The sequence below is a fragment of the Phascolarctos cinereus genome, unplaced genomic scaffold, assembly GCF_003287225.1.
Source record: "Phascolarctos cinereus isolate Bilbo 61053 unplaced genomic scaffold, phaCin_HiC Scaffold_7;HRSCAF=346, whole genome shotgun sequence".
Taxonomy (NCBI): Eukaryota; Metazoa; Chordata; class Mammalia; order Diprotodontia; family Phascolarctidae; genus Phascolarctos; species Phascolarctos cinereus.
In genome coordinates, this window is record NW_027556180.1 from 90875337 (window position 1) to 91163694 (window position 288358).

At 38.6% G+C, this 288358-nt stretch overlaps 2 protein-coding genes and 1 long non-coding RNA gene across 4 annotated transcripts; 1 reads left to right on the top strand and 2 right to left on the bottom strand.

Moving 5' to 3' along the window:
- The first annotated feature begins 6463 nt into the window (after positions 1 to 6463).
- Positions 6464 to 116580, top strand: EPSTI1 (epithelial stromal interaction 1). Its single transcript, XM_078147606.1, is given in 13 exon segments — positions 6464 to 6813; positions 6816 to 6957; positions 39244 to 39302; positions 43106 to 43189; positions 46274 to 46347; positions 46891 to 46974; positions 58329 to 58402; positions 75642 to 75735; positions 79002 to 79034; positions 79699 to 79782; positions 103141 to 103214; positions 110295 to 110394; positions 116034 to 116580. Coding segments are annotated over 13 exon segments (999 nt in total). The 5' UTR covers positions 6464 to 6725; the 3' UTR covers positions 116043 to 116580.
- On the bottom strand, positions 113950 to 119183 carry LOC144454850 (uncharacterized). The gene is made up of 3 exons (XR_013483412.1): positions 118875 to 119183; positions 115221 to 115260; positions 113950 to 114033 (listed from the first exon to the last, which is right to left on the bottom strand). It is a non-coding gene; the product is annotated as an uncharacterized LOC144454850 (long non-coding RNA).
- Positions 119184 to 212422: 93239 nt separating this feature from the next.
- Positions 212423 to 222344, bottom strand: FAM216B (family with sequence similarity 216 member B). Of its 2 annotated transcripts, none has more exons than XR_013483413.1 (5): positions 222221 to 222342; positions 221640 to 221751; positions 220353 to 220488; positions 215222 to 215342; positions 212423 to 212786 (listed from the first exon to the last, which is right to left on the bottom strand). XR_013483413.1 is itself a non-coding variant. In XM_020971732.1 (5 exons), the coding sequence occupies exons 2-5, from the start codon at positions 221634 to 221636 to the stop codon at positions 212611 to 212613; spliced, it is 471 nt and encodes a 156-aa protein (XP_020827391.1). In that variant the 5' UTR covers positions 221637 to 221751; positions 222221 to 222344; the 3' UTR covers positions 212423 to 212610. The 2 variants fall into 2 exon arrangements, 1 of the variants encoding a protein (XP_020827391.1); XM_020971732.1 differs by having other exon boundaries at positions 221599 to 221751; positions 222221 to 222344.
- Between the last annotated feature and the right edge of the window lie 66014 nt (positions 222345 to 288358).

Consider the following 288358-nt stretch of genomic DNA (forward strand, 5'->3'; position numbering starts at 1 on the left):
CTGTTCAGCCATGTCTGACTCTCCATGAACCCCTGCTTTTTTTTTTTTTGGCAAAAATACTGGATTTTTTTTTTTGCCATTTCCTTCTCCACCTCATTTTATAGATGAGGAAACTGAGGCAAACAAGGTTAAGTTTCTTGTCCAGGGTCACACAGCTAGTAAGTGTCTGAGGTCATATTGGAACTCAGAAGACTCATCTTCTAAACTGTAAGCCCACTGTGCACCATGGCGCCACCTAGTGGCCAAATTATCCTTACATATTTTACATAGTTCGTACATAGTTGTTTACATGTTGTATCCCCCATTAGATTGTAAGCTTTTTGAAGGCAGGGACTATTTTTTTTGTTTTTTTTCTGTATATACGGTAAGTATTTAATAAATGCTTATTGATTTGACCTCAAGTCCCACTTCTGCCTCATTTTATTCTCCGTTCCCGAGACATCTCTTTAAGACTCCAAGTTGCAGCATAGCACTCTAGAAAAAGATGAAATCACAGCTTGGGTTTAAAAAAAAAAGAATATTTTTTATATTGACATAATCAATCAATCAACAAGTATTTAAGTGCTTACTGTACTAGTCTAAGTGCTGGAGATATAAAGAAAAACCAAGCCACCACAATGACAAGTTACCTAAGACATTTTTACAGCAGAGACCAATGGATCACAATGATGTGTCACAATATCAGGTTAGTGTTTTGTTAGCTGTTATTGCCAAAACAGAAAAAAACCCCTGCTTTTAGAATCTTTTATCCCTTTTTCCTGGACCTGTGATTTCATCTCTAAAGGGAATTCTTAGGGAAGAAACTCTCTCTGCCCATGCAGAGATGCTTCTTTGATCTATTTATGGGCTTAGAGAGGTTCCCCACCGCCAGAGGCTTAAGGGACTTAACAGAGTCACCCAGCCAGTATGTGGCACAGCTGAGACCTGAACCCAGCTTTGCTTTACCCCGAGGCCAGCTCTTCATTCACTAAATCACACCATATTTAGGTGGGGGAAATAACATTTAGCATCACGTTAGGAAATAATGATATACTGAAAAAATTCCAAATGCATTATCTAAATATATTCTTATCATCTTCCAGACAAAAGAAGCTTGAACTATTTCAAAAGAATGCTTGGGAAATTGCAAAATGCTAACCTGCTTATGTAAGCAGCTTGATGGCTCAGTGGACAGAATGCTGGACCTCAAGGAAGATCTGAGTTCAAATAGGACCTCAGATACTTACTAGCTTTATAACTCTGGGCAAGTCATTTAGCCCTATTTGCCTCAGTTTCCTCATCTGTAAAATGAGCTGGAAAAGGAAATAGCGAGCTACTCCAGTATCTTTGCCAAGAAAACCTCAAACTGGGTTATAAAGAGTCGGGTATGAACGAACAACAATCTGCTTATGCATGGAACATCTAAACACACAGCAAAGATAAGAATAGGGCTTTACATAACTTTTATAGTTAAAAAAAGTAAGACAGATTTCAAAAAATGTTGTCTATTTTAATTAATTTTATTGTTACTCCTTTTTCTGCTATAGAATCAACTCATACAGGAACCTGGTTAGCCTAATTAAGCCAATTCACACTAAGATGTAGATGACTAATGGTTTGTTCAAGGGTATTTGGATTTTAAAAGAGGATTATATGCCCTTTCCCCCCAAATCCATAATTAGTATAATTTCAGGCAAAGGAAAGTGAAGGTTGTTGACCTTTTAAATCAGACTCAGCCTGCTGGTTGTATGGGGGGGGGTGGAGAAAGAGGAGGGAGGAACCAGATTAAAATGTAATTGGGAAACATTTACAAAAAAGAAATATAAATGAACATAGATAATATGTGTTTTTCTAATATGCAGTTTTTAAGAATCCTTATATACTGTTTCGTTTCTATTTGAGTCTGATACTACTGTCTTAAATCATAAAATAAGGAAACTAACGACCTGGTTATAAATTGGATTATATATGTGCATACACACAAATATTTAAGACATTCATTGTTTATTAGGGCTGATTCTACTTTTGACAAACTGGCGATGTACTTGGTATTATTAAGGAGAATGGAATGGGTGGTAGTGGAAAGTTTGGTCAGATGACAAGGGCTCTCTTATAAGCATTTTACCAAGGGGATTCCTGCATTGGGTGCAATTAGGTGAACTCAAAGGTTTCTTCTCCCTCTAAGATTCAACAATTTGATGGAAATTGAGGAGATGCCCATCAGTTGGGAATGGCTGAACAAGTTGTGGTATGTGAATGTAATGGAATACTATTGTGCTATAAAAAATGATGAGCGGGCAGACTTCAGAAAAACCTGGAAAGACTTATACGAACTGGTGCTGAATGAAATGAGCAGAACCAGAAGACCATTATACACAGTAACACTATGTGATGATTAACTATGATAGACTTAGCTGTTCTCAGCAGTACAATGATCCAAGACAATTCCAAAAGACTCGTGATAGAAAATGCTATTCACATCCAGAGAAAGAACTATGGGAGTCTGAATGCAGATGGAAGTATACTATTTTCACTATTTAAAAATTTTTCCATAGCTTTTCCCTTTTGTTCTGTTTCTTCTTTCACAACATGACTAATGTGGAAATATGTTTACAAGATTGCACATGTATAACCTACATCAGATTGTTTGCCATCTTGGGGAAGGAGGACAAGAGGGAAAGAGGGAGAAAAAATTTGGAACTCAAAATTTTATAAAAAATGAATGTTGAAAACCATCTTTACATGTAATTGGAAAAATTAAAATACTATTTCAAAAAAAAAAGATTCTACAATTTGATCTAATGGGAGTTGATTGCATTATCTCCTACAGCAAGTTGAGTTTATTAAGTGCCACCTGTGTGCCAAGCAATGTGCTAAGCAGTAGGGAGACAAAGAAAGGGCAAAGGCGGTACCACCTGTTCTCAAGGATTTCACAATCCAATGGAGTTCCTTTGTCGCCAAATGAGAATCTGATGGTGCTAAGGACCAGACCAATCATGAGAACTGCAAGATATTTTTTTTATTGTTGTTGGTTTAGTTTCTTTTATTTATTTATAGGATGAAGTACTACTAAAACTAAATTCAAGAACATATATGAAGTATTTACTACATTCCAAACACTATTTACATTGTACACTAAGTTTGTTCCTGAAAAATGCTTTTAGATGTTTAGCTACCTGAAGTGAATTGGTTTTCCCCTTTCTCTGAGAGTCTGAAGCTGTGACTCATTACCAAAATCAGTGTTTTCCTCTTTGAAACAAAACTCCCACTAATATATTTTTGGGGCTTTTCCAAATAAAGAAGGTATTGAATAGGTAGATCCCAGAGAAAGATTTGTGATACCATATTTGGGTAACTGATGAGAAGGGCTGCTTGCTCCCTCTTGGAGTAAGCTTTGGTTTTTAAAAATAAGTCAAAGTGAGAGGGTTGAAATAGAATATAATGCAACCTCTCCAGTTCTGTAAAGGACTATCCCAAACAGGGGAGAGATTGCATGCTTAGATGAACTCCAAATCCACCTTCCTTAAGGCTTTATTTTCCAATAAGTGTGGTCTGGCTCTGAGACTTAACTCCATCTGCCAATAACCCTTACACAGATCGAAGGTTAAAATAACCTCAAGGACGTGGAGGGATTTGTCTGGTTTTTCAAAATGCTGTCACACCTATATTGAGTTGCTTGCCTTTTCAATGAGGGTGGGTGGGGAGGGAGGAAGAGAGAAAATTTGAAACCTAAAGTTTTAAAAACATATGTTTTAAAAAAATGTTTTCACATGCAATTGGTAAATAAGAAATACAGGAAATGGGGTACAGAAGGCTATCCTGCCCTACAGGAAAATAGAAGAGGAAGGGGATAAGAAAAGGGGAGAGAGATAGAAGAGAGGACAGACTAAGGGAAGGGATTTTCAGGATGCATGCCATCTTGGGGTGGGGGGAGGGGTGGGATGGGGTGAAAATTTGGAACTCAAAAACTTGTGGAAGTGAATGTTGAAAACTAAAAATAAATAAATTTATGTTTAAAAAAACAAACAAACAAACAAACAAACAAACCAAAATGCTGTCACTAAGCTTGTCCAGTGTCTCCAATGGACAAACTCAGAGAGCATAGGCTTTCAGAATTACAAGATGTCAGATTTGGAAGAGATCTCAGAGGTCATCCAGTTCAACTGGATCTGGAAAAGAACCCTATCACAATACATCCAACCTTTGCTTAAAGACCTTTAGTGAAGGGGAACTCAGTAATTCCCAAGGAAGCCCACTTTGGGGTGATGATAATTGTTTATTCAGTTCACTCAGTCAGAGGGCTAAGGAGTTATGTATGCTAAAGCAAAAAGAAAGGTAGTCCCTGCCCACAAGGAATTTACATTCTAATGGGGGAAGACAACACATGGAAGATGAAAAGCTGGAGGAAAGAAAAAATATCTGCATTCAGCTTTTAACAACATGTGGGTGAAGTTAAAACACAAATGCCCTGGATGGATCCAAGACCTGGGTGGACCCCAGATAAGACCTGGCTGGGGTTCAATCATCCCACTACTAGAGATCCCCAGCTTCTCAGGGGGTCCCTAAGGTCCCAATGACCCATGCCTCACACTGAGGGTCAAACTATATCCAACCATACAAAGCTAGGTTCAAACCACATCAATAGATAATATTTTCCCTGTAAGGTTAAATAACTCTAGTTCAGAACCACACAGGGAGCTCTGGGTAAATGGTAAAAGCCTGTGTTTTAACCCAGGTCCTCTGATTGCAAATCTAATTCTCTTTCTACAGCATCACCTTGCCTTTGTAATACTTTGGGGATGATCCCCCTGGAGATCTGTGGTGGCAAATTCCTCATGGGGGTCTTTAGCCCTTAACTATTATTTTCCTTCTAGCTTTACAGACTTGACAGGCTTACACACACACACACACACACACACACACACACACACACACACCCTAACTTTCAACTCTGAGATTTTTTCATTATATTGTTATTTATTTATTATATTGTTATTCAATCGACACTTACTAAGCTCCACTTGGCTGAGATGAGACTGAATTCCTGCCCTCAAAGCACTTACAGCATATATGAGGATAAGACATATATACAGAGAGCTATAATACAAAATTATTCACAAGCACATTTATGGCCTTATGGAGATGGCCTATTTATACTGTGGTCTAGAGCTTAAGTGCTCTGATCAGCACAGTGAGCATTATTCTAGGGGTTCCATAAATGAAATATGAAACCCACTTCTGAATGAAGTGACAGACTCAGATTGCACAATGAGACACACAATTTTGAACATGGCCAAAATGGGAATTTGTTTTTGTTGACTATGGCGATTTGTTACACGGCTTTTTATTTTGTTTGTTTTTTTACCTTTTTTAATGAGTGTGAGGTAAGAGATGGGAAGGAGAGAAAAAATATTTCCATTAATTGAAAAAATTAAATTAAATTAAAAAGAATCCCAAGACTGTGGTATCAGAGGAATCTTCCCTTTGCTAGTCACTCCCTATGTGACCTTGGACAAGTTTGGGCCTCAGTTTCTTCATCTTCTAAATGAGAAGGTTAGAGAAGATGACCTCAGAGATCCCTTCCAGTCACCTCTAAAGCCTAGAAAAAGAAAAACAACTAGTACAGGGTTATTAGCAGATAATAATAAGCTAACATTTGTATAGCACCTTAAAATCTGCTAGGCACATTACATATATCATCTTACTTTATCCTCACCACGACCTAGGGACTATGGCACAATTGTTATCCCCATTTTTGAGTTGAGGAACTGAGGCAGATGAGATTAAGTGATTTTAGTTCTGAGACCAATAAGACTCTTGGTTTCCTGACTTCAAGTCTAGAATGAAAGCCCTGAAATGAAATCAGAAAACAAAGAAAACCTTAAGGATTGTGAGTCCTTGAAAATGAAGCAGCGGCATCCCTAACTTCATTGAGGGAATTTTTTTGCCAGCTGTCTCCTTTTTTTTTTAAATATAATTAGGAGCCCCATCAAGTAAGCAGTACTTAAAAAAAAGCAAAGGATAAAAGATAAGGCAGGATTTAAATGACTGTGATTATAGGTCCAGGATCCTTTCTCTTAAAGGTTTATCTTTTCTGTGGCCTATGGTTCAGTCTGTTTCTAGGTAGCCTGAACTAAAATTAGGGCTGGGTGGTGGAATGAACTGAACAACTAACCAGCTAACCTACCGTCTCCCTCTTCCCCTTCTCACCCTCCCCCCATTAATAGTCTTTTTACTTCTTATCATTAATGACGGAGATGTGCCCCAGAGTGGGGATGAGGCTGTTAGCCAATGGATTTTTAACTCTGACTCTACAGGTGAATGGCATTGCCAGTAACAATGACCATTTGAGAAACTGATCTCTGCGGTGAGGCTCTTTTTAGAGGCCTTGAGAGCTAGGCCGCTTAATGCAGGTGGAATTGATCTTGTTCAGGTTAGTTAGCTTGTTGCCACGGGCAGCCCTCAACAGAAGCTCCGGGAGGTCGACGCCTAGAACGAGAGAGCCTGAGGAAGCTGCTGCCTGGTGAGGGTCCGGAGTCTGGGGGGGCCTGAGGGCAGCGCCCCTGCTACGGAGTGAGGAAGGAAATCAGGAGTGCTGAATAAGCTTTTGGGGTGTGAGCCGGGAGTGGAGAAATCGAAACATAAGAGTGGGTTTTTCCCAGCCGCTTTCGTTTTTCCCTCAAGACCAGAGAGCCCTCGAGAGCCAGCCACCAGCTGCCTTGGAGTCCTGTTCCCCGACGGCTTGCATGAACTGCCGGCTGGAGCGCTGCGCCCCTGCCCTCCACGGAGACCCACTGACCATGTACAGCCGAACCAGGGTTCCTTTCTCGCAGCCGCTTTTTCCTCTCCTGCTGCTTGGGACACAGCTGGGAGGCGGCCCGAGCTGGGCTTGCCGCAAGGCCGGAGGCTGAGTCCTGGGGCTTCCCATGAAGACCCGTCGCTGGAGAGCTCCGGACCTGGACACCGGACGCAAGAGCAGTAAGTCTTAACGTGAGCCGCGTCCGCTGGAGGCGGCCCCTCCTCTCTGCTTAGGTTTTACCCTCATAGGCAGTTGTCCACATCTGGGAAGTTTAATCTTTTTAAAACACCGGTGTGAATCCTAACAAATTACAAGTTCATTGCAAGTCACTTAGCCTCCTTGGTCCTTAGTTTCCTCTTTGTAAATGACGGAGTTGAACTAGATGGCTTCTGAGATCCCAGACGGTTCTTGTTTTAAGGGCCTGCTGGATCACAAAACTTCATAGAACACTCTATACGCCCCGCTCCCCTTTTCGATTGAGGGAACATCTCTTCTCCCTAACTCAGTTCTTTAAAAAGGCACTGAACTTGACCTCAGGTGAACAGCCAGCCACCAGTGAAAGACGAGGGCTGTAGGTAGGTAGCATCTCTATAAAGGATTTTCTGTGCAAATAGTGGCGATGTGCCAAAGCTGAAACCTGAACTGACCGAGTAAATACGGCGAAACTTTTTTTTTTTTTAGCAACACCTCAAAGTACTTTGTACATAGTACGCACTTCGTGAATTTGACCACTAGGGACAGATTGAAGAATGGGGGTTAGGAGGGAGAGAAGAAAGAAATACGTTGAGGGTCTAAGACCACAAAATCGGGTGAAAGTGATCCCTTCCTTAAATTTCTTATAACTCCTGCCCTTATCTCTCCGTAGTATTTATCTTAACTATCCCCTTTCTGGGAGTGGACTCTGAGTTGTATTGCCTTGCACCTAGTTAATGCCTTCCTCCAGAAATCTTTTACAACCCAGCTAAAATGCTAAGTAATGGGCTTTCAAATGCTTAAAGGACTGGGATGAAAGAATTTACCTTCTTTTGCTTGGCCTCAGAAGGCAAAACCAAGACCAACCCATGAAAATGAATGGGAATCAATCAGTCTTTATCTGAATAGAAAGAAGGACCTGACAATAATCAGAATGAGTTTTGAGATTTCCTAAAGTTAGAGGTGTTCAAGGAGAGGTTTCATAACTAGTTTATTAGTAGTAATAAAATAGTGTGGTCCAACAGAATGGAGGGAACTGGACAATTATTTTAAAATCTCAGAGTCTGTTTTGCTCAATCTTGTCCTTATATTAGAGGCAGCAGTGTGGAGTGGCAGTTAGAGAGCTAGCCTTGGAGCCAGGAAGACTTGGGTTCAAGTCCTTCCTGACACATATTGGCTATGTGACCCTGGGGAAGTCACTTAATTTGCCCATGCTCTAAGCAATTCTCTCACACTATAGTGTGAGAGCAGGTGTATAAAGTGCAGAGCAGGCATTTACCTGTATGAGTACAGGGAGTTTCCTATGCTACTGAAATCACAGTCCTGTCTCTATTTCCTCTGGGGGATAAATGAGCTCTTTTGAGTGAGGTGACATGCAATTTAATCAAAAGCAGAAACCTGAGCAGATTTAACTGCTAATGCTTATTAGATGTTCTTGAATGAAAGGCTAAGAGCTTTTTTTAGAAGAAAAATTACATGTAATATGCGTATACATAATGAATATTCAGCCTTGGGCCTGCGACCTGTTAGGAGTAAGTGCTGAGGATTCTAGATTTGTGGGTTACTGAAAATTAAAGAGGTCTTACTGTTGCATGACTTCTGTTATCCTGAGGACAAGAGAAATGTACCTATTTGAAATTACCCAGCTCACCCTTCAAAGGGAATCCTAAACTGGATAATTTTCAAAGTTCTGGTTTGCGTGAATTCCTTCAAAAAGCACAGGATGAAATCAAAAGCACTGTTTACTGACCACCAGGTCGTGTGTGTTTCTTAGCAACCTGTCTTCAGCTTTCAAGTGTCTGATGGGAGGGAAAAGTGAAAACAGAGCTCTTTGTAAGGGTCTTTAATTATAGCCACCTTTTGGAAATCGAGGAGAGCAGTACAGTCCATACTATTGCCATTTAAAGCCTACTTCCAATTGGTGGATCGATGCCATTTCCCCATGGTGTAAATTATACTGCTCTGGTAAGACAGGCTCACCTGTACCCAAGGGCCCATCAACCCTAAACATCCAATGTTTGTGGACACTCTGTCCTTTCAGCTCCATCCCCTCTTCTAGTCCTAATCTTCAAGTACCAGAAGGTATGTGTCATGTCAACCCTAAGTCACTCATTCTGACTTCCATTAGTAAGTACAGAGTGAGATCAGCTGAGTCAATGATTTGTGTCAACACGTGCCTTATTGCCTGGTCTGCTGTGCTTTTGTGAATCAATCAAGGCTGACATGTTGTGGCACTAACTTCACTCTTCTCTTGGGACACCTAGAGAAGAGGTAGGTGGTGGTTTGTCCCCATCTGAATGTCCTGCAGAGCCTGACCATGCTTTACCAATGAAACCCTACAGTTGCACTTTGTACTTTACTACTCTGTGGAATGTGGCCTTTTGTTCATGGTTGCTATAAAAATGTAAGTTCTGACAGATTTTTGGTTAGTAGAGAAAACTATGTCTTTTGGTTCTTTTTTCTCATTCCCATCCACAGAATTTAGTCAAAGCTTCTAGCTCTCAGCTTCAAGTGAGAATGTGATAGTTCCAAGTTCCCTGGGGGGAAAGAGAGAGAGACTCTGGGAAGAGGCTGACATGTAGAGAAACCAGCACCTCCATCATGGATTTATTCTCAGTTTACCCCTCTAGAGACTTCAGGGTATTTCCCCTTGGGTGAGATTGGGGACTTTCACTCTTCTGACTGAGCTGAGCTATTTTCTTCCCTGTGGAAGAACTCATTGACTTTGTATCTAGTTTGTTATGTTCTAATCGGTATAATTTATCTGACTTCTGTTTGCTATCTGCTTGGATCAACTTTTTTAAAGAACATAATACATTTGTCTCTGACAGACTCACACCAAACAAGCAGAGGATGGTATTTTTCTCCCCTAGAATGTCTGTATGTTCCAGCTACTAGGTGGTGCAGTGGATGGAGTGCTGGGCCTGGAGTCAAGGATTTATCTTCTTGAGTTCAAATCTGGCCCAAACACTTATTAAGTGTGTGACCCTGTACAAGTCACTTAATCCTGTTGCCTCAGTTTTCCTCATCTGTAAAATGAGCTGGAGAAGGAAATGGCAAACCACTCCAGTATCTTTGCCAAGAGAACCCCAAATGGGGTCACAAAGATTCTGACATGACTGAAAAATGATTCGACAACCACAATAAATGTGCAGTATATGTCATCCCCAATAGAACATAAGCTCCTTGAGGGCAGGGACTTCTCATTTGTCTCTGAATCCCCAACACCTGACACATAGCACTTAATAAATGCTTGTTTATTAAAATCATCTTTGTCAGTTGGATTTGGGTCAGGTGGAATCTCGATTGTTTTTAAGATCTATTTTTCTGATTATTACATCTTTTTCACATGCTGGTTTTTCACCTTTCAAGAGTTGCCTATTTCATCAAGAATTGCCTCTCCATTACCCAATTATCCATTAGATAATTGCTCTTATTCTGAAATTTGTGTCAGTTTATTATATTCTTTCTTTCTTTCTTTTTCTTTCTTTCTTTCTTTCTCTTCTTTCTTTCTTTCTTTCTTTCTTTCTTTCTTCTTTCTTCTTTCTTTCTTCTTCTCTCTTTCTTTCTTTCTCTCTTTCTCTCTTTCTCTCTTTCTCTCTTTCTCTCTTTCTCTCTTTCTCTCTTTCTCTCTTTCTCTCTCTCTCTTTCTCTCTCTCTTTCTCTTTCTCTCTTTCTCTTTCTCTCTTTCTTTCTCTCTTTCCTTTCCCTTTCCTTTTCTTTCCTTTTCTTCCCTTTCCCTTTCCCTTTCCCTTTCCCTTTCCCTTTCCCTTTCCCTTTCCCTTTCCCTTTCCCTTTCCCTTTCCCTTTCCCTTTCCCTTTCCCTTTCCCTTTCCCTTTCCTTTTCTTGTTAGGCAATGGGATTAAGTGACTTGCCCAGGGTCACACAGCTAGTAAGTGTTATGTGTCTGAGGTCTGATTTGAACTCAGGTCCTCCTGAATCCAAGGTGCTCTATCTACTGTGCCACCTAGCTGCTCCTTCTCATATTCTTTAGATGTCAGACTTTTATTTGACAAATAGAATCCACTTTTCAAATTTCTTTCCACATTCTGGAAGCATTGTTTTTTGTGGTGCTATTTTTATCTCCTAAAATTTCTTCCGGTCAAGAGATAAATTCTTAAAACTATGATTTGGAGGAAATTTATCCCCTCTTCACCATTGTACAAGATAATAATAAATTATTTGTTTTGTTATATAGGCATATTAATATATCTAGATTGTTGATCCATTTGCTACTTGTTTTGATTTGTTTCCATTATTTTGTCGGGGTGTTATCTAGCCTGTACAGTAATTATTTTGGAATGAGTGTTTTATAATTCTAGGTTTAGCAAACTGCTGTGCAATGTTTCCCTTTCCATCTTTTTCTTAATTTCCCTTGATGTTCTTGACCTTTTGTCATTTTGTATGAATTTTATTATTTTTTTTAGTTCTATGGAATACACTATTGACTTTTCATCTGTATAATCAAACCCAGAATTAATTTGGGAAATATTATCTTCACTTGCTGCAGCTGGTGGATTCCCCACAAAAGATGTCCTGAGTTCAAGACACTTTGAATTAGCCCCCATTCCTCCCCCTGGTATTTACTTTTACCTGTCAACCAGATGAGCAATTAATTTTACACAAGGAACACCATAGCAAACAAAGTGACAAAAGACTTCACACAGGTGGGACAAATTTCCTCACAGGTTAACATGCCACCATTGAGAAAGAGTACATCTGTAATAGAACACAGGTAACCAGGAAGCACGCTGAGAAGGCGCATACATAGGGAACATATATGACCACGGGGTATATGTGAATAATAATACTAGCTAGCATTTAGAGTGTGCTTTAAGATTTGCCAGCAACTTTGGGAGGTGAGACTGAGGCAGATAGAGGTTATGTGATTACCCCAGGGTTACATAGCAAGTGTGAGAGTGGATTCAAATCTGGATCTTCCCGCTCCCTCCAGCACTCCCTCCCTTATACTATCCAGTTGGTTATAGGAAAAGATTTACATCACATGCCCATTTAGAAAGGATAGAGGGGGCAGCTAGGTGGTGCAGTGGACAGAGAACTGGCTCTGGACTCAGGAGGACCTGAGCTCAAATCTGGCCTCAGACACATAACACTTACTAGTTGTGTGACCCTGGGCAAGTCACTTAACCCCATTGTCTAGCAAAAAAAAAATTGAAACTAGAAATGACACAAATGTAGGGGAAAATGTGGCCGGGGCAAAGCTGCAAGTCCAGTCTTTCTCCTTTGACCACTTATCATTTGGAAAATGGCTCTGATGAATTTGTATCAGTTCTTTTTACTTTCTAGAAATCTACATTTATCCATGTTTACTAAAATTGTTCAAAGTGGTAGAGACTCATAATGCTGGCTCTTGCATTTAAATAAATTATTTTTATTATGTTAAGGAAGACTCCTTCCTATTCTTCGCTTTTAAGTAACAGAAATTACTATTTTTTAAAATCATCTTTTTTTGCATCTGTTTATATGAATGTGTGACTTTTTTATAGTTAATACGAATTTTAAGATTGTAGCTCTTTTCTTTTTAACACTTTTTTTTGTTTGTTTTTGGTTTTTTTGGCTAGGTAATGGGGTTAAGTGACTAGCTAGTAAGTGTTAGGTCTGAGGCTGGATTTGAACTCAGGTCCTCCAGACTTCAGGACTGGTGCTGTATCCACTGCACCACCTACCTGCCCTGATTGTAGCTTTTTTCCAACTACTCCTGCATTCCTAGTTTTCCCACTTGCAACTTTTCAACCTATTGCTGTGTTTTATTTGCCATTATATTATTAACATGGATAATCATTATTGGCCTATAGCTCTTTCTTTGCCATAGGATTATAAATTTAGACCTGAAAGGAACCTCAGAAGTCTAATCTGACTCCTTCATTTCATAGATGAGGAACCTCAGGTCTAGAATATCTAAATGACTAGTCAAGGGTCACTTAACAGATCATAAAGGGTAGACCAAGATACAAACCTAGATCTTCTGACCCTCAGCCAGCAATCTTGCTTTTTCCTTCCTTGGCTGGGGATCAGAACTATACTTTTCTGAGAAAATTGTGTAGAGTGCAAGCTTTATTTTTGAAAAGTTTACATATCGTTGGGATTATTTGTTCCTTTTTTCCCCCCTATAATCCTGAACTCTAGGCCTACCCTGACTGTACAGTGAGTATCTCCAGCAAGATATCCAATTGGCATCTCAAACTCAGCAGATCCTAAACTGAACTCATTACATTTTTCCCCCTCCCAAACCTTCTCCCTTTTCTAACTTCTCCATTCCATGGAATAGAGAACCAGGTTCACAACCCTGATATCATCCTCAACACCTCACTCTTATTCCTCAGCTGCCAGATTTTGTCATGTCTCTTTCTGTACAATGTTCTGTGTCAGTAGTCTTTTTTTTTCCCCCTTATATAGCTACTACCCTAGTTCAGATGTTTTTCACCTCTTGCCTTAACTACTACCATAGCCTACTAATTGGTCTCCCAGACACCAATCCATCCTCCACAAAGTTGCCAAACTAAAATGGGGAAAACACAGTTATGGCTACGCTGCTTGTTTGTTCAAGGAACCCAAATGGTTTCCTCTTGAAATTCCTTTGCAGTTAAAAAATCCATGTTTCGGTTCAGTCTCCAAGTTACCTTTTCAGGCTTATTGCTTTCTAAATTCCAGACAGGCTAGCTTGTGTGCTATATGATCCCCCATTCCCCTTCTGTGTGCTTTTATTCAAGCTGTACCTCCTACCTGGTATGTATTGTCTCTCCACTTCTGTGTCATAGAAATCCTAACTTTCTTAATTACCTTTTTTTTTTTTTTTGAGGCAGTAAGGATTAAGTGACTTGCCCAGGGTTTGAAGCTGGGTTTGAACTCAGGCCCTCCTGACTCCAGGTCTGGTGCTTTATCTACTTTGCCACTTAGTTCCTCCCCCCCCCCAACTTTCTTAAAAGCTCAACCTCCTACAGAAAGCCTATCTTGATTTACTGACTTCTCCTCAAAAAGTGCTTTGTTCAGATTTTGTATTTAACTTTCTATGTCGGTGTTTTTTTCTCCCCAAAAGAATATTGGGGTAGCAAGTTTTATTTTGGTCTTTCTGTTTCCAGGAACCTAAAAGAGGACCTAGCTGCTGCAGGTCGGGAACCTGGGGCCTCAAGGCCACATGTAAGCCTCTAGGTCCTCAAGTGTGGCCCTTTGACTGGATCCAAACTTCATAGGACAACTGAGGCCACAGGTTCCTGTCCCTTGTCCTAGCATGTAGTAGGTACTTAATCAATGCTTTTTGTTGAATGGAATCATCTCCTTTAACAGTTTAGTCAAAGTCAATCTTGACATTAACCTTATCTAGAATCATGATTCTACCTCCTAATTTTCTGGAGTCAAGCAAAGCATACTTTTTCTCTCAACTTTTCATTTTAGCCCAATAAATATCTTCCTTTCTTAGCCTTATTTCCTTTAAGCAAAATATCATTGTGTCTTATCACTATACATTTTATAACCTTTTTATTTGTAGATAAAAACAACCATTAATATCCAAAGTTATAATTTAATAGATACCACTTCTTAATTTCTCTTGTTGATCTTATTGGACCCTCTTCCAATTAGTCTTTTGGTCAGTTTTGCTTTTGAACCTTCCTCTGCACCCCCTTTCTTGTCTCTATTATAATTTTTATTACTCTATGTATTATGTTTGTATTTAAGGGTTTTTTTTGATGAGTTATTTCTGTCTTTTTCCTTTTTCCTCGTGATTATTTTCCTTGCAAATATATTTTTGTTCTTGGTCCTTTTATCTTTGACACAATTGCTACAATTTTTGAAGGGATGTAGCACAGCTTGGGTCATTTATTTCTATTCTACCGTCTTCTAGAAAGATCCCACTCTTTTTTTCTATAGGCTAAATTTTCCATTTTGTGTGTGTTCTCTATTCTTTGTTTAACTACTCATAATTGTGAAAGATAGCTTCATCTTTTTTTAACATAACATTTTTAAACATCCTCCAATTTCTAACATGACACAACTTCTATTTTTAAGTCAAGGTGTCCATTTGGAACTCATTGTGGTATAGTGTAAGCAATGGGTCTAAGCCTATTTGCCACCTTCCAAGTTTCCCATCTGTCTTTGTCAAATAGTTCTTCTCCAGGTAGTTAGTCCTTGGGTTTATTGAACACTAACCCTGTCGAGTTTGTTTCTGATTCTTGTTTATCTAATTGATTCCCCTGTCTTTTCTATTTTTTAATGAGTACCAAAAAGTTTTAGCGATTACTGATTCACAATTTGAGATCTAGCAATTCTATTTTACTTTTATTCCTACTTTTCCCATAATTTCCTTTGAAATTCTAGACCTTTTGTTCTTCCAAACACATTAAGTTATTATTTTGGCTAGCTCTATAAAGCTGGTCTCAGAATTGGGTTCAAATCCTGCCTGTGACATAAATTGCCCATATGACTCTCAACAAATTACATAACCTTTAAGTACATCAGACACTTCTCTAAGACAGTAAGTTGCAGAGAAGGTGACCTGCATTAGAAAGTTTTCTCATCTGGGAATTCCATGTACCCCAATGAAGCCACAAGTTCAGTTATCAACCTGACCTATAAATCCTTCCCTCGGTAATTTTGCCTGGTATTAAATCCATAAAATAACTTTGGTAAGTGCTTTATTGTGGGACCCAGCTAGAAGAAACATCATGAACAATAATATTCCTCTAATTGTGTGTTTTCTTTACTTAAAGATTGTTTTGTATTTGCATTCCTATAAGATTATCTTAGAATGATTTCAAAATACTTATGCATTTGAATATATCTTTTTGTATGATTTCTTCCTGATTTTTGCTGTTGCTATCTAGAAATGCTAATGATTTGTATATTTTTGTATCCTGATATTTGTATTTTTTGTTGTTGTCGTCTCCATTGTGTGTGACTCTTTGTGACCCTCTTTGGCAAAGATACTGGAATGTTTTTTTATTTCCTTCCCTAGATCATGTGGTTGTTGTTTGTCCTTCATTCTTGAAGAGGGCCATGACATCAGGAGGATGATGCCATGGCTTGTGAGTGAGTTAGATTGAAGTGAGAGAGGGCTGTGCAAGGTCACCAGCCTCCCTTTCTCCTCTGGAGCCATCTGGGTTAGTGGCAAGATATGGATCAGGATGACTAGAGATGGCCCAAGCTCATTTTATAGATGAGGAACTGAGGCAGACAGGATGAAGTGACTTGCCCAGAGTCACACAGCTAGTAAGTGTATGAGGCTGGATTTGAACTCGGAAAGATGATCTTCCTGACTCTAGGCCCAGCACTCTGTGCACTATGGTGCCCCCTAGCTGTTCTACCTGTACATACCCTAGTAAATTTAAAGAGAATTTAAACCTCATGAAAAAAACTCATTTTCTCCTTCTTAACTTAGTCTTGGTAATAGACTTTTAAGAATGCATTCTATGATCAGGCTTGAAAGATAATGGTACTGACAAAGATAACAGATTATATGATTTTGGAGTCACTCGGGCTTTCCAGAGAAGCACATGTGCCTATAAACTGAAGGACAAAATCCAAGCTATCACTTTCCCTTTCAACAATTTATTTCCAACCTAGGAGTACCCAAAGACCTAAAATTTGAGGGGAGTATCTACCCATAGGTGAATGTTACTCAATCTAATTTCACCACAATCTAATTTAAGAATTTTGACCTTGAAATATATTTGTAGAACCCATAAACGCTAGTTTTGTGAGAGGCATTACTGAATATGGGAAATCTTGTGGCCACATATGAGAAACTAAGCCTATTTTAAGACCTGAATATCCACCATCATTTTAGATATACATATTTATAAACTTCATATCAATAATTTCACATTTACACATTCAGAGGAGAAAATGTAAGCATTGACATTTTCTCACAAAATGTCTATTCAGATCCAAGACTGTTTCAGGGTATTCCCAATCATAGCTTGGATGCTGGAGAGTATTTTGCCTCTTGGCTTAAAAGATACTGGCATCCCATGGCAACGTCTATTGGGTAGGGGGAAGGTGACCATGGCAACTTCTTTGCTGCTCCACCCCTTCTCCTGTGCCCTCACAGAAGTGAATAAGTGAAGACGTGGTTCAGCATTTACAAAAGATTACCAGTCCCTAACATGTGACAAAGGTACTTCAGGAAAAATTAATATGGGAAAATACTCTCTGTGTTCTGGGAGTGGAACGTGTCCCAAATGATAGCCTGGTTATTAGGTTTTATAACTGATTTCCTGGTTTAAATCTTGGAAATTCTTAAATGCAATTGAGTAGTGAGGTATCTTCTAATAGATAGGAGGAATAGGAATTTTTAAAAAAATTTATTCCTGACTTACCTTGTTTACAGGTACTGAATGGTATGAGTGGACTAGTAGATGGCATAAATGGGATCATTCTGAGGTGCTTGCCAGCTCTGTGAAATAGTATCTCAATGTCCTAAAAAGAATAGAGATCGAGTTTTTTCTTTTTGTGTTGGGGAGGAAGTGTTGCTAGAGTGCATGAGTGATTGGGGCAACCCCAATGTGTTAGTTGACTCTTGTTCCATCTCAAGAAAAAAAAACACCTTAGACCTCCTTTCTGAAGGATCAGTAAAAAGTTTAACAACTAAACTGTGTGATTCATTGAGTTTAAAGGGGTCAGAGTACTGATTACTCTGAAATCGGCAAGGTGGCATAGTTCATAGAGTTGTAGACTTGGAATTGGGACCGCCTACCTTGGACACTTATTAGCTGTGTGATCTTGAGCAAGTCACTTAAATGTTCTTGGTTTTTTTTTGGCTTCAGTTTCATTATCTGTAAAATGGGCGTAATCCCAGGGTTAGGGGGGATTATCAAACAAGGTGACATCTCAAATGTTTTGCAGATCTTGAAATGCAATATAAATGCTAGCTGCTATTATTATTATTGTTATCATATGAATAATGCAAGACTCTTTACCTGTTTTATTTTTTACATGGGAACATTGAAAAAGCAAACTAATGAGGTGAGGGTAAGTGAGTAGGGTTACTTAGTGAAATAGATTAGTTAATACTGTGCTTCTTAGGGGCTGCAGGTAACCTGGGAAAAGGGCTGGATTTGGAAATGGAAGGAATCACTACCAAATGGTGAATCTACCTTGTGCAAGTCACTTAATTTTTCTGGGATTCAGCTTTCTTATCTGAAAAAATGACAGGACTGGACTAAGTGACCTTTAAGGTTCTTTCCAGCTTAAGTCTGTGAACCTTAAGCCATATCTCTCAGAGACTAAAACTAGCGAGGAGGCTCACTGATTTTTGTAAGTAGAGAGAAAGTAGAAATCCTCCAGTGTAATGAAACAGATGATACTGAAAGAAGAAAATATTACTGGTATTGACACGTCTCAGAACACCTATTCACATTGTATATAATATGTATTTACGTGACTTAATTGAAAAAGGGAGTTATTACTCAAATTATTTTTCTAGAACAATATGGCTAAGGTTCTATCGTTGAGAATCCACTTAGGAATATGGTGGACAGGCTACTTGGTACATTCGTATTGTCTTTAGTTCTAAATAGCCTTAATAGCCAAAGGGATTAATGAACAGACTTCTGGGAGGGGAGCATTATCAATCAGCTTTCTATTATATTCTATTAAATCAACAAGACCCAAATTTGGGGAGGGGGAGAATATCTTTCCTTTTTGGAGTGAAGTTTCAACATTTCCCGACATTTCATTTTCATAGTAAGGCTTACAATTGTGCTCCGTCAAGACTCCAGGAGCAATCATTTCAGTTCAAATACAATATCAGAGAAAATGAGTGGGCATTTTGTTTTTGAGAAGTCAGTGACAGCTGAAAGAGCAAAACAATAAATCAACGGGATGATGAAAGCTTGAAAATGCTTAATATCTATAACAATCAGTTGAGGCCCAGAAGAATGGAGAAGGGGGAAAAACTTAGTTCAATTACACGGTGAGGTTACTTACTGCAAAATCTTTAGAGTACTGTAAGGTTATATGCATTGTTAAGGTTAATTGCATCTATTCAGAATGTATTTGAATCTGAAACGAGATTAAAGTAGGAAAAGAAAAAATCAAAGGGAGCAGGCTGACAGTGAAAGCACTGGCTATATCTAGGAATCAGCCCATGGATGCTTTGTTCAGTCTAGGGCTCTTGTTTTTAAATTTTAATTCAAGAAGGATTAAAAGACTGTAATAGAAAGTAGTATGACTGTAGAAATTTATAATCCCAAAAATTCAAGGGCAAACTTACTCTATACCATGTTACACATGGAAACTGAAGTCCCAGGCTACCCAATTTGGAAAGGAAATGTCTTAGCAGCCTGCACTCAGAAGTCTTATTTTTTTAAGTGTAGTTTATTTGTACTTCTTACTCTGTCTCTTCAGAATAAATAGGAAAGCTTTAGAACCGCCAGTCTGCCAATAAAATGTTAGTTGCAGAAATGAGTCACTTTCTGCTTTTAATCTGTGATTTTTAAAGAAAGAGGAAAGGATTAAACAAAGAAATCTTAGTTGACACTTTCCTGTATAACTAAAGTTGATTTGTGAAAAATAATAAATACATTGAGAGAGGCCGATCATTGTTCCTTCAAAATGGATTTCAGAAAGTTGATTTTTTTTTCTTCTGAGGTCACAGGTTGGTGGAGAGGGAGAGTGGGTAGGAAAAACTGGAGAAGATAAAAAAAGGATGATAATAACAAGCATTTATATAGCACTTTAAGATTTACAAAGCACTTTTCATATGCTGTATCACTTAATTTTTAGTCACCCTATAACTTATTATTATCCCCATTAGACAGATACAGGAAACTGAGGTTAAATGACTTAACCAAGGTGACATAGCTAGTAAGTGTGTGTGTGTGTATGTGTGTGTGTGTGTGTGTGTGTGTGTGTAACTGGATTTGAACTCAATCTTCCTGACTCCAAGTGTATCTATTTGTCTGTCTGTCTTTCTGTCTGTCTGTCTATCCACTATCCACTCTTCCATTTAACTGCCTCTAAGAAGGATAGACTCAAAAATGCATTATTGCTTCTAGAGAAGATCTGTTAGCTTGATTTTTATCTGTTAAGCCCCAGTTCCTTCAAGCGATTTTGTCATGTATAGATTGAGACAGAATCCAGAATCATAGGGCATATCATTGTAGCAGAGATAAATGGAACTCACAGGGAATAAAAGAAGGGGTGAGATTTTAGAGATGAGATTTTTTTAAATAGGGGGTACAGCTGTCCACATCATCAAAACAAAGATGTATTTTGAGAATGAATAGGGAAAAAAGACATGCAAAATAAAATTGTTGTTTAATGAAATGAATTCTGTTCTAAAATTGTCTCATCAAAAAAGTTCAAGGGAAGAGTCATGTTGAGGCCTAATTCATGTTGGGGGTATCTAGGTATGGTATAACATGTGGGTTTAGAGCCAGAGGACTTAGGTTGAAATCCCAGCTATGATTGATGCTTACCATCTGTGTGACCTTGGGTTAATAAATGCCTTAGTCTCCTCATATGTAAACAAGAGGGTTGGACTTGAAGTACCTCCCAGTTCTGGATTTATGTTCCTGTAATCTCTTTTGCAGTAAGCACTATATTAAGTGTCGGCTGCTGTTTCCCCCCCTTAAACCCTTCCCCAGGGTGTTGGTAGAATGCTGCCTCTATCATGACATCAAAGATTTAGAACTGGAAGGTACCTTAGGGGCCCTCTGATCCAATCATCTTCCTCTACTGATGAAGAAACTGAGGTTCAGGGTGGTTAAATGTGGTCCAAGGCCACACAGTAAGGGAGGGAGGCACGGAATAAACCCATGGTCTCCGATGCCAAATCTAGTCTTGCTTCCGTGGCACCATGTTCAAAATGATGCTGTGGAGGGTGTTTAGGAGTATCTATCCCACTTTGATTGTATGCTCCTTAAGGGTAGAGATTAAGGGGTGTATGACATAGATCCATTTGAGGCCGTTAAAATGTTCGGATAAAAATTCATCCTATAGTTTCATATGTATTATGTTTATTGAGAGGCAGAATGACAATGGGCAAGGAACCTAAATGTTCCAACTGTGAATTTCCTTTATGGAAAATGGAATTGGTAATACTTTCCCAGAGTTGTTAGGAAGAAAGCAGTATGTAAATTTTAAATGGTGCTGTAAAGATGAATGTTGAATGTAACTGTGTTGTTTTCTTTTTAATCTAAAAACCACCCTTGAGAAGGGTATCAATTCTAGTGTTGACCACATCCTAAAAAAAGAGTATATAAACTTTGGGAGATGGTTGATTGCAGTTGGATAACCTGCCTGTTTGGGATTTGTATCTTTGCTGTCAAAAAATATTTAAGGTAGCAAGCAACCCGATAATTATAAACTTTTGCCAAATCTTCATGCATTCTTTTGTTGTTGTTCAGTTGTTTTTTCAGTTGTGTCCAAGTCTTCATGACTCCATTTGGGGTTTTCTTGGTTTGCCATTTTCTTCTCCAGCTCATTTTACAGATGAGAAAACTGAGACAAACAAGGTGAAATGACTTGCCCAGGGTCACACAGCTAGTGTCTAAGGCTGGATTTGAACTCGGGAAGATGAGTCTTCCTTACTAGAGGCCTTACACTCTATCTACTGTGCTGCCTAGCTGCCCCTTCACCCTTCCTAGCCCCTTGTAATTTAAGCTCACTTGTGATCTGTCTTCATTGTTTGTCTGTTTAAGCCATTGCTATGATTTCTACTTACTATGAATGTGAACTGTGATAGGATAATTATTCTTTTTTTTTTTTTTTTTCCTTCAGCCAATGAGCATTTTTATGGGCCAGGATAAGAAGACAAGGAGGAAATCAATTCTTGCCCTCAGGGCACTTATAGTTTAGCTATGGAGACATGTACATATAGAGGTACATACAAAGTGATTTGGAGAGGAGGGATCAGGAAAGTCCTCATGTATCAAGAAATGTGTGCTGAGCCTTCAAGAAAACCCAGGATTCTAAGAGAGAGAGGGTGAGTAGGTGGTGCATAACAGGCATAGGTAAGAGCTGGTGAAGAGGATCAGGAGTGGAAGATGGAGTTCTGTATATGAGGATTAATGAGGACAGTTTTTCTGCATAGTGAACATAGGAGAATAATGTATATGTAATATGGCTGGAAAGCTCGTTTGGAGCCAGATTGTGAAGGGCTTTAAATGCCAAGTAGAAGATTTTATTGTTTATCCTAGAGGCACAGTAGGGAATTACTGGAGTTTTGTTTCGTAGTGGAATGACCTAGTTAGACTTGTGCTTTAGGAACATCAATCTGACAGTTGTATGGAATCTGGATGGGAACACAGAGAAACTTGAGGTAGGGGAATCAATTAGGAGGCTAATTGAAGAGTTAAAGGGAGAGGAGATGAAGGCCTGAACTGAGGTGATGGCTGTGTACCTGGAGAGAAAAGGACGCGTGGAAGAGATGGGGTGAGACTGAGGATTGGAGGTTGATGCCAAGGATGAACCTGGGTGGTTGGAATGATCATGGTGCTCTTGACAGGACTAAGGAAGTTCAGAAGAGGATTTTTCTGTAAAGACAACAAGCATTTATTGAGCATTCACTCTGTGCCAGGCACTGTGCTAATCACTTGGAGATTCAAAGAAGGGCATGGGACATGTCATGAAAATCACTGTAGAAAATGATAATGATTTAAATTGGATAATGACTTGGGGGAAATTGATCACCACACTGACGTGAGGCATGATCAAGTAATACATAATGGGGCATTTCAACTATCCACGTATCTGTGGAAATTCAAGATCTGCTCGAATACTTTCTTTGGGAAAAATAGAAACAGCTAGGGTTTTTGGCCTCCCTAAATGATCATTTAATTTTTCAGAGGGTAGAGAAGAGGGAAGCCAGTGTCTAATACTGAGACCGGTAAAGAGGAATTGGTTGGTAAAGCAGAAATGATTAGAACTTAGGAGCCAGTGAACATAACATTTTAGACGAGGAGGTGAAAGATCACCATAGACTTACATATGGCTTATGTTTAGGAAAAAAAGATTCCAACAGGTTCAAAAGATGAAAGGCCAAATTTCTTACAGGGAAGTTAGTTTGAGGTTGAGATGCTTTCAAGAATGAAATTCTAATGGTATAAACACAAGTGATTATGATAAGGAACAATAAATGTCACTTGGGCATGGTATTTTAAGGTTCACAGTACACGTTTTCACATCATGTCTGAGGTAATAGTGGAATATTATCCCTATTTTACATATGAGATTGAATCTCAGAAAGTTTAAGTAATTTGCTTAGAAGAACTAGATGATATAGTGGATAGAGCGTGGGGCCCGGAGTCAGGAAGACCTGAGTTCAAATATGGCGTTAGCCATATTCATTATATTCAGATACTTACTAGCTGTGTGACCTTGGGCAAGGTACTTATAACCTCGGTTAGCCTCAGTTTCCTCATCTGTAAAATGAGGATAATAATACCACCCACCTTGCAGGGCTGTTGTGAGGATCAAATGAGATGGTATTTGTAAAGTGTTCATCATAGTGCCTAACACACAGTAGGCTCTATATAAATGTTAGCTATTATTATTATTAAGTGGTACAATGGATAGAGGGCTGGGCTAGAGTCAGGAAGGACATCTATTTGAGTTCAAATCTGGCCTCAGACACTTACTACTTGTGTAATCTGGGCAAGTCATTTAAATCCTATTTGCCTCAGTTTTCCTCATCTGTAAAATTAACTGGAGAAGGAAATGGCAAACCACTCCAATATCTCTGCCAAGCAAATCTCAAATGGGGCCACAAAGAGTCAGGCATGACTGGAAAAACAACTTACCAACATTATGATTGTCATTCTCATTGTTATATTATTTGTTATTTGTTATTTGTTTTTTGTTTTTAGGCAATTGGGGTTAAGTGATTTGCCCAGGGTCACACAGCTAGTAAGTGTCAAGTGTTTGGTCTGAGGCCAGATTTGAACTCAGGTCCTCCTGATTTCAAGGCCGGTGCTCTATCCACTATGCCACCTAGCTGCCCCACGTTGTTATATTATTGTTGTTACTGTTATTGCTGAGGGTCACACAATTAAATGTTAGAGTCAGGATTTGAATCAGAATGTAAGAGTTTGGACCTCAGATGTCATCTAGTCCAGGGCGTAAAGGGTATTTCCAGAGTCTTAGTGTGGTTTTAAGCCTAATCTGAAACTGCACTACCACTTTGGGGATGCCCTGTGTATCTGACTGAGAATGCCTTCCTTCTACAATACCCAACGAGTGGTCATTCAGCCTTTGCTTGAAGATCTGAAGTGAGTGGGAACTCGACTATATCCTGAGGTTGCCCCTTCCCCTTCTGGCCAGTTCCAAATTTTAGGAAGCTTTTCCTTGCATGGAAAAGAAATCTGCTTCTCTGCAGTTTCCATCCATTGTTCCTAGAGCTGTCATTGGGATCCAGGTAAGACAAGTTTAATCCCTTTTCCATGTAACAGGATTCCAGTAACTGCTATGGAGTTTTCCCCTAAGTCTTCTCTTCATGAAAATAAACATTCTCAGTCATCTTGACTACAAGTCCAAATGTGTGCTCTTTCCAATGTCGCTGTAAGACACTGATATAAATGCACAGGAAACTTCAGTAACCATCTTGGATTAAAAAGGAAAGAAAATGCCTTCTGAAATATGGAAGCAACGAGGCTACCAGAAATGAATACAAGGAGTGGTATTTAAGAAGAGTGCCAGGGACACTGACACTCAGAACCAGCTCAAGTTGGCCATGTGTTCTGAAGACTCCAACAAAAGGACTTTTATAAATCTTACGTGTTAGGAAAGAAGGCACCAAGGGCAAGGTTGGAACCTTACTTTTGGGGTAGATAGATGGTCAGAAAACATAGAGGCAAGAGATCAGTAGAGACAAGGCAGAGCTACTTACATCTCCATTTTTGTTTCTGGACAAAGGTCTTTAGACTGGGAAGAAAAGGACGAAGACGGTTAGTGGTGTCAGGACCTATAACAAGAGAGCACTGGAATAACCTCACCAAGCCCAGTCACATTCCATCCATGATAGTGGAAGGACTTGGCTATAGTATTGCCATGTGGTCAATGATCTTTGATAAATTGTGGAGAATAGGAGAAACTTTAGGAATGGAGACAAGCAAATGTACTGATTTTTAAATAAGAGAAGAGGGAAGATGCTATAAAAGCTAGATTTGTGAGCCTAACCTTGACCCTTAAGAAAATACTAGAACATACTGTTAAATGATGGCTTGTGAGTACTGATAACTCGCATTTTATGGAGTGCTTTAGGATTTGTGAAGCACTTTACTTACCATCTTCTGTTGAGGGTATGGAGTGTAATTATGATCTCCACTCCACAGAAAACTATAAGCTGATATTGAGGCTCATTCATAGGAAATCCAAGTGGAAAAATCTTGCCTTGGTGATTGCTAAGTGTATAACTATGGGTCACTGAGCCTCTAAGTCAGAGAGCTTTTTGCTGTACCACACTGTCTCACTAGGCTAAGAGCCAATATGTTTCAAGAATGTCAAGTGAGAAGAGTCCCATTTCCTTTCTTGTCAAGGTTGATAGATTGGTAATTCAGTGGAATGCACTAGACAGAGTATGCCTGGGCATCAGAAGACACTTGACAAAAAGAATCTCAAGATATTAGTTGGAAAGATATGTCCTAGCTGATAGTAGATTTAGGTAGAATCAGAATAGTCAAACAACCAGACCCAAAGGATATTAATGGATTACTCTCAGCCTAGAGGGAGGTCTCCCAGGGACCTACCTTTGGCCATCTTCTCTTTAATATTTTTTTTATCAGTGATGTGATTGAAAGTATGTTTATCAAATCTGCAAATAAAACAAAGTTGGGGGAGATAGCTAACCTGCTGAATGATTATGGAATTATGGATTATGGAATTAAGATATCAGCTCGAATGATGAGCCAGATTCAATACTGGGATAACTGTAAGGCCTTAAGCTTAGGGTTCAAAAAGTCAACTCTGCAAATCCAAGATGGGGAAACTGTTGGTAGACAGAAGCTTTTCTGAAAAGGACCTGGGTTGGAGTAAAGGGGCAGTGTTAGTGGGCTGAATATTCATGAGGAGTTAATAATGTGGCAAATTTGTGTGGTCATAGGCTTTATTGAGAGCAGGATAGTGTCTAAGATACTCTGCCCTGGTCAGTCTACATCTTTAATGCTGAGTTCAGTTCTGGGTACCACATCTTACCAAAAATGCCAGTTAGCTAGACAACATCCAGAAGAGGGGAGCCTACATGACAAGGGGCTTTAGGATTATGCCATGTGAGTAACTACAGGTTAAAGGTACTGGAGTATTTAGCCTGGAAGACCTGAAGAGTAGACCCAGGAACAGTGGATTCAAGTTGTTAAGGAAGGTTTTGCTTTACATAAGGAAAAATGTTACAACAGAGCTGTCTAAAGATTAGACTGGTCTGCTCTGGGCAGTAGTGAGTTGCACATCAGTGGTTTTCAAGTGGAGTTCTGATGGACATATGTCAAGAGTGCTTTAGAGAGGACTACTGCTTTAGGAGTGGGTTGGTCTACCCTAGATTGTATCTGACATCCTTTCCAACACTGAGATTCTAGGAACTAAATTCCCACCCAAGAGGAGAATTTTATGGGATGGTGAGGGCCTCAAACTATTTGAATTTTTTTTAAATTTCCAATTTAATAAATGCTAAAAAAAAAAGAGAGAATTTCCATGTAGAAAGTAAAATTGAAAAGGAAGATTGTGTGAAACTGAATTTTTATGTATAGCCTGCTTTTTCAGGGCATATAAGAAATTCAATGTTATTTTCAAAGGTGTCCTGCTTGTTTGTTTCCTTCTGAACTTTTCCCTGGTTCCCTTTGTGCATTTTTAAGATGCTTCAATATTGTTGCCCAGTTGTTTTCAGTCATGTCCAACTCTTTATAACCCCAGTTGGGGTTTTCTAGGCAAAGATACGGGAGTACTTTGCCATTTCCTTCTCCAGCTCATTTCACAGATGAGGAAATTGAGGCAAACAGGTGTAAGTGACTTGCCTAGGGTTACACAAGTACTAAGTGTCTAAGGCCAGATTTGAACTCAGGAACGTGAGTCTTCCTTGCTCAAGACCTGGCACTCTATCTATTGAGGCACATAGCTGCTCAAATAATAAGATGTTCCAATAATCCTCTTTTATTTTTATCATTTTTGCAACACTATTAATACTGCTATCTCCATTTTTCCCCACAAAAAAGGGAAAAACCCAATCCTTGTAACAAATAAGTATAGTCGAGCAAAACAAATCTATGTATTTGCCATGTCCAAGAATTTATGTCTCCTTCTGCACCTTGGGTCCCAAACTATTTTTTTAAATGAATTTTCCACTGAATGTATTATACCTCTTCTTTTGAAATTCTTCTTTCCTACAGATGAATATTTAATCCTTCCTCTCTCTCATATTTTGTTGGATATTTGCTTTTGATAGTCAGGCCAGTGTTTTTCCTAATTAGAAATTTAAATAGCATCTGGTACAGCATGCTCACCCAGGGGAATATGTTTATGTAACACTTGGAGCCTGTCAAGATGTTTTTCACCACTACCACAGAAAATTTTTCCTAGACACCCTATTGATGACAAGTTCTGAGAATCATGCAAAGATTTCTCTAAAGGAAACCAATCTCCATGGCCCAGGGAGACCTCAGAAAAATATATTACAAAGAAAAATCTTTCTTTTGGGGTAGGGAAGGTGGTATTCCTTTGGGGAGGGAGAAACTTTGAACAACAGAAAACTTGTCTCCTTTCATAAACTCTCCCTTAATTATCTCATTGATGTGTGTGTGCTATTGGGAAGTTAAAATAATCTTCCAAATTGGGATATTTCATTAAATTTCAATGAGGTAATTAAGGAAACTCATTTTCAAAGATACACATTTATTTCGGTAGCTTGGATTTTGCTTAATCAGGAAACTGACTGGAATGCTAAGTGTAGCTAGATTGGGCTTTTCGGGATCAGAAGCGTTGTGAGAGGTTGTTGAAATGGATGATATGTGGGTTAAAACAACAGAGGCCACTTAACTGTGGGTAAGAACTAATTGGCTGAAAAACATGAATAAGTAACATTGGTATTCACATCAAGAGAAGGCCAAGATAGAAGAGGTGGATATTTAAATATATGGAGACATTATATGGCACACTGCATGATATTGTTAGAAATGGAAGGCAGCTCCTTAGATTTAAATTATTCTCTTAGAACAGGCTAGAAGAATAGAAACTGAATTACTTAGGAGCATGTTTTCTTCCAGATCACGTGGCATATCTTGGATTTGGTTCTTATAGATGGTAAAATATTGCTAATGATGATTGTCCCATGAATTTCCAAACCTATAATATGATATTTCTCATAACTGAGCCCTGCTCTTTCCCCATCCCTGAATCTAGAGGTTAACAATGCTTGCGATTAAGACCCCAGAAATGATTGTTTGTTACATTTTTAAGAGACTCTATGATTGTCACCTCCTTCTCATCTCTTCCATTTGCTATAATGCTCATACAGTCTAACCCAGTTCCTAAGATAAAAAAAAATCGATATTTTGACGGATCTCAACTTTTTATTAGATGAGCAATAACTTTCTTTTTAAAAAATTATTTTATTTATTTTTGGTTACATTTTGAATTTTGAGTTGTCCCCCTCCCTCCCTTCCAACCTCATGTTAGAGAGGGTCAACAGTATATATGTGTGTATATATACATGTATATTTATGTGTATATATAGAGAGATACACACGTGTACATATATTTATATATAGATACACACATATATGAGTATGTGTGTATATATATATGTATATGTGTATATATATAGAGAGAGAGAGACACACACACACACAGACATGTATGTATATGTATATATAGAAAGAGTTACACACAGACATATATGTATGTTATATATATTTATATATAGAGAGAGATACACACGGACATGTGTACGTGTGTATATATATACATATATATATGAGAGAGATACATATATACATATATAGAGAGATACATGCACATATATATATGAGAGAGATACATATATACATATATAGAGAGATACATGCACATATGTATATGTATGTATATGTGTGTATGTGTATATATAGATACACATATATGTATATGTATGTATATGTGTGTATATATACATATATGTATATATACATATATATGTGTGTATATATATACATATATATATAGAGAGAGAGAGACAGAGAGAGAGAGAGAGAGAGAGAGAGAGAGAGAGAGAGAGAGAGAGAGAGAGAGAGAGAAAGAAAGAAATGTGGATCCATATAATACACAATTCTGTCAGTTCTTTTCTCTGGAGGGAGATAGCATTTTCCTTCATAAGTCCTTTGTAGTTGATTTGAATGATCATATTACTCAAAATAACTTGGCCATTCATAGTTACTTTTCAAAAATATTGCTGTTACTGTATACAACATTCTCTTGGTTCTGGTTTCACTCTCTTATTTCATGGAAGTCTTTCCATGGTTCCCTAAAACCAACCTGCTTGTCGTTTCTTAGAACACAATAATATTTAATTACAATCGTATACCACAACTTATTCAGCCATTCCCAGATTGATGGGCATCCTCTCACTTCCCAGTTCTTTGCAATAGCAAAGAGAGCCGCTATAAATATTTTAGAACATACAGGTTCTTCTCCTTTTTCCCTGATTACCTTGGGAAATAGACCTAATAGTGTTATTGCTGGATCAAAGGGTATACACAGTTTTATAACCCTTAGGGCACAACTTAAGCAAGAATTTTCAAATATGGTAAATGTAATCAATGATCCTTTTAAAAAAATCATTAATCCATCATGGAATTTAGAGCAGGAAGAAAACTTAGAGATCCTTAAGGTCAATTACCTCATTTGACAGAAGAAGAAATTGAGACCTGGAGTGATTAAATAACTTACCCAGGGTCACAAAGCACTGAGGATTTAAGCCCAGATGCTCTGACTTCAAATCCAGCGATCTTTCCGCTATGCCAGGCTGTCTCTCAAACTGCTGATTGTGTAAATCAGGGGCATACAATGAAATTGGAGAAAAGTGCATTTCTATATTAGAATCTGAGTCTGAATGCATCCATGTAGCTGAAAATTCATGAATAGCAGCTCCACAGTATACTGTTGAAGCATGGCTAATCTAGTACCATAAAAAAGACTTGTTTGGGTCATGCTTGTCTTGAATTGTGGACTATGCATGGCAGAGTGAGTTCTGGCAGGGGTATTGTGTTAATATCTCTGCTTCTTCAATTCAACAAATATATACTGCCTACTATACACAGGTCACTGTACTAAATACTATTCCTACTCCTAAGGAGCATGTGATGTAATAAGATAACGACACACAAATGAGACACAAGGAAGTAAAAATCCCTAGTCTCTCCTTGATAATACAATCAAATTAATCAAATGCATGTGTAGGTCTGCTCATGTCCCTCCTATCCTAAAACATTTCAGTGACACTGCATTGCCTATCAAAATTAAAACTCTAGACTGAAATCTGAGATCCTTCCCAATCATGATTCAATCTATTTTTCCAGTCTTATCCTACCATATTCCTCTCTGTGTATTCCATGTTTGAGCTAAGCGAGGCTACTAATTTCCTGATCTTATCTTATTGTTGCAGACAACTGAGACAAATGAGACACAAAAAACTTATACTGTAAGGAGGCAATTCAGAACATAGGAAAGGTCAAGTAGAATAGCTGGGTGGGGAACATTGAGGGAGGGAGCACCTCTATCTGGGTGGGGGATATCAGGAGTGGTAATTGGGATGAGGTAACATTTGAGCAGGGTCTATGAGAGGAAGGCTGTTAGATGGAGATGGGGATCTGATGGAATCAGTTTCAAGTATGGGGCAAGAAGGGAGTGACATGTATAAAGAAGTGTATGGAGTTAGGAAAGGCTAAGATGAGATCTGAACACTGAAGCTGACATGTTTTGACCACATAATGAGAAGACAGGACTCATTGGAAAAGGCTCTGATGCTTGGAAAGTTTGAAGGCAAAAGGAGAAGGGGATAGCAGAGGATGAGATGGATAGACAGCATCACGGAAGCAGCAAACATGAACATGGACAGATTTTGGGAGACAGTGGAGGACAGAAGGACCTGGCTGTGGTCCACGGGGTCATGAAGAGTCAGATACAACTGAACAGCAATAAGACGAGATCAGGAAACAATGAGTAGGCCAGATTAGCTCAGACATGGACTACACAGGGGGGAACATAGCAGAGCAAGACTGGAAAAATAGACTGAAACATGATTATAGAGGATCTCAAATTTCAGTCTAGACAGGCTGATATTTTGATAGGCAATGCAGTGCCACTGAAGTTTTTTAGGACTGGAGGGACATGAGCAGACCTACGCACGCATTCGATTACTTTGACTGTATTATCAAGCATGATTTTGAAGAAGGGAGACACTAGGGACTTTTGCTTCCTTGCATGCCTGCCTCTTGTCTCCCTCTTCTCCAATTCATCCTTCACAGTATTGTGGTGGAAGTAGATGAAGAAAGGAAGGGATGGATATAAGAGATACTTCAGAGGAAAATCTGTAAGTCAAACCTCAGCCTGGAACCCCTGGAGACTCCTGGAATCATGTTTTATATTTCCTATGCATTTACTAGCTGTGTGTCCCTGGGCAAGTCACTTAACCCTGCTTACCTCAGTTTACTCATCTGTAAAATGAGCTGGAGAAAGGAATGGCAAACCCTCCAGCATCTTTGCCAAGAATGCCCCAAAAAGGATCACAAAGAGTCAGACATGACTGAAACAACTGAACAACAACAGCATTTCCTAGAGAACCTACCTAGCTTTGTGCTGAGGCGATAATACACCACTGCGATGGATTGGCTAGCATCCTTTCACCATGCTGGTGTTGAAAGACAAAAGTGATACTCATAGGGCAGGCTTTTCTATTTTAGTGAAATACAATATAAATCACTATGTGCCAGGGAAATGAGATGATCCCCAGTATAATGCCACAGCAGTATTTCAGGGGAGTTGGCCACAAGAACTACTAAGTATGGCAGAAGACAAAAATTTTTGCTTCTGAGAAGCATGGAGTGCAGGGAGAATTTTGCAATGACTTCAAAGGGCATGAAATTTGTCTTTCTGACATGTCTGGTGATCATTATCTATGCACACAGTGTCGGCTGGTCTTCCTCCTTGAAGAAAAGGCTTTAAGTAGTATGTACCTACCTACTCCCCAGGTTATAAAGAAAGAAGAAAGGAAACAAATTTTAATTGAGTTCCTACTGGGTGCCAGATACTGTACTAAGTGCTTTACAAATAAAACCTCATTTGATCTTCATAATAACCCTGGGAAATAGATGCTATTATTGTCCTCATTTTACATTTGAGGAAATTGAGGCAGACAGTGTTTAAGTGATTTCCCCTGGGTCTCACAGCTAGTAAGTATCTGAGGCCACATTCGAACTCTGGTCTTCTTGATTCCAGGCCCTATGCTCTATCTATTTTGTCACCTAGCTGCTTCCCTTCTGTCAGAGAGGAATATATTTTTTAAAAAATCAACATGCAAAAAAACCAACCAAGAAAAAGTCTACACTGTCAAAACAAAGAAGAAAAATGACATGAAGAGGCAGTGGGGAATCCTGTACTGTTTTAGGAGGTGGGAAAATTGTCACACATAGGTGAAAAGGGAATAAGGATGATTGAATACTTGGACCTAAGTAACAGATACTGTATGAGTTTCTTCCTCAAGAGGCCAGAACTGAACCCTTTGAGAGGGAGGCAGATAAATATGTCCTTTAAAGAATGATGATATGGACTCACAAGTGCCTTCAGATGACAGATCTCCTTGTTAGGGTCAGGGAAAGAAGGGAATGATGGTTTGGTGATTCCCTGCTGAGGGTTACAGCTGAAGCATCAATTTGTGGACTTGGAATAGAGAAGTCTGTCTTCCCAGGGTGCAGATATGTAGGACAGAGAACCTCCTCAGACTTGTCAGACGGAAGGAGGAAATGAAAAACTCATTAGAAGATGAGTGTCTGATCAGGGAATTTGAAATTCTGAGACACGGCTCAGTGTATGAGGATGATGGACTCCTGGTCTGTGATGGAGTATAGCTCACAAGGGCTGGTAAAAATACATTTGCCGTGTCTTGTAAATCTAATTCTGTGGGTTTCAAAGTGGAAAGGAAGGAGGAGGGAGAAAATTCTGTCTCTCCATCCAGCTAGGATTTATATCTGCCAATATCTCCTATTGGTATTCACTCTCCTACACACTTTGGGTGTATATAACAACACATAACCCACACATACACACACACACACACACACACACACACACACACACACATATGTATATACATATCCAGTGTATGGGTAACGAGCAAGTTGAACTTGAAAGTCTTAATAGAAGGAGGAAATTTTACTTTTTATAGCTAATATTAAAACTTAGTAGAAAAAGGACCCATGACTACAAAATTATTCTGAAAAAGCATGCCTTTTTTACCCCGAAATACACAGGTAGTTAAAGATGGAGGCTGGTACAGAGTAGCCTTGTATTTTAAGATGAAACCTTTTTTTTTTTTTTTAAAGAAATCCAGGAATGGAGGATAGAGATGGGAGAAGAACAGTCACGCTAGAGAGCATTTGGGTTAAGCAATGCAAGTTAATACAGAAGCAATACATCAGAGATTACTATAGGAGCAGCTAGGTGGTGCAGTGGATAGTGTGCCTGAAGTTGGGAATACTCATCTTCCTGAGTTCAAATCTAGCCTGAGAGACCTAATAGCTGTGTGATCTTGGTTAAGTCACTTAACCCTGTTTGCCTCAGTTCCTCATCTGTCAAATGAGCTGGAGAAGAAAATGGCAAACCACTTCAGTATCTTTACCAGGAAATCCCCAGTGGAGACACAGGATCAGAGATGACTGAAATTGACTAAACAACAAGGACAAAATAGACAACCTAAACAGAAGGAAGAAGTAGATGAAGACGCATTTGAGAAACAGATCACAAGCTTTGTAAGGACTCATGATATCATATTGACTTCAATCTTCTTGACATCAGTGGGTGTTTTCTCTCTGCCCCAGACAGAGCAGCTAATAATTTCTTTACTTCATTCTTCAAAATATATAAGAACCAATTAGGGCATCTTCTAGGTTCAATTCTCTTGGTGGGTGTGGGGGAAGACAATCATTCCTTGTTAGCATTTGTGATGGAGGAGAGGAAAGCTGAGTACAGTCTGATATGGACCCTTGGTTTGGGAGAGCATATTTTGAAGGGTTCAGTTAGAACCTCATAGATCAAAACTCTACAGGGGAAATCAGACTAGGAAATACGGGAAACTCTCAAGAATGAAATTCTGAAGACGCACAAGGAAATAATTCTGAGGATTTATTCAGGAAAAATTCAGGAAGAGAATGAGGTATCTAAAGAAATGAATGTGGATATACATGAACTTGAAAAAAATGTACAGAAGATGAAAACAAAGACAGGTCAAGGAGACTAAATACATTTCATTAAGGTCCCATAAGAATAACACAGGAACACTAGAGCTCAGATTGGGCTGAGGCTGACAAATGTGAAGCCAGTGAAAAGGGTTTCTTTCTTTCTTTTTCTTTCTTTTGCTTTCCTTTCCCATTCTCTCCCTCTCCCTCTTTCCCTTTCTCCTTTCTCTCCCTTTCTTTCTTCCCTTCTTCCTTTCCCCCCTAATCCCCTCCCTACTCTTTTCTTTCCTTCTGTCATTCCTTCTTTCACTCTCTCCTTTTCTCCTTCTCTCCTTTCTCCCTTCCTTCCCTCCATTGGAGAGAAGAAGATCAAAGAAAGGATTCCTGCTTTGCTTGACAGGCCAATCATGGACAAGGGAAAGAAGGCAGAGCTACTCAAGTCTAATTTTGTTTTTGTTTTCACTGCCAAGAAAAATAACATTCAGATTTAGAGGGACAGAATGAAAAATGGCTAACAGGGAGTTGATACCCCAAAGAAATACAGAAGTAGCTGCTCTTCATGAGTTCACCTGGCCCAGATGGACTATATTCTTGGGTTCTGAAAAGACTTGTATATGTTGATTGCTGAACTTCTATTGACGTTCTTTGAAATATCATGGAGAAAGGGGGACAGGTGTTTAAGGTTCTCCCAACTTTCTGAAAAAGAGAAGGGAGTAGAGTCTGCAAGTATAGGCCAGCAAATTTGACTTTGATTCCTGATATATTCTAGGATCTATTGATAAAAGAAATGGTTAGTGAATTTCTAGAAAAAAGAAACATTGATTATAAGGAGCCAACTTGGCTTCATCAAGGACATGTCATGCAGACTAACATTATGTCTTTTTTTTTAAAGACAAGATTACTAGAGTTGTAGATCAGGGGAACATTTGATATAGTGTGCCTAAATTTTAGCAAAGAACTGTTTCCCACATTATACTCATGGAAAATTGGACTAGAAAATACTATAGTTATGTAGTCTCAAAACTAAGTGCCTGAACCCAAAGTGTAGCCATCAGTCATTCAGTTTAAATTTAGAAGCGGGGGTTGTGCTCCAGTGAAGTATGGTGGGGATCTTCATGTGTCCATATGTTGTTGGATGGTTTGGATAAAAGCATAGATGATGACATGTTTATCAGATATTGGAGAGCAGGAATTAAAAGATCTTGACAAGCTAATATATTGGGCTGACTCTATTAAGATATAATTTAGTAGGGATAAATGTAAAGCATTACATTTAGATTTTTTTAAAAAATCAGGTACAAGATGGAATAGGTAGGGCCAGATTGCAGTTTGTCTGAAAAAGGGAGTTTTAGGACAACACAGCTTCAACATGGGTCAACTAGATGCTACAATGCATGTCTTAAAAAAAAGACATAACATTAGCCTGTATGACATATTCTTGATGAAGCCAAGCTGACTCCTTATAATCAATATTCTTTTTTTATTAATAGATTCTAGAATTTATCAGGAATCAAAAGTCAAATTCACTGGCCGATACTTTGCAGACTCTCCTCTCTTCTCTTTTTTGGAAAGTTGGGTGGACCTTTTCTAGCATTTATTAAACATTTGCTACATGCCAATTTCTAGGCTAAGTGCTGGGGATATAAATACAAAAGTAAGGCAGTCTGTGCCCTCAAGGAGCTTACATTCTAATGGGAGAGACTATAATGTATGTGTGTAAGTGTATGTATCTCTGGTTCTAATCTCCACATACCTCTGTGAATGGTGGCCAAGGAAGGGAGTTATGGATTGGGAAGTAAAAAAGATGTCTAGTGGAGCCATAATGCAGTTTTTAAAACACCCTTTCCAGAGGCAATGGAAAGTGTGTGTTGTGTAGTGTGTGTGTGTGTGTGTGTGTGTGTGTGTGTGTGTGTGTGATGTATAGTAATGGTAGTAGGTCCCGCAGGGTGGATGATGGGCCAAAGTGAAGATGAGGACGTCTGGTCCTAGAAAGTGTGGAGTTGAATGTCTTAGCCTCTAGCAACATGGCCTCTCTATTGGGCAGATCTGGAGGGAGGAGCTTAGTTTTAATTTCTTGTGACAGGTGATAATTCTGTTGTATGTTGGTTTTATTTAGGCCACATTTTGAGACTTTATCTTTTCAATGACAGCCTAAAACAGAACTCACAGAACTGGAGGACAAACAAGCTGGTAAAGAGCCTTGAAATCGTGGTCTGTGAGGATTGTTTGAAGGAATCTGGGCATGAGAAGAGAAAGAAGCCTTGGGGACAACAGGACACCATTTAAAAGTGTTCAAGTTGTCCTACGGAAAAGGAATTAATCATGTTCTGCTTGGCCCCAAAGATTTAACTAGAAACAGTAGGGTAGAAGTTACAGAGATGCACATTTGGACTCTATTAGGGAAAGATTTCCTAATGAGCGCTATAATAATTCATAATAATAAATAGCTAGCATTTATACAGTTCTTTAAAGTTTTGCAAATATGATCTCATTTGATCCTCATAACTATCCTGGGAGACAGGTGTTATTATTATCCCTGTTTTACAGTTGAAGAAACTGAGGCAAACAGAGGGTAAAGGACTTACCCAGAGTCATACAGCTAGTAATTATTTGAGGCTGGATTTTCCACTAAGCCACCTTGCTGTTATCTAAAAGTGGAATGGTTTAGAGCGTTGTGGCTTTCTTCTCACTAGAGATTTTCCAACAAAAGTTGGACGACCACTTGTCAGTGTGTTGAGTAAGCTGATAGTGCAGTGGACAGCCTGTTAGACCTAGAGTCAGGAAGACTCGAGTTCAAATCCAGCCTCAGACACTAGCTAGCTGTGTGACCCTAGGCAAGTCACTTGACCCTGTTCGTCTTCACTTCCTTATTTGTAAAAAAAAGGATAACGATAACACCTACCTCCCAGGGTTGTTGTGAGGATCAAATGAGATCATACCTATAAGGCATTTAGCACAGTACCTGGCGTACAGTAGGCACTATATAAATGCTTATTCCCTTCCGTGCTTCTTCTCCTCACCTGTCATGTTGTTATGTTGGAGTTAGAGTTTCTCTGAGGTTTCTTCCACCCTGCAGATTCTCTTAATTTGTGATACTGAAATACTTGGTCATATAGCAGAGTACCTAGCTCATAATAACTGCTTAAAAATCCTTTTTGACTTTGTTAGATTTGGAAGGTCATGCAGTATATGGAGTTAGGAAAGGACCTGCCATTTCTTAACTCTTCAGACCAGATCCTGCGCCTTTGTCTGCTTGGGTGCTATGGTGCTTGACCACATTCAGGACTGTAAGCCTTGCAGTAGGAGTTGCAGCAACCAAGATCTTCTGAAATCATGGCCGTTGAGGAGTGAAAAATCTTCCTTCTGAGCGAACAGAGACTATGTAATGGGCAAGGGATTAATTTTCAGCAACAGCTTCCTAATTTTGTATTCATAACCCTGGGTGCACACTGGGCTTCAAGTGCACCTTCTACTGATATACGTTGGGTAATTGGATCTCCACAGCCCAATTTGCATGCAACGGTGGTTGTCTCCCTAACATTCACGTGCCTAAAATTACAGGCTGGTTTGAAGTTGGCTGAAACCTTGCTGCTAGGTAAGTAATGAGATAAGGAAGAAATGGTTTCTGTTAATCAGCCCTTTTGGCCTCTGCTGTTCAACCTTCGCTAGTTTGTTCTTTGAAGTTACACATTTCCTTGTTGAATAAGGAGTCCTCTAAAGAGTAATTGGTTTAAAACTCCATATGTGCAAACCTTGATTGTGTTTACCACAGTATTTTCTCTTGTATCCTACCTACTCACGAGCTGCAGTCTGTTTCTGTGCTTTATCTTGGCTCTGCTTGATGTCAAATACCTGGGTTCTTCTAGTGCTCTGCAAAGGTCTTCATAAACAAATTTGAAATTTTTATCCATTAAGTTTTTTCTTCTCACTCCATCCCCATGGAGAAAGGGAAAAAAAAAAAACCAAAATCTGTATAACCCATAAGTATAGTCAAGTGAGATAAATTCTAACATTGGCCACGTCAAAGATGTATGTCTCATTTTGTGTGAGTCCATCTTCGCTGTCAGGTGGTGGGTCACATTCTTCATCAGTCCTGTGCAAATTGTGGGTGGTTATTGCATTGATCAGAGTTTTTAAGTCTTTTTCAAAGTTGGTTGTTTTTGTTTTCACAATATTCTTCTCTTTCTCCTGATTCTGTTTGTTTGGGGGTTGCCCCCCCCAACTTGTGATTTATTTAGTGTTGGGAAATCTCAGTGAGGATGAATTTTTTTTTTATTGATACAGATCCTAACTCATTTATCTGAGTTTTCTGAGGGTGCTAAGCAGTTAAGTGACTTGTTCATGGTTATACAGAGAGTAAAAAATCTAAAAGTAGAACTAGAACCCAAGTCTTCTTGGTTCCAAGTCCAGCCCTCTCTCTATTATACTCCCTAACTCTTAAGTTTTCCATGTATGGTAGCTGATAGAAAAACCACTCAAAGCATGCACTCTACTGACTGTTTCAGTCAAGAGGCCTATTTTAAATTCTTCTCCTCTAAAAAGCCCACCCCATCTCTTCTGCCTCTGAGCTGGCATAGCCATCATTGGGAACCGCTCCTTTAGCAAGCATCATAGACTGTCACCTTTTCACGTATGTATGCCTAGGCACCTCAGCGAGGCAGTTTACACACTTGTGGTTAGGGGCCATTCTATATACTTGCTTTTTTTCCTTTAGAGATCCTAGAAGAATATCTGTGCATAGAAGCCGCCCAATGAATATTGTTGATCATGATGGTGGCTAGCCCTTCTCAAGAGGAAGCAATTTTAATGATATTTAAAATAAATGATTATTTTTTGCATGACTATGTAATGGAGGTTATCCCAGGAAGCACATCCTTAAATAATGTTTTTTCCCCCTATTTTAGCATGGCTGGGTTTACCGTGATAGCTCCAGATCAGATCCGAAGAGACAAGATAACAAGGAGTATGTATATTCAGTTATTCTGTGCTCTTTGCTTTACTTTGATTCTGAGGTTTTTCTGGTGTGTGTGGGTGTGTGAGTGTACTTTACAGTTCTAATGAGTATCACTGCCTTTTGATACTTTTATTGTTTTTAACCATTTCTTTTTTTAAAAAATTGTTCTACTAAGAATAATAAATAATTGATCTATACTAAGACTTTCTGGTGGTATATACTTACAACCTTATCATAAGCTAGAATTCCCATAAAACTTAAATATTTTTATGTATACCACCAGGCAAAACACTGCCCACCCTCCATCCCCCTGCCTAAAATCTTCATGGAGTTGAGGATGTCTGCTGCTACTTTTACATACATGCACAATGTTTCCCCCAACAGACTGTGAGCTCCTTGAGGGCAGGGATCATTTTTGCCTTTATATCCTCAGTGCTTACCATAGTGTCTCTGCCATAGAAATGTCTTAATAAATAAATGTCTGTTGATTGACTTTTTTTTTTCCTCTTGCGTGGTCAGGCCAAATTCTTTAGAATGATTATGGATATCATCATGGATCAGCTCTACAGTGATCCAGGGCTTAATGTAATCTGCCTACAGAAGCATCTAAAGAATTTGTCTTTTCAATGGACGTTCTCCTTGTCCTTGGCCAACTTCAGCAGGCAGACTTCTCCCTGATTGATGCCTCCATGGTAGTTGTAATGAGAAGGCAGTTAAATCCCTCTGTTTCATCCTTTAAGGAATTTTATGATATTAACATATACATGAGAGACCCCTTATTGGAAAATAGTCTTTAAGGGGGCATTTGGCTCTAATGAATCAAATAGCATATTTATAGGAAAAAAATAAGCTCAATGGTATTTTATATTCTTTAGTAATTATAGTAGCTAGGATTTATATAGCATTTCAGTATAAAGTACTGGAAATTACTTTACATACATTCTCATTTGATCCTTACAAAAACCCTAGGAAGTAAATGTTATTATTTTCCCCATTTTGGAGATGAGAAATTATGCTTTATAAAAGTTAAGTGACTCATGCAGGGTCATATAGCTAGTAATAGTCTGAAGGATAATTCAGATTAGAGTCTTCCTGACTTCAGGTCTAACATTCTATTTACTGTACCACCTAGATGTCAGTGACTATAAAGATTTGAGCTGCCATAGAATGCTATTTGTGAAAGTTTGTTTCTTTTTATAACTTCATTTAGGCATGCATATAAAGATTATTCTCATGAAGATTTTATAGAGATGGGGAAAAAAAGAGTGTAGTATGCTAATTACTAATATTTTCTCAGGGACCCTTTTTCTTTAATATTGTCTATATACTTTTCTAAACCTCTGACATCCTTCCCTTATGCAAGTATCTTGAGGATTCATTTCCCAAGGTCTGTTACTTTTGTATAGATCTCTTCTGTATTATACTTTGTCTGGTTTAACCCCTTTTCCCATCTTTTTTTTCCTTCAGTATCAATTCAGCTATCCCATACTGTCAATCATGACTATAATATGACAGTCAAAGCTAGGTGATTTCACTGTCACTGAAGGAGGAAGAGTTCATTATAGAAATCTTAACAGATCTTTTCCATTTGTGTTGTCTACCCTTCTAGATTAAATGATCTTTGAGTGAGCTGACTTGAATCTCCTACCAAGGTTTCTTGTTTTTCCCTCCCCTATTTCTTGCTGGGGTTTTTTTGGGAGCGGGGCAGCCTCACAAATCCGTCATAAACCTGTAAGATTATAATCTCACACAATTTTTCTCTCTAAGATTTGACAAATGAGCTGATATCACAAACCAATGTATCAATTTTTCCAATTTACATAGAAATCAAGCTTCTCAATTTCTCTGTTGTGGTGATTGATTTCAATATGTTAAACTTTTAAAATGGTGACTGTTTTTTGCTGATGTCTGAGTTTTTTTAAAATACAATTCTCACTTTATAGCATTAATAGCTTATTTTCTTAGGTCAGATTGGAATTGCCTTGGTTGCGTGCCATATCACCTTATTTTTATTCTTCTAATTTGGTTTTAATTTTGACTTCTTTTCTATTGTTTCCCTGACTCTACACAGACGGCTGACTCAGAAATGATTCGCACATTGGTAACCAGTTATATCTTTTTCTTTAAAATAGATTTCTTTTTTGTTTATTGTTACTTGGTATCATTAATGTCCCAGAACCTCCCAATATTTCATGCAAGAATTAAGTCTTTATGATATTTAGGCATGAGCCTTCTGTGTAGCTTACAACAGTGATGTCAAACTCAAATGTAAACTGGAGAGACCACTAAACCATACATAAGGATCCCTGCAGGCTTCATATTGACTTAGAAACCCACATATTAACATTATCTACCTTCTATTCTATTTTTCTTTATTTTGTTGAATGGTTCCCAATTACACTTTTTAATCTGGTTCTGACTGTACTTGGGAGTGTTACAGCCTTACTGGGCTATATATCTGATACTTGATTTACAAGCCTTTGATATCTCTCATTTCTTACTCCTGATTTATAGTATTTAACATCTTTTTTTTTTCCATTCTCCCCATGCCTACTTTTACATTAAAGTCACTAAGTGTTGTAGTATGTGTGCTTTAATTTGGAAAGGCTTAAATTCTTCTCAGACCTGCTCTATCTCTTCACTGCCTACAACCAGTCTTGGTACCTAGGCTGCAATTATCTTTATCATGGTTTGTTTGCAATTGCTTATTTTAGGTCTTGCCATATAGAATGACCAAGAGTTCCAAGAAATGTCTTTTGTTGCTTTTGTAAATGTGCACAATAAAGCCAACTTTGGATTCCTCTATTTGCCTCTTCATGGATAGCCTGTGTGTCATCCTTGCATTTAAATGCAACTTCCATTTGTCTGCTTGGCTTCATTTATAGCAAGAATATCAAATCAACATGATTTAATTTTTTCCAGTAGTATGCTCACTAGTTGGTCGTTGGACAAGGATCTCCTATTTAGAATGCTGGTAGCTAAGTTAATGTATATAGATGAACTAGAGTGTGATTCTTGGTAATCTCTGTCACCATCACTAAAGAAGCATGATGGAACTTCACAGGACCAAGTACCATTTTGTATTTTTTGATTTATCTGTTGCCATGCCCAAGGAATTTGTTTACCAACTGGCACAGCCTGTCGGTGATCATCTCTCTGCAGTTAGGCCAGTCCTTAGTATGATCCCATACGTGGTCTTTCTAGTGTGGTAGTATCTGACAACGTTTGTGCTCCACTGATTGAGCCTTCAGAAGCCCAGAATTACTTCTACATTACACTGAGACATCACAGTGCAACTTTGTGAACTATTGTATACTTCTGGGAAGAAATAATTTAAAAAGAAATTGGGCTAAAATAAAAAAAAAACACCTTAGTCTCTAGCAAGTTTTAAATACCTACAATATTTTAAAAACCACTTTTAAAGTCTATTTTGAATGCACTTATTAAAATATGATTCTCCTAATTTTTTTTATTGATTCTGTAATTGACTTCTGAGGGTTGATAAATTTAGAAGGAAAAACTAAGTTCTTGCATTTCAGCTAATGTAATGAAGCAAAATGTGATTATTTAATTTGTTTCTCTTAACATGGGGCTCATATTGAAAATCTGATGCTAAGGTGACTGTGAGTTTCAGGTTCATTCCTGGGCATGAGTAAGAATTAGATGCTATAGACTCTCCCTTGTCATATTCTTTACTAACTCACATACTTAGGAGTCACAGACTTTAATTTTTTTTCTTGATGTTTATTAGTAACTTATTTTTTCCCCTTTTAACTTCCATCAATTTGTTTCATCTTTCCCATCTGGCTTAGTTGCTAAGAAAGAATTGGAAGATTTGGAGAAGTGGAAACAGCAACAACGGTCTAAGCCAATCCACAGTAAGCCAAATAAACTAGGTAAGAAAATAGAACAATTGAAAAAGGGAAAATAGAATTCTTCTCCAGTGGCCGGAGGTGAAACTCCACCCACCTAAAGACCGTCAGGCTCCCCTTCCCTAACAGTATCCCCTGACAGTCCCTGGATCTTGCTATTCATCCTACCCCTGATCTCTAAGATCTTTCCTCCTCAGCTCAACTTTCCAGTGTTTGTAGTCTCCCTCAATCAGAATGTGAGCTTTCTGAAAGTAGGCATATTCCTATTGCTTTTTTTATGTGGAGTTATAAATGTTTTTCCATTCCATTCCAGAGGTGGTCTTAACATTGCTTTCAGTTAATTCTTTAACTGCCTGCTACGTGCACAGTGTGGTACTTGTCCTACTGTGAGGCATATAAAGATGAAATAACACTGTAATCTCCTTGAAAGCAGGGTCTGTTTAGTGTAGGAGACCTTAAGGTGTGTCATAGACCCATTTGGCAATCTGGTGAAGACTACGAGTCCCTTCTTAGAATATGATTCTTTTAAAATAATTGAAGGCAATGCTAAATTTCAGTTAGAGGTTAGTGAAAATAAAGATATAATTTTTTCCCATCCCAGACCCCCTGAAATCTATCCACGGATTTCCTTGGGGGTGGGGTGTCTCGGACGCCAGGTTTATTGGAAGAGATAAAATAGACATAAACGTGTACAATACAACAGAGAAGCTGAGAATGTATAAAGAGGTTTAAAAAAAACCTGCTAAAGATTCAAAGAGGGAATAATAATTTTTTTTCCTGAGGGAATTGGAGAATGCTTCATGTACTACATGGCACTTGAGGAGGCACTTGAGGAGGGTTGTAACCCTGAGCAATGGAAGTTATGAGTTTTCCTAGCTAAGTACCTTTTATTTGCCTCCTTTTGAAACAGTGTGTGTAGCTCATCCTGATAGCATCTGGGGTGGAGTATGTTTTTAAATAAACACATTTCTTGTCTCTGTAGAAATCTCCCAGTTACTTTACCCAAAGCCTCAAATGGATGACGCAGTGGTTGTCTGGCAAACACCAGGATACTTTTAAGTTGCCAGGAAATGGAGCGAAGGCTTAATCATCAAATCATTTAGACCCATCCATAAATGATTGCACTCTGAAGAAAAGAGTCTACCTGGGGAACAGAATGACTCCCTGGTAGCACAAGTCAAGTTGTGAGTGAAAGACTCTTTGAGAATTTTAGTCACAGGAGGAGAATACTAATCTGTGTGGAAATGAAGGCAGAGAGGAGATCCTGAATATGAGGTGAGGGCGAGCCAGGGACACAGTGGTAGGTGTGAAGAGAAATGTCATCTATGTTTTCATTTCTAAGGAGAGAGACCTTTTGATCCTCGAGAGGGGATGCTGCCAGGGTGATGAATTACCTTATCCTAGCTCTTCTGAGGGCTTGAATCATTCAGAAGGGAGGCCACTTAATGGGAATCTTTTCAATCATCTTTCCTTCCCATCTGGTGTGGGAACATAAAGGAAGGGACACAGACCGCTGTCTTAGACCTAGTTAATACAGAGGAATCCAGAGGAAATATACTTCTAATTAGAGTGGCAATTTTGGGGGAAAGTATCCTCTTCTTTTCACCCTGCCCCCTAGGAGGTGTGATGGAAGATAAACCTAATTTGGAAAAAAAAATAGTTTGTAAGTAGAAGTAATGTGAAGATTGCATGAGAAGGCTAATGAAACAGTCGATAAATGGAAGAAATTTCCATTCCACTGTCAAAGTGGTTAGACCAAGAATAAGGTGATAAATTACTATAATATGTAAAATCAGACTTTGGGAAATTTTTGGGAAAAAAACCCTCACTAATACTGGACCTGTATCTGTCTCTCCCCCATCCACCCCTACCACTGTATTAGAATAGTTTTTCTCCTTTCCATAAAATGGTTGCAACTTTAGATCAAAATCTTCAAAGTTACTTCTTCTCCCTTATCTCACTTTTCCCATCTCCCCTCCCCTTCTACCTCTCCCTAAAAAGTAGAGGAAGAAGTCCAAGTGTTATCTTTTAGTGGTTCAATTATAAAAGCTACTCAGAATACTAATTATTTTAATGTATTTTTTTGTGAGAGTAAATCTTTAGAGAACTGAAATTTTTTCAGAAACCTTTCAGTGCTGAGCCTGAAGTCAGAAAGGCTCATCTTCTAAGTTCAAATCTGGCCCCAGACACTTACGAGCTGTGTGACCCTGGGCAAGTTACTTAACCCTGTTTTCCTCAGTTCCATATCTGTAAGATGAGCTGGAGAAGGAAATGGCAAACCGTTCTAGTATCTTTGCCAAGAAAACCCCAAATGGGGTCATGAAGAGTTGTGGTGACATGACTGAAATGACTGAACAATAACAATATAATATGCATAAGATTGAATAAGCATTGAGAAAATCTCTAATTGCCAGTTCTTAGACAATCATTGTGCAGTCAGAATTTTTGGTATTAAATTAATTTTGTGTTCAGCTGAAAACTAGTAAATGATCTGACTTCCATGTTTCTTGAATAATGGGGGAAACAACAACAAATTGTGTGGGTTTCTAAGGAATAAATCTTGCTGGAAAATTTCCTTTGCATTTATTTATATCCACATAATGTAGATTGAACCTTGGGATTTGAGAGTTTCCTATTTCAATACAGGGCAATAGGATACACAAAAGAGAGAAGAAAGTGAATAGGTACTCCCCAACAGAGATTTGTTAGGTCGCAGAAAAGTCTAAGAGAGAAAGGTGTTTTAGAATTTAAGCTTCCGGAAGAGAAAAACTGAATTTATTTATTATTGAGTACAGGCACTCAAATATTATTTGACAGTGGATAGAAGCTAGAGAATTTCAATAATTAAAATTAGAGCACAGTGTTAGAAATCTATGTAAGTAGAATAGCTTAGTCAGGAATCTTTTAAAACACATAGAAACCCTTATTCTTTAATGTCTTATTAAGGAATTCAGTTTTATTTTAATGTCCATGAGCATTAAACCATTAATTAATAAGTAAAATCCTGTTGCAAACTATGCTTTAATGCCTCTTTGATGGCTGACATTTCAGTTAAATATTCAAGTTGTATTTATTGCTTCCTTGTCTCTAACTCTCATTTTTTAAAAGGTGGAAACCAATCAGAGGCTGAAGCTAGGAAGAAACAACAATGTCAACTCTTACAGTCTAAATACCAGCAAAAGGTCAGAAAGAATCCAGCCTATCTAGTTAATTTTATCAAGGACTTTTTTTTGGTTTGTTTTTGAATTTCAGTGCTTTTAATGAATGATGAAAAAAATCACGCAATCACTTGATCAGTGTTATTATAAAGCCTCAAATTAGTTGCAAATCAAAATGAGAGAATTAAAAAATGGAATGTCAGCAGATATCCCTATTCATTTGAATAGAAATCTATGGGATGTTACATTCTGGGAATATTGCCTCGGCCAGTCCCTTAAAAGGCAGTTCTGTTGCTGTTTTAAAATGCCTCTGGTCCAGAGGCCCAGCTAAGCCTATTTCATCCTAGACTACTTTAAAGAAATAGGAAATAGTTTCTGTAAAATGGTCAATGTTTAAGGAAGATGTCCCAGCTGTTCTTTGCTTCTATGGAACTTGGAATAACAATCTCTGATCATGTTGAGACTTAGTACAACAATATTGTAATTTGGCTTTCATCATAATTCTGCATTTGAGATTGACTAAAAAAACGCTAACTTTTTTTTTCAAAACTGTCTTAAATGATTTAGCTAAAAAGGGAAGAATGTATAAGGATACAGAAGGAAATGGAAGAAGCTAAACTCCAAGCAGTAAAGGCGATTCAGAGAGAAAAGGTGAGATGAAGCTTTGATGCTGAAGCACGACAGTGTGATACAATGGTAAGAGTAAGGCTCAGGGCTTAGATGACCTGAATTTAAAGCCCTCATCTGAAGCTAGCTGTTGTTTTTGCTGCGATTGTTATTTATCCTTTGCTATGGAAGAGGACCATGACAGCAGGAAGATGACGCCATGACTTTCAGACGAATTGGATTCAGGTGAGGGAGGGCTGTGCAAAGTCACCAGCCTCATCTTCTCTTCCAGAGCCATCTGGGTCCAATGGCAAGACATAGATTAAGATGACTGGAGAGAACCCTGGATGCAGGGAGACCATGGCCTTTTTAAGCCAAAGTCTTTCCCAGGTCTCTGAAGCTTCGTGCTTATGTGGATGTGGACAAGTCCTTGAACCTTCTTGCCCCTTGACTTCCTCATCTGTAGAATGAGGGGATCCTTGCTGGTTTTAAATCAATGATCTTATGACCAGAAGACATTAACCTAAACATTATAGTTTTCAAAAGAATGGTGATAAGGGCAGGTGTTCACTGTTTCCCACTTGAATTATCAGAAGCACCTTCTGGTTGGTCTTCTTCCTCAAGTCTCTCTACTTCAGTCCATCCTTCACTCAGGTGCCAAATGATTTTTCTTAAGGTACAGATCTGAATGTCACCCCTCCTGCTTAACACATTCCAGTGGCTTCTTGTTACCTACAGAATCAAGTAGATTTTTCTTCCTAGCTTCAGCCTCTGATTGGTTTCCACCTTTTAAAAAATGAGAGTTAGAGACAAGGAAGCAATAAATAAAACTTGAATGTTTAACTGCAATGTCAGCCATCAAAGAGGCGTTTGCCTTTGAAATCCCTTCACAATCTGACCCCTTCCTACCTTTTCCAGTTTTCTTACTCTTTTTTTCTCCCTCCACATACTCTCTAATTCAGTATTCTTCCTACATAATATTCCATCTCCTGATCTGGTGCTTTTGAATTGGCCTCCCTCTATCCTTCGGATATTTTTCCTCCTCACTTCTACTTTTTGGAATGGCATATCTCCTTCGTGATTCTGCCCAAATTCTACCTTCTGCAAGACACCTTTCCTAGTCCCCCCAGCTGCTAAAGCTGTCCCCTCTGAGATTATCTCCTACTTACACTGCATCTGTCTTGTAGGTACCAAGTTATTTACACATGTATTTGTATGTGAGCCTCTTGAGAGCAAGAACCATCCTTCTGCCTTTCTTTTTATCTCTAGTGCTTAGCATAGTGCCTGACACATCCGTGGGCAGCACTTAATAAAAGTTCATTGTTGTAGTCAAGCTTCTTGCTCCCACCACTCTATTTAAATTGTTCTGTGATCAATGACTGCTTAATTAGCTCAGTGACCTTTTCTCAGTACTCTCTGCAGTTTTTGACCGTAGTGAATAGCACTTCCTATTGGAAAATACTGTTTGTTACATGTAACAGTTGCCCTGCCTGGGTGCCTCTTTGAATTTGTTTTTGTTTTTGTTTTCTGGTATGTGATTTTTCTTTTGGTTATATTGATGCTTTTTTTTTTTGCCTCTCTATCACCTTCCAATAACTCCTCTTCCCTCATAATAATTCATTATACTCAAACGAGTTAAATTAATGTGTTGGCTATCTCTGAGCTCATATGATGTCTTATTCTGCACCTCTAGTCTCAGTCTTCTGAAATTATGGTTGGTCACTGTGTTAATGAAAATTCTGAGGCCTTTCAAAGCCTTTTTTTTTTGCTTTATTATACTCATTATTCTTTTGGTTCTACTCATTTTACTTTCCAAGTTCGTGAATCTTCCCAAGTTTCTCTGACTTCTTCATAGTCATCATTATTTTTACAATGCAATAATACCATGTTGCATTCACATGCCACAATCTGTTCAGCAGTTTCTTTGGTTGAAGGGCATCTAATTTGTTTCCAAGTTTTTGCTGCAACAACACTGTTCTTTCTTAATCTTTAGCATATATTATGCTGACTGGCTCTGTAAGTTTAGGGAAAGGATCTTGGAAGACCCTGTTATTTTGGTGGTAGAAGCACAGGGCTATAGTATGTCCTCCCCCCAAGCCATAGGACATACATTCCAATTTGGCTTTCTGTTCCTGTTCTGCTGTCCCTGACTACCAGACCAGCTGTGTGTGGCACCTGTTGGAGATTTAAATTGAGAAAAAAAAAACAAGAAGATTTTACTCTCTGAGGATGACTTTCTTTTCCTCCTCCCTCCCTTTTTTCATTTTAAGTAATTTATTTTTGGCCAGAATCTAGCCCTGGCTACCAGGCAACAGATATGTTTTTATAGAAAAATGCAAATGTAGCCAAAAGCTAGACTAATTGCTTATGGTACCTATAAAATATCCACAAGATATTTGTGCTTTCTTTTCAATATTTTTAGTTTCAATGAGTCAATTTCCATTTGATGTTGGTTACTGTGTATTCAGTTAGAAGATTTTGGTGAGAGCTTCTAAAATTCTTTCTTCATTTATTTATTGTTCTCTTTTTCCTTTATGAGGAGGAGGGCATACCTTCCTAGGCAGGTAGGCTCAGTGCCCTCAGGAACACTTGACCTGGTAGATGTCCTTTTGGACACAGCCTGTTAATTTTGTCAGACATAGCCAGCAACACCCCTACCTGAGCTTCATGTACTGTGTGGTCAGCTAGAGACCAGCTAAAGTCACCATCTTTTTTCCTGTAGAGTCAACTTAATTAGCATCAAACATCTATAATACCCCACTCTTAGATGGTTTCTTCAGGGACCATGTCGCACAGCAGTATGAGCCTCTGAATCTGTTTTATGTTTAACATTTAACATTTGTAGTAAATGCAAGATGGGAAGGGGCTTTTCTTTCCTTCCCCACCGCCTTCATATACCACAGTCCTCAGCATATAGTAGTGGGCTCTTAGTATATGCTTATCAATTAATTTCTACCTTTGGTTTTGAGGGTGACCATTGGTACAGGCTGGTTAGGAATGGTGGTAACCTGGCATCAGGCTTCCCTTCACTCAAAGGGAAAATTGTAGTTCTTCCTCCCTGGCAGATGAGTTTAAAACCAGATTCTCTCTGTCTCTCTGTCTCTCTGTCTCTCTCTGTCTCCTAGTTATATATACACATACATATGTGTGTGTGTGTATATGTGTATATATGTGTGTATATAATATTGTTATATTATCATATGATATATAATATATTATTATTATAATATACATATACTTTGACTCTAGGAGTCATTGGGACTGTTCTATATCCGTTCCTCTTTGGCTTTTAAAAAAAATCACACATAATGGAAATGGGTAAATATGTGGGTAGGTTGTGACAGATTGGAGAACAATTGATATGCCAAGTGTGAAAATGGCTCCTGTAAATGAGGGGCTTTGTTTTGCCAGTTTGAATATGTCTGCATCAGGTCCTAATGGCTGTGCTTACAGAGCAGTCATCCTTTTAAGTGCAAGATGGACATAGATGTGTACTGATGCCAGTGTGCAGAATCTGCTAAACCAGAGAGGAGTTGACCATCCTTCTGTTTGGCCAGGAACCAAATAAAATCCCAGCAGGTCAGACACTGGGCTGCCATCCGTGACTGCCTCTGCAGAGCAGTGCAAAGGATGTCATTTCCCTCCTTCAGTGAACTCAAATTTCCTTAATCAAATCCTCTCTTCTAGTTTCCTATGTCAGAAGACTGTCACCAGAGGTCACCAGCCCAATGTTATTAGTTATCCTCTGGTACTTGATGCAGAAAGCTGAGAAATTGATTTCTGGTGTACGTTTAATTATCAGGAGACTGTGGAGGTGGCTAGATTTCCCTGGGCTTAATATCCTTGTCTATACAGATGTAGGTTGAGGAGGGAAAATATAGTGATCCCGCATATCCATTGTGGAGCCTAGGAGGAGACTGGGTTATGCCTTGGAGAACTTTAGCCAAAGAACATAATCTTAGAGCAGAAGACAGTTTAAATCAAGTTTGTAGGGGGCAGCCAGGTGGTGTAGTGGATAGAGCACCAATTCTGGAATCAGGAAGACCTGAGTTTAAATCCACCTTCAGACACTTAGTTGTGTGTCTTTGGGCAAGTTGTTTCACCCTGTTTGCCTCAGTTTCCTCATCTGTAAAATGAGCTGCAGAAGGAAAAGGCAAACCACTCCAGTATCTTTGTCATGAAAACCCCAAATGGGGTCAGGAAGAGTCAAACATGAATGGAACAACTCAACACCAACAATAGAGAAGCGTAGTCCTAACTCACAATCCAAAGTAACCTCAGAAGCCACCTCTGCCAACGTGTCCCAGAGCATGAATCTCTTCTCTAATATACCTCCAGATTGGTCATCCAGCCTGTTCTTGGAGACCTCCAAGGAAGAGAGATCACCTACCACCAACAGTTCATTCTACTTTTGGGCAGCTCTAACCATTAGTTTTCCTGATGACAAGCCCCAAGGGGAAACTGAGAGAACACTGCCCCCATCATTCCAAAACCTCTGAAAGATCAGGGCCATAAAAGAACAAAGCCCCTGTGATCAATTTTGGGATAACATGTGTCTGCTCTGTCATTAAAAACGGATGATTACCCGTAGTGTAATAATGGTGAGTTAACATTTCCTACATGTGGTGCTCTATAAAGCAGAGAAAATTTGACTAAGATATTAAAGCTTCAGATTGAAAGGAGAAGGCAAAAAGGCACTGTACAATATTAGCAGATGCAAATAACCTTAATACCGTTCTCTGTTTCGGAATAACGAGGCCCATTTTCAGAAATTCCTTTTAAACCTCAAGACTTTCTTCTAAATTCAATTAAAGAAAGAAATGCATTTGGATGCAAACAAGCTTTTAACATTTTGATTGGAGCTATACACTCCAACTGGACTCTGCTACATTTTTACAGTATAATATCCTCACACCTGAAATGGGTAAAAACTTCCAATTTCATGAGTAAAGTTCTGGTGTGTTCTGCATCAGTGAAACACTGGGTTAAATTTTATCCCCTTTGTAAAAAAAAAAAAACAAAAAGTGATATATGAGATATTAAGACTCTGGATAGCCAGAGGTATGGAAATGGAGTGGAATCCCTGCTGATGCTAATAGCAAGGGATACAACCAAATACTTCATTGTGTCATGGAAAGCCTGTGACGTGGGCAGCTGGTGTTCTTCCCTGGCACTGGTATTTTAATGAAGTCCTGTTGTATTTGAATGCCTATTGCCCCTTGGGGATTTCTTGTAGGTTTATGAGTAGACTTTTTTGAAGAATTATAGAATTTGAGTTGAAGGAGACCTCAACCTCTATTTAGGCATGAAAATTATCCCCACTATAATACCCCCCAAAAAAAGTCCTCTAGCCATTGTTTTGAGACCTCCAAAGAAACCCCCTCACACACACTTCACAAGGCAGCATATTCCATCTCTGATAGCCCTATGTGAGGAAATTTATCCTGACATGGAGGCTAATTTAATCTCTTTGTAAATTCTACCCATGGCTATGGTTTTATCAGCACTCACTCTACTACGCCCAATGATAATTGTTGTTTAGTCATGTTTGACTCTTGATGACCCTATTTGGGATTTTCTTGGCAAAAATGCTCAAGTGGTTCGCTGTTTCCTTCTCATTTTACGGATGAGGAAACTGAGGCAAATGGGGTTAAGTGACTTGCCCAGGGTCACACAGCTACTAAGTGTCTGAGGCTGTATTTCAATTCAGATTTTCTTAACTTCAGGCCCAGTACACTATCCACTGAGCCATCTAGCTGCCTATTTGTCTACTGTGTCATTCATCACTCCAAACTTTGTTGATGAGCATACCATCTATGCTTTATGAGAGTCATTGATCAGTGTGTTAGCACAGTCCAAGCCCAGTTTCCTCTGTCTGTCTTGTATATGCCCTCTTCTCTCCTCTAGACACTGCCACCACTCTGGTGTAGTTCCTCACCACCTCATGCCTGGACTATGAGACTTCTGGTTGCTTTCCCTGCCTGAAGTCTCTCCCTACACCAGTGTTTGCACCACTTCACTATCAGAGTGATGTTTCTCTAAGTACAGGTCTGATCATGTCACCTACCTATTCAATACATTTCAATGGCACCCTATTGCCTTCGAGATGAACCAATTCATTGACTTCTAAAGCCTTTCATATCCTGACTCCTTCCTACCTTTCTAGTCTTCTTACATCCTAATTTCCTTTCATGCATTCTACAATCCAGTAATGTTAACCTCCTTGCTATTCCTCATACGTGATCCTCCATTTCCTGTCTGAGCATTTTCACTGGGTAGCCCTGACGCCTGGAATGTTTTACCTTCTCATCTCCATCTCCCGACTTCCCTGCTTTCCTTCAAGAAGATTTCCCTTTTTAAAATTTTATTTTATTTATTTTTAATTTTATATTTTGCTTAAATCTATATTTATTTTATATTTATTTTCATTTAATGCTGGTGCTTTCTTCCTGAGAGTCCCTCCAGTTTACCCTCTATATCTTGGATGTACGTATGTGCACATACCATCTTCCTCATTGGACTGTTGAACTCCTTAAGAGCAGAAACTGGTTTTGCCTTTTTTTTTTTTTGTATTTTTAGTGCTTAGCACAGTGCCTGGCACATAGTAGGCACTTAATAAATGTTTATTGACATGAGTTAACTCTTATATCACAACATAAGCTCCATCTTCTTCTCCATGTAAGCTTTCCTGGTTTCTTCTCTCCCCTCCGGTCTCCTAATTCTCATACCTCCCTCCTAAACTACCTAATATTTGAGTATCTTTTCTTTATATTTATTCTATTTATATTTATTCTATTTATGCTTATCTATTTACTTGTTGTCTTTCCCATTAGAATGCAAACTTTTTGTGAGTAGGGATTGTTTCATTCTGTATCCTCAGTACCTACTGTGGTGCCTGGCACACAGTAGGTACTTGTTTTGATCATGGACAACTATGTGCCTCTTTTACTGTCCCTTCACTTGGATACAGATCTGTTGGTGATTTTTTGGGTCTTTTATGCCAAGGTCATTTTCCTTGGCATAGAAGGCAGAAGTAAAATCAGCATTAAGCAGCTCTGCTTTTTATCAGTTGCCCTATCCATTTTAAGCAAAGGTCTTGTCCTTTCATTGGTCCTCCTCTTTCTCTCAATAAAAGTAAAAACCAGACCAACAAAACCTCTTCATTGTTCTAAGCTTCCCTTGCCAGCCTCAGCTAGTTATGAATTTTAGCCCTCCCAACACTATTTGGACAGGACTGTGCCTTGAGTTTGTGTCCATCCTCTCTTTTCATTTACTTCTTTAAAATCTCAGTTTGTCGTTGAGTTTCCTGTGAATCCACACTGGTCTCTTCAGATACATTCTAAGCCCTCCCTTCCCATTCCCCACTCCAATTGGAATCATGCCTACCTTTGTTCTGAACCCTTTCTAAAATCCACGTTCCCAGAGTCCAGAGCACATGTTTAAACTATACTTGCATTTCCCCTTCTCTATCAGAAACTCTAGGAGGGATTGGTCATTTCTTCCAGGGTACTTATCTCCATCCCAGGAACCTGTTCCTCCTTAGTGAGAATCGGCTCCATGTTAGAATTTCCCTTCCTTGTTTCCTTTCCCTATGAAGGATGAAATTATTGCTAAGGCAAGTCAGGAAGTTATTAGGTGTTCTGCTTTTGGCAGTGAGAGGGAGATCTAGCAGTTATCTAGACAATTGGTATTCCTCTGCCAGGCTTATGATCTATTTCCAAAACTCCTTATCTCATCTTTTCATCCAGATACTCTACTGACTCAATCACTTGTGTTTCTTCACAAAATACTTTGTTGTTCTCCCCCACTTTGTGCTTAGCACAGCGCCTGGCACACAGTAGGTATTTAATAAATATTTTCTAAGTCCTTTATTTCTTCTTCTCTTGAGTATATTTTATTAATATACAGTTCTGTCTCACTCTCTTCCATCTTTTCTTTATCCTATTTCTGTTGATTAAGGTATATACATCCAGGGACATGGTACAGAATGTGGGTTTCATCCTTACCTATGAGATCAAATTTTCCTCCTCATAGCTCATATTTATGAGATCAAATGTGCCTCCTCATATCTCTAGTGTGTCTTGTTTGTTACCTCAACTTGGGGGCATTTGTATATAGACACTTGATGCCATAGCTTTTTACAACTGGCTTCTCTTTGGATTTCTGTATGTCAACTGCTATTCTCCCTTCATTGTATCCATTCTTTATAGTATTTGGGGATAGTACATAGACAGTCTTCTCCCTTCTTGATACTATTTAGTTTAAGATTCTTTTGATTAGCTCCTCAAGATACCTGATGAATACATTTTTTTTACTACATTTTTATTTATTTTGTCAAATATTCCCCAATCACATTTTAATTTAGTTCAGTAGAACAAGAGAACCATGCCTTTGACACTTCTGCCACAGACTACTCCTTCCTTCTCGATGTTCTATCCTTTCCAGGTTTTCTTGAAAATTGTCCAGTCATTGGGTTTTTTTTTTTTTTTGGCTAGGCAATGGGGTTAAGTGACTTGCCCAGGGTCACACAGCTAGTAAGCTGTAGTAGGGTGATTGGCTCTTTTTATGAGTGACAAAAAATTAGCTAATTAAGCCTTAGGATTATTTTGCTAAGGATGATTGAAATTTCTCAGTGCTACCAGAACATTGCACTTTCTGAGCTGTCATTGGACAGTTTGATGAAGAATTTACCATGTATGGTGTTTTAGCATTGAATAATGGGTAGCTAGGTGGAGTAGTAGAAAGAATTCCAGGCCTGGAGTTAGGAGGACGTGAATTCCAATGTGGCCTCAGACACTTACTAGCTGTGTGACCCTAGGGAAGTCACCTTGTTTGCCTCAGATTCCTCATCCCTAAAATGAACTGGAGAAGGAAATGGCAAACTGCTCCAGTATCTTTGCCTTTAAAACTGCAAATTGGGTCATAAATAGTCAGACACAACTAGTTGGCTAAACAACAGAACTTTATTGGGCAGCTAAATGGTGCGTTGGATTGAGCACTGGGCCTGGAGTCAGGAATATCTGAGTCCAAATCCAGCTTCAGACACTAACTGTGTGATCCTGGGCAAGTCATTTAATTCCTACTTTTCTCAGCTCCTTATCTGTAAAATGGGGACACACTAAAGAAGGAAATGGCAAACTACCCCAGGATCTTTACCAACAAAACCCAAAGGACCAACTCCACGAGGTCACATAGAGTTAGACATGACTGAACGATTGAACAACAGTAGTTACAATAATACTTTAATAAGGAGGGAGGGAGTAGCTCACATTTCATAGTACTTTACAACTTATAAAATTATTTCCTTAGAACTCTGATATATGGAGTGGAATCCATTATACAAATGAGTGAATTGAGATTCAGATGAAGTGAATGACTTTACTACAGTCACATTACTAGTAAGTTACAGGGTAACGATTAGAACTCAGAGCTTTCGATTCCTAGTTCACTACTCTGTCCATTCTATCACGCGGGGCCCTTTAAATTTCAATCATCCTTAGCAAAATAATCCTAAGCCTTAATTAGCTATTTTTGGTCACTCATAAAAAGAGCCAATTACCCTTCTTCTAAAAGGAACTTTTAAGTCTCTCCAGTTTCTCTTTCCTCTCCTGTTGAAAAGCTGTGGCCAGATGACTGTCAGAAGCTGTATTGTCCTCTCACTGACTTCCCTGCTGGGCAAATCCAGGGCTTCACATTACAGCAAATACTAGCTCGTTCTGTCATTGCTGTTCAGTTAAAACTTCATACCTTTCCTGTCTTGGAGAGCTTGTTTTAACCCCTTCTTGGGCCTGTGGCCCAAACATTCTATTTGCCTTTCCTAAGAAGATTTCCAAGCAATGACTGCATTGTAATAGTTGGGCAATATTACACATGTCTGTCCTATGTTGGGTTTAGAATCTGCCAGATCCCAGACTGTACAATGACAGGACTTACGTAAATATGAGTTTCTTTATCTCTGGGCTGTCCTTGTAATGAATTCCTAAAAAAAACCAAACAAGCTTTTTTGTATACAAGTTAATAGTTTGTTTTATGTCATGTTCTGTTAAGTCTCTTAACTGCTATAGGTGTTAGATTTTAAGACAAAGGTCAGTCAGGCTTGTGTTTTGGAAGTTGCCCCTTCTTTCTTGATGTGATTTCCTCTAGGTTTATCACCCACATGAAGTGAAAAGGCCAGTGAGGAGAGGAAAACAAGGTAGCATTTCTTAAAATACCCATGAATATGTAATCTCAATCGTGTGAGTTCCTCCTCCCAATTCTATCCCATATGTCATTGCCCATCCGGTGTTCATGTTCTCTCATAAATCCATCATGAGGATTTAGTTGACTGTGCTGTGGGAGGTAAGGGGAGAAGGGTTGTTGGTGGCAGTTCCTTTTGCTTTTTTTTTTTTTTGACACAAATAGCCACAAACAGAGCACACAGCATGTCCATCAGTTACCCCTTGCCCTTGCTATGTGGGAGGCCGATCTTCCTTTACCAATCATCTATTGTCTTTTATTTAACTTCATCTGAACAATTCCTTGTTTGTAAGGTGTTTTAGCCTGCCAGCACTCACCGCGTATCTCTTTTACTCTTTAGATGATCCCCAGCTTAATTCTTCAGAGATTGCTGTAGTATTTTATGGCTTTCTATTATACAAATTCACCAAATATTGGTATTAAAAACCTTTTTTTCTAGAAGAAATTTGGGGACATTTTTAAAAAACACACATAGAGCAAAAGTTTCCAAAGGTTGATATAGCTTGTTCTCCTCTTTCAATTCTGGATCCAGCTTAATGTTCCTTTGTAGGGTCTATCATATATGTGTTCGTGTGTGTGTGTGTGTGTGTGTGTGTGTGTGTGTGTGTGTGTGTGTGTGTGTGTGTGTGTGTATTAATGAACAAGCCCCTGTGGGTGATTATTCAGTTACACATAATAAGCTGGACAAAAAAAAAAGCATTATTCATCCATTTAACTTTTCCTGTTAGGCTATACTATTTTGATTTCGTATGGAAGATTTCCTAGTACTTTCGCTATAAGTTATTTGACTTGCCTAAAAAGAAACCTCACATTTCCATATTTAGAAATACTTGGTTAGTAGTAAACAAGTAGTATTAACATTTCCACCTTAAAGCTGAAACAACTGAAATACTGATGGAGTCTGATTTGCCCAAAGCAAGTCAAGAAAATGAAGCTTCAAAGTGACTATAGGATATCTGGCCTGGCATGCCAGCCATAAGTACAGTAATTTTGCTCAGCTCTGAGCAGTGTTCCATACTAGGGCAGGTTCTGAGACATTCTATATGAACTAAATTAGGTGCCAAAGGTCTATCTATATGTTGTGTCTTAGATAATTGTGCAATCATTCTTTCTTATTTAAAATATGCCTAGTAGATTGATTTTGGATATATTTGAAACTTCAGAGCAATAAATTGGAGGAAAAAAGAAGACTTCAAGAGAGGCAAAGAAGAGAAGTATTTAATGATCAACCTCCCTGGTAAGTTAAAGTTGAGTATTTGTTAGAGTTCACAAGAAAATGAAATTACTTTTTCAGTCAATCAATAAGCATTTATCAAATGTCTACTATGTTCTAGGTACCGAGAATGCATTGGTTTGCGGAGTTGGTCATTTCCTCTTTATATTTCCCAGATGGTGGGGGACTCAGAATAGTCTTCCCAAAGTGGGACCTGGTGCTTTGGGCTGAAGACTGTCATACATTAGTTCTGAAGTAGAACTTTGGCATGGCCATAACCAGGATAGGATCCCTGGAGCTTAGATCCAGGGAAGCAAAGAAGCCAGTCCTTCCTCTCACTTGACTGAATTTATCCTTATTACATCTTATATTATTTTCACATCACTATTTCTAAAGTTGAATTGAGGGCATATACACATGCATAAACAGTGTATATGACATGCTTATGTGCTTATGTCTCTATATATAGATATATATACATATAAATATAAATTTTGAGAAATGTATGTGCACACATATATATATATATATATATATATATATATATATATGTTCTTCTCAATTTTAATAAATCTTTTCTAATAAGCTAACCAGGAAAAATATATACACATTTACATGCATATGTGTATGTATATACATGCACACATACATATATACATATACACCTGCAGTGTTCAGTTATTAAAGCTATATATATGTGTGTGTGTGTATATATATGGATATATACACACATACAATGCAGTGTTCAACTATTAAAGATATGTATTATATATATACATTTATCTTTATGTATTTTTAAAGATGTATATATATATATATATATATCTTTAATAGCTGAACACTGCACTGACTTTATTTAGAATCTATTTATTTTGAAGTGACTCAACCTTTTGGAATATGTCTCACTTGCTTTCTGTAGTCATAAATATGAAAGCTGTTTCTTAGAAAAGATCTCTCTTTAAATTCATTAATCATATTTTTCCTAGAATAAATTTTAATATAGAATATTTTTTGGGGGACAAGCAGGTTTTTAATAGTATCAAATATTCACCGGACTGAGAACTTAGACAGATTTTTACTCCATACGAAAAGAAACTTCCTAAAAATTAGAACCATTTGAAAATGAAATGGGTTACCTCTATAGGTAGTGACTTCTTCTTTATTGAAGGCAGAGGTGAGATGAGTTTTAGGTAAGAGCTTGATTAAGTGGGTCCTTTGAGGACATACATGGCAGCATGGTAGGGAATAGACGTGAAAATCTGGGTTTGAATCCTACCTTAGACTTATACTAGCTAGTATAATGAGTAAGTCACTAAATTTCTCTGAGCCTCTGGTTTCCCATCTTTAAAATGGGGATATTAATGACTTCATCATGTACCTATCTCACAAGACATTGTGAGGCTAAATAGAGATAATATGTAAAATGTGTAAAATAAATATGGAAAAATATGTAAATCTGTTAACATATAAAACAGTGAGTTAGTGTACTGTGCCCACTCCATCTCCCAAGGGGCCCCTTTCAAATGCTCTTTGCCTGGCTCTGGACCCATGCACACGGTCTAGACAGAGTACAGTCCTGGGGGAGTTTGACCTCTAAAAAGAGGGTGCTAGAGTTCCTTTTCTCATCTTCTTTGACTTGTTACATCTGCCTCTCTCTCCCATATCTGAGTACCCTGGGGAAAATTATGCAAACGCTTAGGTTTTGGCTCATGGCTGGTTCTTCCTGAGAGCGTGGAAAGTAAAAAATGGACTCAACATACCATTAGGTATAGGACAACTATCATCTCCCTACACACAAAAGAAATACCAAAGAACCCAAAAGACTCACAGTGTGCTCTGACAAAACGACTTGGAACGGGATTCATTAACAATCTATAAGTACTGTTACGCTCTTTCAGGAGGCTGAGGCTTCAACCTCACGAGAACAGACAGTAGTTTGTGGGACTGTTGAATCGGCATTCCATATTTCATTTCAACCTTGCTTGGTCCAAACTATCCGCAGTCCGTGTCTTCTGGTAAAATGGTCAGATTTGGGCCAGATCTCTTGTTGATATCCATATTTTCCAAGAGTTCTAGAGTAGTTGCTAAGGATTCCTCTCTGGATCACCAATCAGCCTTGATCAGAAGGACCTAGGACTTTTAGACCTTTCGAACAAAGCTGCCATTAAGTCTGGGTCTGCCCATCTTGGGAGAGACGCTGGTTTGCCTAAGATCAGAAAAGAACAGACACAAGAGGTAGATTCAGACTTACACTGGTCCAGATGGGACATGTGGTTTATCTGCCGTGTCTTCATGGCCGTTTGGCAGCTGGGAGATCACTCCTTATGTGAAGTGACTTGAAATCTTCCTGACATGATATATACCTGAAAGAGAAGAGAGTTCCCCTTTTAGCTAATAGGGAGACAACCTTATTGCAAAAGACCAAACTCCCTTAGCACTATGTCAATACTTGTGATTGACAGGAAACAGGAATGGACAACTTTGCACAAACCTAGAGATGGCCTTGTTCATAAATCTATTATCAGGCAAATGACAACTGCTCTGGATGTTAGCTTCATCTGTAAAACGAGGGTGTTGGATTCAATGGTATCTAAAAGTCCCTTCCATCAGAAGCATATTAGAAGCTATAAATCTAATTGCTCTTAGCTCGAGTAGATTTCTCTGAAGCTGTCACATGAAAAAAAGCAAAACAAATGCAAACCAATTTTTTTTTTAAGACTAGTCGATGACTTCTGTCTTGGCAGTGCCAGTACTCAGCATGCCATAATGTGCGGCTTCACGACAAGTCAATAACACGTTGCCTTTTCTTTACGGAAAGGCATCCCTAACTCTGCATCTGCTTAAGAAAATACTCCTGGTTACTGAATGGGACCACAACCATGAGTCCTCCTCTGTGCACTCTTGACACCATGTTCTTGACTTTGTTCATTTGCTTCTGATTATTTTTAGTGTTGTCAATTATTTAGCTAACAGGCAGAAAACTAGGCTTTTATTGACATCCAAAGGGACTCTCCTGAGTGTAATAACGGAGGCAGTTTATTGAATGCCTGTGAGGTTGCTTTCTAATTGTACACATTAATCTGCCCATGCAAGCTGGCTGAAAATACACAAGCAGATTGCACATGCAGATGGAGCACACAGGATGGTTTTTATGAAAAGACCTCTGGAATGCGCTTCTGCAGTATGGCCATTTCCTTTAAAAACAACAGAAAAGTGGATGGCGGGAACAGTTTCCATGGGAGGCTGGGAGCAGGCCAGGCTTATGGTCTGTCAAGCTGAGAGTCCTGCCTTGGTTGGGGACAGTCCTTAAATCTCACAGTGGAGAGTTACTTGGTTTTAGGATGCTGAGCAATGACACGAAGATGGAGAGGCATGGCAGGCAGCAGATGTAAACCCAATCTTGGTACTCCTGAAGACTATATTTAGTCCCTAAATCATTCCAGCCCTTTTCCAGTCCAAATGTGATCTTTTTCAGGATAGCTTTATGCAGCAGTGAATTTCACTGAGGATATACTGCTGCACAAAATCACAATACTGTCTTAATATCCCTTCTAAAGGGGAAGAAGCAGTATAGATTATTGAAACTAGTAAGTATGATTTTTTTTACCTTAAGTGTATCCACACACATGTAGATGTATAAGTGCCCAACCACACAGATATTGACATGAACACGTGTTTTAGACATAGCTGCAAGTCAAGATATGACTACATATATATTTATTTTCATATATGCATGTATTTACACACATATATACATATATACACACATACGTGCATGTATGTGCTTAAAATTTCCCTAGGCAAATGTTTAAAACTAGTTTGAAATTCCTAAGATGGGAGCAGTGATAAAAGAAGTCCAGCAACCTAGGGCCTAGGGAGGGGCTATTTTTGAATTAAACATTTGTAACTGCTCCCAAAGGACTATTTAACTGTGCATACCCTTTAATCCAGCAATACCATAGCTAGGTCAATATCATAAAGACATCAAAAAAAAAAGGATCTATTTGTACAAAACATTTATAGCAGCCCTTTTTTTATGTCAAAGAATTGGAAATGGAAGAGATACCCATCCACTGGGGAATAGATAAACTGTGTTACGTAATTATAATGGAATGTTATTGTGGCATAAGAAATGACAAGCAGGCAGATTTTAGAAAAACCTGGAAAGACTTACATGAACGGATACAAATGAAGTGAATAGAACTAGGAGGACATTGTATGCAATAACAGCTGTGAATGACTTACCTCTTCCTGGCAAAACAGTGATCAAAGACAACCCGAAAGCATTAATGATGAAGCATACTATCTGCCTCCAGAGAAAGAACTGACATTGTTTGAATAGAGACTGAAGCATGCTATTTTTATCTTTCTTTCTTTCTTTCATTCTTTTTCTTATATTTGAGTTTTCTTGTATAAAATGACTAACATGGAAATGTTTTATGTGATTGCACAAGAATAACCTATATCTGATTGCCTACCATCTTACCATCTTAGGGGGGAGGGTAGGGAGAGAGGAAAGGAGGGAGGGATAGAATTTTGAACTCAAAACTTAAAAAAAAACCCAAATGTTTAAAAAAAACTGTTTTAACATAATTGGAGGAATATATATAATATATATACATACCTATGTGTATACACATATGTATATACACACATACGTATGTGTGTATATACATATGTATATGTACATGTGTGTATACAATATAATGTGATACAATATTATATATGGATTAAACATTTGTTATAGATGATTGAGAACCGGCAACCTAAAGGAATAGAAAGCATGCTGGTCTACAAGTCATAAGACCTATGCTCAAGTTCTATACATGCCACTTACTGTGTAACTTCCCTGAGTCTTAATTTCCTCATCATAGAATAATAATGATTATTTTTCTCACTTTACTAGGATTGATGGAAGCATCAAATAAGTCAGTAGAGACAAAAGTGCCCTTTCTAAACTCTAAAGTGTCATGCGAATGTTTTTTTTTTAACTTTTCCTTATCTAGACCTATGATTTAATTGGCATGGAAACTCCCTTTTACTGATAAAGATCCTTGACTCATCTATAATTTATCCTTAGATAATTTCCTAGAGGCAATAAGAGATTAAGTGGCTTGTTCCTGTTTACCCAACTAATATGTGTCAGTCAGGACCTGAACTGAGGTCTTCCTGAGGTTGAAATCGGTTCTCTTTAACTTCTCACCACATTACCTCTCCTGTATAAGCGTATGATAGTATTATTTTTATTTTTTTAAAAAATGATTGAATGTTACTTGCAGTCAGTAACCCTTGTTTTGGGAGTATGCTAACAGGGATTTGTCGGGCTTTTAGTATCCTTCAAAATGTCAAATATCCTTTTGGCTAGATAATCTTAGTTCTTGCAATCTTTTCCCTTGTACAATGTAGCTAATACAGTCACCTCTTAATAGTCTGTGTCCAGCTTATTTGCAGGCAGGTGAGGAGGTCCCACCTGGGTTGTGAGCTAGAGTGTTGTGAAATTACAGGTAATGGAAATTTGACAGCATATAAATAGCCTAATCATCCATCTGTGGATCTTTTACAATCTCCTTTTCAGAAAAGGTAACCGTGGCTGGGTATGGGGCTCCCAGCAAGGGTTGAGAATTTGCTTATCAATTTAGAATAGATTTGGGGGTGGGTCTCTTCTAACTTTTCATGCTGGCACTGAGCAGTGTAGCTACTCTGGAGATATCCTCTCATTGAGTAAGAAATGACTTTTTTCCCAGGTTAAGACCGGACTTTTCTCATTTGACCTGATAACTTGTAGCTAAGTAGGAAGGAAAGTTACCCAGGGAAGATCAAAATAATGTTTTCCCTCATTTTCTTAATCTCTCCTGGATAAAAATAACTGATGTGGAATACTTAGAAGAAATATGTGGAAGAAAATTTTTTTTGGTGGCGGACACTGCAGACTTGTGATTTCATCAGTGTCAGGAACTTAGAGAGAGGTGCCATGATGGATATACTTAAATGTATCTTGGTGATTATGATACAGATCAGTTGATGACCCATTTATACCTGCTTTTCTTGTATTACTCTTGTCTATATCCTTCACCAACTTTGCAACAGGAGGTCCTTCCAACGTTCTAGAGAGTTTGCTTACTTTCCCCTGATATTTCAAGGGGACTAGTGGAATACTTTGATTCTTTTTCCTGATGGCGTTTGTTCTTGGCATGTGACCAGTACATCTTCTCCTCTTCATTGCTTCTCCTTGGTTAACTGCTCCAGCCTGCCCACATCTACCACGTACTTATCTATTGCCCTCTGTGAAAATTTTTAATCCTTTGATGGCAGTTGTATTCTATGTCATTGCTTTATAGCAACCCTGGTAGAATATTAGTTTTCAAAGGTATCCTTTCGCTTTCATGAGAAGCTTGTTGTTAGTAAAGGAACTTTGCAATTTCCCTAAAGCAATCGGGTCTGTTTTCCTCTTCATATTCACCTCTGGATCTGACTCACTGCCATCTGTATGGTTTGTCACAGATATACATGTAGAAAGAATTGGAGCATGAATGATAGTGGGTCTATTGGAACCATCCCAGGGAGCGTGTATCAGAGATCCCCTGGGAACTTCTAGAGACTCCAGGAATATGTAATGACTCAATGCTAAAGAGTTGAGTGCTTTGTAGTGATCAAGTAATGCCTGAATTGACCGCTTAAGCAGGAAGAACAAATGATACAGTGGAAGTGACCCCTGACCTGGGTTTTGAAGGAAGCTAGGAATTCAATGAAGCAGAGGTGGCATTCCAGACCTGATGGGACCACCTGTGCAAAGGTAGGAAATGGAATGTTGTATTTGTTAGGCCAGTCTGACCAGGACAGTGAGTTTGTGAAGGGGAGCATTGATTCTGCTGATTCATTTCACGTATCTCTTACATATAATCGTGTTGTCTCTAAGAAGCCTTTTCATCTCTAAATAATAGAGCATGTGTGATTGGGTATTTTTTTTTAAGAGACTGCTCTTTCTAGTGTGGATGGGACAGGCAAAACTCCTTTGAATAATTTGATATTCTTGCAGGAGGCTTTGTGACATTCTGTGGTTGATGCAATCAGTACAATGTCACCTGCAAACAGGAGTGTATGGAGGCCCACTCCATTTACTTTGACTTTGATGCTATGCTGGTTCTCTTCCATCATGGTGGCAAATACCTTTGGCAAGCATACATCTCCCTATTTTATGACTTACTTGATGTCTGCTATCAGGGTCATTGAACAGGGTTATTTCTGTCATATTTTCTGAAGAATATTGAATGATTTTTTATATGGATAAGAAACATGGCATTTTCTTCTGTTGAAACAAATGCTTTTCTATAATCAACAAACATCTATTATAGTATTTTATGTTCTCTACATTTTTCAGCTAATGATAAACTGATCACGTGGTATGGTGGATAGAGTGAAATAACCATAAATGGATATAAAATAAATACAGCAGCATTTAATGGGCCATTTATAACATTTCTTTTTTTCTTGTGGAAAAAATGTGTTGAGTCCCCAACAACTGATTTACAAATGAATTTTTGGAACATACTATAGGACTTGGGTGTGAGGCTGATCTGAATTTAAATACTGCCTTAAATATCACTAGCTGTGTGACAGCTAGCAGTATCACTTAACTGTTCTGAGCCTGTTTCCTTATCCGTAAAGTGGGGCTAATAATATCTGAAACAAATTCTCATACACCCACACACTGAAGTATGAGATTTCTCAGTTATCCATCTGTGTCATAACCTGGAAAACAGACATTCTTTATCGACTTGGTTTTTCTTGTATAGATGGTTAGGCCAAACTCTATCGAGGGGTTATAAATCTTTTTCAGGAGGCTCTATAGTATCTAGGGGCTTGATCCGATCATCATGGTGTGGTGAACTCAGGAAAGGGACTCGGGCAGTAAAAACCACTGAAATGGAGAAAGTTTGACAACATCTGGAGGAGGACCTCAAAATCTACAGGTGATCCCTCTTCAACTTGAATCCTGCAATGGATTTTCCCATTACGGTGTTAACACCTTTGGGGAGCACAGGTCTGAGTTTTATTGCTCATCTGCTATTAATGATCATTGGGAAAAAAAGTTATCTCCATTATAACTTTCAAGAAATCTTGAATAATTTTGCTGTATGTGCTGGAGAAACCTTGTTGGAAGAGAGCCTTTAAAGCAATGTTTTGCTCTACTGAACCGGTCTACTTTTGTATCAAATAAATCAGCAGTGGGATCTTGATTTACATCTTTTGGTTGATTGTGTGATGGCAAAGATGTGGTGCTGTTCCCATAACACCCTTGTGAAGGATGCTCTCGATGCATACGTGGAACTTATGGGATTATGTGTGGAACTTATGGGCATAAACAAGAATTTCCCTAAAAGTTTTTATGGACAGAAAATAGGTCTAAATAAAGACTCATCCTTTTTTCCAATATATGTGACTCAGAAGGCAATGGAGAGTGGTGTGGTAGCTGTGAACAGGCTGTTAGGATGACAAAGAAAGAATTGTTAAGAAAAATTAGAACAAAGGAAGGATGTTGTCAAAGAAATGTGTGAACACAAAAGATAGGCTGCACATTGGGTGAAAGTGAGGCTAGTGAGTTACCCACGTACTCGACTGATATCCTTAAGATGACAAGGAAAGCAAGGAAGGCTGCTAGCACCTTGGGTAGACCTGTTGTGGTGAGCTCACGAGAAGGCATGGACAGCACAGAAGAGACAGGAATGGATGGATTATGATATACATTGTTGGCAGAAGCATCCATATTGATGAGTCCCTAGGTCCATTTTAGTATTATTTTTATTTTGTTTGGACCAGTTGTTTTATCATTGTAGGGAACTCCCAGTGTGTGAAAACTACTTCCACCATTAGAGAATGGTAACTCATCTGTAACTTAGGGTCTTGCAGAGTTGTCTAGGGGTACTGAAAGGTTATGACCTGCCTGTGGTCACACTGACTGTGATCAGAGACAAGGCTTGAACCTAGGTTTTTCTAAGCCCAATATTAGCCCCCATTGCTTTTGCCATGCCACATATCTACGATGATGAAAGTTATTAAGATCGCAAGTATAGGATTGCTAGCATTTTCCTGGCGTAGAGTGGTTGTGTTGGGGGTATTGAATTGTTTAAATAAACCTTCATACAAGGCTACCTTCTTACTCATGTATGTTGATAACACTTGCTGAAACTTTCTCCATTTCAGTGGCTTTTACTGCCTGAGTCCCCTTTATTTCCATTTGAATAATTGGATGATTAGTTCAGAGCAGGTTCTCATCTATTTTGGTTTCCTTGAACTCTGAGTCCAGCAAGTTCTGCTGAATATGCACGCTGGTTGCCAAATTTTGTCTTCAGATATGCTCACAAAACTTATATTACCCTTCATGGGAGCTTCCTGAAAGTACTTAAGGGCTAAATTGATCCCTTATCCATATGTTAAGCTTGAATCCAATCTCACATTTTATAATTCTCGGAAATAAGGTGAGTAGAAAGTCAGACTATTTATAACTTTCTCTACTCTGCTAATGAAACCACTGACCTCTTTTATGTTTCACTCAGAGTGGTTTTATTGAGAACACCTCTGCACCTCCCATAAGAAAAATGGGGCTGGGGACTTAAATCTCAATCCCAGCAGGCTGCGTGCTGACATGTTGATGGTCTTAGTGAAATTGTCCAACCTTGCCAATTCTGCCTGCTAAAGGTCTCTCGAATGTTTGCATCCCACTGCCATCACCCCAATATTGGTTCTTACCAGCTCCTATATGGATTATTACAGTAACCATCTAATTCAAATTTTTAATGTTTTAAGCTCATCTCATCTGCAGGACCTTGGGCTACAAATAAATAAAACACAGCTATTGTCCTTAAGAAGTTGATATTCTTGGCCTCCTTACTTCTGTCAGTGCTTTTGGCATGGCCTCCTTCCCTGCGTCTGCTGCTTCCAGGATCTGCTCATCACTGCCTGATTTCATCTTCCCCAAAATGGCACTTTTCATTCTCTCACAGAAACCTTCAGTGGCTTCCCATTGCTTAGAAGTGACAGTCTCCTAAGTCTGCCATTCAAGGTTCTCCATAACAAAGTTCAGGCTCCTCAACGTCAGACTCTTCCTTACTTTGTCTCCTTGGCCTGTAAGCGTAAACCTTCTGAATCGACCGAAGACGTCTACTTCCCTGAAACACAACTTTTGCATCCTCAGACCTATGCCTGTGCCCCTTCCATACCTAGAATGTTCTAGCTCTTGTTCTTGGAGCTCTGGGCAACCTTGTATAGTTTGTCTTTGTAGTCTGCCTTATAGCTCCACTCTACTAAGCCCTTTTTGGGGCAGCTAGGTGGTGCAGTAGATACAGTGCTGCCTCTGAAGTCCGGAAGACTTATCTTCTTGAGTTCAATTCTGGCCTCAGACACTTACTTAGCTGTATGACCCTGAGCAAGTCACTTAACCATATTTACCTCAGTTTCCTCATCTGTAAAATGAGCTGGAGAAGGAAGGCAAACCACTCCAGTATCTTTGCCAAATGAAGAGTTGGACACAACTGAACACCAGCCACACTAAGCTTTTGCTTACGTTGTTCTCTCTTACCCGGAATGAATGACCCTTTTCTCTTTCTCTTGATCAGTAACAACACCTTTCATGTATACATTGTAGCTCCTTAAAGACTGAAGAGAGCTTTCTTCACCACCACCCTGTGAATAGACGGCAAAAATATAATTATCCCCATTTTATAGGTGAGGCCTCCAGAGGCTAAAAACACTCTGACAAGCCAAAGTGTCAGAATAGAGATTTGAACCCAGATCATCTGACTCAGACCAGTGGTACTTCAGTTTCCCTGAGCAGCCATCCTTCAGGCCCCAACTTCAGTCTATGACCTCATCCATGACATCTTCCTTGACATCTTTACCCTTAAATGATCTCAGGATTGTTTGAACGCTTGGGATCAGCCCCACTTAATATTTTTCTTGTACTGTTATTGCATGTGTTTTTCTTCTAGTTAGGGGAGGTGAGACTATAAGTTTTAGAGAACCTGGGCCATTTCACAGTTCCTGTCAGGGAACATCTTTTGACTTAAAGATCTACTACAAAAAGATAAAAAAAAAAAGTAATAATATGGCTATTGGAAAGCATCATTTGCTTGGGCATAGCTGAGTCAATGAGGTCCTTTGTAGCTAAGGAAGTGCATGGGTCTTTTACCTTGAACACAGGCATATTCATATACCAGGTTTTTTGCTATATTATTTTTGATGAATGAATGATGTTTATGTTTGATTTGTGGGGCTGATGGAAAGCAGAAGAGCTAAGCAATGTTGGATCCTATATTTGAAGAAAGTACATTTTAAAATGGCATCACAAGAACCTTCTTTTGTCTTCAAAAAATGACCATTGTGGTTATTCAGATGCAGAATGCCTACTGCCTAGCGGACCGGTCGGAGGGGTGGAAAGAACACGGGGTTGGAAATCAGAGGATTAAATCCTCATTTCATTCAAATTCCATTACCATTTACTATCTGGGTGACTTTGGGCAAGTCATGTTGACTTTCTGGGCCTCAGTTTACTCCTTGGGAAAATAAAAAGGGCAAGGTTGGACTCGATGACCTCTTAGTCCCTTTCTAGCTCAAAGAATCTATGATCTAATGAGGACTCCATTAGAAGTATAGTAACTAAGTTCTATTTTCCACTTAATTCTTCTTTCAACACCTTAAAGTCCAAGGTCCAGTGTTCTGTCTTTTTTGTCAAATAGAAAATATTCAGTATCTGTCTGGAGTTCTGTGCTTCTTGACCTAGCAAGCATCTTGTCCTTGGGCTTCAGGGGTCTGTCTTTCACAAGAATTTTTTTTTTCTTATAGCTGATTTTTTTTTCTGTTGATTTATCTCAATTAAGGCATGGTGACAGTGCAAAAAGAGCTAGCCTCTTAGGAAGATCTGGGTTCAAGTCAAAGCTTGGATACACACGTACCTGCATACATACATATATGCCTACATACATACCAGCTCTGTGGCTATGGGCAAGTCAGGCAATTCAGGTTGCTGATTTGAACTGATGAAATGTATTTCCACATTGGGAGTTCCCTTCTCTGCTGAACTACTAGGTGTAAACCGAAAAACAGACCAAAACAAAACCGTGAAGAAGCCCCAAACAAATTTCAAATGAATCTTCCACATGATATTTCTCAATGTTTCTAAACTGTTTTCTCAAGAACTCTTAGAAGGACATTTTGTCTTTTTTGTTCGGTCGTTTCAGTCATGTCTGACTCTTTGTGGCCCCATTTGGGATTTTCTTGGCAAAGGGACTAGAGTCATTTGCCATTTCCTTCTCCAGATCAGGAAACCGAGACAAACAGGGTTGAGTGGCCCAGAGTCACACAGCTAGTAAGTGTCTGAGGCCAGATTTGAACTCAAGAAGGTGAGCCTTCCTGACTCCAGGCCTGGCGCTGTATCCACTGTGCCACCTCGCTGTTCTCTGAGAAGTCTATATCTGCTGTACTAGACGCTCACAAATCGCATGCTAGTTTAGGAAAAGGCTCTAACTTTGAGGGTATTACTTATAACTACTGCTCCTGTTTGTGAAATGATCAGAATGAATGTATTTCTTCAGGGTTCTTGGTCTTGCTTGCTTGGCCCCCTAAAATAGCAGCCTCATTTTCAAGGTATTCTTTCCTGATACGTTCAAAACAATACCTCACAGAACCCCACTGACTTCTTTATGGTTTTTTTTCCTCATAAGGCAGAGGCTTGATTTAACCCAGACCTTTCTGACAGTGTAAAGCAAAGTAATTTGTTGAAACAGTAAATAGTCAACTTTGCTATAGAACATTCCCCCCATAAGCCCCATGACACATTCATCCATAAATATTCCCATCAGAGAAGAGAGTGACCCAGCATGGGAACGGGTGTAGAGGTAGGCCCTTTTGGAGAATACAAGTGTAGGGTCAACTCATACTCCCATGCCATGACCTGGCATGTCATCTTTTACTATTCCTGGGACAGCTCCTCATCGGGAATGTTCTTCCACTGGGCTCTATTGACCTCATTGTGTAGTCTCCATTGGCCCTCTACCCCTCTGTTACTGAGTTCATCTCTTTTGTACCACCTAAGCCGTCTCAGTTTCAGGGAGGGAGAATCATGTGGAATTTCCATCCCTAACTCCATTTTCTTTTTTCTTTAATTAAAAAAAAAGTCTAATTTGTTTATTTTTAGCATTAGTGTTAAGGGCATCTAGGTGATGCAGTGGATAGAATGCCAAGTCTGGAGTCAGGAAGACTCATCTTCCTGAGTTCAAATCCAGCTTCAGACACTTATTAGCTATATGACCTTGGACAAGTCACTTAACCCTGTTTGCCTCAGTTTCTGCATCTGTAAAATGAGCTGGAGAGGGAAATGGTGAACCACTCCAGGATCTCTATCAAGAAAACCCCAAATTGGGTCATGAAGAGTCAGACGTGACTGAAATAACGACAATAACAACAAAAAGCATTCACATTAAATTAGTAAGCATGTCTTTATTTCCTCCCAGTCTGCTTCTTCTCCCTCGTTGCACAATAAAAAAAGAAAGAAGACCTTCACAACAAATATATAGAGTTTAAAAAGATCCACATTGCCACGTATCATTCTGCATGTTACATCTATCACTTTTGGCAGGACACGGTGATCAGATTGATGGGGTGCTCAGGCCACAGCCCTAAGATCAGGTCTCTGGAAGCCTCCCAATTTTCTTAGGTCCTTGCCCTGTGAGAAAATTTTCTCTTGCTGCAGAACATATTCTCTTATTAGAACAGACACCCACCAGTGTCTGGCCCAAGGAATCTCCCTCGCACCAGATCCCCAAGGGCCATGCCTCTGACAACTCCCTCGATGTCTGGTATCAACAAAGTTATCTCTGCAGACTCCCTATATTTTCCATCCATAGATTATAGGCACCTGCTCCCAAAAGACACCTGGCCCCCTAGATTACCTAATTAGAATCTTTGGCATCCTTTCCTTTGTTCCTTTTCCATAAAAGCCCCAGCACCATCCTCACTATCTTGCAGGTTCCCTAAGGACCCTTCCCAGCTTTTGCTGAAGTGTTACGGTAAACATTTTTTCACTTGACTAAAAGAAGGCTTGAGTATGTGAATTTGTTCTAGGTAACTCTGTCCTGGCATTCTCGGGGTCCCAGCACCCCCAAAATGTGTCAGCATCCCTAACCTCTTCAATATTCTACCTTTAGAACTCTGGAATCATGGTTGTTGGTGCATTGATCGGACTTCTAGTGTTTCAGAATTGTTTTTCTTTACCATGTTTTCATTGTATGAATTGCTTTCCTACTTATTCTTACTTCACTCTTATGAGTTTACAGACATCTCATTTTCCTCTGGAATTGTCTGTTTTTGCCATTTCTTATTGTGTGATATCATTCTACTCCATTCATACGTGATAATTTGTTTCATCATTCCCCAAGAGGTGACCATTTCCTAGATTTACAATATTTTCTACCAGACTACAGCTACTGTAAAAATTTTTGTTTTCTTTTTTCTCTGATCTCTTTGAGGATATAGGTCCTACTAGTAATATCATTGGATCAAAGAGTATGAAGAATGTAGTGACTTTTGAAGCGTAGTTTCAAATTGCTTTCCAAAATGACGGAGCCAATTCACAGCCTCACTAATAATGCACTAATATGCCTGTTTTCCCACAACCCCTCTGACACTAGTCATGTACTTCTTTTATCCTTGCCAGTCTGAGTTGCTTTAATTTTCATTTCACTAATCATTAGTGATTTGGAGCACTTTTCATGTGGTTATCAGTAATTTAGATTTCTTCCTTTGAAAACTGCTTCTTCATACCCTTTGATCATTTATCTATTTGCAACCCCACCCACCTTTTCTACCTCCTTATCTCCAGAGAAGAATGGAACACTTGGATTGAGACCATTATACCAACTAACCCACCCATCAGAAGGTAGTATGGAACCTGCCTAGGTGCCCCCCTTATGGTAGTTTCCCTTCAGTCTTACAGGTTCAAACTTTTACCCATGTAGCAGTGTTTCTCAAGGAATTACAGTCTGCCCCAAATTCAGCAGTATGGCCCAGGGCAGTGTCATTAGAGCAAATAATGAAGATTCTTTACCCATTCTCAGTAGCAAAAAATCCCAGGTCCCAGGGGATTGCTGGGATGTTTGACTTTGTCTGGGGTTTCTTCTTTTGATTATCATTGAATTTCTTTCCTATTATTTTCTCTCTTGGTCTGTACCCAACTAAGGCAGTCGGTCAGTAATCTCATTGCAAACCTCTTGTAGCTTTTTGAAAAACAAAAACAAAAAACCAAAAAAAAGCTTTTGACTGATGACTTCATAAAGCCATAGACAGTGGGGCAGCTTCCTAACTCGGTAACTCCATTCCTCTCCTTGTCTATCCTGGATGAGATAAGTAATGGTAGACAAATGGAAATGCTGCTCGTCTCAGCTGACTTATCCTTGTACTGTTCAGAGTCATGTAGCTGCTTTCACTTTGAGTTCTGCTCATAGCTCAGTCCTTTTACCTTGTTTGAATGCCATCTTCCTGTTAAGTAATTATTTGGAATGATGCTGGCACTTTGTTTTATTTCTAATTTCTTGTTTGCTTTTGACAAGCTATTTTGTACTTGTTTTTGGATTTTTTTCCCCTTTTATCATTTGGGAGAGCCAGACCTGTATATTAGTCTGTAACATTAAAGAGAAAAAAAGGGAACCTAGGAAGCTGATAAGGAATAGATTTGAGCGGCTTGAGTACAAGATGAAGAGTGCCTGGATATAGGAATTGAAGAATGGGGTGAATTCATAGATGATAAATCCTACTGTCTCTGCTTTTCTTTTTATTAGTCGTGAAGAAGAATGATGATAATAATAATAATGGTGATGATGGCGTTAGCTGTCATTTATATAGTGCTTGAGGGTAATAAAGTTTACATGTGTTATTTAATTCTCATAACAATGCCGTGAAATAAGTGCTATTATCATCATTTTATAGATGAGGAAACTGAGGCTAAACAGTTTAAATGACTTGTGTAGGGTCACATACTTAATGTGTCTGAGGTGGGATTTGAACTCTGGTCTTCCTAATTCAGGTTCAGTGCTTTTACCCTCTCTGTCATCTAAGGAAGTGGAAGCAAGAGCTTGAAGTAATAACTAGAAATCGATTTAATTATTGACTTGACAAAATGAGGGAGATGAGAGAGTAAAGAGTCAATGGGGTGGGGGGGGAGAGAGAGAGAGAAGAGAGAGAGAGTCTCCTAATCAAACTGTAATCCAATCCAACAGACATTTAAGTGCCTCCTCTGTGCAGAGTCCCTTTTGGTATGGAGGACAGAAAGAGTCAGCCTCAGAATCAGGAAGACCTGAATGGAATTCTCGCTTCTGACACATTCTGGCTCCATAACTGGGCAAGTCACTTCTCTGTGCCCATGGCAAAACCTGCCATGTTCAAAGCACTGCCAGGTCCTAGATGAAATGGGACAACAGTCCCTGCCCTCAAGGGCCTTATATTTTAGGAGAAGAAGGGAGATAGAGTCGGGAAGATGCAATTTGTAAACAGATAAGTGGATGTGTATAGTAATTTGAGGAATGTGAGAATAATAAAGAGCTTATTAAAACTGAGGATACATTAGGTGGATGTATAAAAGACTGAAAATTACACTTTTGCAATGGTTATAGATCTGTAGGACAATCAAGGATAGTCTGACAACAGAGCTAGCTAGCTAGCTATTCCTGCGTTGGGTAGGGGTTGGATTCTTACCTGTGAAGTCTTTTGCAATACTGAGAGGCAGAGGGGAAATAACAGCACAGTAGGTAAAGTGGCCTCAGGCAGGTAAAATGATACTTAATAGAAAACCTGAACTGGAATAGTAGGTTAATCTGTCTCTCTAGATGATATGGAAAGTCTGAGTGTCTGGCTTTAAGTGTCCATATAGGAAATTAGGTACCAGTAGTAGGAGAACCAGAAAGAGAATTAATCTCCTCATCAGCAACACAAAGCTGAAAGGATTGTGATAATCATGGGTTCACACATCACTAAACAAGCGTTGAAATTTCCAAAGTAAACAGTCCTCGAAAACAACTTATAATCACGATATCACTGTGTTTTGATTTTCTACTTTGCTCTGTTCTCAGCATAACCTTTTGTTCTACCTATGATTTTTTTTTTTTGTCATCGCTCAATAAAAGTTCAGGCTGGGATCCAAAGGTGCAATAAAAATGTGGTGGTGTTTTCTCTCTTTCCCTCTTCTTAAAAGAACTAACAGATCTATTTATATTGTCAGCAAATCCTCTGAATTCTTGAGTAGCCTGGAACCAAAGGTTCCTCCCAGAAGCAACCGTCAAACTTCTCATCCTGACACACAATGCACAATGTGGGTAAGTGGCTTGCAACATCACAGGTAGTGTGTTTCATGAGTCTGTGCTGATTAGGAATCACTCCATGGCTGAACCCCAGAGAGGCAGAATGCTCAGTCTTGAGCACTGGAGGATGATGTGGGACATTGGACTATAAGACATTAAACTGTGACCCTTGGGGGAATTGCATGTTCTCTGTTTCTTCCCTTACAAATTGGGCTTAAAAACACCTCCTATCTCCCTCGCTGATATTTGTGATCAAGTTGTGGCAATTGTAAAGTACCTTAACTTTACTCTTCAGAAGTAGCTTTTAGTTTGATTCTGGGCAGGTCGTTTACTGAATCCCAGAATGATGCCCTCATAACTGGGGAGTGAAATGATCTTTGTAGAATTAATTTCCTAGTTAAGTAGCTTTCCGACCTGTCATTTTGTCTTGGTTATGATTTACTTAAGGTACCAGCCTTTTTGGTGCTAGAAACCCCCAAGAGAGCACTTCTGGGCTATAATGATACAGTTGTTATTGACAGTTCCATGGCCATGGATGAGATTGGCTGGTCTATCCATAGAGACATGATTTTAGCAGTAAGCCTGTCAAGTAGCTTAGAGACTGAAGATGAGATACCCTTTTGAGATTTACCGTTGCCAAGCTAATACTTGTAGTGCGTCTGTATTTCCCCCCCATGTGGCTTGTAGGGTCTAGTTGTTAGAGACTTGATGAGGACAGAGATAGTAATGGCCTCCAGATTGTTGCTCCCAGTGGATGGACAGTACTGAGAGCTTGGGAGTTGAATCACAGTGAAAGCTCCAGGTCTGCAAGACTCCCAAACTTGGGTAACTTTCACTTCCTTTCAAGGAAAAGTGAACTTCAGTCAGCCAAAATCTGAATAAGCCCATTCTAAGCATTGAGAACTAGTGATAGAAAAAGGATAATCTCTGTTTTATGACATTTCCTGTATCATTAAAATGAACTTGGACTATTAATTGAAGAATTTATGAGAGGGAAGAATTTTAAGAATTTTTTGGGGGAGAGTGGAGGTAAAAACTACATGGGTATATATTTATATATTTACTAATTTTCAGGGGGGATTATTTGTAGATTTGTGCCTTTATGACTACATGAAAGATTTCTTTCAAACATAAAGGCACAGGACAGCTTGGCTCTTTTTTTTCCCCTTGACTGACTGAATTCCTTTAGGAGCTAAGAAAAAACATATTTTTTAACATCTTATATAATAGATGGTTATGATAAAAATTTAAGGAATAATAAAGTTGAACAGAAAAAAAGCCCAAAGTTTTCTTTTCTTTCTTTTTTTTAAACTTTGGCATGATCCAGTTCAAGGTAAGAGAGCAGCTTCTCATTCTGTGGGATGTTTCCTCAGAGTGGAGATGAACTCCCAGAAGTATAACATCTTCATACTCCTGCATTCATTTCTGATTTTTATTTTTGAGTCAACATAGTTATTCTGGGTTGAGCTTGACTCTTGATAGTTCAAGTTTGATATTTGATTTTTTTTTTAGGCAATTGGGGTTAAAGTGACTTGCCTACTGTCACACAGCTAGTAAATGTCAAGTGAAGTTTGATATTTGAAAGAAATAACTCATAGCCAACAAAGGAAATTTGCTTAGCAATGGCTAAGAAAAAGAATAGCCAACAAGGATATAGGTTGAGGATCTCCCTAGTTGATTCAACTGAGCTTCTGAATTGACCATTGAACTTCATCAACTAGGCACCAGAGAGTGCTTGGTTTGTACCTGGCTGAAAAAAGAAGTGATGTCAATAGCTAGAGCCTTTAGTCCCTTGAGCTAATCAAGTCTCAAAGATGTTCCAATACCTTTTAAGGAAAAACTAGCCTTACTTGCTTAGGGGCAGAGCCCCTACTACATGTTCAAACTGAACAGGCCAGTTGGAATCTCCAAGGTGGAGCATCTTTCATTTTCAGCATCCCCTAGGACAACTGTTCAGCTCCTAAGGATGAATTGTCAGTGTAACTGTTCCCAGTGACCCTCCCAACTCAATTTTTTTTTAATCTTCCTTATCTTCCTTCCCTACTTTCTTTGGGAGAAAGGGTTTGGTAAATGGGGGGGTAATGGGAGGAAATCAATGACATAAACCTACTGAGATCTTTCTCAATGATCCTATAGGCCTGGGCATGGGAGTAAGACAGCAGGAGCTTAAGAGATTACCATTTGGGATTTTGGGCAACTGTGAAGATGGTTGAGGCCTATATTAGTACTTTTCTTTTTGGGCCTTCTTCATATTCTTTGCCACTTGGCATATCTGGTCATTCTATGTGTTCTTGCTCTCTTTATTTTGGCTCCAATTTAATGAGATCATTCTGAATTTAATCTTGTCTTCTAAAGTCTTAACAATCCTTCCCTGACAGGCATTTCCAGTGGCAGGTTGATTAGTGTATGAGCCACACAATCTTCCAAGTTGTTAAAAGAAATCGTGGAGCTGTATTGGGCACAAACTGGCTTCTTACGAACTCCATCTTGCCTCTAAACCATTAATAATTAGTTTGTGCTCAATACTGTGAACTGACTGCGTATCCATATTTTACTGCATTGGTTTTGTCTAATCCATATGCATACACCTCTGAGAATGCTATCCTGGACTATTTTGCATATTTTAGCAGAGTATTTGCTATATTTAGTAAATGTCTGCTCTATTTCCTTGATGCCCTCTGTGTCTTACTGAAAGAGAAATATTGTAGATAAAAGATGTAGAAGTTGAGTATTATTGACTAGGTTGTTATATGGGAAATAGACTAGTTGTTTCTAAGGCTTGGAAGCATTTAGCCCTGACTCCAAATATCCAGTACCATTTTCCCAAGAGGAAAGCTGTCTTTGCAGTGTGTTTTTTACGTATCACTGCTTATGTGTATGTGGGATGAATAGATCATGTATCAATGAATGATATATGTTAATAGTGACAGGAGTAGTGGGAGGTAGACAATCCTAGGTGCTGTGCGAAAAGGCTGGATTGTAAGTGATGCCAATAAATGTGTGCTATTCTTATTTCTTTGGATTTGAAAAGAATGGTAATTTAAAATTCTTCTTCTGAGGGAGTGGGGGAAAGTTGGGGATAAGAAGGAAATAAGTGGAAATTAAGGCATTCTGTTAGAGTGGAAGATTTTCAGGATAATTTACCAGTTGGGACTGCCTTTGTTTCTATGTTACTTACTGTTTAATGGGAATGCAAGTGAGTAAACGTGTTAGCGACACGTTTCTAGGGCTTAGAACTGAGGGAGAGTTTTGAAGTTTTTTTTTCCCTTATTTTTATACAGAAACTCCTGGCCCTGCCTAAGGACCACAACTTGGTAAGCAAGCTTTGGGGTTACATGTAGCTTTCCACAAAGCTCTCTTTGGGTTCTTCACAGCTAAGGCAACATCTAAATTGTATAATTTCTCATGGAACCACGTAAAATGGGCTCTGCTTATGGGTATCATCTTGTTAAGGCACTGAAACTATCTCTCTTGACTTATTCCACATGATTCCCCTTCCCATACCCTACATCCTAGCTAAATTGGCCTACTTTATAGCATCACCAATGAACAGATCATTTAACAGGACACAAATGATGGACTAGTCTGTTCTTCAAGAAGATACCCACCAATTTCACCATTGCCTGCCTCTGATATATTGACTGATCCACAGGCTAGGGGTTCATGAGCAAAGTGCTTAACCTTTCTATGCCTCTGATTTCTATGTGTAGAATGAATAAACATCGATTTATCTCTGAGGGGATATTTTTAAAGCTTAATTAAAAGAACTCTGAAATCACCCATTGAAGCAAGGCTACATAGGTTCATGCATAATGTTGTCCTTTCTTAATGCTCCTAAAAGGACACCTTTTGTCTGTTCATCGGCTGATCCAGTAATCGAAGAGTGTTTACCAAGAGTCTACCATCTTCCCAATAAGATTGCTGGGTGCTTGCCGCCATGTTTAACATGATACTAATGTCCTGCTTTACATATTGCAGGCCAAAAATGAAGTGCTTAAGAACACCCTTAAAGAGCAAGAAAATCAGAAACTTCATAAGATGAAGGATGAACAGTGCAAGAAGGTATATACAAGTAGTGGTGAAAGATGTATGCCAGTAGATAGACTTGATATTACAGAGCAAGTAAGAAATTGCAGATGGCTGAAGGATTAGGTGATATTCTTGTTTTAAAATCAGGCTGGTTACTTGTTGATAAAGAGGGATAGAAACTCTCCAGCACAAACAGAGCTCTAACTTGGGTAGGTGTGGCCGAGGGGTTTTGCCCCAAAACACTGATAAATATTTTCAGTCCTTTCATAGCATAGACATAACAGAGCTTAATATTTAGCAAGAATAATGAATTAAAATAGGAAATTCCCACATGGCAATCAGGAGGGAGCAGTTCCTTTCCACAATAGTCCCATTATGGTAGACCTGGAAGGTCTGACTGTGTAGTTCTGGGTCTCTTCTACCCCCTCTTCTCCAATTGAGGGTGATTTCATGCCATTTGCCTCATACATAGTTTGTGATGCTTGCCTTAGGAAGAAAAATTCCAACCTATGGTTTGGAGTATGCCTACAGAAAAGATAAGGTTGGCCAAAGGTTGATGACTGGCTAGCCATTTAGACCAGATTCTTCAAAGATGCCAATAACTAATTGCTTGACCTATCCTGTTGGGTGGGAAAATATCTGCTGTCTCCTAGATTGTAATTGTTTTACTCCATGTCTTCTTCTTGCCATCTTCATTGACAAATTCTATTAAGACCTCCTTAGTGACATCTTAGTTATTTCTTTTAATCTGCTTTTGGAACCCCAGTTCTTGGAAAGATTAAGAACAGATGAAACCCCAGGACAACTGGACTGCAAGAGGCCCTGTCCAAAGAAATCATCATGCAGTGTATAATCATTAGTGAAAAATAGAGCATCAGTGGCCTTCCAAAGGTGGTGTCAGGATAGCTGTCCTTTTGCCTTCCTTGAGCCAGCTAGGTAGTGCCACAGTGCACAGAGTGCTTGGCCTGGCATCAGTAAGACCTGAGTTCAAATCCAGCTTTAGACACTGACTTAACTGTGTGACTTGGGCAAATCACTTAATCTGTGTCTGCTTCAGTTTTCTCAAATGTAAAGTGGGGAGAATAACAAAGCCAACTTCACAGTTATGAGGAGCAAATAAGAATCACTTGGCACAGTGCCTGGTGCTATATCAATGCTTCTTTGCCCCCTCTCATCTTCCCCTTTTCCTCCTCCCTTTCCTCCTTTCCCTCCTCCTCCCTCTCTCCTATAATAACCCAAATCTTATTTTCTCAAAGCTTCATCCTTGCTGGGTTTGCTTGGTTTTACCCTGGCTTCTCTGTATTGCCCTTATAGTCAGGCTTCTGAAAGCTGTTGTATGTATCTTTCCCATAGCATACTGTCTTTCTGTTAAATCGGGCATATCATCCTCCTTTCATAGTCTTGCACCATCTATCCCTTTGATACCACTTTGCTTACTTGTCCTCCTATCCATTATCTGTCCTCTCTCATAAAGAAACCTCAATTTTGAGCTCTCCCATTTATTTCTTCTAGCTATATCTCTGTACTTTTAGTAGTTCTACACACCAGCCTCTCAATGAAATAAAAAATAATCCTTTCATCGGTTATATTTACCAAGAGGTCCCTACATAGAAAATTAAATCCTTTAAGTGCCGGGAGGAAAATCAGTTTTTGTTTCTGTGTTTCTACATTTGCATAGTTCTTCGTGAAGTTATCGAATACCTGTACCCCTTCATTTCAGTTATTGGATACTTTCTAAAAATTTCATAGGGCAAGATAGGAAGATTCTTAGTGTGGAATATAACATTGCAATTGAAAGCCTTCTGTGAATTTCAAAAGAAGCAAGATTCCAAGACTTCAAGTACTTTTCTCATGCAAATCAGAACTCTTTCGAATTTTGGTAGATAGCCTAATGAGATGCTAAGGCAAAAAAACAACAACAAGCAAACAAATAAAAGAATGATTAAAACAAAAATCATTTGTTCAAGGCTTGAGAAGATGACTCCTCCGCACTTAAGTAGGCAGTTCCTTGGACAATAATCCTTCTCTGAGCCCCCATTCAACCCTCTCCAGATTGGTAGGAAGTATCAGAAATTGTACTCTGCCAGGATACTCTCTTAGGTACTCCGTGCCAGTACTCCCCTACAGGGAGACATCAGAATAAACTTTAAAGAATTCAGCACCTTGTGGCCAGCTTCCTGGTCATGAACGTGGTTGTCCTTAAGCAGGTTCCCGAACAAGAAGGAGACAGTGATCAGGACTCATTTCTTCCAGTTTGACAGATTTCATCAGTTTATTGCCATGGTGGCAGCTTTGGAGAACCTAGGGTTATTGCTATAACATTATAAGGGATTGAAGTAGCATTTTATTAGAATTTTACTTTCCCTTGAAAACTATTCTATTTTTATTGATATATTTTAATGCTTTGTGACCCCATTTGGGATTTTCTTGGCAAAGATACTGGAGTGGCTTGCCATGTCCTTTTCCAGCTTATTTTACAGGTGAGGAACTGAGGCATACAGGGTTAAATGACTTGCCCAGGGTCACACAGCTAGGTAGTGTCTGGGGCCTGGGTCTGGTGATTTGAAGTCGGGTCTTCCTGACTCTAGGCCTGGTGTTCTGTCTACTGCACCACCTAGCTTCCCACTGGCCATTATATTGAACCTTAAATCTCTGATATTTTAGTGTCATCTTTGTTAAGATTATTGCCATTGTATATTTTTGTTTTCCTTTCTTTGCTCTGTACCATTTATTTGTCTTACCATATTTCTTTTATTTATCCATATTTGCCATTCCTCAGACATAGAACAAGAATATTCTATTTCATTTATATACCACAGTCATGCCCTAATAAGTAGACACACATTTTGTTTCCAGCAAACAGTTCTGTTTTGAATATTTTGGTATTAATGGGACATTTCTGTCATTGAGTGATATCCTTAAGGGTATAAATTCAGTAGTAAGATCATTCAGGCAAAAGGTTTAATAACTTTTCTTGCATAATTCAGTAGATTTTATGTTCAATTTTATTCTTTATTTTCAAATTTTTCTTTGTTCTTATTTTGAGGTTAATCGATTTTTCTATTTAAAAAATGCATGGTCAATTTATTAGCCTTCTCTTTTTATTTCATTAATGTTTTCAGAAAGATAAATTTCTGAGGACTGTTTAGCTAAGTCATATTTATTCTGGATCTTGCCTTATTTTTATGAATTTTTAAAAATTTGTTTATATTTTTTCTCGACCTATTCATTATTCAAACTTTCCTTAGTTTCCATTTAGATTGCTTATTTGTATTTCCTTTATGGGTTACAATTTTTATTGTGTTATGATCTGTAAATATATTTAATAATTTTGCCTCTCTAAATTTATTTATGATTTCTTTGTATTGTAACACACGATCAATTTTGGTAAAGATATCATGTGATGCTGAATATATGCATATACATATAGGTACAGATGCATATCCATATGCATGTATGTGCAATATGTACATGCAAATACGTATATACATACACACATATATATGTAGGTCTCGTTCAGAAATTGCTATAGGCATTTCAAACCTAATTTTTTCAAATCTTTTCAGATCTATATTTTCCTTCTTTTCTTTCTGTTAGATTTCTGTAAGTATAAAAGAAAAATGTTAATCACCTACAGTTATGGTGTTACTGTCAATGTCATTTAGCATCTTGATTAGCTTTTTTTTAATGACATAGAATGTTTAACAATATTTTCATTTTCTAGAGTTCTTTTAAGCATAATGTGGTTTCCATTTGTATCTCGATGGTTATTTATCTTTAACATCTCATCCAAAATCATAATCGGAAAATCTGCTTTTTGGGTAATTGTCTGAAGCATACTTAGAAAAAGCAAAGACAACTCCTCATATTTACTTTCTTTTCAAAAAAAAATGTATTTTATTATGTGGGAAGTTGTGAGTTCTGTTCCCTTATCCATTTTGCTGTTCTTTTTCATTTTGTTGGTAAATTTATGACATTCGTATTAAAGTTTATAATTGTTAAGTTTGTGGATTCTCTCATCAAATCTTTGTGTGTGCCCAGGGTTATTATTATTATATTTTTAGACATAAAGCAGTGCTGTATTTTCTCAAAGGCCTTGTCTACATCTAATTATATTATTATTATTATTTTGCTTTTGCTATTGATATGCTTTATATATGAGTCTAATGACCCATTTATGGGCTTTGCGCTTAAGTGTTCTTTATTCTCGTTTGACCCTCAAAAAAATGAAGTTTCATGGAAGACATGCCTTAAGTTTCTAGAAACATCTAAGAACTTTACAAGTATGATTATGAATTGCTCCAAATATTTTCTTAGGCATCTCTGTTTGAAGGACCTTCTTTTGTGGATCCCATTCTCAGAAATATTCATAAAGGAGACGAGGTGGGGGCAAGGAAAAATTAGAACCTTCTGTTTACCACCTTTATATCTTAGGGTCAGCTATGTCATATCTCTAGATCTTATCCTTCCTTCAACCACGTTCACATGACCTTTAAGTCAGAAGTCTTCAGAAACAATATTTTCTGGAGCAGGAAGTGGTTTAAGAAGTTTATCTACTTCCAAGAGGAAAATGGCCTTTCTTCCCTTTCTCCCAAGATGAAACTTACTGCAAAGCCCATGTTATGATGCCCATTCTCCTACAAGATGTTACTCCCAAATTTTCTCTCCCTGCATTGCCTAGAAAAGGTAATACTTTCAAAATAAAATTATTACCCTCTCTCCCACTTTCTCCCCAGCCCCAACTGTGTTTACTCATGTCATTTGGAGGCATATTTCCAGATCCCCCCAATTCCTACATTCCATTTCCTTATTTCAAAAGATTTCATGTGGTTACTCCCAGAAATGTTAATTTAAAAATTATGGAGTACAAGTTTATGGAAAGAGTACTACATTTGAGGTCAGTAGGTCTATATTAAATTTAACCTATACTTTTCACTTTCTATGTATATTGCCACTCTGGATCCCATATCACTCACTGGAAAAATGACATTTTTGTTCCAGACAATCACCAATGTTGTCCTTCTCCATGTCAATGAGCCTATTGATTTTTATTCCCACCCAAGTCTTATTTAGTCTCAAAGATAATTCTTTTTTTCAGTTTCATTAGCCTTACCTATAAATGATCTCTTTGTTCTCAGATAAGGTGAGACTTACAAATGGGAATTCCTTTGTCTCATCCTTTACTTGTCTTTAGCATTAATTGTTTCTGGATTCCCACACTTTTTTTTTTCTCATTTATTCACCTACTTGTTTGGGTCTCTTTCATTTGTGTTGAACAGTTACAAGAAATAATAATTTAACCCTTTTTTTCCTATACCGTTCCTTCTTTCCTCTTGGATGCTTTTCTTTATGCCCCTCCCCCTCCCAAGCTTTTAGTGAATTCCACTCATGCCCTCTCATTTTTATCTCTCTGCTCCCCAGAAAAGGTTAATGTGTATGTATGTATGTATGTATGTATGTATGTATGAACGTATGTATGTATATTTGACTTAGACTTACATTGACTTAACAATTTAATTTTTTTGTTGCATGGCTTTATTTACCCTAAGATATTTTTAAAAATTAATGGATTTGCATGTGATCTCTGAGTTATTCAGAAAAGATTATTCAAATTCCTCCCATTTGCTGAAAGTTCACTTTTTTTCCATTGATGATTAAGCTTCACTTCTCAGGATACATTATTTGTAGTAAAAACTGACTTTATGCTTTTTGGATGGTCACATTCTAATATGTTCTTTCATTTCTTCTGGATAAGGACCATTTTTCTGTGATTTTTACTCTTTTGTAATTGGTTTATAAAGGATTTCTTCCTGGAGACTTGCAGGGTTTGTTTAATGTTGAAATTCTAGAGCAGGCCTACACAACATCTGGCCCATGTGCCACTTGTGGCCCCAAAAAAGATTTTGGGTGGCCTGTGAAGGGATTTTGAGTGGCCAGGGGAAATTTAGAAAATGTGAAACAGGCCTACACAACATATCACCCACAGGCCACTTTGGCAGTTCACAAATTGCCTGTGGGCCATGTGTTTTGCAGGCCTGTTCTATAACTTGACCATTGTATTTCTGGGTGAGTTAAACTTGGAGTTTCTCAGTTAATGATCTATACATTCTAGCTAAACTTTGATTTCTGGTCAATTTTCTTGTATGATTTTGAGAAATATGGTATTCAGGATTTTAAATCCTTTTTTTTTCCTGGGAGATCAATAATTCTCATAACATTTGGTGCATTCCAACTTAAAATGTAAGTTAACATGGTTTTTAAAGATATTGAGTATTTTTTCAGCTTTTTTTTCCTTTTCATAGCAGTCTGTGTCATTCCCCTACCCTTCTTCATTTTTGAGTTTCACATAGGTCAGTCTCTTAAGGGAGGCAACATGACACAGTGAAAAGAACACTGTACCTCTAGTTAGAGGACCTGAATTCAAGTCCTGCCTTTAACATTTAATTTAGTACCTGTGTGACATTGGAAAAATAATTTACTCTTCTTGAGCTTCAGTTTCCTGAACTATAAAAGAGAGGGTAAGACTAGATAACCTTGGAGATTTCTTCCTGTTCTGATTCTACTGTTTTGGAGTATTCTTAATTACTTTTTAAATTTAGTCCTTCTCTTTAAAATCCTTTTTAGTTTTCTGAAAGCACAAATTTCCATCTTTATTTCTTTTATTGATCTTTTGAACTACTCTAGAGATTCTCACAATTGTTCATTTATAATTTTTATAGTGGTGGTGTTTTCCCATCTATTTTGTTTTAAATTTATATTTCATTTGCTCCACAGTATTTATTCAGTATATTGAATCATTTTTTAATTTTTTTTAACTTACATGCTGCTTTTTTTTAATAAATCCTTTTCTTTTCCTGCTTTATTGGTTGTCATCTTCTTTACTAGTTCATTTCTTGCTACTTTGAGACAGTGGAGGGGAGGGCTATATTTCAGCCTAGCCTCATCTTAGCCATTTTAGCAGAAGCCCCCAAATAATAAATTTTCATTGAATATACTGGTACCTTTAGTATTGCATAATTTGAGGGTCCATGCTGTGATTCTTTAGGTGAATCCATTTAATAATGAGGTTCTTTAATGCCAATCAATGACAATGAATTAATATTTGAGTACCTACTATATAGAGAGAAGAAAAACAATGGCGCCTAGTTACATGATATAACATGATATAAACTTATGACAAACAAGACAATTTGAATTTGAGGTATGGATGCAATGCAACATAGATCAAGACATCTCTTTGGGCTACACTGTTCAGCAAGGACTTCACAGAAAGGATATCTGAAGAAGCATTATAGTTCAGTAGAAAGTGCACTGGTTCTTGAGTCAGAGTGCTTGATTTCAAATCCTACTATATGTGTGACTTTGGACTAGTCACGTAATTTTTCTGGGCCTCAGTTTCTCAGTGTAAAATTTAGATTTTGGATTAGGTGACTTTTGAGTTCCCAGCTAGCTCTATATCTGTGATTCCGTGGGACTAGAGCAAATCATACCTGTTGGATAGGAATATAGAGATGGGGTCATTTTAGTGTGTAAGTGGGACTATTCATGAAGTGTGCAATCTACTCATGGTTTTTGATGTGTCTGGAGTTGATGAATAGTAAGGTAGATTGGGAGCGGATTCTAAATTCTAGTAAGAGTAAGAAATTTTGGCTCATCTTCTGGGATATGGGGAGTCAGGAGTTACTTTTCTTTACTAACACTTTCATTTTGTATGACAGACTCACCTTTATGTTTAATTTCATTTCGTTCTGTTCTAGTGAAACTCTGGTATTTATTGTGAAGAAATTAAATCTAATATGTAGCATCTAACTGCTTACTTATGGGTTTTGTCAATTAAGACAATTAAATATCCTGAAAGAGTTAATACACTTCCCTGTGGGCCCAATTTAATGAGAGGCAGTGAGGTAAGTAATAACTTAGACACCGAGGAAAAACAGAATCCATACTGAGTAGTCTGTGATATGATTTTGATTTAAACCTTTTTTCCAGTGGGTTTTAAGCACAACATTTTATACAGTTTGGTGTATATGTTTAGAAGATCTAGTTATTGCTGAGCTTTAATGAAAGCCATTAAAAGTAGAACATTTCACAAAGAGAAGGCTCAACAGATTAGAAAATCAGATACTGGGTTTTAATTTTCAGGTTGAGCAGTTATTTAAAACAGTGAAAATTAAGCTTTTTATTTCTTAATAAATCTTGTTTTTTTTCCTTCTGAGGCTAGACAAATATTGATACATACATATTTTCCAGTTATTGATTGAACATATTATTTATTACATAGCCATGCACATAAACTGGTTATTTTATTTCATTTTGCAGAGCCTTTAGTTACTGAAGCACTGCTTTTCAGGCAATTCATCCTCAGTGGTCTTCAATTGACCTGGAAAATATGAAGAGATGCTTCTCATTTTCATTAATTTTTTTTTTGCTTCTGTTTTAAATATTTAGAATCTGTCATTTTCAACACATGGAATATTAAAGCTGATTATACTTGGGAGGGGTGTGATCTAATCTACCAAGACCTCCCTTAGTAAGAATCAAGTTCATTGTCACTCAGTAGTATGCATAGGTGTTAACCCTAAAAAAAATAAGTAGGGCCATACCAAACATAAAAGACAATGCAAAAATATATTCCTAACATTACAAGTACTCAGTTTATACATGGGGGAGGTTGGCTGCAAAGCAGTTCATATGAAAAAGGCTGCACTTAAGTATCTAGAAGGCCACCCCTGGTAGCCAATGTGGCCTTCCTTCCGTTCCTTACATGGAACGCTCCATTTTTGGCCTTCATGCTTTTGTATCAGTTCTTCCCCATGCCTGAAATGAATTCCCTTTTCATACTGATCTTTCAGAATTTCTAATTTCCTTTAAAACTCAGTTCAGATGCCACCTCCTATATTAGCCCGTTCCTGATCATTTCTCTATGATCCCCAGATGCTGGTGCCTCCTCCCTCTCAAAAGAAAAGACCTTGTGTCCATTTTGTACGTAGAAGGTATTCCAAAAGCTATTAAAGCTTAAAACTGATCTAAGATTTTTGGGACGTTCTGTATTGAAATACATTAGAAGCAGGCAGCGTGGCATCATGGCAACAGAAGGGGCCTCAGAGGCAGAAAGACTTGTGTTTAAGTATTGCCTCTTAAGAACTTCAGAACTGATTGTGTGGTATGGAGACACTGAGACAGGACTGCCAGCATGGCATGCCCTCATCATAGAAGGTGCTGTGCTCTATGAGTAAGGCAGAATTGAAGTAGCTCAAAAGAAACTCAAGATGCACAAATTCAGAGAATCCAACCAAATGTTCACATGGATTATTTTTGCCCCACCTATGGTAGAGCATTCTGAGATCATATTGGTCTGATTAGTCACACACAGTCCATGCATTGTAACTTGACTCTAAAATAATGATGTCATTTTGGTTCTCTTCAAGAGCAAAGGATAACCAACAACCAATTTACAGACATCAGCTCACATGACCTTGGGCAAGGCACACATAACCTCTTGGTACACCAGGCAGCTTTCTAGACTGAATATGAGCTGCAAAGTAGTTGTAATTTGTGTTAGTACAGGGAGTTTTCTCCCAAGAAGTTATACCATTGAAATTAACTAGTCCAGTCCATATGCGTATCATTATATTCAGATCTGTCCTCACATCCTAGGACAGTGCCTGGCACACAATAGGTACTTAATATTTATTGGTTGATTGTGTGCATTTCTAGGCCCTGTATTTCAACAAGAATCCATGTTGAATGGAAATAACTTAGACTTCACCATATCCAGTGGATTTTATGCATTTTATAAAGTTTAATATAAATTGGAGACTGTACAACTGGGATGGTAAAGGGCCTTGAATTCATGCTACATCAGGTTCATTTAAGAGGAATATGGATATTACCTGGGGGAAGAGTAAACTTGGTGGGGATTGGCAGTGCCGTCACCTGAAAGAAGGATTAGTTTTAGTTTCTGTGGACCCAGAAGGCAGCGTCAGGTAGAAGTTACGGATAGAAAGTGCAAAGATGCAAGCTTAGTTTTGACATAAGGAAAAAAAAACCAAACCTCAACTTTGTAACAGTGAACACTTTCCCAAAGTGTATTGGGTGGCCTTGGGAGATAAGGGGCTCCTCCTCAACAGAGAGGGAAACAAAGGGAAGATGGGCCATGGTCAAATAGATTGCAGCAGGAATCCTTTTTTGGGGGGTGTGGTGGGGTGAGATACCATTTGTTTTAGATGTTCACAGTGTTCCCTTCTGAATCTGAAATTCTAAAATTGTAGCCAGTTTCTCTGTGTTTGCGTTTTCTCATTTCCTTCTGTCTTTGAGGAAGAAGGATTATGAATCCTTTTTCCAGGGTAAACCCATCCAAATCCTTTAGGACCTTGCGCCATTAATCTCTTTTGCATTTCCTATCTCAATGACCCTTGCCTCAAAGACTGCAGATATTCTCGTGTCTCTCTCCTATCCAGAAAGGAAGCAACAAACATCCTTCCTTTGACCTTGATAACAAAATTTCTTCCACGTGTGCTCTACCTTGTCATCCACTTACTGATTCCTAGAAGTGTTGGCTTCAGTCTCTTTGTTCCGTTGTTTTTCAGTTATATCTGACTCTTTGTGACCCCATTTAAGGTTTTCTTGGCAAAGATACTGGAGTGGTTTGCCATTTCCTTCTCCAGCTCATTTTACAGATGAGGAAACTGAGGCCAACAAGATGAAGTGACTTGTCCAGGGTCACACAGCTAGTAAGAGTCTGAGGCCAGATTTGAACTCAGAAAGGTGAGTCTTACTTCGAGGTTTCATTCTCTGTACACTGCACCACCTAACTGCCTCAGACTTTGTTCGGTCTCTACCGCACAACTCATTTGCCCTTTCAAAGATCATCTTTTGCCTTCTAGTTGACAGATGAGAGACTTTTTCTTAGTCCTTATGTTCCTTGATTCCCTAGAGCATTTGGCACTGAACATTCCTTCCTTAAAACTCTCTTTTCCCTCCATTTCTAGGTTATGTATTATTCTGGTTCTCATGTTTTTTCTTTGATCTTTTTATTGTCTCCTTTTCTGCTTACCATTCTTTCTTCTGATGTCACTACATAGACCATTCTCTTAGCTTTGGTCGTTTCAGTCTTAAATATTTACTCCTTTCAGAGTCTCCTCCAGTTTCATTTTTTGTCTCTATGCAAGGATGCAGATTAAAATGTTGTCTTTTCTGGTAGTGACGCCATACCATTGACTCATCTGAGCTTTCAAGAAACTAAAATCCCCCAAGTCTTTTTATTTTAATCTCATTTTTTATTGCTACATTTTGGTTTTATTATTTTTTTTTTATTTTTAGGCAATTGGGGTTAAGTGACTTGCCCAGGGTCACACAGCTAGTAAGTATCAAGTGTTTGGATCTGAGGTCACATTTCAACTCAGGTCCTCCTGACTTCAGGGCCGGTGCTCTAACCACTGCACCACCTAGCTGCCCCTACATTTCGTTTTTAGATCACATTTGTTTATGAATTTTCCCCACTTCTTCATGAAGTGAGTCATCTCTTTTTAAACAAAGAATTAAAAAGAAAGGACAAAAGCAGTTTGGTAAATCCAAACAGCAAATTAACTGCATCTCACAGTACACAGTTCCATATCCCTAATTCCCTACTTCTGCAGTGAAGGAAAGGGGGCCCTGTTTTTTGAATGCTTCACTAGGCCCATTGTATGGTCATTACCATTGAACAATTTCCATTTTTTTTTTGTTTCTTTGTTCATACCAGTTACATTGTTGTCATTGTATATATACTTTTCCAGGTTCTTCTTACTTTGCTTTGTATCAGTTCATTTAAGTCTTCCCAGGTGTCTCTGAATTCTTGTTCATTTTTTCTTATGGTGCAGTAGTTTCATTCATGTGCCATAATTTGTTCAGTCATGTCCCTAATTGATTGACATCTACCTTTTGTTTCCAATTCTTTGCTACCACTAAAGCTTGAATATTTTAGTGTATGTAGGATCTTTCTTTCTGTTGTCATCCTCTCTCCAAATATCTTTTTGTAGGAACTGCTCTCTAGCTGTCTTTCCTTATACTTTAGTATTTGGCTTTTCTACTTGGACCTTCAATGGTTACCTCTTGTCGACTAAAGCTCAGATTCTTTAATTTGTCATTCAAAGCCTTCTGCATGCTGGCCCCACCTACCTTATCTGGTTTATGTTTAATAATAATGATGATGATGATGATGATAAAAATAGCGAACATACTATGTACCAGATACTGTGTTAAGAACTTTACAATTATTATTTCATTTTATCCTCACAACAATCCTGTGAGAAGATTAAAATGGATCCTGTATCATTTATTTAGGAATTGATCCTATTTACAAATAATTAATGTTGTTCTGTCTTTTGTCCTGTAATTGTTTAAGTCATGGCTCTTTGCCTCTGAACTTGTCAGAGATTCAGCAGGCCTGTAATGGGTTAAGTTTAAAAATCTAGCTCTTTTTGCCTCAAGAAATTTAACTGACTTTGGGAAATGTGTGTGAACAGTCAGGCCTGATATCTCTACTCCATCAAGCTATCCTTCAAGGATGTCTGGTTTGCTATCCAGAACTCTGGGATGCTATCTTGAAAGTGGACTCAAACAATGAGTATTTCTTAGTCTCATGAGAGAAGAAAGGGGGGGGGGTTGTTGTCAGCCCCCATTACTAAACTTCCAGCCAATAATGTTCCCTGTGTCTCAGCTCTGTAACGAATCATGCTGTCCTTAATTCTATGATGTCATCTAACCTGTTCTTTGTTCTATACTCAGCAAAACCTGTATAAAGAGAACTATTCTTTTGCTCAGGGTCTTTGGCATAAATAGAGGCAATCCATTGACCCATTTATTGGCCAGGCAGCATATTAATAAATGTTATCTTGCATGGAGATTTGCCTTAGTTTACCTATTTGTCAATTTTTATTCAAGACACCTAGGAGGTAGGTGCTATTGTTATCCCCATTTTACAGATGAAGAAACTCTAGCAAATAAATGTTAGGGGACTTGTTCAGGGTCACACAGTTAGTGTCTGAGGCTGGATTTGAACTTAGGTCTTTCTAACTCCAGACTTAGCACTCTATCCAAAGTGACGTAGCTGCCCTTTAAACTTGTTATTCTCCCAATGCAATATTCTCCACCCTTTCCTCCTTTTGTGTTTATTAATTTGGTTAAAATTGAAATGCATTCCATTTTGGTTACCATCAGTAAATAATATACTTTGCATTTTTCATTGTTTCATCGGTTCCTAAGGTCAAATAATCATGTAGTGATGAGTTTATTCTGATGACCTTCTTTGTACTTAACTACGTTGATTCTTAGAGTGAAGACATAGTCTGTTGCTGCGACTGCTTTCAAAGGTCTTCTAGCATGGTAGTCGACCTTCACAGCTTTGGAGTTGAGGTTTTTTTTTTTTAATCTCTTTTTTAAAGTAACTAGCACAGAAAAATTTAGTATTGTTTTTGTTGTTGTTCAGTTGTTTCAGTCATGTCCGACTCTTTGTGACCCACTTTGGAGTTTTCTTGGCAAAGATACTGGAATGGTTTGCCATTCCTTCTCCAGCTCATTTTACACATGAAGAAACTGAGGCAAATAAGATTAAGAGACTTGTCTAGAATCACACAGCTAGTAAGTGTCTGAGGCTGGATTTGAACTCAGGAAAGTGAGTCTTCCTGACTCCTGGTGCTCTATCCACTGTGCCACCTAAAAAGAGAAGACAGTTTAACATTAGTTTAGCTCCTGTGCTGTGACTTTGATCTGACTTAGCTTTTTTAAAATATACTTTTTAATATATTGACATCCAGAAAGGAGTTAGTAATGTGAATGATGTTCAGTAGGTTCTCTGACTCACTGGTTGTCAGACCCCTAGACTGTAAATGTCATGGGTTTGGGGAGTGTACCTTATTGACCCCTTTATCTCCCTGTCCCCTTTTTCCAGACCTCATTCCAAAGCCATTCTACGGTACCTTCCCACTGAAAACCTGTAATAACTGTTTGAGGGTGTGAAAGGTCATTCTTTAGACATGCCACAGAAGACTTGTTATGCCCATCAGGCCACTGCTAGTCACATCATAACACTTACCAATTGCTTATTCTTATAAAATTGGAACGCTTTATCTAATCCTTCTTTGATTTGACACGGATGATGCCTTGGGAAACTGGAACGCTGTCTAAATGGTATTCAGACAGGATGCAAAACAAAGATGTTTACAGTGGACAAAATGAAAGTTTGCTTCTTGCACTGAAAACCTGGTAATAGAAACTTGCCTGGCTAAAAGGAATAATTTTTTATTTTTTATAAAAAATGAATAATAGATAGTTTTGTTGCTTCAAGTTCATTACCTCTTATAATGGGATGGGAAAGGCAAAATTACTAAGGACATTACAGAATTAAGTCAAAAGACTTGGGTACAAGTGCTAAAGATGCCATTGATGGTGGTTTGTCTTTGGTCAAGTTTCTTAATTTTTCTGGTTCTCAGTTTCCTCATCTGTGAAGTAGGAATAATAACCCCTACACTAACTCACCTTCTTAGATTATTTGGAGGACCACAAGAGACAATGTATGTAATGTATTAAAAAAAAAAGTGCTATAGAAATGTCAATTATTGTTAATAATTAATCATCATAAAACAACTGATAATAAAAAGTAAATGCTCTGAGTATTTTTCTTCCCCCTTTCCATAAGTTATTTATCACTTCTTAAAATGATTTTTGAGTCTGAATTTTTTTCCCTTTTCCTTGGTAACCAAGGACTGCTCTAGCCATCATAGCATGGGAGTTAACAGTGGGGATCCTCAGATGTCTTAAGAATTACTTTGAAGCAGCTTCTGAGAAACCTCCCATAAAGATATCTTCTCTTGGTAGTTTATTATTATTATTTTAATCTTCCGTTAGGGTTTAATGACATTCTAGGACCTGTGATTTCATTAGCTCAGAGAACTCTTGTTGAAGGGACTGTCCCAATGCATATCTACCTTTTCTCTATATAGTCTTAGAGATTTGTGCTGAGACCCTAGGTAGATGCGTCAAACATGAGGCTCGCTAATGGCATGCAGCCCACAATATCTTGAGTGGGCTCAGATTAAAATGTAATTAGGAAATAGTTAACAAAATAAATAATACAGTATTTGACCAAATATATAATACAAAATAAAAAATACAATAAAACGTAGAAAATATCACATCTTAAAGTTTAGTCAATAACATGCAGCATGCAGGGATTCTTATATACACATTAATGGTTCCTTAATTCTCTTTGAATTTGACACCGCTGGCCTAGAGATTGTGACTTGTCCTGGCTCACCCAGCCAGGATGAGTCAGAGACAAGATCTGAACCCAAGTTTTCTTGGCTACGAGGTGAGCTGTATCTGCTGGGCCCCTCTCTGCATGCCCATCTCTTGTACACCCTATGAGAACTAACTACTTCCTCAGTTCCAGACTTCTCCCTTGTAAGATGGCTGCCTTCATTAAATCAATCAAGCTAAGCCGCATTTCACTGTGTGCCTTGGGGATTCAAACATAATTTTTAAATGCTGCAAGCTGATGTTTTCAATTAGAGTATTTAAAACTTTGCCCTTGTAGGATTACTCTTTTGAGGTTAGTCTTGTACCGGAGGCATTGAGTCTTCAAATGTTCCTTCCTGGAGGATACATGGGTGTTCTTCTTCTTCTTCTTTTCCTCCTCCTCCTCCTTCTTTTTTTTTTTTTTAGGCAATTGGGGTTAAGTGACTTACCCAGGGTCACGTAGCTGGTAAGTGTCAAGTGTTTGGTCCGAGGTCGGATTTGAACTCAGGACCTCCTGACTTCAGGGCACAACCTACCTGCCCCTACATGAGTGGCCTTATTGCTTTGTCATCTCCCTGTACACAGACATGCCAAGAGCCTGTGTTTGTCACTGTTGGCAGCAGAAAGCAGAGATACAGGCTCTCTGATGCCTGTGATAGGATGTAGCCCTGGCATGACCTCTCCAGTCCTGTTGGACTGGGATTTCTTTGCCCTACCGTAGCCCAGCTGGTGGATAGCACCTTTCATACAATGAAACCATATATCTCTGGGGAAACAACAGCAAAGCGGACATGGGGGATAACTTTTAGGGTTGTGTGACTATGCCTTTTGCAAGGATCTTGCCCACAGAAACTACTGTGGCAGCCCATAACTTTGTCCCAACACTGCTGAGAACTCTCAACTGTTCCCATAATTGTGCAATGACAGCAAACTGAGGAAAACCCTTCGTGTGTATACTAGGAATGCCAACTGTGAGTCGGATGGATGGTCAGTTAAAGTGAATATGCAGTGATTTTATGAGAAATAAAATGTCAAAGTTGTAGGTTTTGGATGACAACTTCAAGGTGTGGTTATGAAATGTTTTTGTTTGTTTTTGTTCTAGTAGCTTTCGTCCTCCTCCCTTCCCTACCGGCATGCCAAAATGTTATTTTTATGCAGACAAAATAAATGATGCACTATATAGAGAACCTAATGATGTTATTTATGCAAAGCGTTCCTCTTTTGGAAATTTCTTCAGAGGCATTTCATATGCTTTCCTTACAGGAAAATCAGGCTCCTTAGGTTTCTAGTCAAACTCATTTTTTTATACCAAACAGTAATTACCTAGCCTGACCGTGCGGTATGGTTCCTCTTCACCTACAGCTCTTGGAATCTCTATTTCCTTTCATTCAAGGCTCAGCTCAAGTGGCAGCTCCTAATCAAAGTGTTTCCGGGTGCTAAGAAGCTGTGGATGTATCTTCCACTCTCCAAGTTCTTTTTGTATTTACCGGCTATGCATATAAACTCCACCAGTGTAGTGCCCACATCTGGAGTCCCTGCTGCTGGGGAGGTTGAGGCTGGTGGATCACATGGGTTCAGGAGTTCGGAGCGGCAGTGAGGTTGAAACCAAGCAGGTATCAGTACTGCCTGGCACAGATATGGTGAACTTGTGAGATTGGAGAGCCACCAGGCAGCCCGAAGAGGATTGAATTGGCTAAGGTGGGAAAAATGGAACAGGTTACATTTTCTGCGTTAATCCGATTGGGCATGTCAGTAGCTGATGCACTTCCAGACTGGGTGAGATGGGGAAAACCAATCTCAAAGGAAAAAAAAATGTAAGGTTCTTGGGGGCTGGAGCTATTTTTATCTTTTTGTCTTTGGTCCCCAACAGCAAACACAGTGCCTAGCATGTAGTAGGGACTTCATAAATGATTGTTGAATTAAATTGAATTACTTAACAAACTTGATTCTGAGTTACCTGTTGACTATTTCAGGAATTAAATATCTCCTCAAATGTTTATCACTGAGGATAATAAAAAGATTTTACTGGAATCTCTGAAAGGAATTCCCAAAGAAGATCTTCTAAGATATTTTTTAGCAACGATAGGATCAACGGGAGTGAGCAAATAGTACAATTTAGGTAATTTCTTGGAAGGAGCTAACTCATTTGAACACATAATATTCTAAGCTGTTTGTCTAAAAGAAAACGTCGGTGGATGCCTTGTGCTTTTGCTTATGCTTGGAATACCATTGCTATCATGTCTCTGTTGACATCTTCAAACTTCCACTTGATCTCACCAATTTAAAATTATCCTTACATGGACTTTATGAATCATTTTGTCCTGGTTGTGTTCAGGTTATATGACAGATGTAGTGCAAACAACACTGAATTTTGGAGATCTGGATTCAAATATGAGGTCTGACATTTTGCAACACTTTGACTATAGACAAGTTATTTAATCTCTCTGTAATTAATTTTTCATCTGTAAAATGAAGCTAATACCTGGCTAGCTGAGGACTGCTAAGCTGAAACCACAAGGGGCTGACAACCTTTACCAATCCCCAACTTTTATTTGTCCTTTCTATTTGCCCTAGGTTCGCTGCTTTGGGATTGCCTGCCTTGTCAATAGGGAAATTAGACTCAGTGCTTTGATTTTCATCTACTTCTCAGATTCCTGAGGGACATTTCTATTTTGGGCTCTCATCTAAAAGGTCTTCTTCAGAAAAGGAGGAGGAAGTAAAATGTTACTTAGCGTACCAATGTGAATTAGGTATGGAACAAGCAGTCTTGTTCCCACGAAGAAAGGGGAAAACTAAGTGATAAAGAATCATGGGAGTTAGTTGAGCTGCCTGAAATATTGTTAGGTGTTCTTCCTCTCTTAAGCACAAGAGAGGAAGCCAGCAAAAGTTTCTGACTGTTAAAAGTTTAAATAGTTTCTATTGTTTGTATTATGCAGGCATGTTGGGACATTTGCAATAAGACTGCTCATTAATTATTTTACAATATACCTGCACTGAGTAAGTCCCTCTATGTGCCAAGTGGACTCATCCTTCTGGTGGTTTCTCTCTCTGTGGGTGACTTTCTTCCTTCGACCACCCTGCTGCTGCTTCTGCTTTTGCTATTACTGCTTCAGTAACCAATAGCTAGCTGCTTAGGTGACCAGAAAGGGGGCCCCAATGACCTTTTGAGATCTAACAAGGTCATGTACCAAAGGAAAGGAGAAACAAAGCTGAGGTGGCTCTATCTCACACATATGTTTGTTCCAGGCAAACTATGAGCTCAAGGCTGGAGTAGCCTAGTGGGAGTAGAGGAAGCAAATGCATCCTCCCCAACAATTCTAGTGTCCTTAAGTCTCTAGGCCATCAGAAAGAAAAAGCCTGAGGGGCAGAAATTTAAAAACCGTCTACACAGTAATCTATCATATAAACCTGAACACAACCAAGAAAAAATGATTCATAAGGTCCATGTAAGGATAATTTTAAATTGGTGAGATCAAGTTGAAGTTTGAAGATGTCAACAGAGACATGAAAGCAATGGTATTCCAAGCATAAGCAAAGGCACAAGGCATCCACAGATGTTTTCTTTTAGACAAATAGCTTAGAATATTCTGTATTCAAATGATTTGGCTCCTTCCAAGAAATTAGAAACCATCTAAGCTGCTTCCGAATGGACATAGCTATATGGCTGATCAGAGGCAGTCAGAGGACATCTGCACCTGCTCTAAAGTTGGAGAGGACCCTTCCATTGTGCATCCCCAACGGGCTATGCTCAAATTGCCCACTTAACTGTACTATTGTAACAAAAAGCCTTTGTAAATCTTAGACATTTCTAAATGTGTGCATTACAATTTTTAAAAATCAGTTGTATCCTTCACCTTGTGGAATGTGACCTTGGTAAGGACAAAGAGGGTGTGTGTGTGTGTGTGTGTGTGTGTGTGTGTGTGTGTGTGTTTTCAATCTTGGTATTTCCACCACCCACCCACTACCTAACAAAGCATTCCTGGATGTAGTAGAACATTAATGAATATTTGAATATTATTCAATGTTTGCTGCAAACTAAAATGTTTTTCTCCAAATTATCTCAAAGGTGATATTTTAATTATAACTGTTCTGGTCCTCCTTTGTGCAGAGTACTGTACTGAATTCTGTGAGTTGCATGAAGATTATCTAAGATTCAGAATTGTGTCCACAGAAACCTTTTAAACTTTGAACAGTAAGAAACTTTTGCTGGCTCCCTCTCTTGTGCTTGAGAGAGAACATCTAACAATATTGCAGGCACCTCAAATGCCTATGCTTATGATCCCTCCTGCCTCAAAGGACATTTACTTTTATTTTTTCCTCCTTAAATCTTGAGCTTTTGAACAAAGGACCCTGTTATACATCTGGCCAAATCGATGCTGCATGTCTATATGTGTTAGTGGCATGAGTCTGGTAGGTGCAGCTCATCAGGCGTATGGCAGATACTGCTGCCTGAAAAAAGCCATCAGTGCAGTAGGACAGATTAATTTGTTGCGGCCGTGCTCTTGGGTACCACAGGGAAACCAGTCTTTTCCTAGTAAACACTCTTTTCTGGTTATCGAATAATCATCTGGAGAGCATCCATGCACAAAGCATGCTTTCTGCCCCCTCTGCCCTATGGAGTCCTGCATCGAGATGCTTCATTAATTCTCCTCCTCTGTTCTCTGTCTGTGCTTTGTTATCGCTGCCCTCTTCTCTCTGTAATAGGATGAATGTGCACTGCCCCTCCCTGCCTCCCTTCCTCTCTCTGTTCTCATATAGTGCTTTATGTAGTCGTATCTTTGCAGTCAGATGTTTCATGACTGCATTGGAAGGCATGCTGGATTTGGACCTCAGTTCAAACCTTGAGTCTGCCTCTTACTCCCTGTGCAGCTTTGGGAAAGTCACTTTCTGAGCCTCAGTTTTCTCCTATGTAAAATGGGAGAGAGAGAGGTGAACTAGAGAGCCTCAAGTCTCTTCTAGCTCTAAATCAATCGTCTGCTGATAACATGATATGATACATTTGCTATCTTATTTGATTTCCAGGCATAGGATTCTAAGATGCATTAGTTTTTCTGTTATGGTAAAGGTATTCTTCCTCACCTTTATACCATCGTCATCATCATATTAGTCTCAGAGTTTTAGGGGAAGGGTTTAGTTTTGGTGTTCCCTATTATTAGTGGTGGGCCCGACACCAGCAGTCTCTTAGCTCATCTTCAATATTGGGATAAAATGAGGCGCTTGGAAATTATGGGATGGTTAACAAAAGGAGATTTACTTTGCCCTAAAATAACAAGGATGTGCGGCAATGATACGGTGGCATCTCTGGACATGGCTCCCCAGTTCTCCATACAGAATGCGTCTGGTCGTCAGGGTAGGATATTATGAATGAATTGTTGTGTGGTCTTCAGGAATTTACCAAGTCGGAGGAGCCTCTGGGGGTGGCATTTTATGCTTTTAGGTGACCAGGAAGCAGTGTGAAGGGAGGCATGAAGCAGTCAAGTCCCAGGGGCAGCTTTGTTAACTTTTAAGGAAAACTATTCTCTGTAGCAGGAAGGAAGGACAAGATATAAACCTTACTCGTGTTGTGGGGAAATTTTGATGGATATTAATGGTATTGTATCTGTTCTTTCGATTTAACAAGCATTCATTAGGCTTCCACTATTAAGCAGGCAGATGCTACCCAGTACTGGGTGAAAATACAAAGGTAAAAATGAAAACAGGTCTTGGCCTCAAGAAGCTTCCATTCTATTGAGGGGAATAGATAAAGTTATACAAAGGGCAAAAAATTACTACCTATTTTAGCATGGTATAACCTGCTCAATTAAAAAAGTATTTAGGTTTAAGAATGCATTAGCTTTCACTGCTGGCACAAGAGCATCTGTGGCTGATGGTCCCACTGCAGCATTTTTTCCTGATGGATAATGAATTTTAAAAAGTCAGTTAACAGTAAGTTAAGGCTTAGATGCCACCATTTAGGAGACAAGCTTCCAGATTGTAACTGGGAGTCAGAAGAATGGATTTTAGTGCTGGGAAAGGAATTCATGAATCAAGTGGCATTGTTAAGATCATAGAATAAGAGCTGGCAAGGACCCAAGAGACCAACATGGTCCATCTCCTCATTTTACAGAAGCAAGTGACTTATCCAAGGTCATGTAGGCAGTAAGTGACAGAGCAGGATTTAAACCTCGGTTAGCCAACTCCAAATCCAGCACTGTTGGACAGAATGACCTCTCAGGCTTTCTGTTAGATAATTCTACCATATCATGGGATCTCACAATTGGAAGAATCCTCAGGCCCCTTATGGTCCAGGGACTCTTAGACTGGAGTTCGCAAACTTATTTGTTAAAACATAGTTTGATAACTCTCTCAGTATAATTGGTTTCATCTGTAATGCTTTGTATTTTATTTTGGTATTTAAAAACATTCTGATAAGGCATCCACAGGCTTCACCAGACTACCAAAGGGTGGGGTCCATGACACCAAAGAGGTTGGCAATCTTCTTGAGTCTAGTCCGACTCATACTAACCATGGACCCTTGGATAAATGACTCAACTTTTTTGTTTCCTCATTCCCCTTCAAATGGTGACAGCAATACCTGGTTTCTTTACCTCATAGCTATGGTGAAAATCAAGGATGTTGTATTTGTGGACGTACTTTGAAAACTATTACACATAATATAAATGTATGGTGATAGTATTAGAATTCCAGTTTTCCAAAACAGATAATTTGCCTATCTTTTCCTGGGACTCTGTCATTCCTAGTTCTAGGTAAATGATTAAAATATATTGATCACATGGGGTTTTGTTGGGGTAGAGATGGAACATAGGAAGAAAGATTTGAATTTTTTGATTCACATAGTTGATTAGCCTTTTGAGTAATGGATTTTAAATCCATTGGAACATATACTAAATTGATCAATGATCTTATCACTTTGAAAGTTCCTGCAAATGATTCAGATGTTATCCATCTATGCCAGCCCATCCCATGTGACTCTTGGCCATGTCCTATTAGATTGCCATCAGATAGTTCACCCACCACGATGGAACAACTCTCATTTCTCTTGACATCGAGAGGTTACCAGTAGAACTCTCTTTCTGCCTCAGCACATGACTAGTCCATCTTCTCTTGCTCTCCTAGAATTTCTTGAAGAAATAGATATCTTTCATCAAATGAATCCCACGTGCCTTTGGGATACAAAGTCATGTTTATCATTTGACTCTTTAGCATTCATCCTAAAAGAGAACCTACCTCTCTGTGCCACTGGCTTGGCGTGCAACTTTGCCCAAACCATTTTCTGGATCCTTCCCTACTCTGAAATGGAGATAATGCTCAATGTCTTCCTCACAGAATTGCTATGGGGATTGATAAGATCTTAGAGCTTGTTCTAGGGTGGAATAAGGTAAGTGAAATACTTCTCTTGGAAGTTAAATGCTCACCTGTCTAAGATAAATTGCTACTTCCAAGAAGTCAACCAGCCTGCCTGGAGCAAGTAATTTAGTTCTAGTCAAGTTTTGCCATATTTGCAACAAATTACCTCTCCAAGGAGCCTAGAGGCCTGTCTGAAAGAAGTATCCTACCTGAAATAAGTGAACCCTTATTTTCAAAGGAGAATATATTTTACTCACCTTGGTTCACTATGAAATCTGGTCTAACATTGGTGAGTTCATCAGGAGAAAGGTGAAAGAAAAACGCAAAGTGAAGTTTATTTGGGGTCACACCTGGAGAAGTTAATTAGACTCTGCAAGCCTGATGATATACGTCCCTTACATTGATTCCCTGAGAAACAAGTGATTCTAGTTTACGCTGCAAATGTTTCTTTCTGTGTAGATGGCACCTTGTGCCCGAGCGTCTAGATGCTTTGTGCTTTGTTGAACAGTGCTCATTAGCTTTATATCTCGCATTTTGGAAGTCAGAGAATGCTGCTATTTTTGACTGAACCATAATTATTTTGGCTGCTTCTTTATTATGGAAGAAATTAATTTCTCACGGAAACCGAAGTTCAGTAAAAGTTTCTGTAATGAAATATTGTACCAGTTAAGGTTAAATATGTAATTAATTTGGTTGTCTCCTGAACAACTATGTTAATTAAAAACCATTTGTTTGTTTTTTTTCTCCCCCCAACTTTATTGTTCCCAGGGTGAATTACTAGAATTTAAACGACAGTGGCAAGAGGAAGAAAGAACAAAAGCTCGCCAACGTGAACAGAGGAGGTATAATTGGCTAATAAAGTAGGCCTTCTTGCTAAAATTAACTGCCTATAAAGTTTCCTTAATGCTTTAGGAAAATACCACAATAGGATGAAGCAGATTTTGGGATTCTGTCTTGTTTTTTATATTCTACATTATTGATTTTTGTGTGGGTGGGTAATACCATTTGCAGAGCTATTGTGATTTGGGCCATCGTTAGTTTTCCAACGTAGGTAGCCTGAGCTGAACCCTGGAGGGGTGTGTGTGTATCCAGGCAATATTTCACTGGAATGCCTTATCTCGTAGGATACACACTTTCTCTCCAGGGGAGGGCTTTTGGGAAATAGCAATTCCCACTGTGTTACACATTCTACTTCAATATGATTGATTTAACCCCAGAACCAGAGGCCTCCAAATTCCAATGATAGATAGAGCCCGCTTTTTCTTACTTTGGCAAAGATCAAGCAAAAAGACTTAAGTGGATATCACAAATTCCAACAAGTTGTTTATTCTTATTTCTCATGAGGTAAGTATGCCATCAGTTTTTAGAGGCAGTGTGGTGTATTGTAGTGGATAGAGAGCTGACCTTGGGGGTTAAGAAGACCTGGGTTCAATTCCTGCCTCAGACATATACTGGCTGAGTGATCTGGGCAAGTCTTATAACTTTTCAGTGACTTGGGCAACAAATTACTTATGCCTTAAGACTGTAATTTTCAGAGCAGGTGCTGGTCTTCATTGGTAGATGAAGTTGACTCACTAGGTCTTGCCTAAACCAATGAAATCACAGAGGAACATTTTTAAAAATATGCTTTTTAAAAGAAAAGAGAGAGAAATATATGCTTATTCTAGGTTTGTTAAACATTAGCACTTGGCCTGATTTAATTATTTACCACAAAACCCCCATGCCCAGACAAGTTGCCTCACCTTGAGGCCAAAAGTATTCTCTCAAAGTGGTCTCCTTAAATGCATATGGGCCATTTTCTGAGGTGGTTTTGGCACTTTCAGTCCATCAGGGTTTACTTCATGCCGTGGAAGAATGTGGGTTTTGTGGTTGGAAAGCATGAATGTCTCCAGAAAGAAACTGAGTGGCAAGTCTTGGGATTCCTTATATCATTAACCTTCTTATTGTCACTGAAGTGAAAAAGGTGGAGAAAGAGGAAGAATGAGGGACTGGTTTGGTTTTGTAAGTGGAAATGTCAAGAGCTGCTAAATGACCTTTATGTGGTGGGTACTAACAGCATTGGGAGGCAACACAATGTAATGATTTATACACTAGACAGGGGGCAGAAAAGTGGGTTAAAATCCAGGATTTTAAGAACCCTGTAGGTTCTTAGTGGCTGTGTGATGCTGGACAAATCACTTACCTTCTCTAAGTCTCAGTTTTGACATCTGTAAAACGGGACAATATCTAGATTTTTCCAGAGTTGTTCTGAAGATCAGATGAGGTAGTATATGTAAAATGCTTTGCAAACCTTAAAAAAAGATTTTATCAGTTGTGATTATTATTAGAATTGGATTCTCATATTCTTTCTATGAGACTAAAGGTATCTCAAATATGAAAACTAATAATAAAGGTATATTGTCTAATCTAAGGATAAATGGATGTTGCCATATTGGCACCAGGGTCCTATTATTTTGTTCATGAGACAGACCGATGCAATGGATTGCCTGTTAGCCCCAAATCGGACGTGTCTAATCAGTTCAATCAAATTTCTCTTAGCTATATTTTATTTTCTTGCAAAAGGACTTTCTATTAGGAAACCCATTACTTTATTTCTTACATACCAGCTTCTGATAGTTCCTGTATTTCTCCTGGATGCTCTGAGGATTAATTGGATTGTGTCTGAGGGCCCTTTAAGCTCCTTAGAGAAAGTGGTCAAGCTTTAGTAGGTAGGCTCTATTTCTATGGACCTGGCCTTCAAAGAGGAACCTTATAAAAAAAAAATGAAATGCCTTATCAGTGATGGGAATGTACATCTGTGTATTTTGGTAACCCAGGCTTTGGTTCTTTTAATTCATTTTCTGTGCTGTTGAATACTCTGCCTATTGGGTGTCAGAGTGGATTTCTCTCCCTCTGCATTCTTCTCTTTGCATGGGTTATAATTAAATCCTACATCCAAATTTAATCCACAAAGAAATCCCCTAGAATAACAAACCCAGCCACTGGTTTTCTAAACAGCTGATCCTGTCATTAAAGTATATTTCATGCCACTGGGCCTCATTACTGGACCTTAAGAAATTGCCACGTCTCCACTCTTTTTTGCAATAGTAAGAGCTGGATGCAGTATATATGGGGAGGACCCAAGGGGAGTTTTCTCCTGGGGTATAATTTTATTAGAGTCAAAAATGACAGTTGCTGTCTCCCTGTTAGAGGGTCACATGGAAGAAACCTTAGACCGGAGTTCTAGGATAAAGACCTCTGGGGGGTTCTCCAAACCCTTTTAGAGTGAATTCCATAATGAGCTCATCTGACACCTGAGCCTGACATTCTGTGACACTGTGATTCAGAGGGAGTGGAGTACAAGTTCCAGAGAGAAAAGACTGAACAAGAATGAAGGACTCAGGTGGAACCAATTAGGGACCAAGGTGAAATCTATTAATTGCCTGAATCTTCTAAATTACTTGAAGGTTATTTTTTTCACTCAACTTTATAAATAAAAAATTAGGAAACCAATGTGAACCATGACTATGCTTATATATTTTTGAACATTATTAAAATAAATTTCCATTGAAGTCTTCCTCTGATGTATTATGGAAGTGAGCCTGAATTCTTCTTCTGCCTTCTTTTTTGACAGACCCAACTTTCTAAAGGAGGTATTTGAATTTCATTATTTTTAATTTTGTACTTTGTTCAATGAACAAAAATCTATTTTCTTTCTCTCCTCTACTTTCTCCTCCCTCCCAATGGAAAAGAAAAAAGAAAAATTATGCCCTTGTAACAAAAAATATGTAGTCAAGAAAGACAAATTCCTGCATTGGCAATGTTCAAAATATGTCTATTTATGCACCTTGAGTGCATTACCTTTCTGTCAAGAGGAGCATGATTTATCATCAGCCCTCTGGAAAATCATGATTGGTTATTGTGTTGATCAGAGTTCTTAAGTTAGTATTTTTTATATAAATTGTCCTCCTGGTTCTAGTTACTTTATTCTACCTCGGTTCATAGACATCTTAGATTTCTCTGAAATGGTCTCGTTTGGCATTTCTTATGGCAAATTAGTATTACATTATGTTTATATCATAATTTGTACAACCATTCCATAATTGATGGGCAGCCTCTTTCCCACTTAAAAAAGGGCTAAGATAAATATTTTTGTGTGTAACTATCCCTTTTCTCTTTCTTTGATCCTTCTGGTGTAGAGGCCTATCAGCATTATCTCTGAGTCAAAGAATTTGAACAGTTCTGCGACTTTGAGTGGTCCTGGGTTCTTGAAGGCTAGGCAAAGGAAGTATAAACTCAATTAGGCACTGCCAAGCAGGGAAATTTTTTCACACACAGGCCTGGCAATGGCCCCAGTTAAGTTTGGGGAGGCTAATTAGTAGCGTGTTGGCCAACAGGTGATGAATTTTTGTTATTTTGCAAACATGGAGTACCCATAATAATAAAATTATGGATCCTTTGATCAACAATGATTTCATAAAGGCCTCCTTTGTCGTAGGCTCTGTGAGCCACTGGGGATACGAAAAAATAAAAAGAAATAGTCAAAAAGATTACATTTTAATGTATTGAATGTGTTAAAGTGAAATACCAAGATATTTCCTGAACCCAATGATTTATTCAGTTCAAATCCCTGATGAGGTTTAAGATTCGTTTTTCTTACATTCATAATTTATTTAGTATGTATTTCATATATAATAACATATACTGTCTTGCCTGATAGAACATAGTAGAATGTCAGCTTCTTAAGGGCAGGGGCTGTTTCATTTTTTTCTTTGTATCTCTTATGCTTAGCACAGTCCTTGGCACGTATTAGGTGCTTAATAAATAATTATTGACTGATTCGTTACCTTATACTGAGTAGAGGCACTGCCTGTTCTTACCATCCAGAGAAAGATTCTATAATTACAAGAAGAATCCAGCTTCTTAATTAACAAGTATTTTTAGCTCTTACTAGACAATTTTTCCTCTTAAGGATCATACTTCCCCTCTTTTTTGTACTTCTCTAATGTGATCATTGTATGTGGACTGCTGCCCCTGAGTGGTCAGACTAGTGTGTTTTTCATAGTTTGAGAAAAATGCATTCAGGAAAAAAAAGGAAATGTGTCATGAAAAGTGTACCATAGCTGAAGCCAGGGGACCAGGGTTTGAGTACCAACTCAGCTGCTTACCACCTCTGGGTCCGAGTTTTCCCCTTCTATAAAACCAAGACAGTAGAACTAGGTGATCACTAACATCTCTTATAGTTCTAAATCTATAATCCTATTAGTCCTGCCATATAGATGAGACCTTACCTTCCCCAAATATTATTCTTATGATTCATGTTGCTTTTTAGAGTCTATATTAATTTGTAAGTGACTGTGCAGTTTGGGGGTGTGGGTGGGGTTGGAATAATATAACCAACCCTCCCCCCCTAAATACAAGATCTGCAATATCATCAACTGTGGTAATATCAGCTTTGGTTCCTGAAGAGAAGTATGCACCATTTGTCATCCTTCTAGGTCTCTAGGCTTATTTAATAATGTACTGCTTATTCCTTCCTTATGGGGGGGATGGACTATGAAAATTTACTTAAGTATCAACCATTTTAGCTAAATTATGCTCACTAAAGTGATAATGGGTTTTAGGAGGTCCTAAAATATAGTGTTTTCTAATACTAAGAATCCAAGTCACCATGGTATCATTGAACATCATAAATCTATGAATAGATAGCTATAATCCAGAGAGAAAAGAACCATTTGCAAACAAATTATGGTCCAGGGACTGGTCAGCACAGCTCTAATCAAAACCAAGTCTTCTTTTCTTCAGTAGGGCCTTAAGGTCTCTGAAAAATGACTTGGACATTGATTAGGCCACCATAAAGTCATTTGGCTCAAAGCTCCCAAATCTTCACTGAGGCATTGGCATCCGCTTTGACAAACATTTCATTTAAAAGAATTAACATACACACACACATATATGTATGCATATAGATACAATATACGTGCATATACACACATAAAATTTTACATGTCTCTATATATTTAGATATCTATATATTCATATATATTTTATATATGTAGATGTAATTTTGCATTTTGTCCTCTCATTTGAACCTCACAGTGACCCTATGGTTTAGGTGCTATTATTACCCCCATTTTAGAGATGGAGAAACTGAAACTGACAGAGGTTGGTTGACTTGCCCAGGGTCACACAACTAATAAGTGTCTGAGGCTGGATGCAAACTCAGGTCTTCCTGCCTTTGAATCTTACATTCTACCTCCCATCTGCCTGCCTTCCTTACATGTTTGAGAAAGATGCTGGTGACTGGTTCCTTTTATTGATTTCCCACCCAAGGCTTTTGTATCATCAGGTCCCTATTAAAAATGCCTTTTTAAAATCAGTGTTCCCCTTCCCCTTTCTCCTTTCCTTATCTTTCCTTGGCTTTAAAACTATAATCCAGAAACAGCCCACATCATTTTCTTTTGGAAATTGCTATGGTACTTTGAACAAAATAGTAACATAAACTTCCTTCAATAAGTCTCCAATAGTCATGAGAACTCAAAATGACCACCAAGTGGTTGGTGATATAAAATTCTGGTCATACTAAGACTTAAAGTTATAGACCATTCCTACTAAGAGGAATACTTTGTTCCCATCATGTACTTAGGTTTTTTTTTAAAAAAAAATAAAATTTATTTTGTAAACAAGGAAATAAAATTTAATAAAGTTAGACTTTTTGATAGAAAAACTTTACAAATGGACTAGTAGATTTTTAAAAGAAAAAAACTACACATTGAAGTTCTGGCATGAAGGACCTCAAGTTTATGACAGCCCCATGCATTTGAGATAACAAAGTCCTTACATGTGGATGATCAAATCGTATCATAAAGTTGTTCCATTTTGAGGCTCTCATAATAATAACTAGCATTTATATAACACTTTGTAGTTTGCAAAGTGCTTTGGTATGTTATCTCCTTTGTAAGGTTAGGTAGGTGCTATTATTATACCCATTTTTCAGGTGAGGAAACTAAGTCACACGTTAAATGAAATGCCCACGGTCACAGGGCTAGTAAATGTCTGAGGCAGGATTCAAACTCAGGTCTTCTTAACATCAAGTTCAGAACTCTATGTACTTTGCTTACCTCACTGCCTTGTATCAATTAAAAACACCCTGTTACTGAAGACTGTGCTAAAGAATACTAAGATCCCACATAACTGCTTTCATTCCCTTGGTCCCATGCATTACTTGAGTAAGGCATAGCATGATATTGACTTTAAGTTCTGAAATGTCTCATGTAATCTGGCGAGAAAGAGTTGGGAAAGCCGATGCCTCTTTGTTCTACAGCCATTCCTAGGCTTTTCCTCTCCCTCCTTACGCATCCCTTTCCTGTCTGTCATCAGAGCCCTTCTCCGCGGAGACTGCCCCTGAAGGCACCACTGACTTGGGGCCAAAGGAGGAGTGTCTTTCTCTGTCGCTGTACTGACACCCCGCCCCCCTCCCCGAAGTTGTTCTATTCAGTACTCAGTTCAGTTTCCACTGTCTTTCCAACTTTTGGTCTCTGCCAAGGCCAAGGACGACCCCATCTGTTGCCTCCTGTCCTCAGACAACCCCTGGGGTTCCCACTTGGCAATACAGTGCCTCCCGAGGGGTGGGATATAGCTGTCTCTGCAGTATTATTGCTGTGCTGGAGTTGAGGGTAGGGATGCCACAAGCTGGCTGCAGTGTAAAACTCAGCATTTGTGCCCTGGTGCTCTGAGCCAAGGTTGGCACCGATTCCAGTGTATGGGTCTGTTATCAGCATGTCAGGATGGTTTATGTAGAAAAAAGGTTGCCATAGATTTCTCCTAAGCTAGGGGGAAAAAAGCAATCTGTACGGTCGGTTCACATAGCACATTAGGTTTTCAAAAATCTCCCAAGCCTGCAGCAGGCTTTCCACTAACTTGCATTTTTCATTGTTTTTAAGGGTAAATAATGCTTTTCTGGACCGGATAGAAGGCAAAAGTCAACCAAGTGGCCCCCACCAATTTGGAGGCTTTGGAAATATGAATTGTGGTAGAGGCTGGGTGAGTTTCTTTTTACTCTTCCCCCCCAAAAAAAAATCGTCTTTCAGAGTTGAGTTAAAACAATGAGAATTTGTTTAAAAAAAATGTAGTCTTTTCCCTAGGTATTACTCACGCTGCATTTTGTGATGGGCAGTCAGCTAGTGTGAAGTGTGATTACTATAAATTCCACAATAGCTTCTGAGGGAAAAGAGGAGGGATAAAAGGGCCTGTTTTCAGCACTGGCTTATGAAAATGAAAAATGACACCTGCCCTTCATTCTTGGCTTGATTGCCTTGAATACAGGATTCTTTTTTTTCCCCATCACTCAGTTCCAGAACTAAAACAAAAATAAATGAATTTTTTAAAGGATGTTTTGGAAGATTTTCATCCAGAGACAGCTGGCCAAACAGAATAATCCAGGAACATAGCCTTTCAGGGAAAATGAACATTCGAAGGAATAGTTACTCCATTTATTTTTTTAACAACAAACTATTATTGAGAAACCTCTTACCATGTACAACTTAAAAACAAAAAATATTCTCAAAGATCCTAGGAAAGAAAAGTCTGAAGTCTTTGTCACAATGTATGTTTCACATGTAGGTGGCATGAGGAATGAAGGTACTTAAGCCCCAATAAGACTTGGTATATGGTGATGTGAATCTGGTTAGTACTTTGCACATGGGCCCAGACATACTTGGATTGGCTCTGAAAATTTCATTGAACCCCTAAGTTAACAAATGTATTCGCTCAAAGAATGGCACTGAGGAAATAGAAATCTGCAAAGAAGATGGGAGATTATAAAGTTGTTGCAGAGTTAGATGAACTGGAAAATCGAGAGAAAAATCAAACAAATGAATATGTGAAGGAGGAAAGTCATAATTTTGAGACAGCTTTATCTATTAGAGGTGAATACAACCTTGCAGGAATGAGAATGGGTCTTATAGGTTTATGGATTATGTTAAAAGTATGCTGATTTGGGGAAAATTCGGGTAAGCAAAATAGTTTTCTGTGTTTTGCATGTTATTTGTGTGTCCTAGTACATAAAAACATGCACACAGGAAGACTGTCATGTGTTACACATCCCTGTGGCCTTTGGATTGGTCAAGAAAGAGAAAGCAGGAAGCAACTTCCTTTCTTATGTTGTATTTCCTATCTTCTTCTTAGGTTTGGGAGTTAGATTTTTTTCCCTCCTTATTTATTTTTTTTTTTAAACTGGGACAATTAACTCTTTTGTCTCAGGTAGTTTTCATTTGCTACTGTTTGTTCTTGAAGAGTACCATGACATCAGGAAGGTGATGCCATGCCATGCAAGTGAATTGGATTTAAGTGAGGGAGGGCTGTGCAAAGTCACCAGCCTCACTTTCTCTTCCGGAGCCATCTGGGTCCAGTGGCCAGATATGGATCAGGACATCTGGAGATAGCCAAGGATGCAGTGCCTTTTCAAGCTAAGGTTCTTGAAATATAGCTCAGGAAAACTAGGCTTTGATTAAGTCCATTGGGATTCAAATGGAGCTACTTGACTATGCCTTTAAACCCAAATCACTCTGGCTCTCATTGGCTAATAATAGGCCCCAGCCCAAGCCTCACTTGCTCATTGTTTAGGTTTTGATGGCTTCCAGAAAATGTAAATAGCAATTGTTTCTGTGTCTTCTCTCCCTAGATAGATTCTTTTGTGAAGGCAAACTAGGCCATCTTTTGCCTCAATTCTTACCTAGTCTTTAACTAGTGAATGGGTGTTACCTCAGACAAACTTGGACATAAGAAAAACCTTAACTTAAAAAAGACCAAGGCCTTCCACTGTGTCTGGGGCCATCACCAGTCATCCTGACCTATGTCTTGCCACCGGACTCCAAAGACTCTGGAGGAGAGAGTGTGGCTGATGACTTTGCGCAGCTCTGCCTCACTTAAATCCAGTTTACTTGCAGGTCAAGGCCTCACCCTCCTGATGTCCTTGGTCCTCTTAGAGACAGACAAACAACATTAGCTCCTAGTTCCAAGAGGGAAAATTGGGGAATACTTACAGCTGTCTGGGATGGCTAAGAAAGGCAGTTCAGACTAAATAAAACAACACCATCGTCATGAAGAACTGTGAGTTTGGGGTCTTGATTCACCACTATTTCTGCCATCTCAGCCAACTGCCTTGCTTTCACCCATGCTAAAATGAGGCAAAAGGTCTAGCCATCTCACCAAGGAATGAGCAATCCCATCATTTGTAGGAAAGGTACAATAAAAATCCATGGAGGATGCTTAGCAGAAAAGAAATGCTAATAGGGAAGCAATAGTTATTATAGAAGGCCTCCTCTTTCAAGGCTAGAAGCACCACTGGGTCATGGAAGCAAATGACGTGGTATTATCATCAAAATGCAAGTCCTTAATGTTGTCTCAGTTTTGTGTATTTTGAGTGAATGCAGAAATGGCGTTGGGACCTATTTTTTGTGTCTGCATTCCTAGCACTTGGCATAGTGACCATCGCATAATGGATACTTATTAAATGCTTCTTGATTCGTTTTTTTTTTGTTGTTGTTTTTTAATTAGCCAGATGCCTTTGTCTGTTACATCAGCCAGAGTGTTTTAGAGAAATCAGAAAGCAGCATGATGTTAGGAGGACTGGATTTGGAATCGAGGAGGACCTGGGTTCAAATCCTGGCTCAATCACTGTGTGATCTTGAGTAAATCACCTAATTTTCTGGGCCTCACTTTCATTACCTGTAACATGACGAAGTTGATCTTAATGACATTTGTGATTTTTTTCCCCTAGCTCTAAATTGGTGTTCCTATGATTCTTGTGTACATTTCCCATCTCCCTAAACTCGGTTCCCATTCTTCTTTTAGTACTTAGATAGCAAATCCTCCAATGGCAGAAAGGCAGCTTAATTTAGTTGTTTTTTTTTTTAATGCTATCTATCCCAGAACTATGATTATGGTGAGTAATGAAGAGTAAATAAAAAATGAGACTATTTTGTAGAGCATTTAGATCTATAACGCCAGGAATTCCAAATGAAGGTCACACCTCCCTGTGGTGATGTCAGGAGAAAAATTGCTGAGATTTTCTATTCAATGTTGCTGAATGACAATGATTCAAAACCCAAATCCAGCCAAGTTTAAGATACATTTTATTAGCTTTTTCAAAGGAATCCTTCCCCACCCCATCCTCTCCCCCCACCCCAATGCCGATTAGTTTATTTCACAATGGCTCATTTTACTGGTGTACTAATCTCCAGGTTGTGGATTTTTTTTAAGCTTTGAAAATAGCACAGAATCAAAAGGTAATTATCAAGCTCTACTTTTCCCCATAACGTGAGATATTTGAAAATGAGTATAATTAAATATGAAGTTTCATTCAGTCAACACAAATGCATTGCATGTGTTATATGTAGGATGCTGTTCTTGGCATTGTGGTGGTAGAAAGGTGTTTTGTTGTTGTTGTTGAGTTGTGTTCCACTCTTTGTGACCCCATTTGAGATGTTCTTGGCAGAGATACTGTAGTGGTTTGCCGTTTCCGTCTCCAGCTCACTTTATAGATGAGGAAACTGAGGCAAAAAGGGTTAAGTGACTTGCCCAGGGTCATGCACCTAGTAAGTGTCTGAGGATTAGAAGTCAGGGGGATGAGTCTTCCTGATTTCAGGCTGGGCACTCTAGCCACTGCCCCTTGTAGCTGGCCTAGAAATAAGTAAAAATAGAATAAATATGAATACAAGACCTAGTCCTTTTCCTTAAAGAGCTTCTAATCTATTTGGAGGAAGTGGGCTATATGCAGAAAAGAGCTGGTGATTAAGTGCCATACCCCTTGGAACTCCTTTCTACCCTTCCTCATGCCTGTGACTCTCAGAATTCTACCCATTCTCCAAACCTAGATGCATCCTTTCCAGATTTCTTTAACCAGAAGTGTTCTCTTCTTAATTTTAATAATCGTATCCCATCATACCCTTCTTAGGAATGCACTGCAACTTGCATTATTATTGGTGTTTATTATTTTAAAGGCTATATGACATGCTGGGTAAAGAATACTGGCCTTGGATTCAGGAGACCTTGGGCAAATCATGCCATTTCTCTGTGTCTCAAGTTTCCTCAACTGTAAAATGAGAGCATGGGACTTACTGGCCAGGGAAGGTCCCTTCCAACTCTGAATCTAGGATACTGTGGTCCTTCCATAAAAAGGCTAGCCTTGCAGCCAGGAAGACATGGTTGGGTTGAGTTCTGCCGCTGACATAATTAATGATGATAATGATGATGACGATGGCTAACATTTATATAGTGCTTACTATGTGCCAGGCACTGTGCCAAGTGCTTTACAATTACTCATTTCATTTGATCCTCACAACAACCCTGGAAGGTAGGGGCTACTTATAACCCTCATTTTGCAGATGAGGAAACTGAGGCAAATAGAGGTTAAGTGACTTGTTCAGAGTCACCCAGCTAGTAAAAGTCTGAGGTAGGCTTTGAACTCGGGTCTTCTGGACTCCAGGCCCAGCACTCTGTCCATTTTGCCACCTAGTTGTCCATATATCAGTTGGGTGACTGTGGGTAAGTCACTTCCCCTACCCTTAACACTCTAAGACTCTAAAATGAGAACAGCACAGAGAGTATATTGCTAGGTGTCAGGAGGACCCGAGTTAAAACTGACCTTAGATGCTTCCTAGCTGTGTGACCCTGGCCAATCCCTTCCCCGCTGTCTGCCTCAGTTTCCTCACCTGTAAAATGGATATTATAATACCACCTACTTCTCAGAGTTGTTGTAAGAATCAACTGAGACAATATTTGTGCAGCATTTAGCACATTGCCTGGCACATAGTAGGTACTTAATGAATTTTCCCCATCTCTCCCACTATAAGTTGCAGTCCAGTTACCTGTGTGCATAGATGTGAATTCTCTTCTGCCAGGCATTCCCTGCAAATAAGATCACAGGTCCAAACCCCTGAGCAAAAATCATTTGTATATTTGTCTTATTACCTCTATTGTACTCAATTTATCAAGTTCAAGGTCTGTGTGTTCATTCAGCAACAGTACCCTATAACCGTACATGTAGTAGAAACTCAGCAGACATTTCAGTTGAGCTCTCTTTCTCCATTAGGGAGAAGCATATGGTTCAAAGATCACACAAGGCTGTTCTCCTATTTCTAGGTCCTATACCTAAACCTCACCTGGTGCGATTTTCAAAGACACACACACACACATACAAATAATCTGTCCAATAAATTTCAGAATGCTCCCTTCTTTTGATATTCTTAAAAAAAAAAGACCAAATTATTAAGACCTAATGTATTCAAGCAGTATTTTTATTCAAATTGGGCTGCTCTGTGCTGACTGTGCCAAAGTCTTCACTATAGCTGTGTGTAACAGTATTTGTTTGGGCACACTGTTACTTATGAACCATGTTTGACTATCTCTGAGAACACAGCATGCTAGGTGTCACTCAACAAGCTATTAATATGTCTGCTAATAGACCATTGGGTGAATCAAACGCAACTAGACTAGAAAATTAAATCCTTTCACTGGTACTTTACATAATTAAAAATAATCATTAAAAGCTGATGAAGTAATAGGGAGATTTCAAACCAGCCCTTCTCTTTTGAGGGGCTTCCTTCACCTTGGACCACAATGGCTGTGAATTTTATTTTGCTGCTTGAGGTAATTTTCTTTCCTTTTCTTTTTTCTTTCAGGGCATTTGAGATGTTATGCACTTTCATCCAGCCTTAGTCAACTGACCTTGAAAAAGACCTGGGGATATTTTTTTTCTTCTAATGCAGTTTTGTTCAGCTCCACTGTGATTTTTTCTTTTACCCTGGCTTCTGCATCACCCCCACTTCAGTAATCAATCTGCAATGACCAGTCTGTCCCTTGCATTATGGGTATTTTCAGCAGTTGATTAGCAAGCTCATATTTAATCTTTAATGACAGTGAAATGTTTCATTATTTTTGTAATTTGTTTTGCCTCTTGTCAGAAGTATAATTATAGCAACCTTAGTGATCTAGAGGAATGGAAGATAGAAAATATTTGCCCTGTTGCCGGTACTTAAAGCCATGAGGGGAGCAGGGATTTTTGTATATTCATCCAAATTGGGGTCAGCTTATAGAAGTTTCTAGAATCTTTGGTGTTTTATAATTCATTCTTTTTTATCTTAGCTAAAGAACTCATACAATAGAAAATTAAACATATTTTAATGTCCTTTTATTGAAATTTATTAATAAAATTTTGACTCTCAGAAATAGTTTTAAAAAAAATTTTATTGATGCCTTTACATCAGCCAATTAAAGAAAATAGTCATTTTCTGTATTCTCTTATGAATATTGTCTAGATTAGATGCAGTGCTGTTGCTCTAGAACTACTATTCCAGCTTCTCCTTAAATTGATGAATCAGGTCCCCAAAACCTTGGTTACTAAATTCCCTAGGGGTCCTTGGAGTATCCTTGGGGGGTTAACAGGCTGTATTTTCTAATACTATATATCTCATGAGCCCCCATCAGTGTGCTTTTTCTCAAGATTATCAGTTGAGGATCAGTTTAGTCAGCTAACCTGAAGTAACATTTAGAAAAGGGTATCTACTAACATAGTACAGTTGGTACAAAATATCCCCCAAATAAATGAAAATGGGTTTAAGGTTATAGAAAGTACATGTGGTAAAGAGGCAACTCTTAGCTCCTGGTTGATAGAAATCTTTTTTATCTCTTCATTAGGCCCTCATGAAATTCTTCCATAGGCATAGTGTAGCTTTTTTTATTGGGCTTCTTGTAGAACCATGAATCTACATCCAGTCTCCCACAATGTAGACACTGCTATCATCTGATCTAGGGACTCCTGTAGGATACCAGTAGGGACCTGGGAAATCCCAAATCCTTCAAAGCTGGAAAAGCCATTCTTGGGCCAAAAACATGAAGAGGAATAGAGGCAACAGAAATGAAAGTAGTCTATGCTCTTTTTCCTGTCCTCCTAAGTAACCCCTTAGGAGGTTTACCTAGAATGAACTAGGCTGGTTCAAATCTTATAGAAATCTGAATTCTAGGGGTTGGGGGAAGCAGCTAGGTGGCACAGTGGATAGAGCGCCAGGGTTGGAGTCAGGAAAACTCATCTTTCTGAGTTCAAAATCTGGTCTCATATACTTCCTAGCTATGTGATTCTGGGCAAGTCACTTAATCCTGTTTGCCTCAGTTTCCTCCTCTGGAAAATGACTTAAGAAGGAAATGGCAAACCGCTCCAGTATGTCTGCTAAGAAAACCCCTACTAAGATCTTGAAGAGTCAGACACAACCAAAAAATGATTCAACAACAACAAAAATCTTATAGGGAGAATAACTCACTTTACTAGCAAGTAAGATAAGCTTCTGGTTTTGCATCCCCACCTCCTAGGACAATGCATGGCACAAAGTAGGTTTATAATAAACCTGTGGTGATTAGCTTAACCCGGTGCACTCTAGAACTGTGCCTGGCAGAATAATATGACAAAGCACTGGACTCAGACACAGGTTAGAATCCTGGTTCTGCTTCTTACTCTCTGGCTGCCCAACTTTTGAGCCTTGGTTTCTTCATCTTTAAAATAGGGTCGTAAGCATTTTTGTGTTAAGTACTTTCCAACTCCTTGCTCATGTCTTGCTCATATCCTTGCCATCACTGCTTAAACATTTGGATTGAGTTTATGCTATTCTATTAATAATTTAAGAGATCTATGATGCCAGCTACTCTATTGAAATAATAATTATTCTTTAAAACAATCTCTGCATGTAAAGAAATAGTACAAATTCCTGCCCAAAACACACAGTTCTGTCAACTATGTGAGGACATGGGGGCAGGATAGGGGCAGAGGGGAAAGGGCAGTGCCAAAGTAATCACCAGGAACAGATTGTATAGAGGCAAAGCTCTAGGGGCAAATAAGGCAGCTGTTCCTCTCTCTGGCTCTGGTTTGCCCATTGAGGCTTTCAGCGTTGGTGTCTCTGAGTCTCACGGAAAACGTCGGGTCCACTTTGAATCCTTGTCATTTCCTTATTTGGTCAAAACCAGCTCCCTCTGGCTGTGTTAGAGAAGCAGCCAGGCGGACTCTAAGAGCGCCTCTGTATGCTGGCTTTGTATTTTAGTGGCAGGCAGCCACCTTAGCTTGACACCTGCCAAGCCTGGCCACCAACTTGCTCCTGGTTTCGTTGCTTTGCCCTCGATGCTTATTGATCCTTGACAACCAGTTCCCTGTGTAATCGGGGGGGGGGGGGTTATGGTATGGGGGTTGGAAGAGAAAGGGTATCTGTATTTGCAGGCACACGTGCTTGAATTCCATTGACTATCATTGGATAACTACAGCAACAAAAGCAACAGTAACAAAGGTATTGCTAACGTCTATCATGTGCTGAACCCTTTACAAGCATTATCCCATTTGATCCTCACAACCACCCTGGGAGGGAAATAGTGGATTTAGAGCTAGAAGGTTATCTCATCTGGGCTGCTATTTCGTAGACTCATAGGCCTTTCTGGGCTTCAGGGCTTCCAGAAAACTTATCTTCCCCTGCCTTTGAACGTACCTTGTAAACGTGAAAGCCTTCTTTCATTCAGATATTTTACTTCGGTGCAAAGAATGCTGTGTTTCAGGCATACCATGGCACGTTTTGACTTCAGGAGGTGCGCAGATATGGAATGCACCATCGGGTGCTAAACTCCTTTTTGCTGTTGTGTGTCTACAGAAAAGCAGAGACCTGAAGAAGGAATGATATGAATGTCCCTGATAGGATCTGCCACTTTTCTTTCTAAGTTCTCTCTAGTCTGTCCTACTTGGAGAGATTCAAATTGGGTTTGACCTGCTATGAATTCTGGATGAGAAATCCCAAAGTATGTGTCAGGCTTCTAAAACTGCCACTTGGCCAGACTTGAGAATATGCAAAGCAATCTGTTGTCACCTCAATCTGGCAAAATCGTGGAACACGTGCTCTGCACATTTGACAAGTTACCTGACACTGCTGTAGGCAGTGTTGAACAACATCACAGAATGTCAAGCTGTAAGGGACCTAGATTACTGCCTGGTTATTATGTACACATGAACACATACTGGTGTTTATTTTTCCCAGTACGTGTTGAAAAATAGTGCTTTTGGGTTGAATAGAAATCATAGGGACTTTCTCTAAAGAAGTGTCTTTGGGAGCATTATATGAATAGTTTTGTTGAAAAACAATTTAACTGCTGTTCAGATGGTATATTCAGGAAATAAGTTGAAGTTATAGAAAATCTAGACTTAATTCCCCTCCCCCTCCATCTGGTATTAATGAAAATGTCTATCACAAAATGAGAAGTTTGAGTTAAAATTAGGATGTCTGTGACTGACTCCAGCTGAAGGGTTTTAATTGATTTTAGAAAGCAAATTATCACATAGGGATGGTGCCAAAATGGACTAGAAAGTCCTCACTACAAGCTTAATATGAACTTCTAGGATATAAAACAGATGGGACCTGTGATCTGGTGGTGCTGTTTGTTTTGGGAATTTGAAGGCTGGGGCATGTCTGTAGGAGAGGAGGGGGAATGCGTGTGTTTGCTGTTAGTAGAGAGGGGAAAATGCAGAGGGTATGTGTACCACAAACTATCACTGGATAATAAATTTAGAGCCAGAAGGGACCTTAGAAGTAACCTTGCCCAAAGCCCTAATTTTAAAGATGAAGAAATTTAACCTCAAGGATGTTGCAATTTGCTCATGGTCAAAAAGGTAGGGGAGCCAGTATTTGAATCCAAGCCCTGGGGCTTCAAATCCAGCATGAGAACCACATTGCTGCCTTAAGTAGATTTTCCATGCTACAATGTTATGCATTAAATACAATTACAGTTAGTAAAGCTCAACAGGAAATTTTTGCAAGTAAGGGAAAGTGTCCTATTTGGTTTATAGGAGAGTAGCAAAAGAAATAGGTAAGACTAACCTGGTCTTATATTAAATAAGCAGTAGCCCTTTTCCATACAGCAAATTGTATATAGCTGTATTTAATAGCTGTTTTTAAAAGAATCAGAGAAGAGAGGGGTTAAAAGGAGATCTTGCTTTGTTCCCTGAATGAAATGATAACAAATTGAGGATTTTCTAAAAGGCAGCTAAAAGCAAATGGAGGGGAAAGCTCAATTACATTTATAATATCGTTATGGTTGTTTCACCATCTGCTGTAGGCAGAGGAACCGAGGAGACCTGTGCTGCAATGCCCACACCTCTTTGTAACATGAGTGTGTATGTCAATGAGTTAATATCCTTGGCTCTACCGCTCAGATCTGCACTGCAGTATGGGCTATGTGCCCTCCCTCCTTTCTTCACTTCTTTCGTTTGTCTTGAAGCTCTGATTACAGCTGAGCTATAGGGATTGTTCCCTTCAGCCACCGGTGGGCATGAATTCCATGCTCGGCTTACACAAGTGATAAGCACAGAAGCAGTGAAATGGCTTGTAAGTTCACTTTGGGACTTCTGAAACTACGAACTAGCCAGAAATGATGATATTGGGGCGGGGGGGGGAATGGAATTGATTAGGGGAAGAGAAATACCCAAAATGGTCTCACTGGGAAAAAGTCGTGGGACACAGCCATCAAATAACTGAACATTTATTGAGTGTCTACCATGCGTAAGGTGCCATTCTAAAGACCATGTGGGAGAGCATATGTCCCTGCCCTCAGGGGGCTTATAATCATCTTTTCATCTTGGGCTGAGGATGAAGCAGGAGGGAGGAGACCAAGGCAGAATAACTTGGCTCTTTAGCCATAGGAATGTTCTGTGAAAGCAACTAGGTGGGAGTCAGGTCAGTGAAGGTGTTTAGGGACAGAAACCATGAAAGCAGGATGAGTCCAAGTTTCTGAAAGTAAATTTTGTAAGGGGTGAGGGTCTGGAGCACGTGGCACCAAAGCAACATTTTGACAGGCAATACTAGGCTGCTGGCCAATCTGACACTAGTCTGTCAAAAAATCTAGTTAGAGAAACAAGTGAAAATTTAAATAAGAGAACTGGTGACTCAAAGGGATTGATTTCTGTTCCTAGCTCCTCTGGGTAATCTTGGGCAGGCCCCTCAGAGGAATAAGAATTCCTCATCTGTGAAATAAGGACATTGGATTAGCTGACCACAAGGGCCCTTCTAGTACTAGCAGTGTAATCCTAAATAATCTCAAAACAGAAATGGAAGAGATGTCCCAAGGTAGCATGTGATTACTTGGCAAAGCAATTAGAAATAAAGTTTCCTAGCCCTTCATAGCAACAGCTAGGTGGCGCCATAGTGCGCAGAGTGCTGGCCCTCGAGTCTGAAAGACTCATCTTCATGAGGTCAAATTTGGCCTTAGACACTAGCTGTGTGACCCTGGGCAAGTCAGTTAACCCTATCTGCCTCAGTTTCCTCATCTGTAAAATGAGCAGGAGAAGGAAATGGCAAACCACTCCAGTATCTTTGCCAAGAAAACCCCAAATGGAGTTAGGAAGAGTTGAACACCACTGAAACAACTGAACAACAATGGCATCTTATAGACAGAAACTGATCAATTTTGGGTGCAGTAATCAGATAGGTTGATGTCTTTGGAGTAAATATGGCAGCCTGAGTTAGCTGGTGCTGACAGTAATGAGAATAGATACTATTTATGTGGAGCATTAAGGTTTACAGATCACTTTGCATATATTAATTCATTTGAGGGTTCTGATTACTAGGCTTTGCCAGGAACGCTGCAGCTACAAACCAGAAGACAGGCTCTGTGGAAGAGGCTACTGGTGATGGATGTCATCGCTGCTGTGCAGTGGTTAATAATCTCATTAGCAGCAGTGTCTTGAAAGAGGAAGAACAACATGGAAAAAGCATGAGAGAGGGATTCTAGTGAGGATGTGACATGGCGGAGGGCGAGGAAGAGTGCTGGACCCAAGTTCAAATCTTGCCTTTGATAGTTCCTACATGTGTGACCTTGGGCAAGTCTCTCTCTGGACCTCACCTCTCCTCATTTGTCAAAGGGAAGAGTTAGACTAGATAAGCTCTGAGGTCCTTTCCAGCTCCAAATCTATGGTCTTATAAATCCTATAGGCAAGGTGATTCATCCCTCTTTTTCCTCATCTGTGTATTGTAATAACTTCTGGTACCTCACGAGGTGTTTGAGAGGATCGTTTTCTCCTTTGTATGTGAAAATGCTTTGAAAAGCATAAAGCAGTGTGCAAATATACGGGAAAAACATTATTGTATATAATATCAGGCTAAAACCCCCAGCTGTTTAATGTACACAGTAGGGAAGAATTAATAGTTAAGCCATGAATTCTAGTTCTATTTACATTTTCATTGTTTGCGTCTTTTTTCCTAAGAGATTAAGACCTCGATTAGGGTCAGTGCCTGTGAGCAGAGGAACATTTTTAAAATTTCCCTGGCTCTGTATTTTATACTAGGGATCCAGACTTAAGCAACAGTTTCTAGTGCTGACCCCCTCCAAGCAAGTCAAAAGGTTTATTTAAAATGGCAAGCGTCCTTCACAATCATCAACACGTTTATGGAGTTTGTGCTGCTAAGTGCTGGAGACCCAGGAAGAGGTTTAAGACGTTCCCTGCCTTTAAGGAATGAAGCTAGTTGAGGAAACAGGCACATATATGAAATATTAAAACAAAATTGTTCCTTTGTGCCAAATGAGGGATCTAGATAATAAATACTCTTAAACCCTTGCACAAGACTCACCTTTTATAAGAATCCTCTCCTGATCTCCCGAAATGCTAATGATTTCCTTTTAAGACTACCTGCAGTTTTTCATGTTTCTATGTATCTATATCATGTCTATTTGAGATATATGTGTGTGTGTTTGTGTGTGTATATATATATATGTATGTGTGTGTGTATATGGACATATGTATGTATATGGACATATGTATGTATATGTATGTGTGTGTATCAGCTAGATGGTACAATGGATAGAGTGCTGGGCCTGGAGTCAGGAAGACCGGAGTTCAAATCTAGTCTCAGACACTTACTAGCTATGTGACCTTGGGTAAGATGCTTAATCCTCTTTGCCTCAGTTTCCTCATCAGTAAAATGAGCAGGAGAGGAAATGGCAAACCACTCCAGTACCTTTGTCAAGAAAACCCCAAATGAGGTCATGAAGAGTTGGACATGACTGAAAAATGACTATCAACATGTATGTGTTTATATGTCTATATACATATGTACATATATGTGTGTGTGTGTGAGAGAGAGAGAGAGAGAGAGAGAGAGAGAGAGAGAGAGAGAGAGAGAGAGAATATTTGTATGTTGTCTCTGAGCTCCTTGAGAGCACAGACTATTTTTGCCTTTCTTGGTAGTCCTTGTACTTAGCACAGTACCTGGCACATTGTGCTTAACAAATGCTTGTTGACTTCACTTGACCTGGATTCTAGTCCTGTATTTGTCAATAATTAGCTGTGTAGCCTTAGAGAAGTTACTTTGTCATCTAGGCTTCCATTTTCTCATGGGTCAAATGGTTGGGTTGGATAAGGTCAAACATTAGCAGATGGTACCTAGCTACATGAAGCTTTTTAAATACGTGGTGCTATGCTTTTAATTCTTCTAGACAGGAATGAATCCATGATTTTTAATTGATTCATCATCCTAGAGATTTCTTGTTGGTCACAGGCAGAAAATTCCTATAGACCAAATGACTAGGTCATAGACAACATACAATACATAGCAAAGTTAAGGCTGTAGACAGAGTATATATTTTATATACTCCATCACTGGGGATTGGCTTTCCATACATGTAACATCCCCTTTCATTAACCCTAGGATGCCATCTATCAGTTTAATCCAAAGTTGGATAGTCTTGGCATTTCTATGGTATCTCATTATTCATCCATTTTATACTCTTCATACTCTTTTACTCATTGGTTTATCTGAATGCTGAGTCTGAAAATGGGCCAGGATGACGATTGCTTTCTCCATCTCCTAATGAGACAGGTTCTATAAGTGGCATCCATTTCCTTGGGACCTCCATAGTTGAAGAAAAGGGGCAGTCTCTGGATTCATCCCTCCCTACCTATAGGCCAGCACCCCTTAGGCCTGGGCAGTCTTGGCAAGCTTCCTTTAGCCTACAGAAGGTACCAAAAGGCAGTTTCCTCGTTGTCTGAATTGTGATCTGGATCCTTTCCATGTGGACCACTATCTGGTGCCAGCTATTCATCTGTAACAGAAGGCTACTACTCAGGGAGCCCACTACTCCAAATTTCCATTTCTCCTTTCACCAGTGAATTGAACTAATTCCCTCATGGTCGGCAGATGGTTCTATTGCATCATTTTGCAGGTATCTAACCATTTTACATTGCTAATTTATAGACCGGCAAATGGCCAGTTTTTTCAATTGTTTTGTATGGAGTAACTCAGTACTGGTATGCTATTTTGTGTTTTCCCTGGATGTCATACATTCTAACCAGGATTCTATCCCATGAGTGGAGTTCCTGATAGTGACCTTGAATATCATTCCATTGTTCTTCCAGAAGCACTTCTGAACTGCGGCCACATCTTTAACTTTCTTTCCCAGGGCATCCCCTCCACCCTTCCTCTTTTGTTGGTGAATCCACTCAAGTCTACCCTGTCCTCCACTTTAAAATCCTTTGTCCCTTTATGCTATTGCTGATCATATCTTATCCATTCCCAACCTATCATCTACTGCCTTTGTATCTAACCGCACACTCATAGGGTGTAGGGTGTGCTCAGGGAAAACTAGTACCTCTGGTGTGTCTACCTGATCCACCCAGCTCTCACCTGTGGCTCCAAGAAGCTGTAGCATGCATAGCAGTCATACCCTGATCAGCTCTTTTGGCAGATGGGCTAAATCAGATTGAAGGTAACCAAGGTGTCTCAAATTCTTCAGTGAGTTGGGGGGTGGATGGCTTGTCTACCCCAAGTATGTGAAGACTTCCTCTGGTGGAATAGGCAGATGAGAACAATTTGTTCCAAGGCCATGACAGCAGCTGAAGCCGGCTCTGTGGATTACTTAAAGCTTAATCGGACATTGAAGACACCAAGGTCATCCACTGCATTGTGGGCCATTGCCAGTCATCTTGACTTGTCTTGCCATCTGGCTCTGATGACTCTGAAAGAGAGGGTGAGGCCGATGACTTTGCCTCACTTAAATCCAATCCTTGTGCAAGTCAAGGCATCACCCTATGTTGTCTTTGAAAATGAAGGACAAACAACAAAAATATTGGTCATGAAGAAAAGGGAGGTCCATCTCAATAAACTGTGATTAGAGAGAAAAAAGTTAACATTTAGACCAATATTACATAACGTCTTCCCAATCTTGCATAATGCCCTCAGGGGCCTGAAAAGTAGAAGAGATGATGTTCAGAGTGCCTTACTTTCAGGACATCAACAAACTGCACTGCAAGCAGGATGACGAGAAGACTAGAGCCCATGACTCGTGGCCAAGTCTGATGGAAAACAACAACAACAACAAGATATCCTGAACTTAGAGAAGAATAGATTTGAGAGGGGAATAATAGTTTTGGTCAAGATTTTAAGGGTTGGCCTATTGAAGAAGACTAGATTTGTTCCATCCTGGGAGTGGCAGGGAGAAGTCGAGAGGTAAATTTGGTGTTCAAAACAAGGAAAAACTTCTACAAAATTAGTTATCTAAAAATGGAATGGGCTACTTCAGGCAGTAGTAAGTTTCTGATCACAAACAGTGTTCAAGGGAAGACCGAACAGTTGTGTATATTGTCGATGATATTTTTATGTAAATCTGGGGAATTTTGATTTCCTGTTGCTGCTTTTTGAATCCTCCGTGCATCTTGGATGACTCTTAGGTGGACTAAGGAGGATTCTGTGGTCATTCTTGGGCTTTTATCTCAAAGCCAGCAAATTGCCAAATGTGAAAGAATTGGGAATAGTGAACATGCAGGGATTGCGGCAAGACAAACATCCTAGTACACTGTGGGAGGGAGGATAAATCGGTTTAGCTTTCTTAAAAAAGTCTTTGGAATGCTAAGGATATGACTGAAATGTTTATTTTCTTTGATCCTGAGATCCTAGTCCTAGGCACATACTCCAAGGAAGTCAATGATAAAACCAAAAATCCCATAGGCATCAAAATATTTATAGCAGGACTTTTTGTAGTAGTGAAGAACTGAAAATCAAGTAGATGCTCACTGACTGAAGAATGGTTAAACTAAATGTGATACATTTATGTAAGGGGATATTATTGTACTATATGAAACCGTGAATTTGATAATGGCAGAGAAACATGGGAAGACTTATATGAATTGATACAAAGTGAAGTAAGCAGAACTAGAAAAAGAGTACATACAATTGACTACAATGAGTAAGTGGAAATAACACAAACAAAAGAGTCAAAATTGAATATTATGAGATATTAATGACCTAGCTTGGCCCCAAAGAGGAAATAAGTGGATTCATCTCCTTTTCTTTGCAGAGATGAGGAATTATGGGTGAGTTTGTAGGCTGGATGGATTCAGGCTAGGCTGGCACTTCAGGTTCAGAATTGTGAGATGTGGGCCATCTAATAGTTTACAAAAGAAGGTTCACTTAGTCATAGCATAGAAAGGATACTATGCTATGATTCTATACATTGATTCAGTTGGCCTTAGCTTTACTGCTTCTATGAAGCCTGAGGAAAAACAATTCCTGCCTCCTCACGGATTGGCTTTTGTATTTAAGCCACCAAGAAAGTACATCAACAGCCCGAGACTTAGTTTCCAGGGCCAATTAAGTCTCATGAATTTTTCAATTCCTTTTAAGGAAAAATTAGCCTAGCCTTCATTGCAGATACTATTCTCCCTATAGGTATGGACTACAGCAGATGAGATATGATTTGGTTGATGCATTGGTTAGTTTTAGTTTTGTTCCACTATTTTGATCCCTTTTTTAATGAACAGCTCCGAGAGAGAGAGACACACACACAGAGAGAAAAAGGCAATATAAAAACACAAAAAAAAATTAAAACAGTATATAAGCTTTAAGATGGTGTAAAAGCAGTATCCTCTTGGCAATTTGATAGGGATAGCACAAAATATGTAAATTAGTTTAGATAATGTTTTTTTATTAGCATGGCCCAACTGTGATTTCTGAATGTCTCCCCTATTATTTAAGAATTCCTTGATTTATGGAGTGTTTTGTAGTTGTATTTATGTAAGTCCAGAACATGTCTTTTAGGTCAAGGCTTTTGACAATCCCATTTTAAGGTTGGGGAAAAAAGTACCCTGGCATTCAGGTCTCTTCTAGCTCTAAAAGTCTGTGATTCTATGATTCATTTGAGTGAGCACTAGCTATATTTATCAGCCCCCTTAGCCACTTCCACTGATTACTTTCATCTGCTTAGGCCAAGGATTCCCTGTGAACATCAGTTCACATGTTGATCCCAGGAAAAGGCGATATAGAGGACAGACTAAGCCTATTTAGTTTCTTTTAGGTGGCACATCTATACTCCAATGTAGGACTTTCCAAAGTTACCAGGGAAGGAGAACTGATGCTGTTTACCAGCTGTGAGGATATTCTTTCCAAAAGTCTTTTGCATCACTTTATTTGGATTTAGACTTATGGGTTTTTTAATCAAAATATCAAAATGATTTGTGCCTATGCTGAATAATTGATATTGTCCACTTTGTGCCCTTTATTTTTCTCCTTTTTATTCCCTCACCTGCTTTTCTGTACTAGTCATGTAGCAGATCTGGCCACCATCTAGTAACACACCATTTCTTCTTCTGGGTTTATAATTTGGCTAATAGCTTGACTCTCATTCCACACCTCAGCCTCGTTTTTCCTAGGGCTGTGAGCAGAGGGTTTTTCAAAACAACCACAGAGAATAGAAATGCAGCCCTACCAATCCCCACAAAGAGGACACAGGAGCCAAAGCCGCTCCAAGTGAGACATTCATGCCAAGAGAGCATCGTGGACAAGTGCCCTGATCACCAGAGGGAGGATGGAATATTCTTTTTCATTATTAACCAAAACAGGAGGGTTGTGAGTACAAGGGAGATAAATGTTACTATATTTTAAAATCACCATCATGCTTGGTGCATGCAGTCACAGAGCAGGAAGAAAGGTAGGTGTAGCAGAATTCAACTTAGGAAAAAAACCATTTACTAAATACCTACTATGTGCAGAGCCCTGTGTTAGGTGCTGGAGAGACAAATCAATTACCCTCTGCCCTTATGGAGCTTACGATATAGTTAAGCTGTGATTTCAGCTCTGTGATTAGTTTGCTGTGCAACCTTAGGCAGATCATCAATTTGTCTGGGCTTTAATTTCCTCACCTGACAAGTGTATGTTTTGGATTAGTCTGGAAGGCTAAGGTTCCTTCCAGTGATTTTATGTTTCTGTGAAGAACCTTTCTATTAACTTGCCATTTTATCAAGGTGGGGGGGGGGAAGAGGAGAGCACTAGACTGGGAATGAGAGGACCTATGTTTGAGCCCTGCCTCAGTTTCTTACTTGCTATGGAATTCAGGACAAGCCCATCAGCTTTCTCACCTGTAAAATGGGGCAAACTAATGTCTTTCCTACCTGGATCACAAGGTAATGATGGGAATCAACTTAGGTCACGAGCAGTCATATTCTATATGCAGTTGTTTTGTCCAACACTATTTCATGATTGACACATAAATTTATTGTAATGAAGTCTGATCATAATGTAGCAAACTTTTGATATAATAATGACTAATACCTGCTGGTACACATTTCTTCTAACCTATAATTGGCAAGTATTCAGCATAGTGCACCTAGGAATTGAAGGCCAATCAGAAAATGGTTGCTAGGCTGCCTTGGGGACATTCCAACAAATCACAAGGGGACTCTGCCTCCCACCCTGTGTAATCCTATCTGAAATGGGGAGACAGTGGGCCAGTGCCATTAGCCACTATCTTTTTTTTTTTAACACATTATTTATTTTAATTGTTCTTTTCCTTTTAAATTTTGCGTTCAATATTCTTTCCCTACCTCCCACCTCTCCCCAACCCACTGAGAAGGCAAGCAAAATGATATCAATTAATTACATATGTAAAATCATGAAAAAGTTTTCTGTATTAGCCATATCACAAAAAAGCAAAAAAAAAAAAATGAATTACACTTCAATTTGAACCCATAATTCATCAGTTTTCTCTCTAGAAATGGATAACATTTTTTCATTATGAGTCATTTGGAATTGTCTTGGATCACTATGTTGATCAGAGTAGACAAGTCTTTCACAGTTGATCATCATTACAACATTGCTGTTACTGTGCACAATGATCTCCTAGTTCTTCCCATTTCACTTTGTCTCAGTTCTTATAGGTCTTGCTGTGTTTTTTTTTTTCTGAAACTGTCCCCTCATCATTTCTTATAGCACAACAGTACTCCATCACAATCATATGCCACAACTTGTTCAGCCATTCCCCAATTGATGAGCGTCCTCTCAAGTTCCAATTCTTTGCCACCACAAATATTTTTGTACATATTGGTCCTTCCCTTTTTTCTTTGATCTCTTAGGAATACAGACCTACCAGTGGTATTGCTGGATCAAAGGGTATACACAGTTTTATAGCCCTTCAAACATAGTTCCAAATTGTTTTCCATAATGACTGGACCAATTCACAACTTCAGCCACAGTTTGTTAGTGTACTTATTTTTCTTCCTCCTATCTAGAGTTTGTCATTTCTGATAAGTGTGAAGTGATAACTCAGATTTGTTTTAGTTTGCATTTCTCTAATCAATAGTGATTGAGAGCATTTTTTATATATGACTATAAATACCAACGTATCCAAGATCTCCCCAAGAACCAAATCTATTGTAAATTGAAGCACATTTATTTAAAGATTCTGCCAAACCCATGAGAAAAGTTGCTATATTTCAGAGTTTACACACACACACACACACACGCACATACACACATTTGGGTAAAGAAATCTATCTTACCCAATTAAAGAAATAAGGGGAATTAAATAAGAAATGTGAGGTTGGGGATGATAAAAGGGAGGGCAGAATAACAAAGGCAGTGATGAGAAGCAAAACAGACTTTGAGAAGTGAGAAGATAGAGAGAGAAGAATAAATAGAAGAAAATAGGATGGAGAAAAATACCCAGTAATCATAACTGTGACTGTGAATGGGATGGGCTCACCCATAAAACTGAAGCAGATAGCAGAATGGATTGGAAACTAGAATCCAACAATATGTTATTTACAAGAGATACATTAGAAACAGAAAGAAACACACAGAGTTAAAATTAAGGGCTAGAGCAGAATCTATTATGCTTTAGCTGAAGTGAAAAAAAAGGGTAGCAGTAGCAATCATGATCTCAGACAAAGCAGAAGCAAAAATAGACCTAATTAAAAGAGATAATTAGGGAAACTTCATTTTGCTACAAGGTACCATAGCAATGAAGCAATATATTTATCAAATTTTATATATATCTCAAAAATTTTTACAACAAATTTCTCTGATAAAAGCCTCATTTCCCAGATACGTAGGAAATAGAATCCAATTTATAAAAATAAGAGCCGTTCCCTAATTATCAAAGGATAGAAACAGGCAGTTTTCAGAGGAAGAAAGCAAAATGTAGTTTCCCTGATTATCGTTTAATTAGGTCTATTTTTGCTTTTGCTTGTCTAAGATCATGAGATCAAAACCCCTGTCTTTTTTATTTCCACTGAATCATAATAGATTCTGCTCCAGCTCTTCATTTCAGCTCTTCATTTCAACTGTGTATGTCTTTCTGTTTCAAGTACGTCCGTTATAAACAACATATTGTTGGATTCTGGATTCTAATACATTCTGCTCTCCACTTCTGTTTTATCAGTAAGTTCATCCCACTAACATTCACAGTTATGACTGTGTATTTCCCTCTATCCTATTTTCTTCTGCGTATCCTATTCTCTCTCTTTTTATTCTCTCATCAAAAGTCTGTTTTGCTTCTGACCATTGCCTCCCTTAATCTTCCCTACCTTTTGTCATTGTCTTCAGCCCATATCTTTTATCCCTTTCCCCTTCTTTTTCCCTGTCAGGTAAAATAGATTTCTATACCCAATTGAGTGTGTGTGTGTGTGTGTGTGTGTGTGTGTGTGTGTGTGTATTATATATTCTTCCCTCTTTGAATGAATTCTGATGAGAGTGAATTTCAAGCATTGTCTGCCACCATCACCCCATTTTGGCCTCCACTATTAATTGTTAGACTCTTTTATGTGAGAAAAATCCCCCCATTCTACCTCTCCCTTCCCCTTTCTCCCAATGCATTCCTGTTTCTCACCCTTTTCTTTTTTTTAGATCACCCCAACATAATTGAGTCATACTCATGCTCTCTATCTATGTAGACTCCTTCTAACTACTATAATAATCTTAACATTCTTAGGAATTACACATATCATCTTCCCAGGTAGGAATATAAGCAGTTTAACTTTATTGAGTCTCTTATGATTATTCCTTCATGTTTACCTTTTTATGCTTCTCTTGAGTCTTGTGTTTGAATGTCACATTTTCTATTCAGCTCTGGTCTTTTCATCAAGATTACTTGAAAGTCTTCTATTTCATAAATATCCATTTTTTTTTCTTCTGAAGGTTTATAATCAGTTTTGCTGGGTAGGTTATTCTTGGTTGTAATCCTAGCTCCTAGGATTATTGTCTAGGATAATCCTAGACAAAAGTCTTCTGGAAAATCATATTCCAAGCCCCTTTGTCCTTTAACATTGAAGCTGTAAAATCTTGTATGATCCTGACTATGGTTCCATGATATTTGAATTGTTTCTTTCTAGGTGCTTACAGTATTTTCTCCTTGAGCTGGGAGCTCTGAAGTTTGGATATTGTATTCCTGGGAGTTTTCATTTTGGAATCTCTTTCAGGAGGTGATCAGTGAAATCTAGCTTCTGGATCTAAGACACCAGGGGGCAGTTTTCCTTGATAACTTCTTGAAATATGATGTCTATGTTCTTATTTTCTTTTTGCTAAGCAATGGGGTTAAGTGACTTGCCCAGGGTCACACAGCTAGTGAGTGTTTTGTGTCTGAGGCCAGATTTGAACTCCAGTCCTCCTGAGTCCAGGGCTGGTGCTCTATCCACTGCACCACCTAGCTGCCCCCCAGGTTCTTTTTTTTTTTTAAATCATGGCTTTCAGGTAGTCTGATAATTTTAAAATTATCTCTCCTCGATATATTTTCCAAGTCAGTTATTTTTCCAAAGGGCTTTTTCACATTTTCTTCTATTTTTTCATTCTTTTGACTTTTTAAAAATTGATGTCTCAGGAAATCATTAGCTTCTACTGACAAGTGGAATTCTGTTTTTTTGTGGTGTGGCAATCAGGGTTAAGTGACTTGCCCAGGGTCACGTAGCTACTAAGTGTTAAGTGTCTGAGGATGGATTTGAACTCAAGTCCTCCTGACTCCAAGACCAGAGCTCTATTCACTGCACCACCTAGCTGCCTCTAAAATTTTTCTCTGACATGACTTAGTTTTGATGGCTGTCACCCATGAAAATGTCTCCTTGTAAGTCTTTTTTTTTACTTTTTGGGGGCAAGGCAATCAGGGTTAAGTGACTTGCCCAGGGTCACATAGCTAAGTGAGTATCATGTATCTGAGGCTGGATTTGAACTCAGGTCCTCCTGACTCCAGGGCCAGTGTTCTATCCACCATGCCATCTAGCTGCCCCCTGAAATTCTAATTTTTAAGGGATTATTTTCTTCAGTCAGATTTTGTAACTTTTTTTATTTAGCCAATTCTCTTTAAGGAGTTCTTTTCTTGATTGAATTTTTATGCCTTCCTTTCTATTTGGCCTATTCTGCTTTTTAAGGAATTGTTTTCTTCAGTGAATTTTTGTGCCTTTTTTATCATTACACCAATTCTGTTTTTTAAGATGTTATTTTCTTTGGTATGTTTTGTACCTCTTTTAGCAAGCTGTTAATTCTCTTTTCATAATTTTCTTACATCACTGTATTTCTTTTCCTATTTTTTCCTCTACCACTCTTATCTCCTTATTGAACTCTTCCAGAAATGCTTGTTAGATTTGGGTCCAATTAGCATTCTTTTTTGAGGATTTGTTTGTAGCTGTTTTAATATGGTTGTCTTCTTCTAAGTTTATGTCTTGGTCTTCTCTGCCATCACAGTAGCTTTTTATGGTTAAATTCCCTTTTTTAAATTGTTGCTTATTTTTCCAGCCTATTTCTTGACATAGAACTTTATGTTAGAATTAGACTATGCTTACCTGGGGGTAGGAAGACACTGTCCTAAGTGTCAGTTTTTTTCATGATGCTATTTTCAGAGTTCTGGGTTCTGCAAGTCTGCAAGTGTTTCCAAGGTAGTGTGATCCAGGGAGAGGATTTTTACCCAGGAAGGACCCCTGCTCCCCTGCAGTCATAAGTGCTAGCAGGGCTCTTGGCCCTGGAACTGTGAGTAGGGTCCCTGCTCCCTTGGGACGGACTACAAGCACTCCTCTCCAGCTTCACTGTGACCCAGAAGTGCTTATGGGCAATAAAATTGCCAGTCAGTTCTAGCAAAGGGTCATGCCCTGTGATCCCTTATTAACCAGTTGTCTGACCCCCTTAGCAAGTCTGAGCTTAGAGCTCCTGAAGCTGCTGCTGCTGTCACTTTGCAGCTGCCCCAAAGACCTGCAGCCAATGTTCCTGCTGTGCTCCAGGCAGCTCCCACCTGGTGCCACAGACCTTTCCTGACAAATTCCTGAGTTGTCTCAGACTGGGAAAATGTCTCCTTCTGACCTTTCGTTGGCTGTGCCGCTCCAAAATTTGATTTGAGGAGTCATTTTAAAGTTGTTTGGAAGAGAATGTTGGAAGAGTTCAGCTGGCTGGCTGCCTATGCTCTGTGATCTTGGTTCCATAGGCCGCTGTCTTTTCTTCTCTTTTTTTAAATAATATTTTATTTCTTTCAATTACATGTAAAAAACATTTTTCAACATTTGTTTTTTAAAATGTTGAGTTCCATGGGGCAGCTAGGTGGTGCAGTGGATAGAGCATTGGCCCTGATGTCAAGGAGTACCTGAGTTCAAATCCGGCCTCAGACCAAACACTTGACACTTACTAGCTGTGTGACCCTGGAAAAGTCACTTAACCCCCATTGCCTAAAAAAAAAATTTGAGTTCCAAAATCTCTTCTTCCTTCCCTCTCCTCTCCTGTTTCTAAGCCAGTAAGCAATCTGATATAGGTTATACATGTACAATCACGTAAAACATTTCCATATTTGTCATTTGTGGGAGAAAACTCAAACCCCTCCAAAAGATAAAGTGAAAAATAGTATGCTTCAGTCTCTGCATTCATACTCTATCAGTTCTTTTTTTGGAGGCAGAATCCTTTGGGATTTTCTTTGGCCACTGCTTTTTCCAGGAAACTATAGCTAGCTTTGGAGGAAGTTTTACTGTGGACCCTGAGGTACATATTGAGAATGTGTCTTTGTCATCTTCCTTCACATTCACTACAGATATGGGATGGAAAGGAATACTTGGGATGGGTCTCATTTTCTCTGGCTCTTCCTTATAACTGAGAAAACATCAGGTACTTGGGGCAGAGTGTTGGGGGTTGTATAAGTAAGGGGAGGAGTGTTGGTGACAATATTTACGTTAGAAAAATGGTCCTAAAGACTGAAAAATTGGCTGATTTTCTTTTTTGTCAACCATACAATAGAGAGCTCCAATTTATTTCTCGTTTCCCAACTTTTTTGGATGTTTTGACAGTATCAATCTATGACACCAAAGAAGAAAACATAGAAATTGATGCTCAAGAAGTGAAGCCAGTGGCTGAGAAAAAGAGGAGATAGAACACTATAATATGCAGCCTTCTTCCTCGCCCTGCCCCCATGGCTCTCAAACCATGTACTACTTCCTAGGTTTACAGTGAGGTTTTAGGTAATGATATATTCAGTTGTTGCCAAAATTTATGACCTAAATTGATGGTCACACTAGTGTTGGACTTAACATAAATGAGTAAAATATTTAATAAAAGCATGAAGCTAAGTAAATGACAAGAAAATGACACGGATATCTCACACAGTAGTCACAGAGCTGCTACCTCCTACCCCCAGGCAAACTTGGTAGAATCCCAATCCCATGCAAGTGTAACCCCCAGGCATTGTAACCCTTCTAAGAGGTTGTCACAGTTCATCTAAATTCATGGCTGGATATTAAGGGGATAGAGAGTAGTTTCTCTAAGTAGAACTTGCTCCATTATCTACCTTTCCATATTGCAATAGCAAATGATTATTGTTGGGTTGTTTTTTTAAATTGGTAAAAGATGCCATTCTTTGCCTCATTTCTTACATAGCCTTAATCACTGAATGGGTATTACCTCAGTCAAACTGAGACATGGGAAAAACCTTAGCTTAATAAAGTCCAAGGTCTCCCGCTGCATTTGGGAACATCTCCAGTCATCCTGATCTAAATCTCTCCACTTGACTCCAGAGGAGAGAGCGAGGCTGATGACTTTGCATAGCCTCTCCCTCACTTAAATTTAATTCATTTGCAAGTCATGGCATCACCTTCCTGATGTCATGGTCCTCCTTGAGAATAAAGGACAAACATCATCGTCGTCATCATCAGTTAGCATGCACACTCTCAGGCACTAGAGCTCTGCAGTCAGGACCAGTACGGTATTTCCATGTCACAAATTCCCCCAGTGTAGCCCTGGTTTCCTTTTTTTCAAACCACCTCTTTCAAAGCTTCTGTTTGCACTCCTATATTTGCCCCTTCCTGTGAGGTTTCTATTATCCTTTTTAAATTGAGTGTGTTAGAAGTTGCTGAGATCACACACAGGCTCCTGGAGAAAGTAGCTCCTTAGAGTAAACAGGATTTGTCCTCATGACCCTCCTGTTATAGATGCAAACTTTGAAATGTAACACATTCTCTCATGGGTTTGGTACAACCTTTAAATAAATAAATGGGCCTCAATTTACACAAGATGTGGTTCCTGTGGAGGTCTTGGATGTCACTGAAGTGGCTGACTGTTCCTTTACTTTTTCTTTTAGAGGCACTATCTTAGGATAAGTGATCATACTATAATTTTAAGGAGATGTGGAAAGTAACAATGAAGCAGTTATTAAATCCTTGATATTACTGTGCTTTAAGAAATGATGAGCAGGTAGATTTCAGAAAAAACCCGGAAAGACTTATATGAACTGATGCAAAGTGAAGTGAGCAGAACAAGACCATTATACATAGTAACAGCAATATTGTATGATGATGAATTGTGAATGACTTAGTTATTCTCAGCAATGCAATGCAATGATCCAAGACAATTCCAAGGGACTCATGACTAAAAAAATACTATTCACCTCAAAGAAAGAACTGATAGAGTCTGAATGCAGATTGAAACTTAATGTTTTTTACTTTCTCTATTTTCTTCATATTTTTTTTCCCTTTGGGTCTGTGTCTTCTTTCACAATATGACCAATATGGCAATATGTTTTACATGATTAAACACATATAGCCTATAACAAATTGCTTATTGTGTCAGGAAAAGGGAGGTGAGGGAGGAGAGAGAAAATTTGAAACTAAAAATTTATAAAAATGAATTTTAAAATTGTCTTTACATGTAAGTGGGAAAAAATAAAATATTATTTTAAAAATCTCTGAATGAAAAGATGACTATCAAAAGTTCTGAAAGCAAAAACAAAAGCAAAAAAAAATTAGCAATCAGTTTTCTGAAGTCTAAGTGAAAAGTTTGTTTTTAAAATCTGATCCCAAATTCAAGGAATAAGATGATGGAGAAGATTTAAAAAATGAAGGATCCTGAAGGATAAATCTCACAATAAACACAACAAAGAACCCGATGCAAACAGCTTTGAGAGATTCCAAAGAGTAGGTGTTTACAACAATAATTCTCATAAGTGAAATTAAGAACAAACAAACAACAAAAAAAGAAAAACAGTGACTCAACAGCATGGAAATATACCTAGAAAAATTTGGAACATAAGCAGGGACTTTTACTACTTTAGGTATTAAGTAATACAAAAAAACTTTTATTAAGGCCTAATTTAAGCTCTTATTTTCTGAATTTTTGGTCAGCTAGGCATGTACTACAGATTTATAACTTTGTTTCTATGGAACTAAGTAACACCTCACCTAGCAATGTGTTTTCAATGCTCCTATGAAATTAAGTGTTTCCTGTTATGTATCACCTAAAACTTCACAGATCCAATTTACTATGTTATATGGACTATGCTACAGAGTCATGGAGTTTAGAGCTAGAAGAGATTGTAGAAAATCATTTGTTCCAAATCCCTCATTTTACAAAGAGTGAGAGGGAAGAGAGGGGAGAGAGAGAGAGAGAGAGAGAGAGAGAGAGAGAGAGAGAGAGAGAGAGAGAGAGAGAGAGAGAGAGAGAAAATGTAAAATCACAGAGGTAATAAATAGTAGAACGAAGATTTGAAATCATGCTCTCTGACTCTGAATCCAGTACTCTATTCCCTGGACCATGCTATATTGCCTATATAGTAAAATACTTCGCAACTATGAAGTATTATATTAACATCAATTGCTATTATATAATCCAGTGTGTGTCTTTGTACAGATCCCAGTAAAGGACAAAAAGAACACTAGGTATAAAATGAGGCTGTGTGAAGACCACACAGTTGTCTTTCTAAAGTGTTGGAGTAGCAGCAACAGAGTGTAAGCTTTGGTTCTACCAGAAACTAACTTAGATCTTTATGTAAGGCAGTATTAAGTAACCCTATTAGAGGAAAGGCTAGGAAGAAAGAAGGGATCCAGAACAATTACACAATCTTACATTTTACGGACTTTGGAAATACTGACTTTTATTCTCTTTGGGGGTAGAGATGGCTGTATGGATAGTACCTGCATATCCTCCCATGCATAGAGCTGCTGACAATCACTGAATGACTTTATTTCCAACAATAATCTCAGAAGCGGGTGGCTGCAGTTTGAGAAAAGGAAAATTGAAGTTCTCTCCTGCTCTTGGGATTTGGAGTTAAGCAAAAAATTGGTCAGAATCTACAGCTACTTTTGAGAAAGTATCACAGATTAGGAGTTGGAAGGGATCTGAAAAGCCATCTAGTTCAAGTCCCTCATATTACAGATGAAGAACTGAGGCTCAAAGAAGTTAACTGACTTGCCCAAGGTCACACAGGTAACAACTATGAGAGGTGATATTTGAACCCAGATCCTCTGATTCTAGGTCCATTTCCTTTTCCACTGTGCCATCCTGGCTCTAGAAAGCAGGCACATTACAACATTTCTTAGAAAGATTCAGAATAGAGTAGGAATTATGTGAAGATCTTTTGAGTTTAAGACTGGAAAATAATCACTAATGTTTTCAATCATGAAAAGAATGAGCTCTCTTGCCTGATCTGATTTCCTTATTCTGTTGATCACTCCCCAGCTTTTAAATCTAACTTCCCACTCTCATTGTCTTATAGACTTATTTAGTCTATAAAAGGTTTGCTTGGAGATATGTATTGTTTACTTAGACTGTGAGGCTGCAACAGTGCAATATATTCATGGCGACTTCCCTATTTTGCTTTATTATTTCAGTCAAAACCAAATTAAAGACCCATAATCATACTTGTTCAGGGAGTAATGAGGAATGTTTTCAAGTCTGCATTTTCATTGATCTCTACTCAAGAGCAGGGTTGGAATTTCCAATAAGCTGCATTTTATGTAATGCATGTGGCATTTCATTTCCAAATAGCTGTTGTCTTTGTCACTCTGATTTGTTATCCATGCAGGAAGAAATTAAACAATAAAGAATAAGTTGCTATTCATGACATTTCATTTTGGGGATAACCAGGGACCAAAATTCACAGGCACCAGGATTAGTACATTCATCTCCAAAGTTGTCCAGAAATGGAATGAAATGTCACATCTAGCTGGGCACATACTTCATTGCCAGTGTCTCCCAACTTTTCTTCAGTAAAATATTTTACTGAAATTAAATGGAAAACTCACGCCTGGGATATAGTTGTTCAAGTGGCTTTAATAGGCTTTAGGATAAAGCGTGCCCAACCAAGACAGTGTTTCTGAGGGTATTTTGCCTCACATGAGCAGAGTCTTCTTTCGTCACCCTTTTGGCTGTATGTTGAATCAACTAGATTGCATGTATAAACGATTGCTTAAAGTCTACCAGGAAATAAGCTTTTTCTATGTGTAAGCTGCAGCTTGTGCCTCCTGAAATAGCATTTTTCTCATTCTGCTGGATTTCCATCCTGATAGAGTCTCATGGTTGTCTTCCCTCCCCTCCACCTCTGCAATCACTCAATTCCATCCAATTCAACAAACATTAAACAAACATCTACTATGTGTAAATCATTGTGCTAGACACTGGGGGTAAAAAGATAAAGTAAGACTGTGTCCCTCCCCTCAGAGAGCTTGTAGCCTGGGAGATGAGATAAGAAAGGAATAAAAATGACTAGTGAATTGCTAATTAATTTATGGAATAAGAGAATGGGATCACAAGGGGGTCCCTCTGGGTTGAGTAAGGAGGGGCAGGCACACCTGGTTGTTTAAAAATTCACCGGGAAAGTCCATGATGGCAGCAAATGAGGAATAATGTTTCAATCCTACTTTAAAAAGTCACAGAAAGTACACAGGCAAATGGTGTGTTGTGGTGTGGTGGCAGTGGTGGATACAGTGGTAGATGGCAAGTTACTTAACCCTGTTTGCCTTAGTTCCTCATCTGCAAGATGACCTGGAGAAGGAAATGACAAATAACTCTAGTAACTTTGCCAAGAAAACCCCAAATGGGGTCACAAAGAGTTGGACATGGCAGAAAAGCGATTGAACACGCATTCAAAGGTTTTAGTGTAGTTAATGAAGAAGAACTCCCTTGCTTTCTCCATGATCCAGCAAATATTGGCAATATGGTCTTCTTTCCTTCCTTCCTTCCTTCCTTCCTTCCTTCCTTCCTTCCTTCCTTCCTTCCTTCCTTCTTTCCTTCCTTCCTTCCTTCCTTCCTTCCTTCCTTCCTTCCTTCCTTCCTTCCTTCCTTCCTTCCTTCCTTCCTTCCTTCCTTCCTTCCTTCCTTCCTTCCTTCCTTCCTTCCTTCCTTCCTTCCTTCCTTCTTCCTTCCTTCCTTCCTTCCTTCCTTCCTTCCTTCCTTCCTTCCTTCCTTCCTTCCTTCCTTCTTTCCTTCCTTTCTTCCTTCCTTCCTTCCTCCCTCTCTTTCTCTTTCTTTCTTTCTTTCTTTCTTTCTTTCTTTCTTTCTTTCTTTCTTTCTTTCTTTCTTTCTTTCTTTCTTTCTTTCTTCTTTCTTTCTTTCTTTCTTTCTTTCTTTCTTTCTTTCTTTCTCTCTCTTTCACATGTGTATGCATGTGTGTGTTTCCTCACCTATAAAACACTGGGTGTGTACTAAATTCTCTCTAAGATTACCTCCATCTCTGATGTTTTATTGTCATGTGCGAATATTTTGCTAAAAATGATGCTAATGAACAAAATAGATGTCCATTGATTGGAGAATAGCTAAACAAAATATGGTATACAAATAAAATAAAAATATACTACACAATAAGAAACAATGGATATAAAAAATACAGAAACACCTGAGAAGACTTACATGAACTGACACCAGCAAAATGAAATAAGCAGAACTAGAGACAGTGATCGTTCTCTGAGTGTGCATATGTAGCTACAATAAATGAGATAGCATGGCACATAATGCCCACTTAATGAATGCTTGTTGACTAGTATGTCTGGAAGTCTTTTCCTTGCTAGAGATACATAAAATCTGCCCTTGGGAATGAGACTGAATCTGGTATATGTGAAACCTAGTGCAAATAGCTGGTAGCTCTTTTTTCTATCTGATGCTTGGTTTTGAGAGACTTCTCTCTCTATTCCAGGCAGAATGCCTTCTTAGTTGTGCTATTTCCTTGTGTCCCATAACCATGCCATGCTGGTAACATGTTCTGGTGTGTTCTTGAAGCATTGTCTTTTGACCAGCCCACTCCCACCACCTTTCTTGTGGCTGCCACTCTGGAGCTTTCTAACAACTGCCTGATTATCCTGCCATGGATTATCATCCATTATCTACTCCCATCCACCCCAGAAGAGCTTTGCTGAAGAAAATGAAGCTACAATGGGAACACAGTAGTATTCCATCACATTTATACACCACAATTTATCTAGCTTTTCCTCAATTGATGAGCATCCCTTTTGTCTGCTTAATCATAATTCTTTACTCTCTAATGCCCATCTATATCAGCCCTTGCCTTTCTCTTGTACTGTGGTTTTTGGAACCTTCATTCTATTATTTGCAAACTACCTTTCATATTCTATCCAAGCCCTTTTCCTGGAAATTAATTTGTACCTATTTTGTAGTACATATTGTTTTCCCTGGATAGAATGTGAGTTGCTTGTTGGTAAGGAAAGCTTTGTTTTTGTCTTTGCATTCCCAGAGTTCAGCACAGTGCCCAGTACATTATTGATAATCAATAAGTACTTGAATTGACTCCTATCCCTAAGTCTTCCTTCTTTTCTCAACATTGATGGGAGACAGCATTAGAACAGGTGGCCTGAGGAAAGAGGAGATGGTTGGCTCCTAATAACTAAGATCCTTTTGAAGGCGTGGAGCATGAACTGTTGCTAGTCTTATCTCTGCCATCATATGGACTATGTAGTTGTGTCTCCCATACAACCCATTTTCCTATCTTTAGATATATTTGTTTTTGTTATCATAAATCATGCTGCTATGGATATTTGTGTGTGTGTGTGTGTGTGTGTGTGTGTGTGTGTGTGTGTGTGTGAGAGAGAGAGAGAGAGAGAGAAAACTTCCTATAACTGATTTCTTTGGGGTATATACTTACTGATATCTCTGGATTAAAGGGTATGAACCACTTAGGATCTTGGAAAATCTGAGTGAGTTAATATCTCTGTCTTATTTTAATTTTTACTTCTCCGTTATTGAGTTTGAATATTTCTAGATGGGTGTTCATAGCCTCTATTTCTTCTTTTAAAAATAGCCATATCCTTTGAGGACTTGTCTTGCACCAGTGTTTCTCCTTTTAAAAAAGCCATACCTTTTGACCATTTGTCTTCTATAGGGCTTTTAGAACTCTTAAGACTAGCTAGTTTCAAATTTCTTCTCTGTAGCTGTATTCCTCAGAGTTGAATGCTCTGAATTCTCTTGAAATCAGAATAGCTCTGAATATCTCTTGCATTTATGTTATGGTGCTAAGTACTCACCTTTAGACACTTACAAAGTTATAAACCTACTTTAGGATTTACAAAATGCTTTTCTCATAATAAACCACGAAGTAGACAGTGCAAGCATTATTATTCCCATTTTACAGAAGAAAACTGAGGCACAGAGAGCTTGAACGTTAAAAGTTCAGTGTCATAGAGCTAGTAAATATCAGTCCCACCATTTCAACTTAGCTAACATTCAACCCACAGCTAACACTTATTCTATTATACCATGCTGTCTTTCCACAGATGGATATTCTGTCTGCTCAGCTAATCTTCAATCCATGCTGGCTACCGGAATCCCACTTGTGTCTCTCAAAAGACAGGTTGGCTTTCTGGATTCTTTGACTTCCTTGACAAGCATTGGGCAGTATGCTGCTTAAGTAATAACATTTGACTATACCTCTATGCTTTGTCCTAGCAGTGACCACTTCTGGACATGTATAAGGAAATATTTTCTGCCTGTAATCTGCTCTGTGACTTGAGCTATCAAGTTTATAATCAGCACAGATGCTGCAAAGTGTCCCATTTTCTTCCATAGACTATCTGTTGTTTGTGTAAAACTCACAGAGTGACCAGCTCAAGGACTCGTGTTGACTTTTATAGCCTTTAGAATTGAAAAAGTTTCCCGGAGGACTAGACCTCCAATATCCAGGCCCTTTGTTATATCCTGAAACATGGAAGCATACATTGTTAAATCAAGTTAGATTTAACCTATAATATAGTTCTGTTTCATTCCTTTGGTTATAAGGCATGTTGTCCCCTCTCCATTAGAATGTGGGCTTTTTGATTGCAGAGACAGTGTCTTTCTTTGTATCCTCAGTGCTTAGAGTTGTGCCTGACAACACATAGGTACAGTCAATTCTCAATATTTGTGTGTATTTGCTTGATTTTATTACTAACCTCATTTTTACTTTCACATTGACAGTCATCCTATGTGCAGTAGAGAAACAAAAAATGAGGAGGGTAATGTATACAAGTTTGTGGAGCAGCTGATATCCTAATAGGTGCTTCACTGGTCTTGTTCACCCTGACAGAGCTCCTCATGCATTTGTTGCATGTTTTCATTGTTTACCTTTAAAACTCATTTTGTGTTGCAGTTATGTTCCCCACCACCTCAAAAAAAAGCATAGTTCAAGTCCTTTGGGCTTTAAGCCAAAGTGTGCAAAGTCAGTGATGTGGCTTGGAGAGAAAATAAAGGTGTTAGAGGAACTTTGTGCTGGAATGTCTGCAGCTACTGTCAATACAAGTTTAGTATTAACAAATCAATAATTCATCACATCTGCAAAAAGGAGGAAAGTTTTTATGGTACTGTAGATTTAATGTTATTAAAAATGAATATTGCTTGAAATTAATGTGTTGGTTATTTTTTTACTTAAGGTATTAGCACAAAAAGGCCACAGAATTCTAGGGAATTACCAGCAAGAAAAAATGTTTTGCATGTTACCAATTTTATTTTGTGTACTGTATTGTGTGGATTATTTCATGGTTACTGCATTAGAAAAAGTGTATACTATCAGAATTAATGTCTTGTTATAAAGAGTTGTATGCATAAAAGTGTATTTTGTACAATCTCTAGTGAAAGATCACACTTTTTAGTGGTTGCAGGAACCTAACTTCCTATTTCCTATAGGTTTGATGTAGCAACATTCACATTTTTGACTTTCATGCCATTTTCTAGGAACGTTAACCCTGTAGAAGTTAAGGATTGACTATAGCTATATACATAGAAGTTATATACAGAGCAGATGGAAGGAGTAGTCAGAAAATAATGTAAGAGATAAGGTACTGAGTGGGGGTTGGGTAGGAGACAAGGACATATCTTTGAGAGAGGTGGAATTTGAGCTGTCTTGAAAAAAGCTAAGGAAACTGAGAGGCAAAGGTGAGTAGGGAGAGTCTTCCAGGCATGGGAAACATCCAATGCATAGGCACAGAGTAGAGAGAGCATATGAGCAATAGCAAATAGGCTAGTGTTACTGGATCATAAAGGATATAGAAGGGAGTGAGATATAAGAAGACCAGAAAAGTAGGAAGAGGCCAGATCGGGAAGGGTCCTAAAAAGACAAACAGAAGATTTTATATTTGAAACTAGAAGCAATAGGGAACTACTGGAGTTTATTGAATCAAGGAAAAGGTTGTAATGATGAGATCTGTAAGTTAGTAAAAATAATTCTGAAAGCTGAGTGAAGGATGTTTTAGCATTGGAAAGACTTACAATGGTCCTTATGAGAGGTCTTTCAGACATATATTAGGATGGCAGTTGTGTGAATGGAAAGAAAGGATTGTATACAAGAGATTTTGTGAAGTTAAAAAGTTCAGGATTTGACAACAGTTTGGACATGTGCAGCAAGAGATGGTGAAGTCGAGTATAACTCTAAGGTTGTGAAACTGGCCATCTGGGAGGATGGTGGTGTCTTTGATAGTAATAGGGAAGTGGGTAGTGTTTGGGGGAAAGATTTTGAGTCCTATTTTGAACATGTTGAGTCTGAGATGTCTCTAGAGAATCAAGTTCAAGATGTACAGTGAGCAGCTGGTGATATGATACTAGAGTTCAAGAAGGAGAGTAGTTCTAGGATTATATAGATCTTGGAGTCATTTACATAAAGATGATAATTGAATCCTTGGAGCTAATGAGATCACCAAGTGAGATAGTACAAAGCAAGAAGAAAAGAGGATCTTTGGGGACACTCATGATTAACAGAAGTGATATGGATGAAGATCTTGTAAGGGAGAAGGATAGAGTGGTCAGAGAGGATGAAGGAGAACCAGGAAAGAGAAGTGCCATGAAAACCTAGACAGGAGAGGGTTATCACAAGGAGATGGTGATTAACAATGTGAAAAACTGCAGACAGGGGCAGCTAAGTGACACAATGGATAGAGCACCAGCTCTGGAGTCAGGAGTACTTGAGTTCAAATCTGGCCTCAGACACATAACATTTACTAGCTGTGTGACTCTGGGCAAGTCACTTAATCCCAATTGCCTCACAAAAAACCAAACCAAACCAAAACAAAACAAAACAAAAACAAAAGCAAAAAACCAACAACTGTAGAGAGATCAAGGAAGATCACTATTGAGATTAAGCCATTAAACTGGGCAGTGAAGAGCTCACTGGTAATTTTGAAGGGTAGTTTCAGTTGAATGATGAGGTAAGAATTGTATAAGTTTTAGAAAAGAGTGGGAGATGTATAATGAGGGGTGGGGAGAGGTGCCGATAGTATACAGCTTTCATAAGCTGTATAACTGAGAGTGGGAAGAGAAATATTAGAAGACAGGTAGCTGGGATGGTTGGACCAAGGAGAGTTTTCTGTTTTATAGGTGAAGATATGGGTTTGTTTGTAGAGAGCAGAGAAGGAATCAATGGACAGAGAGATATTAGAGATTGTCTCACCATCATCTACAATCTACTGGAGAAGACAGGGGGGAGGAAATCAAGGGGGCATCTGAAGAAGTGTCTTATCAAGGAGAAAGGCCAGAGATAGGAGTGAAGGAAGAAATAGTGGAGGAGGATGTCAGAATAATATGAGAGGAGGGGGAAGGGAAAAGAGTGAAGTTTAGGCAAATTGCCTCATTTTTTTTTAGTGGTATATGAGGTGAGGTCCTCAACTAAAGAAGTGGATAGAAGGATGTGCAGAAGGCTTGATGAGAGCTATAAAAGTCTAGATTAGCTACTGTGGTGAAAGCTTTTTAAAGGTTTGGAGAATATAGAAGGTTGCAAATGTGAACACTGAGTAAATTAGGAAAGTGTTTAATTTTTAATCCATCAATTTTTGTTATTTTAAATAGATTTTATTGACATTTTTTGTGTTTAATTTCTCTCCTTGCTCCTCTCTAGACAGCATTTTTCTTATAAATTTTTTCAAACAAATGAAGAAGAGAGAAAATTAATCAGTAAAACTGACTAACATGTTGATAAAAATTGATATTATATCAGTGTATACCCATGGACCAGGACTTCTGCAAAGAAGTGGGCACAGTGACTTCTCATATCTCTTATTTAAGGTCAGGCTTGTTCTTTACGATTTTGCAACATGAATTTTGATTGTATAGTGGTGGTGTGATTTTTACTTTCTCTGTTGTAATCATTAAGCATAGTTTTTCTGGCTCTGTTTACTTCTCTTCACATAAGTTAATGTGAATTTTTCCATACCTCTCTCTATTAATCACATTTGTCATTTCTTACAATGTAGTAAAATGAGATTCATGCACAACAATATGTTTAGCCATTTCCCAATTAGTTGGCACATACAAACAAAGTATGTTTTTCTAATTCTTCGTCATCATAAAAAAAAGTATTACTATAAATATTTTGATACATAGGGAGCATTTCTTTGTCAGTAATCTCTTTGGGATATAAACCTAGCAGTGGAATTACTAGATCAAGGGATACGGATATTTTAGTCACTGTATTTGCATAATTCCAAATCACTTTTCAGAATGGTTGTACCAATTCATAGCACCATCAGGGATGCATTGTTGTGCATATTTTCCCACAGTACTTCCCACTTTCTCACCTTTTGTCACCTTTGCCCACTTCCTAGGTGCAAGGTGAAATCTCAAGGTCGTTTAAATTTGCGTTTCTCTTACTCTTAGTATTTTGAAGCCATCTTTCACGTGGTTGTTAATATAAAATGGTTTTTTAAAAAATATTTTGGGATTAGAATTATTTTGGACATAAGATAGGAAAAGTACAAAGTTGAAAGGCAATTCAGTAATTTCTTCTTTAAAATTAACTAATTTAGCTTATAATTAAACAATATATTGATGACAATTGGTGGCGGTCCTTCATTATTAAAGAGGACAGAAAATGAACAGTGCATCCCAAAGCCTGAGACAGACCTAACCTGGTCTGTCAGGATCACAATTACAAAATATTAGAACTGGAAAGGACTATAAGAATCTCTCATATTTTTTGGAATGAGGATACTGAGGCTCAGAGAAGGGAAAGGATTTGCCTGACACCACACAGCAGCACATTTAGAACTAGATCTCAGGTCCTCTGACTCTCAGGAAAGTACTTTTTTCTTCTATAGTCCTATAGACAGCCCTGTGTGCTTCATGCACTCTGTCTTTAGAAAGATTTGAGTTGTTGCTGCAAAAGAAATAAATTAGAAAACTGAAAAGTCAGGTGTTGTACAGCCACTTAATTTTTATTTTGCAATTTTCCCAATCTCATGAACCAAATATAATGCTCGGGAAAGTCACTAAAACGTAGCAAACTGAAATTCACTTGCTCCGAATCTGTGGGTTTGAATTTTTTGTATCCACCTCAGCTTTTTTTTCTCCCTAACGCGGATCGCTTCCATAGCCCCATACTTACTTCAGTGGAAACTACATTTCATTGCAAATTGAGATGCGGTGCATGGCTGCTCTGATGAGAGGATTCAGAACTCTTTCTGATGCCAGGCCTTAAAAGAAACACTGAAGGAAAAGCCCATCTCAGTGTTACCATGCACAGATAACTACCAGGAAGGAACAAGTGAGAACTGTTTCTTCAGCAGATTTCCATTCTTTTACCCCTCATTTGCCCTGCTTAAGATGCTGATTGGGGTAGTCTAGGTTGTAAATTCCTTGAGAGCAAAACAGGATCTTTTATCCTTCCATCCAACATGGTCCCTAGTACAGAACCTCATATGTATTTTGCTATGGACTAGACTTGTGGTCTACCTTTTGCTATAAGAAACTCCTAAGAAAGATACTTCTGTCAATATAGATCAATACTGGCTTCACAGCTTTTAATCTTGGAGAGTTTCCTGGGGACACTGAAAGGTTAAGCAACTTGCCCAGGACCCCATAGTTAAATATCAGAGATGGTACTTGAACCTAGGTCTTAACTGACTCCAAAGTTGGCTCTCTAAACAATACCATGTGCTCTTTTGCTCATAGTAGACTCTCAATAATTTTTTGAATGAATTACAGAATTCTTCTTTAGGGAAATGATAATTATTATTGTAGCTCCCATCTAAGAAACCAATTTTGAGTTAGAAAGCACCTTCCTTCACAATAGCCCCATGAGATGGGTGTTATGAACACTCCCAACAAAACCTAAGCCAGCATCTGTGACCCAGCTGGACAGTGCCAGCAAAGAGAGCTGAACTTATTTGATTCTTCCTCAGGCACTGAAGAGTTCTTAAGGTTTTCCCTTTCAATATTCTTGCTTTACTCAATAATCCTAGAACATGCTGGGAAATCTCAGTATGAGGAAGAATTTAGTAACCACGGGAAGGCCCTCTCCAAAGGCCCTGTGTAAATATGGAAGCTGGCTGATGTGGCTGCTAATGCTTCTTAGTGGAACATTCCACAGTTCACAAGGTTTTTTCCTCAGGAATGTTTTCCCTTCTATACAAGGGTCTTGGAGGAATGTGTGTGGAGAGAGAGGCTAGAAAATTGAGCCATCCCCAGATGGAGGGCTAGAAAATTGAGTCATTTCCCAGGAGAAGTGCATCGAGTCAGAAAGGTTTGTTGGACTATATGGTCAACTGGTAATTTAGAACTTGAATTTCAAAAGCATGAGTTGGCAAAGTGCTACACAGAGTTTCAGCCTCATGATTTTTTTTCATCATTTTTCTTTGTTATTAGTTGAACAACTGACATTGCTGGCACTGCGCAAGAAGGCTGTCTGAGCGAGTTGGAGAAATTATCCAACTCCAAAATCACACTCTAGCCCAGAAACCAGTTTTGCTTCCCTCCCCCTTTCTTTCATTTCATTTCTTTCTTTTAATTTCCCCTGCTCCCCAAAGTATTGTAGAATTTTTATCTCTGGAAATGATTAAAAGATAGTTGAAAAAAGAATGTCAATAAATAATTAAAAAGATAAATGAAAGAAAATAGAAAATTTGGGGGGATGCAGATGAGCAGGGCAGTGTTAAAACTACCATGTTAAATTTAAATTGTACTAAAAAAAAGTTCCCATGCTATATGTAGGAGGGAAAGAAGCAAATTTTACCTGATAGAAGTCCACAATTTTATGTGCAATCGCCCTTAGGGACTGCTGTTAACATTTTTGTACGTATGAGTTCATTTGCTTTTCTACTTCATGTCTTATGAGTACGAGCCTTGTAGTAGCATCACTGCTGGCAGAGGATTTACAGATTGAGTTTTTGTGTGTAGTTTCAATTTACTTTCCAGAATTCAGCCAGGCCAGGTTTTATTTGTGATGAAGAGATAGCACCCTTACCTTACAGAAGCCTCAGAGTTACTGGTAGAGATTACAAATTGATTCCACAGGAGGAGTCAAAGATGGTAGACAAGCTTTAGGAACTACTGTCCTACAAATGGTAGGAGAAGCCAGAAAAGTGTAATGATGTCACGGATGTAACTAACTTTAAAGGAGGTTGGATGGAGCTTGGAAAATTAACCTCCCAACTTGCTAAGGGATTGTCCCTATTTCCATGATGGAAGTGCATTCAGCCAGAGGGCAGTGGGATGTATTGTTATAATTATAGCTAATATTTATGTAGTACTTACTACGTGCCAGGCATTGTGCAGAAGCATTTTATAATTATGATTTCATCTGATCCTAATGAGATACATAACAACCCTGGGAGATAGGCACTATTATTTATATATATCATTTGTGTGTATATATACACGTATATATACATATATATATGTATATATACATGTATATATATGTATATATACATGTATATATACACACACGCACATATATTTACATATGTATATGTATATACATATATCACACATACGATTTATATGTAATATACATATATAGCACACACGTTATATATACATTTACATAATTCATATATATTTATATATTATAACATATATTTACATATATCATTTGCAGTTGAGGAAACTGAAGCACAGAGAGGTTAAGTGACTTGTCCAGGGTTACACAGCTAGTCAATGTCTGAGGTTAGTTTTGAACTCAGGTCTTCCTGACTCTAGACCCAGCTCTTCATCTACTATGCCACCTACTAGCTGCTTCATATAAATGACTAGCAATGGCTAAATTGATGCATGAGACCTCGTCCATCATCACATGACCTCATAAATACCCAACTGCATCTGATGATAACCAATCCAATGATTTCTTCAGCTCCTGTCACTTGACCAGAGGCTAGATGTGGGTTTGCAAAGTCTAAGTCTGTTTCTGAGGATCAGAAAGCAGGTCAGTATGTAGGAGCTTTCTGTCTTTGTACTCGAAAGATTAAGCTTCACCTTTTAATTATTCACTAGACAAGAATTATTGAGCATTCTTTATTTTGTTCCCCAAGACCCAATGGCTCTTCTAAGTTACAAGTAAATTGATATCAATGAAGTACATTTGGGCAAGATATTTAGAAAGAATCACAGACTCTAAAAGCTGGACAGAACTTCAGAGAGCAGCCATCAACTCTCACCCATTCCTAAGAATCCCTTCTACAAAATCTCCAATAAGGGACCATCTCTGCTTGAAGACCTCCAATGAAGAACCTATTACCTCTTGAGACATTCCATTCCACTTTTCAGGTGGCTCTAATTGTTAATTTATTTTAAAAATAGCATACAGCCCAAGTCTGCCTCTCTTCATCTTTTATCCATTGCTCACAAGTCTTCCCAGTACTTAGCACAGTATCCAACATAGAAAATGTTTAATAAATGCTAGTTGACCAACTGATTTCTTTCTAGAGCCAGCATGTGTAATCTCTCCATCCCCATGATAACTCTTCAGATGTTTAAAGGCATCTATCATGTCCCTTCTAAGCATCTCTTTTCCAGGCTAACCATCTCCATTTTCTTTAATCAATTATCATATGGCATTTTTTCACCTGTAATTTCACTGTCCTAACCACTCAATTTTGGACATGTTATATATTGCGTGTGTATCTCTTGAAATGTAGTATAAAAAAAGAGCACATTATTGCAGATGTTGTTGAGGACATAATAATGAAGCTATAACTCCCTCAGTTCTGGATCATGCCTCTTTTAAGACAAGCTAAAATCATGCCCACTTTATCATAAAAATTGACTCATGTGGCACCTGTACCCTAGAGCATTTTCAGATGAACTATGCTCTAGCTATATCTACATGGTTTTGTCGATTTGTCTACATGGTAAAGTCGATTTAAAAAAAAATGCCCTACAGTCCAACTTTTATCTCTATTCATAAAGATTTCCATCTCTATCTACTGAATTTCATCTTATTAGATTCAGCCTAATATCTTAGCCTATTAAAATCTTTTGGGACCTTTATTTGTTTTCTCATGAGTTAGATACTTTTTGTATCAGCTGCAGATATGCTAAGTATGCCATCTATGCCTTTATCTAAGTCATTGATAAAAAATATTGAATAGCTTAGGGCCAAGCACAAATTCCTAGAGTACTCCACAAGAGTAGTACCTCCCAGTTCATATTAAGTCTTCACTGGGTACTCTCTGGGTATGGTCATTCAACCAGATCAGAATATACTGACTCTACCCAATGTTCCCCATCTTGTCCAAAAAGAAAGCATGAGAAATGCCATCAATTGCACTGCTAAAGTCTAAAAAATGCTTTGTCTATCATGTCTACCTAAGTCTATGGCTCAGCAACAAGTTTTTTTAAAATTTATTTTATTTTCAATTCATGGAACAAAACAAGCATTTCTATAACACAGTACAACAAAAAGATGATTGCGTGTGAAACTGCAAATCTACCATGTACAGCTTGATATTCCCTCGAAATGTGAAAACAAACTTATCATGTAAATTTCTTTTTTTTTTCCGTTTTTTCTCCCCTCCCACCCCTGCCCTACACATGGCTGCCATTAGACACAAATAAGCATATACACACACCAACACACACATACGTACAAACACACACACGCACACACACATACATATACGTATGTATGTATGAATGTAAAATTATTCTATACATACTTCTATTTATCAGTTCTTTGGATGCAGATAGCATCTTTCTTTGCATGTCCTTTATTTTTAATTTGTGTATTTATAACACTCAAAATAACTTAGTCACTCACAGTCCTTCTTAAAACAATATTAAAGCAGGTTTTTAATCTTAAACTGACTTTGTGAAAAGCTGCTAAGCCACCTCTTATCTTTTCAGTTGGTGTGTGCTTAGGTCAAATGAACACATTTAACAATTATCTATGGTGAAGCAATGTTATTTCTGTTTTAACATGCATTATTTTATTCTTAAATGTGTTTTTTACAGTTGTGCTTCAACATGTTAGGTTTTATAACTCCAAATTTTTCATAAAGTAGTTTTGGATCTCATGCTGTGATATCAGAGATACTGGGGAAAATAAAACAAAATAAAACATGAAATATTTAGTGTTCTGATTTCCCCCTTGAATATCTTAGGATACTTTATTTGACCTTTTCTATGCACTTCATCATGTTTCAACTTGTATCGTAATTATATGTGTATGCACTGCAACCCTTCCCCAATGCCATGTTAGAATAAACTCCTTGAGGGTAGGACCATGTCAGTGCATCTTTGTATTTCCTGCTCCCTAGCACAATGCCTTGTACTGTCAAATGGAGTTAGGATTAACAGCAGTTCTTGTTTTAAAGGACAAAGAGCCAAGGGTGATAAGGGGAAATGACTTCCTTCTTTCTGATTGACATAAGAATAATGGGATTTAATGCTAGTAACTTGGTACTCTTTCCTTTGTCTTTTCATCGGCTGCCATAATAAACAAAATATTCGTGAACTTGTAGTTCTGATTATGAGAAGGCAATGAGGTATAGAAGAAAGAGAATTAATTAGACTAGGAGTCAAGAAACTTGGTTCAAGTCTTGGCTTCACAGCTTGTTAGCAATTTTCCCTTTTTTTTTTTTTTTTGCTTTTTGGTGAGACCGTTGGGGTTAAACGACTTGCCCAGGGTCACACAACTAGTAAGTGTCAAGTATCTGAGGTGGGATTTTAATTCGGGTCCTTCTGACTCCAAGACTGGAGGTCTATCCATTGTACCGCTTTCTTTCTTCTTTTTTTTTTAATGGTATGGATATAATTTGTTTTTACATTGCCTGTATTTTCCTTTCTATCCTTTGTCCTCTTCTCTCCCAGAGAGCCATCCCATAAAATAAAAAATTTTTTTAAGGAAAAAAGAGAAAAAATCATTTGAACTAATTGATATATGAGGGGGAAAAAAATCTGAAAATACATGCAATGTTCTACATTCATGGATCTCCACTTCTGCAAGAAGTAGGGGAATATACTTTCTCACATCTCTTCCTTGGGGCCTTATTTGTTTTTTCGTAATTTTTGTAATTTGTGACATCTACTTTCAGTTGTTTTGGGATGGTTCTTTTTTCCATTAACATCGTTATATATGTAGTTTTCTGGGCTTGGCTAACTTCACTGTGTGTCAGTTCATGTAAATCTTTCCATGCTCCTCCATATTCATAATTTCTTACAGTACAGCATAATTTCTTTACATTCATGCCAACAGTATTTTTAGCCTTTCTCCTTTTGACAGGCATCCATTTTTAAGTTTATATTAATATTTCCTTCATCGTTTTAAGTAGACAAGAAATAAGACAATAAAACATGATCTTATTTATAGGTTTGCCTATTTTTAAGGTTTATATGCTCACACTGAAGTTTCAACAATTGTCCCTCTTGAGCTGGTTGGAGCCAGCTTCAACACATCCCTGCCTGGGATTAAGCAGTAATTGGTAACAGTTAAGGATTAGTGAGAAAGACACCAAGTTGTAGCCTGATGTTTGTATTTCTTTATATCTTGCTCTATTTTTAAAAGGTTTAACACTGTGGAAAATTATGAAAACCTGAATTACAGAAAATCATAGGTATCAAATTTACCACATGGTAGCAACTATACTAATTTCAGGCAAACTAGGAGAAAATGAACAGCTTCTGAGACCTGCCTTACAAAGTCAAACATGCAAGGTGATAGCAAGCATATATCTCCTAAGAAGACATAATTTGGAAAGTAAATCTGCTGTCTGATGCTCCAATACATCTACATACTCATACACACATATACATACATACATACGTATTGATATATACATACACATATATGTATTTAAATTAGCTTTTGGAGAGTGTCTAATAACTTTGCTCCTCTTTATTAATGGGAATAATTGAAGACTGATAATTGTTTAGTTATTCTAGAATCTGAAAAAGTGAATATAATTATCCCTGTCCTCACAGTCATTAAAATGAAATTTTCCTTTATTTCAGATTTTAAAGCTATTAAATTTAGGTTCAAGACCTAGTAATGAACAACTCTTGCATGCAGATAAAAAATAACTTGCAGATGTTTGAAAGTGCTCCCTGAGAAACTGCCAAAACTCTACTGATCCTGAAAATGGCATTTGTTTTATGAATAGGATCTCACAGTTCTAAGTTGGAGAACAGAAGAGTAAAAAGGAAGAAGTGAGCCACATGTAAATTTTTGCATTCTAATTGGACACATTTTTCCTCTACCTTTCTTCTCCTTACCATGCAGTAGGTGCCAGCTGTCACTGAAAGCTGTTTCCAAACCAATTACCATTTCTTTATCAGAAAGGAGGATAAAAGTCTCAACAAAAGAACAGATGAACAGATACTATTGGTACCTCAGAAACTGGAGCTGCTCTTGAAAGGAAGTTGCATCTTTGCAGAATTATTATTATCAATCAGCCTTTATTGCTTCAGCTTTCTTTATTGCACGCTTACCCACAAAGTAATGAAAACATATAATAAAGATAGTAAAATACATAATATATCACTGTGCAGATATTGCAATCATAGCAAATCCAATGTAAATGCCCTATAGGGAATACTTGTGCTTTCTGAAACATTGCTAACAGTTTGCACGATGCAACATCATGTTATTTATCTACTAAACCTGTCACACTCTGCTAAATATCGTGTGAGCACCAGCCCCAAATAATTGCTATTCCTTTCTATCCTCAGAACAAACTGCGTATTTCTTTCTTGTAGCTGGTTTTAATATTCACAAGAATGGCTTCCACTCCTGAATAATTAATACATAATGATTACTAAGCTACGGCATTCTCCACCTATGTATGGTTTATGATTCTAGCCTCTCAGATCTTGCTAGGCTTCCTGCTCCAACATCTATTTACAGTCAGGAGCTGAGAGTCAGTAAATGACACAAAACAACAGGCTTGACAGCATGGTATTCAGTCAATAATGATTTACAGGGATTGGATGGACCCTGTGTACTTTATTCTTGAATCTCAAGCCCCATCTGCTGCTCAGTTTCCAGTTTGTTCTCTGTTCAGTAAATGTCTCTTGGATGACGGAGTTCTTTTTCTTTGTTTACTTTTATGAAAACCATCAAGACTCGAGTTCAAGTCAAGTACACAAGGATACACTTCTTTTGTGGTATTTCCAGTTCTGGACATCAGTAATGTTGAAATACCCTTGGTATTTTTTTTTTTTACATACAGAAAATCTGCCACCCTCTCATGATCGCACACTGAGGCTGCTTAATAAATATTACATGGTGATGATAATTAATGAGTGTGAGTCACACTAGAAACCACAGAAGGAACTTAAAGATAACATAAAAGGGCTAACAAAGAGGGAACTGACAATTCTCTTGCGAGAATTAAAGCACAGTGACTTTCTGAACACTACTGCTACTATTTATTTTTGGTTTCTGCTCAATGATTCTGTTACACGGTGCAGGCCAAACCTTGGGTGATGCCAGTATGATAAGTAATAACATTAAAAAAAAAAAAACAGGGGCAGCTAGGTGGTGCCGTGGATAGAGCACCAGTCCTGAAGTCAGGAGGACCTGAGTTCAAATCCGGCCTCAGATCAAACACTTGATACTAGCTGTGTGACCCTGGGCAAGTCACTTAACCCCATTTGCCTAAAAAAATAAATGAATAAATTAGGAGTTCTTGAGCTGGGGAACATAAACTTAAAATATATATATATATATATATATATATATATTTTAAAAACCCAGAAATTAAGAGACTTTTGTAGCCTGACCCAATGAGCTGAATTTAAATGATATTTCTAAAGTTAGCCTTGAGGGAAAGATGGAATACAGTGGAATCCCAGTGAGTAATGAGAAGAGATGAATGTGGGAGAAGAACTAGCCCCCAGATAGTGCATAAATACACCCCAGAAATATGATTATAAACTCCTTGGTGGCAAGGACAGACTGTAATAACAACAGCTAAAATTACATAGCATTTTGTCCTTACCAATTAATTATAGACACTATCTAATTTTAAATTCATCACAATCTTATGAGCTAGACATTGTATTATTTTTATTTAAAAATGATTTTCCTGATTTGTTTATATCTCACCAAAACTTCTCCCAGTTTCCCTCCCCCTCCTGGAGAGCCAAACTCTCTAATAAAACTAATATTTTTAAAGGAAAAAAAAGAAGAAAATCAGCAGAACTGATCAATACGACAATGTATCATTAATCCCATTTTGCAGAGAAGAAAATCAGGCTTTGAGAGGTTAAGCGATTTACCCACCATGATACATGATTAGTGGAGTTGGGACTCCAATCCAGGACCTTTGAATCCAAGTGTATAGAATTCTACAGCTAGAGAGGAATCTAAAAGTAATTTAGTTCAACTGCCTCATTTCACAGATGAGAAAATTGAGGCTGAGACAGATGAAGTAAATTGAAGAAGTTTAGATATATGGAAATCAAAGCAATATCTTCTGATGCCGGATCCAGTGCTCTTTTCACTACCCTAGGTCTTCCTATTCATGTCTCCCAAAGCATTTAATCGCATACAACACACTGAAACAGTGTAGAGTATTGGAGTGAATTGCATTAAAAAGGAAAATGTCAGTAACTCCAATAGCCAAGTGAGTACTATTCATTCACTCCTAACTATTCAATGATGCGACTTTACTATGTATCAGTTATACAGCCTCTTCTTTCTTCCATGTCTCCAAAAGGTCAAAGGGGAAATACAGTTAACATTTTGTGAATAAAGCACTCTGAGATTGAGCCTATATGTGAGAAATTTATAAACTCGTTCATTATAAGGAGTGACGTTAACTCCTAAAGGGCACCTATGGAAAAGTTCCTTTACTAAGTGGATCCTGGTGAGAATAGCACTAAAGGTTGAATCTGTTACTTCCTCTTGAAATATGAGAACTTTGCTTCATCTATCGTTGAAAAAATTGAGACCATTCACCAAAAGCTTCCTACTCTTCCCTCTTCTTCATTTCAAATTATTCAGATGCCTTCCCTCACCATTTTTCTATTTTACCCTAGTATTATGTGAAGAAGTGGCTCTTGTTGCCAAGTAAAATTCCTGTATAAGCACAAACAATTCCATTTCATCCTGTTTTCTCTAGGAAACTTCTCCGCCTATTATTCCTGCTTTCTCCGATCTTCAGCCTCTCCATCTACTGACTGCTTTCCTGCTGCAATCAAATATGCTAGTTGCCCTAAAACTCTCACTTGATCCGTCCATTCCATCTAGATAACATCCTACATTTCTTCTTCCTTTTGTGACTAATCTCCTTGAGCAAGCCATCTACAATTGGAGCCTCTACTTCCTCTCCTCCTCCCCTCTTCTAAACTTTCTGCGATCTGGCTTCTGCCCTTACCATTCATCTGACATTGCTCTCTCCAAAGTTACCAATGAGTTCTTAATAGTCATATCTAATGTCCTTTTCTCAATCCTTGCCCTTCTTGACCTCCCTATAGCCTTCAATATTATCAATAACCCTTTCCTTTTTTAATATTCTCTTCTCTCTAGATTTTCATAACATTATTGTTTCCTGGTTCTCCTTCTACCTATTGTACTGCTCTTTCTTAGTTTCCTTTTCTGGATCTTCATCCAAGATCACACCTGCTAATGGCAGGGATCCCCCAAGACTCTGTGCTCAGTCCCCTTTCCTTCTCCTTCTATACTATCTTGTTTGTTGATATCATAAACTCTCATGGATTCAATTATCATAACCATGCTGATGATTCTTAGATCTACTCAGCCAGTTCTGAACTCTTGCCTGACCTCCAGTCTCACATCTCCAACTGCATATTAGACATTTTAATCTTAATGTCTGGTATACATCTCAGACTCAATATGTCAAAAATGGAACTCATTGTGTTTCTTCCCGAATCCTCCCATTTTCCTTACTTCCTTATTACTGTCAAGAACACTACCATCCCAGTTATTGAAGCTCACTACCTACATGAATTTTCACTCTCTTTGACCCCCTCTCTACATTGCCATCTTCTTGAATTCAACCTTTGCAATATAATAGACACACACACACACACACACACACACTGTGTGTATGTGTGCATGCATGCATGGGCATGTATGTATGCATGTATATATGTCCCTTTCTCTCTTTTGACATTGCCACCACCATGGTAGTGGTCTTTATCACCTTATACCTGGACTATTGAAGGAGGCTGCTATTTTGTCTTCCTGCCTCAAGTTTCTCTCCACTCCAGTCCATACTCCACTTAGCCGCCAAAGTGATCTTCCTAAAGCACAGGTCTACTATGGGTATACCCCATTCATATTTTAGTTCTTGAGCTTAGGGATTGTTTTTACCTTTCTTTGTATTCCTAGGGCTTAGCATAGTGCTTGGCACATAATGAATGTGGATTGTCTTCCTATCCTCCCCAAATCCTGCTTTTATACTAAAAGACCTTAATATTCATGCAGATGCTCCCTTAAACTCCCTATCCATCTGTTTCCTCAACTGCCTTAAGTCATATGACCCACTCCTTCACTCCATCTCAGCCACACATAGGGATGGTTACACATTAGATCTTGACATAATCTATAAGTGTTCCACTGATGTAATTAGAAACTCTGAATTTTCCTTACATGACCATAGCCTTCAATCATTCCACCTCTTCCTAGGCTTCCCATTTCTTACATCTATAATTCACTCTGTTTAGGGTCTCCATTTCCTCCAGTTCTTTCTCAGGCTTACTCCTGCTCTGAATTTCTTCTCCTTCTTCCAACCTCACCATAATAGTTAACCATTGCAATTCTATGCTGTCCACTGCTCTTGAATCCCTCATCCCCATTGACCTATAACCTTCTCCTCTTTCCAAACCTCAGCTCTGGATTACCTCCAACATCTGCCTCCTCTGCTTCTACTCATAAGCTGCTGAATGAATTTGGAGGAAATCCCATAACTGTGCTGCTTGGGTACATTATGAATTCATGTTATCCAACTTCAACTGAGTACTCACTAAATCAAGGCAGTCCTTTATTCCTCTCTAAATGATTCCCTATCTCAATCCCTACAGAAGCTATTGAAAATCTTCCCTACTGAATCTCCCATACCTCCTCTATATTCAGTTTTATTATTTTTTATTCAGTAAGTTATTCTTGGCTATAGCCTTTATCTTTTGTGTATCATATTTCAAGCTTACCTCTCCTTTAAAGTGGTAGTTGTCAAGTTCTATGTAATCCTGATTGAGGTTCCTCTGAACTTTAAATATTTCTTTCCAGCTGCTTATTTTTCTCCTTTTGGCTTGGAAGTTCTAGATTGTGGCTATAATATTCCTGAGAGTTTCGATTTTGGTTTTTCTTTCAGAAAGTGGCCGCTAGGTTCTTTCTATTTTTTATTTTTTTAAAAAATATAGTAACTTTTTTGTCATATTGATTCTTAGATTGTTACTCGTTGACCTCTTTTCCAAGTCAGTTGTTTTTGATAGGAAACAGTTTGTGTAGTCTTCCATTTTTTTAGTCTTTTGATTATGTTCTAGTATTTCTCCTTTTCTTATGGATTTATTTATTTGTTTGGTCCATTCTAATTTTTGTGGAGTCTGTTACTGGGGTAAGCTTTTATATATACTGTATTAAATTATTTATTCTCCTTCCAATCCATTCCTGTAGAGATCTCGTTTCACGTGTATCATTTAAAAATGTTATTTCTTCCTTCCAGGAATTCTAGTTAGACTCTATAGCCAAACTGTCTCTCTCTCTCTCTCTCTCTCTCTCTCTCTCTCTCTCTCTCTCTCTCTCTCTCTCTCTCTCTTCTATCATTGGTGTCTTTAGATCTATACTTCTTTATCATTGGTGTTTACGTGTTGTTTCACTCTTTATCATTGTCTTTTATCTACTCATTTCCCTCTGAATTGGGGCTTCATATTAGGACCAGGCTCTGCTGAGTTCTGGAAGGAATGGTGGAACCTGGTTTGATCCTCTATTACATTATCTGCCACTTTACGTTTTCATCACTAAGTGCTATCTTCTTCAAGGACTTCAGCATAGCTCATATGTATGAGTTCCAAAGTTTGAGTTCCAAAGAATGGTCTGCTCTAAGGCAGTTTGATCATCATCCTCCCAAGTTGACCTCTCTCTGGAGTCATCAATACAGGCTGAAGGTTTTGGGAGTCCTCTGTTTTGCCTTGGTCCATGTTCCTGTATTCTTGATGCCAGGTACACAACTGCAGACCCTCAGTGTTCCTGGTTACCCCTGGGTTTCTGTGTTGGATAAGCCTTGATCATAGGCCAGGAATCTCTCTCCTCTCAATCACTTCTTAACCCCTAACAATACAAATTCCATCCTCATCATTTCACTGAAACTGCCCTATCCAAAATTACCAATTATCTCTTATTGCCAAATGCAATGGCCTTTTCTCAGCCCTCATTCTCCTTGTCCTATCTGTAGCCTTTGACACTCTTAATCACCCTCTCTTCCTTGACACTCTCTTCTCTTTAGTTTTTTGGCACACTACTGTCTTCTGGTTCTCTTCCTACCTATCTGACTACTCCTTCCCAGTTTTCTTTGCTGGATCTTCATCCAAATCATGTCCTTTAATTCTAAGTGTCCCTCAGGGTTCTGTCCTGGGCTCTTTTTTTCCCCTTCCTCTAAAGTGCTTCAGTTGGTCATCTCATCAGCTTCCATGGATTTAATTATCATTTCTCCAGTAAAGTTTCTCTATGTCTCCTTCCCCAACCTCTGTGATGACCTTCAACCTCTCATCTCCAACCCATGGAGTTGGACTCTCTGCAGTAGATTTTGAATGTTTCGCAGTTCAGCTTGAGAAAGGACCTCAGTGTCCAGTACCTTATCTTGCCAGGTAATCTTCAGAATATTCGTACAACAATTAAAGTGGCAATAGTTCAGTTTTCCGGCATGGCTCTGATAGACTGACCAGGTTTCTTAGGCATACAACAATGAGTTCAGCACAATGGCTCTGTAGACCTTCAATTTGGTAAGCAGTCAAATATGTCTTCTCTCCCATACTTTCTACTGGAGCCTCCCAAACACTGAGCTAGCTCTGGCAATGCATGCATCAACTTCATTATCCATGTGGACATCCCTGGAAGGTATACTGCCAAGATAAGTAAACTTATCTATAGCCTTCAAAACTTCTCCATTTACTGTGACCAATGGTTCCATGTATGAGTGGTGTGCTGACTGGTGGAGAACCTCTCTTTTCTTGGTGTTAATTGTTAGGTCAAAATTAGCACAAGTAGCAGAGAATAAGCACTGAATTAATGTTTATTGACTGATTGACTATTTCTTGACAAATCCCTTCCCCAGTGCCCACAAGCTTCTGGATATCACTTTCTATGCGCTTGGGCTGGAAAAAACACACATAATTTTTTCTTAAATTTTTAATCCTGTCTTGGTCTGGTCCTCTGTCTTCAGTCTTGTTGGAACAGTTGTAGAATCTGTTTTCAGTCTCTGTCATCTTATCTGGCACTCCCTAAAGAAACTTTTCAATAGTCTTTCAGTTGTCTTTGAGATTATTTGGGATATACTGAGGGGAAAAAGTTTACATATTGTACATTTTTATATAGTAATTTTAACTGTGAATCCACATAAGGTGCTAATTATTCAAGATATTGTATCATTAACTTCAGAAAACAAAAGCATATTATTCCTATTAATGTCATATAGACCAGTCCAGTTCTACATTGGAGTAAATATGAGGTCAGTGGCAGAGAACCCAGGGTGGCACCCCTGACCAGCACCATAATGATTTGGAAACATGTGAAATGACATTTTCCGTTTTTATCAACATGACACAATTACATATGTATTTCCAGGGGCAGATGCATACCAGCTGTCAGGGTATAGTTCTTAATTAATTTTTATTTGAATATTCAGATTTGGAGAACGCCTGCATTGGTGTATGATTCTCTGTAGCTTTTTGACTGTATAGATATCTCTGGAGGTATTGTTGGTGAAAAATTTAAATGAATCCTCAGATACAAATCTCTGTGACCTTCAAGTTTTGAAGAAGAGTCACATGACAAATATCTATATTTTCATCTCCTTCCTCACCACAATCACCTGTTCCACAGCAAAATTAAAAAATCCAAGATCTAAGCATTACACAGGACTGAAGTCCAATTAAGCAATGAGAAAAGAATGGAAGTTTTTCTCATAAAGGGTGAGAAAAATTGATTTGTATGGATAATATTTAATTTTAATAAACCCCAGAATCTCTCTCCACTATAAAGATAAGTCAGTATTGATTCCTTATTCTCTTGTACCCCACATATCCAATTTGTTGTCAAATCTTATAAATTTTACCTTTACGTCTTTAAAACTTTTGCCTAAGCTTTTTAATATCACATTGGCACCAATGTAGCACTAAGGTTATCCAATTGTTGGCTTTCATTCTTTCTACACAACTACTTCTCATAATTTTCTAGTCATGCCTATCCTCAAACACTTTTAAAATGCTATTTCTCTTATAAAAACCATCACTGGTAACATGCCATAAACCCCTTATATCTACCACATATCTTCCCATTGACCTTTGGGTTATTTGTAATTTAGATTTTCTGAGAGTGTTTCATGTTTCAACATGGGAGAATATTGATGCTAAAGAAATAGACTTTTTTGTGGAAACAAGAATTTTGAGATTATCAAAAGTCCTGTACAATTTTCCAAGATGTCCTTCTCCTATCTGAAATCTGGACTCAATATGTTGTCTAAGTGAATCAAATACACAAGATATATGCATTGATGGACTAAATTAACAGACTGTCCTTATAGCTGAAGGTCATAGTATGAGGAATACACATTTTTCATCAACTTTTTTTTTTCAGTATGTATAGTTAGACTGATGTCTTCACACTGATGTGGATTTTCACCGAGGAGTCTTTGTACTGTTTTGGGACTTGGTGCAATTAGTACACTGTCATCTTCAAAAAGGAATATTTTGAGACCCTCAAGAGCAAAAGGGAATCCTTGCTGCTCAAGATATCTTCTGAGACCAATGTCTCACTTCAGGTGAGCTATTTTTCTCCTTGTCTTACACCTCTTAAGATATCACATCTCAGAAGATTTGCTGAACAAATTTCTGTTGTCATATCTGTCTTAGTCTTTCAAAACTTTCAGTGAATGGAAGGAAATCTTGTTTGCTCAGAACCTTCAAGGTTATGTTGTATTTTATTTAGTCAGATTTTTTTTAAGTCAATGAACAGTATACTCAAGAGGGTCTTATTCACTACACTTCTGAATGTCTGTAAGATCATCAATAATCTCATTGTTGACAAATCCAATGGCCTTTTTTGAATCCCTTGAATTATGAATGAATAAATTAATAAAGTATTTATTAAGCATTTACTACATATGAAGTACTATGCTAAGCCCGGGGATACATGTAGAAAAGCAAGACAGTCCCTGCTTTTAATGAGCTCAGATTCTGTTGGGGGAGACAATACCTATTTTCACCTACATTTGACACTATTGGCAGGGTCATTGAATATTAAGGGTTACAAAGTGCTTTAGAAGTCATCTAGTCCAACCAGTAAGTGAATGTGAATCCTCCCTATGACATCCCCAACAAGTGGGCATCTATTTTCTGCTTAAAGACCTCTGGTAGTGATGAACTCACTAACTCCTGAAAGAACCCTTTTCAATTTTGTATAAATTACACTTCTTCTTCAGAAATCTTTCTTCCTGAAATTAGATTGAAATTTGACTTCCATATTTCATTACTGTTCTTCTCCTTGGGTACAAGTAGAGTGATCCTAATCCAAATGTTAGTCCTGTAAATATTTCACAACTGTTTGTCATGATTCTCCTTCTCCTCTCCACACATATACACATCTTTTCTTTGGGCTAAAGGTCCCCAGGTCCTATAAAGGATCCTTGTACAATATGGCTTTTCTAGTCCTGCTAGCAGGTACAGTAGACTGACTTTGGGCCTGGAGTCAGGAAGACTCATCTTCATGAGTTCAAATCTGGCCTCAGATACTTACTGGCAGTGTGACCCTGGGCAAGCCACTTAACTTTGCCTCAGTTTCTTCATCTGTAAAATGTGCTAGAGAAGGAAACGGCAAATTACTCCAGAGCTGGATATGCCTGAAATGACTGAACAGCAACAACAACATCTTTTCATCCTTGTAACCTTTAATTAGAAACATTTAGGTTTGTTAGTGTTCTTCTATAAATGTGGCACCCCAGACTGAACAAAATACCTGAGTTGTGATATGACTTGGACAGAATACAGATTTATTACCTTCTGCATTATGGGCACTCTGTTTTTATTCAGGCAGCTTCCATAATTTTTTTAAAAAGAGAATAACACTTATGCCTCTCTCATGGTGTTGTTATGAGCACCAAATAGGATAATGTATTAAAAACACTTTGTATACCTTAAAGTGCTTTATAAATATAGACTATTATCAGTTGTCCTCCATTAATCTTACTTCAAATTCAACACATCCAAAACTGAACGCTTTATCTTCCCTGCAAACCTCCCTCTTCTGCCTTCCTTCCTGTTAATGGTACCATCATCTGCTCTGTCATCTGGACTTAAAAACTAGTTATTTTTATGGCCTTGAAGTCTCATGTCCAATCTGTCTTTTCACTGTGCTGATTCTACCACCTAAACAGCTTATTCATAGAACTTTTCCCCTCTTCATCTCTTCCTCCTGGCTTCCAAGGCTTCCTCAAAGTTTCAGGTAGTCTTACCTTCTACAAGAAATCTTTTCTAGTCCTCATTAATCTTAGTGTCTTCCATCTAAAATTTATCTCTTTCAACTTATCTTTTTTTCCTTTTTAGGCAATTGGGGTTAAGTGACTTGCCCAGGGTCACAACAGCCAGTAAGTGTCAAGTGATTGGTCTGAGGCCAAATTTGAGCTCAGGTACTCCTGACTTCAGGGCCAGTGCTCTATCCACTGCGCCACCTAGCTGCCCTGTCTTTCAACTTATCTTGTAAATATACAGTGGTCATGAAAACAGCTGAAACAGGTGCTGTGGATCACTTAGAGCTTGGTCAGACATCAAAGACTCCAAGGTCATCCACTGCATCCCAGGCCATCCCCCACTGTCCTGACTTTTTTCCTGCCACTGGACTTTGATGACTCAGCAAGAGAGAATGAGGCTGATGACTTGGAGGAACTCTGCCTCACTTGAATCCAATTCATGTGCATATCATTGGTCCTCTTCAAAAAGAAAGAACAAACAATATCACCTTCAATTTATCTTGTGCATAACAGTTTGTTCACATGAGTTGATTTCATATTGCCTCCCCTATTAGACTATGAGCTCCTGAGAACAGGGAATGCTTTTTGACTTTCTGTCTTCAACACTTAGCACAACATCTTGCACACAATAGGGGCAAATAGATATTTGCTGGATTGGATGGCTAGTTTGGACCTGTTACTTAAAAAGTTCAAATGAAAAAACTGTGCTTTCACTACTACCCTGCACCTCAACTGTCTCATCTATAAGAAAGAAAGAAAGAAAGAAAGAAAGAAAGAAAGAAAGAAAGAAAGAAAGAACGAAAGAAAGAAAGAAAGAAAGAAAAGAAAGAGAGAAAGAGAGAAAGAAAGAAAGAGAGAGAGAAAGAAAGAAAAGAAAGAAAGAAAGAAAGAAAGAAAGAAAGAAAGAAAGAAAGAAAGAAAGAAAGAAAGAAAGAAAGAAAGAAAGAAGAAAAAAAGAATTTAAGGCCCTTCTCATCTCTAAAGTCTGAATCTGGTAGTCAAAAATGCCAAGTTACTACTGTATTTCTTAAGGACCTAATAATTATTGACCTGAGTCAGAAGTAGTATAGTATAGTGGCTTGGTGTCAGGAAGACATCATTTCAAATCCTATTTCAGAAACTTTCTAATTGTGTGACTGTAAACAAGTCACTTAACCACTCTTAATCTCAGTTTCCTCATTTGTAAAAATGGAGATAAAAATAGTATCTACTTCAAAATGTTGTTGGGAGGGTCAATTGAGATAACAATGCTTTATATAGATAATATGTATATACAATATATAATATATTTATAATATAATAAATAAATAAAGCAAGAAATAAAGAAGCAAGAAATTTTAAAAAGAAAATCTTTTGAGTTAAATTCATCTGTTTTAATTTTTCTCAGTTTAAAAAATGGGAGAAATTCTTAACATGATTTTATGCTTCTATATTAATTTTTATAGGCTTCTACTTTGACATCAATTTAAAAGTGGAAGGGACCTTACATATCTTGATCGTCCCTTTCTTCCCCTGCCCCATCCCTACTTTTACAAAGATCAAGCCGAATTCTGTAATAGGAGAAAAAAGCGAGCTAATACCAGAGTAGTTCATTGAAATCCTTAGAAGAAATTCCGAAATTAATATACTGCAGGGAACCTTTATTACTAGAATAGATTTTAACTTTGGTCTCCTCCAGCTCTGATCTCAGTGAAATATATTTCTATCTAAAAGAAATTAAGGTACCCACCAACTGTGATGAATCCAGCCTTGCCTTTTAATTGTGGCATGTCCCCATAGTACTAGGAGGAAATAAACAGTATATCTCCTGGGAAATATAAAGTATATGCCGGGAGAATAAATCTCTTTGAGTGAGCTATACCTAGATTTCTTTTCCACTGTATACTTTTCAGTAATTCCACAATCCTTTTTGGTTTATCAGCTTTTCCTTATTTGCTAAGTGGTGATGGTAATGCTTATGTTTGCCTTTTCCAGTAAATCATCCTTTTATAATTTGGCTTCCTTTCAATTTCAGATTCCCATCAGAAGAATTTTACCTCCAGGCATATTGCAACCAATTTCTTTTGTAATTAATACCATATCGGCCTCATAGTCCATTTCAACTCCCAAATGAAAATTGATGAGGCAGTCAACCACAAATAAGTATCACATACCACTGATTAAACTATCAGTCTAGCTTCTAGGGGTATCATGTTGCAACGGTGAATCATAACTAGTGTCTGAGTTTTCTGGTCTTTTGCAATTCATGTTGCTCATAGTGAGAGTTCAAAAATTGCTATTAGGAGGCTTAAGCAAAGATTTCATATGATCCCTTCCAAAATCCCACCAGGAACTCTAATGTTAAAAAAATGGTTGAGTTACTAGAATGGGAGAACACCCAACAGGACAAAATACACTTAAATTTCAGGGACTCCCCCCAAAAAAATCAACTGCTAACAACTAATAAACAGGTATTGGAAAAACGGGCCAGCTAAATAGCTTCTCTGTCCTTCGGGGGATTCCAGCTGAGTGGTGAGGGTCAGATAGGCCTTCCAGGGAGGCTAAGGGAAGGGGTGAGAAAGAAGCTATTGGTTCGATGTTAGTCATTAATATCCAAGACCTAGTACCAAAACTAGTTTGTCATTTCAATCTGACGTTTCAGAAGCCTTCCCCTCTGGCACTCTCTGCAGCCCTAGTCCTTAAAATAGAAAGATAGAGAAGAAAACTCTTTCTTTTTGCCCTTCAAAGAGCAGAGCTTGAGGAAGTCTGCTCTAGAATGTACTCTAATCTTTTCTTGTCTTCCCTCCTTCCACTTCCCATTGACTCATCCATTAATCTAACTAGCTCATAAGCTAAACAAATGAAACAGAACTTTTCCTCTCTATAACCCTCATCTACTCATCAGTTGGCCAAGGTTATAATGCAACATCTCTCTCCTCCCCCAGAAAACGTCACACTGAACACAGGATCTTAAATTTAGAGTGGGAAAGGATCTTGTAGGTCATTTAAATGGTCTCTTATTTTAGAGATAAAGCAATAGAGGCCCAAGGAGGTTATGACTTGCTTAATATTATGCAGTAGTTAAAAATGCAGTCAGGCTTTGAACCCAGGTCCTCAGACTCTGAATCTGACATCTTGGGGATTTCCTCAACTCCCAGGAGTGTATAATTTTTAAAGTCTTTGTTGTTGTTAGTCCTTTGTTTTTGAAGAGGACCAATGACATCATGGGTGATGTTTCAAGTTGTGCATGAATTGAATTTAAAAGAGACAGAGCTGCACAAGGTTGTCACTCTCACTCTCTCTTCCAGAGTCACTGAAGTCCAGTGGCAAGACAAAACTCAGGATGACTGGTGATGGTCCAGGATGCAGTGGATGACCTTGATGTCTTCAATGTCTGACCAACCTCTAAGCATTTCATAGCACTTAACGTCAGCTGCCTTCATGGCTGTTGGAAAGAATTGCCCATTCTGCTGGAGGAAATCTTCACATACTTGGGGTAGCTGTCCCTGTAACTCACTTGAAGGATTTTAGTTCTGTTGGTCACTCTCAATCTAGTTTAGGCCATCTGCCAAGATGGTTTTACCAGGGTGTGACTGCTGTACATGCTACAGCTTCTTGTATCAGATTGGTGAGGAAGGAGCAGGAAGAGAAGTCAATAAATCTCATGTTAAAACATAATTCAAAGAAGAAAAACCCATCTACAGATCAAAGCTTCCTGTCCTGACTGTGCCCTCCACCCTCTTATGAATAATGGTCTAAGAGCTTGTCCCTGGGCTGGGACTGGTTTCAGCAACCTTACATGGAAGCTTTCACAGCAAAGGCTGATTCAACAGCAATGTTCTCTCAGGTGGTTAGACCAAGTCCATAAGTCAGGCCCGTAATAGTTTTATTATACAGCTTTGAATCCCTTCCAACTGTTGGAGTCCTTGAAGTTAAAAAGCTAAAAACTACATATAGTACAGTATGTCACGCAGGATATCTTTTGAATTTTCCAGCTCCCTAGGTTCTGGGCAAAGCCAGTCCAACCTTTCAACTTGATTTTATTTGTGTTCCAATTCTTGGAGCTGTTTTTTTTTAAATTATCTATGACCATTGTCTTCTTCTTCATCAACATTTAGTTTTAAGGTATTTTTAAGAGACAGGAAAAGCTTATTTTTTCAGATTGGAAAGACATGTCTTTCCTAAAAAAAGCTTAGGAAACAAATGAGCTTGTTAAGTATAAGGAACATAAAAAAATCCAGGAGGATCATGGACTTAAAGCTGTAATGAACCTTAAATATAATTTGGTCCAGCTCCCTGATAGGATCATTGGGTAATAGAATCAGAGATGAAAGGGACCTTAGTAGCCTTTGTGTCCAATGCATTTCTTTTAATGTTGATGAAACTGAGACACACAGATATTAAGTGACTAGGATTACATGGGTAGTAAGGTCTACGTGACTCTAATCCAATGTCAATCTACTATATTACATATCCTCTCAAGAAACTATATATTGAAAGCTTTGGAAATTGAGGAGATTCCCATCAATTGGGGAATGGCTAAATAAATTGTGGTATATGATTGTGACAGGATATTATTGTACCATAAGAAATGACAAGCAGGATGCTCTCAGAAAAACCTCGAAAGACTTACATGAACTGCTGCAAAGTGAAATGAGCAGAATGAGACCATTGTATACAGTGACAGCAATATTGGTGATCCACTGTGAACAACCAAGCTATTCTAAGGAATACAATGATCTAAGACAATTCTGAAGGACTTATGATGAAAAATGCTATCCACCTCCAGAGAAAGAACTGATGAGGTCTGAATGCAGACTTTTTTTTGCTTTCTTTACTTTTATCTTTTTGTCTGTATTTTCTTTCACAACCTGACTAATATAGAAATATGTTTTGCATGACTGCACATGAATAACCTATATCAAATTGCTTTCCTTTCCAAAGAGGGGAAGGAGAATGAACGAAGGAGAGAATTTGGAAATCAAAATTAAAAAAAACCAAATGATAAAAAATAGTTTTTTCATGTAATTGGAAATAAATATAATATTTAATTTTTAAAAGTAACTATATCCTGGGGAACTTAAGCCTGGGGACTTGACAAAGGTCTCACAGGTACACAGGCTTTAAGTGTTAAACATGGGATCCAGATATGTTGAATCCTCCTTTGTATCTCTCTGTCTCGGTACTGAACTATTTAGAAGCATAGAATAAATGGCCAGACAGAACCTTGGAGCCTACCAAGTTCAACCACTTTATCTTCCAGATGAGTAACCTGGGTCTGTTATGGAGTCAAAAGTGATACAACTAGGTTGTAATAGAGCCAGAGCTAGAATCCAGGTCTACTGACTCCAAGGCCAGTACTCTCACTATGCCACTACTGCCCCATTTTATCTAAGACAATATGGTGGGCATAAGTGGGCAGCAATGGTCCCCTGAGGCAAATTTTTTGGAAGATATGGACAAAAGTCAAACAGGATGGGCTGTAATAGATAGAATATGATCTGTATCTGTGGTACTAGAGGGTATACCCATATGGAAGTTCTCACACATCCATTGAAATGACAGACTATCTTTTTTCTAGTCTCTTTTGTCAGTCATTCAGCACATTTATTAACTACCCACTGTACATAAAGCAGCATTCCAGCTGAATTTAAGCTCCTTGTGGCAGGGACTACTTTTGATTTAGCTTTGTATCCTCAGTCATAAGACTATATTTGACTATGGTAAGCATTTGGTAAGTGCTTATTAAATTGAACTGAACTAAGTTGAATTGAATTGAACTGAAGATACAATGAGGCTACTGCTTCAGAAACAGAAGAGTGGAGAGCTCCCATAGATGGTTTACACAATCACAGAGCACTCAGTTACTTGAGGCACCTAAAAAGTTGAGCACAATGATGAAACATTTGGGTAACAAACAAGTATATTTCTTCCTACTACTAAGGATCTATGAATTCCATTGAAGTAATTGCTTTCTCCACTAAGGCAGACTTCAATCCCTCCCCACCTTATGAGATGGTCTTTTTAACGTGCTAAGGCCAAAATGTCTTGTTCACTTGGTGGCTAATCTCCAAATATGACCTGGCTGGTCCTCAGACTCTAGATGCAGACCATATCCAGGTCCAAGTAAATCTTTTATTTTTAAATTTTTATTTTTGAAGTATACTTTATTTATTTTAACATTCATTTAAAAAATTGAGTTCCAAATTCTCTCCAGGCCCTCCTATACCCATCGAAAAGGCAAGCAATATGATATCAATTATACATGTGAAGTTATGCAAAATGCATTTCCATATTAGCCATGGTACAAAAAATTAAGAAGCAAGAAGAATAAGGTAAAGAAATTATGCTTCAATTTTCACTCAGAGTTCATCAGTTCTCTCTCCGGGTGTAGACAGCATTTTTTCATTGTGAGTCCTTTGGAACTGTCTTAGTTAATCGTATTGATCAGATTAGCTAAGTCTTTCACAGTTGACCTTCATTACAATATTGCTGTTCAAGTGAATCTTTTAAACTTTAGTGATTTAATGCAATTTATTTTAAGATTTTTTAAATTGAGAAACTACTACGAAAAGGTTCAGTGTGAGACATAGAGAATTAAATAGATGTATAAAAAATTATTGCCTTCAAGGAGCTTACAATATGGTGAGGGAAATGGCAAAACACTCAGGAAACAAAGATCCAAGGTCATTTCTAATTTAGTACCTCAAAGAGCGGTACAGATAATTTGGGCTCTGAGAACAAGTCTGCCTCCGTTATTATTTTCCATTGTTCTTTCCTGGTCCTCAGAAAACACAGAAGCCTTTCACATCCTTGGTTTCTTTTGGGCACAGGAATAGGGTGGGCTTAACTCTTCCAATGAAAAACCATTAGAATTATCTATATTTTAAATGCAGTTGTAGTTATAGTATTCTCTCTATGATTTTTTTTTACCTTATGGACAATGAGGGTGCAGTTATCATCAGAATTAGCTGTCTCCTTTCTCTATGTAGCCACTGGAACATCAAAGCCCCAGCCTAGCCTTAGTCCCAGGTGCAATGTGGAAAGAAGAGGATAGCCACTTGATCCTGTCCCCACTGCTCCTTGGGGATCCGCTACAAGCAAAAAACAATAAGGATAACTACAACGCTATCTATTATATGTTATATAATAGATATGATATCTATTACATATTATTATATGTGTATAGACACCCATTGTTTTCCTGACTCAACTTACTCCACTTTGCATCATTTCATGTCTTTTGAGGGTGGAAGATAGTGTAGAGTTGGGTTGGTTCACCAAAGGGTCAAGACAGGAAAGGGAGAGACTATTGCTCCATGTTGTTGTTCAGTTTTTCCAGTTGTGTCTGACTCTTCGTGACCCCGTTTGGGGTTTTCTTGGCAAAGATACTGGAGTGGTTTGCCATTTCCTTCTCAGTTCATTTTACAGATGAGGAAACTGAGTAAACAGGGTTAAGTGACTTGGCAAGGGTCATGCAGCTAGAAAATGTCTGGGGCCAGATTTGAACTCAGGTTTTCCTGAGAGTGCTCTATCCACTGCTCCACCAACTGCCATCACTCTATAGAATGAGCCAAAATCTAACGCAGTCAAGGGTGTGCTGGAGCTAGCTCAAACTGGTGCATGAGAGCCAATAGTTAAATTTTCATTGTGAGCATGTATTTTACATTCCAAAAATCAGCAAACACTACAAACCAGTACTTAATTTATTGTTCTGTTGATTGTCTAGACTTGAGAAAGTGATGGAGAAAATATTAGTAATGCAGACTTACTTAAAATGTGCTGTACATATTTTTTTTGGTAGGGAGAAAGCCAATGGTTAAACATTTACCAGCACACCTTTGAGCAGAGCTGACATACCAGAGTATTTCTCCTTGGTGCCCCCTTCCTGATTGCCCTAGGTAGTACTTCACCTATGCTAGACCCAAGTCAGGGCTAACAGCAAGGGTAGAGGAACCAAACAGGTTCTTCTATCTCTTTCTTATCTGATGCTTGAGAGAAGGGAGGCACTACTTTTTGGCATCAGTTTCTATTTTGAGACATGTTGTGCCTGATCACACAAATGATAGGATTAGAACTTAAAAAAAATACCCTCAGAGTGCATCTCTTCCAAGTTTTTCATTTTATATGGGGCATCAAGGTAGCCCAGTGCATAGAGTAGCAGACTTAGAGTCTGGAAGACCTGAGTTCAAATTCTGCCTCAGGCATTTTCTAACTATGTGGCCCTGGGCCAGTAATTTAAACTCTCTCCACTTCTGTTTCCTTATCTGTAAAATGGGGGTTGTAATAGCACTTACCTCATAGGGCTTTAATTATAACACAAGTAAAGTGCTTTGCAAACTTCAATGTTCTATATAAATGCTATGATGGTGATGATGATGATGATGATGATGATGATGATGATGATGATGATGATGGAGGAAGGAACAGAGGTTTACAGAGGGGAAGAGATTTACACAGGGTCCCACATTTAATCCAGATTTGACCCCAGACCCAGGATTTGACCCCATAATCCTCTGAATTGCAATCTAAGTGTTCTTTCCAGTATCCTACATAAAAATAACAGATTAGGAGATACCCTGCCCTTCCACCCCCAGCAGAATGAAGTGGGATCATGGAAGATTTTAGTTGAAAAAATGTGTAGAGATCATTTAGTCCAATTCTTTCATTTTGTAGGAGAGAAGCTGTCACCTGTATTAGTCTCATTAGTCTTTTAGACACTCTCCCACCAATATACAGAGAAGCAGTGGGAAGAATACATACATACATACATACATATATATTATATATGCATATATATACACACACATATATATATAGAGAGAGAGAGAGAGAGAGAGACAGAGACAGAGAGAGACAGAGACAGAGAGAGAAAGAGAGAATATATTTATAGTGAGACATACACAAAGCAATCACATGTGAACAAGGCTACTCATACCTCTGACAAGTCAGGCTCCCTTTAGCTTCTTGTGGTGTCTGCATACTATCCTCTATGGGGGAAATGTGTCTCTGCAGGGCAGGTCACTCAGCTGCGCTCCCTGGACCTGCTACTCTCTGTAGCTCACTCCCACGCACCATGGCTAATTCTCTCTTGAATCCATAGCAGCCTTTTTTTTTCTTCTACCAGGGATAGTATTTCTCAAGTTCATTGCCTATCTCAACTCTCTTTTCTTTTTCTTACTGAGTGTTGTGTAGGGGGATCGATGCAAAAATAAACAGTTCACAGCTTTAAGGAGCTTATGTTCTAAACGATGAAACAACATGAATATATGCAATATATACAAAATAAATACATAAATAAAAGATAAATTTTTGGAGGGGGTAGGCAGGCCATGTTTGAAAACTTGAAGAAAACTAAGGATGATGAAGAGGGAATTGAGAAGGGAAGCAATTTGCTCATAAGGGGCAGCTTGTGCAAAGGAATAGAAATTCTTTGGCGGGGCCATAGAGTGCAATAACAGGAATGATGTATAATAAGGCTAGAAAGTTAAGTTGGAGCCAGGTTGTGATGAGCTTTAAATGTCAGATAGAGGAGTTTGTATCTAATCTTAGCTGTAATACAGAGTTTACTGACCAGTGAAAGGACCTGATCCTTCTGGGCTTCTGGTAAGCACCCTTAGGCAGCTGTGGGCAGGATGAGGGGATAGTGAGCATCTTGAGGCCCAGTCATACAACTAATTTGGGGCAGAGTCTAGACTAGAACCCATTTTTCATAACTGAAGTGGTCTTTCCATCATAACATATTACTTCCATTAAAATAATAGTGTACTGCCCTACTAGCTTTCAGATATCCATCCCCTTTACCATCTAGAGCAGTAATAAACCTGAGAAAATGAATGAAACCTGAAGTATGAGCACCTCTCTCAGACTTCATTGTTGGGGAATGAATAAAAGATTTTATTTTTACAAAAGAATTAGATGAGCCAGTCAATGTTGTAAGAGGTTATTTTATTTGGCGTATTTAAAGATAGACCACATGGCTTAACTAGAGTCACCCAAGAGAGCTGGAAGGAGGGATGCCAAGACAGGGTACCAAGGCAGCACACTTTACTGGTACTAACAATGACATGCCCAAAATAGAGAGTCAACCAACCCTCTACCCTCACAGAGCCTCAGATTAATACTTCCAAATTGGAATCAGGTAGGGGTGGAGAAGATACAAAACCAATGATATTGTCAAAGTTCCTTGGGCTTGCTAGACTTCAATAAAGAGGCCATGAGGATCTAATAATATTGCTCCCAAGACTTGGGGGCGTGGTTACACCAAGCCTTCCCTGGGACTACTGGCTACAAGTTCCAATATAGCTCAAATTTCTCAGGGTTAGGGAAGGTTATATAGCTCTAGGGTTATGGAAGTTTTCTTAGGTAAGGGGTCAAGTCTGCTTTTCTACCAGAACAGCTCAGATATTTTTATAAGGAGAGGAGGAGTCCTTTTTGGTGAAGGGGTTGTCTGATTGCCTTCCTATCCTTGAGGTCATAAATCAGAGAGTCACCAATCAGTAGGAAACTAGAAGCTTGGGAGCTTCCAGACAGAAGATCCATAATTAAGGGATCAAGTTGGGGAGGAAGAGTCAGGACAAGAGCAAGGGGAAGCCAGGTAGGAAGCTAGGAGTAGACATGGCTAGAAAATCAACAGCTGGAAAGAGAAAGACTGGGTTGAGGTTTTTGTTCCTTTTTTTTTTTGATAAAACAACTCTCAAGAAATTGAATAGAGAAGATGATACTTTAATTGTAGCCTACAGAATAGGCTTGAGTCTATTCTCGAACACTAGATTTATTAAAGGGTTACAGCATAATTGATTATCATACTGAGCCCACCACTTTGCAAAGCTGAGAATAATGTTGAAATTGTATATGCATCACGGGTATCTGTCTTTCTCTGGAAAGAGCAAAAGATGGTTTAATTAAGTCAGGAGCACGATTATTGGTCCCACTGAGAATGCCATATAAAACTTACCAAGGGCCCAAGGGCTAGGTGTAATTTGCATAATGCTACCCAAATTGCCAGGCCCTTATTTCATGATTGTTATTTAATAACATTTGAGTGTTAGGTGTCATACAGGACTTAGAAGGGAAGCTAAAAGCAGGCTAAACTCAACCTCTTCTTTAAAGTGACCCCAAAGCCCAAGTAATTTATGCCAGGACTGAATTAGACTCATCAGCATATACCTGACATGCCCTTTGGAAAGTGAGTGAACATTTTTATTTAAGAAGTGACATTCAACTTGGTTTGCTCATTTGCATGCTCATGACTTCATTTGCATAGCTTCTTGAGTATCATGTACAGTGTTAACATATATTATTTCTCTTCCATCTCTCGAATTCCTCATACCCCCTTCTTTGGTGTAGTGGTATGTCCAAACATCAAAGAAAGAGGGTTTGTTGGAGGAAGAAAAATATGTGAAACTTCTATACCAAGTCTATCACCAAATCCTATAATTTCTTCCTTTGAAATGTCTCTCTGATTTGTCCCATTTTTCTCTCCATTTCCACTGCCGTCACCCTCATCCAAGCCTTCCTTTTTTAATGCCAGAATTATTGTTTAACCCTTGTTTCAGAGACTACCTCTTGTCACAAAGAGGACAGGCATACTTAGGAAGATTTCTCACTTCTCTGGCTAGTTTCTGCCACCCAGGTAATCTGGGAATTTCAACATCTGACTTTTCCCTACCCAAAAGTAATCACTAGCTCCTCTTACAAGCTTATGGGCTCTAAGGTTTAAAGCATTAACAATTTTATTTACAAGTTAATAGATATATCACATTCCCTAGCTACTTACAATCAAAAGTCTAGCTGAAGTTCAATCTACTCAAATTAAAGTGCATGAATCTTCAATCCCCCTAAATTTCTCCCTCAAAAGTTCAAGTTGTTTTATTATAAATGTCATCACACAATAGTGATCAAAATGGATAATTTAATTAAAATAGAAAATCAGGGGAAAAATTCACAGCAAACATTCTCAAAACCTATTGCCAAAATCAAGCTACCATAACTACTATGTCTATGCATAATTTCAGGGGCCTAATGTTTCTAAAAATAGCCAGTCCCAGCCATGTAACTGAGGTCTGTGGTTTGGTCCTAGACCAGCGCTCAACCTGGAGAGGCCAGAAACACTGGGATAATATTTATTCATTGCCCATTGCTGAAATTCCAATGCCTGAAATGCGTAGAAATGCAGCAAGTGCTATTTATACCTGGAATCTATTGCTGCTCCCCATACTGAATCCAAAGTCAGTAACATGAAGCTTTCCAGAGCTGTGTCACCACTACTAGGTCAATTCTCATTGCCTGACCATGGCAGGAAAAGTGAGGAAATTTCAAAATTCTAAAGCCTCCACTTGTATACGATATACTGACCATTTTTATTCTCTTGGATATTTCCTTTTTCTCTTCCACCCTAAATACTTTTCAGCTATAGTTTCTCATGTAAATTTCTAGATCACACTATCCTCAGGTGTATGTTTCTGTAGAAGTTAGGGTGATGCCATTTGCAAAAGAACATGGCACTCCCCCCCACCCAGCCAGGGAAATGCTTATATCTGCATTTAATTTGCCCAACTAAAAAAAAAAGAGCAATCCCTTTAGGTTACCTGAGGCACACTGGTAAACTTATATCATAAACATTCATAAATTAGCGTTTAACAGTCACAGCTAATTATCCTGAATACACAGTACTTATGCACAGTCACGGTACATTTAGTACATATCAGCTGCACCAGAAGTATATGTGGCAAGCATGTATGTAATATCATACAAAACAAAACTGAATACATGTATGAAGGCTTCATGTAATATATAACACATAGCATCATGAATCAGGGCTCCAAGTAGTAACTAGGCATGTTGGTTATAAGAGAAACATAATATAGGGGAAAATAGTAATAACACATATAACAAACATGCTTAGTGGAGCAACCAAGCGTATTGTAAATCAAATAAACAGAGCATATAGAATATGTGACATTTCATTTGTGATTATATATAGAAAAAACATTACATTACTCCATGAGTGGTCAGTATAAACTTCTTCTCATTTGCTCCTGAAGCATCATATAGCCTTGTCATGACCTGAACACTCTGGATAGGCTGTTGAACCTGGAGTCAAGAGGACCTGACTTCAAATCCTGCCTCAGACACTTCCTTGCTGTGTGACTCTAAATCTAATATTCTTTCCACTGTGCCACCTCAATTAAACTGTCCTTTCAGCAATCCCCTTTATAAACATTGGCTTTCCCATCTTTGTGTCTTTGCACAAGCGGTCTCCTTTGTCTAGAATAAAATCCCTCCTCACCTCTGACTTGCAGATTCCCTATCTTTGTTCAAAGCACATCTCAAGTATGTCCTTCTCCATTTCCCTGCTGTTCACCCCCCTCTCTTAAAATTACTTTGTATTTCCTTAAATGTGGAATATACCATAAAGAGATTAAAACAAAGGGGAAAAAGATTCATTCTTACAAAAATATTTACAACAGTGTCTTTTGTTCTTTTGTAGCAATGGGTTGGAAACAAAGTGAGCTCCCATCAACTGGAAGAATTATGGCATGTAGTGGCCTAGCAATTCCAGATCTTATATTGTATTATAAAGCAGCAATCATCAAAACTGCTTGGTACTGGCTAAGAAATAGGGAGGTGGATCAGTGGAATAGGTTAAATATGCAAGACACAGTAGTCAATGACTATAGTAATCTATTATTTGATAAACCCAATGACCCCAGCTTCTGGGATAAGAACCCACTCTTTGAAAAAAACTGCTGGGAAAACTGGAAAAGAGTATGGCAGAAACTAGGCATAGACCCAAATCTCACACCATATACCAAAATAAAGTCAAAATGGGTTCATGACTTAGATATAAAGGCTGATACCATAAGTAAACTGGGAGAACAAGGAATAGTTTACCTATTAGATCTATGGAGAACAGAAGAATTCATGACCAAACAGGAGATAGAGAACATTATGAAAAGCAAAATGGATAATTTTGATTACATTAAATTGAAAAGTTTTTGCACAAACAAAGCCAATGCAACTAAGATTAGAAGGAAGGTAGAAAATTGGGAAAGAATTTTTCAACCAGTCTTCTGATAAAGGCCTCATTTCTAAAATATATAGAGAATTAAGACAAATTTATAAGAACACAAGCCATTCCCCAATTGATAAATGGTCAAAGGATATGAACAGACAGTTCTCAGATGAAGAAATTAAAGCCATCTATAGTCATATGAAAAAATGCTCTAAATCGTTATTGATTAGAGAAATGCAAATCAAAACAACTCTGAGGTACCACATCACACCTATCAGATTGGCCAACATGACAAAACAGGAAAATGATAAATGTTGGAGAAGATGTGGGAAAATTGGAATGCTAATACATTGTTGGTGGAGTTGTGAAATGATCCAACCATTTTGGAGAACAATTTGGAACTATGCCCAAAGGGCTACAAAAAGTGCATACCCTTTGATCCAGCAATAGCACTTCTAGGGCTATATCCCAAAGAGATCAAACAAATGGGAAAAGGACCCACATGTACAAAAATATTCATAGCAGCTCTTTTTGTGGTGGCAAAGAATTGGAAATTGAGAGGATGCCCATCAATTGGGGAATGGCTGAGGAAGTTGTGGTACATGAGTATAACAGGCTGACTTCAGAAAAACCTGGAAAGACTTATATGGTCTGATGCTGAGTGAAGTGAGCAGAACCAAGAGGACTTTGTACACAATAACAGCCACGTTATGCGATGACTAAAATTGTTAAACTGAACCCTTCTCAGCATTACAAGGATCTAAGACATGCCCAGAGGCGTCAGGATGGAAAATGCTGTCCACATTCAAAGAAAGAACTATGGAAGTCGAATCGCTATCACTTATTTTTACCTTCTGTTGAGTTTTGTTTCATCTTTCTGATGGTTCTTCCTATTGGTTTTAATTTTTACTTACAACTTCACTGATGTGAAAATATGTTTAATGGGTATGTAAATGTAAAGCCTATATCAGATTGTGTGCTGTCTTGGGGAGGGTGGGGAGGAGGAAGGAGGAGAAAAATTTTCAACTCAAAAGCATATGGAAGTGATTGTTGATAAATTAAAATAAATTAATAAAATTTTTTAAAAAAGAATTATGGCATGTAAAGGAAATAGACTGCAATTATGTTTTATGACATGAGAAATGTGATGAGCCCAGAGAAACCTGGGAAGACTTTTATGAGGTGGTACAGAATGAAATGCATAGAAACAGGAGAGTAGGTTACATGATGACCACAGTTATGCTAAAAAAGCAAAATAAAACTCTTTGAAAGTACTCTGACTACTGCAGCGACCAAGCATAATTTCAGATTCCTGATGCTAATGAATGACCTCCACCTCTTGGCAGAAAGGTGATGGACTGCAGGCGCAGAGTGAGATGTACACTTTCAGATATGGCCAATTTGTTGAATTGTTTTGCTTGACTACTCTGTTATAAGGGAGACCTTCTATTTGGTGGGGGTATGGCTGAGTTGAGGGACTCTAGTTGTGATGAATTGGCGAGTTGGTCTTTAATTATCTTTTTCTATAAGAATTTATCTTATTGTCTTGTGATGAGTGACATTTGGGAAGCTCTTTATTTATTTGAGAGGCTCAGACTTACTCTTAGGTCACTTTTCATTATACCATTTTCAAAAGTCTTGTTTTGCCATATTAACCAAAATGTCTACATTTCAATTTCTTGCTCGCATTTTTTACTTGGGTTAGAATGCCAGAATTTCAAAACGAAGAAGGGACCTTTAGGGATCATTTTTGTCCAGACTACCTAAATCCTTTGAGATATTTGTCAAATTTCTTCTTGAATATCTCTGAGTTAGAAGCATCAACACTTCACTCATAGCACAGTCTGTTGTTTTTATGCTGAAAATCAATGTGCTTTCAGTGTGAAAGCAAAATCTATGCAGTTTTAATTTGATCCGTTATAGGTAGTAACCAAATCATGCCTAATCTTGTGATACTCTTGACTAAATAACCCTGCCACATTTAATCTTGGGTCAGGTCCAGGTTGCCAAGTGTAGACCCTGGATGCTTGAAGGCAGAATAAACACTATTAGTTCCTTGGGGAGATAAATATTTAGTAAACACAATGTAGCTACCCTTCCGGAGCTTAAAGTCAATTGAAAGATACAGCACATACTCACACATAGTGCACATAAAAATTATGCATAATAAGTACGTGCAAAAGAGCTGCAAAGTGCACCTTGGGATGGCAAAACTCTGATGTAGCAACCTAGAAAATTAACAGGGTTTTTGGTTGCAGTAAGAGAGGAAATTTCCAGGGGTAGGGAAGTGATAAATACCACAACTATTTTCTGTCTTGGTCAGACCATATCTAGATGACTATGTTCAGGTATGGGAACCACATGATAGATAGGGCATTGATAAACAAGATATTGTTTAGAACATAACCAGGATGAGAAATGGCCTTAAGTTAATGACATATCTTGGAAAAGAGGAGACATTGGTGGGGGCGAGGGAGCAGGAAAGGATCATTATAGTTATCTTCAAGCACTTGAAGGGCTGTCACCTGGGTAAGGAACAGAGTAATTCTGCTTAGTTGAAGAAGGAAGAGCTAGGAATAATGGGGGAAAGAAGAGGAAAATTTAGGCTTGACATCATGAAATACTTTATCACAGTTAGAGTTATCCAGAAGTAGAATGAGTTGCCTTAGGAGGTAATGGATTCCGCCTTTACTAGAGGTTCTCAGGCAGTAGCTGAACAATAAATTTTCAGGTAGATTGTAGAGGAATTGATACTCAGATTGGACTGTATGGCCTATTAGGTCCCTTCTAACTGAGATTCTGTGATTCTGCTATTCTAGTCCAGGGTCAATGTTGAAGGAAAAGTAGTTACTGACTTAGGTGGGGAGGAGGGAAATCAGAGATTTCCTAAAGGAAAGAGCATTTTGATTTGAGCTTTAAAGAATTGGTAGACAATTGATAAATGGTCAAAGGATATGCACAGGCAGTTCTCAGGTAAAGAAATTAAAGCCATTTATAGTCATTCGAAAAAATGCTCTAAATCACTATTGATTAGAGAAATGCAAATCAAAACAACTCTGAGGTACCACATCATACCTATCAGATTGGCCAACATGACAAAGCAGGAAAATGATAAATGTTGGAGAAGATGTGGGAAAATTGGAATGCTAATACATTGTTGGTGGAGTTGTGAAATGATCCAACCATGTTGGAGAGCAATTTGGAACTATGCCCAAACGGCTATAAAAATGTGCATACCCTTTGACCTAGCACTTCTAGGGCTGTATCCCAAAGAGATCATAAAAATGGGAAAAGGACACATATGTACAAAAATATTTATAGTAGCTCTTTTTGTAGTGGCAAAGAATTGGAAATGGATGGGATGCCCATCAATTGGGGAATGGCAGAACAAATTGTGGTATGTGAATGTGATAGAATACTGTTGTGCTATAAGAAATAATGAGCAGGGGGACTTCAGAAAAATTTGGAAAGTTTTGTATGGACTGATGCTGAGGGAAGTGAACAGAACTAGAGGAACATTGTACACAGTAACAGCCACATTGTACAATGACTAACTTTGATAGACTTAGCTCTTCTCAGCAATGCAAGTATCTAAGACATTTCCAAAAGTCTCGTGATGGAAAATGCTATCCACATCCAAAGAAAGAGCTATGGAGTTTGAATGCAGATAGAAATATACTATTTGCTATTTTTTCTTCTGTTTTGTTTTGTTTCCTCTTTCTGGTGGTTTCTCCTATGGGTCCTAATTCTTCCTTACAACATGACTAATGTGAAAATATATTTAATAGGAATGCATATGTAAAGCCTATATCAGATTGCATGCCAGAAAAATTTAAAACTCAAAAGTTTATAGAAGTGATTGTTGATAAATCAAACTAAATTAATAAAAAATTTAAAAAAAGAATTAGTAAATATTCAAAGGGGGTAGAAAGTCAAGCCACTGAGTATGTCCTATATAAGTGGTTTGTCCAAATAAAAGCTACATTTCCCAGAATACCAGAGCATGTCCAGAGCATGATTACTAATTGTATAAATTCCTTGGCCTCTTTTCTTCAAAGGGATATGTGCCTATGCTGCAGGGATATAGGGTCACAATATGATGGCTAAGAGGAAAAAGAGAAAATGGAGGCCATGCTTGGGCTCCTGACCATATGGAGCCACAGAGCCTTCTGGGAATAAAAAAGAGTCCTAGCTATTGTTGTTGTAGTACATGTAGACGCGAGACATACTAGCCATAAAAGAGCTGGGAGCTATCTTGGAGATGGTGGTGACTAGGAAATAGTTGATTACCTAGACAGTTTTGTTCCTTCTCTAGGACCAAATTGGGGTCTATGTAAGAGCACAATCAAATTACTGTTTCTCCACTTGAGGGCATGAGTCTTATGTGCTTGCTAAAATTCTGGGGTGGAGAAGGGGCTTATTTCAGAATGTGAGTTGAGATTGGTTTTTGATTGTATTTCTTGGCAATTTTGCTTTGATTAAATAGTTTATGATTTCATTGCATATTCTTTGCCTGGTGTCTTATCATTATGACAACCTGAATACGGTTGACTTTGTAAGTTCCCCATCAATCTGAGTAAACAGAAAACATGCCAAGACAGGTGATTTACTAGATAGGGCAAATTATAATTGGAAATGTCCTCACAATCTGAACCCTGATCCATGTGACTAACTAGATAAGTGGAAAACAAATTAGACAGACCATAAGGAAAAACTTGTGCAGAGTTGGGAAGCAAAGGATGTATATGTTAGACTTAGAGAACTCTAAAAGCTTTTCTTTGCTTCCCAGGTTCACCTTCTTATTGACTAAGCCTGTTGATGTTATCTCAGAGATATTATCAATATTGTTTTCTCTTTCTTGGTTTGACCCTTATTCTGACTCATTACCCCAACTTTGCATCCTGGTGTTGCTTTGTTTATTGGTCTTGACCTAGGATGGCTCTTGTTCTGTGCCTTGATTAGAATTCTGGCTTTGACTACCTGCCTTCGCCATTGATTCTCGGACTCTTGTCTCAAAAGCCTCTATCCCGGAATCAATCTCATTTTCTCAGTGTTCAGTCTGGATATGCGTCTCTATAGATTCAATTTTCTATTTCCTCAATCAATCAACGAACATTTATTAAGCATCTACTATGTGGCACTGTGCATGGTACTGGACTGGAGATAAAGAGAACGAAATAGTACTTCCCTTAAGGAGCTTATGTTTCTTGGAAAGAATATGACATATGCACATATAAATAAATACAAAATGTATACAAAATGACGTTCAGGTACATGTGAATGTTTGTGTAGGTGTATCTTTGTATAGGCTAAGAATATTTGACTTATGGGCTCTAGCATTTCCTTGGGCTCTGGGTAGGATGCGGAGCCTTGGGAGGCAGGTCAGGAAGACTACAGTTGAAGTGCTGGGTACTTAGGAATGCTGTTATTTACATAATCATTGGTTCAGTCTGTGAGGAGCTTTCTTCCACAGAACTTGTAGTTACAAGTTTTAATCAGTTGTAACTACTTTGGGAACTGCTATGTAGTAGGTCCTTAATAAATGCTTGCTGACTTAATTCAGGGAATAAAGCACTGGAACCTAACTCTGAAGTCAAACAAATAAATTGATATAGGATCCGAATCATAGAACATCAGTAATGAAAGGTCCTTTAAAGATCATTTAAATCAACACCTTTCATTTTACAGATGAGGAAAGTGAGGAAACTCATAGAAGGAGAAAGTTAGTGGCAGGGCTGGTACTAGAACCTTGTGGTTCCAACTACTGCTCTTTTGGATGTCAATGAGGTTCTAGTCAATTCAATTCAATAAACATTTGTAAAGTTTCTTTGCTAGGTTTTGGAAATGCAAGGATGAAAATAAAACATTTTCTGCCTTTAAGGAGCTTGTATTCTCTGTAGGGTTGGGACTGGAGAGGGGGCAGTGGAGGGAAGGGGTGTATCATATACAGAGAGAATGTTAAGGGTGGCTCAGGGAAGGTCCCCTTCTAGAAGTGGCTTCAATTCTGGAATCACATGGACTGAGTTCCTTCCAGGGGGAACCTAACCCCTAAAAGAGACGAGTCAAGTTTTTCATGTACCCTTTAGTTTACCACCCTACTCCAAATTAAGGAGTTCCAGATTGGGGGGTAGAGAATCTCTTAAATAAAAATTAGATGTGGCTCAAGCCTAAGGTTTCTCTTAAACAAGATTTAGAGGGTCCCTTCTAGAGAAGGTACTCAATGTAAAAAGTAGACATCAGGTATGACAGCTATTTATTTCCTCCTCCACAAAAAACTAACAGGCGTGAATTAAGAAATATTTAAGAAGACATGAAACAATAATCCAGCACACCTCTCATACTCTCTCTGCTGTAAAGACAACTTTGTAGAAATGATATTTCATATTCACCTTAGATCTTCCTTTCTGAGCAGCAACTCACAAGTCCATGTCTCCTGGCCAGGCACACCACCCTAATCTGGAAAACTGCCACACCATCTCTAATCTGGATACTGATTTGGAAACCTGAAACAACCAACTCCCATCTCCAGCTGGCTGTAAACAATATCTTTTTTTCCCTTTCTTTTCTTCTTCTTCTTCTTCTTCTTCTTCTTCTTCTTCTTCTTCTTCTTCTTCTTCTTCTTCTTCTTCTTCTTCTTCTTCTTCTTCTTTTTGGTGAGGGAATCAGGATTAAGTGACTTGCCCAGGGTCATACAGCTAATGTCAAATGTCTGAGGTCAGATTTGAACTCAGGTCCTTCTGCCTTCAGGGCTGGAACTCTATCCACTGCTCCACCTAGCTGCCCCAACATCTTTTTAATAGATCTTTTTTGGACATGCAAATCTTGTGGACAGACTCCTTTCCCCCCATCTAGAGTGGAGACTCATTTGGAAATGTATTTACCACCAAATAAAGGAATTGAAATGGATAGGAGAAATTGGTCAGTTCTCCTCATTTTTAAATTCCTTGAACCACGGTACCCTCATTCCAACTGCTACCATGACTGGTTTAATTTGTCCTGCTGTCATCAGCTGGTATTTGACCATTATGTAGCCTGCTCCTACATAGTAAAGGGAGGAGTGTGCCCTCATTTTTAGCTTCATAAAGCAGCTAGATGGAGCAGTGGAGAGAGTGTCAGGTCCAGGGTCAGGAAGACCTGAGTTCAAATCTGGCATCAGACATTTATTAGTTGTGTGACCCTGGGCAAGTTACTTAACTACAACTGTAAAAATAAGAATAATAATAGCACCTACCTTGCAGGATTGTTGTTGTGAGGATCAAGTGAGATAATATTTGTAAAGTGCTTAGCACGATGGATGGCACATAGGGAAAGGCTATATAAATGTTCATTCCCCTCCTTTATAACATGAAACCATGACTAGTTTAGGCTTCACCTACTATTTCTTGGGCCATTGCAATAGCCTACTGATTAGTCTCCCACCTCCAGTCTCCTAAGTCATCTCCCATACAACTACCAAACTGATTCTTCTAAAGCACAGGCTTGACTCTGTCCCTCCCACTGCTCAAGAAGTTTCAGCAGTTCCCCATTGCCTCTAGATAAAATATAAATTGCTTTGTTCAGCATTTAAAGTCCTTTACATTCTGGCTTCGACCTATCTGACCAGATTGATTTTGGATTACTCCTCTCCAAAAACTCTTATGTTCATCCACTGATTTATTCAATGTTTCCTGTCCTTGACGTTCCATTTTCCACCCCCATTCCTCTGCATGGGCTGTTCTCTAATGTCTGGAATGCTCTGTCTCCTCACCTTAGAATTCCTTTCAAGGCTCAGCTCCAGACTTGATTTCTTCAGTTGCTAATGCCCTCCCCCAATAAATTAATCACTTTGTATTTATTTTCCCTTTGCTCATTTGTGTACATAGCTCCCCCTATTAAATGTAACTGTGCCTAGTACAGTGCTTAGCATATAGTAGGTATTTAATTAATGCAAGCATTAATTGAATTGAATAGAATTGAATTGATTTCTGTGATGCAAACCCTAGCTAAAGAAGTCATTAGACCTGTTAAGGCTATTTTTGGAACTTTTGTCTCCTGTTGCTGTCAAGAGCACTTCAGTCTAAACTTTTTATCTGACTGATGGTCCATGGTTCCTTTTAATTCATTTCATGCCCCTGCGTCATGATCTTAGATTTCGAACTGAAAGAAATTTGAGAATTTATGAAATCCAAACCCCTCCTTTCACAGATGAGGAAATCCTGGCCCAGAGAGGTTAAGAGGTTTGCCCTAGATCACATAGTGTCAGAGGGAGAATTAGAATTTAGGTTCTTTGATTTCAGGTTATTGTTGTGGAGTCATTTTTCAATCCTGTCTGACTCTCTGTGACCTCTTTGGGGTTTTCTTGGAGTGGCAATTAAAAAGTTTGAGAGACAAAATTTCTGGGTAATTTAATCATTTTATTAATAATGTCAGCACTTTAATAAAAGGATGGTAATTTGGCCATCTCTCTCTTAGCCCAAAAACAATTATGTCAGCATGCCCATGCTTCTATGCCAATTGGAAGAGGAGTATTTCCGAAAGTGGCAATCAACTCTGATTAGTTAACAATTAGTGAGAGAATAAATATTAAAATGAAGGGCTGAACCTATTCAAATGAACTTTGATTATGTTATTTACTTCTAATTTACCCCCAGCCTTGGAATCTATTCAAAGAATTTATCCCCACCCAAACCTTAATACAGCACAATGACTTCCCCACAATGACTCTGAGAGAGGAGAGAGTTAGCTCAACCTTCAGAGACTGAGGTCTTGAAATGAGAATAGAAGAAAAAGGGGAAATCTGAATCTCCCCAAATCATTGGTTATTAATAATTATTTCCCTCATTTGCAAAGATACTAGAGTGGTTTGCCATTTCCTTTTCATTTTACAGATGAGGAACTGAGGCAAACAAGGGTTAAGTGACTTGCTAACAATCATACAGCTAGTTAAATGCCTGAAGCTGGATTTGAACTTAAGTCCTCCTGACTCCAGGGCCAGCACTATATCTACTGCCCCACCTAGCTGCCCCCTTGACTCTAGAACCAGTGCTTTTTCCATTTCAACTCAGGAGTGAGACAGGGAAGTGTCAGATGGGGCTAATGACTTCTATTTTGTATGCCTCCCTGTGTCCTCAGATGTGAGATTTCTGCCAGTGACAAAGGTGCTATTCCTTCTATGTCAGTCCGTGTTCCCTAACGTTGCTCAATTCAACAAACTATATATAGCCCTTTAAGCTTCCAAAACTATCTCAGTATTGGTACTGTCTGTACCAGGGCAGATTGAAATCCCACTATGATTTCATAGATAGTATAATGATCCCAGTAGCTTCCTCACCCTGCTAAAAGAAACAACCTCAGAAAAGCTCAGAATTCTTGAGTAACTGTCAGCAATAATGGTCCATGGCCCCTTTCCTGATAGGGAGGAGTTTGAGCATCAACTAGTCAACAATTCCACAGAGTCTTCTCTCCCCCTCTCTAACATAAATCAGTACCAGTCCCCAAGTCTATGCTCCTTGCTCCCTTGCCCCAGTGCAAAATCCTAAGATACTTTACTGGTTATAGAAGGTGCCCCATTCTATCCCAAGGACCCAGCATACTTGGCCAGTTTTCACTAGTCTCCCTATCTGCCCTTCATATTGTATGTCTCCTCAATAACACTGCCTTGCATTACTATCTTGATATGAGTTTTGTGTTTTCTTGTACTGGATTTTTTGCTAATCTGAATCTTCCTAAGACCTCATGAAAGAAAAAGTCTTTGTGATCAAAAAACTCATCACCTTGAATGAAAGCTGGTACTGGTTCTGTTAGAACTTGGCAAGGCTGGATTTGGGATGTCAGAAACAATAAGTCACTCAGCCTGTGCTCAAAGCTTGGTAGCACCTCCCAGACAAGCGTGCACGAGCTTTCAAGAAGCTAAGGTCACCTACATGCCATGATGAAGAATCAGTGTCATTATTAGAAATCCATAATTAAAGAGGTAAAGGAGAGACCACCAATCAAAGTTAATATGAATTCAAATGAACATTTCTTAGGCTTCAGCATGATTCAAGTCTCAGAATCTCCCAAGCAGGCAATGGGGTCAAGGCAATTCCAAGGGGAGGTGTAAAGGGAAATTTTGGTGTCATGGGTGTATTTTAGCTTAAATGCAGCTCAGTTTCTCTCAGGGTAAAGAAAATCACCCAGTCTTGATGTTGAAAATAGTTGCTTTGTGTTCAAATGGGAAAGGATATGCTGTCAAGGTTAGGATCAAAGCATTCAGAAGACATTACTATAGTTGGCATTAAGGGGATTTCTTCTAGGCATCTGTATATATTTTTAAAAATATTTTCAAGTATTCAGCCAAGTTTGAAATTCCATAGTTCTGAGCTTTAGTAGAGGTAATTCAACATGTTGAAAAAACATGTTTTTGAAACCCAAAGACAAAACACTCCCCACTGTTCTGATTGACCACACCCTGCAGTGCACAGTTTGCCTCTGGCTGCAGAAGACTTATCTTTGGTACTCTCCTTTCTTCTCTATAATGCACTTACTCTAATTGTGCCTTTTGCCCCCACCCCCACCTCTTCCCTATCTTTTGTTGAGTAATTTCTAGTTTTTATACCATCTGCATTTTAAATCACTCATTTTCTCATTTGCTAAGTGCTCATGATTGTCATCTCTTTGCATTTAGTGAAATTAGCATGAGTTTCGGAAGCATTCTTCCCCAAAGAGGATTGTTTTAAAAAATGACATCCTGCTGTTCCTCATGGGTAACACTATTGACACTCTGTTGACAGATTGTACTCCTCTTTAATTCCCTGGCTCTAATGTCTTCTTACCAGTTATGAATGACGGTGGTTTGTCTTAAGTGGGAGCGTCTCTGATGCAGTTTAGTTATATGCAACCTTAAAACAGACCATTTCATTTCACACATGATTGGCAATCCTGAGCATCACCTTTCCCCATCACAACATCTCTCTGCTAAAAACGATTGTGTGGCTTCGAATTTCCACATCAGGGAATCGGATGCCTCGAACTGCAGCAATAATTGTTCCTAAGTACGTATTTTATAATGCATTCTAATGGAGCAATGAAATGTATTGCAATAACAATCTGCTTTGCCTGATAGAATTTCATCATAAGACTCCAACAAAATGTTCATCTGGTATCTGGGTGACCATTATACCGGGGTGATGAGGGAGGAGGTAAAAGGAGGCTCTTTATCAATGAATGTGGAAACCATAGAGATATTTCCAGAAAATGAATGGGTTAATGATAATCAAGCTAATCAATGTAAATTTACAGCTCTCTTTGTGACCATCTCATCCTACCACTTCCTCACTACCTACTCAACTTTTAATCCCTTGTCCCTTTTCTCTGCTTCCTATTTCTAGAATGAAACTGTTGACCAGGGTGCATGAGTGACCTCCTATAGCATCAAATCCTTGAGAAACAGGACCTGCCTAATATTTGTGTTGAGAGGTCTCGTGTGTTGTGTAGAGAAGTCTCATATGTTGTGTAGAGAGGCTCCGTGAGTTGTGAAGGTCTGTCCCCCAACCTGTGGCATGGTGGGTGGTGTTCCTGTGTGTGGCTCAAAGGGAAGCAGAATAGATATCTCTAGGCTCTTGTCTTCCCACCCTTCTCCAAGGGAGATTTCCATTCTTGCCAGGAGGGGAAGCAGAGATTGGGACAGAAGGCTGTTCTGCACTCCTCAGTGAAAGAAGTGGTGCAGAGCTAGAATTATATCTGCTCCCATAAATATTCCTAGTCTAGGGAATATGATCAGGTTCAATCTAACTTCTGATCTCTGAGGACCCTAAGCTTTATATCCAAGGCTTAACTCCCTTCCCACCAAATACCAATTCTACAATGAACACACATAGTGAATGGTAAAGAATTGCATTTATCCAAATCATAGCCAAACAGAAATCAGAGAAGGTCTACATAGGAGATTATATACTAGACAGTACAGAGTGAGGGAGTTCTCCTATCTGGAACAAGATAACTCATTTCAACCAAAAGACATAGTACTAGATCTCCCCCAGGGTAAACTCCCAGAAGTTTATAGTGTACCAAGCTGGGGATAGGGACATGATGGAGACTACTAGCTCCTCTCATGTCTTCCCAGAATTTTTTTCTTTAGCAACCTAAAGTAAGGTTGGCCTCTTCCGCCTTCCTTCTCAAAGCTGGAAGCCAATCTTTTACTTCATAAAAGAAAATAACATTTTCTGGTATGACTGGCCTTTTGTGATCACTGTTTCCCTTTCTAAGTGCTCATAAGTCAATCTAGAATTTCTCTAGGAATTAATTTCAAATTCATTCAAGTTCCATAGTTTGAAGAGTTCACTTTTTAAAAATCAAAACAATCTTTTTCCATCTCTGGAACCATGATACCACTGCCATTTCCCATGATTCAAAGAAAAAAAATATATTTCTAAAACTTCACACACACAAAAAAAGCTGAAAGGCAAAAATACCTGGAACTCAAGAGCTCTTTTCTCTCTGGCTCTCACCTACTGCCCCTTCCCCCCCCATCCCCCAACAGGCTCAGGCAGTTCATATCCACCAATAAGGACAGAGTCCCATGCCAATGGGCTTTGGCACAGGGGTTCCATTCATTAAACACAGCCTTCTTTGCTATTTCTCACCTATACATGCCTATTCATCTCTGCTTCAAGGAATCCTTCACTTCAAGACCACCTTCTAGACAATAACTTTTGTCTAATTCTGATCCCACCAACTGCTAGAGCCTATTTTCCCAGAACTGCTGAGTACTTAACAATCTTTTATTTATTTTGCATATGTTTATTATGTATATTACATGTAAACAGAGTAAAGGGCAAATAGGTGATACAATAGATAGAATGCTGTGCCTGGAGTTAGGAAGAAGGATTCAAATCTAACCTCAGACACAAACTAGCCCCTTGTGACCTCGGGCAAGTCATTTAACCTCTGTTTGCCTCAGTTTCCTTTTCTGTAAAATGGGGATAATAGTAACACTTACCTCTCAGAGTTATTGTGGGGATTAAAGGAGATCACGATTGTAAATATCACTTAGCACAGTGTCTGGCACATAGCAGGTTCTACATAAATATTAGCTATTATTATAAACATGTCTGACCTTCTAAATATCTTATATGTACATCATCATTTGTGTTTTGCCTCTGCCACTAGAATGTGAGCTCTCTGAGAGAAGAGACAGTGTTTTTGGCATTCTTTTTATCCCCAGCACTTAGCACAGAGCCTCACTTATAGTAAGTATTTAATAAATGCTTGTTAACCATCTGGGATGTTGTCACCCCTTCCTAGAATTTAAGGTCTTTGAACGAAGACTGTTGTACTTTTGTCTTTGAATCCCCAGTGATTATTGCAGTATCTGGCACATAGTAAATACTTTATAATGATCTGCTGATTGATTAATGAATAGTCTATTCCATAAACTTATTCTGAATTATCTTTTTTATCCAGTCCCCTTCTACTGGAATGTCCATCTCCTCATATTTATCTATATAAATCTTATCAGAGATGTTCTTGTAAATGTTTGATAACCAACTCTCCAAGAAAAAAAATGCCTACATGACACTTTTAAGTTTAATCTGCATCATTAACATTTTCTACTTCACTTTCTTATGTCTCAACAATCTACAAAACAATGAATCAAACTCTCATTTGTAATGTTTGCTGATTTCCATACTGATTTCCCAAGATGTAAATGCTTACGTTGAAAATTCAACAATTGGCTCTCTGTTTTAAGCTGGCTCCAGCACACCCCAGAATCTTACCCTTCTTCAAGAAATTACTCAGATGTTGCTTTCTCCATGAAGTCTTTCTTGCTTACCCTAGGCTTTCTCCCACTTCCAACTCATTCTGCACATTTTTGCCAGATTCATCTTCCCAAAGCACAGCTCTGATCAGATCTTCCCTCCTTCTGTCCCCCCACCAAAAAAAAAACCCTGTTCCCAACAAATCTTTAATGTCTTTCTATAGCCTAGAGAATATAGTCCAAAGTTCTTATCCTAGCACAAAGTACATCCAGCCCACCTCTCTAGCCTCATTGCCTTCACATAATTTACAGTCAAACTGAACCACTCACCATTCCTACATGGTTGGTACTTTCTAATCTCTGTTTTTGATGCTGTCTTCTGTGTCTGGAATGCCCTTCTTTTGAACTCTCACTAAGCCAATACCACACAATCCTTTAGTCACAATTTTCTATGATCCTATAAATTTCCAATCTGTCAGTCAGATTAATTCTTTTTTTTTTTTTTGAGTGAGGCAATAGGGGTTAAGTGACTTGCCCAGGGTCACACAGCTAGTAAGTTTCAAGTGTCTGAGGCCAAATTTGAACTCAGGTCCTCCTGACTGTAAGACCAGAGCTCTATCTAACCCACCACCTAGCTGCCCCAGTCAGAAGTAGGAGAGAAACAGGAAGAGATATAGATTAACTGGGGAAAGTACCATGAGCATGAATCAGAATGACTTTGGCTTCTTCCAGTCATTTTCAGGTTCATTACTTGTATTCTGCCTTTATCTGCTCTCTCCTTCAGGGTATAAATTTCTAAGTATTTATGCATGTTTTAGTTATATCTTGGGGATATTTTGAACGGTTTTCACATGGAAGGCAGTATGATGCAGTAAACAGAGTGTAAGTCTTGGATTCAGGAAGCCCTCGGTTTAAATCTTGCCTCCAACAGTTTAGCTATGTGACTCTGGGAAGGTGACTTAATCTTTCTGGATCTCAGTTCTCTCATTTCTAAAATTAGGGGGTTGGAGTGGATTACCTCTGAGCCCCCTTCTCGATCTAAATCTATGATCCCATGTTTCCTATTTGGTAGGGTATATTATGAGACTCTTGTACAGATTACAGAACAGATCCTGTGAAAAAAATGCTTTCTCTGGGTCAGCTAAACTTTTGTCTGCTGCAGTGTTCTCCATAATGTCTGATTTGCAGCTCCTCTCCCCTTTTCACAATGTACATGAGGGTATGTTTGTGGTTTTTTTTTAAAGGATTTATGTAACTGTGAGCACTCTCTTTCCTTTATGAATATAGGGAGTCCCAAAATTCTTTGGACAGCTTTAAAATTTAGTAGCTCGAAATTGCAGTAAGACTTTTGGAATACCCTGTATAAATGTACTGATATTGCTGGCTCAAGAATTATACATAGATTCTCATATCTGAGGTCTTTTATTCCCTAATAATAGGACCCTCATGCTATTTTTCTTCCCTAGAATCTAGGCTCTCATTTATGTGCAAAAGCATCCCATTGAAAGGTATAATTCCTTAAAGTAAGGAACTATTATTCTTCAAAGGAAGATCTCTCAAGGTCATTTGCCTTGGCAGTGACCAAAACTATATAGAGATAACAGAGTAACCTAACAAATTTTATGTTAGGAATTCATACTAATCTGGTTTACCTATCTAATCTGTCATTATTTTGCTTTGTGCTCTATATTGCTGAGATCTCTCTCTCTCTCTCTCTCTCTCTCTCTCTCTCTCTCTCTCTCTCTCTCTCTTTCTGTCTTTCTCTCTCTTTGGAAAAAAAGACTATACTGCTCATCTCAACCTAAATCAAAGTATTTTTCTTTTAAAATGTATCACCTAGTTCTTTGGATTATAGATTACAGATTGCCACATCCTGAATTTTGATTCTATTCTTAACATCTATCTAGCCAATAGCTGCCCTAGAATCCTGGGAAATTGGAAAAAGGAAACATCAAAGCATTTATCTGAGACTGGACCCTTTAAATATAAGAAGAAAAAGTGTAATGAGACATCTTGGGTCTTGTACCAAATCTTGGGGGACTCTGACCCAATTTTTGCTGTTATAACCCCCATGAAAAATCTAGAGACAAGAAGACCTGGTTTCAAATTCCACCTCAGACAAGTTTAAAATCTCTGAGTTTCATAAAATTCTCTAGGACCATAAATTATCAGTGCACTGTGAGCAACGTAAGTTGATAGAATTCTCGTGCTAAAAAAATATGGGTTCTTGATGTTTTAATCTAAAGTGGAGCTCAGAAAACAGAAACATTTCTCTAGTAGAGAAGGCATGTGATAAGGATTCCATCAATCTGGAATTGTGGAATCATACTTAGGTGATAAGAATCATGGGACTTCCTCAGAAACTGGAAATTTTTGGCTTGATATGAAGGAAAAATTTCCTAATAATTGGAGCTGTCCAAATACAGAATGGCTTTATTCAGGAAAGTGGAAGGAGTCCTTTATCACTGCATCATTAAGCAGAGGATGAGTGACCACTTGCAAAAGATGTTGTAGAGAGAATCTCTATTCAAGAAGGAGAAGCAGTGTTGCCTGATAGACGGCTGGCCTTGGACTCAAGAAGACCTAGTTCAAATCTTTCCTCTAACACATGCTGGCTGTATGATGCTGAGTAAGTCACTGAGCATCTCAGTGCTCCAGGACATTCTCTAAGAATGTCATTGCAGGGCAATCATGCTTTGCAATGTAGGAGCAGCTAGGTAGCAGAGCAATGGATAAAACCCTGGATCTAGAATCAGGAAGACCTGAGTTCAAATTTCTCCTCAGACACTTAGTACCTGTGTGCCCCTGGGCAAGCCACTTAACTGCTTTCTACTTCCCTTGCCTTGCCTTGCCTTGCCTTGCCTTGCCTTGCCTTGCCTTGCCTTGCCTTCCCTTCCCTTCCCTTTCCTTCCCTTCCCTTCCCTTCCCTTCCCTTCCCTTCCCTTCCCTTCCCTTCCCTTCCCTTCCCTTCCCTTCCCTTCCCTTCCCTTCCCTTCCCTTCCTATCATCTCAGGGAATTCTACACAAATGAAATCATAGGTACATTCCCCCAAAAGAAGGTAGTTACATTAAATGACTTCTAAGGTTCCTTCCAGCTCTGAGATCCTATGATTTATATATTCTGTTTGTTATGTGGCAATTCTCAACTAGGTTATTAAAACCTAAAAACAAATGCTTCTACAAAGCCTGGTAAGCCTGCCAGTAAGTGATTGCAATGCCAGGAGTCTGAATATATGAAACAAAACAGTCTTTCTACTTGGGGGAATTCAAGTGAAATGAATTTGCTGAGAGAATTGAAATCAATGGGAGGATGCTGTGAGTTGGTAAATAAAAATCTAGCTGTTTATTTATAAACTCGAGAGTACATTTAAACATAATGATTAATAAATGAATAATATATGAACTGATTAATAAATGAACCTGCCAAGTAGAACCACTTAGTAGTACCCATTTAAGACAAGACAATAAAATATATGAAATAATATTAAAATGCTATGTAAAAACTGATTATTCTTGCCTAGCTTCTGTTCTATTGAAGTTTCTTTCAGAATTCTGCTCACATCTATCATTCCTTAATACTTCTGTCAACCAGTTCTTCCGGAGTGGAATGGAAAGACTGAAGTGGGAATTCAGGGTCTGGGATTCAAATCCCAGCTTTTCTAATTACTGCATGTGGGACCTCAGACAAGTAAGTCTCTTTTCCTCTCTTGCTTTCATGTTCCACATCTGTAGAATAAAGGGACAGGGTGGTTAGGTTGGGGCAGTGAATAGAGTACCTGGCCTGCAGTCAGGAAGACCTGAGTTCAAACCAGCCTCAGACACTTACTAGCTATGTTAAACCATTCACTTAACCCTGTTTGCCTCAGTTTCTTCATCTGTAAAATAAGCTGGAAAAGGAAATGGCAAACCACTCCAGTACCTTTGTTAAGAAAATCCCCAATGGCATCATGAAGAATCAGAAATGACTGAACAACAACAGCAAGAATAAAGGGACTGGACCAGATGCTTTGAAGATGCTTTCCAACTCTAAGATCCAATGATCCCTTTTACCAAGAGAAAATCTATATATCCTTTGAATCTCAATGCTTAAATTTTCCCTTACCCCATTAAGGAACCATGTTAAATATATTTTCCTTCAAGCTTACTCATCCGTAGGCCAGAGGTGTCTTTCTTCCTTTTCTTTTATGTTTTCTTCACAGACCCCTTTTAACTGCTGGTTTTGAGTGGTTTCTCTTGGCTCTCACTGTCCTCGACTAGAAGATGGAGTCATGTTCCAAAGTGACCCCTACTTCAACGGGCCATACCCTCAGCTTTTACTTACGCCATAAACATATACTATGCAATCCTATACATAGCCTATATTCATATAGACAACAAACATTTCCAGTGAGGTGATGCTGATAGAAATAGACAGCCCTGGAAAGGACAGTAGAGACTATTACTTCATCTACCTCATTTTCTAGATAAGGAAACTGAGGTTCAGAGAAGTTAAATGGTTTTCCCCAAATCCCACAAGTCCTAAGCAGTAGAACTGCGGTTCAATCCAGGTCCTCCCTACCACACACACACACACACACACATACACATATACACGCGTGCAAGCGTGCACACACTGGATACTAGCAGTATGACCCCTGGTCTCTCTTTCCCCTCTATTTCCTCATCTTTAGAATGAGGATAATAAATAATATCTACCTCCCAAGGTTGTTGTGAAAATAAAATTAGATATCTGTAAAGCATTTTGCAATACTTAAAGTGCTATATAAATGCTACCACCATCATCACCATCATTATTATCACCACCATCATCATTATTACACACGTTATTATACTGTGTGTATATACACATATGTGACTATATGCATGTACATATATATGTATATATACATACAAATACATCCTTTAAAAAAATTAGACCTGTGATACTTTCTGTGTAGTGAGGTTCTGGTGAGGAATTTCCTGTATCAATGCAGATCAGCAGGTGTTCTGAAATTTATAATTTTAAAGAGTTGCTTGGAATCCTGAGCACTTTAGTGACCTTCCCAGGGTCATGTCATATGGCTAGCATGTCAGAAATAGGACTTGAACCTGGGTCTTCTATGTGTGTATGTATATACTCCTTTATATACATATATTACATCTAAAATATATATCATATATATACATACATATATGTATATGTGCAATCATATATAGAATAGAAGATATAGGTCTAATTTTTAAAAGGATGTGTTTATAATGTGCATATACATATACTCTGTGTGCATGTGTGCATGCATATGTGTACATAGATGTATATGTGCGCACACACACATATGTAATGTTGTTGTTGTCCTTAGTGCTTGAACAGGACCAAAATGGCATCACTATGTCAGGGTCAAGGCATGAGTATGGCTGATCAGACCAAAATGAGCTTGGAAGGCTCCACCACAGGTTGGGCACAAACAGTTTACGTGAACATTTGAAGTGGAGATGGCTCTAAATTTGCTCACCTCACATTTCTTCTGAGTTACTGCAATTCTGCTTTACTCATACAGCACAGTGCCTTCTTTGATGTGGGCACACCATGCTGGGAGGTCTTGTGCCACTGTCTTCCATGTCTTGCAAATGATCCTAAAGTTCTTCAGAGAGGCCTTGAGAGTGTCCTTGTATTACTTATTCTGACCATCATGTTAACATTGGCCTTATGTGAATTCTCTGTAAAATGGTCTTTTAGGCAAATTTATGCTTGGCATTCAAATAATGTGGCCAGACCATTGGAGTTGTGCTCCCTGCAATAGAGTTTGAATGTTTGGCAGTTCAGCTTGAGAAAGGACCTCAGGGTCCAGTACCTTATCTTGCCAGGTGCTCTTCACAATCTTCCTAAGACAATTCAAATGAAAGTGATTTAGTGTGTAGCACTGGTATACTGTCCAGGTTTCATAGGCGTACAACAATGAGGTCTGCACAATGGCTCTGTAAACCTTTAGTTTGGTGGGCAGTCTAATACCTCTTTTCCCATACTTTCCTTTGGAACCTCCCAAATACTGAGCTAGCTCTGTCAATGTATGCATATCAACCTCATTATCTATGTGTTCACCCCTGGAAAGTATACTGCCAAGGTAAATGAACTTATCCACAGCATGCAAAATCTCTCCATTTGCTGAAACTAATGGTTCCATGTATGGATGGTGTGGTTCTGGCTGGTGTTATTAATTGCCTGGCATCAGAGAATTGATCCATACTCGGTTGCATCTCAGCCTCAGAGACTACACTGAATGTATAATAATCTGTGAATAAAAAGTCATGCGCTAAGTCTCCCTACAGTTTGGTCTTGGCTCGTAGCCTTTTCAAGTTCAATAATTTACTATCAGTGTGGTAGCTGACCTTGATACCATTTTTGTCCTTGTTGAAGGCATCTGACAATATTGCTAAAAACATCACGCTATAAAGCATGGGAACAAGCACACAGCCCTGCTCCACTCCACTGGTGACAGGGAAAGCATGACAGCATCATTCAATATCCAGAATCCGTGCAAGCATGCCATCGTGGAACTGGCATACAATACTGAACTTTGCCATGATCTTCCACAAGCCCTCATGACAGACAATATCAAAAGTCTTGGACAGATTGAGGAAGAGGCCTCTGTTGTGTTTCTGGAATTTCTTCCAAAGTTGGGCAGCAAACACCATGTCAACAGTTCTTGACCCTTTCTGAAGCCCCACTGGTTCTTGGGTAAATGACCATCTTCCATGTGAAGGAACAGCCTATTAAGAAAGACTTTGGCAAGAATCTTGCCAGGCAAAATTAAGAGAGAGAGCCCTCTCTGTGATTGTCATAGGACAGTTTATTTCTTTTTACTTTATAAAGATGGATAATGGAAGCATTCTTGAACTCCTGTGGGATAACCTCTTCTTGCCATATAAAACCTAGAAGATTTAATTCAGCTTTTGTATGAGAAGTGAACCCCCTATCCTGTAAATCTGAGCTGGAATAGAATCAGCACTAGGTGTTTTGCCACACAAGAGGAGCCTAGTAGCATTCAAAATCTCGTCTTCATTTAGAAGTTTGGCTAGAGGGGCAGCTAGATGGCTCAGTGGATAGAGCACCGGCTGGATTCAGGAGTACCTGAGTTCAAATCTGGTCTCAGACACATAACACTTACTAGCTGCGTGACCCTGGGAAAGTCACTTAACCCCATTGCTTAGCCAAAAAAAAAAGAAGTTTGGCTAGAAAGGGATTGACTTCAACCTAAGGTATGTGGACAATGGCTTTAACATTGGTTGATGATGGTTTTTTGAGAATACCATGGAAGTGTTTAACCCATCTCTCCAGGATCATGTCCTCATCACTAGTCAATGTGGCTCCATCAGCACTGAGTAGGTGAGATACACCACAGGTCTTTAGCCCATTAATAGCCTTCAGGGCATTATAACAGTACTTTGGATTGTTACTATTAGCATAAAACTGCATTTCATCTGACTTCTTAATTAGCCAAGAATCCTTCATTTCTCTAAGCTTTGCTTCCACTTTATTTTTGTTGGAATTAAATGCTGTTTTCTTGGAGATAGACAAACTATCCTGCTGGTAAACCCTGTGGAGTTTTCAGTTTTCATTTAGTAACGTCTGAATTCCCCCATCATTTTAATCAAATCAGTCTTGATGTTTGTGAGTATTTGGGCCCAGTGCTGTTCAACAAATCTTTGAAAGCTGCCCATTCCTTTTCTGCTCCACTGCTGTCAGCTGTGCGTTGGCTCAGCTTTCCCTCCAAGTCAGCAAAAAACTATTCAGGCACAGAGAAGTGCTCTAATCTGTTGATGTTAAATGTTCAGGTAGTCGTCTTGCCTTGGGGCTGCCATTTTTGTTGGATGGGAACATTTAGTTTGTAGAGGTTAAGTCTATGATTGGTCCAGCTCTCTGTGCCACACATACTTTATCTCTCTCAAATCCTGTCTTTTTTCCTTATGACGATGTCTCTATTAAACGCCAATGTTTGCTACAAGTTGTATTGCATTTAGGTAACTGGAAGACAGTGTTGGTGATGAGAAGGTAATGAGCACACGAGCTGTCAATAGTAAGTGACTATTGCTATTGCTGTTTCCAACTCCATTCTTCCCAAGGACTAGGACTTCCTGCCATGTCTGATAGTCTGTGCCTAGTCTGGCATCAGAACCACTCAGAATAACAAGCTTGTCCTCTTTTGACATATTGATGATGAAGGTCTCCAGGCTTTCATAAAATTTTTCTTTGGCCTTATCAGGGTTCGTCATGCTGGGAACATATACGTTGAAGATAGTGGCATGGTGTTTTCCTGCAAATGGCAATCATGTTGTCTTGAGCCTGTCACTCATTCCTTTTGAGAACCATACGAACTTGTTGACTAGATTAAATTTAAATGTGAAACCTACACCAGCTTCACAATGCTTCCCATCACTGCAGCCGCTCCAAAACAAAATGTCTATCCAGTTCTGACTTTGGTAAGCTAGCCTTCATTTGCCAGCCTTATTTCACTCAGGGCTGCTATTTGGTTGCAATTCCTACTGAGTTCTCTCCCAGCAAGAGCTGTTCACCTTCCAGATTTACTCAATTTTGTGTTGTTTATAAGTGTGTGAAAATTTGGAATCATCTTCATAAAAATTTTTGTACATTTTTTTGTGTGTGTTTTGACCACAGGGATCCCTGCCTGCTGTGGTAAGCAGGCCACGGTTAGGTTAGGTGAAGTGGTCAATTTTTAGGGTATATTTTCTAGCCCCTTCCTCATGTCAGGAGGTATGCAGTATGGTCCTTAGACACCCAGTGGGCCGTAGAATCTCACTGCTGCTTCAATCCAGCGAGAAGATAGCCCTATGGTCAGAGCAACCTGTGGGCAGGGTTGTGACTACAACTCCCATTGTATCTGCACCTGCTGCTCTGTCACTTGCTCATCATCATAGGACCTGGAGGTAGATAAAAATGCTAAAATGGTGTGGGTGATGTCTTTCAATTCATGCGTAAATTGGATTTAGGTCAGGCAGAGTTGCATGAAGTTGTCAGCTTCACTTTCTCTTCCAGAGTCATTAAAGTCCAGTGGCAGGACAGAAGTCAAGACAGCTGGCAACGGCTCAGGACACAGTGGATGACTTTGGCGTCTTAGACGTCTCACGAAGCTCTAAGTGCTCCACAGTATCTGCTTTAGCCACCTTCATAGCTGTTGGAACAAAATTTTCTCACGCACCCATTTTGCCAGGGAAAGTCTTCACAAGTGTAGGGTAGACACCACCTAACTCACCGATGTCTTTGAGGCCCATTGCTTACCCTCAACCTGGTTTAGCCTGTCTGCCCAGATGGTTTTGCCAGGGTGTTTCTGCTGCACATGCTACAACTTCTTGGAGCCACAGGTGAGAGTCGGGTGGCATGTGGACACCAAAGGTGGATGAACAGCCCTGAAAAGGGCTCAGCAGCCCTCACTCCAGAGGTACCAGTCTTTCTGAATACTCATACATTTTATACACATATACATATACACACACAACCACATATATAAAACATCTCCACATATATATTCATACATACATATACACAAGTATACCTGTATGTGAATATATGTGTGTGTGTGTCTATATATATATATATAGAGAGAGAGAGAGAGAGAGAGAGACACACACACACACACGCACACACACACACACACACACACACACAAGCAAAGATAATTTTGTTTAGTGAATAAAGAGTTGATCTTAGAGACAGGAAGACCTTGCATTAATTGAGGGTGGTATGCACATATACTACAGAGAGTTTTTCTATATCTCAAAACCAATTAAGTAATGTAACATCTTAATACCTTTATTAGGTGAGAAAACCTCTTTGAGTTACTGAATCAATCTAGCCAAGGTGTAAAATAGATGTAGACAATTCCTAGACACCTCTATTGAATCAATCAATCCAGAGCACAGTCTAGGTGTGAATAACCTAGTTAATCAAGTTGGGAAGGAATGAAATGCTTTGAGCCTTTGGAAGAAAGCAGATGACTAAATAAATATATGGAGATTGGCCAAAAATTTAGTCACACTCTGGGTCTAGGAACATAAGAGGAAATTGCACTAGATAACATTCTAGAAACTATTTCAGGAGTCAAGCTTCAGGAGCATTTTGAGAAGGCAAGGAGATTATGCATGTATCAGAGGGAAACAAGGGATTGGGGGGGGGAGTGAATCCAGAGGGAGTACCATATTTTTCCTCTTCTTTCCTTCACCTCCATTGATCAAATGATTGGGGACAATGGACCAACCATACATGCAGCCAGGAACTTCATGAGGACTCCACAAAGGGAGAAAAGGACTTCTATGCACCGGTAACTGTGACTCCTTTAGCACATGTACACTCTAAGCAAAAAACCTCTTTCCCTCGGACTCTATTTAGTTTTGGGATAATGTGTATCAAAGCTTCTGAAGAAATGTTTTAGTACCAATTATTCTTACTATACTATATTAGTAAGCATTTGTTTATAATCTGACTTGATAAATAATTTATGTCCACTGATAATCAATGAGGAGCACACTGGTTGGGGCTCATGAGGTATAATATAGAAAACACCCTTAGGGTTACCCATATGACCCTGTGGGGAGTGGTAGTAGTCACTCTGTGGGGACCAGCCCATGTTAGTGTGTGAATTGGGAATTGGGAAGTAGCCCCAGAGTTAGTGCTTTGTATGCACCCATATATACACCCACACATATGTGTATGTGCGTGCACATACACATTCACCTCAGTCCTATGACATGTTACCTAGAAGAAACAGGCATTGGATTGTATCCTTTCAAATAGATTCTTATGTTTTTGTTTCTGGACCCATGAAATTAATAAAAAAAAAAGTAGGAAGATCTCTTTGTCTAAGGAACCTCTATTCATAAATGGGTATTTAGGCAACTATTGTCCCTCTCAAGTGTACTGGTTCTTCATGTGACACCCGGATAAAAAAGCCAGTCTCAGCTATGTCCCCATACTTTGCCTTGGGTCCATTTAGGTAATTGCATCTGCCTGGCTGCCTAAATCTATAGTTTCCAATAGATGCACGATTTCCCCCTCTCTACTTCTAGCCTAAATGAGTCTGTTGTGTGGCTGGCACACTCTGATAGCTCTGAGATGGTTCAGAAAATGAGTGACAATTTTCCAGGGGCAGACAAGTGATTGATTTTCAGCTCAGGGATTGTATTTCAAATAACTGACTGTAATTTAGGGCAGAAGACAGGTTCAATGAGCCCAAAAGAATGATTTACTTCCACTAGCTCTGATGCAATTAGCAACTCCTTTTAATTGAAAAGGTACAGGGATTCATGGCCATGCCCTTGTGGCCTTCATCAAATAACAGGGAAACGTAAGGAAAACCAAGACAGCCCTTATTTCAGCAGAATGGAAAAACATCTCCTTTAGTAGCAACTTAGATAAAAAGAGGCCATTTTATGAGCCTGAGTTAATTGGTTATATCACACCTGCAGTCAGTGCTTGCCTTACATGGAAGGGCATAGGAAATAGTTGCCTCAATGGGATAATTGGAAGGGTGCCACAAAGTGGCTCTCAATCCATAAAATCTCACCTCCACATCTTCTGAAATTCAACCATCTTTGGGTTAAGAATATGCTCACATTATTAGTTTCAAGCCTCCAAATGATTCTCTCCCCTACTTTCCACACCACACACACACACACACACACACATACACACACACAAACACGTGCCCACACACACTCCTCATCCCCAGCAAGACTGTGATGTAGGTAGCTGAAGTATTAACATGTCTATTTGATATCTCTGGAAAGAGATACCCTAGGACAGTAGTTAGAGCACTCTACTTGAAGTCATAAAGATCTGAGTTCAAATACCCATCAGTCAATAAACATTTATTAAGTACCTTCTACATGCCAGGCATATAGAACTGAGTGCTGGGGATACAAAGAAAGGTAAAAGACAGTCCCTGCCCTTGAGCAGCTCATAGGCTGAGGAAATCACCCAACCTCCATGATACCTTATTAGGAAGCTCATAGGATAGTAGGTTTAGAGCTTAAAGACCATCTAGTCTGACACCCCCCCCCTTATTTTACAGATGAAGAAACTGAGGCCTAGAGAGGGTTCATGGCAGGGCTAGGGTAACACAAACAGTAAGGAACAGAACTAAAACTCCAACCAGTTTCTAAATCCAGAGGTCTTTCCATTATACTTAGAATTATTAACCAAATAGTAGACAGGTTATAGATCTGTATAGGTGCAAGGAGTCCTCACATCTGGAGTTCCCTGAACTGACTAATTCTTCTATTTACCTATTTGCATGGATGAGAAAACTGATGATCAGGAAGTTAAGAGACTTTCCCAGAATCCTGTAGTCAGCTAAGTATCAGAACTAGGCTTTTGACCTCAGTTTCCTGACTCCAAGTCCATTCCATTATTTCATGCTGCATTGCATCTTGTTAAAATGCAAATACCTTTAAGGTCATAACACATTAGGCCATAATTCACCATTAGCAACTTGATGTAATTAGTTTACCTGATAGCCATTTCTCTAATGGATGGTCCAGATGGAATAATAATAACAACAACAACAACAACAATAATAATAATAACTGGGATTTACGTAGTGCCTTTTATTTATTTTTATATTTTATTTTTCCAATTACATGGGAAAATAATTTTTAATATTCTTTTTTTAAATTTTGAGTTCTAAATTCTCTCCCTTCCTCCCTACCTTTCCCCCCTCCTTGAGAAAGCAAGCAATTTGATATCAATTATATATGTGAAGTCATGCAAAACATATTTCCATATGAGTCATATTACAAAATGAAAACACAAAAAACAATAAAAATAAAGAAAAATTTTAAAAGTATGCTTCAATCTGCATTCAGAGTTCATCAATACTCTCTGTGGGAATGGTGGCATTTTTTCATCACAGGTCCTTTGGAATTGTCTTGGATCACTGTATTGATCAGAATACATAAGTCTTTCACAGTTGATCATCCTTATAATATTGCTTTTACTGTGTGCAACATTCTCTAGGTTCTGTTCACCTCAATTTGCATCAGTTCATAAAAGTCTTTCCAGGTTTTTTTCTAAAATTCTCCTGCTCGTCATTTCTTATAGCACAATGGTATTCCATCGAAATCATACATCACAACTTATTCAACCATTCCCATTTGATGAGCATCTCCCCAATTTCCAGTTCTTTGCCACCACAAAAAGAGCAGCTATAAATATTTTTGTATATAGAAGTCCTTCCCCCCCCCATCTCTGTGGGATACAGACCTGGTAGTGCTATTGCTGCAGTTTTATAGGCCTGTGGTCCTAGTTCCAAATAGCTCTCCAGAACAGTTGGATCAGTTTACAGCTCCACCAACAATGCATTAGTGTCCCAATTTTCCCACATCCATTCCAACATTTGTCATTTCCCTTTTCTGCTATATTAACCAATCTGATAGGTGTGAGGTGGCACCTCAGAATTGTTTTAATGTGCATTTCTCTAATCAGTAGTGATGTAGAGCATTTTTTCATATGACTATAGATAGCTCTGATTACTTCTGAAAACTTCCTGTTCATATGCTTTGACCACTTATCAAATTGGGAATGACTCACATTCTTATAAATTTGATTCAGTTCCCTATATATTTGAGAAACAAGACCTTTATCAGAGAAACTTGCTGTAAAAATATTTTCTGAATTTTCAATTTTCTTTCCAATCTTGGCTACATTAGATTTGTCTGTATAAAAGTTTTAATTTACTGTAATCAAAATTATCCATTTTATATCCCATTATGTCATCTATCTCTTGTTGTGTCATAAATTCTTCCCTTATGTATAAGGGAAGAGATTCTATGCTGCCCTGATTTGTTTATGACATCACCCTTTATGTCTAAATCATGTCCCACTTTGCTCTTATCATAGTATACAGTGTAAGATGCTGGTCTGTATCTAGTTTCTGACAAACTGCTTTTCCAGTAATTTTTGTTAAATAGTTAGTTATTGTCCCAAAAGCCTAGGTCTTTGGGTTTGTCAAACACAAGATCATTTACTACTGTGTATTCTTTACCTGATCTGTTCCACTGATTCACGATTCTATTTCTTAGCCAGTCCCAGATTGTTTTGGTTATTTGTAATACAAGTTGAGATCCGCTACTACTAGACCACTTTCCTTCACATTTTTTTTCATTGATTCCTTTGATATTCTTGACCTTTTATTCTTCCAGATGAATTTTATTATTTTTTCTAGCTCTGTAAAATATTTTTGGTAGTTTAATTGGTATGGCACCAAATAAATAAATTAATTTAGGTAGAATTGTCAGTTTTATTATATTAGCTTGGCCTACCCATGAGCAATTAATATTTCTCTAGTTGTTTAGGTCTGACTTTATTCATGTGAAACATGTTTTGTATTTATGTTCATGTATATATGTTCAGGTTTGTCTTGGCAGCCAGTCTTCCAAGTATTTTATATTTTCTATAGTTATTTCAAATGGAATTTCTCTTTCTATTTCTTCTTGATGGACTTTGTTGATAATACATAGAAATACTAGTGATTTATATGGGTTTATTTTATATCCCGCAACTTTGCTAAAATTGTTAATTATTTCAAGTAGTTTTTTAGTTGATTGTCTAAGTATATCATCATGCCACCTGCAAATATCTATAGTTTTGTTTCCTCATTGCCTATTCTGATTCAAATTTCTTTTTCTTCTTTTATTGCTATAAGTAAATTTTCTAGAACAATATAGAATAATAGTAGTGATAATAGGCATCTTTGCTTCACTCCTGATCTTACTGGGAAGGCTTCTAATTTATCCTCATTACAGACAATGCTTACTGATGGTTTTAGATAGATACTACTTACCATTTTAAGGAAATCTCCATTTAATCCTATGTTTCACAGTGTCTTTAATAGGAATAAGTGTTGTAGTTTGTCAAAAGCTTTTTCTGAGATAATCATATGATTTTTGTTGTTTTTGTCATTGATATGGTCAATTACACTGATAGTTTCCCTAATATTGAACCAGCCCTGTATTCCTGGCATAAGTCCAACCTGGTCATACTATATGATCCATGTGATATTGCTGTAATCTCTGCTAATATTTTATTTAAAAATTTTGCATCAGTATTCATTAGTCTATAGTTTTCTTTCTCTGTTTTGCTCTTCCTGGTTTAGGCATCAGCACTATACTTGTGTTGCAAAAGGAATGTGGTAAGACTCCTTCTTTGACTATTTTCCCAAATAGTTTATACAGTATTAGAATTGTTCTTTACATGTTTGGTAGAATTCACTTGTGAATCCATCTGGTCCTAGGGATGTTTTCTTAGGGAGCTCATTTATAACTTGTTCAATTTCTTTTTCTAAGATAGGATTATTTAAGTATTTTATTTTCTCTTATGTTAATCTGGGCAATTTATGTTTTCGTAAATATTCATCCATTTCACTTAGATTGCCCGATTTATTGGCATATAATTGGCAAAATAGTTCTTAATGATAGTTTTGATTTCATTTTCATTGGTGGTGAATTCACCTTTTCCTTTTTGACTCTCTTAATTTGGTTTTCCTCTTTTTTTAAAAAAAGCAAATTAACCAATGGGTTATCTATTCTTAGGGGGAACCATTTGTTGCTGTTCTTTAGTCGTTTCAATCATGTCCAACTCTTCATGACCCCATTTGGAGTTTTCTTAGTGAGGATACTAAAATAGTTTGCCATTTCCTTCTCCAGCTCATTTTACAGAGGAGGAAACTGAGGCAAACAGGGTTAAGTGACCTGCCCAGGGTCATGCAGCTAGTAAGTGTCTGAGACTGGATTTGAACTCAGGTTTTCCTGAGTCCAGGCCAGACACTTTATCCACTGTGCCACCTAGATGCTTTTTATTGGTGTGTAGTGGTTTTTCATGACTTAAAAAGCGCTTCACATACATTATCTCATTTGACTTATGAAGTTGGTGTTTTTATTGTCACCATTTTACAGGTGAGGAAATGAAGACTGAGAGGGGTAAATTGACTTACTTGAGGTCCTATAGCTGGTGTCAGAGGCAAGATGAGAAGCTAGGTCTTCCTGACTCCCCTGCCAGTAATCTGTTTGCTGTGCCTCATTGCCTCATTCAAGTTTTGGTGGGTTGGGGTAGTGGAGCGGGGAAAAGTCGGGGTTACAGAATGCTATCTGTGAGGAGAGGACTCGATAGGGCATGGTATATGTGGGTCACTGGATGCGTCAAGGGTTAGGCATGAGGGTGTAGGGTGTGTTCCGACTGACCCGGACTCCCCTGCCGCCTTTAGCCTAAGGGAGTGCACGTAGTCACCTGAGGACCTCTGGTATCATGTAAAAGACATGAGGTGAAGGAGGCGATCCTGGGTAAGTGATTGGTCAGCACTACTCTTGATACGCGCTCCTCACAAGGCCAAGATCTTCGGGGCGGTGTACAGTGGCTTGCCTGGGCGGAGGTAAGAAAGGGTGACCAATGGGAGCTTATTTGGAGCTTACGAGGAGAAAATAGATAAGTAAAGAGCAACGGAGGGAGGGGGAAGAGTAGAGGTAGAAGAGAGGAAGAATAAAGAGGAGCTACTGAAAGTTGTTTTGTCCCGTGTTCTGTGGGGGGTGTTCTCCAGTTTAAAGAAGCTGGTGCCACCGGAGACGTCCGAAGCCTGTTGAGGTAAGTATAGGAGGTGAGTATTAAAATATTGCCCAAGTTCTTTGAGCTATTAAGAGATACAGGAACCTTACATGAGGGCACTTGGTATTTGAGATAAAAGAGTGAGCATGAGTGGCTGCTAGGTGGCACAGTAGATAGAGCACTGGCCCTGAAGTCAGGAGGACCTGAGTTCAAATTCAGCCTCAGATCAAACACTTGATACTTACTACCTGTGTGACCCTGGGCAAGTCACGTAACCCCAATTCCCCCCCAAAAAAAAAGAGTGAACATGCTTAAAGGGAGGAAGGAAGCATAGAAAAGAAAGGTAAAAAGATACTTTTTCCTGAGTATCCAAGATGAAAGGGGAGCTAACACTGGTCTTGAAATGTTACTTGGCAGATGTATATACCTTTGGCTGCTATGATGGACCCCTCTTTTCGATGCCCTTCCCTGCTGAAGCTTAAAAGACTGCTGGCCTTGGAATGGGAAGACCTGTGTCAAAGTCCCAGCTCTGACTTACTAGTTGTGTGACCCAGGGCAGTTTATTCACCCATTAGTATTATTTAATTGCTAGGATCTATCTCATTTTCTTCATACGTAAAGTGGGAATGTCATAAAAATTAAGCTATCTGCCTCAAAAACAGGTTGTGAAAACAGTACTTTTCAAAAGTCAAAGCCATATAGAAATGGGAACCATCAGGTTTCCCAAAAAGAAATGGACAGCAATGACGAGTGGCACCCATTTCTTTCTCTTCTATCTGTGAGACTTCAAGACTGGGGGAAATGCTCAATGTCTCCTTGAAAGCTGGGCACCCACCTTATGCCTATTTTCTTTATTGTGAAACTATGCTGAATGTTCGTGGGCTGCTGGTGACCCACATAAAGGAGTTTCTTCACTTCCTTTATCGCCTTTAACTTTTTCAGGCTTCCTTAGTGGTGTGTTACTTCTACAGGCACATATGTGCAGGCCATAACACCTTCACCCACATAGACAATAATACATTCGTATAGGATTGGACAGCTTTCAATGCACACATTTTTTTTATGCACATTTCATTTGATCCTGAAAACAATCCTCTTTTGGGCAGCTACTACCGTCCCCATTGTACAGATAAAGAAACATGCTCAGAGAGTTGAAATAATTTGTCTCAGGTCACACAGCTACTAAGTAGCAGAACTAGAACTAAATCCCATGACACCTTCTGTTTATGATAGTATCTTAATTCACGTAAGACCTCAGTTCTTCTCATTGTTGTTCAATTATTCCAGTTGTATCTGACTCTTTGTGACCCTTTGGGGTTTTCTTGGCAGAGATACTGTAGTGCTTTGCTGTTTCCTTCTCCAGTTCATTTTACAGATGAGGAAACTGAGGCATATAGGGTTAAGTGACTTGTCCAGAATCACACAGCTAGGAAGTGTCTGAGGCCAGATTTGAACTCTGAAAGATGAGTCTTCCTGACTCCAAGCTGGGCACTATATCATAATGTACCACCCAGCTGCCCACTAGATCTCAGTTCTAGGACCAGGTTTTTCTAGATTTATAACTGCTTCAGTTCTTTTATCAAAATGAATGTTTATAGGCAGATTGAAAAGATTTCACCTTCTCTGCACCTTGAAAAGATAGGACTTCAGAAAATTTCTCTTTGTTTCTGTCTTTGTTCTGCTGAGGGGGCCAACTGAAGGCTTGTGGAAACACAGATCTATCGACATAAAGCTGTGACAGCTCCCTGGGTTTTCTCACCCCAAGCAAGTTCAATTACCCCTAGCTCAGAGCCAATCCAGCTGGAGGAGACTGATAAGTCCAGTGTCAAGATGATGCAAAAGCTTATGAACAAATTTTAATTCTTGCTGAGTAGAAAAAGAAGAAGCAGAACATGGAAATGCAGAGTCCAATGACTTTTGGAGGAAAATCTCTTTCTTCTTGGCTACACTTGGTTAATATGTTCTAGATGCTTAGAACAGTCAGTGTGCCAGTTCCTCAACACTTCCCACATTTGAAAAATGCCTCATAAATACTGAGCATGGGATGTACCATCCTGTATTACCCAGAGAGCTCAGCAATATGGCTGGATCTGTTTTAGACTTTATTGAAAATGTCCGTTTTGAGAAGTATGAGGGTCTGTTATCAGGGAGGGGATAGTAGCCTTGCACCTTGACCTAGGCAAACCACATCTGGAATACTGTGTTCATTTCTGGGTGCTTCTGTTTAGGCAGCACATTGATAAGCTTCAGGTCATCTAAGGGAGGGTAATGAGAAAAGTAAAGGGTCTCAACTTCATGCCATGTGAGAGTCAGCGGAAGGAACTTTGGATGATCAGCCTGGGGAAAAAAAGACTTTGCAGTAAGCACTCTATCTGAAGGGCTGTCATGAAGAAGTAGGGTTGAAATTGTTTTGTCTGGCCGTCAAGGACGGGACCAGAAAGCGCAAAAAGAGAAAGGCTGGATGTAAGGAAAAAGCTTCCTAACAGTTATAACTTCCTAGAATTGGGATGGGTTGTGTTGGGACAGGCACCCTCTTCACTGGAGGTATTTGAGCGGAAGGGGTATGACAACACCTCAGGTACATTTTTGAAGGGAGTCTTACTAACCTATGAGTTGGACCTAAAGGCTTCTCAACTCCCTTCCAACTTGAGAGTTCTATGATTTGGAGGGAATGACTGTGCCCGAAGCTCTTAATATTCATGGAGGGCCCTATTTAAGTGAACCAGTTCATTTTGCAACCTTTAAAAGTGGTTTTATTGTACAACAATTGCTGGTCTAATTTATGTAGAGACAGATATGTTTATTCCCTGGGCCTCCCTAACACCTCCCGATTCCACCATCTTGCACAGGCAAAGGTCAAGGCAGATGAAAAGCCCCCTTGTTTGTAATCTATGCTTTATTAGTACAACTCAATGGGTAAAACTATTAACCCCACGGCTCTACTTCACAATCAGCATGAACAGAGTGGAGAGACATTGTTCCTAAAGTAGCTTAGGGTCTTTTTACGGAGTCAATGACATCATGATTGCTAACTCCATCTTGAAATGTGCTCAGAGCCTTGACCACTAACAGCAGTGCTTAATGATAGGACATACATGTGAGGACAGAGATTTTCTTGAAGAGGTGAAAGTAGGGGTCTTCTGAGACTTGCAGTTTTTACTTCTATACTTGACGGGTCCTTTTTTAGTATACTGATCCATAGCAGTCACATAAGACATGGCGTCCTTTTTGGAAATATAACCTGGGCCAAAAAGTAGGGAGAAAACACAGCTCTAAGTAATAGCATATCAGCCAACATTCACATGGAGTTTTCTGTAGAATGCCAGAGTGTCAAAGAGAATCTTGGGCATCTCTGCAGAAGCATGGCCAGAGGCCATCTATCTAATCCATACCACACAGAAATTCTTTCCATAATATTCCTAACAAGATGTTCTCCAACTTGTCAAAACACTTCCTAAAATCTGTCACTGAAACTGAATGCCCTTTATACTTTCAGTGGGGACCTCTGAATTATCACCAGGGCCGTACTGTGCTTGAAGGCAGGGACCATGTCTTGTATTTATTTTGTATCCTTCACATCAGTGCCACTGTTTCTTATTCTGTTGATCATAAACAGCAACAGTTTAGCAAACATGTATTGAGCATCTACTAAGGGCCAGACACAAGCCCTAAGGATAGAAAGAAATCCATACAATCTCTTTTCCTCAAGGGGGCATTTAGTTGGGGAGATAGGACATGCAAATAAAAAGACAGAGTGAAAGAAAGACAGTTTGGAATTTTTGAAGGGTCCCTATAAAAGTTAACACATTTAAAAATGTTTAGATGTGTAGTCAGTATAAAAGAAGGTTACAACCTCTCTTATGATGAGTTGCCTGAGTTTATCTTACTCTCTTTTGTTTCATTACCAGCTAGTTCAGCTTTTATCCGTCATGCCTTGTCATCAATTTTGTCACTGTCACTTCAGAATTATCAGCTTTGTCTACTCCATTGCTGTCTCCACTAGTGTCAGCTTTTCAAACTTGAGTGTCTTCGGTTCTATCTGGTGAATTTGAAATTCAGTAACACTCTTCAATTCCAACTTTACTATGAAGATAAAGACTTGAACTACCTCAGATGAATTGAACTCCCTCAGCTCTCTGCCTGACGCTAAACCTTTGAAGTGGTCTCACCAGCCACGCTTTCCTTTCTTGAGTCTCAAAAGTAGAGGCTGCCTCTCTCAGTACAGACCTTGATAGATATTTGTTTAATTGAATTGAATGAGGAGGTATCAAATAACTATAAATGGAATGACAAACAAAGGTTAAAGATTGTAAAAAAAAAGGTACTTTTCAATACAGGCACCAACTGCCTCTTTGCCGCTTTATAAGCCTTCATGTGTTTATAGGACCAGAAATAGTGTTATTCTTATTGTCAAGGCTACCATCAGTTCTAAGAACCTACTGACTGGTCGTCTGGTCACCTCTATCCAATCATTCTCCATAATGTTATCCAAGGAACTTTGGATAGCACCACTCTAATAATATTTCTCTGCTAAAAAAAAAAATCCGTAATGGATCCATATTGTCCACTGAAAAAAGTATAAATCGTGGCATTCAAGCCTTCTATAATTTGACTCCAACCTATTTCCCACTCTTATCTAATACTACTTTCCTTCACATTTCTATGTTCCGCTCATCTGGATCATTCTCCATTCCTATTTCTTATCCTCCCTTCTCAACAAACTTGGCTAGTATACCATTCAATACCTTTACTCCTTCAGTCCCCCCATGCTTGAAATGCTAAATTAGACTTCCATATCTATCTTTTGAAGCCTCCACTTTTCTTCAAGTCCAACTTGGATTCTGCCTTGTCCAGTGAAGTCTTCCTTTGAGCTCCTCCTCCTCCATGCTTAAAATGATCACCTCCCCTGCCTGCCCTCCCCACTTTCAAATTTCTCTTAGCATATTCCCTGGACTTCTCCTTTGTATTTATCAATCTTTCCCTAGCATCATGGTTATTTGGTATTGTTTTCCCTGACCTTAAAGAAATGGACTAGGTCATTTTTCATTTTTGTAGCCCTAGTGTCTAACATAGTACCTGTCACAGACTGTGTGTTGACCTGAATGGAAACTTCTGGATTGATTGGATTCCATGCCATTTTATAAGATCAGGTGACTAAGCACTTAACTTTCATTTGTTCTTACATGGCACATATGTGTAAATTTAATGTGTCCTCCATTTTTAAGTTGAACTACTTGGGGGGAAAACCTAAACTCATTTTATTTTGGGATAAATGCAGCAAATAATACCAAGGGTGTGACCTAATTTCTAGGTGAGCAATAGGGAATGTAAGGGCTATAGGATTTTGGAGGAGGGATCTCAGGGCATGGGCAGGGGGAGGGGAGTGAGAGAAGGCTTCATGGAGAAGGTGGGATTTAAGCTGGGCACTGAACAACTTATACAACCATTACTTTTCTCTTAGTTCATAATTCCCTTCCTAAAAACTCTCCTAATTTGGCCCCTGAGACTTTGCTTCTAGTTCACCACAGTGACACTTGGCCAAGCAAACCACTCTAAAACTATGGCCTAAGTGGCTAAGGAAAAGCTTCTGGGATTTTCTTCTCTAAACTTGACTTCAGTTGCAGAATACAAGTGATTTCCTTAGGTTCTTGCTATAGTTGGGTAAATAAGACTTACCTAGGTTATATTTCTGGAGAAGACTGAGAATATACTGCCATTTCAGGTTCTTCCTTTGGGGCTTGGAATCATAAACTTTGGCAATGCTGTTCAGGTAGCGTTGTTGTGATGGGTTCAAGCCCTGGTAGAGCAAAATAGAGCTTATGATGAACCAACATTTGGAGGTGCATGAGTGTGATGAATTCTAAACTGAATTCTACAGAAATGAGACTATTGCTCAAAAAGTTTGAAATATTTTACAAAGTAAAATTGGAAAAACAATAGTTTGGACAGTTTCCTCCATTTGTTTCCTTAAACAAATTTTAACTGGCCCATTTTACAATAAAAGAAGGTCCATAAGGAGAAGGGGTTCAAGACAAGTCTCTATGGCCTCTGAGGGGTTGTGGAGATCTGTTTATGTTTTTATGATCCTCTAATCCTGAGATATGCAGCGAAAGGTTGTTAAATGTGGGCAAAGGACTTTTCTAAGGCTTTATCTCCAGTCAAATGTAGGCTTCTTGAAAATAGGGACTATTTTTCATTTTTATCTTTGTATTCTTAATCCCTACCACAATAATTCCTTGCAGCACAGTAAACCTTAATAAATGCTTGTTGAATGAAATCTCTTTGTCCAATTCAACTTTAAATTCAACAAACATTTATCAAGTTCCTATTGTGTGCAAGGAACTAAGAAGTCAGGCAGAACAGGAAAAAAAACCCCAATAGTTCTTGCCTAGGAGCTTTCATTTTACTGTATGATACACGTAAACAAGTAAGTGAATATACAATAATTTGGGCAGGGAGCGAATATTAATGACTGGGAAGATTAGGGAAGGTTTTGGGCGGAAGATGACACCTGGACTGAATTCTGAGGGAAGCCAAAGCTTTTTAAAAGTGGAGGTAAGGAGGGAGTATATTCCAAGCATGGGAAACAGACTATGCAAAGATATAGGGGAAGGAGATTTCGTTCTGAATTTGGAGAACAAGGCAATTGAGCTAGTTTGTCTGAAATGTACAATGTGTGAAAGGGAATAATCTTTTAACTCGGTGAGAGAAGTAAGGGAGTGGTTGTTAGTAGCCACATTTTGGGGTGTTGAAATGGGGCCGTTGAGAATTGGAAGGTTCCTCATAAATCCCTTTTTACTACTTGTTGTGCCAACTAAACTCATTTCAGGAGAAAATCAGTTAATTTATTCCCCCAAGGTGAAAAATCGAATGGATTCAAAATGATCACTGATATTCCTAAAGTAGGGATTGCCCACTGAAGGGTATCCAGAGTAATAAACCTGGGAGTAAAGGAATGGTCTAAGACTTCATTGTAGCTTTCCTTAAGTGGGTGTGTAGAGGGAATAGATTGCAGCCCTCCCTCCTTGAGGAGAATTGGATCTACCCAATAGATTGCATGTGTGCATGTATATATGTATATAAGCCCATCAACTGAGACAGGTCCATCTCCCCCACCTCCCATGAAGAGAAATAGGGCAGCTAGTGGCCTAAGCCAGAGACAAGCAGAAATGAAGCCTGGTCTTGTGGACTTGGCCACTGGCCATGATGGAACCCCTTTCAGGCCCAGCTAGAATTTTCCACAGGTAAGCTGAAGGAGCTGTTCAGGACCAGAGGGCATGATTGGTGTGGGAAAAGCTGAAGCAAAAGGGGGTGATCAGCAAAGAGGACCCGATGTGAGGAAGAGGTGAGCTTCACTATGACATTGTCTATTCACCGAGTCCTGGACTTGGGGCAAAGTACCTGAACAATGAGTCCGGGTTGGGGGGGGAATGCTGAGCGTGGCTGGAGAGAAGCACCTTTTTAAAAAAAATTCTCTTTATTCCAACCATTAGTAAAACTTTTCTTTGGTCATAGTTTTGTATGCCCCACTGCTGGCTGAAGGAACAATACAGAAGCAGGGAGCACTAGCCAAAATCAGATGGCCTCAGGGTCTCAACTCTGGGCAAAAGCTGAGCTATTTTATTTCAAGGCTCGAAAAACTAAGCAGAGTCCTTATGAGGTCAGATCTAAAATCCTGAACCATAGTTAGGCAAGATAATTTTATACGAATTTAGGATTAGGAGATTAGGCAAATTGCTTCTGCCTCTTGTTAGAAATGTCCTCTGGGGTTTGGTGCCCAGAACTAGGAGTCAAATCTTGGATTTGAAGTCTGGGTATTCTTGACCCTGCTTCCTGCTGTAGTTAGGGGATCCTGATGGCTCAGACTACAGAGCATGAGCTACCTATTTATTTCCTGAGTGAAACTAATATGGATAGTAACTGGAGCAATATGGGGGTGACCTATGTGTAATGATATGGGAAAGAGAATGAATTCCATCTCTGAATAAACAATTTAGCTTTTTAAAAATTATTGAGAACTTTATAAATGGAATGTGAGTGACTCCATCATAGAGGATCTGGGCATGCACTAAAACTTCATTACATAAATGTACTAGATCCATACCAACTGCAAGAACAAGTCAATGAAAAGTAACAGGAGCTTCCATTCTACGAGGTGAATGAGACTCTCAAATGGAATTCATTTGATTTTGGCAGTAGGACAAAGGAGCTTAGATCTTAGTATAAATCTTACCTTACATGCAGAATAGGGAGATAACTGTGAGCAATCTAATAGAAAGACAAGCCAGATCTGGGAGGAAAGAGCTCTTGAAAGAGGACAGAATTTTTATCAATCAGCTAATAAACATTTATTAAGTCCTTGCTGTATGCCAAGCATGATACTGAGTATTATGATACAAAGAAAGGCAAAACCAGTCCCTGCCTTCAAGAAGCTCACATTCAAAAGGCAAAACTACATAAAAATAAGCAGACATATACAAGGTATATAGAGAGTATTTGAGAAATAACCTCAGGAGCAAAGGAACTAGTAGTTGGAGTGACCAGGAATGATTTCCTCCAGAAGGTGACTTTTTAGCTGAGTCTTAAAGGAAAAGCTAAGAGGCAGAGGTGAGGGGACTGTCCTCTTATACTGCAGGCACCAAGAACAGCCAGTGCAAAGCCATAGAGAAGAGAGATGGAGTGCTGTGTGAGGAACAGCAAGTATGCCAGTACACCCAGATCACAGAGTACAAAGAGGGCTCAGAGTAAAGAAAGGTAAGAAGAGAACAGGTTATGAAGATCTTTAGACCACAGATGGAGGACTTTATATTTGCCATGGAAGTAATGGGAAACTATTAGAGTTTAATGAGTAGGAAGCAACTCAGATCAGTGCTTTAGGAAATCATTTTGGCTGTTGAGTAGAGGATAGATGGCTTAGAGAAAGTACAGACTTAAGACAAGAAGACCAATGGGAAGACCATAGAAATGGTCCAGGCAACAGGTGATGAAGGCATGGATGAGGGTGGAGGTTACAGGAATAGAGAGAATGGGACATATGTAAGTGATGCTGGGAAGGGAGAAATGATATTTGACAACAGATTAGATATGTGTGGGGTAAGTGACAGTGAAGAGCCAAGGATGACGCTGAGATTGTGAACCTGAGTGAGTGGGAGGATAGTGGTGTCCACCTCAGTAATAGGAAAGTTGGGAAGAAGGGAGGGTTTTAGGAAAAGAAAATTTCAGTTGTGGACATGTTGAGTTTGAGATGCCTGAAGTACGTTCAATTGGAGATGTTCAAAAGTTTAGTGATGCAGAGCTGGAATTCAGCAGAAAGACAAGGGCTGTGTGTACAGATGTAGGAGTGGACAAATGGAGAAATCATTTGCATAGGAGCTCACCAAGTCAGATAGTATAAGGCAGAAGAATCCAGGAAAGAGAGTTGGGAGACACTCGGTGAGTAAATATCCCATGGATGAAGATTCAACTAAGGAGACTGAAAAGAAACCATCAGATAGGTAAGAAGAAAACCAAGAGAGAATGATGGCACAAAATGCCAGACAGCAGAGTATCTAGGAAAGTGTGACCAGCAGTGCCGAATGCTGTAGACAGCTAAAGAAGGATTAAGATTCATGAAAGATTTGGCAAGCTAGGAGATGTTTGGTAACCTTGGAGTGGATTATATCATTGAATTATGAGATTGGAAGCCCTATTGTACAAAGGGTTCAGGAGAGAGAGGAGAGGCAGTGAAAGCAATAACTTTAGATGGCTTTCTCAAGGAGTTACCTATCAACACGAGAGTAAAGGATAAGTACCTCTCCAAGTGATTTCTAACAGCCATCAATGGACAGAAAAACTGAGTATAGAAAGATAAGGTATAGGCAAAACAATTATTCATGAATTAAATTTGTGATTTATTTTTAGCACTTGGTTAAGGTCCTTGGGATTTCCTCTGGGGATAGAATGACAGTCCCTTTCAGTCGTTAAGTTTTTAGAAGCCACTGGATTTCCCAGAGTTTTATTCAGGTTTCCCAGATGTCTCAGTACTTCCCAGATAGTCATCAGATCTCACAGAGCTGGTCACTCTTCTCGAGATATAAAAAAGCTGTGGTTTTGCCCACACAACATTTCTGAGAACAGCTTTAAATGAATTACAGCTAGGTCCCAATTAGTGACCCAATTAGTGTGCAAAGTGAATCCTCTGACATGGTGAAATTTGAATTGTTACTATTTGAAGTTAATTATGTAAAACATAGTAATTGGTTTGAACCTGATATAGAGATGTAATTCAAATTCATGTAATTTGATCATTTCTTGGGATTCTTTATTTGCACTAGTTGGGACCTAGCTGATGAAACTAAAAAATGGTTCAATCATCTACCAGTGAAACAGTCTCCCTCATGAAGTATCAGAAGCAGCTGGTGACACAATGGATAAAGCACTGGGCTTGGAGTCAGAAGTGAGTTTAAAACCAGCCTCAGGAACTTACTATGTGACCATGGGTGAATCATTTAACCTCTACTTGCCTCAGTTTCCTCAACTGTAAAATTAGGATAATAATAGTGCCTAATTTGCAGGGTTTTTGTAAGGACCAAATGAGACATTTGTAAAAAGTGCTTCGTACAGTGCCTGGCACATAGTAGGTGCCATATACATACTTATTCCCTTCCCTTTCCCACCAGTGAGCTCCTTATTACTAGGTATGTTTAAGTAGAATCTGGATGACCATTCTTCAAGGACATTATAGAAAGGTTTCCTGGATTTGGCGAGTAACTGGACATTACTTCTAAGGTTCCTTCAAGTCTAACATTCCATAATTCTATGACTCTACCTTCAGTACTGCAGGATTCAAAAAGAAGGAAGAGACTGGTTGGCGAGGAGATGGACGGATTTGTTTGCTAGGAATTTGGACAGGATAGCAGAATGCTACATGTTTTTTCTTGTTTTGGTTCATCTTTCTCCTATAGCTAGAAAGGAAAACAAAAGAAACAGATGATAAAATTTCAGTTTGAATGGATCCTTCACCTTTGGGATATACCTGAATGTGGAAGAGCAAGTAACTCTATCCATTATCTAATGATTAGCCCATGAGGTGGTGAGCCAGTTCATCCCATCATCCCCATCATGTGGTTGATTTTGGCACTTTCCCTTCCTGTTTCCCTTTAGGGGCTGGTCCAGTAAGGCTCAGAGATCAACAGTCTATAGGTACTCCTCATTTCTGAGTATGGCTGCATGATAACTTGTTGTTGTCATCGTTGTTGAGTCATGTCTAACCCTTTCATGACCCCATTTGGGGTTTTCTTGCAAAGATATGGAGTGGTTTGCCATTTCCTTCTCCAGTTCATTTTATAGAAGAGGAAACTGAGGCAAACAGGGTTAAGTGACTTGCCCAGGTTCACACAGCTAGTAAATCCCTGAGGCCAGATTTGAACTCAGGAAGATGAGCTTTCCTGACTCCAAGACCAGTACTCTATCCACTGCGACACCTAGCTGTCCTATGATAACTTAGAATGAGTTGCAAATAGCTGGCCATCTTCCTTTGCTTTTTTTTCTTTCTCAGAGATTCAGAATGAGAGGTCCAAAGTAGCTGTGACTAAGACTTGGCTGCTCTTAAGGCAAGTAAGTCAGGTAAAATTCTCTAATGATCTTCATTTGAGATTCTTCTTTTTCTGTCTTTTGGTGAGCAAGGGAGAATGGATTTAGGACTTGGGAATCACTCTTTTGGCTTTGACAGGACTAGCCAGGTATAAGAATTAGAGCTATTAAATTCAACCCCTCCCCATCCCTACCCCTAAAGCTTTACCTTCCTTGTCTCTACTTTTGAATAGTAGGAAATGAATACAGCAGAAACGCATTAATATGCAAAGTGTTCTTTGTGATGCAACACCTCAGACTATTGACCAATCAATCCACAACATTAATTAAGCTCCTACTATGTGTCACCTGTGCTAGGTGCTAGGGATACAAAAATAAAAATGAAACAATCCTCGTCTTCCAAGAACGTAAATTCTATCACAAACAACTCACCTACAAGTGGACTGAAGGAAAAAAAAATCAATTCTATGCTGCAGACTTACCTGTTATAAATGAGATCGAGCTGAATAGAGGATATCATTACCTTTTATCAACACAATAGAGTTAGTACTTAGGAAGTCTGCCAATTGATGGTACAATTGCCTGGGAAGAGAAGACCCAGTGCTTAGATTTTGAGTCCACTTGTAATTCTGAGGCTAGGGAAAAAAAAAGAATGCACTTGTATCCTGTATCCATGACAGAAAATTGTAAATTAAACTAGAAATGTTTTATTATAGCTGCTCTCTTTTGGAGTGGACTATGGACACCATGCTGACTGTGATACATTTTCCTTTAAAGACTTTCTGATTCAAACCTCCCTCCAACAGGCATCTGTATCATCTCAACATTCCTTCTCCATTTTCCAGTCCTTTAGAGCAGAGGTGAAATATTTTCAGAGCCAAAAACACTTCTCTGCTCCTGCAGTTCAAGGATCTCTGGCTACATTTTCTTTCCTGGGAAAGCTAATTCTTATATCATACAAATTTTTCCTAGGTCATTGTTGAGGAAATATGTTTCTCTTTTTAGTAACCCAACGGCTCATAGCCAATGAATTCTGAAGGAAACACTTGGGAAGATATATATGTTACCTACATAACATTTGAGAAATTATTCTAATAAACTTACCTTGTTTTACAAGTTAACTTTCCTCTGAAATTTTTTTTAAATTCATGAGCTGCAGCTCAGTTCCCTTCTTGGTCTTTCCTTTTTATCCTCATGATGGTAGCGTTTCATTCTGTTGACATCCTGATATCCTAGCAACATTGTGAGGCAGAAAAAAAATCAGCTGGTGCCCTGGCTAACTTCTGAGCAACTGCCCACTTTATTCTTGATATTTTCTTTATCCAATGTGATTAATAATTTTTGGGTCAAGCAATAAATCAATCAGCAATCATTTATGATGCTCCTACTATGTTCTAAGCACTGGGGATATGCATTAAAAAGTGAGATTAAAGTGAGAATTAAAAATTGAGGGAATTAGACAAAGCCTCAAGGAAGAGGAAATAATTGAACCGAGCCTTGAAAGGAGCTAGGGTTTTTAAGAGGCAAAAGTGAGGAAAAGAAAACATTTCAGGAATGTAAGGATAGACTATGCAAAGGCATATGGTGGGGGGGGGCAGGGTAGATGGAATATAATAGATGAAGAACCTCTATTTGTCTCGCTTTTCTCAATTGATTGGAATATAGAGTGGAAGCATTAGGATGTGCCTAAACTGCATTATAGATCGAAGAAGGAAGGCTGTCCTTAGCCTTAATCTTATTGAGCAAACCAAACGAACACTTGGTGTCTGGAGATAAAGATGCGAATCGAAAAAGGTCACGAACTCCAGGAGCATCCCATTAGACTAGATTTTTTCCTAAATTTGGTTTCATATACTGTCTCTGCTGCCTGTTACCTATGTGAATGCCAGCAAGCCCCTTTGCCTATCTGGGCTTCACATTTCTTCACCTATAAGATAAAGGTGGTTGGACAGCATAATCTCTAGGGTTCATTTCTAATTGTAAATCCTAGGATCTGATCTCCTTTCCATCTGCTCCTCTCTCCTGCTGTCTTTTCTGCTCTCTACCTAGCCCTGGCATTCTAAGCTTTAATAGGGTAAACAAAACAGAACAAAAACACATAGCTCTCATTTTGCTTTTGAAGTAAATGAATTGGAGTAAAACGCTGCTTCCTTTCCCCTCTCTCCTGACTTTATAACAGCGTGCTGATGCATTTTTTTTTCTTTTCCTTTGAGCAATATGGTGAAGAGAGGGTTATGGGGGCCTCATAGAGGTTGTTGAATAAAACAATCTGAGAACCAATCAGTGTATTGGGATGGTAGGAACTGGAGCAGTCCTCAAGTGAAGAGGAAAAGGCTCCCTGGAGGACCTGATGTTCAGGAGCACAACAGGGTGGTAATGGAAAGGAAAATTCACCCTAGAGGCACAGTGGGCACCCTTCTCCTCACTACGGGGCCATGCAGTGTTAATTGAATGAATGAATGAATGTAGTAAAAACCAAAAGTGTTTCCCCACTTTCAGAGAATCTTAGAATGGGAAAGGATATAAAACTTTAGAGTGGGGAGGACCCTTAGAAATCATCTCTGTTTCTTTCTCTCTGTCTCTTTCTCTGTCTCTATGTCTCTATCTCTGTCTCTCTGTGTATCTCTCTGTTTGTCTGTCTCTCCCCTTAAATTACTCGATTTTCTCATCTATAAAATGGTGATAATAATAATACCTACGTTACTGAGTTATTTGAGGCAGCTAGGTGCCACAGTGGATGGAGCACTGAGCCTGGAGTTAGGAAGACCTGAGTTCAAATGTGACTTTAGACACTTAGGATCTTATGTGGCCTGGGTAATTAATTTAACCTCTGTTTGCCTCAATTTCCTCAACTGGGAAATTGGGGTAATAATAACACCTACCTTGCAGGGTTGATGCAGAGACCACATAAGATAATAATTGTAAAGCACTTAGCACAGTGCTTGGCACATAGTAGGTGTTTTATAAATAAATGCTTATTCTCTTCCTCTTGTTATGAGGATCAAAGAAGATAACTTTTGTAAAGCCCTTTGCAAACCTTAAAGTGCTATGTAAATATTTGTCATTATTCAGTCATTTCAGTTGTGTCCAACTCTTCATAATCTCATTTAGGCTTTATTGGCAAAGATGCTGGAGTGGTTTGCCATTTCCTTCCCCAGCTCATTTCACAGCTGAGGAAACTAAAGCAAATAGGGTTAAGTGACTTGCCCAGAGTCACACAGCTAGTAAGTATCTGAGGCCAGATTTTAACTCAGGTCTCCCTGATTGCAGGCCTGGCACTCTATTCACTGTGCCACCTAGCTGCCCCTAGCTATTATTATTTTTTTTAATCATTATTGGTCCAACGATTCCCAACTTTTTCAGGAATGAGAACTCCTCACAAATTAAAAAAAAAACCAATCTCATGGATCCTCACATATTTGTAGTTGTCTGTTAGAAGATACAAAGTGGCAAGAAGCTACCATGAATGAAGGACCATGTTTAAATGAATTTGAAGTTTATTACATACAATAGTGCCTGTATATATTTGAGAAATAGTAATACATGTATAACAAAGATTGATACTCACATGAATTTACGACTCCTTAGCCTCACAGCTACCTATCTAATTTTAGAGATGAGGAAACTTAATACCACAGGAAACAAAAGACTTACCTAGGGTTACACAGTTAGAACAGAGTGAAGTCATTATTACAATCTAAGTCTTTTGACTCCAAAGGCAGGCCATGGTCCTTCTCTTCCACTGTCCCATGTTGCCTGTACTGTACCAGACTGCTTCTTCTTTTTTTTTAATTAAATTAAATTTTTTGTTACATTTTAAGTTCCAAACTGTCTCCCTCCCTCCTTCCTCACCCCACACTAGAAAAGACCACCATTTGACATAGATAATATCTATATCTATGTCTATGTCTACGTATATGTCTACATTTACATCTATAGCTATAGCTATATCTATGTATGGCTGTGTCTATATCTACATCTATGTCTGTCTGTCTTTCTGTCTGTCTATCTATCTATATCTATCTATGTATCTAACTGTGCTATGCATACTTCCATTTACCAATTCTTTCTCTGAAGGTAACTAACATCTTCCTTCATAGGTCCTTTGTGGTTGATTTGAATATTTATAATAGAATAGCTTAGTCATTCACAGTTATTCTTTGAACAATATTGCTGTCACTGTATACAATATTCTCTTGGTTCTGCTCATTTCACTTTTCATTATTTCATGCAAGTCTTTCTGTGTTTTTCTAAAATCAACCTACTTGTCATTTCTTGTGGCATAGTAGTATTCTATCACAACCATATGCCACTTACTCAACCATTCCCTAATTGATGGACACTCCCTCTAATTCCAGTTCTTTGCCACCACAAAGAGAGTTGCTTTAAATATTGTAGAACATATAGGTTCTTTTCCTTTTTCCCTGATCACCGTGAGAAACAGACCTAGTAGTGGTATTACTGGGTCAAAGGGTATACGCAGTTATACAACTCTTTGGGCATAATTCCAGATTGCTCTCCAAAATGGATCAGTTCACAGTTCCACCAACAGTGTATTAGTGTCTCAGTTTCCCAAATCCCCTTCAGCATCTGTTTCTAAGAACTCATTTAGTCTATTCTTCCACTACTAGGTAGGAATCTATTTCTAACTGGATGGTTGTCTAGCCTTTGCTCTAATACTTTTAATGACAAGAATTTTCCTGTCTAATTAGGCGCTCTGTTCCATTGTTAAATAGATCCAGTTTGCTCTGTTTATATAACATCTAGCTTTGTTCTTGGTACCTCCTCTCTCATGATCCCCTCACACCTAGTCTTTCCTTTTTTCTTATTTTTGTTACAAATTTATTACAATTTTTATTATAGATTACAAATATTACACATATTTATTACCAAGTTTTATTTCAAAATTTTTATTACAAATTTTATTGCAAATTCTTATTTTCATTACAAATTACAAAACTTAAAAATGTTTAGTATAAAAGTTGCTTAAGGTCTATTTTGTTGTCCTTGATATTCTGTAGTCATCTCATTGTGTTCTGGGCCATGCTCATTCTGCCATGAGTTCTGGTAAGTCATGATACTTTTGTTATTCCTCTTTGGTTTCAAATCTTTTCCTTCCATATGGTACACATGCAGTCTTCTGTTAGTGATTCAACTCAGGCCAAATTGTGAAGTAGGTGAAATTCATAACTGCTGTCCTTTCTGTCTTTTGTATTAGTAACCCTTTTCTGCTTTCAGGATATTTCTTTACCAAATGTCTCTCCTGAGCCACATTCAAAAAAAAAAAAAGTCAAAATTCTATTCTGTGTCCCATTTTTGGTTTCAGCTGGCTGTTAATTAATACTTGACAAGGTATAAACTGATAATTGAAATGTTGGCTGATAACTAAGGTGTGATAACGCCTAGATATTTTTGCATTTTAAAAGTGAACTCTTACAGAGAGAAAAATCTTTCAAAACTGGTGAGAATGAAGATATATTGATGAATCTGAGGCAATGTTTTTAGCTGGTGATTGGGCGGGCAGGAGCCAAGCCATCCTTCTCAAATTATACTTTTGGAGTTATAAGGGGCTTAGAAATCCTCTAGTTCAACCTCTTCTTTTTGTAGAGAAGGAAACAAGACAAGACACCAATTCAGACAACAGTAAAGCCAGGAATTTGGGCAGCTAGGTGGTACAGTGGATAGAGCACTGAGCCTGGAGTCAGGAAGACTCATCTTCCTGAATTCAAATTTGGTCTCAGATACTTCCTAACTATGTGACCCCTGAGCAAGTCACTTAACCTTCTTTGCCTCAGTTTCCTCATCTGCAAAATGAGCTGAAGAAGAAAATGGCAAAGCCCTCCAGTATCTCAGCCAAGAAAACTAAAAACGGGGTTCTAAAGAGTTAGATGTGACCGAAAACTATTGAACAATGACAACAGAGCCAGGATTCAGGTCTAAGTCCTCTGGTCCAATGTCTTTCCACTATGCTAAGCTAGGCTGCTGGTTCTAACCTCTTGATCAGTTCTGTTCCTGTTTGCTCAGAAATTACTCCTGTCCTTACTCTGTTTGTTTGAGAATAGGAAGTTGTCAGTACTGACAAGTCATTTATTTATCACTTAGTATTCTGTTCTCTGAGTTAGTATGCGCCATTCACCACAAAACAAACCCCAAGGAACTTTTCCCAAGGTTCTACAGCTTGCCAGGGCTGAAAAGGAGAGCCTTTAGCTAAAGTTCTTGAACTGTGTCCCCTATTTGTATGAAAAGGCAGATAGAAACTACTAGTCATGGGGTTCTGAGATACTGTATTTCATCCTCTCTACCATAAACTTTTTTCGCCCTTGATAAACCTTAATGCTGCCCTACAGCCTCTCCACTTTTGACCCTATCCATTGCCATCCTTGATCACAGGACCATTGGATGACAGAGATATAGAGACTTTAGATATTATCAGGTTCAAGCCTTTCATTTTACCTTTGAGGAAATTGAGATGCTAAAAGTTTAAATGACCCACTAGAAGCCGCAAAGCTGGTTAATGAAAGAGTCAAGATTGAAATCCAGTTCTTATTCTTTGTCAGGCATTCTTTCCATCTCCCATGATACTCTCTGACACCCACTAGTCCACTGATCTTAGGCTCTCTGCCACGGGTGTGTTAGTAAATGTTTAACAATCAGCTCTCTGGAGGGAGGGAAGAGTATGTACACATGTCATATTTTTAAGTTTAATCCAAATTATTAACATTTTCCCCATCACTTTCTCAAGTCTAGATAATCAACAAAACCATAAACCCATCTCTGATTTGTACCCAATGTGTTTCCCAATTTCTGAGGTGTAAATGTTCACATGGAAAATTTAACAACTGGCTCTGTTCAGCTGGCTCTGGCACACCCCTGTCCAAGCCTCAGTTCTGACAGCTGCAAAATGAAAGGGTTGTATCCGATGATCTCTAATGTCACTTACAGCTCCCATAGTCTATGATTCTACAATTCTATGATTTTTCTCCTTTGCTTCTGCTGTTATGTCTTTGGTGCAATAGAAAAAGCCTCAGAGCTAGAGTGAAGGGATCAGGGTTCTAAGTTTCATCTTCAAAATTGAGTCACTATGTGACTTTCAGCAAGTTAGCTAAAGCATCACTTATGTCATTGGCAAAACGAGAAGGTAGAGTGTCTCACAGACCTCATCCCACTCTAACATACTGATTCTACAGTGAGAGGTGCTGAGTGAATAGGGTAACAAAGTAAGGGAAATGAATCAGAGGAGGTTAGGGAGGCCACATGTTTTCAGCAACATTTTGATGTAAGAAGGGATGTCATCTGGTGGACATGAGAAGAAAGGGCATTCCTGGTGAAAAAAGGAGAACAAAAACACCTCCATGGCAAGACTGAGTATACAATGAATAGATGAGGATACAGTGGATTTTTATGCAACTGAGAAAAAAAAATCACTTTCAAATGAAAACATTTGAAATTTGCACCTTCAGACCCACATGTACAAAAATATTTATAGCAGCTCTTTTTGTGGTGGCAAAGAATTGGAAATTGAGGGGATGCCCATAAACTGGGTAATGAATGGCTGAACAAGCTGTGGTGTATGAATGGAATGGAATACTATCGTTCTATAAGAAATGATGAGCAGGCAGATTTCAGAAAAAACTTGGACTTACATGAACTGATACTGAGTGAAGCAAGCAGAACCAGAACATTGTACACAGTAACAGTAACATTGTGCAGTGACCAACTTTGAGAGACTTAGCTCTTCTCAGCAATGCAAGGATCTAAGACATCTCCAAAAGACTCATGATGGAAAATGCTATCCACATCCAGAGAAAGAACTATGAGTCTGAATGCACGTTGAAGTATACTATTTTCTCTCTCTCTCTTTTTTCTTCCTCTTTGTGTTTCCCTTTTGTTCTGATTCTTCTTTCACAATATGACTAATGTGGAAATACGTTTAATATGATTGTACATATGTAACCCATATTGGATTGCTTGCCATCTTGAAGAGGGTGGAGGGGAAGGAGGAAGAAAAAAATTTGGAACTCAAAATCCTGTAAAAGTGAATGTTGAAAACTATCTTTGCATATAATTGGAAAAAAATAAATACTGTTAAGCTGGGGAAAATAGAAATTCACACCTTTAGTTTTGAAGGCTGCCTACAGCAAAAAAGGGCAGATGTCAGCTTTTTAATGTGAAGCAGAGCACAGGAGCTGTTTCGTTTTTGTCTTTATAAACTCGATATCCAGCATGGTGTGTGCCACGTAATAGGTGGTTAATAAATGCCTGTTGTTAAAGGCACAGTGATTGCTGTGCTAGACTTGGAGTCAGGAAGACCTGAGTGCAATTCCTGCTTAGAGATTTACTAGAAATGGGACTCTAGGCAAGGCACTTCTAGTAGGCCAAGGTTCAAGTCGCCTTTGACTCTTTCCTTGGGCAGCAGGTAGAGTGCCAGGCCTGGAGTCAGGAAAACTCATCTTCCTGAGTTCAAATCTTCCCTCAGACTCTTACTAGCTGTATGACACTGGGCAAGTCCCTTAACCCTGTTTGCTTCAGTTTCCTAATCTGTAAAATGAGTTGGAGAAGGAAATAGCAAATCACTCCAGTATCCTTGCAAAAAAAAAAATTCACAAAGAGTCAGATATGACTGAAACATCTGAACAACAACAATTGACTGTTTCCTCAACCTCAGTTTCCTCTCTTTAATTGTCAAGTCTCATTGATACTTCATGACCACCTTCGTGTCTGCTCCATTCTCTCTGTTTCAAGCCTCTATTCTAATCCAGGCTTATTTTCACCTCTTGCCTGGATCACTGTATTAGTCTCCTAATGGTTTTCCATGTTCTTTTTTTCTTCTTTTCAGTCTGACCTCTGCAAAGCTGCTAAATTGATATTTTTAAACTAAAGATCTGACCATATCATCCCTCCACCCATTTAAAAAGCTTCATTGGCTCTCTTCTGTCTCTTAGGATAAAATGTTACTCCTTGCCTAGAACTTGAAGCCTTCCACAAGCTGGCTCCTACCTACCTTTCCAGTCTTATTTCATGTTATTCCCCTTCCTACACTTTACATTCTAATCAGTCTGATCCGCTAGTATTTTTCATACATAATGTTTTGCCTTCTGTTACCCAACTTTGCCCACGCGGTCCCACTTATCTGGAAGGTACTCCTTCCTCATGCCCATCCTACAGACACTTGGCACTTACTACCTGTGTGACCCTGGGCAAGTCACTTAACCCCAATTGCCTCACAAAAAAAAGAGAGAAAAGAAAGCCATCCTAGAAATCCTATTTGGTTCACTTTTCTCCTTTGATGACTGCATCTTGTACTATATGCCTACCTATCTTAGTAATTGGTGGCAGATCATAAGAACTGACTCAATAAGGCCTAGTCTGTTTTTCAGTCCTAACACCTCTGATGGCCAGTAATATTTGCTATAAAAAGATTTATAGAAAATGTGACAGCTCTTTAGCAACTACAACAAGAGGTTAGAGATAGGAAGAATATTCTCCTTTCATACTCTCCCTCCCACCCCCAGTCCATATATATATGTGGTAACTGAAGCCTGAAAAAGGGAGGTGTTTTAGGCTGGGTCTAAACTAGGCCAGTCCCCTGGTAGCTTAAGTTCAATCCTGGAAAAAATAAGACCCTCAAAGGTCATTCTACAATTAATAAAGTGATTTACTTAGTCATAGCATGAAGGTATTCATCCAGGATGAGCACTGAGTTTCCTGACAAGGTATTCCTTGAACACCTTGAGTTTCTGCTAAGCAAATCTCCCTTGCCTGAACTACCTAATAGAACCTACCTTGCAGGACTTTTGTAAGGAACAAATAAGGTAATACTTGTAAAGTATTTCGCACAATACAGAACATAGTATGTGCTGTATAAATGCTTATTCTCATTCTTCCCCCACTCCTTACCCAACATTATACAAAAGTCAAAAAGCAGTGTACTGAGAACTCTTCATGACTGTTTATACTCAATCAGTAAATAAACATTTATTAAGTGCCTACTATGTGCCAAGCTCTGGGGATGTGCATAGGTTAGGAAGGGGTGATATCAACAGTTTGAGTCTTCAGTCCCCTGACTCAACATAGTCTTAAAAAAAATTAGCCTCTCTTGCAAGGTGGGAAGGGTTATGATATTGCTCTTACAAAAGAAGAGGACTTGGTTAGGGACAAAACCAACTGGTTAGCAACATAATTAGCACTGGCTCAACTGGACTCTTCCGAACTCCATATTCTAGCTTTCTTTCACCCCTTTGTGTTGTCTTATCCCTGATCTCTTGTCTATTTTTCTAGGAAGGGAAACGCTGAGCTTTTATCTTCCTCAAGGGTAAACATTTCTTACATTCAGCTGAAATCTTTGTTGCTTTGAACATGTTGCTATTGGTCTTTTTTTTTTCTTTTCATGCTATAACTAAGCAACGCAAAAGAAAAATAAAACAAAACACAAAAGAAAGTCATCCTGTGCCATTCCAGTGAGGAAGAAAAGGTGACTGAGCAATGCAATTAGCAATACTGATGATAGATCCCATTTATACAGGGTGTCACAGTTCAAAAAGCATGAGACTGCTGCCTTGGCTGGTATGCTTTCCCTCCTCACTTCTGTTTCTTAGCTTCCTTCACAGCTCGTCTCAAGTGCCAGGATCTTCATAAAGCCTTCCTTGGTTTCCTAACCCTCTTATTAGTGCCCTCTTCCCTCCCCTTACCACATACTCAGTGTTTTGGGGGGCCATCTCCAGTCGACCTGATCCATATATCTTGCCACTGAACCCAGATGGCTCCAGAGGAGAAGGGAGGCTGGTGACCTTGCAGAGCTTTCACTCACTTAAATCCAGTTCACTTGCAAGTCATGACATCATCTTCCTTATGTCATGGTCCCCTTCCGGAATGAAGGACAAACAGCAACCACAAATCAATATTTACTTTGCATGTATTTTCCATTGACTCACCAGTTCTTACCATTTCCCCTCAGCAAGGTATGATTCCTGAAGGCAGAGACTGTTTTGTTTTTGTCCTGGTATATTCCAAACCTTGCAAATAGTAATATAAATGCGTTTTGAATTCCTTTTCTGTTCATTCATTCATTCTAATCACTCACCAAATATTTTGTGGCTAGTGGGGCCTTTGTGCCTTGTTCACACTGTCTTAGGCATCTGAAATCCTCTTGGCTCTCCCTTCCATTTATTCAAAGCCTATTCATTCTTCTAGGTCCAGCTCAAACCTGAACTTCCAACGAACTTGTCAGGACCATTTTCTCTTACATCAATCTTCCTTTCCTCAGAACTTCTCCAGTGCTTAGAGGCTGTGCCACACCATTTAGTACTTAATTGCATTCTGCTACATTATTTACTGTAGTTTCATGTGTGTTAATTATGTCTTCCTAGCTGTCCTAGCAAGCATTGAGTAAGTCCTATGTCTTTTTTTATTCCCCATTGTGACTAGTTCAGTGCTGGGTACATAACATATGCTCAGTAAAGACTGTTTGGTCAATTGACATTCTCTCTTAAAATTCACTGGACCAAGTTTGAGATAAATTACTGCCAGAGCCTAGAAAACATTACCCTATTATCTATGCTGCTCTGGAGCAAGAGAGACCAAAACGTACGTACTACGGAGGGACCCCCTTGTAAAGAGTTGGTAAAAGTAATTTTGAAATAGAGTGGGCATGGTGGACTAGTAATGAAAGCCTTGGAAAATGTTATGGTGCTTGTAATGTGTGTGTGTGTGTGTGTGTGTGTGTGTGTGTGTGTGTGTGTGTGTGTGTATGTGTGTGTGTGTGTGTGTGTGTGTGTGTGAGACAGCAGACAGATCTTGCTTTAACTGTATTTTCAAAGGCATTGAACAGTCACAACTTCCATAGAAAAGTTGAACATATCATTTTGAAAAATAATGATGTACAGTCTTGTCAACAAGAATGTATTCTGCAAAATTAAGTCAAATGTATGATTATGGTAGACTCAAATAATAAGCTATTCTTTAGCAAAGCCATCCATGGAACCAAATGGCCTTGTTTCTCCTAATTACAAGAAAGGCAGTATGGTATAGTGGCTAGAATTTGGCTTGCAGGTCTAGAAGACCTCTCTATGTTCAGGTCTTGCCTCTGAATCATACTGGCCATGTGACCCTGGCATATCATGTAAACTTTCAGAGCCTCATGCAACTCTAAATCTATAATTGCAGAACAATTGCTAAGCTGCGCAGATAGAGAGAATTTCTCAACTAGAGCTTCCTACACTGATGAAATTATAATTCCAATTTTAAAATTATATTATCAGAGCTCTTTTTCATTAGTCACTAGTAAGGGTCAATCCTAACTGTGTCTCACCTTGGCAAAAAACAAAAACAAAACAACTATTTAATAATAACAACAAACCTCACCTTAGCTCTAGCCAAGAGACTACTTAGCCTATATTTACATCATTACCTACATACCTCTTTCAGTGGTTTCTTTCACCATCCCCTTTCTTGCTATTTGTTCCTAACGTTACCCATATTTTCTCAGTATTAAAACTGAATTTCTTTCTTGGTTTCTAACCATTGAATTTTGCTTTCTCTAAATTGTATGGGTAACAATAATTAGATATGTTGCTCTACCTTCCAAAGCATTTTAAATTGGACTCCCTCCTCTAAGTCCCTTGTTCAGAGTCAAAGAGAGCGGAGTTTAGGAAATAATGATTTTCCATCTTGTCATTACTCAATAACTTGTGATCCTTTGGGAAAAAGAATACTGAAATTCTTAAGAAATCAAGCAAGCAACTTCACTGAGCCCCACGAGTTATAGGTAATTTCATGGATCTCCAAAATCAAGTTTTCCATTTTGCAAACCTGAAGTTTCTTCTTTCATTTTAAAATCTCAATAGCTTCCAACTTTATCACCTCCATAAATCACAGTAAATGATTCTGGGAGTTTGTTTATTTGCTTAACCACCGCAGAAAAAGCTTACTCTGGTGACTGAGTAACAGATGGAGGGTAGAGTGCTTGACCCAATCTGGGGCCCTGAACTTTCCCAGGAATAATTCCTAATTCATGGATTGGGTTTTGAAACCATAGGGGCAGGTGACTTGGGGAAAGATAATGAGTCATACGGACCTTTTACTTCTAAATTGCTTTCTTGGATGAGCCCCAGTTTCATAGGACTGAACATTGTTTGGTTATAGCTTGTAACAAAGAGATATCTGTACCACAAAGGGAGGTCTCACTAGGGTAACCACAGAATGGATATAAAATTATCACCATGAGCTTTCTCAAGCAAACACATGTGGAAATTCAGAATCTCAATCAGTTCTGCATCTCTTCTTTAGAGAGTAGGCAATTATTCTCTTGAATTTTATGAGTTGTGAGCTTGCTTAGAAACAATACAAAAACATACAAGCTCCTCTGATGCATTATTTGGGCTAGCAAACAGGATTGACTAGTCCACACTGAGGGATAGTTTCTCCAGCCTAGCCCTCTTTTTGGCTCCTAAGAAGTGACGGATCAGTGCAACCATCATGGATGGGGTCCTATCCAGGAGGCCAAAAATGCTGATCTAGAGAGTAATGGGAGCTGTAAACCGCAGCCACTGGCTACTCAGTGGAAGAGAGGCTACCTGTGCATTTGGGGTGGGGGGCAGGGTGCTGTGTGGAAGGGTCATAAAGGGCTCTTTTCAGTTACCCTCTTACAGGTCAATAGCTACATCTTCAGGACATGGAAAGTTTATGGTAGCCAAGAAAGCTAAGACAATCATAGGCTGCACTCCAGTAGTATAAAAAGAAAGCCACCATACTCTCCATTTCTGAGTACCACATTTTAGGAAAAACTGATGTACTAGACTAGTATCCAGAGGAGGGCAAGGAAATGGTGAAGAGATTCAAGTTTTTGCTGTAAGCAGATTGGCTAAAAGAGCGGGACATGTTTACCCTAGAGAAAAGAAGACTGTGGAGATGGGTTTGGGGTGGGAATGGTACAGAAAGCTACATGATAGTTTTGAAAGGTTGTAAGATAAAAGAAGGTTTATGCTTGATCTGTTTTCCCCAAAAGATGTATAACACTGACTACTGTGGCTCTCAATGACTGGAAAGCCAGGTAGGGTAGATTTCACCCCATTCCCAGGGTTCTCTTTAAGGGGGTTTTGGGTGTCCAGGCCCCCTGCTGATGGTGTTCCTCCAAGTGCAAGAGGGGTCTCCCACCCATTTTGTTTAGCTACTAACAGTTGGGTTAGCAGTCCAAGGAAACACTTAATCACCAATACATGAAGTTAATCTCCTGACATGTGAGAGGCATGATTCCCCCTCCTTTTTTATACCACCTCAGTCTCTGGGGAGTGGAAGGGGTTAGATTCATAGCTTAGCTGAGTCCCTATACAGTCCAATTCTAGTTCCAAGTCCAAAAACCCGCTCAGGTTTGAATCCCAGGTGACTTGGCTTCCCTGGTCAGTTGGATGGCTTCAACAACCCTCCTGGAATCCTGACTCCCAACATGCCATGACTGGAACTCCTGGTTAATGGGGATTACTGCCTGTGCCTAAAACTAAGGACAAGCAGAATGGAAACAAACACCCCTGGGTTCATTTCTCTGAGCTGGGTCAAAGAGGGAAATAGAGGAAGGCAGTTATTTCCTCTTTATTTGTAATAATAAGAAGAAAGAGGAAGTATTTGTAGTTTCAAAGGGTTGTCAGTCTGTCAAGAAGCATTTATTATGTATCAGGTGCTATGCTAAGCACTGGAAATATATATTAAAAACATAAAAAGAAAAAACAGTTCCTGATTGTGTTCTAATGGGGGAGATATAAATAACAAGGTAAATAAAAGATTATCTATCTATCTATCTATCTATCTATCTATCTATCTATCTATCTATCTATCTTTCTTTCTATAATCTATGTCTATCATCTCTATCATTGATCTATCTATCTCTATCACCTCTATATATCTATCTTCTACCTATAGATAGATAGAAGTATAGGTATAGATATATATTAAATGGAAACCGATCTGAGAGAAGTCACTAAAATCTTAGGGAATTAAGCCTTGAGCTGAGTCTTGAAGAGTCAGGGAAGCCAGGAGACAGAGGGGAGTGGGGGCAGGACATTCCAGGCGTAGGAGGCAACCAGTAGGGTGGGTGAATAGCATGTCGTGTTCAAGGCATTGCAAGTAGGTCATTGTGGCTGGATCTCAGTGTGTGTGGAAGGGAGTTAAGTGAAGGGGAAAGCTTAATTTCTAATTGATTCTCTTACTTGGAGAAACTGGAAGAAATGAACAGAAACCTTTCAAAAAGTCAACCACAAGTGTTTCTTCCATGGTAGGTTTTTCTAAAGTACCGTGCCCTTTGTTTTCTCAAAACCTCTTAGACAGCCATGAACAAACTGTGTCAACACTTCTCAGTTCTGAGGGAGATTATAGGGAATGGAAGGGGGAGCAAGGGGGGGAGGAAGCAATCTGTCTTCCTTATGCGATCCTATTCTTGAGTTAGCACAGTGTCTGGCATGTGGCAGGTGCTTAAGGAATGCTTCTGGATTGATTATTGATAGATTGAGTGACTGAATTGTGATGTAGTTGGCTTTGTTTTCAACTGTCTCCAGTGCTGCTTCTAGTGTAGTAGAGAAAGAGATAAGAATACAATGCTGTCCCATTGTAGATACACTGGAGTCAGGGCCAGGGAGTCAGAGCCAAGTCTGCAGATGGCTTGGAGGAAAATCTGAGGAAGAGCAGTTGAAGGCAGTGGTCTTGCTGAGCCATCTAATCTTGATAGTGGCTCATTGTTAACCTCCTCATTGGCCTCCATGATAGAACTGGTAACTTGGTGGGATTCTGTCTCTCTTTTCTTCCCAAAAGCTGCGGGATAGTGGCTCTTTCTGCAGGGTAAGCTCCTAATTCATGTAGCTTACATCTTAGTATGTGGCTCATGGGAGAGATTCTGACCAGTGAAATTCTGTGAGCATTGTTCCTATGTCATTTCATAGAAATGTTATTCTTAGATGGATCCTGACCTCATAGGCAAGCAAACTCTATGAGCTCATATTATGCACAGGTTCGTCCCATGACAGTAACCTCTCCATGCCCCAGATAACTCTCCCTGCAACAGAGGCAGACATGCTTCTCCATTTTCCCTAGGGAAGTAATACAGAAACAAATGGCCATCTTGAGAAATGGAACTGTACTTTCAAGCCTCCAGGGAATATCAGCAAGGCACCTTTCCCTTTAAAAAGCCTTTCCATCACCTCTCCAGCTCTGCAGTTGATGACAGGGTTTAATGAGCTAAGATGTGCACAAGAGATCCTTCCTCTAACACTGGATTTCTCTATGAACAAGGAGACATGACCTTCGGGGCAAAAGGGACCCCTAGCCAAAAGGATGACTATGAACCTCTTCATGGTCAGAGTAGTCATATCTCTTGGGTTCAGAAATGATGCTGCTGCCTTGATATTTTCCCCTCTTACACAAGACATAATAAGCTATAGGATCAATCACCATAGAGGTACAGGGAAATAGATAGAGCATTTGTTAAGTGTTTACTATGTACAAGACACTGTATTAAGTGCTAATTATATAGCTCTAAAGAGCAACAATTCCTGCCCCCAAGGAGCTTACATGCTAATGGGAAAAAGGCAATAATAAAGGGAAACTGAAAAGAAGAGGATGGGGAGGGGGAGATATGGCAGAGTGTCATGGCTAGAGATGTCTGGGGAATGCTGTGGAGACATGCGGTCAAGGCATAAGGTGTTTTATCTCTTCCTCAGACCCAGGATAGCCATTTAGCCAGTCCCTACTATTTGGAAAGGGGAAAATATGGAATTATTGAATGTCAAAACTAAGAGACAGTTGAAATCTCATCTAGTTCAACAGCCCCTTATTTTTACCAATAAGGAAACTGAGACTCATAGAGAAGATGTGGCTTTTACAAGATTGTGCAGCTTGCTTGGAGCTTGAGAAGCTGCATGGAAACAGCAAGGTTTGGCATTAGAGGACCTGCATTCACTTCCTGTCTCTGACATTGGCTCTTCCTGTTTAAATGACCTTGTTACTGTTGTGGTTCAGTAAGTTTTTTCAGTCATGTCTGACTCTTTGTAACCCCATTTGGGGTTTTCTTGGCAAAGATACTAGAATGGTTTACCATTCCTTCTCCAGCTCATTATACAGATGAGGAAACTGAGGCAAACAGGGTTAAGTGACTTGCCCAAGGTCCGACAGCTAGTCCATATCTGAGGACGGATTTGAACTCAGGACTTCCTGACCCCAAGATCAGCTCTCTATCTAGCTGTGCCTAGGACAAATAATTTTCTCTCTCCCTAGTGCATAGTCTCCTGATAACATGAAGAGGTTGGACTAGGTGACTTTAAAAGACTTGGAGTCAAGAAGTCAAGATTTGGCCCGAGTTCCAACACTACTTCAGACACTTACTAGCTGTGAGAATCTTGGGAAGTCACTTGACCTCTGTTTGCCTCAGTTTTCTCATCTGTAAAATGGGGATGTGTATCTATTTCCCAGGTTTGTTGTGAGAATAAAATGAGAAAATATTTATAAACCTTAAAGCAGTATATGAACATTAGTTGTTGTTATTACTATCATCATGTCTCTAAATCTATGATCCTATGACTTAGGACCCAGAGCTCCTAGTTTATAGTTTTGTGCTCTTGACAGTTTACCTTGTTACTTCCTCTGTTACTTTCTCCCAAAGCCCTTTGCCTCTTTCTACAGTGTGAAGAGAACTGACGTGTATGTGGTCTCTGAAAAGGAAAAGGGTGTTTTTTTCACACGTACGTCATCAGCCTCCTACACATTGCTGACACATGAGACGTTTCAGAAACGGCACAGAGAGCAACTTAAACTCTGATTGGGCCCAAGCGTAACGGGGGGAGGGAAGGAGATGGAAGCTGTCAATTAGTCAGAAGCTAATTAATCTTCCTTTGCAGCACAGACGTTGGCAGGAGCTAGAAAGTGATGTTTTACTTGGAACTGCAGGAGATCTCACTACGGAAACAACACACGATTGTAATGTTGATTTCTTGACTCTGTGAGAAAGCCTGCAGTGTTGGACACTTCTTGCCAGTGGTAGTGCCTTTAGCTAAGAAGAGCAAGGAATTACTGAATTAAAAGCTACTTTAATTAGGGAACTGAGGCATTGTGGGATCTCTGCACTTCATAGATAAGCATGTTATATCCTGCCAGACATCTTCTGATCTGGGACTTTCAAAGTTATTTACCAACCACACCTTGTTATTTTCCCTTCTAAGTATTATTATGATTTTACTCAACACAGAGGCAAAGATTAATGATGTAGCTGTTACAGATATTTCTGTGGATCTGTGATCTAACCAATATGATAGAGATGGAAACCCAAATGGCTACCCAGTCTGTGTAACCCTTGTCCATTTTGCCCCATAAAGCTCCTACAGGATGTCTACCCTATAATATGGCAGAAACATTCCTCAAGATCTCTCATCTTTGGATGGGCCTTAATGTAGCACATGGCTGTCAGTTATGTCTCATTTTTACTGTTCATACATGACTAGCCCATCTTCTTTTCTAGTTACGGAGACGTATGGTGGGTGTTAGCAATCAATAAATCAATCAACAAGCATTTATTAAACTCTTAGCATATGCCAGACCAGAAAGTAACAAAATAGTACCTGACCTCAAGGAGCTTGTGGGAGACAACATGAACATAAACACGATAAAATAAGATAAAATAAGATATGTGTGGAGTGAAGGGAAGATAACCTTTAAAAAAGAAAACACTAGTGGGTGTTTGGGGGTAGGGGAAGACTGAGACATATGTCCTACAAAAAGTAGCCTTTGATCTATCTTGAAGAAATCAGAGATTCAATGATACATCTCCTCTGTCCTTTCCTTTGAATCCTTAGAATCTCCTTAGAATCTCCCAAGTCAGGGATTCTAAGAGGGAGAAATTGAGGAGAGGTACCATACAAAAGAAAGGACAGAGGAAATGTATCATTGAATGATCCCTAGTGCATAGTCTCCTAATAACATGAAGAGGTTGGACTTTAAAAGGTGACTTTAAAAGACTTGGAGTCAAGAAGTCAAGATTTGGCCCGAGTTCAGAGATCAGACTACAATACATTACATACAAGTAATTAGGGCAGGGAAGCAACACCAGGGACAGCAGCAGAGAACCTGCCATGTTCTAAACAAGTTCCCAGTAATCAGCATTTCAAAATATTGCTGTGGAAAGTCAACAGTAGATCTGAAACAGCAGCAGAGAAATGAATGACTATAAAATATTGTTATAGATAGCTGTCTTAAATGACAAGTTATCCAAAATAGTCTGCTAACTAGAAGGTAAGATTATCATTTTAGAGCTAGAAGGGACATTAGAATCCATCGAATTCAACCACTTAATTTCACAGAAGGGGAAATTAAGGCACAGAGAGATTAAGTGATTTGCCAAAGGGTAGGGAAATTAATGGATTTCTCAAGATTCCATTCCAAATATAACGGCCTCCTTCCTTGCCTTATGATTGACCTACCCAGCCACTTTGACCAAGTCCTGAATTTTTTCTGGGCCTCAGTTTCCTCATCTGAAGAATGAGGAGAATTGAACTCTAAAGCACCTTCCAATTTTAGGTCTATGAAACTAAGAAATAGATCTAAAATGATTTAAGACACAATCTTACAGACTCTCAGAGATCATATAACTTCTCAGCATGAAATCCTTAAATAACAAAAGAGATGGTAAGATCATAGGATTTATAGCTGGATGGAACTTGGGGGTCATCTAGCCATTTTACAGTTGAGAAAACAGGTTCAGGAAACTTAAGTCATTTGCTCAAAGTCACAGAAGCAGAAGGTTGGAAAATCTAGGCTAAAAACCCAGGTCCTCTGACTTGAAAGTCAGATTCTTTCCACTATACAATATAATCCAAGCTAGCACGAGAGCTACAGATGGTGAAGGCAAATAGGGGTTCAAATGATGGAAAGATCATAATGGATTGTAATGGAGAATTTAAAAAAGGCTTTGTGGAGCAGATGAGACTTTAGCTGAGCTTTAAAGAAATGACTTGAGTTTGGTGGGAGTGGAGATGGGCAGGAGCATGCTGGGAAATATTTAACAAGTAGCTCTCAAAAATGATTCCATGACACACTCTTAGGTTTAATTTGCATTATTAATATTTTCTCTATCACTTTCTTAACTCTAGAAATCAACCAAATAATAAACCAAACACTGACTTGTAGCATTGGCTGACTTCTGAGGTATAAATGCTCACTCTAAAAAGTTAAGACTTGGCTCTTTGGTTGTAAAGGTAAGTTGTGGTTAATTCATTTTAGTTCAATTCAAAAAGCACATATTAAGTAAATGCCTTTCCAACCTTGTTACCCCACTCCAATATTCAGCAAAACTGGTTTTATTTCAGTTGCCCACATCGACACATGATCCTCAATCTCCCATCTCTGTATATTTGCACTGGTCATTTCCCATGCCTGAAATATACTCCCTCCCCACCTCTACTTCATAGAATCCCTCACTTCCTCCGTGTCTCATAATATGCCCCAGACTTTCTTGATTCTCCCAACCACCAGTACTACCACTCTCTAACTGCTTTGCATTTATTTTGTTACATATTAATTATACTCACACACGCATATATTTTCTCCTTTTGATGAAACAAGCTCCTTGAGGGGTGGGACTATTTCATATTTCTGTTTTTGTATTCCCAGAGCCTACCTGGCATACAGTAGGTACTTAATGTTTGTTGATTGTTTGGTTGCATGTTCTAGCCACTGTCCTAGGTTCTCAGCATACAAAGTCAAGAACAAGATAGTCTCTGCCTTCAGGGAGCTTACAATCTACTGGCGAAGCTTACAAACACGGTACTTAGGCCCTCTTCTTTTCCCTTTACATTCTTGAACTTGATGAGCTCATCAGCTCTCTTGAATTCAGTCACCCTTTTAATTGCAGATGATTCCCAGATCTTTGTATCTAGCCTTCTTCATCTCCAGTTCCATGGTATGTATGTCTCACAGGCAATTCACACTCAGCATACTCAAAATAGAACTCATTACCATCCTTTCCAAATCCCTGCTGCTCCTGCAAAATTCCTTATTTCTGTATTATAAACCACAACTATTTTTCTAGTTTTATTCATTATGCCATGCCATCAATAAAACCAGACCTAAAATCAGGGTGAAAGAGAGGTGTCAGCTACATCAGGAATAGTCCCAAAGGGAACACACAAAGATAAGATATTATTTGAAGGGTAATAAAAAGTCTAGGGGCATCTAGGTGGCACAGAAGATAGAATGTCGGGCCTGAATTCAGGAAGACTCATCTTCCTGAGTTCAAATCTGGCCTCAGATACTTATTAGATGTGTGACCCTGGGTAAGTCACTTAACCCTGTTCATCTCAGTTTTGTCATCTGTAAAATGAATTGGAGAAGGAAATGACAAAACTGCTCCAGTGTCTTTGCCAAGAAAATCCCAAATGGGGTCAGGAAGAATCTACATGACTGAATAACAAAAACAACAAAAAAAGTCTGACTTCATGAAAACATTTCTACAATTCCACTGTCCATTGATGATTTGATTTGACAGCTTCACTATTGGAGTCATCAACTGGTTGGTCAGAAAAACCAACCAAAGAGCATATTCCTAGGTGGTCCTGTTGAAATGAACTCATTATTTGGAAATGGCCCTTTATCCCTTTCCTGTTTGTGTGGAGCTGAACATAGAAAGAGAATGATTTAGAGGTGGAGGTAGTCTCAAACACCATCTAGTCCATTTTTCTCATTTTATAGAACAGGAAAGAGAGACTCAAGGAGTGACTTATTCCAGGTCACCCAGATTGTAACTGGCCAATGGAGTTTTGAAATTAGTTCTTTTAACTCTAAATGCATGGGTCTCTTTCCAATGTGCAGTTTTATTAAGCATTATAATGAAAACCTCTGGGGACAACATGAAGGCCATGGGCCAATGAGGACAGTTTTAATGGCAGGAGATGCCTGGGGTAGGGCCACGTGAGTAGAAGTGGGGTAGGGGGCAGGGCACTGAACACTAATGTCACATCACAATTTCGCATAGGGCCATACTTTTATATAAAATATGATAGAATAGCTTTTCTTCAAGTAATCTTTTCAAGCAAGGTTGTTACTATTATGAAAAAAGTACTTTGATAAGTCTCTTGCTAATGTTATCAAATAAAAATGTATAATAAAGGGAAAAACCATTTAGGGAAACATTAAAAGTAGAACTTTAAATGAAGCATGGTCTCAGAGTTTGTGCCTCCCTTAGACATTTTCAGAAATATTAAATAACAATTATAGGTAAAGCAACAAAATGAAAACTATTTCTCAATGTAATTGGCTTTAAAGGAACTATATTGAATTAAGGAGATGAGTTTTATATTGATGACCACTCCAAAAGAGATTGATTTAATAATATAAACAAGAAAAACCAATTGAATGAAATATAGCTATTTTCTAGAACACCACATGATGTAGAACTACACACATCTAATATGTGTACACACATACATATGGAAACACTGCAGAGGGACTATAAGCTGGGGCCAGAATTTAAAAGAAGGAAGAACCCAGATTGGATTGCATTTTGGAATTTTTTTTTAACCAACTGTTTCCTAATTTAAAAGCTTGTCTTTTTCAATACTAGTATTAAAATCAAAACAATTCGATTCAATTCCACAAGAATGGTTAAATAATGTGCCAGGCACTGTGGTGGGTGCCAGGAATGCAAATACTAAAAGAAAGGCCCTGCTGTCAAGGAGCTTACATTCAACTGGAAGAAAAGAACATGTGCTCAATACAAAATTAGACAAGATAAATGCAAAGTAATTTGGGATGGGGTAGGGTGGAGAGAAAGTTAGCACTAACAATTAGGGAAATCAGGAGAAGCTTCTGGAAGGAAGTGGCATTTGGGCTAAGCCCTGAAAGAAGCTAAGGATTCAAAGAAAGTGAATATTGCCATCATGAGGGCCAACCTAAGCAAAAGCAAATGGAAGCAAGGGATGGAGTATAGCATACAGTGAACAGCACGGGCACCCAGTTTGGATGGCCTATAAGGCGTACAAGGTAGGGGTGTGTGTCATATAAAGATAAAGGAACACAAGTTGAAGAGAAAGTATGAAGGGCTTTAAATGGCTAACAGAAGAGTCTGCATTTTATCCAAGAGTCAGTAGCGAACCACTGAATGAAGCCTCTTAGGGGAGTGCCATTCTCAGAGCTAAATCTCAAGAATATCCATTTGGCAGTTATGTGGATGATAGGGTAGAGAGAACAATAGCTAGATGTATAGGCTATTGCCAGAGTCTAAGAATGAGATGATGAAAGCCTGAATCGGGATGGTGGTTGTGTGACAGCCAAGGAGGAGACAGGTTTAAGAGATGTGATGGAGGTAGAATTTACAAGATTTAGCAACTAACAGGATTGAGGGAGAATGGAGGTTTGTGCATTCTCCTGGTGATTCTATATGGACAAAAAAATCATGGAACAGAGGAATATTTGAAGAATCAAAATTGTGAGTGACTCAAAGGACAGGAGAGAAATATAAGTGGGCATAAATAGGTCACAGTATCTTAGCAGCATGGTATGGTAGGCAGTGATGGCTCTGGAGACTGAGAACCTAGGTTCAAATGCTAGCTCTAACGTCTACTACCCATGTGACGTTGGGCAATTAATTTAATTTCTCTGGGACTCAGTTTCATCTGTAAAATGAAAGGGCTAAACTAGATGGCCCTTTAAGGCCTCTTTCAGTTCTAGATCTATGATCCTAGAATGTTTTTCAAGAGTGAAGGGGAAGGCCTTAGGATAGGCCTAATTCCATTCAGTTAGTTGTCAAGTGGATCTTCTTAAAGCATGGGGCTGACAGTGTCACCCACTTTTCCTTTTCCCTATCCAGTAAACTCCAGTGGCTTCCTATTGTCTCCAGGATCAACTATAAAATCCTCTGGCTTTTAAAGCCTTCTATCACCTGGCCTCTTTCTACCTTTTCTGTCTTCTTCATCTGATTTCCCTCTGTCTACTCAGTAATCTAGTGCTCTTACCTGTGGATCCAAGAAGCTGAAGCCACACTCCAGTGAACCAACTTGGCGGAAGGGCTAAACCATGTTGAAGGTAGCCAAAAGCCTTTAAACCTGTTGGTGAGGCAGGAAGCATGTGTAGACTTCTCCCAGTGGAAGGGGCAGACTAAAACAATTTCTTCCAATGGCCATGAAGGCAGCCAAAGCAGGCTCTGTGGAATGCTTAGAACTTGGTCAGACATCACGGAAGCCAAAGTTATCCACTGTATCCCAGGCCATCACCAGTCATCTTGACTTTTGTCTTGACACTGGACTTTGATGACTCAGGAAGAGAGAGTGAGGCTGATGATTTTGTCTAACTTTGGCTTGCTTAAATCCAATTCACACACAAGTCAAGACATCACTCAGGCATGATGTCACTGGTCCTCTTTGAAAATGAAGGATGAATGTCAACAATCTAGTGACACTGGCCTCCTTGCTGTTCTGCACACTAGACGTTCCAGCTCCTGAATCTAGTCTCACATTCCTGGAATTCTCTTCTTCCTTATCTCTGCCTTGGCTTCCTTCAAATCTCAGCTAAAATCTTCACCCCAAGAAGCTTTTCCCAATTCCCCCTTAATGTTAGTGCTTTCCCTCTATGGATTTTCTCTAATTTATGCTGTCTGAATCTTGTTTGTAGATAATCCTTTGCTTGTTCTCTCCCCTATTAGACTGTCTTTGCCTGTTTTTGTATCCTCAGGACTCAGCATAATGCCTAACACATAGTAGGCTTTTAATAAATGCTTGTTGTCATGAACAGTAAAAAGACCTAGGGGCAAAACTCTAATACATTGAGTTGATCCTCCATGGTGCAAATGGGCAAGAATCAGCCCAGACAAGACCTTATCCTTAATAGGTTATCATCCAAACCATTGGAGGGAATACCTCCAATAATGAATTCAAAGATTTATTTACCAGTGTATTTTAAATATATATGGTGTTATTAACATATTTTTATGAAAATGTCTCCACAAATGTCAACAAATCTTTATTGAGCAACTATGCTAGGTATTTAGTTTCTGCTATCTCTTTTCTACATGTAAACTTTCTATATATAAATACAGTATATACTCCAAAAAATCATTGATCTTACTGTTGAGCAAAATGAATGTTGGATTGTATTATTTATTACCAATATTTCTCTGTGAATTCATTCATTTCCTCAGACCCTACTTCTCAAGGACAAGCAGTTTTTCCGAAGGGCATAATAGAATAAAGTAATTACACTCAGACCCTAAGGCACCTACTTACTAACTTACTCTTTAAATCACATGTTTTACTGGAAAAATATATCTCTATCTAGAACTGAGGAGAAAGAACAATATATTACATACTAAGATAAACAAAGGCCCACCATTGCATATAACACCAACACAATTTGGGATCTGCAAGAACCTATTTTCTTGATATGGGATGTTAACCTTGGAAGGGGTTGAGGTTGAGGATAGAGTCTGAAGTATCAAAAAGAAAGGGATCAGAGAGGTAAGGAGTGTCCATAAATAATAATAAAAAATTTCATAAAAATCACACCCCAGGCTCTCCCCTCATTTCAAACAAAAACCAAACAAAAACAAAAAAAAAAAATAAAGACACATAAATAGACAGGCCACAGCAGGTGCTAGAAAGATGCTGGAGGCAAGGCCCACCCAAGCTGGTATCTCCCACCATGCACCAGGGCAGGAGCAGCCTCTGCCCCAAGGAATGAACTCTTCAAAAATTGGAAAGTTATTTTTTTAAAGTTCTAACTAGCTGGGTCAGGGACCTTTCTTCTGTTTACCAGCTGGTTTGAACTATATTCATCCCAGGAAATGCCCTTGCTTTTCCCAACCTGTGCCCCCTCTCTCCCCACACAATGATGAATAAGGAGGAGCTAAGAACTCTTAGCCCACCTCCTCATTAAAATGTCCACCAATCAGGGTTACCTTACATTGATAGGGAAGGTCCAAATGATGTACTGTCAGAGCAACGATGAAGAAGACACAGCTAGGCATAAAAGATGGTTTTGGCCTTTGTCCTGGGTATTTTGGCACAAATGCAGGCTAGCCATAAGACCCTTTGTTACCAGACTGCATGCCCCTGCTAATAAAGAATATCTTGCTTGGAGACTTACCTCAGCTGGCCCTTTGTTAAATTCTGGCCTCCACTTTTTTTTTTTTTTTTTTTATTTTTATTTTTTTGTTTTTTCCATATGCTTTTGAGTTGAAAATTTTTCTCCCTCTTCCTCCCCCCTACCCTCCCCAAGACGGTGCACAACTTGATATAGGCTTTACATTTACATACCCATTAAACATATTTTCACATTAGTGAAGTTGTAAGTAAAAATTAAAACCAATAGAAGGAACCATCAGAAAGATGAAACAAAACTCAACAGAAGGTAAAAATAAGTGATAGCAATTCGACTTCCATAGTTCTTTCTTTGGATGTGGACAGCATTTTCCATCCCGAGGCCTCTGGAGATGTTGTAGATCCTCGCAATGCTGAGAAGGGTTCAGTTTAACATTCTTAGTCATTGCATAACGTGGCTGTTATTGTGTACAAAGTCCTCTTGGTTCTGCTCACTTCACTCAGCATCAGACCATATAAGTCTTCCCAGGTTTTTCTGAAGTCAGCCTGTTCATCATTTCTTTAGCACAATAGTATTCCATTACATTCATATACCACAACTTGCTCAGCCATTCCCCAATTGATGGGCATCCTCTCAATTTCCAATTCTTTGCCACCACAAAAAGAGCTGCTATGAATATTTTTGTACATGTGGGTCCTTTTCCCATTTGTTTGATCTCTTTGGGATATAGCCCTAGAAGTGCTATTGCTGGATCAAAGGGTATGCACATTTTTGTAGCCCTTTGGGCATAGTTCCAAATTGTTCTCCAAAATGGTTGGATCATTTCACAACTCCACCAACAATGTATTAGTGTTCCAATTTTCCCACATCTCTCCAACATTTATCATTTTCCTGTTTTGTCATGTTGGCCAATCTGATAGGTGTGATGTGGTACCTCAGAGTTGTTTTGATTTGCATTTCTCTAATCAATAATGATTTAGAGCATTTTTTCATATGACTATAGATGGCTTTAATTTCTTCATCTGAGAACTGTCTGTTCATATCCTTTGACCATTTATCAATTGGGGAATGGCTTGTGTTCTTATAAATTTGTCTTAATTCTCTATATATTTTAGAAATGAGGCCTTTATCAGAGAGACTGGTTGTAAAAATTCTTTCCCAATTTTCTACCTTCCTTCTAATCTTAGTTGCATTGGCTTTGTTTGTGCAAAAACTTTTCAATTTAATGTAATCAAAATTATCCATTTTGCTTTTCATAATGTTCTCTATCTCCTGTTTGGTCATGAATTCTTCTGTTCTCCATAGATCTGATAGGTAAACTATTCCTTGTTCTCCCAGTTTACTTATGGTATCAGCCTTTATATCTAAGTCCTGAACCCATTTTGACTTTATTTTGGTATATGGTGTGAGATTTGGGTCTATGCCTAGTTTCTGCCATACTCTTTTCCAGTTTTCCCAGCAGTTTTTTTCAAAGAGTGGGTTCTTATCCCAGAAGCTGGGGTCTTTGGGTTTATCAAATAATAGATTACTATAGTCATTGACTACTGTGTCTTGCATATTTAACCTATTCCACTGATCCACCTCCCTATTTCTTAGCCAGTACCAAGCAGTTTTGATGATTGCTGCTTTATAATACAATTTAAGATCTGGAATTGCTAGGCCACCTTCCCCTGCATTTCTTTTCATTAGTTCCTTTGATATTCTGGACCTTTTGTTTTCCAAATGAATCTTGTTATTATTTTTTCTAACTCTATAAAATAATTTTTGGTAGTTTGATTGGTATGGCACTGAATAAGTAAATTAGCTTAGGTAGGATTGTCATTTTTATTATATTAGCTCGGCCTACCCATGAGCAACTGATGTTTTTCCAATTATTTAGATCTGATTTTATTTGTGTGAAAAGTGTTTTGTAATTGTGTTCATAGAGTTCCTGGGTTTGTTTCGGGAGGTAGACTCCTAAATATTTTATAATGTCTACAGTAAGTTTAAATGGGATTTCTCTTTCTATCTCTTGCTGTTGGGCTTTGTTGGTAATATATAGAAATGCTGATGATTTATGTGGGTTTATTTTATAGCCTGCAACTTTGCTAAAGTTGTTTATTATTTCAAGTAGTTTTTTACTTGATTCTCTAGGATTCTCTAAGTATATCATCATGTCATCTGCAAAGAGTGATAGCTTTGTTTCTTCTTTGCCTATTCTAATGCCTTCAATTTCTTTTTCTTCTCTTATTGCTAAAGCTAAGGTTTCCAGTACAATATTGAATAACAGTGGTGATAATGGACATCCTTGTTTCACCCCGATCTTATTGGAAATGCTTCTAGCCTGTCCCCATTACATATAATGCTTGCTGAAGGTTTTAGATATATGCTATTTATTATTTTAAGGAAGACTCCATTTATACCTATGCTTTCTAGTGTTTTTAATAGGAATGGGTGTTGTATTTTATCAAAAGCTTTTTCTGCATCTATTGAGATGATCATGTGGTTTCTGTTGGTTTTGTGTTGATATGCTCAATGATGCTGATAGTTTTCCTAATATTGAACCAACCCTGCATTCCTGGTATAAATCCTACCTGGTCATAGTGTATTATTCTTGTGATAAGTTGCTGCAATCTACTTGCTAGTATTTTGTTTAAAATTTTTGCATCTATATTCATTAGAGAAATTGGTCTATAATTTTCTTTCTCTATTTTGACTCTTCCTGGTTTAGGTATCAACACCATATTTGTATCATAAAAAGAATTTGGTAAGACTCCTTCTTCACCTATTTTCCCAAATAGTCTATATAGTATTGGAATTAATTGTTCTTTAAATGTTTGATAGAATTCGCATGTAAATCCATCTGGCCCTGGAGATTTTTTCCTAGGGAGTTCATCAATGGCTTGTTCAATTTCTTTTTCTGAGATGGGGTTATTTAAGTATTTTACTTCCTCTTCGTTAATCTGGGCAATTTGTATTTTTGTAAATATGTATCCATTTCACTAAGATTGTCAAATTTGTTGGCATATAGTTGGGCAAAATAATTCCTAATTATTGTTTTAATTTCCTCTTCCTTGGTGGTAGCTTCACCCTTTTCATTCTTGATACTAGTAATTTGGTTTTCTTCTTTCTTTTTTTTAATTAAATTAACCAAAGGCTTATCTATTTTATTGGTTTTTTCATAAAACCAGCTCTTAGTTTTATTTATTAGTTCAATAGTTTTCTTAATTTCAATTTTATTAATTTTTCCTTTGGTTTTCAATATTTCTAATTTGGTGTTTAGTTGAGGATTTTTAATTTGTTCTTTTTCTAGTTTTTTACTTGTATGCCCAATTCATTAATCTCCTCTTTTTCTATTTTATTTATCGCAGAAGCATTTAGAGATATAAAACTTCCCCTAAGAACTGCTTTCACTGCATCCCATAGGTTTTGGTATGTTGTCTCATTATTGTCATTCTCTTGAATGAAATTATTGATTGTTTCTATGATTTGTTGTTTGACCCAATCATTTTTTAGGATTAGATTATTTAGTTTCCAATTATTTTTTAGTCTATCTTTCCATGGCCCTTTATTACATATAATTTTTATTGCATCATGATCTGAAAAGGATGCATTTAATATTTCTGCCTTTCTGCATTGGATTGTGAGGTTTTTATGCCCTAGTACATGGTCAATTTTTGTGTATGTGCCATGTACTGCGAGAAAAAAGTATATTCCTTTCTATCTCCCATCAGTTTTCTCCAGAGGTCTATCATACCTAACTTTTCTAATGTTCTATTCACCTCCTTAACTTCTTTCTTGTTTATTTTGTGGTTAGACTTATCTAGTGCAGAGAGGGGGAGGTTCAGGTCCCCCACTAGTATAGTTTTGCTGTCTATTTCTTCCTGTAACTCCCTGAACTTCTCCTGTAAGAATTTGGATGCTATACCATTTGGTGCATATGTATTTAGTAATGATATTACTTCATTGTCTATGGTGCCTTTTAGCAGGATGTAGTTTCCTTCCTTATCTCTTTTGATTAGATCTATTTTTGCTTTTGCTTTGTCTGAGATCAGGATTGCTACCCCTGCTTTTTTTACTTCAGCTGACGCATAATATATTCTGCTCCAGCCTTTTACCTTTACCCTGTATGTGTCACTCTTTTTCAAATGTGTTTCCTGTAAACAACATATTGTAGGATTATGGTTTTTAATCCATTCTGCAATCCATTTCCGTTTTATGGGAGAGTTCATCCCATTCACATTCACAGTTATGATTACTATCTGTGTCTTTTTCTCCATCCTTTCCCCCCCATTTATGCTTTTCTTTCTCCTTTTTCCTTTCTCCCCTTCACTAGTGTTTTGCTTTTGACCACCATCTCCTTCAGTCCCTCCCCTTGTATTATCCCTTTCCCTTTTCTTTCCCTTTAGTCTTACTGCTGCTTCCCTCCCTTCTTTCCCCCCCTTTTCTTTCCCCCTCCTTTTCTTTCCCCTTTTCCCTCCTACTGCCTATAGGGCAAGTTAGATTTTTATACCTAACTGATTGTATTATGCCCTGGTTGAGCCAAATCTGATGAGAGTAAGGTTTAAACAATGCTCCCCCCCGCTTCCCTCTGCTGTAATAGGATTTTGTGTCTTTTCCTGTAATGTAATTTACCCTTGTCTGCCTCCTCCTTTCTCTTTTTTCTGGGGTGATATTTTCTGGGTTTTCAGAGGTTGATAGGGGAGAGTGAGAGCGACTACCTTTTCACTCCACCATCCTGGCTCCCGGAAGCCTCTGCCTCCACTATGAATTGGTATTCCTTTCACTGATGCAACCTAGTCCATGTCTTAGGTAGCTTGGTGGTATAATAGATAGTGCTGGGTCTAAAGTCAGGAAAACCTGAATTCAAATATGGCCTCAGATATTTAACTGGCTCTGTGACCTGTTCACCTCAGTTTCCTCAATTATAAAATGTGAGTAATAATAGCACCTATCTCACAGAGTTGCTGTGAGGATAAAATTGTATTTATAAAGTGCTTGGCACATAGTAAGCACTTAATAATTCTTCCGGTCTATGTCTTAACAGATAACCTTCATCAGTTGCGCTAACCAAAAACATTCATTAGTTCTTAGGCAACCTTTTCTGAATAGTGTTGCTGCTGAGACTGCATTTTTTTTGTTTTAACAAAATCCAGCTGTAGCTCAAGCCTCTAGGCCCTGGTATGGGGTGTTCTTCCCATCCCACACATGCCTAGGAAACAGTTTGATTTTACTGCATTTGCATTGTTTGGAGGCAAAGAAAGGAAGGGGATCTGATGTCACCAACCACATCAAAGGGAAGTAATATCACACTTTTACTGTGATCTTACATTTAGCGTTACAGATTAAACTAGAGTGTTTTTGTTTGTTTCCTTGAGAAGAAAGAATTGATTTATCATGATGAGACATAAGGTTATTACAGTTTTTGATATGAAGAAAATAAAATTAAACCTTGCTGAATGTAACACATCAACTCTCTGCTTGCTACTAAAGAGCCGTCATCCTGCCTCATCACCATTTCTTCCATTTACACCTTTTTTTATGCTCTCTGTAGCAGAATATATGCAACTTGATTATACAGTACTCCTTATTCAAATAGTTTATAAGCTGAATTAGTGAGAATGGCTTTCCCCATCACTGCCATCCCTCAGATTAGTTGCCTACTTGGTCTCCTGGGCATAAACCAAGTTGAGGTTCTCTTCCAGGATCCTGTCTCTTACTCTAGCCCTAAAGTTCTATGACTCTATATAAGTCATTCCTCAATTGATAAATGGTCAAAGACTATGAATAGGCAGTTTTTAGATGAAGAAATTAAAGATATCTATAGTCATATGAAAAAATGCTCTAAATCACAATTGATTAGAGAAATGCAAGTTAAAACAACTCTGAGGTACTACATCACACCTATAAGATTGGCTAATATGACAAAAAAATGAAAATGATAAATGTTGGAAAAGATGTGGGAAAATTGGAACACTAATGCATTGTTGGTGGAATTGTGAACTCATCCAATTATTCTGTCTCGTTCTTTATTTATTTATTTATTTTGATTTATCAACAATCAATTCCATAAGCTTTTGAGTTTTGAATTTTTCTCCCCCTCCCTCCCCACCTCCCTCCCATGCAATCTGATATAGGCTATACATATACATTTCTGTTAAACATATTTTCACATTAGTGATGTTGTAAGTAGGAATTAGAACCAATAGGAGGAACCACCAGAAAGAGGAAACAAAACACAACAGAAGAAAAAAATTGCAAACAGTATGCTTTGATCTGCATTCAAACTCCATAGTTCTTTCTTTGGATGTGGATAGCATTTTCCATCATGAGGCCTTTGGAGATGTCTTAGATCCTTGCATTGCTGAGAAGGGCTAAGTCTATCAATATTAGTCATCGCACGACGTGGCTGTTACTGTGTATAAGGTTGTGGTACATGAATGGAATGGAATGCTATTGTGTTATAAGAAATGATGAGCAGGCAGACTTCAGAAAAACCTGGAAAGACTCACATGAACATGCTGAGTGAAGTGAGCAGAACCAGGAGAACATTATACACAGTAACAGCTACATTGTGCAATGATTAACTGATACGTACACATATTATATCTCTCTATCTCTTATTATTCTTATTATCTCTTCTCAGCAATGCAATGGTCTAAGACAATTCCAAAAGAGTCACTAATGCTATCCACATCCAGAGAAAGAATTTTAGAGTCTGAATGCAGATCGAAGCATAATATTTGCTCTTTTTTCTTGTTTTTTTTTCTTTTTTGTGTTTTTTTCCTTTTGTTCTGATTTTTCTTTCACAACATGAGTAATGTAGAAATATATTTAATATGATTATACACATATAGCCTATATCAGATTGTATGCCATCTTGGGGAGGGGGAGGGAAGAAATTTGGAACTCAAAATTTATAAAAGTGAATGTTGAAAATTAAAAATTATTTTTTAAAAAAAGAAATTCCTCTTGTATAAGACAAAAAAGGTTCTATGATTCTAAAGGAAGGGTAGAACTCTGACTTGGAGTGAGCCTTGTCACAGTATGGGTAACCACACCACTTCCCCATGTCTCCTCACTTTGCTTTTTCACTGGTGCCCTCCTTCCTTCTCCTTCCAGTTAACATTGCTATATTGTTTTTCCCCATTCAAGTGTAAGCTCCCTGAGAGCAGGGACTCCTACTTGTTTGCATTTGTATCCCCAGAGCTTAGCACAGTGGCACACAGTAAGTGAATAATAAATGTTTTATCTATCTATCCACATATAAACATAGTGCATGTATGTGTGTACATATATATGTGTGTGTGTATATGTATATATAACAATTTAAGACAGATAGATATAATGTGTGTGTGTGTGTATATAGATAGATAGATAGATAGATAGATAGATAGATACATATATATATAGATAGATAGATAGATATATCCACAATTAAGTTGCATGGTGGATGAAGTATCACACCTGGAATCAAGAAGATCAAAATTTGAGTCTTGTCTCAAATGCTCACTGTGTGACTATAACCATATATGTTCCCTATGCATGTGCTCTGCAATGTGCATTTCCTGGCCATGTATGTTCCCTGAGCGTTGCGGTATAGTAACCTATGGGAAAATTATCCCTTGCACACATAGAAAGGGATCTTTCTTGTCACTTATGCTATGCTATTTTATTTAAATATCTTTTGCTCTGAACTAAGGTATCCTCTGCTAAAAGAAATGATTTGGTGTGACCTTGTAAGTTCTGGTTTTGGTTGGATGCTGACCCAAAAAATGAATTGAATTTTCGTTAGCTTTCGGGACACACTTGTGCAAGAAGGTCCTGGGTGTGTATATACCTATAGATACAGATAGATATAGAGGTAGAGGTAAATAGATATAGATATATGGATAAATGCCTTTTTATACATATATACTTATGTGTGTAGGGATGTGTGTTTATGCATCTATACATATATGTATAGATGTATGTACATATGTATGAACACCATATACATATGCATACATGTATGTATATGTAGATATAGATATACATCTGTATGCATATGCCCATGCATATATGTATATGTGCATGTACATTAAAACGTGTATATACATGGGTGTATATGTGTACACCATAGCATTCCTCTGATCTACCAGTTTAGTAATGTTGTCAAAATAAGAAAAAAGGCAAATTTGATAAGATCTGTTCTTGATGAAGCCACATTGGCTTTTTGTGAGTATTTGTGCTTACTTTTCTAAATAGTCACTAGCTACCCAGTTACTAGTATAGAATTTTGCTTGGAATCAGTCTATCTCACTGGCATATTGCAGATTCTATTCTCTTTCCTTTGTCGAAAGCTGGGACATTTGCTCTCCTACAGTCCTATAGCATCTCACCCATTGTCCACAAACTTTCAAAAAACCACCAAACATCTGACTTAGCAATGACATCTGCCAATTGTTTCAGAACAGTTAGATGTTGTTAATCTTGGCCTTGGGGGGGAAAAACACATACACAAAAGCTTTAAATTCAAATGACGCTTGGCAATATATAGCCAATAAGAGAATGGAAGCACCTTCCTAGCCTCTCAGAGAAGAAATGAATAACGTTTCTAGCCTTTTGTCAGAAAGGTGGTAGCAAAAAAGGGAAAAAGAAAAGAGGAAAAAAGAAAAAGGAACGGTGAGTCCATTAAATTGAATGTTCAATAGAAACTATGCCCTGTTTGTTTCCTTGGTGATGGCAATATCTGTATCTATTATAAGGAACGCTAAAAGAGACGTGTTTACTCTGCAAATAAAGTACAAAAAAAAAAAAACTAGCAACATCAAAAAAAATAAAAATAAAACCCAGCTATAGAAGTTGGACCAGGAAGTAACCCATGAGAAACCAAGAGTCATTGTGAATCTAAGGTAGTAAAGTGTTACTTGGTTACCATCAGTGAAAAACTAGAACATTACTTTAGCAACAAATAAATGTTGAGGCATAATAATGGTGGCTCCGGAATGCCTGTTGAACAAAAATGGCAGGGCCTTTGGGAGATAATAAAAAACCCTCCACTGGTCTTGGATGAATCTTCAGTGAATCATACAGGGCCCCCAGAGCGGTCCCAAAGCAGCCTGAAGATTTAAAGGGGAAAAAAAAGAGAGAACATTCTTTCCTTCACCTTGTATGGTTTTTCCACAGAAACACCACACTTAACAAATAAAATAAGCAAATATTTGATTTTAATAATATAGATTATGGTAAGTACTGTCAGAGAGACAAAGAGAGTTTGTAACTATATTGGGAAGTTCCTCATCTATAAAATTATATTGTTGGACTATAAAGTAATCTGTAAGATCCTTGCTAACTCTGATTCTCTGCTTCCAACTTGGAAATAATAAAAACAACACATACTTTAGTGCTAAATTTTGTCCTACAGGTTGTGTGTCATAGCATCAAGGAAGTATTATGTGGGGCACTTGAGTTGGCTTCTAAGAGCAGGTCAGCTGAATCTGGGTAAAAGCTGGGAAAGTGGAGGGAGAGGGGAAGATATCCTAGGACAGGGAACGATAGGAGGAAACCCCAAGTTTTGAATAGATGTAGTTAATTGAGTAAATGAATCAAATTAGTCCTATTTCACCTAAAGTAAATGGTGAAATTCTAGGACTTAGTACCTTAACCAGCTGGAAATCACAATCAATTAAAAGCATCCCAACTAAGTGTGAGAGAACTTGATAAATTTAGATGTCTCTAATGAGCTATTGGAGGAACCAGAAGTGCCTTTGACAGGAAGAGAATCAAACTGGGTGAGAAAATTTAGTCATATCCTGTGAGTCTTTACAAAATAGTAGACTATTTCAAAACAAAGAGGTAGAGATTCCAGTGAATGGTAAATGAGGAGAGAAGATAGTGCCTAAATCCAATGAGAATAAGTCACTTGGGGAAGCATGAAGTACTTTTACTTTGGCCTTAGCCTCTTCATATCCTCCACAACTGAGTGGAGAACCTTGTGAATTTTGGAGGTCTGAAAGACTTCTTATCAGAATCCTAACAGCATCCCTGAAAGAGCTGATGGTTGTGTCTATTTCAGAAACTAAGGACAGCAAAGCCCCATAAAGAAGTGATACCATGCCTAAGAGGAATGTTTTGAGCTCCCTGTGAAGGGGAGAAAAGCAGTCAAGCATTGTGAGTCACCTTTTGTCATATGCACTCTCTAATTTTGATTAAGCCCACTTTCCTTTTATGGGCAAATATGTCACAGACTTTAGAAGGGGATATGTTGTACCAACAATACCACCTTAGTAAATATCCCTTTCTAAAAACTGCTTAAGTTTTGCTAACTGATTCTTCACTGACAGTCTTGTGGAGTGGAAAGCATACTGATGGAGGCCTATGAGCTACATAGCGCTAGAAAAGATAGTCTCAATCCCTCAGAAATAACTTTAGAGCCATGAGGGCATGTGACAGCTAGCTCTGGGGACATGATTCACCAGGGCAAGTAGGAGTTGGGGTAATCGCCCCTGAGCAGTGCAATATTACTGTTTACATATTTTCTTGTCCATTATAGGTAGGTGGTATACCAATTAAAGTACTGGGACTGGAGTCAGGAAGACCTAAGTCCAAGTCTTACCTTAGGCATTAGCTATGTGATCCTGGACAAGTCACTAAACCTCTATTTGCCTCAGTTTCCTCAACTGTAATAAGAACACCTACCTTGCAGAGTTGTTGTGAGTCTTACATGAGATAATATTTTGCCTGGCATGTAGTACGTGCTATATAAATTTTTATTCATTCTCACTTCCGTTCCATTAGAATGTTAGCTCCTTGAGGTCAGGGAATCTTTTTTGCCTTCCTTTGTATCCCCAGAACTTAACACAATTCCTGGTCCAAAGTAAACTCTTAATATATGCTTATCGATTGGTTATTAATATTGGCCATTTTTACTAGAAAGCTAGAAAGAAAGATAAGAGGTTAGATAGAATATTTTGTAATTTTATAAAACTCATCTAGTGGGCAGCTAGGTGGTGCAGTAGATAGAGCCCTGGCCTTAAAGTCAGGAAGGCCTGAGTTCAAATCCAGCCTCAGACACTTGAAACTTTACTAGCTGTGTGACTCTGGGCAAGTCACTTAATCCCAATTGCCTCACCCTCCCCCCCAAAAAAACCCTCATCTTAATTTTACGGCACACACACACACACACACACACACACACACACACACACATGCACATGCACAAACACAAACACTTTTCTAACATCATAAAACCAGTTTGCTTCCTTGATACATTTTGCTAACAACTAATCCTGCTTTCGGTGTGGCTTCGATATTTCTCCATGGTTCTGTGATCGCTTCAGTATGGACACTCCTCCAAAGGCACAGACTGATCGGTTACCATCTTTTCATAAATCCCTGGCGGACTATATATACTATGAATGAAATAGCCCCTCCTTTTTGGCAACACGGTGTGACGGAAAGAGTGGACATGGAGTCACAGGTCTTGAGTTTTAGTTCCAATTCTGCCATTTATGAACTGTGTGACCTTGGCCAAGTTACTTAATTTCCCTGGGATGGAATTTCCTTCACTCTAAAATGAGGAGGTTGATGATCTCTAAGGTTCCTTTCAGCCTCAAGTCTACGAGCCTATGATTCTTTAATATTGTGCCTTGTGAAAATAGAAAAGTAAAGAGATAAATAGGTTTCAGGTCATTAAAATCAAAACATACTTACTGAATGTTCTCATGTGCCTAGAGCTGTGAATGGTACCAAGCAAAAGATGCTTCTGCTTCAATTCTGGCCTGACAGGTTTACAATCTCAAGTGGGCAGAATCAATACTGACAAAGACAAAAAAAGACAGGTAAATAACTGCACAAAAATAGAAATAATGCAAACCAAGAGCTTATTCCATAAGTAACTTAAGAGAAATAAAAGTACAGCAAAGCCTCTACTAACTGGACCTTAATAGTTGCAATATTCGAGTATCCGGAATCTTTTTTCTTTACTCTCTTTTAGTAGAAAGAAGCTAATGGCAACTAACCAATCTATGTCACGTATTTTCAATTTTAGCACACATTTATTAAGTGCCTATTGTTTGGATTGTGTCATAGGAAAGAAGGAGGGGTACAAAGATTAATAAAGGCAATTCCTGTTTTCAGGGAGCTGCTTTCATGGAGCTAGTAGAGGAATATAACACTTACCCAAAAGAATATAAAATGATTTATGGTATGTGCACAAAGAGCTACAAAGCAAATGTAATGTGAGCTCTAAAAGCGGTAAAAGACCACAACTGAATGGGAAGGTCAGGGAAAGCTTCATGAAGGAGCTATCTAACCTGTCTTAAAAGATGTATAGGATTTCAATAGGTATGGATGGGAGAGAGGGGAAGAAAGACATGGAAGGCCCAGGGAGTGCTGTAAGAAAAGGAGGAGATGAGATGAACATGGGAGTTGTTACCTGCTTTGATTTGCTCTGTGCTCCAACCAACTGGTCCTCTTATTTCCAACACATGCATTCTATCTCTCATCTCTATGTCTTTGCAGGCTATTTCCCAAACCCAGAATGCACTCCCTCCTCAGCTCTGCCTCACTCAAATGTTTCCTTCCACTTGAGGTTTCTCCTGATCCTCTGAGCTGTTAGTGCTCTCCTAAATTACTTTGAATTTACTTCTTTGTACATCTTATTTCCCGTGTTCCTTCAGGGCAGGGCCTATCTGTATCTGTCCCTAGCTTAGTGATTACTGCTTAATAAATGCTTAGTAATTGTTCATTGAAAATTGAGAATAATAGCTGACACTTGTATAGTACCTTAAGGCTTACAAAGCATTTTACATACATAATCTCATTTGCTGGAGAAGGGAATGAGCATTTATATAGCACCTACTACCTGTCAAGAGCTTTTTAGAAATATCTTATTGAATCCTTACAACAACCCTACTGTTATTATCCCCTTTTTACTCTTGAGGAAACTGAGGCAAACAGGGGTTAAGTGATTTTTCCAGGATTGCATCAGATTTGAAGTCAGGTTTTCTTGTCTCCAGGCCTCTTGTTCTAACTACTGCACTGCTTGTTGCCTCTGACACCCAAAGATACATGCTATAGCTGTTCTTATCCTTATTTTAAGATGAGGAAACAGAGGCTGAGAGGTTAAGTGATTCACCCAGGGTCACACAGCTAGTAAATACTTCTGGTAGAATTCGAACCTAGATCTTGAAATCAAGTCAAATGCTCCATCCATTACATCATCCCAATGCCTTTATGTTAAGAATGTAAGATATGAATGGAAAGGTGAAGAAGCATCCATTTAAGTAACACTAGGTAACAGAGAACCCTTGAGGGTTTTTGAGCAGAGTGACACGATCAGATTTGTGCTTATCCATCTCATAGTAATGATGGAATGGATTAAAATGGAAGATAGTAGAGGCAGGAAGACCCCTTGCAGGGAAGGAGAACCTGCAGCCTCGAGGCCACATGTGGCCCTCTAGGTCCTCAAGTGCAGCCCCTTGACTGAGTCCAAACTTCGCAGAACATTTTTTCTATGAACATTTTTCTAGGAATTTTGGATTTAGTCAAAGGGCTGCACCTGAGGACCTACAGGGCCACATGTGGCCTCAAAGCCACAGGTTCACCACCCCGGCCTTGGGGAGCCATTGCTATAATTCAGAAAGGTGGCTATTGGAGTAAAGAGGAGGGGCTGGAACCATTTGATATTGTGGAGTTAGAATAAAGGTCACAACTTGACAATTGATTGTGTAAACAGCAACAGGATAATAAACAATATCAAAAGCAACTGGAGGGTCTAAGAGAATGTAGACTTAGAAGAGGCAGATTTCAAGGCTGATGAGGTCACTTGTCAGTTCAGTGAAGGCATAGAAGTCAATTGTAAGGGTTTGAGAAAGGAGTAGGTGGTGAGAAAGGAGAAGCATCAGGCTTATAAAAACTTTTTTCAAGACAAATTATAGTGAAAGGGAAGAGAGGAATGAACAGGATTTAGTTTTAAAATGCAAATTCCCTGGCAATGTCTCTGGGGCAAACATACATTTAGCAAAATCTTATATATCCACAGTATTGTTTCTTTAGGGATCATTGGTATTCTGAATGACAACCCCTGAGCTACTGAGAAATAAATTATGAGTAGCCAAAAAAATTATATTGTTTTTAATGCCATAACTAATATAGGAAAGTGAACTGACAGTTTGCAAAAATTTTCAAAAATAAAACTTGGAATGAAAATGGATTTCTGGATAACTCTGTTAAATCAGAAAATTGAATTCACCAAATACCCCTGCTACCCATGCTTTCAGAGTAATGGGGACTTTATAATATTTACATGTATAAAAACTATTGGTAGCACAACATAAGGAAACCCTCATCTTTAATCAGGCTCCATACGAAATTTCTTCTTCCCACCTGGGAGTTGTAGAGCTTACTTTTCAGGAAGAGATCTGGGAACGGTTGATTTAAGAATAAGGAGAGTGAGCAGTGACATATTGTTGATTAAAAGCCATCAGGCTACAGGTGAATAATGGATGGGGAGGATTTGCTGCAATTAGTGTCCATCTCAAAGCGGCTTAGAATAGGATGGATAGAAGTCAAATAGGGAAGAAGGAGAACTAACAAATGTTCGAGGGAAATCTCATGTAATTGGAAATAATAGGAATTCACCTATGCTTGCAAAAGGCTATAGTTAACTATAGCTTTCTTGTTATATTTTTGTAAAAAAAAAATCACCGGAACCAATAGGCTCTCTAATCCCAAAATGTTCATGTTGACTCTCGATATACTCATTTCAAAGCCAGTAATCAAAGATGGTTCAGTGGATAGAGCACTAGATCTGGAGTCAGGAAGACCCAAGTTCAAATTTGGCCTCAGACACTCAGCTGTGTGACACTGGGCAAGTAACTTCACCTCTGTTTGCCTTAATCTGCTGGAGAATGAAATAGCAAACCAGTCCAGTATCTTTGCCAAGAAAACCCCACACAGGGTCATGAAGAATCAGACACAAACTGAGCAACAGAAAGTTAGTAAACAAGAAAGAAGACATATTGATTGCATGAAACTTCGGAGTAGAACAAGTGGGGAATTGAACAATATACATGTTTACAGCAATGGACATGTAGATTCTGAAGATTCTGATCCCCGAATGCCTCATGCCAATATAATAGTGATGATAATAATAACTAACGTTTTATAGGGCTTATTATGTGCCGCACACTGTGGTAAGTGCTTTAAAATTGTTTCATTTGATCCTCACAGCAACCCTGAGAGGAAGGTGCTATTATTATCCCCATTTTACAGATGAGGAAATTGAGGCAAATAGAAGTTAAGTGACTTGCCCAAGGTCACATAGCTAGCATTTGAGGCAGGATTGGAATTTAGGACTTCCCGATTCCAGACCTGGTGCTCTATCCACTTTATCACCTAGCTGCCCTGGTCTGCTATCTCACCCCTCAAAGTTGGTAGTGCCTTTCACCCATTCTCAGCACACTATTATTAAGACCAGCTCCTGGATTCAGGGAAAGGACTCAGTGACTGCGCAACCCTTGAGTGGGAGGAAAATGACAATTGAACCAATTAGCCATTTTATAACCTCCCTCTACTTTGAAGACAGGTTTTGCTCTAGGTTTCTTTAGGCTCAGCAATTTTTATACGGTAATCATTATTCCATAATTAAACTAAGTGCTAGGCTCTGTGATCTCTCCTGAACCTTGCAAACCTTCGAAGCCATCCATCTAGGTGAAGATGAATTTTGTAAATGAGGTACCAGATACCGATTTTAGATGGGTAAAGCCGCAGGCATGCTCGTGGGGCCTGGCTGATTATTTGTGGCTCCCAGAGCTAACAGATGAACAGCAAGGAAGGCTTGTTTGCCTTTGTAAAACTCCTCACTTAGTTTATTAGGCAGCCTGCATAAGCCCCTGGCTTGGAAGACAATAGCATCGTTACCATGGTGTGGGAGGGAGGGGAAAGGAAGCTCAGGAGGTGAAAAGGATTGCACTAAATAACATGATAAGTAAAGAACAATGTTTAGCCAAGGCTCACATTTGGGAGAGCATCCCAAACTATTAAATAATAGAGCTGAAAGGGACTTTAAAAGATCATCCATCTACTCTGATGTAGCTGTATGAGGGAGGTAGTTGAAGCCCAATGAAAGCAGGTGACTTGCTCAAGGACACACAGCCCATAGGTAATGTGGGCAGGACTAACAGACCAGACTTCCTTCTACCGACTGTCCTGCCTTCCCTTTTACTAGAGAATCTATATTCAGCATCATGAAAAATGTTCCCAGACTATGCAGTTAATTCTCCAACAATTGGGGCATAATTGTCAATAACAAAGTTTGATGGGGGTGGGGAGAACCATAAAAAGCATGCCTTTTTAATGTGGAATACAAACATTCTGTATTTTGTTTTTGTTTTTTTTATTTCCAAAGGCACTCTTGTTATTCATCCTCTCCTGGGGCTTTTTATGCATAATTCACTTGGGCCTGGGGTGTAGTGATATATTATCAACTCCTGCACATTTAACATCGATTGAACATGGGATGGTGCTGCTGCATGTCATTAGATATATGCTATCTAATTGGTAGATTAAATATACTTATTAGTTAAAATTGCAGAGATGTCAGGGGAATGAATGGCCTCTCAGAATATATACCTCACAAGAAGTCAGATTCTGATTACGGTAATTATTTCTTTCAAAATGTAAGGTATGTGAATTATTCACATAAGTGAGAAAAAAACAGAAAAGGAGTGGGGGAAAATGAATCTTATTTGTGAGCTGGTCTTTGTCTTCACACACTCGAAATGGAATTGCTGTTATTAAGTTTTGTTGAATTTGGCTCATTTTTTGTCAATACTTTGGAACAGTAGATGGGGTGAACAAAACTGCATTATCACTATGAATTCAATTTGAAAATTTCATAAGGAGAAATATTTGTGTAAATGTAGAGTTCTGAAGATGCTGATCCCTGTCATTTCCTCTCCGACAAATTTCTAAGGCTCTTTTTCTGAACAATTCCCATTATGCCCATATTATTTTCCTGAGGCTGTGAGCCACCTAACAGAATACAAGATTGGATCTGTTTTCCCATCATCACCATCACTAGCCATCATAGTAATAATGGATGAAGATTAAATTTTTTAAGCACTAACAAACACTATTCTCCAGTCTTGGCTTATGTGACCAGCCTTAGAGTTTATTGTTCCTAATATCTGAACTTACATTTGAAAACAGGCGAGATTAGCTTGCCCCAAAGATGTGTGGAGACACTGTTTTTTTAAATGGAACTATTTCTTAAAAAGAGACACTTGATCCCCCAATTAGCACAGGGCATGGCACATAGTAAGCATTTAATAAATGCTTAATGACTTGACCTGTTGACTCTATTATTATGTGATGATCTTCATTCAACCTTATAATTTTACCAACAGAAGTTAATATATTTGAATGGCTCATGACTAGTGTTCTCAGTGCTACATATGTGATGAAGCAACTTTCAAGAATTTACAAGTGAATTTCTTTTTAAACTTGTATGGATATCTTTTGCTTTTATACTGCCTTTATTTCTGAATGGATCCCTTCTCTAGTCACTTATTGAGCCACCCTCTGTAAAAAGGAATAAAAAGAGATTTTTTTAAAGCAGTTGAGCAAAATTAATCAATATATAAACTGAGTCTAGCAGCATATGCAGTGTCCCATACTCACAGTTCCACACCTCTGAAAAGAAGGGGACTGTTCTCTGGGGCCAAAGCTTGGTCATTATAACTATTCACCATTTGATTTGGTTTTGTTTTTGTTTTTCTTGGAGGGGGATAATGTTGTTTCCATTTGTATTATTGTAGTGACTAAGTGTATTATTTGCCTACTCCTTCTCATTCACTTTGTTTTAGTTTATATGTGTTCCTATATTGGTCAAACAACTTTTTGTGAAGAAGTAGAATTGATTCAAAGGTGAAAATGGGGGAAATGTTGGAACTTAAAGTGGCCCTTCATTTACTTCATAAAACAAAAGTATCAAATGTGCTGTTTAAAGTGAAAAAAAAAATAACCAAATATGAAATACTAGGACTGCCATACTGCTAATGTTTCTTCTCCATCAGAATAACAAATGCTAGTAACAACAATAACAGCCATTTACATAATTCTTTATAGTTTACAAAGCTCTTTACATAAATTACCTTGCTAAAACTTCTCCATAATGCTATGGTGTAGGTGATGGAAGTATTATTATTCTCATTCTACAGATTAAGAAATAGAAACTCCAAAGAAACATTGAGACTTACCTATAGAAACACAGGTAGGTGACAGAGTCAGGATTGACTCTGGGTCTTCCAAATCCAAGTTCATTACCCTTTCTACTTGTAACATAGCTGGCATGTAAAGACATTTGTAGCCAGACATCACAAAAATTCAGAACAATGGCCTCAAGGTCTTCTTGGTTCATCTTGGCAATTTCTTTGGAATAATCCATTTGGGCAGCCAGAAAGGCAGAGGTACTCAGTGACCACCTCTTTAGTGGTCTATTCTAGAATTATGCCAGGAATTGAGAACAGGCTAATAGAGCCATAGATTATGGGGTTATCAAATTTACAGACATGACAAACCCAGAAGCAATAAATAACTAACAGACTTGATGACAGGATCCAAAATTATCTCAGTAGACTGAGATAAATCTAATAAGGTCAAATTCAACAGGGGTAAGTATGACATGGCTTGGCTTCAACAATCTGACTTGGCAAGTACAATATGGAAGGGCATGATTAGATAGTAATTTATCTTGCAAATATCTGGGAATTATAGTGGATTGTAAACTCAAAAAAATTCATAAATGTGCCATTGCAACCATGTGATCATGTAATGCTTTCCAAGAACAAAGAGGTGATAGTCATGATACATTGTACTCCTGAAGTTGTTAATTTAATCCTTAGTACTTGCCTGAAATTCAAGTAAGCTGCCACTGAGTATGTGGATAATGAGGCTACAGTTATGCACAGATGGCCTTCCTACAAGTGTAAGAGTGAAAGACATAGATAAATATGATTTTCCATTCACTTATGCTCTGTTCCCTGACATAAAACTCTTAACAAAGGAGCTAACCATAAGTGATCATAGAACTTTATATTGAAAATAATTAGAACAAGATTTAAAGAAATATAGATTCCTAAGCATAATTAGTGTTACTTGACAGCTTCCACCCCTCACCCACCCCCCAAGCTTCTAATGATAGAAATTGTCCCAGAAAGGCCTAAATAGATATTCAAGAACAGTCATTTAAGGTACTTCATGAATGATGTGACATGCCCACGCTCTGAGGTAGCATTTCCACCTGGCCAAAGATAGATAAGATACCTGATAAGGTAAAAAAGATATCTGTTTTCCTAGCCACACAAGGGTCATCACACCAGCAAAGCACACTGACATAGACAAAGAAGGGGAGACCAATGAGAACCCCAAACCACCACAACTAAGGTGCTATGCTTCATCTGGAGGCCTACCCTCCTTTTTATTTTTTTTTAATCCTTTGTTCTATGGTTATGGAAAGGCTAGTCTCATAGGGGAACAATGCCTCCATTGCTCTGTCTCCCAAAATATGATGGCTGGGGGCAGCTAGGTGGTGCAGTGGATAGAGCACTGGCCTTGAAATCAGGAGGACCTGAGTTCAAATCCAGCCTCAGACCAAACACTTGACACTCACTAGCTGTGTGACCCTGGGCAAGTCACTTAACCCCAATTGCCTAAAAACAAACAAACAAAAAAACCAAAATATGATGGCTGAAAATATCTTTGAGCATTAGAAGAGGTTCTTTTTTGTTTTTGTTAGGCAATGGGGTTAAGTGCCTTGCCCAGGGTCGCGCAGCTAGTAAGTGTTATGTGTCTGAGGCCGGATGTGATAGAAGAGGTTCTAAAGCACTCACCTGTCAAAATTTCCCTACCTTTTCCTTTTTCCCTTTCCTGAGCTACCTTTCCCTTGGTGCCAACAATTGTTAATGTGACAGATGTCCTACTCAGCTCTAAACTACCACCATTACTTGGGTATAATGTAGGGCAGTGGTGTCAAATTCAAATAGAGATGGGGGCCACTACATAAGGATCCCTGCAAGCTTATTGACTTAGACTTATTGACATATTGACTTAGAATACCACGTACTACCATTATCTATGCTTCAGTGTATTTTTATTATTTGTTAGACATTTTCCAATTTCATTTTAATTTGGTTTCTAATTCACTATTATAAAAATGAACAATTTTGAAGACTTACATGAACTGATGAAGAATAAATGAGCAGAACTCAGAAGAAAATGTATATAGTAAAAACAATAATGTAAAAAAAAAATAAGCAACTATCAAAGCTTTAAGGACTCTGATCAACACAATGACCATCCATGATTCCAGAGGACTGAAAGTGAACTGTACTACCCACCTCCTGACAGAGAGATGACACTCAGGACACAGAATGAGACTTAAATTTATAGACATGGCTAATGCAGAAATTTGTTTTGTTTGACTACATATACTTGTTACAAGGACTTTGTTTTCCTTTCTTTTTTCCTGGGGGGGGGTGGTAGTGAGGAATTAAAATACATTTCTGTTCATTAAAAATTTTTTTAATTAAAAAAAAAAGGAAATGACAGAAAGGAGTCAATCTTAGCCCACTGTACATGGACTCATGGGCTGGTAGGAAAAACAATAAATCCCCCCACAACTCATGGAAGTAAGAAAGGGTTGTTTTGTTTTGTTCTTTTTTTCCCTTTGCTTACCTTTGTATTCCACAACTGGGAAATTCCTTCTGCCTGAGTCCCTTGAGGCTTCGAAGCACATTGCTCTGCTGTTGAGCCGTGTCTAAAATTCCTCACTGATGCTGACTTCCCTCCTTATTCTCTGCTGTGCATCGGGCCTTTAAGCCATTATCAGCTGCTCTGTTCCTGTTGCCATTACCTCTTAAAGAGTTCCTATAATTGCTCTTTCAAAGTAAGGTTACCTGACATATGCCTCAACATATCCAGAGATCTCTCTTTAAATACCCCCATGGCTTCCACCCTCCTAGCAAAGAAAAAGCCCACCTCACACAGCTGCAAGAATTTTTCTCTTGCCATTCTAAATGGAAGACCGCCCCCCTACCCCCAGTCCTTAGACCTAGATGATTTAGGAGAAGTGAATTCCTTTTATCTTTTACTTGACTCAGGGTGGATGTTAAATCCACCATCACCCCCCTAAGCATAGAAAGCCTCCACTTTGTCTTTTTGAAGCTGGGAATGACACCTTTCCTATTTGTCCCTTCAACTCCCATCATTCTCCTAGGCAACCAGCATCAGGCCATGCAAATTACCTTGAAGTTCCTTCTAGAGAGTACCAGAAACACTAGGTGCCAGCACAGCTATCAGATTCTGCTGGCCTCCCTGACACAGCAGTGAAAGGTTTCTGTGTACTTATTACACTAACTTTCTCAGGTGTCTAAAATTTCAGACTGTAAATACCAATTCCTATATTTCAAGTAAGCAATACAAACCCTTCTGGGAGGAAATAACATAAAAGGTACAAATTCTTAAAACAAATTAAGTTTTAGAAGGAAGATTCTAGGACATGGACCTCGAGACACAAGATTCCTTGGGGGCAGAGTCCCTGGGACACTACCCTAAGGTGAGGAGAAAAGAGAAGAGAAAGAAACTTTAGCACACCACAAGCCCAAGAAAGCCATTATTAGGTGAGGGAAAGGAAAGGACCATGCCAGAGAGAAAAATCACCTGAATTGTGATTGACGGGAGACAGTAGACCATTTATTGCTTCCTATTTTGACTAATTATTCTTGCTAAAAAGTGTTAAATTCAGTTATTTCTGCCTCCTAAAGAGTACAATCTGTCCAACTGCCTTCAACATCTTGGCACCCTGGGGCAAAACTCCAGCTGCCTGACCTTAATAATTTTGTTGTTGTTGTTCATTTGTGTTTGACTTTTTGTGACCTCATTTGAGGTTTTCTTAGCAAAGATACTGAAGTGGTTTGCCATTTCCTTATCCAGCTCATTTTACATATATGGAAACTGAGATAAACAGGGTTAAGTAACTTGCCCAAAGTCACACAGCTAGTAAGTGTCTGAGACCAGATTTGAACTCAGGAAGATGAGTCTTCCTGATTCCAGGCCTGGTATTTTATCCACTGTGCCACCTAGCTGCCCCACCCTAATAAAGGTTCTATTTAAACATTTTGTGGTACATTTGAATCTAAGTTTTCTTATCTTCAAAGGTTCAGTAGAACTCAATCACTTTGAATTTTTTAGGACTCTAATCTCAACCTCTTGGTTGATTTTCCTTGATAGCTGCAACCTGCCTCTTGCTTTCAGGACTCTCCTTTGCTTAAATACTAAAGTAATTCTTAGAGTTATTAGCTTCCTTTCTTTCAGTCATCTGCAATCCCATTATCTGAGACTCAGAAAAAAACAAAAGAGAGAAAAGATGATAGCCATATACCTGCACATCAACAGTAGGCATTCTCATGATCCCTTTTTTCCAATCTGGGAGGTGCTCTTTTTCCCTCTTAAATTGGTGTTTCCCCCAACCCCTCTTCTCAGGTGTCTATGCGTTTCGTGTTGACATATTTACGCATGCATACAATTGGTTCTCTTACTAATTCCTTCCATCAAACTATCTTATGTAGCTTTAGATCATGTCTTGTCTTCCTCACTTGAATGCTTTTATCTGGAGATTTGGAGGATATGTGTACACAGCTAAATGCATGGTAATAGCTCACATGTATATAGTGGTCTGCCATTTTCAGAGTATTTAAATTGCAACAGTCTAGGGGCAGCTAGGTGGCACAGTGGATAGAGCACTGGCTGTCGATTCAGGAGGACCTGAGTTCAAATCCGGCCTCAGACACATAACACTTACTAGTCTTGTGACCCTGGGCAAATCACTTAACCCCATTGCCTAGCCAAAAAAAAAAAGTTTAAATTGCAACAATCCTGGAGGGGTAGGTCATACAGGTATAATTGTCCTGATTTTACAGATGAGGAGACTGAGACTCAGTAAAATCAAGTGAATTACCCAAGACCACAAAGCTAGAAAATATTAGAGCTATGACTCGAACTTGGGTCTCCTGACTTAAAGTCTAATACTCCTCCATTACATTCATTACATCTCCAATTGGATATCCTAACACATCAAATGGGAATATTAGAATAGTCAATGAAAACATTTAACTTTCCAGTCTAAAGAAACTAGGAGCACATCCTAATGAAAAAAAAAAGATTTTAACAGGAATCAGCAAGGCCTAAATTCAGATCTTGACTTTAACTCTCACTTACCAGATGACCATTGGCACATTACTTTAACTCTTTCGTTCTCTGAGCTTCAGTTTCCTAATCAGAAAAGGGAAATAGTAATCTTTTTTGTTAAACTCCCTCAGGGGGTTATCATAAGGAAGTTTCTTTTACAAATATATTTTAAACATATGTTTATAAATACAGATGTGTACATATGTATATCTACATATATATACTCATGTAGATGTAGGTGCATATTATTAGATATTACTATATGAGGGGGGATGTCTAGCTATTGCCATTGGTGTAATGAATTTCCAGTGTGGAAAATTCCTCCATTGGTGCACATGGGCAACTAGTCTAGTATGGTATAGTGTGCAACTTACAATCTTTTAAAAATTAAATTAAATTTTATTTTATTTTCAGGTTTTCTTTCTCTCCATCACACTTCTGCTCCATGACTGAGAAAGCAAGAAAAATAAAACCTGTTACAAACATGTATAGCCAAGAAAAACAAATTCCCATATTGGTTATGTCCCCCACCCCCGAAAAATATGTGTATATGTAAATATACATACATACACACATACACACACCTATGCCTCAATCTGCACTGATTTACCTGCACTCAATCTGGAGGTGAATAACACATTACATCGTGAGTCCTCTGGAATTTTGATTGATCATCGTGTTGACCAGAGTCCCTAAGCCATTCAAATTTGTTTGTCTTTATGATATTGTCATTATCATATAAATTATTCCCCTGGTTCTACTCACTTCACTTTGCATTAGTCCATATAAGTCTTCCTAGGGTTCTCTGAAATTATTTCCTTTATAATTCATCACATTCATATATTATAACTAATGCAATTTATGGTCTTGTAAAGTCGGCTAGGACAGTTAGAAATTAAATGAGTTGTTGCCCATGGTCACATAGCCAATATGTATCAGAAATAGGAATTCAACCCAGTTATTTCTCAGGTACTTATTAGCTAAGCAACACATGGGTAGGTTACTGCTAACCTCTCTGAGCTCCAGTTTTCTCAGCAGTAAAATGAGGATGAGAACAGGTATAAATGTCAAACAAAATGTGGTAAAGTGTTTTGCAAACCTTAAAATGCTATAGAAATGTGAATTATTTGTATTATTACCTCATTCTCATCTTCTTTTGATAAAAAATCAGATAGGTATGGTCTTAGGACTAGTCATTAGGCTGCTATTCTTTGTGTATGTCATGTTGTGCATTCTACGACAGAGAAAATAACTTTTTTTTTTTTGTAATTGAACAAGAGAATTGGGATATAGGTTTATCTTCTATAAACTCTCTAAAGGCATCTTTTAGACAACTATGATAGCAAACAGCAAAAAGATTATATGTACTTTTTCCTATTCCCACATGGTTTTGATTTTCCCCCCTCAGTCTTCATGTTTGAAAGCTTTTCATTTATGTTACTTAGACAGTGTGAGTGTCTATTATGAAAGCAGCAATTATAATAACTGTTTTTAAATTTTTATGGATCAATATTATGTCTGGGTGATTATCGGCAACAGTTTTTTCTGTGATAGTACTCTGGTTCTATTATAATTCATTTGACCAATTCTCAAGAACATTTTGAGATCTTTGTAGTTTGGGGATTGGAAGCTTATAAAATTTGGAGAACTTCCGATATATAATTCTGGTCTTTAGGTCATGCCTTTCTAAGTATTCAGGAGGTGTCAAATTTTTGCAGCTTGAAGTGATGTGGGGCATAATTTCTGCCATTCCCCCATAAATTCTTCATTGACCTATGAATTCCAGAGTCCTTACAGATAACTCCTTCTGTAATTTATGGTGTCAATGACCAGATCCTGCACTGCTGTCATAAACCTCTCCATTTCTATGAACAAATCCATATAGCTCAGCCATCAGTTTGATGGGTCTTTGATGATAAATCTTTGGTTGAATTTGTAAGGCTTTCATCCATAGAGGGCTTTTTGATTCCACTCTAGAATCTTAGCTGTTCATGAGCTCCATTCAGAGGTAGATCACTTTAGTTATATTCAACCAAAGCATTGACATGTACATGTCTTTAGCCTTTACTATTTTTTGCTCAGTGGAGTGGTCCGCTTATTAAAAAAGTATCCTCGTAGGTTTTTATCTTGTTGATCACGCACTCTAAGATTGTCTATGAGTTCTCTATCTCTTTTTTTGGCAGTGCTCATCTTTCTATAGTTGCATTATGGCCTATGTTTCACTAATATTGGATGAATTTTTCTTAGCATACATTCCAAATCTAGCATTGCTTGTTTTATAGATCCAAAAGTGTATAGGGTATGTTGAGATTAATGTTAATTGTGAAGGTGTTAATTGCTTTTTGTTGTTGTTCAGTCATTTTTAAGTTGTGTCCGACTCTTCATGACCTCATTTGTAGTTTTTTGTTTTTTGTTTTTTGTTGTTTTTGTTTTTGTTTTTTGCAGAGATACTGTAATGGTTTGCAATTTCCTTCTCCAGTTTATATTACAGATGAGGGAACTGAGACAAACAGGGTTAAGTGACTTGCCCATGGTCACACAGCTAGTAAGTATTGGAGGCCAGATTTGAACTCAGGTCTTCCTGACTCCAGGCCTAGTGTTCTATTCATTATGCCAACTAGCTACCCTGCCCTTTAAATATGAGCTTGGATTTGAGGATACCAGAAAGACTATTAATATACACGGTCTTGGATTTTTCCTTGATAATTTTATGCCCAATATGTTTTACCTGAAGGAGAATTACCTTCATCTGTTGGTTCATTTTGAACATTCAGGGTTCAACTAAAATTTTTAGTTTTTATTTTCCTTAGTGTACACTAATAATTTTGTATTGAGTCCAAATGACATTCTGACATTATTTTGGAAAGATTCCATGAGATGAAGAAGCTGTTTAATGTATATATTATTGTTATAGGGCAGCTAGGTGGTGCAGTGGATGGAATGCCAGTCCTGGAGTCAGGAAGACTCATCTTCCTGAGTTCAAATCTGGCTTCAGACACTTACTAGCTGTGTGACCTCAGGCAAGTCACTTAACCCTGTTTGCCTCAATTTCTCATCTCTAAAATGAGCTGGAGAAGGAAATGGCAAACTGTTCCAGTATCTTAGATTAAAAAAAAAAGGAAAAAGAATACAAAACAAAAATGAACTAACAAACCCAAATGGGGTCACAAAGAGTTGGATACAACTGAAATGACTGAACAACATTATTGTTATAGTCTTATTCTTATCTTTTTCAAATTTGACTATTACTATTCTTGATTTCAGGTCCGGTACTTCATCAATTATGCTATGCTATCCCCTGGTTTTGCAAGAAACTGAGGCCCAGATGGATGAAAAGACTTGTCCAATCCTTTTTTCCATCTCCAAAATTTCCAGAAAGATTAGCACAGAGTTTAGTAAGACTGAAGTATGACTTAAGAGTCACTCTCAGAATAAATAAACCATCTGTATCCCTTTGAGATTTTATAACCATTAAGAATGATGAATAAAAGCAAAAACCAAATCAATAGTTTCCCTCATAGTGAAACAACATCTTGTTTCTCTTTCCTCAAGGAGACCAAACTAGACACTTCATTTTGATGAATCTGCTCTGACCTCACCATATACCATTATTTATGATACTAACAATTACAACAGAGCAATAGAGCTTTCAGTGACTCATCAGCTCCAGTCTTCCAAGGGCCTTGGTTTTTCACATCCCTTCTGAGTAATAGCTTATAGAGAAATTGCTTAATATCTGTAATCAGTTTTAGTCTGGTGTGCTTCTCAAAAAGCATTCTTCTTTTCCAATAAATGCAAATTATAATACTGCTGCCTGGCAAAAGGAAAGTCATTTCCCCCCCAGTCAAAGATTTCTTTCTCAACCAACTTGTTTTTGTATTCCTGAATGCCATTTTGAGTTGCTTTTTTTTTCTAAAGCTCTAAACAAGTACCTGCCAATCATTCTGACTTAGTAGGGATGATGCCAGAATTGTTTTGTTTTCATTCTTTATGGCAAGCTTAGGAAATATTCTCAGAAAACCTGTAGGGAAACAGAATTCAGATGAAATAATAGGAAGGAATTAAGGAGGGTACGGAAGGGGACAAAAGGAAGAAAGAGGAATAAGGAAAATCTCTTACAGTTAGAATATTTTCACATTTAGTAAAAGAAAAAGCCAACTAATTCATTTGGACCACACTAATTTAAAAAATGCATAGACATTTAAATGGGGAAAAATGTAGTTTACCTTTGTATAATCAGTGAAAACAGAATTTACTAAGCAAATTAATGTATGAGCAAGACTGCTATCTGAAGACTATAGATACTATAATAGAATCCATTTTTATAATAAAAATTATCATGCAAATTGCATGGACTTTGTATCTATTCATTAAAGTAGACCTCTACCTAACACCACTTTATTAGCCATCAGCAAAACTACTGAATTGCATTTCTTTTCAAATATCGGAAAATTCTGGGTTTTCTCTCATCGAAACTGCCTCTTCCATGAATTATTCTGAACTAATGAATTTTGGAGTGGTTTGTTTCAATAACTAGCTGAAGAAGTATTTTGTGGAATATACCCTCTACCTTAAGCCAGCATGATAAATGTGCTCATAAAGTGTTTTGTAATTCCATACTTTAGGGTGTTTGCTGCTGGGGGAAATAGAAAGAGTTCTGGAATATATACAAGATTAGGACAGATGTATGAATACATCGCCAAGAACTGCTACCTAACTCCAGTATTCCAATCCCACTCAATGTACGACATTCATCCAACACCTGCTGCCTGCCCTTCGTTGTGATGCCTGATGGGAGAACACGAGATGCATTGATTCGTTGACAAAATTGATTAAGCACTTACAATATAACACGCACCATGTTAAGTGTTGTTGTTGTTCAGTCATTTTTCAGTCATGTCCAACTCTTTGTGACTCCATTTGGGGTTTTCTTGACAAAGGTACTGGAGTGGTTTGCCATTTCTTTCTCCAACTCATTTTGCAGATGAGGAAACTGAGACAAATAGGGTTAAGTGACTCACCCAGGGCCATGCAACTAGTAAGTGTTGGAGGCTGGATTTGAATTCAGATCTTCCTGACTCAAGGTCAAGCATTTTGTGCACTGTGGTGCCACTTACCTGCCGCTAAGTAGTATGTTGAATTATTGTTGTTCAACAACTATGTTAAGTACTAGGGATACAAAGAATAGAAGTCCCTGCCCTCAAAGAGCTTATATTCTATTAGGAAAGACAACATATACTTAGAGTGATATATACAAAATATGAACAAAGTAAAGATAAGGTCATTTGGGAGAGATGGGTTAAGGAATAACTTTGGAATAGAAAAAAATAATGCCTATGCCATCCTTTTGCCTTCTAAAATGCCAAGCTTAACTTGCTTTGATGACATGTGTAGCATGTGTAATGCTACCTATTTCAACTTCATCAGTATGTTCTGCCATATCTGAAATGGAAATGGAAATCACATGAGGTGACAAAGACTCAGCTCTTGTAAATCATGGCCTTTGATTCCAGCAAGAGACATGAAAGAGCAGGAAATGCATCTTTTTGTGTTGACACTTCAGCTTCAACCTGTTCTCCTTTCTAGTTATTGTCCTCTCATAGGGAGGATTAAATCTCATCTCCATCAGGAGCCTCATCACTGGAGATTAAATAAATTCAGGGAGGGGCATAAAGACATTCTCTATGGTTTGAGCTCTTTTAGCATTTTGTCTAATGGTTTTTTCCCTCATACATCTTATCAATTAGGTGGTGATTTTAGATAAGTGAGTATCATTAGGGAGAGGAGTAATAAGTACAGCTATTTAAATACTTATATTGGCCAGAACAAGAATAATTTGATTAAATCATTTGGCCAGATTCACTCTCTAGATAACTCTATGAAGAGCAGTGTTACAAAGGGGAAGCATCAGCCCCCTGAGGGATTGGATGGAATAGATAATCCTGTGGTCAAACAAGCAAAGAGAAGCACTTTGCTGGAGATGGAGGTTTCTATCTTCATTAGAAAAATTGAAGATGCTTTAAAGGATTCCATTAAGGATAATACTATCTCTTTGAAGAGCTTTGTGCTTCATGGTTTAGATACTTGATAAAATGGCTAATTCATCCTCTGTTTATCTAATTGATCTTATTTTCTCTTCCTGCATCCTGCCCTGGAGAATGTCCAAAAGTAAATTATAAGTCCTGATCCATGTTTTCTTCCTCCCAGGCTGAAGAATATGAACTGGAGCTTTTCAATATGACAGATGCTTTCAGGCTCCAAAGGCAGTGACACACATATGCCCTCTCTCTCTCTCTCTCTCTCTCTCTCTCTCTCTCTCTCTCTGCATTATATGTGTGTGGGATGATTGCATCACTATCCACCAGGGTTCCTCCTCCGCATTCCCCCATACAGGTTAGGTTTGCTTTTCTCTTGAAAAGCAGCAAAGTTGTTCCTGGTATTTTATTGGCCCAGGGTCCTGAAACTCAAATTGCTGCTTCCCTTGTCCTTGGCGGGCCTCTGGCCATATTGACATGGTTTCCTGGTCACCTAAGAGCATAAAAAGGTCTCCTCGCAGGAGTTAGGACCCTACAAACTTGATAGATATCTAGAGACCAGGGAAGTCAGCATGCCTTGTCCTGATGACCAGATATGTTTCTAAAAGAGATGATAGGGGCTGAGTCTACCCAAGCTAAGTGCTAGAATATTCTTGTTGAATGTTCTTTCAAGAATGCTATGCCATGACTAAATTAACTCCCTTTTAGTAACTGTTGAATAACCTGTAAGTGCCTCATTTCCTTCCCACACTGAACATAATCTAACAGGAGACCCCGTCAGAGTCAAGTCTGGAGAAAACTACACTATGGAGAAAAAGGGGCCATCCCTTGACTTCTTGAAGAGGCCTATTCACTGAATGGGCATCGCCTCATTCAAAGTGAGAACCTGAAAAGACCTTAGCTTAAAAGGGCCAGGGTGTCCCCTTGCCTCCCTGAACTATCTCCAGTCATTCTTGATGACTGTCTGGCCACTGGACCCAGATGGCTCTGGAGGAGAAAGTGAGGCTGGTGATCTGGCACAGTCCTCCCTCACTAAAAACAAAGTCAATTGCAAGTCATGTCATCATCTCCCTGATATCATGGTCCTCTTCGAGAACGAAGGACAAACACAACAATAACATCCAGATAAGGAACATGGCCACTCTATACATTTGGAATGTATACATGAAGGGATGCCACATGCCTACAATGCTGAAGGACTGCTGATATGTTCACATGGTTCTTGCTGGACCTTTTCCCCGCTGCTCTGGTGGGTTGTTCAGCCTCTACAAGGTAGGCTGTTTTCTAATTGGTCTCTTTTGGTCATTGGTGGGTAGTGTTCCACTTATCTTTAGGTTTTGGATTTTCTCCTCTTTAATAAGTCAACATATTTTAAGCACCCACAATGTTCTAAGCACTGTGCTATAAAACCTTGAAGAGGCTGAACAACCCACCAGACCAGTAAGGAGAAGGTCCAGCAGGAACAGTGCAAAGATATCAGCAGTCCTACAGCACTGGAGGCATGAAGTATCCCTTAGCATATATACATTGGCCATGTATGTACCTTATTTGTGTGCTCCTGTACAAGGGTAGCCTTATCCTAGTTTTCTCTCCTTATGGAACTACTCCAGGTGTTACATTAGTTTCTCTTTCTTGGTCAGTTAGGGATACAAATACATTGAAAAAGGAAGACAGGGTTTGAAAGCCCTTATTAATCCATGCTTAATCCAAGGGATTCTGTACCCTTAATCTTGTTTCAGGGGACTCTGCCAAAGCCACCCCACAGAGCTATGTGTGTCTAAGCCACTGGTTTTCTTCAGAGTCTCCCAATACTTTTGGATCTTCTTCCTTCCCTACTGCTTTCAAGAATGCCCAAGGGTACCCCATCTTGAAAAAAAAGCCTTCACTAGATTCCATCTCTTTAATCTATCATTTCATTTTTTCAAACTTTAAAAAAAAAGCTGTCTACTTGCATTGTTTGTATGCATTACTCAACTGAAATGTCTCTCTCCAAAGATACCAATAATCTCTTAACTGACAAAGGATGTTTGGGGATTTTTTTTTTTAGTCCTCATGCTTTTTGACCTCTCTGCTGCATTAGACACTGTTGACCACGCCCTTCTCTTGGATATTCTCTTCTCTTTGAGTTTTCATGATTTTACTCCCTTCTAATTCTCTGCCTATGTGTCTGACCACTCCTTAGTCTCTTTTGTGTGCTTGTCATTCATATAATGGCCCCTGTTTTTGGATGTTCCTTAAGGCCCCTGTCCTAAACTCTCTTCTGTCCTCCTTGTATATTCTCCCAGAATAATCAGTTCCCATGGCCTCAATTACTACCTCTATGTAGATGACTCACAGACCTATTTATCCAGGTCCACTCCCTCCTCAGTCTCAGTTCTGTTACACATTTTAGACTGGATGTCACATGGGCACCTCATAATCAACCTGCTCAAAACAGAGTGCATTATCTTTTGTCCAAAATCCACCGCTCTTCTAAATTTCCCTTTTTCTGTTGAAGGTATCATCATTTTTCCAGTCTCCCAGCTTTAGTAACCTTGATGCTGTTACTGACTGCTTACTCTCCTTCATCCCACATATGCAATCAAGTACCAAATCTTCTTTCTCCAACATTTCTCACATCTGACCCTCTTTCTTTACTCATATTGCCACCATCTTGCTTCAAGTCCTTATCATACCTTCCCTAGGTTATTGCAATGGCCTTCTACTTCATTCTCCTGCCTCAAATCTGACCCAACTCTAATCCATCTTCCATTCAGCAGCCAAAGTAATTTTCCTTAAGGGTACATCTAATGGTGTCACTCAATGAACCCTATGGGCTTCTTACTCTTTCTATTATAAAATATAAACTCCTCTTTTTAGTTTGATACCAACATATCTTTCCAGCCTCTCTCTCTCTCTCTCTCTCTCTCTCTCTCTCTCTCTCTCTCTCTCTCTCTCTCTCTCTCTCTCTCTCCTCTCTCTTCTCTCTCTCTTTTTTTCTCCTTCTCTCTCTCTTTCTCTTCATTGTACTGTCTAGCCAAAGTGGCTTACTTTCCTTTCCTTACATACATCACTCTTTGCCTGATTTCTGTGCCTTTGCACTGACCATTCCCCATACTGGGGGAGGGGGGGGTCATCCCCCACCCGTGGCACTTCAGCCTTAAAAAATGCCTTTCTTTTTTTTCAAGATACAGTCCAAACACCCCCTGCTACAGGAAGCCTTTCTTGATTCCTCTAAATGCCAAAGTTCTTTGCCCAACCTTGGATTCATGTTTTTTTACACTCTATATTTAGTATATATAAATTTATACATACACATATTATCTCCCCCATTAGAGTGTAAGCTCTTTGAAAGTAGGGATTTTTTTCTTTGTATTTTCATCCCCTGCATCTAGCACAGTGCCTGCCACATACTAAGGGCTTAATAAATGCTTTTTGATTGATTGATTGTTTGGTATGAAAATATATATGTAAAATTACAAAAGCTAAGCCAAAAGGACAAGGTCATTGTCTTCCTCCTGCCAGACCAAGTTCTTGTCTTTTTGTGTATGGGTAGCCAGACTAAAGTCTCAAAGGCTTTGTGGTACTTTAAACTTACATCTTTATTAGAATTAAACTATACTATATTTATTGGGAGTGTACCTTTGGGCAAAGAAAGTGGTAATTTTTCTGAGTTCTTGAGAATAAATCCATGACGAGGACTCAAAAACCTGGGATGAAGTAAAACTCAGGAATGCAAAGGCAATGAATAATGATTGGATTAATGTAGTAGATAGAGCAGTGAACTGAGTCAAAGAGGGCTTCTAATAACAGAGCTCCAACTTAATGCTTGTGGGATCTTAGATAATTCATTTAACCTCACTGAACCTCAGTCTCCTTATTTATAGATTTGGGATAATAATACCACCACCACCACCCCACTCCTTACACACACACACACACACACACACACACACACACACACACACACACACGTTCAGGGTTGTTGTAAGAAACAAATGAGAAACGTATGTAAAAGTGGCCTGAAAAAAACATTTGTACAAATGAATTGAGAGCATGGATCTGTTTGAATATTTTGCATTAGTTCACTTAATCAGGTATCATGGTAGATGGAGTAAAGGGCCTGAAACTTGAAAGACCTGAATTCAAATATGGCCTCACACACGTATTAGTTGTATGACCTGGGCAAGTCACTTACTCCACTTACCTCAGTTTCCTCAGCTATAAAATGGGGACAAATAATACAATAATTTGTTAAGTGTTCAGCACAGTTCCTGCAACATAGCGGGTACTTAATAAATTCTTGTTTCCTTCCTTCTTGTGACCATGTTGGATCCCCTCAATAGAGTGTAAGCTCCTTGTTGGTATAGACTTTTTCATTTTTCTCTTTGTTTCTTCCATGCCTAGTATCATACCAACACTTAGTAGGTATTATCAGGATCCCCATGCCAAGACCACCTCTCTTTTTTTTTTACTCCTCTCTCTCTCTCTCTCTCTCTCTCTCTCTCTCTCTCTCTCTCTCTCTCCTCCCTCCCTCCCTCTCTCTCCCTCCCTCTCTCTCTCTCTCTTTTCTCTCTCTCTCTCTCTTTTTCTCGCTTCTCTCTTTCTCTCTCTCTCCTCTCTCTTTCTGTCTCCTCTTTTCACTATTAGGAGACACCCTGTTTTCTAAAGCTTAAGGTCCAGCAAGCAAGCTGTGCCCTGAGCTTGGCATAACAACAATCCTTCATCCTCACCCTTTGGATAAACACGCCTGTAACTAAATTACAGAACTGACAGTTGCTGAGCTTGGGCAAGCACCAACAGGCCCAGACATGAAGCCCTGCCATGAATAGATTTTTTGTCACTAGACAGCCTTGCCTCACTGTTGCTGTTATGCCTCACCACTCTTGCTATTCTAAACTGTTTGATTCTTTGTTTAACCATGAATGTATAAATCAAGATTTAGCCCTACTGCCTTGGGTCTCTTACTAGAGGAGGCCCTGAGATGTGTCTAATTTCTCTCCCCCAGTGGAATAAAGAAAGCTTTTTGCTTATAATGTGTGTGAGCTTTTTGGTATTTTTGGAGTTAACAGTGGTTGCAAAACCTCTGTGACCCTTTGGTCATTTGTTACCAGAGTTGATAGTACATAACAAGTGTTTATTGAATTAATTCCTTTTCTAGTTTGTGTCACTAGGCTTGCTTTGTATAAATATGCAAAATCATATTAGATAATAAGTTTCTCAAGGGCAGGCACCAGATCTTATGTACGTTTGTGTCTTCTTCAGGTTTATTGGTAAGATCAATAATTCATGGTTGAAGTGAACTGAAAATCAAGTGAATGCTTGGTCACAAATTAGGTGAAATAAACTTAAGTAAAAAGAAATCCATAATCTTGTGGGGATATTTAAGTGATAAAAGAAGAAGCATCTGGCTTGAGTTTCATTACTAGCAGGAAGGTCTATCTTCATCATGTTGTTGATCCCAATGTGTAAATAGATCAAGGAATGAGTACATTCCCAAGTGAAGAGTAACATGTGACCTTGTCCAAGGCATTTAACATCTCTAGGCTCAAATGACTCATATATAAAAATGAGGGGGAGTGTAATAGTTTACTTCTAAGGCCTATTTTAGCTCTAAGCTGTGATTCTAGAATCAGGAAAGGAAACAACTTTAGGGCACTGGGTTCCAGGGACAGCTTTCCCTGTGAGGTGATGTAATGTGATGTGATATGGTGTGACCTTCCTATGCAGTGAATCGTGAACTCCTTGTTGTTCTGTTCTCTCATCTGGAAAATGACAGAGCTGGATGAGATGATCCAAAGTCCCTTTGAGCTCTAAAGTTTTGGGATTCTACAGTCTGTTATCTGACTCATAGCTTTGTCATCAGCTTCAGTAGTAAAGCAACGACCTTGTCCAAATTATTGTACCTCTAGTGACTCTAACCTACTTTGGTTTTCTACTTGTTCTAATTTTCCTGTTTTGAAGGCACTTCAATTTACTTTTGGTGTGTAAAACCGAAGAGTATTAATTCATTTCATGTCACAAGTATTTATTAAGGGTCCTCTGTGTGCTCAGAGTCCTAATGCAGCTCAATCCTCATACACATTTGCAGTCTGCCACCATCTATATTCTCCTCAGTTGATTGCCCTCCAACCGGTTTTAGAAAGCATACATGTGTGAAACTATTTCCTAGCCCAGTAGACCCATCTCATATAACATTTCACAAAAGCTGGGACAAAACTGCTGCTGGAAACCTCTGGGGCCATTTTGCCTCCTGGCTATGACTTCTTCAGCATAATAAACACTCCTGCAATGACTGTAGTTGTGTATTATGACAATCTACCTTCTAATCAGTCATCCTTTGATTAGTTTCATATGACATATTTAGCATTGAAGAGCTGTCTCAGACCATATTTCCTTCCTGAGGTATCTTCTGACTGACTTCTGAAATAGGCAAAAGACAAAGATCTCACCACAATGTCTACTTCATTAGGTTATGAGTTCACTGGGCAGAGAAAACGTTTGTGTATTGGTTCCATGCAATGCATGCCATGTTCTTTCTCCTCATTACATACTAAAGGATAACCTGTTCAAGGTGAACTATTTAATAGATGCCTGGACTTACATTGTGGCCTGGCAAAGTCTATTTCTGCTGGCAACATGGAAAGGGGGTTATTGCAACTTTTGCCCAATGATTAAGAGAAAATCATATAACTTCATTCCAGAATATGTTTGAGATGGAATCAACAAAAGCTTGCATTGGACCAGATTCATGCCCCACTATAATAATCTATGTGTGAATTCAAGAATTCAGAAGGAGTCAAGAAGAGATACTAACTTCATCTAAATCTAGGTTCAGCACTTCCTATTTACTTCCCTTTTAAAGGAAAAGCATTTTATATTGAAAAAACTAATCCGTCTACATTCTGTATTCTTTTAACACCTGCAAGTTCCTTTGAAGTTAATGGAAGCTGCATAAAAGATATGTTGAGTACCTGACAAATGAAGATTCTGTGAGTTGCTTATAGTAATCAGTTTTCCAATGAGAGAAATTTGAGCAACATAATTTAAGGTAGGAAAATGAGGTTCAATTCTTCTACAACAGTCTCATTGAAGCCATCATCAACAACTAAACATATCAAGTGTCCATTGAATGAATGTTATTGTCACTTATTACATTGTTTATACCCTCATATGCATTCAGGGTGTCTGGAATTTCAAAAGTTAATATTCCTTTTAACGTCCTATCATTGCATCATTTTCTGATTGTTTAATAAATGTTGGCTAAAGGAATAGATGAATGACCCTCTGTAACACTATTCTTTATACCTGGCACAACCTGGAAGTTGCCTCATTAATTTTCTTGCTTAGACCTTCTAGTTTTTGGACAGACACACATGCATACTTGCACATGAAAACACATATATGCTTTGGTTTCCAGAGTTTGATCAGCATGCTTTATTCAAACCACAAATTCTCAGACCAAAAGAGTAACACATCTCAATGCAGAGAAGTTTGAGTTTCCAAGTAAATATCTGCAAACATAGTCATGCAAGTTTGCCTGACAAAATCTTACCAAATATAGGGAGGGTGTTAGAAAAAATAGAACCCTGTGATTAGACTCAGCCACCTAATAGTGCAAGATAAATTTATGTTCAGTAAGGAGAAGGGACCAATCAACAAGAAATGCCTCATGTTCTTATTTTGATTAATACACACACACACACTTGTGAAAATACTAAACAAAAAAGAAAAAGGAATTACACCAAGAACTACCAGATAAGTGACTGAAGAGTGCCGGTCAGAGCAAATCATGCTTTTGTGACATTGGCTATTATTTATTCTACCAGAATAATGGCGATGATAATCTTGCTGTACCCTGCTCTTGTCAGGCCACATCTAGAGCATGAAATTCATTCTTGGTGCTAATTTTAGGAAGTGTATTGAAAAACTAGAGGGTATCCAGAGAGGGGGTGATCGGGATGGTGAAAGGCCTTAAGATCATACTATATGATGATCCAAAGAAGGAACTGGGCACCTTTGTCCTGGAGAAGAGACTTTTTGGGTAGACATGATAGCTGTCTCCAAGTATTTGAAAGGCTAGCATATGGAAAAAAAAATTAGCTTCTTCTAGATGATCCCAGAAAGTAGACCTAAAAGCAGTGGCTGGCCATTGCAAAGGAGCAGATTTTGGCATCCATGTGAGAAAAAGCTTCCTACCTATTGGAGCTTTCCAAAGGAGGAAAGGAGGAAATTCACTACTTCAAAAGATAGTGAATTCTCCATCACTAGATGCCTTTAGGCAGAGACGGAGGATTCCTCTTCAAGTGTAGGTTGGACTAAATGACCTTTAAGGTCACCTCAAATCCTGTGATTCTGTGAAACCCTTATTTTAATAAATAAGTAAACTGAGGCCAAGAGAAATAGAGTGACTTGTCCAAGGATATAAAGATAATTATGACAGAAATTGGATCACTAGAATATACGTCTCCTGCCTGTGAGCACAGTAATCTTTTGGAATGTAGCATGTTGAGTTGGAGAGAAAAGAACAGTAAGATAGGTGATAAAAGAGTAAAATAAACAAAGAAGGAAGGAGGTAGGCCAAGAAAGAAAGACCAGAAAGGACATGTTGTGTATTTTTGAACCTTGGACTGTTAAAATTTCTCATTATCAGTAGGAATGGTCCACCTTCTTCTTGCCTGAATTACTTGAGTCCCTTCATGCCTATAGCTGGCAGTGGAGGGCCCAGGATGATTGTGCTGATTTGCTTTTTTTCTAGATGATCAAAAAGCATTTAAGTGCTTATTATGGACCAGGCACTTTAACAAGCAATGAGAAAAGGAGGACAAAGGCAGAAACAATGTCTGCTCTCAGAGCTCACATTCTAATAAGGGACCTACTTAGTAATTTGCTGTCCTGGGGGATCATCATACTATCCAGTACTTAGACATAAACTCTGCAGGTTATACACAGTTACAAACTTCCTCCTGTCCAGTGACAAGCTGGAAGGGAGGTATGGAGGCTGACACCTTTGACAGCATTTATTTCTTCTCTGCTTCCACTTACATTTCATATTCCCTCCTTCAAGACCTTTCTTCTAATCTGCCTTACAGCAGCTGAACATGAATGGAATTGATATGATACAATAAAACACCTTTTTCTCTATATTATGCTTTTATCCCCTTCTTGTCCCTAATCGATTCACACATAAGTGAGCCTTTTATTTCATGCCTGTTAATTTCTCTCATTCATATTTAGTGAATTTAAATTCCATAGGAGTAGGAACTAGGTCCTAAAAACTATTCAGCAGTATAGAAATTTCATCATTTGCAAAATAATAATAACTGATATTTAGAGAGGGTGTCCCAAAAATCTTAGCGCAGTTTTAAGAAGGATGCCTTTACATTTTGTCAAGTCCTTTATTTATAATATATTATTTAGGCTTTGCAAAGATGCTATGAGGATAAAATTTTTTTTAAAAAGATGCTATGAGGAAAGAATTACAATTATTAATCATCTTCATTGTAAAAATGAGAAAACCAAGTATCAGAGATTAGATGACTTGTCCAAGGTCACATTGCTAGTAAATGTCAGAGGCAGGATTTGAACACAGATCTCATCAGTTCTGTTATGCTCGGCTGTCTAAATCTGGGCTAGATGATCCCATATATCCCTTGCAGAACTAGTTCCTATGATTCTATGTATCCCTCTGTATCTCCTGTGTATCCCAAGTATCACTTTCTATATGTTAGAAATATGTTTATTATCCTCCCTATGGTGTTGTAAGCTTGCATGAAGTTTTTTGACAGGGAGAAGTGAGTTAGTGCTCTTTCTAACTGGCTGGAACCTTCAAATGTCGAATTTAAGAGTGAGCTGTCATTTGGAGTTAACCATCATCACTGGAAAGAAATGGCTGCTTAATGGCAAAAACAGAACTTTGTGAACTATTTTTTTTAACCAGGTATTATGGCAGAGGAGTAATTTTTTACATATATTGAATATATTCCATGCAAAAACAAATGTGAGGGCATCCCTGCCCTCAAGAAACTTACATGCTACTGGTTCTTTCAGGTTCTGTAACTTGATAATTCTGTAATCTTTGTAAGTCTTTTTTTTAAATCTTCTTTCCTGTAAATAACAGTATAGAACTCTCATGCAAACAGTATGTTAATGTTCATGCAAACACGCACATGTAGTTTTTGTGGGTGTTAGGTACATGAACTAGTTGATAGCCATACCAAATCCCCATCCCTGTAGCCTTCTACTTGACTTAATAACAAATTCTAATCCTGGCTTATAAAACAATCAAGGGGTATTTTTAGATAACTCCTAATAAATTGAAAGATTTTTAATCTTTCTCAGCAATATTTCTCATTAATTAGCTCTGAGCCTCCATCTGACTTTATAAAATAACTAGTGAAATTTCTTTTTTCATATGCTTATTTTCTGCTCTATCCATTTATCAAACTTTCTAGGCTTAAATAAACGTCAGCGTTATTGGCTAAACATCTTATTAGTAGTGTAACAAACAATATACAAACACTTAAATATTTCAACAATATTTTACAGTGTGAAAAATCATAGCCAGCGTCACCTGTGTCAACTGCAGCTGCTAACTTCTCCTCCACTCTGGAAATATAGTCCTACCGATTTAGCTCTCCTAGAATGGCAGTTACTTTCTCAAGAATTATTTTCAGAATACCTTCTGCATAATGATACTAAAGCTTAAGACTTCATTCATATTTTACTGATGTAAGATTTACAAAATCTTTTCATTACATCAGCTACGTGAGGCAGGAAGTAAAAATATTTTTATTCACATTTCACAGAGGAGAACACAGACTCAGAGACGGTACATGACTTGTCCTCTGTCAAATGGCTAGTAAATGCCAGAACCAGGATTTCAACTGGTCTCCCCTAATTCCAAGTCCAGCACTCTGACCACTAAAACACATATATTTGGGTAAGTTATGATTAAGAAGGATGGAGGCGAAATTGTGGCACCTTTAGAATAAGTCCATAAAGTTTTAAGGCTGACTTTCTGAAAGCTTATCAGATATACAAAATCACAGTGCATTTTTGTTTGTTGCACATTAGTGAATTGTAGCAACCACTTCTGAGTTCACTGAACTCCTGAGAGCTCTCTGCTATCAATCTCAAGCCTACAGCCTAGTTGTCCATCTCTTTCTCCTTCCCAGCAGGGAATATGTAGTGGAGAGAGGGTAAACTACTTTGCCATACTCCATGGTGATTTTTATGTACTGAACCAAAATTACTAACATATTAGCTCTAATCGGCAGAACTAAGAATTCCTGTTACACTGTCTACACTAATACAGTCAACGGTCAACTTACAAATCCCTGACTTGGTGATGTACGTGACATGCAATCAACTGAGGACTCATTTCCTCACCAAATCCCTCTTTGCAGCTGCTGGAAATACCAAGAATCTTCATCCTTTCCCCACCACTTTTGGGAATATCCTAGAACCTTTTTCCTTCTCATTTTCTTCCCTACTGCTCTTGAAACTTTTTGAATCCTGCTACTACCACTTCTATGGTCCATTTTAGGAGGTAGAGAGTGGGCTGAATTAGAAGATTGCATCTTAGATCAGAACTTGCTGTGCTTTCTCAGAAATTATGTTGCAAATGATGGACAAGTTCCATAATTATGTAAGTAAGTATACTAAGTCCACTAAATCATGGGTTATATAGCTTTTGTAGGCTAATGGGGGTATATAAATGCCATTTATAACATGGTTTCCATAGGAAATTGTGTTTGATTATTTCAATAGCTAACTTGCAAAAAACTTTTGGAAAATTTAATCGTAAGTTCACTTAAGAGTGTTAGCATTATTATTATTAATGATAATAACAGCTCACATGTACATAAGGCATCATTTTACAAAACATTTTTTGAGTCTATGAGGTGGGTAATGAAAATATTATTTCCTTTTTCTGTTCAGGAAGTTGAGACTCAGAGAA

What these genes read in the sequence shown, in the direction of transcription:
- FAM216B (XM_020971732.1), bottom strand. Translation starts at nt 221,636, where the DNA reads ATGATATCCTCTATTCAGCTCGATCTCATTTATAACAG. An exon ending in CTCGATCTCATTTATAACAG is followed by an intron (nt 220,489 to 221,598) that starts GTAAGTCTGCAG and finishes TTTCCTTTCTAG; the next exon opens with CTATAGGAGAAAGATGAACC. An exon ending in TGAATCCTGCAGTACTGAAG is followed by an intron (nt 215,343 to 220,352) that starts GTAGAGTCATAG and finishes TTGCTCTACCAG; the next exon opens with GGCTTGAACCCATCACAACA.